Source organism: Sander lucioperca, chromosome 20 (genome assembly GCF_008315115.2).
Source record: "Sander lucioperca isolate FBNREF2018 chromosome 20, SLUC_FBN_1.2, whole genome shotgun sequence".
Taxonomy (NCBI): domain Eukaryota; kingdom Metazoa; phylum Chordata; class Actinopteri; order Perciformes; family Percidae; genus Sander; species Sander lucioperca.
Genome location: NC_050192.1, coordinates 11,541,770 through 11,819,269, shown reverse-complemented (window position 1 = coordinate 11,819,269; position 277,500 = coordinate 11,541,770). Strand labels below are relative to the sequence as shown.

At 40.3% G+C, this 277,500-nt stretch overlaps 10 protein-coding genes and 1 long non-coding RNA gene across 40 annotated transcripts in view; 6 read left to right on the top strand and 5 right to left on the bottom strand.

Annotated features, from left to right (window-relative positions):
* Positions 1–12,063: 12,063 nt before the first annotated feature.
* Positions 12,064–30,913, top strand: rassf8b (Ras association domain family member 8b). 2 transcript variants are annotated; one of them, XM_031313516.2, is made up of 9 exons: positions 12,064–12,473; positions 22,454–22,624; positions 25,295–25,645; positions 25,768–25,973; positions 26,315–26,518; positions 26,673–26,747; positions 27,477–27,599; positions 28,366–28,488; positions 29,069–30,913. In XM_031313516.2, the coding sequence occupies exons 2-9, from the start codon at positions 22,513–22,515 to the stop codon at positions 29,183–29,185; spliced, it is 1,311 nt and encodes a 436-aa protein (XP_031169376.1). In that variant the 5' UTR covers positions 12,064–12,473; positions 22,454–22,512; the 3' UTR covers positions 29,186–30,913. The 2 variants fall into 2 exon arrangements, with proteins under 2 accessions (XP_031169376.1, XP_031169375.1); XM_031313515.2 differs by having other exon boundaries at positions 28,366–28,492; positions 29,070–30,913.
* Positions 30,914–48,247: 17,334 nt separating this feature from the next.
* LOC116060180 lies at positions 48,248–98,797 on the top strand. 2 transcript variants are annotated; one of them, XR_004107450.2, is made up of 3 exons: positions 48,248–48,398; positions 56,966–57,044; positions 94,651–98,797. It is a non-coding gene; the product is annotated as an uncharacterized LOC116060180 (long non-coding RNA). The 2 variants fall into 2 exon arrangements; XR_004896098.1 differs by lacking the exon at positions 48,248–48,398 and adding an exon at positions 56,420–56,703.
* A 7,651-nt stretch (positions 98,798–106,448) lies between these two features.
* Positions 106,449–115,490, bottom strand: LOC116060185 (zinc finger protein 660-like). Of its 5 annotated transcripts, XM_031313642.2 has the most exons (9): positions 114,916–115,490; positions 113,674–113,876; positions 113,356–113,460; positions 112,437–112,532; positions 112,215–112,325; positions 111,921–112,038; positions 111,262–111,582; positions 111,063–111,080; positions 106,449–106,669 (listed from the first exon to the last, which is right to left on the bottom strand). In XM_031313642.2, the coding sequence occupies exons 1-9, from the start codon at positions 115,361–115,363 to the stop codon at positions 106,569–106,571; spliced, it is 1,521 nt and encodes a 506-aa protein (XP_031169502.1). In that variant the 5' UTR covers positions 115,364–115,490; the 3' UTR covers positions 106,449–106,568. The 5 variants fall into 5 exon arrangements, with proteins under 5 accessions (XP_031169502.1, XP_035852184.1, XP_031169498.1 ...); XM_035996291.1 differs by lacking the exon at positions 106,449–106,669 and having other exon boundaries at positions 109,814–111,074; positions 114,916–115,489; XM_031313638.2 differs by lacking the exon at positions 106,449–106,669 and having other exon boundaries at positions 109,814–111,080; positions 114,916–115,488.
* Positions 115,491–116,871: 1,381 nt separating this feature from the next.
* Positions 116,872–122,764, bottom strand: LOC116060184 (zinc finger protein 70-like). Of its 6 annotated transcripts, none has more exons than XM_031313636.2 (8): positions 122,267–122,764; positions 121,177–121,379; positions 120,842–120,946; positions 119,788–119,883; positions 119,566–119,676; positions 119,275–119,392; positions 118,625–118,936; positions 116,872–118,427 (listed from the first exon to the last, which is right to left on the bottom strand). In XM_031313636.2, exons 1-8 carry the CDS (start codon positions 122,715–122,717, stop codon positions 117,565–117,567), a joined length of 2,259 nt encoding a protein of 752 aa, XP_031169496.1. In that variant the 5' UTR covers positions 122,718–122,764; the 3' UTR covers positions 116,872–117,564. The 6 variants fall into 6 exon arrangements, with proteins under 6 accessions (XP_031169496.1, XP_031169494.1, XP_031169493.1 ...); XM_031313634.2 differs by having other exon boundaries at positions 116,872–118,433; positions 122,267–122,763; XM_031313633.2 differs by having other exon boundaries at positions 118,616–118,936; positions 122,267–122,760.
* A 3,962-nt stretch (positions 122,765–126,726) lies between these two features.
* On the bottom strand, positions 126,727–133,628 carry LOC116059967 (gastrula zinc finger protein 5-1-like). Its single transcript, XM_031313245.2, has 9 exons — positions 133,011–133,628; positions 131,769–131,971; positions 131,434–131,538; positions 131,098–131,193; positions 130,876–130,986; positions 129,147–129,264; positions 127,954–128,274; positions 127,642–127,740; positions 126,727–127,593 (listed from the first exon to the last, which is right to left on the bottom strand). The coding sequence occupies exons 1-9, from the start codon at positions 133,456–133,458 to the stop codon at positions 126,836–126,838; spliced, it is 2,259 nt and encodes a 752-aa protein (XP_031169105.2). The 5' UTR covers positions 133,459–133,628; the 3' UTR covers positions 126,727–126,835.
* Positions 133,629–136,922: 3,294 nt separating this feature from the next.
* LOC116060186 (zinc finger protein 260-like) lies at positions 136,923–143,683 on the bottom strand. 7 transcript variants are annotated; one of them, XR_004896097.1, is made up of 9 exons: positions 143,166–143,683; positions 142,420–142,622; positions 142,102–142,206; positions 141,766–141,861; positions 140,745–140,855; positions 140,073–140,190; positions 138,882–139,202; positions 137,428–138,656; positions 136,923–137,013 (listed from the first exon to the last, which is right to left on the bottom strand). XR_004896097.1 is itself a non-coding variant. In XM_035996285.1 (8 exons), the coding sequence occupies exons 1-8, from the start codon at positions 143,647–143,649 to the stop codon at positions 137,581–137,583; spliced, it is 2,514 nt and encodes an 837-aa protein (XP_035852178.1). In that variant the 5' UTR covers positions 143,650–143,683; the 3' UTR covers positions 136,929–137,580. The 7 variants fall into 7 exon arrangements, 6 of the variants coding, with proteins under 6 accessions (XP_035852178.1, XP_031169503.2, XP_035852179.1 ...); XM_035996285.1 differs by having other exon boundaries at positions 136,929–138,656; XM_031313643.2 differs by having other exon boundaries at positions 136,929–138,656; positions 138,882–139,181; positions 143,166–143,682.
* zgc:113263 (uncharacterized protein LOC503753 homolog) lies at positions 141,789–161,024 on the top strand. 4 transcript variants are annotated; one of them, XR_004896096.1, is made up of 25 exons: positions 143,944–144,370; positions 145,853–146,055; positions 146,410–146,514; positions 146,648–146,743; positions 147,146–147,256; positions 148,080–148,203; positions 148,670–149,138; positions 149,836–149,903; positions 149,988–150,234; positions 150,407–150,585; positions 151,050–151,272; positions 151,377–151,522; positions 152,143–152,234; positions 153,041–153,198; positions 153,285–153,430; positions 154,528–154,780; positions 154,881–154,996; positions 155,086–155,317; positions 156,650–156,789; positions 157,285–157,534; positions 158,026–158,144; positions 158,690–158,942; positions 159,132–159,238; positions 160,405–160,596; positions 160,649–161,024. XR_004896096.1 is itself a non-coding variant. In XM_035996283.1 (24 exons), the coding sequence occupies exons 2-24, from the start codon at positions 145,960–145,962 to the stop codon at positions 159,372–159,374; spliced, it is 3,822 nt and encodes a 1,273-aa protein (XP_035852176.1). In that variant the 5' UTR covers positions 141,789–141,877; positions 145,853–145,959; the 3' UTR covers positions 159,375–159,479. The 4 variants fall into 4 exon arrangements, 3 of the variants coding, with proteins under 3 accessions (XP_035852176.1, XP_035852175.1, XP_031169491.1); XM_035996283.1 differs by lacking the exons at positions 143,944–144,370; positions 160,405–160,596; positions 160,649–161,024 and adding exons at positions 141,789–141,877; positions 159,355–159,479 and having other exon boundaries at positions 159,132–159,310; XM_035996282.1 differs by lacking the exons at positions 160,405–160,596; positions 160,649–161,024 and adding an exon at positions 159,355–159,480 and having other exon boundaries at positions 143,942–144,370; positions 159,132–159,310.
* A 14,465-nt stretch (positions 161,025–175,489) lies between these two features.
* ptpn12 (protein tyrosine phosphatase non-receptor type 12) lies at positions 175,490–221,238 on the top strand. 4 transcript variants are annotated; one of them, XM_031313577.2, is made up of 18 exons: positions 175,490–176,103; positions 191,708–191,816; positions 193,768–193,844; positions 194,520–194,615; positions 196,083–196,121; positions 197,567–197,638; positions 197,808–197,867; positions 198,171–198,313; positions 199,613–199,679; positions 199,794–199,871; positions 201,229–201,327; positions 204,502–204,587; positions 209,277–209,451; positions 210,168–211,125; positions 217,613–217,684; positions 219,466–219,516; positions 220,289–220,372; positions 220,766–221,238. In XM_031313577.2, the coding sequence occupies exons 1-18, from the start codon at positions 176,002–176,004 to the stop codon at positions 220,825–220,827; spliced, it is 2,430 nt and encodes an 809-aa protein (XP_031169437.1). In that variant the 5' UTR covers positions 175,490–176,001; the 3' UTR covers positions 220,828–221,238. The 4 variants fall into 4 exon arrangements, with proteins under 4 accessions (XP_031169437.1, XP_035851847.1, XP_035851848.1 ...); XM_035995954.1 differs by having other exon boundaries at positions 220,289–220,376; XM_035995955.1 differs by lacking the exon at positions 217,613–217,684 and having other exon boundaries at positions 175,491–176,103.
* A 5,944-nt stretch (positions 221,239–227,182) lies between these two features.
* Positions 227,183–265,113, top strand: LOC116060142 (actin cytoskeleton-regulatory complex protein pan1-like). The gene is made up of 9 exons (XM_031313576.2): positions 227,183–227,870; positions 237,830–237,982; positions 243,221–243,798; positions 243,922–244,080; positions 254,077–254,214; positions 254,935–255,077; positions 259,470–259,640; positions 259,807–259,915; positions 260,441–265,113. The coding sequence occupies exons 1-9, from the start codon at positions 227,261–227,263 to the stop codon at positions 262,352–262,354; spliced, it is 3,975 nt and encodes a 1,324-aa protein (XP_031169436.1). The 5' UTR covers positions 227,183–227,260; the 3' UTR covers positions 262,355–265,113.
* LOC116059993 (transmembrane protein 60-like) lies at positions 251,789–271,916 on the bottom strand. Of its 5 annotated transcripts, XR_004896082.1 has the most exons (5): positions 271,721–271,916; positions 271,257–271,348; positions 270,477–270,967; positions 257,810–257,817; positions 251,789–251,798 (listed from the first exon to the last, which is right to left on the bottom strand). XR_004896082.1 is itself a non-coding variant. In XM_031313300.2 (3 exons), exons 2-3 carry the CDS (start codon positions 271,338–271,340, stop codon positions 270,650–270,652), a joined length of 402 nt encoding a protein of 133 aa, XP_031169160.1. In that variant the 5' UTR covers positions 271,341–271,348; positions 271,721–271,916; the 3' UTR covers positions 269,353–270,649. The 5 variants fall into 5 exon arrangements, 4 of the variants coding, with proteins under 4 accessions (XP_031169160.1, XP_031169163.1, XP_031169162.1 ...); XM_031313300.2 differs by lacking the exons at positions 251,789–251,798; positions 257,810–257,817 and having other exon boundaries at positions 269,353–270,967; XM_031313303.2 differs by lacking the exons at positions 251,789–251,798; positions 257,810–257,817 and having other exon boundaries at positions 269,353–270,967; positions 271,257–271,363; positions 271,726–271,901.
* Positions 271,917–272,175: 259 nt separating this feature from the next.
* The window catches only part of LOC116059992 (putative homeodomain transcription factor 2), a 43,162-nt gene continuing 37,837 nt past the window's right edge, over positions 272,176–277,500 (top strand). For all 3 annotated transcript variants that reach the window (XM_031313298.2, XM_031313299.2, XM_031313296.2), the window contains exon 1: positions 272,176–272,430. The gene's annotated coding sequence lies outside the window, so the exon portion shown is untranslated. The remainder of the gene's footprint in view (positions 272,431–277,500) is intronic.

Here is a 277,500-nt window from a genome sequence, read left to right as displayed (position 1 = left end):
CTGCCACATGGGTGGCAGTGAAGGTCAGGGGCCTCGACGGACCAGACCCGGGCAGCAGACGCTGGCTATGGGGATGTGGAATGTCACCTCTCTGTGGGGGAAGGAGCCGGAACTGGTGCGGGAGGTGGAGCGCTACCGGTTAGATCTGGTGGGGCTTACCTCTACGCACAGTCTCGGTTCTGGAACCATACTCCTGGATAGGGGTTGGACTCTTTTCTTCTCCGGAGTTGCCCAGGGTGTGAGGCGCCGGGCGGGTGTGGGGATACTCACAAGCCCCCGGCTGAGCGCCGCTACGTTGGAGTTTACCCCGGTGGACGAGAGGGTCGCCTCCCTACGCCTGCGGGTTGTGGGGGGGAAAACTCTGACTGTTGTTTGTGCATATGCACCAAACAAGAGTTCGGAGTATTCGGCCTTCTTGGAGACCTTGAGTGGAGTCCTGTATGGGGCTCCAGTGGAGGACTCCATAGTTCTGCTGGGGGACTTCAACACGCACGTGGGCAATGATGGAGACACATGGAGAGGCGTGATTGGGAGGAATGGCCTCCCTGATCTAAACCAGAGTGGTTGTTTGTTGTTGGACTTCTGTGCTAGTCATGGATTGTCTATAACGAACACCATGTTCGAACATAGGGATGCTCATAAGTGTACTTGGTACCAGAGCACCCTAGGCCAAAGGTCAATGATCGATTTTATAATCGTTTCATCTGATCTGAGGCCGTATGTTTTGGACACTCGGGTGAAGAGAGGGGCAGAGCTGTCAACCGATCACCATCTGGTGGTGAGTTGGGTCAGGGGGTGGGGGAAGACTCTGGACAGACCTGGTAAGCCCAAACGGGTAGTGTGGGTAAATTGGGAACGTCTGGAGGAGGCCCCTGTCCAACAGACTTTCAACTCACACCTCCGGCGAAGCTTTTCGTGCATCCCTGTGGAGGCTGGGGGCATTGAACCCGAGTGGACAATGTTCAAAGTTTCCATTGCTGAAGCTGCGGCGAGGAGCTGTGGTCTTAGGGTCTTAGGTGCCTCAAGGGGTGGTAACCCACGAACACCGTGGTGGACACCGGTGGTCAGGGAAGCCGTCCGACTGAAGAAGGAGTCTTTCCGGGATATGTTATCCCAGAGGACTCCGGAGGCAGTGGCAAGGTACCGAAGGGCCCGAAGGGCTGCAGCCTCTGCCGTGAAAGAGGCAAAGCAGCGGGTGTGGGAGAAGTTCGGAGAAGACATGGAGAAGGACTTTCGGTCGGCACCAAGGTGCTTCTGGAAAACCGTTCGCCACCTCAGGAGGGGGAAGCGGGGAACCATCCAAGCTGTGTACAGTAAGGATGGGACGCTGTTGACCTCAACTGAGGAGGTAATAGGGCGGTGGAAGGAGCACTTTGAGGAACTCCTAAATCCGACTAATACGTCCTCTATGGTAGAGGCAGAGCTGGAGGATGATGGGGGATTGTCGTCAATTTCCCTGGTGGAAGTTGCTGAGGTAGTTAAACAACTCCACAGTGGCAAAGCCCCAGGGATTGATGAGATCCGTCCAGAAATGCTTAAAGCTCTGGGTGTGGAGGGGTTGTCTTGGTTGACACGCCTCATCAACATTGCGTGGAAGTCTGGGACGGTGCCTAAGGAGTGGCAGACCGGGGTGGTGGTTCCCCTTTTCAAAAAGGGGGACCAGAGGGTGTGTGCCAATTATAGGGGTATCACACTTCTCAGCCTCCCTGGTAAAGTCTTTTCCAAGGTGCTGGAAAGGAGGGTTCGGTCGATAGTCGAACCTCAGGTTGAAGAGGAACAATGCGGATTCCGTCCTGGTCGTGGAACAACGGACCAGATCTTTACTCTCGCAAGGATCCTGGAGGGAGCCTGGGAGTATGCCCAACCGGTCTACATGTGCTTTGTGGATCTGGAGAAGGCCTATGACCGGGTCCCCTGGGAGATACTGTGGGAGGTGCTGCGGGAGTATGGGGTGAGAGGGTCCCTTCTCAGGGCCATCCAATGTCTGTACAACCAAAGCGAGAGCTGTGTCCGGGTTCTCGGCAGTAAGTCGGACTCGTTTCAGGTGAGAGTTGGCCTCCGCCAGGGCTGCGCTTTGTCACCAATCCTGTTTGTAGTATTTATGGACAGGATATCGAGGCGTAGTCGGGGTGGAGAGGGGTTGCAGTTTGGTGGGCTGGGGATCTCATCGCTGCTTTTTGCAGATGATGTGTTCCTGATGGCATCATCGGCCTGAGACCTTCAGCACTCACTGGATCGGTTCGCAGCCGAGTGTGAAGCGGCTGGGATGAGGATCAGCACCTCTAAATCGGAGGCCATGGTTCTCAGCAGGAAACCGATGGAGTGCCTTCTCCAGGTAGGGAATGAGTCCTTACCCCAAGTGAAGGAGTTCAAGTACCTTGGAGTCTTGTTCGCGAGTTAGGGAACAATGGAGCGGGAGATTGGTCAGAGAATCGGCGCAGCGGGTGCGGTATTACATTCAATTTATCGCACCGTTGTGACGAAAAGAGAGCTGAGCCAGAAGGCAAAGCTCTCGATCTACCGGTCAGTTTTCGTTCCTACCCTCACCTATGGTCATGAAGGTTGGGTCATGACCGAAAGAATGAGATCCAGGGTACAAGCGGCCGAAATGGGTTTCCTCAGGAGGGTGGCTGGTGTTTCCCTTAGAGATAGGGTGAGAAGCTCAGTCATCCGTGAGGAGCTCGGAGTAGAGCCGCTGCTCCTTCGCATCGAAAGGAGCCAGTTGAGGTGGTTCGGGCATCTGGTAAGGATGGAGGGATTATATCTCCAACCTGGCCTGGGAACGCCTCAGGATCCCCCAGTCGGAGCTGTTTAATGTGGCTCGGGAAAGGGAAGTTTGGGGTCCCCTGCTGGAGCTGCTACCCCCGCGACCCGATACCGGATAAGCGGACGAACATGGATGGATGGAGGAAAAGAGCAGAATGTTGTATTAAAATAATGGATAACAGAACAATAAACCAGCTTACACAAAAGTACATTACAGATTATTTTAGTTATGTCGACATCCCTTTCAATACATCAGATACTTCTGGCTACTGTCTTGGTGCCTCACGGTTAGAAAAACTGACAGATGAATGTAGAAACTTTAACTGAAAAAGCAACCACTCTCCAGCAAAAATACTGAATGAAATGTAAAGTATTTATGTTTGTGTAGTTTGTTTACTGTAGCAGCAGCTCAACAGTTGAGAAAACTGTTTTGTGTGTTTTGCTTATTTTTTGCACTTAAGGCGACACTGTTATTAAACAAAGAACCACAATGAAAATATTCACACCAAAGAAATTGTGAAGGAGGAAAAATGTGTATGTTATACAAATGTTTATAAAATGAATTTTTGAATACAATGATTTCCTATTGTAACACAACAACATAGCTGATTTCTTACTGCCTGACTTGAGTGGATTCCTTAACTTAATAAAATGTTTTGAATAAAACATATTGGTCATTGTGTTCTTGGAAACGTTAATAAATTACCCTAGAAAATGCCAGAATACAATAGCTATTAGAAAGTAAAGGAGAAGAATTGTTTGATTATGTGTAGTAAATTGTTTCCCCCTAAAAAATCACTTCTACCTTCATGAGTATGAAATAAGAAAGGTCAAAAATGATATGATGACAAATTACTGTTTTGCAAAGTCTAATAAAATACTGTAAATATCCCCTTAAATGCCACAGGTACAGTAAATGAGATTTCTGTGGGAGAAAAGGTGGACTTAATCTACTAGCTCAGAACTGCCAAAGATCAATATGTATAAGTTAAAAGATGTATTTATGACCCTTTACTTTGAAAAACCCTAATTTACAGGATGGACCAGATTTAAACCAAACTAAATGTGGAGGATGAGGTCTGTGCCTGTGGATCAGACCTCCAATGACTTTGAGGCCCTGGAGCAGAGTAACCTTGCGTGGGCCTGGCAGGACGAGCTGTACTGCGGTACGGCCGAAGGGGGGAGGAGTGGGGAGGCTGGGTGACAATCATTACCCCTGCCAGACAAGGCTTTTTAGGCCAGGGGGGAGGGGGAGGGGGGGGCACAGAAACAATGATACAGTGGACTAAGATTGGAAATAGTGTGTGTCAGATATATGACATGAAAAATACATGTAAGCAGGTGTAAAAGTAACAGCCCAGGAACTAATCTCATCCTCAGAGCCTTGGTGGTCTTGCTCAGACATTTTTTACTTAAAACAAAGGCAAATTCCCCCAGAGATCCACTTCTCTGTCTAATGAAGCCGATCCCAGTTGGGAAATCTACAAAGGCCTCACTGGATTTCAGGCGGTGGTTGAATTTTCCTAAATCAAATTAATAAAGCAAGCAATTATAGCGTTGTATCAGTGATTCTCCAGCCTGTATCTGCAAGTGCATAATGTACCATGACATGACAGAAAATTGCTTTTGAGCACTGATACGATTTTCTCTCTCCTGTCTCCAGGCCTGGTGTTGAGCTGAAACATTTTGAAGGTTAAAAGTTGAAAAGCTGAAAGTGTGCATCTCTTACCATACAGAAAATGCAAAGTAATTCACCAAGGAATAATGGAATGGTCTACTTTTCAGATGTAATTGTGCTTCCTTTTAAATGTAGAACCTTTTTATAGGTCAATAAAATAAGGAAAATACAGGTTTGTTGTTAATATACCCTGCAGAGGACAGTGGTGTAGCATTAATACAACTGCTCATCAGTCACCTCAATGAGGAGCCCAGAAAAGATTTAGTTTTGATCTGTAAAATTATCCCCAAGTGGTACTTTGCTCCTACATAACATTTATTTTTCATATTCACAAACTCTTGGTCCCACATGTTTCAAAGTGGTTTAGCCTTCAGATTAAGACCCTAAGCCTTTCTATTTGAGGAACTAAACTCCGCTCTTTTCTCTTTTTCGCTCATAATCTCTAATAAGTCACCCACTTTGTGAACTATTTTGGTGACAAAGTCCTAGATTTTCAAGTCTTGGTTTTGGCGCAAAGAGAGAAGAAAAAAGATCTGAAGAAGCCAAATCCTTTTAACAATAGTCTACTTGTCTCTCCACAGCCTATGTTGATCTGATAATTGGTCAGATTTCTTATTTCACAAGAAGAGCCTCGTTCTCTTGTCACAAAATTAATTAGGTGAGCAGACTTTAACACACAAGTATCATGGGATTAGTCAAATTAAATGAACAGATGATAATTTTCCTTCAAAAGTGCCCAACACAAGTTACTTTGTGTGAGGGATTAACTACCCTGAAGCCTGAAGACCAACATAGAAATGATATGTCCAAAACACCAAAATAGCCAATGGTAACAGGTGTCAAGACACATGAGAATGGGTTTGTTTACTGGAGTAGAGTGAAGTGGACCATACTGGGGTTGTCACATTACAACTGAACATGTGTAGTTCACAGAAAGTAAGAAAGAAAGGATTCTTTCACAGAGCCAGCAGCAGAAGTGGAAAACAGGCTAAAAGGGAAGCCAGTTTCTTTCTTTACACTGATGCTATTGTCATGGGTGTCAGCACTCAAATTGCTTTCCACTGACATAATCACTCAAGAACATTTGGAAACTATAATCAAGTGATCTTTTTGCAGAACTCAGCACAGCATTTGCATGGCTTCCTGGGACTACATGTCTTTACCTCTTTGATCTTTTGAGAATGTCTAGATTGAAGTACCACCCTGTAATGTCACAAATGGTATGTGTTTTAAGTCAGGCCCAGACAGTTATAAGTCCAGAGCATATTGCAACTTCACAAGTGCCCAAAGGCACAGCTGTGCAGTCAACTGTGGGGAAAAAGAGCAGGAAACTGGAGTAGATTGTGTATTGAAGTTAAAAAAAATAGGATTTTTGGAAAACAAACAAAAAATACTCACGACAATACAGTACAATAGAAAAAGAAATATAAAAATTATACATTTTCCATTACTTTTGACTGAATAATATGAATAAGCAACACATTTATTGATTTCTGCCTGCTGTGTAAAGCAATAATAAAAATGACAAAGCATCCCCTTTCAGCTATTATTAAAAACAGACTTTTAGCATTAAATACTGATTGTTAGTTTCTAACCCTTTGTTAACGAGCTCAGCTGTGGGCATGCCTTCAGCTGAGCTTAGTTTTTAAAGACCCCACGAGCACATGGTCGCTTGTACTGTGGCTGAGAGGGTGTGCTGTGTGTTTTGTTTGGCCACTTTTGTTTTAAATTTATTTTGGCTACTTTGGAGTCAACTCAAAGCAATCGCCTCTTTCTTTTTTGGCACACCACTTTTTCTTTAGAGAACCCGTATCCCCCTGAATCCAGTTTTTTTCTTGCCTTTGTTTTGTTGCTGTCAGTGTTTGAGTTAATCTCTGTCTCGGGGAGTAGCAGAAGCACAACTAATTAAAAACACCTAAGTTTGCCAGATACTTGGCATCCTGATGTTCAGTCATCAACTGGCAGAAACAAAGCAATCATTGAGTCCTGGAAGGAGATCTTATGAAAGTGGGACAAAGGTTTTACCAGTTAGTAGTGAGACCCTCCTTAGATTAAGCTCAATTTCCCAAGGCTGTGCAGTCACAAGATTGCAAATAACCTAAACAGAAGCTAGACATAAAAAAAAGTAATATGAGAGCAGACAACCTGAATGAAAACAAGTAATTGTTGTAATTTGTGACTTGTGAAAATCTCAGCCAAGTTTAATTTGGGTTGTGACCAACTGCTCAGCCTTTAGAAATGAGGTGTATTTTACTCTGAAAGAGTGTTCATAATACATTCAATCAATGGAGAACAGCGATGCCCAACCTTGGGGTTGGGACCACCACAAAGAGTTGCAAAGGAAATCAAGGCGTTGCAGAAAGCAAAGCTGAAAAACATTTATTTTACCCAAAGATATGCTTTTTTTCCTCAGACTTTCTTCTAATCTTTATTTTTTTTTTCTTCTTTTGAATTAGTGGATAGTTTTACTATTTTAGAGAAAATCATGTGGGGATCATGAGCCAAAAAGGCTGGGAACCACTGGTTTAGAACATGTGTCAACTTATACAGGATTGGTATATGCTTAAATGAGTACAAAGTTGCAGTCCTTCCAGATACATTTGCTTTTGCTTTACAACAAGGTCTGCAACCACAAAATCCTGGTTCCTGAACCAGTTTTTAAAGTTTAGTGTTCCCCTTGTTTTAAGGGATAAAAGAAAAGTCTCCGGGTAGACCACAATCTAATTTGATGTATTAGGTTCCTCCCCCCACACACACACCTCCACCACTTCACTACTTGGAAAACAAGTATAGGATGGAGCCAAGGACTGCACGTACTTGATAAGGATTCCAGCAATGAAACCTGATAGATGCAGTCTGCCAGGTAGAAAGACACCATAAGCAGTTAAATTCTCAGATATTGTGGTCTGGTAACCGGTGGCTGACTGTGCCAAACAGAAAACGGGTCAAGAAGGATGAGGGCCGTGAAAAGGGCAGGCAGCATGAGAACTACTAATCCAGAGAGTAAGAGTGCTTGACTCGTGACTGATTGGGGTCACGGAGGTTGGTGATGGGTGCAGGGAAGGCATTTTAAGAGTTTGAAAAAAGGATCAAAAGAGTGATTCTAGTCTGTAGGACTAGTCAGGAGCAGGCTTCTTGACTTGATGGCAAACAGCACGCAGCCACATGGACATACGAAAAGGCAGAAGGTCAATGGCAGTGGTCTGAGAGAGGGACAATGATGTGGCTGACTGTCAATAGAGAATTTGGTTGGTTCTGCTGGACAAACATTTCAAGAATTTATCAGGGTGGTGAAGAGAGACAAGGAACAGAGTTTAATTTAACCTTATCCTTCTCAAGAAAATGTAACTTGATGATAGGACCTGTTTGATTTACTGTAACCTCATATTCATGAAGGTCCAGGATTGGGTACCACCAGTTATTCCTAAATCCATTGAAGTGAAAACTAGTGATTTACTAAATCTGGTTGCACCATTAAAACAAAAATATATATATATTGGCTATCAAAGACTATTCAATTCAATTGCAATTTGATTTATAGTGTCAAATCATAATAGAAGTTATCTCAGGACAGTTTGCAGATAACGTAGGTCTAGACCGTTAGTAACAGATACGGATAGAGAGAGGAACTCAGACAGTGTCTGCCTCCCGAACCCAAACTGAGAGCTGCTTCCATAGGAGAGCCTAATAGCTGAAGGCTCTGGCTCCCATTCTACTTTTAGAGACTCTGGGAACCACAAGTAACTCTGCATTCTGGGAGTGCAGTGTTCTAGTGGGGCAATAGATATGAGCTCTTTAAGATATGATGGTGCCTAATCATTAAGAGCTTCGTAGGTCAGGAGAAGGATTTTATATTCAATCCTGGATTTTACAGGAAGCCAATGCAAAGAAGCTAATACGGGAGAAATATGATTTTCTTAGTTCTTGTTTGTACATGCGCTGCAGCATTCTGGATCAATTGGAGAGTCTTAAGGAACTTGTTTGAGCAGCCTGACAATAAGGAATTACAATAGTCCAGCCTCGAGGTAACAAAAGCAAGGACTAGTTTTTTTGCATCGTTTTGAGACAGAATGTTTTTGGCAATGTTACGCAGGTGAAAAAAGGTGGTTCTTGATATTTGTTTTATGTGGGCATCAAAGGATATGTCCTGATCAAAAATAATTCAGAGATTTCTGACAGTAGTGCTGGAGGACAGGGCAATGCCATCCAGAGAAGCTGTATCTTTAGATATTGAGCTTCGGAGGTATTTAGTACAATAACTTGTCTGAGTTTAACATCAGGGAATTGTAGGTCATCCAGGATTTTATGTCCTAAATGCATGCTTGAAGTTTAATTAACTGGTTTCATCTGGCTTAATTGCTATATATAATTGGGTATCATCCATATAACAGTGAAAGTTAATTGAGTGTTTCCTAATAATATTGCCTAGAGGAAGCATATATAAGGTGAATAGAATTTGTCCAAACACCAGCCTTGTGGAACACCATGGCTAACTAAGAGGTATGACTTTTGTTTTTGTTTATACATTGATGGAGAAATGTGTGTTAAGTTAGTAGTAGTAGTAGTAGTAGTAGTAGTAGTAGTATGAGTAAGTTTAGCAGAGCGAAATATGGCTATGCTTTGACATAGGGCTGGGCAACACAGCCAATATCCCGATATAGGTAATTTCATATCTTAATAACGATATATATTAGGATATAGCATGTTTTGTGGTAATTCAATAAATAAATAAAATAACCGCATGGTAAAGCCTATTTTTCTATACTCCTTTGTGACTTTTCAAATGAAAAGTATTGAATATCTGTCATTTTATTAAGAACTTTAGTTCAAAATTAGCATAACATGCAGGGATCAAAACGTTAAACGCCGCTGAAATGATGTAAATATAGTTCAGCCGCTGGTTTTTCAACATGATAGAAACGATATAGAAAAATATAAACTATAGACATTTTAATATCATTTTGACAATATATATCATTATGTTCAGCCCTAAACTGACGTTATTAGGTAATTTAGCAAAATGTTATGGGCATTACTTTATTTGAGACACGTGGTGTTATTTTTGTAATGTGGTTTAAAATCTTCCCAGTTTGGATCATTAAAAAAGTGTCTGTTTGTGTTCCTTTTTAGGCTTACGTCTTTTACTCTTCATTCTAAATGGCTCAGATATTAGCAAGCTAATGTTAAATGTGTCTGTTAATTAAGTTAGCAACACAACAGTTACACCTGGCAGTCAGAGTTTAATAAAACTAATCTTTATGTAAGAACTAACTTGTGTGGTGCGACCAGTTTTAATTCAGTAACACATAAATCTCCACTTTGAGCACCTTATAACTACACTAAGTTTAAACTTCAGAAGAGCTGGTCCAACTGCAAACCCACACAGGTGTTTTCACTTGTCCTGGCTGATTAGACCTCTGCTCACGTTTGATGCTTGGTGGAGTTGTGCAAGGAATCTTAGGAACGTCTGATGAGGCAAAGTGACAACACCTGTCAAAGGACCTTAATGACTTTTGCTTTTCTAACTCAAATGTAACCGTATATACATTACAAAAATGTCAATCCTCATGCTTTAACTTTCTGCGATGAATAACCAACCTTTGTTTTTAAATCATGACTACACTCTATAAGCAAAAGCCTGACTATAGCGCACATTAAGTTTGAAGATGGGGCTTTAAATCTTGAAAGCGTCTGTCAAACGTTGTCACCACTGCCTGCAGAACATCAATCACATATGGCTTGATTGTCACAACAGCAAAACCATATGTTGAGGATGAATTGCAGAGTTAAGTTCTAAACTGATATATAGACATACAACACTGGAGTGAATGAGTGCTCTTAAAATTAAAGCTGGCTTGAAGCAGAACTATATTGTGGGTTTTATCAAATTTATGACTCATGTAAAGACATTTGGCGACAAAATGGGTTTGCCAGAAACAGCTTAATTGAGCGGCAAAGAACAGATTAAACACTAGATGCAGCAAATATTGTATGCAAGTGTCCTCAAAAGAAAATGCTACTTTTTCAGATTGAACAGTCCTGCGTCATATCTGCACTGAAATTTACAGTAAACTGGAAAGCTGAAGGACATCTGAGATTCTGCCTGATCAGCACAACAGGCGGCTGTCATGATTAATGCTGTGAGACATGAAGACACAAGTGTTGACTGGAATTTAAATAAGGACAAACACACCCATACAAAGAAACACAATAAGACACTTTTTTTTTTTATTTTCTTACATGCTGCTGCTGTGATAAGGCAAATGAAATTGTAACAGAAGTGAATTTGAAGTGTATTGGTGCAAGACAATATGTCTGGGCTGCATAATGACCACTAAGAAGTGAAGCTTATTGGCTGTTGCCATAGAGCCCTAAATAGCAACAAGACATGAAATGTAAGGAAAATGGAATATAAACATTTTGCTGGAATCACACATTTCTTTGAGAAGGAAATAAATCAATCTCCATTCAAACAGTTTCATGAATTAACTTCTTAAATTAAATCCAACGCATGTTGTGCAGCTACACAGAAGTGCATTTAAGTGGAGAGCCCAAAGCTTCCAATTATCTAGCTGTATCTTTGGCGATGTATGTGAAATGATGCATCCAGCTGCTAGCATACCAACATGCAATATTTCAGACTATGATATGGTTTTGCATCTGCTTTTTCTAAATCTAAAAAAACTTAAGGAGATAATCAAGATTAAAGAAGGTAAATGTCTGTAGAGCATGCAGAGTAGCCTAGAAGACTCTATTATATCACTTAAATATGGTTTTATTCCAGTAAAACACTGCGTAAACATGATCTCTATGGAGGAGAGACACTATCAAAGAGACGTTTAAAGTCCTCCATTAAAAAATGTGTTTTGCTTATTGTTACTTTGATTGATGTTTGATCTACACTGTGCAGAATAATGTGTGTGTGTGTGTGCGTGTGTGTGTGTGTGTTTGTGTGTGTGTGCACATTGACCTGCTGAAGAGGGAAGGTTTCTGTGTGCTCACCTTGGCGCTGTGAACGTGAGAACAGGATTTTGTGACATCACAACTAGTTTGGAGCCAATCACTGTTCAGTATGCAACTTCCCTAGTCAGAGGTGGAAACAAAGCATCCAGTGCACATATAGACTTTTAAGTGAAGTAGAAGACAGTCCAGAAGCTAAAGTTAGGAAATGAATATGCATATCTGAACCTTTAAATTCTGGATTTTGTAATAAGGGAGAATGAGTTAAGTAGATGTAATCAGATATTTCCATGTCTTCAAACATGAGGGGCTTTAATTAATATAACCCAAGAGACTAAAATAATAAAAACAAAAGCTTTTATTGAAAACCAAGCCACACTGTCAAAAATAGAACTGCACAAACCCTAAAGAAATAAAAACAAATCAAATAGGCCTATAGGCTACATGTTATTGGAGGGTGACATTGTAAACAGTAGGCCTACACATAGATACCATGATTAACTATGTGAAAAACTCTTTCATGAACTGATTTGTCTTTGTGGCCCTGAAAACGCTACTTTTCATCTGAACACATAAGTGTCTTGATACATCGCTGCCTTTTTGCTTCCTGGATCAAACCCCTCCAGCTTCAACAGTGACTGCAAACTGCATCAGAGAGCTGAGTGGATCTCGGTGTCCATTTGCGTCGCCAGAGCGTTGCAGCTTTAACCGGTCCATCATGCCTTGCGGTGTCCCAGTTCAGTTCCGATGCAATTTACAACAAGCTCTGTGGTCCTCCCTCGCTGATGATCAGAGCAGAAAGCAAACCGGCAGAGCGGCAGATGTTGAGAGCCCCATGTCGGATGTCCAATGACCGGACGGACGCATGTTTACATTCATAAAGGCGGGGATGCACCCACAGATCTGATGCAGGCGCGGAGCAGCGCGGATAAACAGAATCTCCCGCATGTAACCCGCATAACATGCAGCGGAAAGTACCGGATTTGAACCCGGAGAGAAATACTGAGGCTACCGCACAACAGGAGAGTTTCAAATGCTCTGACACACAGTGATCGACTGCTGAAAACAGGTATGTTGTTGGGTTTTACACAGGGCTGAATGCATTCACTATCTGCTGTGGCTCGAATGCGTCAGTCAAGCCAACATTTTAAAATCTGCTGCTATTAAAACAAGAATTGTAGGCTATTAAATTACCTCAATTATATAGCCTAATTTTATACTGAAGATCCTTTTTGTCATAGTAGCCTATATCTGGAAGACAGAAAAACAAACTAGAGAAGAAAGAACTAGCAGACACTGGTCAGCTGTAGTTGCATAACTTTATTTTCGCAAGAGTGTGTTTATTCATGTTTTTCTCCTTATGCTCCCTTTTTAAATACTACACTAATGTGGCGGACTATTTTTATGACTTACTTTTACCTCATATTTCACACAAGAATACATCCTTAAATGGAGTGATACTGGTGTTCCACATGGTAACATACCTGATCCATGAACCAGCAGGAAATGAGTGAGTGAGTGGTCAGTGTGTGAGTGGTTCTGCTGAGCCCTGCAATGATGAATCTCTTAATAGAGTTGGGCAATAAGCGCTCACTCAGCAGTGGCTTTAATCAGAGTCCCTTCAACTGAGTCATCCAGCTACAGTAAGAGAGTGGAAAGTCCTTGAAGCACAGGTGTGATGGAAGCAAGGGCAAAACTCCTTCACAGGCACTGTGTTTGTAGTAGGAATACTCTGCAATACAACAATAGAACATAAAAGGTCTTCTGCAAACTAAGTATTTCTTCTGACATACAATATTCCTTTTTTTGAATAACTTAATAGGCCATTCTTTTTTTTTTGTAGATGAGGAATAACTTTAAAATCCTGCCCCTGCCCAATACATCTCTTTGTAGTCTCTAATAGAGTTTAGTAAAAAAAAATTAAAATAATGTGCTTTGACTACACAACAATGCTGCATAACAACAACTACAGCAAATAAATATTACTTTTATTATCAGTTTAATCTGTTATTTTAATCTTTTGCTCCAAAAACTGTAAATAATAAAAAACAGAAACATGCCTGTCACAATTTCTGAAAGCCCAAGGTGCTGTCTTCAAATAGTTTGTTTTGCCCTACTTAAAATGTCTAAGCCCAAATAGATTCTGCAGCAAATCCTCACAAATTAATTGAATGATTAATTGCTTATCAAAACGTTGCCTGTTAATTTGTTAATGTACTTTTTTAAAGCTGAGCATCAAAGCTGCATTTACACAGCCCTCGCTGGTGTCTGCTTTTCTTACCTCCAGTCATATTCATAATCAAAATGATTCATTTCACAATGCATAGCTATCTAGATGAGTAAACATATCATTTCATGGAGTCGATATTTGCCTGAATGTCAGACGTGTGTTACTAAAGCAGAAAACTCTAATTTCACAGACTTCACAATGTAAATCCAGCCCAGACTCCCCCTCCCACCACCTCCATGTCAGCTAAGCTCCGAGTCTTACAGGGTTAAAGGCTTATTGTCTCCACCAAGCTGATTAGTTTTAACTTTTGAGACAATGTGGCAGTTTGGTAAGCAAACTTCAATATGGGGATCATTCAGGTCTTCTGGAAATATAATCAATACAATGCTGAGTGGGATTTTGAACGTTTTTTTCCATATGTCTTCGGCAGTTCACCAACTTAATTCCACACATGATGGTGGAAATTTGGATACTGGTCCACTGCCATTTAAGATGTTTTCAGTAGTTTGGATTAAAATGTTCCATCCATGTAAAACTCCACTGCTTGTTTGTTCACAGGAAAATTTTAGATTGCGTCAGATATTAGATATCTCACAGAATAGATGGTTGGCAGTTCCTGAATTGAAAGCAGTTCTGTCTGATTACTCCCTGAATATTTTCACTCAGCTTATTCCAGCTTTTTTGTTTTTAACCTGCAGCCATCTCCCTCTCCTCAGCTTACAAAGTTGACGTGGCGCAAATCTCTAAAAGGCGTCTCCATTGAGCAGCACACAACTGCATCTAGCAGAGCACTCATGGAGAGAATGAAGCAGAGGTCGTAAATTGAAAAGAAAATGGGAGGTTGTAAGGTGTCGGTTTGGATCCAATTTCCCATTTGAATAATTTTAATATCTTTATCACCCTGCAAAAGAAAACACCACATAAAATATTAAATGAAGCAAACTGTTTACACAATTCAGTAACATGAGCTATTTAAATTAGCTGTATACATGGTTAAATGTAATTAGCTCTTACCAGTGTATTGCTGTGTGTACTTTGTCCACAGCAATCCCACCAATCTGTCCCAAAACGTCCCAGATAGATAATAAATACTGTAAACATAGTTGCTCGAGGATTGTTGTTGTTTCCCCCAAGCAAAGAGATTTTGAGAACAGCAACAGACAGAGAATGGAAGGTGAGGGATGTCAGGCTTTATCCTGGAAATGTACTTCCGTTTATCCAGACTAAGGATAGACTAACAGTGTATATAGTGGGAACAGTGAACAGAAACAGGAAAGCTGCTGTATGATTTGAAGCTGTATGCCAACTCAAAATCAAATCACAAAGTCATGAGCATATTACTGCGAGCGCCACTGGGCCCCCACCATACTCATGGTGTCATTTTGTCTGAGGATACGGGTCCAATCCTAATTTAATTAGCCTTTCTATATTTAAAATTGACTTGAGCATTCTTGTGGCTCGGCTCTATGGATGGCAAACTTTAGTCCAGACTGAAATATCTTAACTACTACGAAACATCCTCCAAAGTAGAACCGACAATCAAATTATATTTAGCTTTCTTTTGAGTAAAATTCTCATCACACACTCGACAGCCATTTGAATTCCAGAGCTCGCCTCCCTACATGCACACGTTCCACCAAAACAAGTTTCTTCCCGCGGCTATTTTGCAGAGGCACCGTACCTGCGTCCGGCGCCTGGCGCCACCCAAGACAATTGTGATTGGTTCAAAGAAATGCCAATAAACCAGAGCATGTTTTTCTCCTATCCCAGAATGTAGTGTGGACTACCCAGACCTTCCTTCACAGTGATGTGGAGGAAGGTCTGGAATTGCGAGACTAATATTCACGGTATAGGAAAAAAGCTCTCTAAGAGAGGCTTTGTAATAAATGAGGTGTGTGTTTTATTGACTTAAAGTATAGCCCTGTAGGCTACAGCCAGAGATGAATTTCTCCTTTTGGAGGTCAACTAAACTGTATGATGGCTCCAGTTGAAACTCTGTTGTTAATCACCACCAGCAGACCAACTCTGAGACGTTCCAGCGACACCCCACTTACTCCCAAGTTTGAAAAGCCCTGCTGCAGTACACACCTCCACTTTTTATCGTAGCCCACATTCGGAGGAAACAAAAGAGGAAGTGACAGGGAAGCATGGGTTGCTTCTTAATTGTTAGTGATTGTTTGGTCTACTTTCCCAGACCGTGCCCTCCAATCAATCCAGTCATCTGTGTAAGGCCTCTGACAAAGCCAGAGCTGTGTCACCATGGTGAGGGATTGTTTGCATTCAGTCATGCCGCTATAGCCATGTGTGCGCGCGCACTCACACACACACACACACACACACACACACACACACACACACACACACACACACACACACACACACACACACACACACAGCAGCATCCTCTTTTGTCTGTGCACCACTTGTTTCAGTGGACCCCCTCTTGCTGCCTCAACCTCCTTGTTGCTTTAAAATCTGGCCCCTGATTTCATCATCGTCTGTTGTTAAACTGCTCATTACTGCTGCTGCTTTAAAATGTCACGTCTTTATGATACAGAGTCACTAAAATCACCTTTTCATATGTATTGCTTGTATGTAAGAATAGTTTGACTCAGAAGTCTGCTATGATATCTGTACTAATAAAACTGTGCTATTTTAAACGTGGAAGAAAATAGATCATCAGTACAAAAATATGTACTTTCTGTATGCACACCTAATTACAACTTAATAGTGTCTCAAAATGCTGAAATAAAAGAGTATTTTTGTATATTTAAAATTTCAATAATTATCATTAATACATTAACCCTTCATTGTTGGCACACTTCAAGTACATTGTTCATACAGGAGTTCTAATGGAATTATAGATAAATTAACTGCAATTTAGTCTTGTTTTTACAAAGGGTTTCCATTAATAATGATTATATTTTCAAAGTGACACTAGTGCAATGGAAATCTACAATAATGTTTCACATTGGGCTTGTGCTATTGGAATGCACATGTGCAGGTTTAATTGGATTTCTTTTAGTCAATGACGACATTATTCTGTTATGTTTGTTGTTGGTAGGCTGCTTGGAGAAATAAGACAGGGTCAGGGGGTGTTCAGACTTAATCAATGAGTTTGTTAAAGTGTAATTAGGTGATTGAGTGAGGGAGCACTGGGCTGAAGCTGAAGGCAGGATATGAACTCTTTGGTGGGCATTTTGCATTTAAACCCAGACTGGTAGTTATTGTGACCTTAAAAAACATTTTTTTTGTTTTTTACATTTTTCAATCTTAATATGCTCATCTCTGGGATATTGAAAGGGGCTTTTAAGTGGTATTTTTGTGTTGATCCGTCTTGTGAATCACTATCCGTGTTAGTGGAAATCCATAAAAGAAACACACTGTGTCCCTCCCTAGCTCTGCCTTCTTGTGGCATCCTGAAAATGAAACTTCAGGGGAGGCACACTGAAGTCACGACTAAGTTTAGCTCAACGGTTTATAGCCAAGATGACACAGTCTTCTTCATGTCTGAAACCACATAACTGCAGCAAAAGTTGTCCAAAACCACAAACATCAACCTCAAAAAACACACTGTTTTTGGAAGCTTTATAAACATAATTCTACCTGTAGTAACTCTGTCTGTAGTAGGGTGAACTTTACTGTCCTTGATCCTCTGTGAATGGATGACTACGTGATGGATTCAGTATGCAGTTGGAATGTGAAGCATTGAGTCTGTGTGTTTATTAAACTGTGACTAATGGAAAAGGAAATTCTAACTGCTATGGCACCTTTCCCACAGGTTCTGAGGTTACTCGCTGTGAAGAGTTGTAGCTCAGTCTGACACTAAATATGGAAAGTATACAATTTACAAGGAAGCTGAACCGAAATAGAACCACACATGTTTGCAGCATACTAATTTGTGTACACTCACCATGTAGCATGTATGATTTATTTATTCACACTCTGGCAGCAGGGGCTTCAAAGTGATGGTAATTTAGATCAAAGACATAACCAGTGAGAAAGTATGGAAATAGAATGATGAAAATTCAGAACAATAGCAGCAATGGCTGTGAAAAGAGGCACAGAGGTGGCTGAGGGGCGGCGAGCTTCTTAGTGATTTCAAGTGTTGGAAGTTATTAGCGGGGTAAAGAAAATCGAAGCTCGTTTCCACAAGGAAAACAGACTGCAGTGGTGATGCTGTTGTGCAGATAATGCGATTAGTTTGACGTTGACCTTATATGCTCCCAGGCCACAGCTTCTAAATGTGTACTTCAGCTCAGCGGTACAAGATTTAGATTCCCAGTGAAGTCAGCCATTGAATGGTTATGAAAAGGCTGTTTCAACATCTAGGATCAAAGAATATAACCTATAGGCCTGCTCAGTTTGACTAAAGAACATCTGCTTCTGCACAGCTGCCTGCTCCTGTGGCGCTGCACGCTGCTTCTCATACCTACCAGCATATGTTGTGATATTTGTGTCAGAGGACTAGTGAGAGCATGCAAATCGAGAAATTAAATTCGAACAAAAGAACAACACAAAGATGTGTTAGTGAGAACAGATTTGACCTAATATTTTCTACATTTTATGATCATGTTTGATATTTTAGCGAGTCTGCACTCGTAGCTAGAAGTGTCTCCAAGGATCTGAATAATCTTTTAATTAAATGCAACTGTTACCTTGGTGGAAAAGGTGACATATAGACCTGAAAAGACACTCCAAGAAGTCCTTATGTGGCACCCTGCCAGACCCAGTCTCTTATTTTACCATGTTTATAATAATAATATAATAATGCCTATATTTTTCACCTTTCATTTATGAGTATTTGCATATCAAAGTATGTCGTTATTGACTCACTTGGACATGAATGAAGTGAAAATAAATTAGCTGCAGCTTATTTTGCTCTCTGTTTGGATGGTTCATGATGATTGTATCACAGAGGAGTGAATGACTTTAGAACGACTTTTCACATAGATGTGCACATTTTGTGTGTGTGTGTGTGTGTGTGTGTGTGTGTCTGTGTCCATGTGTGAGAGGGAGATAGGAGGGAGTGAGCAGATTTACAAGCTTGTGTCAACACCGGCTCTTCCTCCTGGTGTGATTTCGATATCACCCGTCATTGAATAAACATTGCATCTCAACTTTTCAATTGCAGCTGTGGCAGTATTAAAGGCGTCATCACATCTTCTGTTAGGATACTGTGTGTTGCGAAACCATGTCACGGAGCTTTTGTTAAGCTGACCGCAAATTCAATGCAACAATATTGTTTCGAAATACTCTTCCAAGTTCAACTTTTCCAATGAACAATGTGTCCAGATTAGAAAGGGTTTCACTCAATTGACCTCTTGCTCAGAGGATAATCTTACAGTAAGTATGACATGTTTCCTGCTCTGATTTTCTGCCTGAACCACAACCAAAAATTATATTGTTTTTTTTGTCATCCTAAAAGTGTTTGCACGCTTTTTTGTGGCAACCTCAAACCTTCTTCTTTGCTTTGTTTATCCATTTGTTTCACCTTCATTCCCCCTTTTTTCTTTAATTTCTCCCCTTTTGTCCCCAATTCAGTTGAGCTGTATTCATGGGTATAGTGTAATTTACGGTGCTGTAACAGGCATCTGGGTTTAGATATATCCTGCACTATCTGTCAATACGATTACAAATCATCCCGTTCCCTACCAAAGGCAGGTCTTGCCCTTACCAGATGCTTTTAGTGCAGAGGAGTGTGCAATGTAATACAGTCAGAAAAGGCCTCGAGGGGGACTTGTAGTTAAATTGCAGGAGGGATGGGAGTCTCACTCTAGCTGTGAAGCTCAAAGGCGCCTAAATTGTGAAGGGAGGACTCCAGCGATATGGTCGTCAAGGATCAGAGCTGAGCTGATGGCCCAGTCAGGAAAAAGGAGGGCGGCTGCCCAGTAGGGTTGCAATAGTCGGAGCATTAGGTAGCAGCTCCTTCACTGCTCTGTTGCGCTGGCCCTGCTGTTGTGGCCTTGCCAGGTTCATAATGACTGCCTCGCTGCTGAGGTGCTTGTGTCAGCAGTTTGAAATGGCTTTCGTTCAGCGTGTATTCGACCGCTGTGAGCTTTTCTGCACCAACACCAGCAGATGAAAAATATATTGGATGAGGCCTGTTAAATGGTCACAATCACTGCACCAAGTGTGTTTTTGCAGCAATTCATCAGCAGCCTTACAGGAAACCGCTTCAGAAGAACAAGTGTTGTAACTTGTTGTGAGAGTTGCGTTTAAAGCACAACCAAGTGTGTTATCTAGTGTCATGTCATTGTAAGTCATTCTGGGAAATGTAGGAAGTGACTAATTGAAACATGAGGCTGAGGCGATAAAGGGCTGGGATATAGACTTTTAGCACAATCATATTGTGACAAAATTCTGTTGGCCAAATTGATGATTTCAAGTAAACTAAATTAGTTGTTAAACCTGCAATGTTTTGGCCACTTGGGGGGGCAGCACTGTAAACACACCATTGACATGTTATCACCTTATAAAGTTAATATGGTTAATATGTTAGCAGTTGCAGTGCAGCTTTAATGTTTTTGTTTTACAAGTGTGAAGAGTTTTGTCTGAAATGTAACTGTTAATTGCACCAGACGGTTTAGAACCAAGACGTCCCAACTCAGTAATTTCCTGTATCTGTGTCACGTTGGTTTTGCCACTTCCAAGCCTATTTAGGAGACTAGCAGCAGGTCCTGAGTGTATTGATTCCAATGGGAGAAGTGAACATGAACACAGATTATGTTGATATACTGATTATTTTGCCACATAGTCACCAAAGTAAATATTTGACCCATTTTTCACATCCACATTTCACTAAAATGGCATTCATCAGATGGACGAATCAGGAGAAAATTAAATTAGTTTGAGACCTGTTTCAGTCTCATGAACAAACTCCCGTGACATCTGGCAACACGGAAAGGCTGAAAATCCAGACCCAAATCCGAAAGATTAAGCGTCTGGCAAAGAGTAATGAAAATAGCCCAACTCGAGCGGCGGCACCAAGCATGCATTTGAAAATCTCACTGCACGCAATTGGATAACACTACGACCAATCACAACAATACACGGGGTGACGTATCCAGAGCCCCATATGCTTAGCTACCAGCGGAGCTAACTGGTAGATTAAACTGTCGTCATCAGTTTAGCTCGCCTCTGGTCCGCCTATATCAGATACACCGATGTGATTGGTGCAGTTTGGCTACAAGGGCATAGTTAAACGTACAATATGTAACTTTCTGCCACTAGGGGTCTCTCAACCAAAAACAATGGATTGTAAACACAGACGTTTGATGGGGAGTTGCGTGGAATTATGGGAGTTTTTATTGCTAAACATTATCGTCGATTAGAATGTATCTGTTCACGGACAAGTTTACCCATTCAAGTTTATTCATGTTACGTTTAGTAACGTTCATTCATGTCATGCTAATAAAATAGCTGCAGTTTCCCCAACATAATTACGTTTTTTTTATATTCAATCTGTATTGGTAGCTAGCTGACCAGTTAGCTAGTGAGCCAGGGCTAACGTTAGCAGGTTTTAACTGCTGGCTAATGATTAGCCAGGGAGGAGATTTTCGGTACAAACACCGGTAGCTAACATTATGGATGGCCAATGTTGTGACTAGGATGCCTGGGTCTGCTATTCTCTGTTTCCTGACGCTTCATTAAACTGCCGTTAGCGTCGTAAGCACCGGCTGGGGCTAACGGTAACGAGCTATTGCTACATGTCCCGGCTGTGTTTTCAGCTATCATCCTGAATGAAGTCTCTTTGTGCCGGGGGAGTGAGGCAGGCAGACCGGAGTGTACTAGCTGGCTAAATTAGCATTAGATTAATCGTCTATCTATACAGCTAACGTTAACGTTGCTAGTGAACTTATTCGTGGATTAGCACAGTGCTGCTTTTATCTATGGTCAAAACAATCATAGGCTACTACTAATAACTTTATGAGCGTATTGAACAATGTTGTAACCCTATAATGTTATCCACCAAGCATTAGCTAGCATTAACGTTAGCTTCTTGTCAACCAGCACATACGTTGTAGTAACATTAAGCTGGATTAATATTGATATGTATCAATAAATAAGGTTTCTGCTGTATTACTGTTTTGCAAAGTGGCATGTAATTAATCACAAAATGATGCCTTTTGGCAGAAAAAGCAGTGTTACCCCTATTTTTTTCTGTGACATGACGTGATTTACAATTACTCTCAAACGTAGCATCTGGGTGCCCGTGTTTTGACGGAAGTTATGAGTAGCTAGATGGTGAAAGGTTATATGACGCCACTGATGGGCGACTAAGTAAAACGTGACGTGTCTGAAAATAAAATAACAGATTTCTCTGGGTTTGCCATTTGGTGGAAACATTTGGGATAGTGTAACTACACAACTAAAAAAAATATAAAACATAGGTATGGTCGTTTTTAGACATTTTATAGCAGAGAAGTTACATATTGTACCTTTTAATGAGCATCATTACTGAATGCCAGAGTGACTCGCTGAGCAAATTCAAATTGTGCTCTTGCGAGAACTCTGGATTTCCAGGGTACTAACAATCGCAAACAACACAGAACTTATTTCCGTAATGCTAATAGGGCTATTAAATATGTAAATGTATATAATGTTAGCAATAGAAAATATAAATACATGATGCAAATATAACTTGTCATCCATCCACATGACGTTCACTACACTTACAAACGAGGCCGCGCTCACTTAGGAGACAGGAAGTGTGTACCGTTTCATACCATTGGGGCAGCACGTAATGTGTGTAATATCTTTAGTTATAGAGAATCTTTGATTGCACTGAACACTATTTTCTTTTTTTCCTTTCTAAGGATGGACAGTTAAACATTATTAGTACCCCCTTGTGGTATGGAGGAATGAGGGCCTCTGGATGAAGGCCATGGAGCTGAAAGTGTGGGTGGACGGAGTGCAGCGCATCGTGTGCGGGGTCACGGAGTTCACCACATGCCAGGAAGTAGTCATTGCTTTGGCACAAGCCATTGGTAAGCTTAAAAGTACTTACTACAACAATATGAGAAACAGTCATCTTTCGTGTTCACAGGAGGTAGAAAAATATTCAATATAAGAGGAATATGAGCAGTAGATGTGAATTATTATTTGGTTATATGATGGGGGTTTGGCAGCCCATTATAGATACAAAACTAATAACATGACAAAGACCACTAACAAGAATAGTGGATTTACCACCATAAGATGAAATCCTCTCCATATGGCTCCTATGCTTAAAAACCTAAACTAAAGTGGTGAGAATGATATTTAGTCCCAAATAAATTCCTATGGGGATATTCTGCTATGTGGGTTGTCTCCGATATTGGCCAGGCAGGTTGTCAGATATACTGGAGATGATAAATTGCAGTAAAATGAAAAGTGGCTAGAGGGCACAAAGGGATTTTCACCATAAACGGGCTGCACAAAACGAGATGAGTCATGCTGCAGACTTTGCTTTACTTACGTGCTGTAATTGCAGAGGAATAAGTTGACACTCCTTCTCTGTTACGCATTGACTGGGTTGTATTGTGCATATACTGTAGCTGGGAATACAATACCATATACATATGATTTCATCAAATTGAAAGATTGTTTTTAAAATGGACAGATTTCTACAGGGATTTCTCACTAACTCCCATAGATTTTTCTCAGAGTTAAAACACCTGTGTCTTTTATGGTGACAGTGTAGCAGGAGTTATGGCGTTTACTGTCCTTTGTGTTCTCTGTTCCTTTTGTCCAGGCCAGGGCACTTTGATGTGAATGGCTATAGTAATGAATGTGCCTCTTTTACAAGGAGCCTTACTGTGTAAGATGGGGGTGAGGGTGCAATAGGCAGTGTTTTACTGTTATCTATATGTGCACAGACAAGAACACACACACACACACACACACACACACACACACACACACACACACACACACACACACACACACACACACACACAGAGCAGTGAACCATTGAATGTAGCCCTTACTGCCAACACAATTACTGTTTGTTGAGTTGAATTTTCCCACTGTTAGGTTCTTTCATTAAACATGCTGGGTACAGTTCTTTGAAACTACCAATGCTGCACAAGCGTGGGAGATTTTTGAAAGAGTTTAATGTAGCTGTTCTGTCTTTGTGTGCTTACAGTAACTTCTTATCACAAAGAGTGTGCACCATGACAACATACACAAATAGTATTAAATAAAATGGTAGTCATTAAATGATGCATGTTACTTCACAGGCCATAAATATGGGTGTCATCAGCATAACAATGAAAGTGATTCATGTGTCCAAGGGCCCAAGAATAGATCCTTGGGAAACACCAAAGGTCGGAGGGACCCCCCAAGGAGAGAGCAATACCAACCACAACAGAGAAAGTTTCATTGAACAAGTGTGAGCTGCATCAGACTACGTTTACACGTGGCCGGCTATTTTCATAAACAGACATTTAGAACCTCTTATGTTTTCAGAAAAGTGTTCGTTTACATGTACCCGTGTATATATGCTATCAATGCTGTCAAGAGCATGCCACACCTGTAGGTGGCAGTGTAACAAGAAGCTCAAGCCCACGTTAGCCAATCAGAATCCCGAAAATAGCAACAACAGCAACGACTCACTTCCTCTTTCTCTCTCTCGGCTGCCTAAACCTCCATTTGTCTCAGTTTACATGCAAACGTGCAAACGAAGTTTTCCAAAATCTCCACTTTGGCCGGAGTTTTTAGAAATAATCATTTTCTGTGATAAAAACTGGGATTTCGTGTAAATGAGAGGCCAAACCGCAGGAAAATATCTGCGTCTTCCCTTCGTGTAAACGGGGCTTCAGTCGAAGGCATTCTCCCTGTTGAAACCAGGGGTTGATGCATAGATTGTATAAGTGAAGCCGAAACATCTAGATCGCCCCCTGGTGGCTGGCTGCAGTATAGCACATAAATCCCGCCCCTTCCATGTTAGTGGATGGGACATGGGCCAAACTAAATAATCTGAAGTACACGTCAAATAAATTTTTTTCAAAGATGGTTTCTGTCATTTTAGGTTGTTCAAGTGTTTCAATGTCGATTTTTATTAGTTATTTGATGCTATAAAAACAGGGTGAAACATCATGATTGATGGCTGTGATTGACTCGCAATTGGTCAGGCGGGTTTATAGGCGGGACTTTGATACCGCTTATCCACTGCCTGATCACTACTCCGCAGACTCTGGCTCTAAAATTACAAGATGGCAGCGCCTGTATCTGGGATATTTTGGCTCCACTTTTTATACAGTTGGAGGAAATGGAGACGTGTCGTCCATCTTTATACACTGTACAATCTATGGTTAAAACCCATTTTATAAGCAATAATCAAAAGCAAAGCGGAAAAAAATGGTATTTAAAATTTTAAATTGACAAAAACAACCCTACAGCTGTCATCATGTTTTGATTAAAATTATGCTAAATCCTGATCGGTGCATGGAAGTTTATGACACTACCTGTTTCCAAACTCAGCCCCGCCCACTTCAAAACAGGGACTGAGAAAAAAAGGAAATACAGAAAATCTCTCATGAATTATTCAAACCATTTTATAAGATTATTTTGTGTTCACGTAGGACTCCACTCATAGTAAGAATCTGATTGAGAAAATATGTTATCATGGCTTGTAATTAAGCACCACACGCAAACATTTTCTTGTTTTGTCCCAGGACGCACTGGCAGGTATACTTTGATCGAGAAATGGCGTGAGACAGAACGTCACCTGGCTCCACATGAAAACCCTGTAGTGTCCCTTAACAAGTGGGGTCAGTATGCCAGCGATGTCCAGCTCATCCTCCAACGAACCGGCCCGTCTGTTAGCGAGCGGCCCACTTTTGACGTGCAGGCTCACGTCCCAGAGCGTGGCTTCTACCGGCAGAGTCTGCCACCTCTGGCCAAGCTCCGCCCGTCAGGGACAGACCGCTCGCTTAAACGAAGGGAACCCAAACGCAAGTCTCTGACCTTCACTGGAGGGGCTAAGGGTCTGCGGGAAATATTTGGGAAAAGCAGAGATGCTGAAGGTAGTGTGTGTTTTTAGTTTGGTCAGTATATCCAACTTACTGTTGTCAGTGTTATTAGTTGTGTACATACTGTCATCCAATCCCCATCCTTTCATCTCCCACCAACCCGTTCATCCATCCAGCCAAACAGCCCCAGCAGCGGGGTGTGAGTTTGAACCTGAGCAGGGTTGGAGGTGTTGGAGTAACTTCTGTACCTGGAAGTCCAGCCAGAGAGCTGAGCCGGCTGGTGCAGCTGCAAAGAGACAAACTCCAGGCCCTGGAGAGCCGTCTGCTGGGCTGCGAGGCCGAGCTGCAAGACTGGGACGAGGCCACCGGCATGGCTGATGAGGTGAGTAAAGCCACAGCTGCCAGTGCTGTTAATTACAGGAAAAGATTATGTGTGCAGATCCATAACACCTGCATTTTCCTGCGTTTTCTGATGTACTGTAGCCACTGCACTACACAACGATGTTAATTTTTAATTCTCTGTAGCTCAACAGGCGGAGCTGGGCTACACGCCAGGTCCAATTCACAATTAATAGCAGTTTATCACTGTCCCAGCTCACACAGTCTGTGTGTGAATGGCCCGTTACATTCCTGCATCATCTTTTATTCCTTTTACCAATGTTTTTTTAATACATATTTTACATTGGGGCTAGAGTTTAAGTTTAATCATTTTTCTCTTACCAGGGAGAAAACTTGGAGGGGGAGCTGCTACTTTTAGAGCAGCAGGTGAGGAGGAACGATGCAGAGATGGAGGAGGAGGAATTCTGGCAGAATGAGCTGCAGATCGAACATGAGAGCGAGCGTCAACTGCGGCAACAGCTAGTGGAGCTGCAGGGCCGGGTACGCGACAGCGAGGCCAAGCTTTCAGAGTACCTGGCACACATACAGGTGAGCTCGGCATCATAGAGAAGCTACCTGGTTCCACTGGATGGTGTCTAATTGGATCTGGAACAGCATGAAAACTTGGAATTGAAAAGTGGAATTACTTTGGTTTTCTATGAAGACTATTTCCATATTATTTATTATCTGTCATGTTCTGCAGAGCATGGAGGGAGGCCTGGAGCAGGAGCGGCTGCAGCAGCAGGCCGAGCTCAACCAGAGGGTCAATGACGAGGAGGTAACAACCGGTCTAAAACACACACAACAGCATGCAAACAGAGGAACATAGTCATTCAAGTCCTTGTTTTAAGACCAAGGACCCCTTAGCTAAAAGAGAGATGGAGTAGGGACCCCCTATTTTATATAATTTAGTTGCATATTAAACTGGGTCAGATGGACGAAAATGTATAGATATTTATGTATTATTTATACATCATGTTTTGATGTTAAACATACATGCGGAAGTCACAGTGAATCCTTAAGCTTAACTGTATCTTTGGATGGCTACCATAGTGGCTACCTTACCTATAGTAAGCCCTATCATTAAAGTTGTGTAAATTTAAATGTTTTTGTCTTTATGAATAGGTCAATTCATCTTTGCTAATAATATGTTGGATTAATGTTAATGTATGTTTTTAGACATACTTTAATTTTTGGAAGAAAAATAAACTTAAAAAAAAATATCAAACAAAATATTGGAGACCCTCCTGCAGTAACTATGAGGACCCCCTAGGGGTTGCGGACCCCCTGTTGAAGATCTCTGACCTATGTTATTCTTCACATAGATGAATACAACTCATAACGCTGCTTTGTTTTTCACAGCGAAGGAACTCAAATTCTGAAGTTCTAAACACATTGAAGCATGAAAGAGCCCTCCTACATCTTTACTATAAGAATTAGTTACTTTTGCCCATTTCTGCTAAAAAGTTGTGATGAGCTTCCTCCCCTTCACTTCCACTCATTTCAGGTGCAAGACCAGCTGGAGAAAGTGAGGGCCGAGCTTGAAATGCAGAGCCAACACACAGCGCGGCTAGAGAGCAGCTGCAGGGCGTTGGAACGCTCGCTAGGCCATTCCAGCAAGAGATTACAGGTCAGCTCAGATTCTACTGTTTAGTATTTTGTTTTTTAACACCAAAGCCTCAAAACTGTCAGGAATTTAAAGCAGCCTTGGCCATTCGAAATACGTGCGGAGGATGTTGAATTTTTTTTTTTTATTTTAGAAAATGTTTTAAAAAAGCTCTTCAAAAGTTGCAGTGTGTGGAACTTCTGCACACAGGTGGAGCCATAGAAATTTAAGCTCATTAAGTTGTGGGCAGTGAAGCGAAGTTTAATCTCTGTCCTCCAGCGATGTGCAGGGGATCCTTGGCTCTGTGCATCCCTGTATGAAGCAAAGTGCTCTATGTACAGGCGAGGTCCAGTAGGCTGTGGAAAGCATGAGGTAATGAGAAGGGGAAGGGAGGGAGGGTATTTTAACATTCTTCGCCTGATTAGAGAGGGGCCTGAATAAGTACACAATCCCTCGCCTGTAGTTGCATAACCATCTCGGAGCTAGTCTCAACTGGGTTATGACTTCTGCAGATATCCTGAGTGTGATCCCTTATTGATTTTCACGTATGAAATCTGACTCGGTCACAATGCAAATATGTAAATGTAGTCATGTGAAGGTAGAAAAAGGATCCAAATTAGGTGGAGCAGCTGAATTAATTAATGTTATCAGTATTATCAGACCAGTTTCCGTGGTGATATTTCTGTATTTTAAAAGTAGTCCTCATTTTTCACAATGCACATTGAGCGATTATTTATCAGCCTAGGCAAACACCTAATTTAGCTGCCATGGTGTTTTTTTTCCATCACAGGAGAAGGAGCAGGAGCTGGAGCAGCTGACAAAAGAGCTACGGCAGGTCAACCTGCAGCAGTTCATTCAGCAGACTGGTACCAAGGTCACCGTGCTGCCTGCTCAACCTACAGGAGAAAACAACAACGGCACGTACACACACACACACACACACACACACACACACACACACACACACACACACACACACACACACACACACACACACACACACAGCAACAGCGCCTCCATGATTTGCCACATTACCATCACCATGTCAAAAAGTTCTGTCAAAATGAGGTTAGCTATGAAACTGAAGTGCTTTACATGCAGCATTGTCTTCACATGTGTGTGTACACAGTGCCACCTTCTGGTCATCCTGAGAATGACACATTAGAATGTAGACTTGAGCTGCTGTGCCATAACAGCTTAAGTCTGTAACCCCATTACATGGACCAAATCACAAGCAGCCCTGAAATGCTGCTAGACTTTCACAGCTGTCAAAAGGAAAATCCCTGTTTTCTTTCTCAAAAGAAAAAGAAAAATCCCCCCGTCAACTGTTTTGTATTATTAAATGCATTTGCACAAAGTTACTGAAAAGGATTACCAGTAAGCTTAGTAGCTAGTAGATCCTACATCATTGTCCTAGATTACAAGAATGTTGTGTCAGATTGTTAAATTAAATTGTGTCCCTTTTTTTTGTTTTTGTTTTGTTGCTTGTTACAGATGTGGACTCTGGCTCTCTGAAACGACTTGGCTCTTCTCGGCTCTTACCCAGCAACCTTCGCACTCTTCAAAGCACCGTGTCCTCCAGCTTCAACCCTGAAGGCATCTACGTTTGACCCCTTAAACTGTGCGGGAGACATTATTTTAACAGAGTCAGCCTGATGTTAGTAGGGCTGTTCATATGACTGGAAGGCCCCAATAATTTACTCCCCAAACTGCTGAAATGCTCTTGAGCAAGGCACTGAAAGAAAGTGTGGAGGATGTTGGCAAAGCCATTACAGGGAGGATGAGTGGGATATCACAAAGAACCAGTTCTTGCATCTGTTTTGCATCTTTCCTGCTCTGCCTCCTCTTTCATCAGGACTGGGACTCACACTGATGTCATTATCCATTTGCAAACTAACATTCAATCTGTTAGTACTCCAATGGGTGAGCAGTCTACTGAAATTCAAATTTTCGCAGAATAAAAACAAACAAACTTCAAGCCAGCAGATGTATTTCTGCCAAACAGTGCAGATGAACTTTATTTTTATGTTGTAAGTCATGAACTGGAGGATGCAAAGTTTGGACACATCGGACATGTAAACATAATCCCTGCACGAGCATGCACAAACACTGACGCCATACCTGTGCTATAACCATAGCCATATCTGATTGCCTTACTCTGGTGTTTTAAAACCAGACGTCAATAATGTTCAAACCGAACTCAAGGTAGCTACTGAACTATGCGCCATATAAATTTGAACATACATACATACATACAAACATACTTCATCACTACAACTACAACAATTCAGGTGATAAGTCTAGGCAACTGATGTCAGTTTAACTCAGAGTTAGTGGCTCAATCCTTTTCTTTCACACAAGTTTGAATCTTATTTTATTGTTTTTAAGCTGGAATACATTTGCTTCATATTTCCTGTGTTTGACAAAAAAGAAAAAAATGTTTGCCTATCATATCACGTAAATAATAAAGAGGAGAAAATAGATGGTGTAACCTCATCAACTATTGGACATTTTTGATGAAATAGTTTGGCTCTAGGTTCATTTTTATGTCATATCTGGTGCATAGCCATTAATCTCATCTTTGTTTCACTTGATCACTTTCTCCAAAAGCTCTGAAATGTGAAAGGAGTGAGTGATGAGAGAGGCCTTTGTGCCTGCAGTGTAAATCCATCTTGGAAATACATTATGCCCCATCTGACCACCGGGTGGCGACAAAACATATATTATTCAGATGGGTGAAAGTTAACTGTGTTAAAGCTACTCCAGATCTGATGTTATCTGTCTTTATTCATTTTCACAGGTCAGACATGACTGTGCATATTGTTTTTGTTACAAAGCCTCAGCACTTTCAGTGTATAATCTGAGGTGCCACTTAGATTGTTTGACGTGTTTCACTGTGTTCATCAAGCAGGGACACACTTCTAAAAACAGTATTACCATCTGATTTTTAATGAACTAAAGATGTCTCATATGAACCAAAGCTAGTGTGAAAAACTACAATATTTAGATGAATGTACTTTTTTATAAACATGCAACTTATGCCCGTGAAGTATACCAACTTGAGTCAAATAGTAGTCGTGTTTTCAGTTTTAATGGTTTGCTGTTGTTATTCCAATTCCACAAAAGTCTGGTTGTTTGCATTTACCTATTTTCTAGTTGATTTCTCGCTGGGTTTCTGGGATAAAACGGACGCAAACTGTGGAAATGTATGGGCTCAAATAAGGGTCAATACGCTTTTGAACTTGAAATCTGTTGAAGTCTGTGGTTGTATGTGAAACCTGTGAAAAAAGAAAATTGTGATTTTGTAGAAAAGACTTGCAGTTGTGAGAATGTCTAAATAATATGTTTGGACAAATTATATATCCGTACTACATGCACACAAATGCATTTTGGCCCTGCTTTGGGCTGCAAGAACGGGACTAAAATTCGTACTTGTAACTTAAATGTATGCATGCATGTGTAACTTAACACAGTCACACACAGTGTGGGAATTTGGAGCACTGAGCTTCACACACTTTTCTGATTTGAATCTGTACCCAAATGTTCACAAAAGCAGTTCTCTTGTTTTAGCGTTTGTGCAACCTCACCTTTCAATGAAGAAAAGTAACTAAGTACATGTACTCATGTATTGTTCTTACATGCAAAATAATGAACAAACATTATCATGTATTATTATTGATTAAGCTACCCAGCGCTAGTAATAATAAAATATATAAATAATAAATAAATAAATAAATTTAAAGTAATAAAAAATTAGCTCCACTTTTACCAGCTGCAACATTAAAGTGATGTGTAGATTAATGCATCACTATTTATATTCCATTTAGTTACACTGTATGCTGAAATGGGCCCTATAGGGAGTACTTTTCCATTGGTACATAAGTATATTTTGATGCTTATTGTTACTGTACTTTGGCAATACTGTGGTAATTCAAAATCTAAATCTGAGTACTTCATCCACCACTGACACAGTTAGTGTACACATTCTCATTCTGGTCTTTTTCAACATCTACAAATCTTTTTGCTACCATTTTACAAACTTTAATTTCGCATGCAGTTTTTTTTTTTCACAGGTTTAAAGAACCACAGGCTTTGAAATCATTTCACTAGCTCAATATCTTATTGACCCACGTTTGAGCCCAGAAGAAGAAGCTCGTATTTGTGCTGTGAGCGTATGATAACAAAGTGAATTTCTCCCTCCGGTGTGAAGGATCTTCATTGTGTGATCTGCTTTGCAAATGTAACCGGAGGAATTTACATCACAACTTGGCAAACTATTCTCAGAAGTTGTTCAGTGACAGAAGTTGTTTTTCTTCCTCCCTCAGTATGCAGTATTATCGTCATGGCAACAACTTCAGCTGTGACACGGAGACCCGCTAATAGAAAAAAATCATAGCTCTCGTTGAATAAAAGTCTTGAATAATGGCATGCCTTACTGGGAAAAAATGTAAATAGTGTCTACATATCACATCAGTCTACGGACTATTTTTAAAATAGATTGAAGTCTGAAATGTGCAGAGTGCTAGAGAGGTTAGCTTTTAATGCTGCCCTTCAATAGGCAGCTCTGTGTGCATGCAATAATGTGTGATTGGTTTATTTCGATTTCCAATTAGTAGCTAACAAGGAGGCAACAATTCATCTGAGAATAAGTTTACTTTTGGTTTGTTGTGTCCCTTCTTGCCTTATTGACATTTACACTGGTGGAGATTCAAGCTTTGGTAAAGAGCAGACAGCTCAGTGTGTACTAGCATAAAAATGGCAAAAACCTGCACATTATATTCTTGCCTTTTCATTTACAGTAATTCTGGCAAAGACATTATCTCATGGATGTAAAAGAGATGTGTTGCATTATAACAAGCCAATAAGTTTACAGACATTTCCAACGATTGGTTTCTCTTGTGCCATCAATGGTGCTTTTCAATAAAAGAGCATATACAAATAAGAAGATGGAGCCATTATGGAGACAGCCATCAAGGGGTTTCGAAAGCTAATGTAGAAACGCTGCAGCTTAGGGATATTTCAAGACACAGAATAACCCAGACAAGAATGGGCAGAAAGTAATTATGGATGAATGCCGTTCATGATGTCTCGAGCCATTTGACAAGTTCAATTGTGTATTTGCTCTCATGGGGCTTGAGCAGCTTTTTGACAATTTTAACATGTAGCACTGGCTCCTAGATACAACACGTCAAATGTAACTAAGTAATGATTTGGTTGTGAGAGAGATGTAGCTTTATTTGAAAAGTAAAGTGTTTCGGTTGGCTCATTAATCATGTTTAAGCTAGATGAACTGTGCTTGGCTAACGTCACTGACTCGCATTAATGCAACATTTAGACTAATTATTGTATAGTAAAAATGTTATGAGTTGGTATTGTTTACTCACAAATTCACATACTGTATTTTTTGGCTTTCTGAATTTATCACATTTTCTTTTTGGGGTCTTCATTTAGCCACAAATGTTTGAAAGACATGAAAATAACATTCAAGACTAATGTACAATATATAAATCAATTAATAAAATATATTTAAAAACATGCCATAAATGAATAAACTACTACACAGTTAGTTATAGAGTATAGAGTTATACAGTGCTGAGAACTGTGGTAGAAAGGCGGTGTATTATTTGTGATTGTGTTTTATATTTCTCAGATAGAAAATCTACAGGATTCTCTAGACATATGACCAGTAGTCTCGTCCACACAGCATTCCGGGATGGGAGACAAACATGCTCTGGTTTATTGGCATTTCTTTAAACAAATCACGATCGTCTTGGGCAGCACTGAGCACCGGGCAGAGCCACGGTGCCGCTGCAAAATAGCCTCGGGAAGGAACTTGTTTTGGTGGAACATGTGTACGTTCAAAGGTTGTTTTAGTGGTGCAACAGGAAACTCAGATTGGACAGATAGTCTAGCTAGCTGTCTCAATTTACCATGCAGAGATCTGAAGAGCAGTTAACCATAGTCCTCATAAACCCACCGGAGTTTAAAATTCCAACACAAAGAAAGCGAAAGGTAATGGACATCCAGACGAAAAGAGTGAAATCTGGCAGAATTTCCGGGGGCAATTTAGCAATCCCGGAAGTGGAACATCGTGGACATAGACTATATGACCAGCAACCTATTAGGGGCAAGAAAAGTGCAAAAAATTAGCTGTTTGGTCCCATACTACCCCATTCACCAAAATAAACTAACTAATTAACTAACTAAACTAAAAGTGATTAAAATCTTAAAATTTGATTTTGACATAAAACCCTTCTACAAAAATTGACTGTTAGCTAAGCCCCACCACCCTTAGTTACTGTTGATATGCATTTCAAGCTTTACGCTATTTCACAAAGATGTAGACAAAAACAGATGACTGTCAATTTTGCCGGCTGAAATGACAACTGTCTTTTAGTGTTTCCACACCAAATTGTTTTAAAACAAGAACCATGTAAATGGGTCTTAAACAAGAATTGTATGAGATGATATTGTGCTAAAAGGCTGAGACTAAAGCTGCAGGCAAAATATCTGCTTCCTCACCAGTTAATGATTCATGTTGAAGCATGGAAATAAAGAAACAGCATTGTTCTTGCATTGCAGTGTGGAGAAATGTAAAATAATACTGCTATTGCAACCAGTGACTTACCAGTTGTTACATATCTGGTTGTATTTTTCAGTTTTGGACAGGGTGAAGGGAACCACTTCACCATGTGGAGAAATTCACATACCTCAGACAGAATAAATGAGTTGGCAAAGAATGTGTGTTGTCTTCCAGTATTGTATCCCTAAAATCAAAATACTTATTACTACTACTTACTATTAATACCATTTCAAGCACTAGTTATATCAGGAAATGTTAGTGACACGTAGATCTATTTTTTGGGGTGCCACTTATGAAAAATTGGCTCTCGCACTTACAGCAAAGAAAAGCCGCTGCTGCAACCTGAACGAGCTGGAGACGTGAGGGTGGCTTTTGCAGTTGTCTAAACGAGATGAGATAAAAGCACGGCTGACCTTCTCTAAATCTGCTAAGGATAAAAACAACTTAATTTTTAATATGTTTCTGAATTACAGAAAGCAGGAGTCTCAGCAGCCTCTTTACTGTACCTGCACTTAAGAAGTCAAGTAAGTGACTTTGTGCTCTCTGGTCAGCCGCCTTTGTGTTCGAAGACAGACAGACAAGACAGACTACTGCCAAGATCGACTGGAATAAAAGTTTCCCCAAATAACAACTAGTTTTTCAACTTTTGATACTTTACAGAGTTGGAGAACTTCACACCAGGTGTTTTTGAGGGAAAAGTCATTTGTCTCTCCCTAGTGTATTAGTGCTTTAATACTTTAAATAGAGCTCAATAGCTGGGTCAGAGGGGCTCTTATTACATTTTTGACCCTCTCACACCATACGATACTTAAGTAATGACAACAACACTGTTGGTGCGTCCACATGATACACCCCCCCCTCCTCCATGCAGTTGCTAGTAGCCAAGGAGGACACAGAGGATTAAAAAAACATGATGGACTCTCCAGAAAAGGTCATTATCGTCACTCGAGTTTCTGCGTGCGAATGTCACCGGAGGACACAATCTTCTGAACATAGCCATACTGAGAAATACAGAGAGAGTTGTGTGGAGCTAATAGTCTTAATTAGCTTTGTAGCAACTCATTTGGCAACGGCTTGAATGTAACAGACCTTCATTAATATCAAAAAGTTACGCACTAAAGCTTTAAATTCATCCAACCTTTTCTTTTTTATAACCATCATTGTCTCCTGTTGTTTATAAGGTGCCATCCTTAGATTTAATAGTTTCTTAGCAGGTATACCTTTTGGTATCATACAGCATCCTATCTCTCATTAGGGAATAAAACTCCTGAGTAAGTGACAGTTGCTCTCAGTATGCAGGCACCAGCCAAGCTTCCAGCTATTAAACCACTAGTTTAAAATGTTATTCTTCTACATCAGCGTAATGTTTTAAATAGGCTTGTGGAAGAAATATGATTGGATGTTAAATGATACCACAACCCATTTTTCATTACAAAATCAACACTGCAAGTCCCTCTTAAACACAAAGTTGTTACATTCCTATTCCCTATTGTGTTCTGCCCCACACATTTGTCCTGGTACACTTATTAAGTACCCACTGAGTATTTATTGATACCCCATATGTACAAAATGAACAATGTAATTTGTGAGCTGTAATCTGAAGTGTTACCAAATGTTGTCAATCAAAATAGTTTTCTAAATTACCGCTTTAATAGTTATCATCTTACCGCTCCCTGAGTCAGAGGAAGAGTCAGATTTAGCTCTTTATTGGCTGCTTTACCGCTAAAATGTTTGTTAGGTTTAGATTCACACAACAAATCCATTTCCCTCTGAGTTATTATTGGCTCCTTTCTCTATCCTGAGCTCTGCTGATTCAATCACAAAGCCATCCCAGGGCTTGCAATAACATCAGTTTGATTTTATCAGAAGGAAATCTGTATGATGCGGTAGTATGACAAGACTTTTGTGAGAAACGGCATGGAGATCAAAGATTTTATGTGAGATTTTATGAGTTATCTGAAAGTATTCTAAAAGGCACAGTGCGATGGGGATGAGTAATATTCTTACACTCATAAAGCCTAATTAGTTAACCTCAGTTCGTGAATGAATTATGATGCAAATGTTGCACCTTAGACGGATTAAACAATTGTGTTTAAAATGAATTATAGTTGTGCTGGAAGATTGATTAGACTACATTTGTGTGTGTGTGTGTGTGTGTGTGTGTGTGTGTGTGTGTGTGTGTGTGTGTGTGTGTGCTCTGATGTGTAGATATTTGCACAAGTCAGGGCTGATGCTGTCATTAAATAGCCCCTTGGCACTTCTCCTGAATTTGTTTATTCTGCACTGGGCATGGGAGGAGGTGGCAAACAGATGGGCATCCATGAATTATGGAAATGATGGGCTTTGATTAACCACCACACACTCTGCTGGATAAAAGTAACTACAGGTTGCCAAGTTATGTGTTGCACTGGGCTGTGCCGTCAGTCAGGAAGCGGTGTGATGGACCTGATGCTCGATTGATGTTGCTTACTGATTAATCTTATAAAGTGTAGAACAAAACTTCTGTATTTTTCATGTATTTCCTATTAAGTTTGGTTCAAGGTAAAGGACATGACATTTTGGGAAATGAAAGTATTCACTGTCGTGCCGAGAGTTAGGTGAGAAGATTGATACCACTCTCTTAACGTGCAGACATTCAAATGTCCTCCATTTTATCATCTAACTTTCGTCAAGAAAGCAAATTGGCATATTTCCCAAAATGTCAAACTATTTTTTTAGGTGGCCATTCCAATTTTAAATTTACTGGTGCATCCTGTCTAACGTTTTAGCACAATAACATAGAATAATGTTGATTATTAAGGGTCCCGTAGGTCCAGTTTTAGAAATATGTTTTCATGACAACAGGGATTTGGCTTCTTGTTTCTCATTTGTACCATAATCCACTCTTTAAGGATGAGTCTTTGAAACTCTGAACATATTCATTTAGTAGCATGCTGCAGGATATTTAATCATGTATACCATAATCATTTAATTCTTCAGTTATTTTCATCAAATGAAGTCCGATTTCTAAAGTGTTTAATCAAAGCTCTTTTAAAAAAGTATTTGATTTGTTTGAAACAGGCACCAATTATCTCAGTATTGGCCTTCCAACTCGCCTGCAACCAACCCCCCCCCCCTTTTTTTGCATTTCATACTCCCCCTCCCCACACACCCACAAACACATACTCCATCAGTCATCCCCCCACACACAACTGTCCCCATCTCTTCACTTTCATAAATGAAGAGAGACAGCCTTATCCCGGAACAACACGGAAAAGCAATTAAAAAAGAATTAAGGGTGTGCAGGGAGAAATTGGATATGATATCCGACGCCTATTGTAAATGTCAACGTTATTACTGTGTTGTTGTTTCCCATTCCTTTGGCCGCCTTGCCCGTTTTCAGGAGTGACAGCCCATAGTCTGCTGGACTTAATGAAGCCGTCTCGGCAGCCAGGGTCTTGGTATGTAAGGTGAAGAGTGCTGCTCATCCTCTTCTGCATGCAGCTCTCATTAAGATCTGTTTTACTGGTGAATAGTAACAACCCCCACTTTTCTTCTGTCTCTGTCCTCGAGCAAATGTCTGTTAAACTTATTTAACACTGCTGCCCCAATGCTATGTGAATTGTTGCTGTACTTTAGGTTTATCTAATTGTGTTTTCAGCTCAGCTCCCTCCGAGGAGGAGCAGTGATTGCCTTTGGCATTAACAAATAGGGTCCTTTATAAAACAAAGCGAAACAAACACCCGTAAAAAAAAAGATTTCATCACATTGACATTATTTTGGTCTGTTACAAATATATCCACTGGTCATAAGCTCCTGATTTAAATCATGATATACCAGAAGACATTTGTAATGTGGGACTGTTTATATCACAAAGGTAGATTATAAACTGCAGATACAAATGAATACAGTTTAAACCAAACTCAGTAAACTCTATCCATCATGTCACAGGTGTGAATCAGCTGAAAGGTCACTCTCTCATTTATTATTATTATTAATATCATTGTTCCTATTTTATGTGATTATTGTCTTAAAATATTCAGATTCCCATACAGGGATACCACTGCAGGTACATAAGACAAAAAACATTGGGATCCACAGTTCTAGGGTAAGACATATAACCAGATCTGTTCTTAGCAATCTTGGGTAAATTTAAGCTGACAAGGTGTTTTTCGTATGATGACCAACAAGCATTAATATGGGGCGTAGTTGCAGCAAAATAAATTGTACTCTTGGATTAAAATGTATTAGATTCTCCATGTTTAACGAATCACGGACAGCCCAGCCCCTGTCCTGTCCTGTCCTGTCTTTCTTTCTATTTTTTACTATCAGTCAGTACTATCTATCAGGGACAAACACATTAAGTCTTTTGTTTTTTTAAGTTGATTTGGAAAATGAGAATATACATCTAACAAAAGAAATATCCAGTAGACATAATGTCAGCTGGAACTCTTTGAGAAAAGCTCTAAGCTATTGACACCACTGGTTTTTGACATGGGAGGTCAAAGGTCAGGTTGAGCTCCAGTATAACATAGACCTCACTGGGCTTCACTGCATGGGCACTTCAATAGTGAGAATGAATTACTTGAACTCTTGGTGCAACACTAAATTAATAAATACTGTAAATACATCCTTATAGCCTGTAAAAATCCATAATCTGTGTCTCAGCGAGGACACCAGACATGTTCTGCATCTGACAAGTGAGAGTTCCTCATGAAATCCAGCCATGGATTATTCTTCTAAAAAGGAAATCTACCTGGAAATAGGAGTTTGACGACACTGAAAAGCAATTTCAATGTCTCCTCACTGCTGACTGCTGTCCAAGCTGTCACTGAAAACACAAGAAGTGATTCTGATAGGAGAGAGTAAAGGGAATTACACTGGGATCTGGGAAATCCAAGGTGAACACGGCTGGCTGCATTACTGTAATATGTGGATGTCCTGTTTTTATCAGACTTTAATTTCTCCCAAGGGACTTTTATTTTACACATTGTAGCCTTGGCTTAAATGAATTGATGTTCCTCTGGGCACTTCCTCAGATTTCTTTTAAAATACATCCTGTGTGGGGTTTTGCTGGCTGCATTATTCAGCTTTGTGCTTCAAATTCATGCAGACATTCACTCAGTGCACTGTGCAGCCACAGTCTGAGGCTGTTGGCCACTGAGCAGCTCCACTAGAGCGATTTGAGGTTTAAGTGGCCTCCTCAAGGGCACCACAGTGGTGTTTGTTGAGGGAGCTGAGAGTGTTGCTCATTCATTTTCCACACCTAGATATCCCCAAGATTATCTGCCCCGAAATCTTACATTGAAAGTTCAAGTAAGAAGAAGAATTCCTTTCTCGGTTTCTGTGATTATACGAGTCCAACCTGTCCAGGGTGTGCATGTTGTGTGTGTGTGTGTGTGTGTGTGTGTGTGTGTGTGTGTGTGTGAGCACACGCACGTTTCTCGGCTTCCTTTGTTCTCACACTCCCATCTTAGAGGCTGTCTTGTGTGCCCCACTTCATCCTGCTGTATAATGGAAGTGGGTGACAGCCACATCTGAAGTCAAGAGATGAAAGACATAATTTACAAGTCGGTGTCTGCTCTCCCTCTGTGTGTCTTTCTCACTCACTCACTCACTCAAACACACACACGCATACACACACACACACACACACACACACACACACACACACACACACACACAGTGTATGACACAGTGCATACAGCAATGGACCAAGCCCTCACTTAAACTAGCGATTCCCAACCCCCTGGGCCTTGAAATATTCCCAGAATAATAGTGTTCTTTTAGTTTTTAGTTTTTTTTTCCTATTATAATTGTCTTTTTTTAAATGCTTTAAGTGCTATAACAGTCATGTTATTTCATCCAAAACATAGCCTAAACAATAAATAGCCTGGATCAAAATTTGTACCATTGAGCTGCAGCCTTGTGATGCTTAGCAGCGCATTGGTTCTGGACGTAGCCTATGTATCTGACTGTACTGCAGAGCGCGGTGCACATAAAGTGGCAGGTGCAGCCATAGACTGTATATAAGAATGGACCAACAGATCCCGTTGCTCTGGGCGGAGACCAGTGAAGGCCAATAGAAGCACTTTTCTGGTGATGGCTAGGGTTACTGCGCAGCCTCCAACTGAGAGAGTAAATGCGCCGTGAGCAACGTGTCTGAAAGTTGTAGCTGTGCCAAGAGAAATCTCAATCATTCCCAATCTTGCAGAGACGGAGAGCGTAGGTATATGTAAGGAGATAACATAGGAACAGGCTAATTATTGCTAACTAAAATGCTAGTTAACATTAGTAATTACACTTAAACAGCTAATGTGAGACGAAACTGCCTGCGCGCTTCTCCTGTACTATACGGTAATTCCTCTACTATGCGACAGTAAGTCACGTGGTTATGACACAATCGTTAGCCTATTTTTACAAAAACGTCTGCTACGGAGCCATAACGTGAGGTACAAGGTAATGGAGCCTTTTATACATTGTCGTGTTTCTTTAGAAATAAACAATGGACAAATAGTCTTTAAATGCTTCAGATGTAAAGTTATTCGCTGTCAAAGTGGCGCCAAAATTAATGGCAGTCAATGGAATGCTAACAGGAGGTGATGGCTTTGTAGCATTAAAATGGCGCCATAGGAGGTTCGCGGTCCGAGGAGAGGCTTACCCCCTTGGGTGCAGCACAGGTGCAGTAGTGAACAGGGCCCAGCAAACTTCCATGGCCCGTTTAATAGCACACTGTTCCAGTAAAAGAAAGGGCGATTATCAACCAGAAAATAGCGGAAAAAGAAAAGCAAGTCATGCTTCAATCGTATACATTTCCCTCATATGTGGATTTAAGGCAACAGGCGATTCCGTGGTGCCAAATCCATTGTGTGTTGTTTGTGGTGAAATACGCAATGAAGCAATGAAGCTGTCAACACTTCAGAGGCACGGAGGTTTTCGAAAGATTTTGATATCTTCTATCTGCTATCTGTTCTTGTGGCTGCCAATCCCTGGGGTCTCACTGATATGGATAACAGAATGTAAGTTAGTTTTCATTTATATGTGTGAAGTGGTCCTTTTTTTGTAATTTCGTTTTATCATATTCTGGAATATGTGTGCATTGTTTTGGATGCATATAGGCCTATGTTTTTATATCGAAGCCCAGGAAGAACAGCTTGTCTTGTGCACAGCTAAAAAATACAGTAATATCACTAAACAGTTCATGCTCACATTGAAATCGTTTTGTTCTTGTTGGTCTAGTATTTTTGTTGTGGTTAAAGCTCAATCTCTAATTTTACACTTTTAGAAATGATTGGCTGAAATGACTGTGAGTTGCTATTGTAGTTCTGAAACTATCTGTTGCAATGGGCTCTTATTATGTAGGCCTATATTCATACATTTAGCCTTTGTTCTCACCTGTTGGTGAGTGAAACACTGAGTTGCTGTTGAAGTGATTGTCTTTAGTGGCTCTGGAGAGATTTGACCTGTGAAATGGGCTGGTATTTTCATACAATTTGCCATTACTGCCACCTGCTGGTGAGTGAGTGAGTGCTGTGTGAGTTGCTTTTGAAATAGACCTGATTGTAAAGGGAAACATTTTGTGAATTGGTCTGAAAGTTGAAATAGATTGGTATGCAAATAAAACCACTGTATATTAAGCACTGGGTAAAACAATAACAGCCTATGTTTAAAAACAATGCATCTTAAAAATACGGCATTACAATTTATGAATATATATACCTGTCCCTGGCACAAAAAAGGTTGGAAACATTTTTTTTTTTAATTACGTTCATTTTCAGCTGTGATTAATTTCTTATTTCACTGGATTTGAGATTGGAACACCTGTTACAATAAATGCATTAATCATAAGTATCACAAGTATTGTAAATGTTCACTGACTACCGGCAAATGCTCTAAATGGATGTTAATAAATCAAAATAGCACACGCTGAGTTACCTGTTAACACAACATAGTAGTCCATGCTGACATTAAATGGGTAGGAGCAGATGTGTGTTGAACAGAACAGTCTGTGTTTTTTAAAGCAGTACTACATTACTCTTGTAACCTTTTGAGGGCAGATTCATAGGTTCAGTCTGAGATGATATTTCACTTTTTAGCTCACTGAGGAAAAGTGCTTTATAACTGGGAAAGTAGTGGATGTATTATAATGGGTCAGTCATTTCTGAAAAATCCTAATAAGTTTCAAGTTTCCTCAAAAGAACTATTTATGTTTGGTACTGCTTACAGGAAGAAATAGAGACAATGGCCAATTGCTATGATTCTAAATAGATACATGTATTTCAATTAATTGCTATATAACCCTATAGTCTTTCAGCCATAGCACAGAAGAGTTCTGCTCAAGTCTAAAACTGAGGCGCAAACCCAAACCCGACTAAACCATGCTGGTACTGCTTAACCCAAACCTACACCTGAAGCCATGTTCTTTCTATATTTTAGCCATTACTCACTGTTAGCTTGTCTTACATTAGCTATACTCTGTCTTTTTTCTAACTAAATTAAATTAAATTAAAATTGAATCAAATATGAAAATGATCAAACCTAAACCCCAATACTTGTTGGGACCAGGATGCAGAACTCACAACAGCAGGTCAGTTAAACAGACAAAAATGTGAAATCTGTCAAAAGGCATGCATACAATTCCACATATGAATAATGTAGTTTCCAATAATACATGAATACATAATAAATATGTACTTCAGATAAAGGTTTCCTTTCAAGGATATTCCTATTTACCACCAAATTACATCATGTCTTGACTGGAAACTTCCTTGGATTGGAAGTGAATTATTAGGAAATGATGGGCATGTAAAGTACCAGTAAAGTGTCACCAATATAATTACAGTAAATGTAAAAGTAGATGATTTGGTGTTTTATACTACGATACATATTTTGACCTGTTGGCCGTTATCATCATAGATAGGTGAAAGTCTGAATGCTGTTCAGAGGAAAGCCCATATTCTAGGCAAGGTCACACACAATCACTGACAGTGACACAAGCTTGTCATCCACCTCCTGCTTCTTCCTTTTTGTTTCAAGGTTTCTCTCACAAGTAATAGAAACAGTATTTTTCTTCCAATTACAAGAGACATAACCTGCCAGGTCTGATTGTGTGTCTGTAATCTCTACAGTTCCTTGTCTCTGCATCCTACTGTACCCTCTGGCGCGCACAAGCGCCACGAGGGGTTAGAGTACAACCTGCACTTGCGTCAACCCTCTGCACCTTGTCTTGATGCCCTTGAGCAGTAATTGGTTGAATCCCTCCAGAATCTGACTTGAGGGCACAGAAATCCACAGCTCCCCAATCAGCCAGCTGTCAATCATTCTGCCAACTAAACTAAAGCCGGGGATAACTAACAGGCTGAGATTGGAATTTAGAGTTAGAGAGACATAAATCTTTCCGACAACTTTGTGCTCAGCCAGGTAGTACTCTTATAGACAGGGCTATCACCAAATTGGATGATAGGGATGTTGCCCATATGGAACATAGAGGGAAGCCCAACATCCAATTTGGTTTTTACAGGGAGACAGGATGGGCAATTTTCTTTTTTCATATACGTAAAAATGACACTGAGACAGCCCTAATAAGAATACTGAATATATGCTCAGCTCTGGTTCTTATACAAATCAAAACAAATGGTTAATGGTTCTCTCAATTATATGATAGAGCACATTTTCATTTGGGATGTCTTAGTTGCACGTAACTCAATCTTATTGAGTCATCTCTGGCACTCAGTTTGGTATGGTAGATGCACTGTGGTTTTCAGAAACAGACCTTTTTAAGGTGATACAATATCCTTTATATCACTTTAATAGAGAAAAATGTATGCAGATTATTGAAAATGCACTTTTGCTATAAATGTTAATCTCTACCTTTTGGTAAATGCTCATAATTAAAAAAATAACTGTTAGTTGAGAAAGAAATGTATTGTTCTTGTTGAAAAGAAGAAAAATAAAAATAGATAATTTTTCCTTTGCTTTTTTTCTGGGTAGGACCCAAATATTCTCCAAAGTTGTAGCACAATATCCAGCTCAGCTTCTCAGAGCACAAATAAAAAGCTATTTATTTTCTCTTGGTGGTGGAGGTATGAATGTACACCACTGTGTTTCCTTGAGCACAACAACAGCAGAAAGCCTCATGGTCAGAGAAATCATCCTATAAGCCATAAAGTCCCACATTCGATCCTCATGACCCCTGGCGTCCACCCTGAAGAAGTGTCCTTTTAATCACAACTCTAAATCTGTACTGGGTTCTCGAGTGGCTGACCCTGCCATCTGACCTTCCTGATGGAGAGAGGCAGGCAGCAACACAACAGCTTGGGGATCGATAGAGAATTAGTAAGTTCACAAGCCATTTTGCTGCCATTCGTTGATCATATAATAAGAAAAGCAGTCCACAGTAATCTAGTCTCGCTTTGCCAGACCTTCCCCCACCGCAGCGCTGCGGAGGAGGGTAGTCCACACAGCATTCCGTGATGGGAGAAAAACGTGCACTGGTTTATTGGCCAATCACAATAGTCTTGGGTGGTGCTAGGCACCGGGAAAAGCCGCGGTGCCACTGCAAAATAGCCTCGGGAAGAAACTTGTTTTGGTGGAACATGTATACGTTCAAAAGTTGTTTTAGTGGTGTAACAGAAAACTCAGATTGGACAGATAGTCTAGCTAGCTGTCTGGATTTACCCTGCAGAGATCTAAGGGGGCAGTTAACCATAGTCCTCATAAATTGACCGGAGTTTAAAATGCCAACCCAAAGGAAGATTATCAACAACAGATATCCGGCCTAAATGAGTGAAATCCGGCAGAATTTCTGTCGGCAACGGAGAAATCCCGGAAGTGGAATGTCAAGGATATAGACTAACAGTAATCCCATTCAATGGTGATTAATGCAGCAAAATAATGATCTGCAACAACACAATCATTATTATGCCTCATGAGGACTCTTGCTGCTATTTTTAAAGTAAGCAATGGTAGCATGAGCACACATTTATTTCTTTATATAGGTTTATTGAACATACCAACTGTTAAAAATGCCTCATAGTGAGTCATGTCCAGGGCAATTATCAGTATGAAGGAATGTATCTGTGTCCAGTATCTTGTAATAGTGTTAGTGTAACAATGGGTCTAATGTTATAAGGCCCAATCAGTGTTGGGCATCAAAAGTAATTAGCTATCAGCTGAGAAGACACATGTAACAAGACTACATGGAGTTACTGGGAGGCACCTTTCTCCTCTTATGCGTTCCACAACATTCCAATCAAGTATTTTAATTTATTATTAATTTTGACCTGATAATGGTACTTGATGAAAAGCTAAGGAATGTTTGTGTGTTCCAGTTGAACTGGGAAGTTGGAATTTTCCCAGTTCCCAGTCGGACATTTTAACTGGTATGCCCCCTGAAGTCGGATTTCTGACTCGTAAAGTTGGGAGAACTTGACCAACCCCAACATCACAATCCAACATGGCTGCTTCGAGCCGCAACAGTAGTGAAAGCTGTATGAATATACTGTTTATTAGCACTTCTGTCTTACTTGTGTCTCATTAAATCAGTCGTACACTTAGTACTGTCCATCTTCTATCTGTGGACATGTTGCTATGGTGTTTGTATGCGCAAAACACTGCGTGGTTATGAAATGGTATTGCTAACAATGGCTAAATATAATGTTTTTCCTACTTGTTACTTGAACGCAGTCAACTCAAGTGTTATGTCATTCTAAGTTGCGACCTTTGACTACTGAGGTAAATGGAACAGCAGCATAATCAAAGTTGTTACAATTCATCCTGTGGGAAATTCATGAATGTCTCTACCAATTAGTGCCATCTATCTAGTAGATGTAGAGATATTTCACTGGATTTGCAACATTTTTTGACCGGCAGGTGGCAGCAAATGAAAAATAATAGGATTCATCCTGTGGGGAACGTGAATGTCTGTACACAATTCCATGGCAATACACGAAGAAGATTTGGCTAGCTGACTCAACTGCAACCAAGAAAATGATAGCTCAATGCTGCCCCCCCCCCCCCCCCCCCACTCGCTTTGTATAAAACAGTGGTTAGCGTATTTCCTAGACATAGTTATGCTTGAGCTCTCTACAGCAAGGATTAACAAAGCCAAACCATCAACTATCAGCCTATGGGAAAGCTCAGAAGCACAAATATCAGACCTAATGACCTCAGCGCCACAAGAACTAGAGGAGAGCGACTAGGCAAGGTGTGATTTTTTTTTTTTCTTCTTTTTCTTCTTTTTCTCAAGACCGCAGAGGGTGGGGGGTGGGGGAGGGTTTTTGTCCTTGTTCAATTTGTGTTCATCTGTTCTATGCACCACTTGACATTACCTGGCACGTATTGTGGAATTTGTTTTGTATGTCTGTATGATAAATGGTGCTAAAAAAAATTGATCCCAAAAAAAGATGTTGAGATATTTTAGTCTGGATCAAAGTGGTGGACTGACCGACGGACAGATTGATCCTCCAGAGTAGAGACACTAGCTGGCACTAGCGCTAGATGTCACTAGCATGACTAAAAAGCTGCAGCAGAATGGTTTAACTATCACATTTGGTCTAAACATTGAACATTATTTTATTCCAGCAATCAAGGCAGTTTACACCATCTCCGCCTGGCATCATGCAGTAGTCTCATGATGAGCACACCACTCACATTAAAATTCTGATTGATCAACTCTATCCCATAATTCATTTCTGCTCTGGTGGGAGCATTGTCACAAAGCACAAGTGGCCATCCAGTTGCTTGATGAGCATGGTAATTATTTCAACCATATGCCAAGGCTTTCCAAAGCACCTGATCTGAACCCAACATCAGGCATAGATGGACTCGAGCCGAAAACACTGTTTGCCACTGACAAACCATCTTTATGGATATTCTCTTTATTCATTATTTGCTCCTTTACCTCTCGCTGTTTGCCTATTTTTCTATCATTCTCATCTTGGCCATTCCTTCTACCCACTCCCCCTTCCCTCTGTCGCCCCCAACCCCAACCCCCACCCCTATCCCGTTCACTTGATTATGTTGAGCCAGAGTCGGGGAAAGTGTCACTATGGAAACAGGGGCAAAGGCAGTGGAGGGCTCTCTATTGGAGAGAGTGGAAAAGAGACGGAGAGTGAAAAAGACCGAGAACTGGCAGGTGCTGAGGAATCCAAGAATGGTCATCTGATTTAAAAAGACCTGGGTAACAAATTAATCTTATTCACCTGTTAGAGGTGGAAACACACAGCTGGGGGATATCATTTCACCAAAGCACCTTACTGAGCCACAAGTGCCTCTCTTTTTTCCTTTCTGCATTAAGTCCAGTTGTTTCTTTTCATTGAGACGGTGGGAAAGCTATGAGTAACGCACCAGATGTTCGATACGATCACTGAAAGTACTACAAAACATGACCAACAGCCTTTTTTTTATTGAGTTTCAGCCCCTTTTGCACAATCCCCATCATGCATGAATTATGTGAAATCTAAAAAATTACTAACTTTTACTAGTATTTTTTACTAGCTCATCTGCTTCTCTTAATCTCCATCTCTTCCTCTGAGATCTGTATCATTTTAATAAGGGAAATCAATAAATGATAAGTCTTTTGCCTTAATTTACCTCATGTACATGCAACATCTCAGCAACACTGGACCATCATTTGAGGTGAGCTGAAACGATTAATCGATTAATTAATAATGTCACACATTTGCTGGGTTGCGTTTTCAAATCTTGCTGCTTTTCTTCATCATTTGACGGTAAACTGAATATGTTTGGGTTTCGGACTGTTGGTTGGATAAAACAAGCAATGTGGATACGTCAAGTTGGACTTGGAAATTATAATGGGCATCTTTCCCCTAATCTATTAATTGGAAAAATAATTAGATAATGTAAATAATCGTTAGTCACAGCTCTAGTCCACAGTGCAATATTAACATTAAAAACTAATGATAGAAGCCTCGATTCCCTTTGTCACCCTCGAGTTTGAGGAGTAGGGTGGTGTAGGAGAGACGAGAGACAGGAGGGAGCAGGTTATAGAAAAGGGGAGGAGTAAAAAGAGGAGGGGAAAAGGAGGAGGGGGAACAGCATGGGAGGGAGGTATGATAGTGAGAAGGGCTGAGACAGTAGCAGAGCGAGCCAGAGGCAGGGAGGAGGCAGCAAAGGAGCAGCTCTCCTCCTGAGTCTCCATCCCAGAGAAGACCGAGAGGTAGAAGACCGGAGAAGACAGTCCCGTCTCAGCGGTGCATCCCAGCTGCTCCTGAAGTTCAAACCAAGACGTCCGCTGTGAGGTACGTTTTCTTTTTGCCTCTAAACCTTTTAATCTCTCTCCTCGTCTTTATCAGGACTGTGGATTAGCAGCAGTCAGGCGCTGGAGGTGTTTAGTGTGTGTGTGTGTGTGTGTGTGTGTGTGTGTGTGAGTGTGTGCAAAGATCCTGCTGAGGCTTTTCAGCAGCAGGTTGCTCTGTGTGTGTGCGTGTGTGTGTGTGTGTGTGTGTGTGTGTGTGTGTGTGGATATGTGTGTGACGAAAAGGAGCAAAAAAGGGTCTGATTTATCAAAATGTCAGCAGCGATTCTGCTGAGATGCAGTTTCTTTGACATTTGAAGACTGATAACATTTTGTGCAATCAGACTCACTCTCAGCACAGTGTGACCTGATGTTACAAAGGACACTGAAAAAAGCTGATCACCTCAAACACTTGGCACTGACATTGTTTCTATTCTTCTTGTCCTTTTACTCACAGTTGGTGTACAGATCAGCATACATCACTGAGACCTTAAAAATGACTCACTTGCATTTGCAGTTCAAAGCTTGTCCTAACTCCCATTATTGTTACGTGTGAGATTTTACAGTGAATGATTAGTTTCAAAATGGTCCCAATGATTATTTTGGCACAAATGAACACCTATTTTTGATCTTCTTCTTTTTTTCTTTTTTTTTTTTTTACGATTTTCTCCACATTTGCTTCATGAATCTATTCTTGTGATCTTAATCTATTGTAAAAAAAAAAAAAAAAATGGTCATTATCTTTTAAAATATCTTATACCAATCCTTAAGTGTTAAGGAATAGTAAATTAATACAGTTTCCAGTGCAAATTACAGTCATTAAAATACATTTAAAAATGTGACAATAACCCCAAACCCCATTTTATGTACTAAACTGGCTCTGCGGCTAACAGACTGTTTCTCTGACCTAAGTCTCCCTGAGTATCTGTCAACTACTCTCTTCATTAGTGCCATTAAGCACGGTCTAATGTTATAAGGCACATTGGCCGTATTGATCTGCTAACCTGTTCCCAGTGGCGAAATAGCCCAGACAAGCTCCAAGTCTTCATCTTTAACTGTGCTCCTCAGATACAGCAGATTACAGAACAGAGTGGAGAATTATTGAGTGGACTAGCGCAGGGACTGTCTTTGTGCAGATGTCATGATGTCATACTAACTGGATCCTCTCTTTCCTGCTGCACAGTTGAAAAATGTCTTAACATTATAGAGGACGTGAACTGTCCTGTAATAACAAAGAACATTGGCAATTTATGGTATAATACTGTATAATTTCAAGTAAAATTCAAGAACTGAGTAGAGCCTGTGTTTTTCAGTGGCGTTGTGGTAGAGCAGTAGTTGTGCTTTGGCTGCATAACATATGATGTCATGTCCTTTTTGGCTGCTTGTACTGATTTCTCATACAATTACTGTTGATAATTCACAAAGGGAAGGTGTATTATTATATTATATAACATGCAATAAAAAACAGAATACACTTGATTATGTTTGTGGGATTCACCAAAACCCCCCTGATTTCAGCAAGTAATTCTGTAATTTAAACTGGAAGCTAATAAGAGCTTTTTACAGGGCTTTTCACCACTTTGTTCCATCTTGCAGTATAATTCAGTAGTTTAGCATTCCTATCTTGTTAGAGAAAGTACCCTATTATTAATCTTCAGTATGAATCATATTCTTTGTGTGATCTTAGCTCAAACAGTGTTTTTTTTTTTATTTGATCCGTCTATGAAAATGTGTGTTTTGCATAATACCTGTTGATAAGATAATTAAGTACAAGACTATCCTGCTACGTGTCTTGATTGAGACAACATAATTGTGATATTCAGCCCATCATTTTACAGATTACAGACATTATCCTGCCACTTATTAATCGTATGATTGAGGATTAACAGATACAGTTTTAATATATATTACTTGAGCTGCGACTAACAATTACTTTTATTATTAATTAACCTGCAGATTGTTTTCTTGATTAATCTTTATCTATAAAATACCAGAAAATAGTAAAAAATGTCCATTACAAGTTTCCAGAGCTCAAAGTGACATCTGACCAACCATCCCAAACCCACAGTATTCACTTTACTATTACAGGAGACTAAAAGAAACAGACAAAACATTGACATTTAAGAAGCTTGAAGCATTGAATTTTAGGTTTTAATCAAAGGTTTTGCTTAGAAAATGATCATATATTCATTGAATATCAAAATAGTTGCTGATTAATTCTCTGTCGCCATCTTGTTTCAGCTCCCTATTTTACATTACATGTACTACATACTATAGTATAAGCATGATAGGCTTGCAGTGTTGAGGTCAGACTGTAAGTAGACCTACAGTAGATGCATGTATTCATGTGCCTGTGGGCAGCATCTGTGTATGTGTGGACGTGTGTGTGGATGGCAAAGAAAGTATATGGAGATCAATGCAAGCAGCTGTTCTCTCTGCACTTCAAACGTTGCTCTGTTGTTGGCGCATCAACACTCCGACAGGCCTCGTGCAAGGGGATCAAAGGCTAATGAGACAGCCATTGCACAAACGCACTCGGCAGAGCCATGAATATTGATACGGCTCATGAGAGAGATGGAGGCAGGGTGTCTTCACTTGCTCAACAGCAGCCCGATAAATTAAAGAGGGGGAGGAGGGTGCAACATGTATTCTGGAAGGATTTTGGGGTTTCAAATATATCGCCAGAATGTGTGGTCACTGCTAAAGGGCTGGCAGATCTCACTTAGATTTCTTAAAGGTGTTTCAAATATCTTGTCTCTATCTCTATTTTACCTTCAATATCCTAGCTGGCACTATTATTACTTACATCAACTTATTGTGCAGTGAGTGCAACACTACAATGTGTTTAAATTCCCACACTAACAACCAAGTTCAAAAACTGATACGTATCGAGGTTTTTTAAAGGCCTTGTTGGAGATTTTAAATGAACTAGAGCTGAAACGATTAGTCGATTAATCGATTAACCGATTGACAAACAATCAATTACCACATTAGTTGACTATTCATTTCTATCATTTTTTTTAAAGCCCCTGAAAACTTTGAGTCAAAAATATTCATGACATGCAACAATTTAAGTTTGTTTATCTTGATTTTTAAATATAATTTATTAACACAAAAAAATCATCTTATCTGCCCTATCTAGACTGTACTGGTTGTGATCAGATTTGACTTACAGTGACCAAACAACCCACCAACTCTCGTCAGATTCTGATTCAAATGTCCCTAAATCCTGATTGGTGCACAAAAATATGTGACATCACCTTTTTCCAGCTGAGCCCAATAAAATAAAAATAAATACTCAAATCTCTTAAACAACCACATATGTTCTAATGTTGGCAGAAAAATGTTTTCATGTCACAACCCATTGGTAAGAAGCTGATTGGAAAGTTGGTGTTCAGGGCCTTTAAAATGTGAGGATTTACTGCCTTTCTCTGTTTTATACCATTGTAAATGGAATATCTTTGGACAGTGTGGATAAAAAGATTAATCTAAAAAATAACTGGCGAATTAATTGATAAAAAACATTTGTTATTTTCAGCCTTATAGTCAAATAAGACACATTTTTTGTCTGAAGGCATGCACAAGCCTGCAAATCTAAGATTTACATACAAACGCACACAGTCCACATTCAAATGTTCCACTGGCCCTCTTTTAATGGCAAACATGTTTTCACTCATTTCAGTAAATGCTACTGCAGTCAGTAACCGAAGCAAATCAATTCTGTACCATTAGAATCCAATATTTGTCTTCTTCTCTGCCTAATGTCTGCTACGACAGATACCACTGAGTTTACGAAGGTGATATGTCCCCTACAAAATAATGCACTGTGTTTCTTCCCTCAGGGTCGTTGTATTGTCTAACACACAGTTAACCTCCTGATGTCATCAGTTTGTTTCTCCCTGTAGTCGACAGCCACATGACATGTTAAAATCTGCACTTTCTCTTGCATTATCTATCTAAACATCGACAAGCGCCATTCCCCCTCTGGCTAAGTTTGCAAAAAATAACTAAAACAAGCTAAAGGTGACATTAATATTTAACTATCCAACAGATCCAACTGAAGGTAAAGAACAAGAATGAATTGTTTTTCTGGGTGGTATGTCATTTCCGCCCATTACAGCTGACAACAGGCAGGGAAATAGATACTGGGAGGAGGACAAGTACAGTAGCAGGCAGGCAGGCAGGGAGACTGATGTGGCAGGAAAGCCGTCCACAGTACGTGGGCGACTGTGCCTCTATCTTGACTTGGGCTCGTAAATCAAGCCTCCCCTCCAGGGGCCTATCTTCCATTCTCAGACCTTCACAACAGCTTGTTCTCCAGTCTGTGACGAGAGGGGCTGTTGTCACAGCAGCTATCGATCGTGTGGGATGAGTTTGTCGGACCGGGGGATTTTACCCATCTGAGCGTGGTCACTGAAGTGTCCCGTCTTGTCTCCGTGTCTGTCTGTGGGCTACATGTTCTGTCTTTTATGCCAATTCACTACCAGCTACTGTCAGCTGCATCTCACAGAGTTTCTTTCCAAAATAAGATCTCTGAGATTCCAAATAAGTGATTCACAAACTTAAAAGAAGTTTTCGAGGGAGGCTGTTTGGATAAAAATATAACATTTTATAGACCGTATCTTTTTTAAATCTAATGACTTGAGTCTGCAAGAACTACTGGCTACTAATCCAAGGTGTTTCCCTGCCTTTTATCCAGTGCATGCTGGGATTGGTTCAAGACCCAAGTGACACTAAACAGAAATAAGTTGGTATAGCAATGTAAATTAAAAAGAACAGTTGGACATTTTGGGAAATTGGGAGATGAATGATTGATACCACTCAATCATCTCATCTTTTTTTTGTTGGCAAGAAAGCAAATAAGCATATTTCCAATGCACGATATAAGCACATTATAGTTTAGTAAAATTGAATATTTTTTTATTAAAAATAAAATAATAAAATAACACGATAGCAAAAATTACAAAAGAAAAAGACATGTTTGTATATGTTTGTGATAACAAGTTAATTTATCATGTAACAATAGATTACTTGTAGTTTAATCTCTGGGTCTGTTATTTACTATGCTACACTACAGTGCATATGCAAATGCATTTTGGATGATGTTCAAATACCAGTGAATATGTTTACAGAGTGTGCTACAACGTTAGTGTGAATCAAAGTAAACCCAATGCAGAGAGTTGAACTTTTGAATAATTGTCATTATTTGCAGATTCTTTGATCTGTTTGACCAATAAAGCATCTACACAAAGACGAATATGCTTTAAGAAAACCTTAAACACAATGATATGGCATGTATGTTATAGTCTTTCTCCTGGTGTTGCTTCTGGGTTCACACATGACACATTGACAAGATGTTTTAATGACATCCTGGATGAAAAATTAAAATTGAAATCAAATGCAAATTACATTTCTGGATAGTGGGACTATAAAAAGCCAAGTTTAACCCTGCACAATAACGGATTTCCAATAGTATTCTTACCAAAGTCAGACTACTTTAAAACCAAGTTAGTTCAATTATTCACCAGCACTCGCTCCACCCTTTAAAAGCCAATTAGGGGAACGTTTCATGGAAATTAGGGACGGTATTTGATCTCCTGATGTCATTTTGAATTCAAGAGGGAATAAATTACACAAATTTGACAGTTCCCAATATCCCAATCCATCTGACACTCCTGTCAGGTGAATACTTAACAAGAAAAATTCCACCCCTGGGTTATTTCCACATGCATGCCCACACATACATTCTTTCCTCTGCTTCATTTTCATGTAGTTACAGTCAGGAGTAACACATATTGTAAATGCTGTTATCTGATTTATGGCATGGAAAGGTGTAGTTTAGCAATTACAAACGACAAGGGTTAAATGTCAAACACAAAATCTATTTTACATAGCAACCTAAACTCCTTTAATCACAGATAGTTCATAAAAAAGAATCACATTTAAGACAGAAATCACCATCTCACCAGCCTCAGATATGTAAATGAAAATGTATTGAAAATAATAATAGTGGTAGTATTGCACCACCATGTCACCAGTGCCTCCTCATTCTTTGTCCTCAGGCACTTTCAAAGCATTTCTTCATCTTGTTTCCTCACTCTGAAAACCTAGTTTGTGAAACTCCACCAGCGCTGCACACGAGAGCACTCCCACTCAACCTTCCAGCCTGCTGAGAGCTCTTGAAAGCAATTTTATTTTAATCAAATTCACTACAAATGCCCTTCTGATGCCAACCTCAGCAACACTACCATTTTGTTTTTTTCAGCTGCGTCTCTCTCTACATTATATTGATTTCTTCATGAGTGGTATGAAATACAGTTTACTGACATAATGAGAATTCTCTTTGAGTTTATTGCTCTTTCAGGACACAAAGAAATCTTGTGCGCTTGTAAGTGGAGGCCTAATTTTTCAAATATCTGCATCTACTTCCGGGCCCCAACGTTTTTTAAAAAGAACCACAGTTGCTGCACTGCAGGTCCATGACCCTAATCTGGACATGGTTTTCTACATTCCTTAAACTCATAAGTTTAAGGAATGTAGTATCAGTACATGTAAAAAAAAAACAACAACATAAGTAACAGTCCTGCATTCAAAATCTTACTAAAAGCACCGAAGTAGGCTATAACCAGCAAAATATAACTTTTTGTTTTAAAAAGTATATTAGGGCTGGAACTAACCATTATTAATCATCAATTAATCTGAAGATTATTTTCTGGACTAACTGATTAAACATTTAAAGCAACAAGGCAACTTTTCCTGCTTCAGTCCCCCTACAGGTTGGAAGCGGAATTGTCCATTACATTACATTGTCCAATTCATTCGAACTACAGATCCGCTACCCGATCTGACAAACTTGCATAATGTAATGTAATGGACAATTCCGCTTCCAACCTGTATGGGGACCAAAGTGGGAAAAGATTTCTAGTGTTGCTTTAAACAGTAAACACCCATGAAAACATCCCATAGCCCAAAGTGACATCTAGAAAAAACTGGATTTGTCCAAACCATCAGTCCAAAACAAGATATTTCATTAACTATTAAATATTCTGGATGTTCATTGCTGGGTTAAAGCCTGACATCGGATGTCCCTCCTGTCCCTTTCAGCTATCTCTGCTATTTATTTAGCAAGGGCACTGTCGCTGTATCTGGGGCTTAGTTCCACCAAGGACAGTTGTGATTGGTTTTAAGAAATACAAACAAGCCAGAGCGTTTTTTCCCCCTATCCCAGAATAGATAAGCGGTGTAGCCAGACCGGAGTCAAAAACCTAAAAGCTTGTAAACTGTTGGTATAATCTTTAAAATGCATTGTATTTTATAAGATTATCAAGTGTTTTTAATGTTAATTCTCAATCTGTAAAGTAACTAGTTATTTTAGCTTCAGATAAATGTCATCAAGTAAAAAGTACAAATTCCCCTCTGAATGTAGTGTAGTATAAAGTAGCATAAAAAGAAAAAAAGCAAGTGAAGTACACATGGCTCTAAATTGTACTTGAGTAAATGCAGTTAGATACATTCCACCACTTGCTTAAACCTTGTTCTTTTGAAAACAGGTGGGATTTGTAGTTATTTTTTTGTAGGCTCAGTATGGGCTCACCTCATGCACTGCCATTTATCCCTGATGTCCTCAGGCAAATATTTTCCTGCTGTAGTATATTATTAAAAAACATTTTATAAGCATTTAATAGTCACTGACCTTGAGAGTGATTCTCTGATATACATGTTGCACTGCTGCATTGTTGTGCAAAACTTCTGCAGAAATGTACTGTAGCTAACATAACAATGCTGCAGTGAGGCGTTAAAATACATGTTTCCCTAATGTTCAATTCTTTTTTGAGTTGAATCAACAGAACACAGGCCAATAACCGACTGTTCATGTTTTTTGTTTAACCTGAAAACACTGAAAACTGTCAGATCAAAAGTGTGGTAGCTGTGTCCTGTTAAGTTGGAGATTCTAGAACCCCCATCAGGCAAATTAGTGTCATATTCGAAGTGACTGACTTTTTGGGCCACCTAGGGGCAGTAGAATCAAGCCGTGAACACAACATGGCCACATCACCCTTCAGGTTGATAAGGCAAACATGTTAGCAAACTGTAGCCTATTTGCACATCCAGCTGACACGGAGCAACACAAGCATTCATTTGGAGTCGCGCTTCTTGCCACAAGTCAAATATTCACTCTCCTTTTAGCTCTGTTTTTAGTCTCCACCAACTTCTGAAGAAAATAAATCTGACTGAGCTGCTAAATGCTATTCTGCTATGTTGACAAGCTAGTGGATAACTGTGTCTGTCTGCTGTTTCCTGCAGGCCAGGTAAAGTACATTGAAGCTGCTGTTTCGCCTGCTGCAACCAAATATTACAGCATGAGAGCGGTGTGAGTAAATAAAAACAGTAAACTAGCTCATAGTCTACCCAAACATTTCATTGCATTAGGGACACATGTTTGTTCAAACTTTGAAACTGCAGCCTTGCAAATAGTTCTACCTCCAGGGTGAAAACATCATCATCATTTAGTTTGGCTGGAATGAGATGGATGTTACTACAACACTGAATTTCTTGTTTTCCTTTGTACAGCTTGTCTTCAGGTGAAGAGGACATGATGTGCTATGAAGACTGTTAGCTGTGACTGAACCTCAGAAGACCGAACACAGAGGTGAGCTTCACTATACTCTCACTGTCTCGTGTCAAGGATTAATAACAAAGATCCTTGAAATGACGGATGGTAGCCGAAAGTTTAGATCAGCCATTATTTCAGTATTCGATTTGTTCAGAATGACAAGACAAGTGATCCCTCAGTGTATTTATGGGGTTTCATAAGTAGTGTTCTGGTCATAGATTCAAGGTTTCCATTCACTACTTACTTAAACATGACCTACTGCAGACGAATGAATGAAATGTTAAATCCTAAAAGATTTCAGTCCCACTTGATTTATATCGACAGCAAGTGTGATAATGTGTAACATTGTGTGATTTAACACTTTAAGCAGACACTTAGAAACACAACAGAAGAGCAGCTGGTGTATCTGCTTACAGACTCATGTTGTTTTAATAAAAGGGGTCAGTCAATAAAAGCGGCAGCCACAATCTAATTTCATGCTGCACACAGCGGATGTAGTTTTCAGCACAACAGCAGGACATAGTTTACCTGATTACCTTGATGTTGAGTTGGAGGTTCACTGTGGCTGCTCCTTCTTTCATTACTCCCTGAAATATGTCAAACTGACCTGCTGGCAAAAATTGCAAAACAATGTCTTGTTTTGTACATTTGTTATTAATGTTGGCGGTTAGTGCTGAGTGCGTTGACCAACACATTGCGTTACATTACATTTAATGGCTATTGCTAAAAAATATACAGAACACAAATAATGTCAATAACCGAGATTGATTTCATGAAAAGCATAACTTTAATTCTAATAATACATTTACTATTCATTGTCTTTATCTGTATATTTGGAAATTCTACAGTGTGAATGAAAAAGGTCAGGATCTCAGAGAATAACGCTCAATACTTCAAAACTGTAATCCTCACCGAGGACTTAGCTGGACTGCTCTTTCTATGAATTTTAAAGTGGTTACACATGTAACCATCAGACAAGCTGCACATTTCACTTTCACTCCCCTGCCGCTGCATTGATCCCCAAGAGGAAACCCTGTAGTGCCCATACAGTATGTAGTCAGATTTCTACACTGAGAGCTTCAGCAATGTAGAAGCAAAGTGACTTCTGCCTGCAGAGACTCAGACTGCAGCAATAATGACTATTTCCTACAGTATATAACCTTTTACAGACAAAGTAGACATCTACATTGAAAGCTTAAAACAAAATGAGCATTGCAGTTAAGTCTGAATCAACTAAACAACAATGTGGCTTTGAAAACTAGAACATAAACTGCAATAGAAAGAAACCATTCACTTGATTGAATGTACATTAAAACACTCCATACCTCGCATAAATAGTACTGTTTTGAAAAATGTAAAACATGGAAAATAGTAGCAATATGATCTACTAATCAGGAGGTAATAGTTTAAGCAGAACTATTAGATCACATAGAACCACATAGATCAAATATGGAAATTACTAATGTGTTTTAATGAAACCCCCCAAAAGAATCACTTTAAACTGGTGGCACAAAATGTACTTTCACCAATAAAAATGAGAAATGAAGAAAGCCCTAAACCATCTTTCTAATAAATATTTAAGTGCATTCCTTGTGCAGCAGAACTTTGTGAAAATGTTAATCTAAGTGAAAACAGAGTAAAAGCTTAGGCATTAACAGCCACATTTCCTTGACTTTTTCTATTTTCAGCTCCAATCTTCTGTTTCAATTTCCTATTTTCTGTGGCCCAGTTTATATTCAGGGGGAAAACTGCAGCGCTGCAAAAACCCAAGGTGATTATTTTCACTTTCTGCTCATATCTACCTGTTGTAATGATGATGATATCCTGAGCTCAAGTTGTGCAACAATAATGCAGAGTTGTGCAGAATTCACCTTCCAATCTGTGTTAATGAGAAGCCTATAAATGCAATCACAGTGTGCATTTGGGCAGCAAATATATCTGCAGCTACAGAGGCAGAGTATAGAGGTGTAGTGAGCTTCCAGCAGCGCACTGGGCCATCCACCCTGAGGTACTTATACAGTAAAGGATGATGTGACTGCAATGGAATATCTGCATTACAGTGTATGAGCTTATATCCTGTGTTTTGTCCCACTTTTAATGATGGTACCCTCAGCTCAGGTTGCATTGTATCAGCGCTGACCCTCGTGGGCTGAATTCTGGTGACACTTTCCAATCTGTGTTAATGAGCTGGCTCCACTCTGTCTACGGGTCACGGTGATATTTACAGAAACCGTTGTAGCGGCAGATATCCACGCCTCCCCGTGGCGCTCCCTCGACTCATTTGCATAGCTTTCAGACTTCCCTTTCTCGCGCTCCCTCTTTCACCGCTCTCGCTGTGCTCCTCCATGATCGACAGGCTCCTTCGCACTGCTCTTCAGTTTGTGTCGCACATGTTAATTAAAGCCTCTAATTAGCTTTCCCCACTAAAAGGCCGCATTAAATCAGAGTTGGAATGGCAAATGATTCCTGGCATTAGCATAATTGTGTTTTTGAAGTGTAAAGATTTGGGCATTAGGGATGCTAGCACACGTTTTTGTTTCAGTGATTTGTTGTGTTTTGGGCTCAGGGCCCAAGGGGACACTGTAGGTTGGCTGTGTGGGTTTTGGGGCCCCAGGACCCTACAGGGGCCACACACTAATGAGGCCTGCTCCTCTCTGATGGAGCAGATACAGGAAAAACAAACCTGTGATGTGGTACCCTCAGGTGGTCCTGAGAGCCTGGCAGAGCGGAACAGGACTCTGTGTGTGTGTGTGTGTGTGTGTGTGTGTGTGTGTGTGTGTGTGTGTGTGCCCTACCTTTTTCTCAATGCATGCTGGGATTGGCTAAAGGCCCCAGTGACACTGAACAGGCAAATATGGCAAATAGATTAATTGATGGAAAAGTTGACTACATGTAATGATCAAGGACCGTGAAAACGATGTAATGAAAAAAAAGCTACGTATTTGGCTTTAAAATGGAATGTACAGGTGGTATAGCACTGAAGACAGACTTTAAAGCCATATTTTTTAAATATGAATTGATTTTTGGAATTCTATGAATCGATTTTGAATCGGTAGAGCTTGAATTGCGATTCGAATGTGAATCGATTTTTTTGCACAACCCTAGTTGTAGTTGACTCCTACAGGACATAACAAAGCCTTGAGCTTCACGTAAGACACTTCATTATTGACTATTCAGATACAGTATGTGTACAGGATGATACAGTAGTCCAAAATTGCAGTCTCCAGATACGAATGTTCTGACAAGGGTGGCGCTCTTGTGTTGAATAATCACATAGAGCTCTTCATGTGATTGTTGCATCTTTAAAATTATTCTGATAAGAAAATGAGACGATCCAGGTTTGTTTCATTTCATTTGTTTCATTTCATTTTTGTTTGATTCATGTGGAAGGGGGAATTGGTGTGAATTGGTGTGAACCAAGGTTATAATCGTTAACGAAAACGAACAAAATAACTAAAACTAGGTGGGAAAAAACAATAAAAATAAAAATAAAAACGAGGCAAAAAAAAAAACGATAACTAACTAAAACTGTAATGTCTGTTTGCAAAACTAACTAAAGTAAAAGAAAATGATTGAGTAAATGTCCTTAGTTTTTGTCTCTGTTGATGTCTTTCATAGAGCAAATAACATATCTTTCAGAGTTGACATTTCCGACCATAGACCTGTTTTATACAGTCTATGCCATAGACATATATAGTTTCTGAATGGGAACCCAGAAATTACATGTCAAATTGAACACAACATAGTCCATGCCCCTCGCCTGGCATCATGGCGGCATCCTATTTGATTATGACTTATGTGTGTGAGATAAAAGCAAGTGCCTTGCAGTGGAAGGTGGTAAAATATGTGGACAATTTATTAAAGGGAAAAATCTTACGAATTTTAAAGTATATTTGAGAAGTGCTAGGAGGCTAACCTAGCTTATCTTAACATGGTAAAGGAGAACGCCAAGCCCCCCCCTCTCCCCCGAAACAGAAGCTAACCCTGGTACAGGGCGTAGATGTATGGGTACAGGGCCAGGCAGCATGACGGAGACAACCGTAGGACAGAGAACATTACAGGCGTTCCTTCACCGGCGACCCGATAGCTGCTGGTTAGTAAATACGCAAGAACACCAAAAGCGGGAGGAAGTGTGGGTTAATATGTGGATTGATACTGGGATGTCTACACAACTGTGTGAGTCGACTGACTTCAAAAAGTTCGCCACTTTACTCAAACCAAAGTTCAAAACACCTGTTCATGTATGTCTGTTTGTCTGTTGGCTATTTAGGTTTTTTCCTGGCACACGTCACGTCAATGTGTGCTGTCACACGGCACACATTTTGTTCTTACTGCAGTGTCTTGTGTAGACTGTTTTCATATTTGTGCTTATCAAATGTACATTTTATGTACTGGTGTTATTGTTGAATACATATTTTGTATGATGTTTTTGTTGTTATTATTACACAATACTTTTTCTGACCTTTTTTTAATCTTGCCCCTGACAAATAACCCATATTACAAAAAAAGACTAAAACTAATAAAAACTAAACTAAAACTAAGCATTTTCAAAAAATAAAAACTAAACTAAACTAGCAAACCCGCTTTAAAAACTAATTAAAACTAAACTTAATTTGAAAACAAAGTCAAAACGAAATAAAAAACTAATGAAAAATGCTAAACTACAATAACCTCGCTGTGAACCTCAGTGTCTTTTTTCAGATAGTCAATTTTCAAATTCAACCCACGGGCAGTTTAAATTGCAATTAATAAAAACAATTGATTCTAAACTACTACTTTTACCCATAACACCCTTCTCTACATAGACCCACAAAGACGTTTGTGTGTGAACGATAATTCCAGCGTAAATAACCTTACATGTTTCCATCAGCATTAATGAGACGTTTCCATCCAGGTGGAATGATTATTTCAGAATCAATCTCCATGTTAGTTTTGGCGAACACACAGACACTCGCCCCGGGTCATGTCCTGATTAGTCTCGCTTTGCCAGACCCTCCTCCAAAGCACGCTGAAGGAGGGTCTGGCTACTCCACATAGCATTCGGGGATGGGAGGAAAACGTGCTTTGGTTTAATGGCACGACTGCATTTAATGGCAGTCGTGCGAGAGAAAACTCAGATTGGACACATAGTCTTGCTAGCTGTCTCAATTTACCCTGCAGAGATCTGAGGAGCAGTTAACGATAATCCTCATTAATCCACCGAATTTAAAATTACAACACAAAGAAAGCGGAAGAAAACACAAAATACATTCATCTGGCGGAATTTCCTGTGGAATCCCAGAAGTGTAATGTCAAGGATATAGACTATTTCCTGATATATCTGTATTTACTAGTGATTAGTGCTGGGCACATCCTCAGCCAGCAAACTTGACTGAAGCTGTCTCCATCCCATGAATCGTGCCTCGGGCCAGACATGATGTACTTTTCAGGAACTTCCTCTGGGCAAACTCGCTGACTACTGTGGCTAAATTATTCAGGGTGAGTCGACCCAAAGGCACAGTGGTAGAACAGTGACAGTTTGGGGGTTGTGTGATAGCCCAGAGTGTTGTCATATGAGTTATTATTGAAACAGCCAGATATATACCACAATACTGCAGATTCCAACTCCAGCCTTCAATCTGCTCCAGGCATGAAAACCCATTAAGATGCATCGGAGGAAGCAGAGTTGAAGACATGATGTAAGGAGGAAGAGGCTGCAAACTGAATTATCTCCACTTCTACATGAGGTTACTTTTAATTTGATGAATTCTAATTAAACGATTTTTGTGTCAGCAGCTTAATCGTTTCCGTTTCTTTGAAAGACTACAGTTGATTACATACTGAGGACATACTGCCATGTTCCTAAGGAGACACGTGGTATTATGCAGAATGATTTTTTAATGGCACAAAATCACAGCAATGTGTGCTTTTAGAGAGGAAGAGAGAGGCTTAGGTGCACAGGGTTAGCAAGAAAACACAAAAGAAAGAGAGAAAGCAAAAGAGGAGGAGGAGGAGGGAGAGAAACAAACATCTGACAGAAAGTGGGAGAAATATGGAGACGGCAAGCAGCGCCAGACTCTGTTTGGAAGTCTAACATTCATTATGTCTGTTTCACTGGTGCTGGTAGTCAAAACGCAGTAGGAGATCTCAGCCAGGCAGCACAGAAACCAAGGGCACTGCCAGAGGCTTGATTTACACAACAAAAAGACATTTCACCCTATGTGACCAGGACAGGACTATTTTTCTTGTTTGTCGAAGTTTTGCCAAGTTTATGTAACTGCTGCAGCCAAAGGTAAATATTCCTGTAGTAGGAGCTGTGATTGCTGGCCATCGTACATACGCCTGCGCTCGTTCCATCTGTGTTGATTGGAGATCCAACTTGTGATGTCAGCAGGTGTCAAGTTCTGATCTTAACTAAAGTTGCAGTGAGAAGCCGAGGTTTGACGTATGTCTAGTAAAGCAGAAGTGTTGCTTGGCGTTGCGCAAAGCAGAAAACCACCGCAAGTTCAACTGAATAATTGCTTTTCTAAACGGTAATATACCACTTTATAATGAAAGACAGAACAGCAGCACGCAGCTGGCAAAGCACACGCCATGTAATTACAGTATTTGTGGTTTGAATGCTTTTTTTGGCCTCAACAAGTATGTTAATACAGTACTGCCAAAGCAGGTTGTACAAACATTGACTACATATTAGGCTTTTCAACCAATAGACACAACCATTGTTAGAAAATATACTAGCAAAGTATCATTTTAGATTTTCATTTTGAAAAATTTGTTGCACAACAGACAAGCTCAGAGTTTTACAGGAAAACAATGCTTATGTTAAAGCTATGTCAGTAGACCTGATTTGATATCATAAAAAGGCTGATGGGGAATGCCATTAGTTTTGTAGATATTTCAACGTAAACAAGAAATTCAAAATTGAAAATTCATCCTGAGGTGGACATGAATGTTTGTACCAAATGCCATTGCAATTCATCCAATAGTTAGCAAGGCATTTCACTTAAAACTACAGATGTCAACCTGCTGGTAGTCCTAAAGGAAAAGTCACCGAAGTCACATGGATTCTTCCTCTGGGGGCCATGGATGTCTGTACAAAATTTCAAACATTGTGTTGAGATATTTGAGTCTGGACCAAAGTGGTCGACCAACCAACTGACAGACCAATATTGCCATCCATAACCACAAGCATTGCTAAAATAATTTTTGCCTCTGAAAAGTCAAAAGTAATAGATAGAAAATAAATGCATGATGCTAATAAGAACACTCATATTCTGCTGTACTTCTTTGACAGACAGGTAAAGCATGAGTGTTACACCGTGTTTTAACATCAGATCATTAGACTTTAAATGAACCATGGTGTGCTTACAGGTGTGCGTTTATTAGCCGTTTTACAGCAGTTCGGAAAGTGACTCAGCAAACCAGAACTGAGGACAGACCCAATCTGTCCAATAACCAGAGTAAAAAGTCTGAGCCTGCTCTATTTTTGGGCTTTTGGGAGAAATTTAACCTTTTTAAACTCATTAACTGAAGTTCACCATATAGGTCATTTGTGATGATAAATTATCATTTTATCTCATCTCATCATCATTTTATCAAGGACTACTAGCCTTTACAGGTGCTCTCATTTATTTTGTTTTAATGCTATATTGAGCGAATGAGGCATATTTTTCAATTTAATTTCTGATTGTACAGTCCTAAAATATGTGAAAATAATATGCAAATATTTGAGATTGGTGTGTGTGTGTGTGTGTGTGTGTGTGTGTGTGTGTGTGTGTGTGTGTGTGTGTGTGTTTACCTCTAAGAGTCAGTGACGGGCAAGCTCGATGGAAAGAAGCCGATGACAAGATGACAGGAGCAAAAATAAACTGATATTTTCATTAAAAAAATTCCTGGGACCTCATTTAAGATAGGGAGGGGGGCGAGGGGGCTCCAAATATCACGACACAAATGTGACAGGTAAACACACGCACACACAGCGGCACACGCGCACCCTCTGCAGCCCTGATTGAGTGTAAGTGTCTGCGTCGGTGGTCAAGGTCAGCTGATAATAGGAGAGATTGAGGACAGGGGGGTGCGGGTCGGCAGCAGTCTCAGGTAATGAGATTTACGACCCTGAGCTCTCACTGCACACCCCCCACTACTACCCCCTCGCCCGACATGATTTATAGATCTAATAGACGTCATTGCTCCAGCCTAAAATAGAGGCTTTAAATTATCACTGAGGGATATTCGTCAGTTTTATCCAGGGCAAGAATCCAGAGACATGTTTACCAAGAGGTCCTTGTTATATACATGTGTGTATACATCAGTATGGGTTAGGGCTGTCAATCGGGCTGTCAATCGATTAAAAAAATGTATCTAATTAATTACAGACTCTGTGATTAATTAATCTAAATTAATTGCATACATAATTTTTGCCCGGTGCCTTAACCGATACTTTTTAAGAAAGTTAAAAAGAAAAAAAAAGAAGGGTACTAAACAACAGTCGGCAACATTAAAGAAGGCTTGTTTATTGCTAAGGCCATATGGTCAAAATTAAATGATTTAATAATAATGTAATAACTATAACAATAACTTATTTCACTAGTAAATTGCTGGTGAATGAGAAAAACAACTACCAGATGGGAAAATGGCATTTAACAACAACTTTGAATGCACCATGAGGCTGTAGGTTACCAGTTTCATTGAACGCACCGTCTGTGTTTTTCCGACGGCAGCTGCAGATTGTTAGCTACATCCCGGTGGTGAATCCTCTACAGTGAAATACAGTCACACTTTACACCGTTTAGCGTTAGCTGTCAGCATTGTAACCGTGTTTAATCCAGCTACTAGCTAGCGGTAGGCTAACGTTAGCTGCTGTCTAGTATAGTGTTAACTAGCGTCACGTGCAGCGATGTTTCTGTTGCCTGTAACGTCTGTTTCAGAGCATCAGAGAGAGATTAATTAATCGAAATGAACGCGTTATTTTGACAGCCCTAGTATGGGTATGTGTTTGCATTAGAGATAGTTATTCAGATTATTAACACTATTTTGTCCCAGTGTTGGGGAAAATTACTTTTTAAAAGTAATTTAAAGTAATAATATCATAATATTATAAATAAAGTCCCTATCTATCGCCGAATGAGGTAACACAATGGTAATTGAGCCTATGGCCCATTTAAACAGATATTTCCCTCAAGAGTTGGTGGAGGTCAAAACGGAACAAGTAGGAGAGTGAATATTGGACTTAATATTCATGAGGTGGTCAAAAACACAACTCCAAATAAATGCTGAAGTTGCTCCCTATCGGCTGGATGTTTAATTTGGCAATTGTTAAGGAAAAAGTTTGCCTATAATTTTGGTTGTGTTTGCAGGTTGTTTGGCTTCCCCCAAATGGCAGGTTTACCAACACAACACTTTTCTCAGTCTCACCAGTGCCACTTGGAGTAACAAATATAACATTTTAAAAAGTGGTTGTAATCCTGCTGCCCACTCTGCTGGACCATAGCCAATATTTTAGAAATATTGTGGTCAAATTCTCCCAAAAGAACCCATTCGGTATAAAATAAAGTTTGACTACCAACCAAACTCAGCTATCTCACGCAGTCAAGCAGTTGAGGGTCGGTACAGACGCTGAGCTCCACTGACCAAGCTGCCGTATTTGACGAGTTGGGAGTGAGAACGCGTTGTCTGATTTCAACTGTGTAATTCTGGTGGAGAATCCTAAATTCTGCATTAGTTTTGCACCTAAATTATTAATTTTAAATGAACCTTAAACATCCATGACATATAATATCTGTATCCTATGTCATTATACACAATAAAATAGATAACACCGAGTACATGACTCCTCAGTGGTAGCTACAGTCCTGCCAATGTGTTGTTTGCTTATTGCTTTAAAATCCAAAGCTAGATCTGTCATGATCCTGTTTTTTTTTATGCTGACCTTACACTAAATTACTTTTCAAGTGATTCCAATGTTGCAGACTTATTGCCAATCTTTTTCCCGTCTTGATGTTCCGACAAAATGAAACGTTTTTGATATTATCGTAGGTTTTATGATAGTCTTTAACGTTAGATGTGAGATGATTGTTTTTAGATGTGAGATGGTGTCAGACTTTAGTCTTTTCAAAATCTTCTAGTGTAAGGTAGGCTTTAGTTTCCTGTTTTATCTATGTCTTGTTTGTCTGCCTGCCATTGTGTGTTTTCCCGCCTTTGATTGTCTGCCCCGCCCTGATGTGTTCCTCGTCAGCCCTAATGTCACCTGTCCCTCGTTACCACCTATATGTGTTCTCTTGTTCAGTGTCGGATTGTCCGCTTTTATTTCTGGCTGACTCCCAGTTATTTGTCTTAGTGTTTACTTCTCCAGTGTTTGGAGGACACATCACAGGTTCTGTTTCAATTCTACCAACAAACATCTCTCCATGTTCTGATGTTATCTGAACTAAATACTGAACAAAGTCTCTCATGATAAAAAAAAAAAATATGTGTTCGCTAAATGTAACAAATGTGAGGAAAACTGAAGCAATTACATTTCAATTCAGAAATGTAACTAAAAACAAAATCCGGTGAGATCGAACTTACAAACTTTGTATCGATATTCATGAAATTCAATCGAATTTTACTGTTTCCATAAGGCATTTTTCATTCGATATTACTTAATTTCCAAAAAAAACCTGTGGATGGAAACATGGCTATAGAGGGTGATTAGCTGCCACACAGAAGTAATGGGATTACTCTAACATGCCACCCTCCACGCCGTTCTGCTCAGTGTGCTAACACTCTAGACAATATGACATTCAACTGAAACAACGCAAACAATGCCATTGTTCCAGGGCGCTGCACAAGCCAGCTGAGGCACAGCGGCAGTAAGGATGGAAGCCATTGAACTTACTGCTCATTACCAGTACAACCTCTCCTAGAGCAGCAAAATAGCATTCAGTGTCTGTTCAGCTCTGTTTACTGACGCTTCTGCTAAAAAAACAACAGCAATATGGTGACAGCCAGATTGCCTCCCAATAGATGTAGTGCTAATATTTGTACTAGGCCTGCTGTACGTGTTGAAAATGATGGTAGATTGGATTTCGAGCACAAGCTTACACTCCCTTCAGTTGTTTGTTCTTATGCAGTCTCCCATCTCAGTGTATTTTGAGAATTAAACCAATAAGCCCCCCTGCTAAGCCCAGCACAGCAGATATTGATGTGCTGCCTTTTTATTGTCTGGAAGCTTATTCTGTTCATATTCACTGTGTCTGCCTTTGTGCTAAGAAGCAGTTACTTTAAACACACTGACACTGAAGGGCTCCGAGACACGGGAGCAGCTGTGCAAATTTGAGGCAAAAAATATGTTGTAGAAATCACATTAATGTTCTGATGTCTGTTTAGTACTCAAACATTATCTTGAATTCTTCGCAGTTTGAAAAAACGTACACACACCTTGCAACCGGTAACAAAAGTTTCAAGCTATAGGGACTCAAAACCAGTCTAAAAGGGCATTTATACAACCATATTTCAGCTTCTTCTTACCTCTTCTCTACACCTTATAATGGTCAGTTGTGAGCATTTGACCAACACTTGTATTTACATCTTCTCCATAAATTCACGAAACACTCTTCTCTCTCTTTAATGTGTGCGAAGGAATATTTGCAGCTCATTTGAATGAAAAGAGAAATCTAATTTTAAAATAATTTGCTGTATATTACTATCAGTCTGAATATGAATCCATTTTTTTTTTTTAACTAGCAGGAGCAGGACAAAAAATCCTTATACTGAATCTTAAACGCCTCTTTGTTGGTTTTCAGCAGCATAGTAGGCTAGGTTTATATGGAATTGTAAAAAAAATAAAATAAATAACATTGCTTTAGTCCTGTCTTACCGTACATGCAGACATTCAAACTGCAGGTGAAATAAACAACCACTGACTTTCATCTTCATTTGAAAAATATCACACTGCTTTGAACTGCTTTGCTGCTTTTGGCTGGAAAAAGAAGTATGTCCTGTTGCGTTACAACAGGCCTAATCTTATATAAAAGACCATGTTGTGTTTGAAATGTTAAATTCAAGGTGCCCTATAGGGGGGCAACAATCTTAAGACGCTGACCATGTAAATGCAATATCTACTGGTTTAGGCCCAACCTTTGCTGCTTCCTCTCTCTTCCCGCATTTCCTGTCACCTTTATACTGTACAGTCATCTCTCTCAATAAAGAAAATTTAAGTGAAAGTTGGGGTTTCTTGGTGGCTTTAGATGCTGACCATGTGTGCAATGTCCCTGGTTTGATTCCAACAAGAGACCTTTGTTGCGTGCTCTCCATTTTCTCTTATTTCTTGTCACCTCTATCCATCTAAATAAAGGCAAAATGCCTTTAAAAAAAAGACAAATTTATGAAAGTCAGTTGCTTATAGAAACACATTTTTGTTGAACCCTACTTTCCATTAGCAATCTTGTTTAACACACATTTTACTGTGGCTCCTGTTTCACTGACTTTCATTCATTATTTAAAATTAAATTTACACGGTAAGAATTACAGATTCATTAGAGAGGGTTCAGAAAAATAAATCCCTTACACACTAACATTTCTAGGAAACTGCCCTGAGATTATTTTAATGGCATTTGTACTTTATTACAAAGATGAGCGAAAGAGCAGAATTAACAACAAAAAAGTTTTGCTTTTAAGACTTGGCATTTACATAGTAGACAGTGACGCCTCAGTAAGCTGAGTCACCTGATGCTGCTTCCCCCTGTAACATATTGTATCATCTCTCCCATCTCATTTTATCTCATCACACCCAGTGTCTCTGTGTGGGAGTATGCCGGCGCTCAAGCCCAAAGGAAAGTTTGTCACTTTGATAACAGGTGGGATAAGAAGTGCAGTCAGGCTTAGACACAAAACGCCTACTAAATCACAAAGCATTAAAAAGAATTAAACAAAACTCTCCTTAATTTCTTCCAAGATTTTCAATAACAACCTTATTTAAAGCAGTATTAATTTTGTTTATTTGTCTGCGACTCCGCTCTTTTCAGCTGAGGTAACGTTCTCGGCTGCGAGGACAATAAATAGTGCTGTTCAAGTGCCTCCACAATTTTCAGCTCAATAGAGAAAATGCACTGTTGATTTCTCTGTGGTGTCTCAGCTGCTTTATTACCATGGAACGGAAAGAGGCATTTTTTCTTTCCGTTTGTACCTCAAAAAAAAAAAAAACAGTCTCCTGAGCTCCACACAGAGTGAAGTAATCAACATGCAGTCTAGAAGGGAGAAAAATATAAGACTTTAAGGTAATGCAGAGGACAGCTTTCTATTCTGGCTTGACAATACAGTATAATACCGCTGTCTGCATTTTCTGATAATTTTTTTTAGCCAATCTTCAAATACATTACATTTCTATGAGACTAAATATTTTGTCAATGTGACACTGATTTCCTCTATTACATGCCAGAATTTCACTTTTGATACACAGATTAAAAATAAACAGATTAATAAGACACACTCACAGCCAGCCACTTTCAACACATGCATTATAAACAAGCACAGTAGCAGCACTTCAATGCTAAACCATTACAGTTTTGTTTCAACACAGAGGAGGGCGAGTGTTGCCAGAGAGAGCTTAAAATGGCTGCTGAAAGTCAGAATACTGGAGCTGTACCAAGCCCAGCAGACGGTGGACAGGCTTGCGGTTGGATGGCTGGGTTCGAAGGCAGCAGCTTGTTAGGGTGGAAATGGATTAGCGAGAGGCACAATGGGAGTCTTAGGCGTGTCTGCCGTGTTGTGTTAAAGCTCTGCCTACGTTGCCTGGGCTGCTAGACTCATTTATGCCCAGCGGTGCATGCAGCAGCCAACTCACACACAGGGCTTTTCTAATTGCCATGGTTTCTTCTGTGCAGTGACAGCCTTGATTCGGTATCCGTCAAAGCCATGAATTACCTGCGGCGACGCACAATTGTTGTGTTTGTCACATGCAGCTGGTAGTGGAATAATTCCTCTAACACTTTTGTGTTACATTGTAGGAGACGATGTAGTAAGTTTTACAGTAGGACGAAGAATTTCTGAACAGTGAGCAGCTTCCTCTCACCTGCAGAAAATGCGTCTGAAATGACAACAGTGCCACAGAACCCACAGAAACTCATCAACAAGTTACATCTATCCAGTATCTATATCTTATACACCTTGGCCAAGTCATCACTCTATCACAGAATTGACATATATATATATATAGACAAGCAACCATAGGCCTTTTTAGAAGCAGAACAGTTTGACATGTCCCAGTAGGAAAAGCATTGATGTAAATAATTAATGACTGGATTCAATTTAGCGCTTGAATAGAACAGAGCGACCGTTAATGTTATTAACACCTGTGCTTTATCTACTATGACAAGTCAAAATGGCAGACATTTTGTAGAAAAAGGCTCATTCACACCTATAAGCAATTAGCCTAATCAACATGTCTTTGGACTGTGGGAGAAAACCAGGAGCACCAGGAGGAAACCTAGCAGGCAAACTCTACACAGAAAGTTAATCAAAAGAAAATTTAAAGAGAAACTGAATGACAGGTGAACTCTGGGAAGTGCAGTGAAAATACACCACAACAAAGATATTGCAACAAAGCAAAACGCTGGATGCTGCCGAGCTTAATGGTCCCAAAAATACACCGCAGTAACATTTTCTAATGCCAGCAAATGTATTTCAGACTTCCATTGTTGTCCAAAAATGCATCAAGTCACACTGACTACGTTTGCTTGCTGAAAATATTCGGAGTTTTGCACTTATTCTGAAAAAGACAATATTATTCTACTGAGCTGTTCACATGGCTAATGAAAATGAATATACCACTAATATTCCAGTTTACATGCAGCCGTGCAAAATAGCTTTCCATATATGTCGGACTTATTGGACCGTGCAAACACAGCCTCCCTCTTTCATTCCTTCAAACGCCTTCTTGAACAGGTCGGTGTTGCGAAATTTGCGCATATGCAAAAACCTGTTAATGTCAAAGTCTTTCATAATGTTTAAATGTAGGTGTGTCTCTTCTTCTTTTCTTTTGGGCATGCATCTTTACCCAAGCCTTGTGAACTGTTGGCTGGTTGGTTTGTGTACAACAACCATAGCAACGCACAGAGCTGACCATAAGCTGTAAACTGGCAGGAGGTCATAAACTGCGGGAACAAACCCAATTGTGACACATACTCCGAATGCGCTGTATACGTGTCCAAAGAAAGCTCCTAAAACCCCAATGCTACCGGCATATCCCACATGTCTTAATGGGAAAATGCTATATCCGGAAAAAAGGTCTAATTCGGAATATTCACACCAAATATTTGTCCTTTTCTGAATAATAGTGGGAACTTAGTGTGCATGTAAACATACTGACTGTTGACAGTGTTGACTGGGTGACATGTTCCTTCATTACAATGAACATGGGCACTGTAGTTTAAGTCAATCCCACACAACGTCCTGATGCTTCAAAATATGATGCTTCAAATACATTATTAATCCGCAGCTGTAAACAGTCCCCAACAAATACACTACTTCCTCCAGTTTGAGTAATGTTTGCTAAAAACTATAGTGCCCAGCAGTGTTAGTAAGCTATTGAGACTATTTTTAAGTATAGAAGTAAACATTTGTCATCCAATTTTAAAGATTTACATCTTGGGGCTGAGTCTGAAAGTATTGAGAGACAGACTAAAACATTGTTGTTTTTTTCATGGGATTAGTATCCTTTAAATCTCTTAATCAGAATACATTTGGATTTAACATATGATGAGGAAAAGAACATAAAAATATTAAATAGTTTTAAAGAAATCACAAAATCAGCCAATGCCAAATGTGTGTGTGTGGTCATGGCTCTAATTTTGTGCAAGTGCAGCCTAGGTAAATGAGGATTGACAGGCCCTTAATGCCCTCTGCAGCGAATAAATGGATAATCGAGAATCCTGTTGTGATGCCCCCCGTCCTCTGTCTGAAATGCGACACATCTGAGCACTTCGATGACACAGCCAGAGATTGATTGTGTGTGTGTGTGTGTGTGTGTGTGTGTGTGTGTGTGTGTGTGTGTGTGTGCATGACAGAAAGATTAATTTATTCTCTGACTTTCATAGTATCAGTCACCCTATTTACATATTCATTTTTCATATCATAATGCAGTGACAGTGATGTTATTCTGTTGCATCAGTTTTGCATTTGTGCTTTTTGCATTTACGGTGGACCTCTAAAGAACAAGCAGGGACAAGATTTGAATTTCACTTAAACCTTTATGATAATGAACAAACAAATTGAAATGATAAATGGATTAAAAACTCTAATAGAAATCCATACATGGAATTGGAATAACAGTCAAAATGAACAACTGACCAAGTTGTCTCCTGACCAACAGTATCTAGTACTGTAGCTCACAGTGCTTTCTACAGATACAAGCTATATCCCATAGCTTGGAAACCCTGGTCTTCAGGCCTTCTCAGTACCCATGCCCAAATTTGATAGAACAAGAGAGGTTTGTCCTTCATAGATGAAGAGAAAAATCTCAAACGGAATAATACTTGTTGCAGTTTGCAGCCATTGATTAGAAAAAGGTGCTTAATGTGTAATCCAGAGACTAAATATAGATTTGTGGGTGCAATGCAATAGAAAGTGCTGGGTATTAGTAATAGTAATCAGGTCTCAGCCCCTGCATTCACCTTTTAAGCTTTATACATTTTTCTGCAAATAAAATTCTTCTTACACGCAGCCAATACTGACGAGGGTCAAACCAACAACATCGAGACAGCAGATTAAACAAATTGCAGTTGTTGGATGAAAAACAGATGTTTTTGAAATCAAGAAAAGGATGTTTACTTTCTCTTGCTGTGATCGAGAATGATAGAGAAGTGTAATGAAATAAAAGCCGGGCAGAGGTGATAGACTACTGGGCCAGTCACGTCCGTCTGCAATGCACTTATCAGGTGAGGATTTTCTGGAAGTGTCAGTCGGTATAGGAAGCCTTCAAGGCTCTCGGGGAAAGGGGATGCTGCGGTAGTGACAGGGCTATCTTCCTCTGACAGCCCAAAGACCTAAAACCGGATGGCTGGGAAAGATAAGGCTGTGTCGGCACTGGACACACACAAACAGACAGCACACACACACATTCACACACACACACACACACACACACACACACACACACACTGGATGCTGGTGTACTTGCCCACACACACAAACACATGAGCACACAAACACAAAGCCAAACACCGGCATTCACTTTGCATTAACAAATTCCCTATTGCCTGACCACTCGCTCATTCATTCACTCATGTGCATTGAGACACACACACATGCACACATACGCACACACATGCTGGCTCCCTGTCTGCCAGCCAGCGAGGCTTCCCATTAGCTGTGGTGCAGTGTGCTGGGTGAGGAGCGCTGGGGCGAGAGACATCAATTTGCTTCCTCTAATGCGCTCGCTGCCCCCACAAGACATATTGATTATTTCTTCCCCGCAAAGCGACAAATACCAATTTTGGGGGCATAATGGAGATAGATGGTTGGTTTATAAGAAGCCCCCAAAGAAAAGTTGCCGGGGAGGAGGGGAGGACGCTCTTCCTCCTCCGCCTAACGCTTCTCCCTCTCTGTCTCTATCTCTTTAGTTTTAACTTTCTACCACCTTTTCCATGTCGCCGTCGCTTTCACACACAAGAAAATGCAGTTAAAAAGAAAAAAGAACATGAAAGTTGAACAAATAAAAAAGAAGCACGGCATGGGAGATGGGTGTATCTACAAAAAGGTGGAGGTATGGCGGGGCTTTGGGCTGCACAGATGTTGAGGCGCGCCACCAATGCACATTCATTATGCGCCTCCTCCTAGGAGGGTCGCCTCCTCCCATCTTAATGGTTGTACTGCAGAGAGCAGCTGCTGCCGCAGTGTTTGCTCTGCCTCACCCACCGTCTGTTACATCTACTTCATACCCCCCTTGTTAGCGTCAGTGTGACTGATCTGTAGTTGCTCTTATGGTAAGATCATGAATATTTGATTCTCAGTACGCTTCAGGTCGACATGTTTGAAGTTAATTTTAAGTTTTGGCATGAGTTTTGTTGAGATTGTTATTGACATTTATAGTTAAAGAGGTTGTTGATACTGGTCCACGGGCATTTCTCACTACATCCTTTGGTCAGATGAAGAACAATTCTTGAAATGAAGAGTCACACATTGTTTTTCATGTTTATTCGCTTCAGTCTTGACAAGAAGGCGGCTGCTTTTCAATCTTAAAACAGCTGAGATTTATAGATTTTGAAAATGTGTCTCAGAGCTGACAAGATATTCCAAATAAATTACAAAATACTCTCAACACCAGAGTTGAGCGTTGAGTTTGTGCATCCATATCTGCCTTCATTCATTCCTAGAAACGTTCTTGTCACTTTGTCCACCTGCTATTCTTTAAAGACTTTCAACTGTAAACTTAAATGTGTCTTCTCCTCCAGACAGCTAGTGGTGTTCACACTGTTGTATAACCTGCTGGCTGATAGCTACCCGCTGTAGAAGCCAATGTTGCTGCGGACTCCAGGCGGTAAATGAGGTAATGCATGTGTACGGCTCATCACATGATGAACTGATGGGAAATGTTGCCCAATAGTTAAGCTGCAGACAACTTTTCCTTTCCAAATATGATGTCTACTTGTGATACCTCTTGTACCCATCATCTAGTCCAGGTGTGGAAAATTAATGGACTTTTTCAGATTGGTAGACCCACGGTAACTGGTACAGACACACTTATGTGTGGCTTCTAATAGTGTCACCTAAAATTGGCTGGAGCACATAGAGACCCAGTGTGTGATAGCATGAGCCTCGGTTATGTGAACAGATGGTTTAAGTTCAGGCACACACACCCTGAGGGAGTAAGTAAGTAAATATTTGAATGTTGGCACTTAGGATAAAAAAAATTCCACTTATTTAGACTCAACTCTGACACAGTCTCTACGTGGGTATAATGCTGTTTAACCAAATGTTACATTATTTCTAGTCTATATCCACGACATTCCACTTCCGGGATTGCTCCGGTGTCGCAGGAAATTCCGCTGGATGCATGTCTTTTCACCGATGTCCGTTTCCTTCCGCTTTCTTTGTGTTGGAATTTTAAACTCCGGTCGATTTATGAGGACTATTGTTAACTGCTTCTCAGATATCTGCATGGTAAATTGACACAGCTAGCTAGACTATCTGTCCAATTTGGCCATGTCAAACTCTGACAGTTGCAATATCTCCCAGTTTGTGGGAAAAAAAGCTACAGATTGTAGTGGAAGTTTTTCTTGTTAGCAGCAGGAGTGCGTATCAAAAACACCAGATGAAACAAATAAGGACGATTTTAGGATTAAACCAAAGTTTGGTCTTTGAGTATTTATTTACATTTGCAAATGCAGAGAAAACAGTTTCACAAGTATTCATGGCACATCTGAAAGGGTCTCCTGCCCCAGCTGAGCAAAACATACATCTATATAGTAAAAACTCCCTTAAACCACCTCCACCTCCAGGATAAGTTTAGCAGCTACGCAGATGAAAAAAAACACCATAAACAGTCACAATGACTTTACAACCTTTCCCCTCTGTTCCTGCTCTCTACTTAGCCTAAAAACCTTTTAAAGCAGGAGACAGAAGGAGACACAGTTCAAAATGTTATGGCCCTTCTTCACCCTTATCTAAAAAAGGAGAGACGGAGTTCTGAAAACAGAAAATAGCTTTCACAAATAATAGCTTCACCTAGGCTCAAGGTTTTATGATGCCAGTTGCTTCTTCCTTGGAGTCTCTAAATCTATAACACAACTAAGAATATATGAGAATCTTGCAGAATATTAAACTTATGTTAAAATAAAATTTCCCACTACAAGATGTGTCAACAAACCTGTGACAAAACGATGCAAAGTCACAATTTCTGCCAATATCACACACAATTGATTCAGAAAATTTACAATGTGACAATATGAAAGGGCATATCGCACCTGAAGCTGCAGCACCCCTCAGATTTTTCTAGCCAGTTTCAGCTTATGGACCTTTTTCACAGCAGACATTTTGACTTGTCATAGTAGGGAAAGCACAGCTGAAATTGATAACCTTAACGATGGCTCAATTCCATCAAGTGTCCCAGTAAGCTATCTCAGTGAGTCAGCATGCACAATACCAGGGCCTCTCCTAAGTGGAATGCAGCCATCATTAATGGTTTTGAATACACCTGTGCTTTTCCTACTATGACATGTCAACATGTCTGCTGTGAAAAAGGTTTATTGTTTAGCTGTCCGCCATGCAACTTTTGGTTCACTCTCCCCTCTCTTACAGTGAAAAAACTGTAAAAGCCCACTGTACACTAGCTGGTAAACATAGTGCAGCATTTAGCAGCTAAAGAAACAGATATTTCCCTCAGGAGTTGGTGGAGACCAAAAACTGATAAAAGAGAGTGAATATTGGACATTTAGCTGCTTCAGTTTCAGGGTCCTGGTATTACACTCGAATAGAACAGAGCCATCGTTAATGTTATCAGTAACACCTGTGCTTTAACTACGATGACAAGTTAAATTGCCTGCTGTAAAAAAGACAATAAAACATTGCACAAATGTGCTTTCAGACTGACGTACAACAGTTTTAAGATTGAGTGGAAAAAAAACCTTTTTAAGTACTAGTATCGACACTCATTATTTCATGATCTAGAGTCCAACCACGTAATTATTACTGAGCAAAGGTCATTAATAACTCAAGACTGACATTTACTTTAGGTTTTTCAGACATTTGCTAACGTGTCAATTTTTTCAATTGGATGATCTCTCTATTCTCTGTTGTGCGTGCGTGCAACAGAAATTGGTGCATCAACACCAATTTCTGCGAACATATTGCACTTGGTGAGCAGTGATTTTGATTCAGGCCACAGGAATGTTTTGCACCCTGAATGTGTGAAATATTGCAGGGGAGGTTTGAGGTCTTTGATGTCAAGATTTTTCCCAGAGAGCTGTCTTCCTCCTTTTGCTCGAGCCTCGCTTTATCACAGTTCTCTTGAATATTTCATGCATCTTCTTTTTTTCTCCCCTTTCAAACCACTGTCATTGTTTAGTCACCAGAAAATCTTGTGACTCACAAATCAAGTCCTTGTTTAAAGCTTAATTATTAATTATTCAGTGTTTTTGAGTACTTGGTTTGACTGACAGAGAAAAGTGAAGTTGTAGCTCGCCTACTGTGAATGATATATACATGAACTGAGCACTTTCACATTTTGTAGTAGTTCATAATGCATATATAATACCGCTGTCAGATTTTAAAAATTACCTTTTGTGGTTATAAAGCCTTAAATATGAGTTAACATGGCCTTTTAAGGTGATAGTTCTGTACTTGGGCCTTTTAAACATGTTTTAAAGTGGCTTAATATGCTTGAAAATACAAAAATAAAAATGTATTTTGTACTTTTTGCAGATTACAGTCCAACAGTGATTAAGGGTGCTCATTTCTGGACCTCATGAATGTGAATAAAGCAAGCATGACAGGTCATTTTGTTGGTTTTAGCGATAATGGATCACAGCTTTAATTGTATGCAACACGCCTGCAGAGAGCCATTAAACAATAAATTATTTCCAAGGCTAGTTTGAAGAATTGTAAATACTTTGACCATTCCAGCAGCTTTTATACCCCTCCACTGGTAGCCAGTATCCATTTAGTTTGTTAAATTGAGGTAATTTAGCTATTACAAAGTGCAACTTCTTTGTTTGCATATAAATCGACACCCCTAACAAAATGGAATTTTTAAACACCCCAGCCAATCCTCAGCAGACTAATAACGCCTCTTTCCCCAGAGATATGGCAGACCTAAATTATAGGAAGCAGCCCAGACAGACAGACAGAAGTGACACAGCAACGCATGCAAAATGAGCTTATTACTGTCAATACAGCACGGCCAAGCTGTCAGTGATTACAACAGACATGTTATATACGACAGCGGTATTACAGGAGCCGCACCTGATAGGAGGAATGATCCACAGCGGTGATGAAAACCGACAGGTGAGATAGAGAGGAAAGAAGGGATGGGTGGAGGGAAAAGAGGGGTATGTAGAATGGTTGTTAACGAGAGGATGGTGGGGTGGGAGGGCAGAGGGGTGATATGGAGTTAAATGGAGAGAAAAGAAAGAAAAGGAGAGATGGAAGAAATAGAGGAAAATGAATGGATGTAGAAACGGCAAGATGAATGGATGAGCTGTGGTATGAAGGAGTGGATGGATAGAGGGATAGAGGGACGGAGGAGGGAGAGACGTGAGAGCGAGAGAGAGAGTGATGGAGGGGTGAGGGAGTTGGCTATTATCCTGCATCGATTTACTCCAGTCAGGGTTGGCTGGACGTGTAATGAAGTGTGGGATCTAGGGGTTGCCGCGTGCGCTTGTCTGCGCCTTATAGCTTTTTGGATGTAACATGGGATGATGTGTCACCTGCGTGTGTGTATGTGTGTTACATGCAGATGGCAAGGTCCAATCTGCTGTGGTTAAACACAAAAGTAGGTCTTTGTCTCCAGGAAGCTTCACTTGAATGCGTAATCGATTGACTATAAGAAACATCCCGACAAAACCAGCAGATGGATTACAGTATTTACACTCACTATAAGTAACCCCGGAATTATATGTTGAAGATATTCATTCTAGTTTTGCAACCTGGTTTTGTATCTTCACCTCAAAGAACATTTCAAATTGAATTTGCACATTAATAAGTAAAAACCCCAAAGTCCTGTTTTAAATTCTGGTTGAACACATTAATACCAAAGCATATTAATTTAAATTTAGAGTATCAGGTTGCATATTAGCTGTAGTCAGGTTCAACACTAAAAGGAATGCATTTGTAATCATTATCTATCCGCCCATAACTGAACTTTAGGCATTTATAGTCAGTGAAAGAGTTATAAGCTCACATTTATGTATCTGCAGCATTATACTGTAGTACAGATAGTAAATATTATGAGAGCTGAAACGATTTGAAAATGTCAGAAATTCACTGGCTACAGCTTTGTTCTGGTTCCAATTTTGAATATTTGCTGATTTTCTAAATCTTCTATGATAATAAACTGAATGTCTTTGTGTTTTGGACTTTTGATCGGACAAAACAAGACTTTTGAAGACATTACTTTGATGCTGACGATCGGCAGATGAATTGATAATGAAGATAATAATTTGGTGCGGCCCTATATGTTGCAAAGTGTAAGCACCTTTAGACAACTACTATATATTTACTATATAGCTAAACCTATTCTTGTTTCTGTAGAATATTAAGCTATAATGAGCAAACAAAATAAGAACGAAGCAGACATTTGAGGTGAGGCAGGAAGTAGATCTCTAAGAGGAGGGAGAACATTGAAATTATACTTAACAAAAGGCAAAAAGTTTCCATTCTAACAACATAAAGTTTTTATTTTACTTCGTTCCCCTGTACTCTTGTCATTCTTTCAGACCTCCTTTCATAGGTCAGTACATCTTCTTCCTTTGCACAATGTCAGCCTTACTCTTGTGGTGCATAAATCACAGCAAGCAGCATTCACTGCAGACAACAGAATTAACAGAAGAATACCACTTTTTCTCATGGGGTTTTGTATGTAACATAAATGTTGTAGAAAATGTAATGTAAAAAAAGAACGTAGGAGGTTTTGTAAATACAAAACAGGAAGTTTCATCAGGCACAAGTAGCAGAGGGGGAAAATCAACATCATAGCTGTAAAAGAAGAAAAAAGTCTCTATTTCCCTCCTTTCTTTTACTTTGTACATTCCTCACGTTCCGTCTCCTCCTACATCGCTTTTCGATTTCCCTCCCCTGAAGCCCCACACTTCCTCTCCCAGTCTAATCCGCTACTCAACATGCTCCCTCTTTGTTCTGCGACCCTGACAAGTCGTCTTGTTCCCCTGCTCCGAGGACAGCCCCGGTGTGCTGGGGATAATGGAATGAATGCTGGAATGATAAACCCCAGAGGATGCTGGGAGAAAACACAGGAGTGTGTCAACCAGGGTGATAACACTCTATTCTCCCGTGCATCTGTCAGAGGAGCAGGGATTATGGTTTTACAGGCGGGCTTTGCCGATTTGCAGACCCCTTTCTGCAGACTGAGATGTTTATGCTGGAAGGTGTCAGGGGGCACCAGAGGGATATTCTCACATCTGTCTCACACAAAGGTCTTCATTAGATTTGAGCATTGCTTCTTGTTGTGCAATCATATCTTAGTGGACAGGTAATTTAAAGTCACCCTATCAAAGTTCACTGTGCTCCAAGGATACAAACAAATCCTAAAGAAATGCCATGTATAATTTGTTTTGTCCAGAACCTCAAAGGTGTTATACAACTACATCACAGCCGGAATTAGAAACACTATAATTGGCAAATGTCAACAAATCCCATGAAAAACACAACCAACAATGGATTTAACCTGCTAACAAGTCTGAGTGTGTGATGCAGCTTATTCCTCTGCGCCCTAGAGCTCCATTGTTTTTCAAAAACACAACAATGAGCCACACTGTTGCACTGGCTGACATTTTCCTTTATTACAATAAACATGGGCACTGTTGTTAAATTTGACTGGATGTCAAATACACTGTATTGCTGCTGTAAATACTCACGAAAGCTCCAAATATGTATCAAACTTCAGCTGAAAGTAGTCCCCAACAAATTCGCTATTTAGTCCTGTTTGAGAAACATTTGCTAAAAACAACGGTGCCCAGGTGTTTGAAGAAATTGTTAGCTTTTTAAAAAAATAAATAAAAGTAGATATTCATGATTCATGTTTTTGAAGATTTACATCTTCAATAGGAAAGATGGAACGAGGACAGGGTGGGGAAGTTGGAAAGTATGGTGAGACAGACTAATGGGTTGTTGGGTATTGTTGGGACCGAACAAGTTTTGGTATGATATCATATGAACCCGTTCGTGAGAATAGGGTTATGATGCTGTTCAGTGTGAATCTTGTATGTCTAAATGGGCGCCTTTGCTACATGAGATTTTGAATGGTGCGTAATCAAGACAAACCGTCAAACCTTGAATTCAATTAGAAACATGACATTACTGAAGTGGAAATGCTAAAGGTGACTGGACTTCACTGGACTTTGGAGTTACAGCAGGAATTTAATTGTTTTTGATGATTTTTTTTTTTAACCACTTTTGGTTCAGGTTGACTTTCAGCTTTCAGTTGTGGTTTCACACTTTCTGACAGCTAAACATTTTCATGCCTGAGATCTGGGCAGTGCATCCACTTTCGCTGTACAGCTCCTCCGCCTCTATCTTAATTACCCTGACAGTAATTCTTAGTGAAGAGTAGAGCCGTTTAAATACTCACTCTCCGTGCTGCAGATTCTGATTGGAATGAAGTATATATTATATTTTATACCTCCGCCACTGCAAAGAGAATATTGAAACTATTTTCTGTAGGTCTGATCCGGTCTAGCTGGTTATTACCAGACATGAAATAGGATTCAGAAGATGTCCAGGCTTTGAGTTAGGACTTTTAGTATAGTGAGACAGTGAGGCGAGGAATCAATAAAAACTGATAGGTAAGTTTTGTTGCTGCAAAACAATTATCAGAGTTTGAGGCTCTTGGTAAAGTTCAATACATGAAACTTAACCATTTCTAGCAAACATTCTTGTGTTGTGCTATTACACTGCAGTCCAACTACTCTTGACCCCAATCTCCCAGATATCCACACAGGCGAGGAAGGTAGACACGTTCCCCCTCCTCAATCTAATCCACTGCAAACCCTTTTGACTTAGCCTCAGCCCATTTAGCAATCAAACTATTCTTTAAACTGACCTTGACCACACGAAGAAAGACACAAATCGAAGAAGTGGGGGAGGAAAGAAAACTCCCACCCTAAAAATAGAAAAGGTTGGCAATTAAGTGCCAATCTAATCATCCCTCTGGTAAACGAGCCCTGAAGATTCCGCCCTCATATCCCCAAGGCTTTTTTTCACACCACTTCCTCATCATCGCCGGCTATCGGCTTAATTACGCCCCCGCCATCCCCAGATAAGAGAGTGATAGCCTTATCACCACGGCTCATTTCCAAATCCATGAAATTAATAAAGTCTACCTCCCTTCTCAGTTCTAGGGCCAAACTTATATTAGCTGTCACGTACGAGAACTAAGTGAAGTAATTCTTTGCCGGTTCTTATAGTGTTGGCAAAGAAAAGCTTGAGGACATCATCCTCTAGGAGATTAAAGACAAGGAGGCGAAGGCTTTTTTGTCTTTTAGGCAAATGATATTTGGGCTGCAGTTTTTCTTCCTGATGAGGGTTATGACTGTGTGTTAGTTTTATGATTTTTCTGGCTTCATTTATCATTCACACAGTAGCTGGATTGTCCATTTGGTTCATTTGACTACTTAATTTTCCTTAATCTTCACCTTGGGAGAACTGCTAAATTGTTTTGTTTCCATCTGCAGTGGACTTTGCATGCGTGTTTGTGCAATATCAATTAGTAGGAATATGTTGGAATAAAAGGGCTACCTGCAGACAGCCCATAAAACTCCTAGCTTGTTGTAAGTGAGAGTGTCTTTATCTGTAGATTATCAATAAACCTCTCATCAAATAAAGCAGAGCTTGAGCTGCTTTCCAGTCGGAGCCACCTCGAGTCTATGAGCTCTCCAACTCTCCATGTTGGCTGCTGTAATCAGTGGGGAGACAGCTGGTTTCACCACGCTGTTCCACCTGCCCGCTCCCCTGAGTAAAGGGCTGTGCTTCACCGACCAAATCCACTCCAAGTCTCTCTCCGAGGCACAATCCAGCATGACTGGCAGGGGTCTCACACATCGATTTCAGGGAAAAGGGAAGCTTGGGCAGACCCGTCATCGCACCCGCGCTGGCAGTGGAATGAGACAGTCTCCCACTAGGTTTGGGCCTGTCATTTATTTCTAAACGACGGCAGATGGTGGGCTTGGCGCTTGCACCATTCTCTCAATCTCCCAAGGTGCACTTCTGTGATGGATGTGGCGAATGGGAGCGCTGCAGAGAAGGCTGAGGCACATCTGCCCATGCCGATAACGGGGGGCAAAGTATGTCTGGGATTTCTAGCCGTCGACTTGCTTTCACATATTACTCATTCCCTCACAGACCTCTTGAGGACTCCCATCTCTCTGGGTTTAGTTGCCTCTCACTTTCATAGCTTTGCTTTTTGCTGCTCTTATCAGCAGAGCACCTTTCTGTTTACCATGCAGGTGCACTTTTGAGTTTGACATTGCTACCTGACTGGAAAAATCTATTCAAACTTTCCTTTCAGCATGAGATATACCCCATTTGAAAAAAAAAAATGCTGGTCATTAATCATCAAAGAATTATATTAACTGTAGCTATAATGAGGCTGTCAGGCTACAAAGTCTGTACTTACACAGAAACTTTAACAGAAAGTTATCCAGAACCTTATGTCGGAATTTAACTTTACTTAAGTGGCTTTCATTTCTTTTGTTATCCTCATTAGTGATTTGTCTAATTGGATGTCTGTTGGGTCTCTCACAGCACTGTAAAAGTCAGTAAAGATATTTTTCATTATACTTTACTGATTAAGCTTTATATAATTATAATCATCTTTTTAGAAAGGCTTGACCAGGGACTGGGGTTGCAAATTAGCCAATTGGCTAGAAACCTTTTATGCAACACATCTACACATATTGTTATGGTCTGACTGTGATAATTATGTATGTAATAATGTGCGCTGCATTGTCCCTGACAAATAAACTACTAATAAAAAAAATTAAAAATAAAGATACCCAAGCAGCATGAACAACAATGGCTTTCTACAGAGGTGGAGAATACCTAAGTACAAGCAGCAAGTTGGCAGCTGCTCCCATCAAAAAACTTAGCTACCACTTCCGAAAAAGATGCAGAAAACAACTTAAATCAAAACTAAATGGATAAATTTGTTTAACGTGATGCGTTTTGGGCCAGTAGCTCAGACAACATAATGAAGTCGTCCATGAAAGAATTAGTTACTTAATTTGATAACATACATTTTAGCTAAAATTTAAGTCCTACAATGGCAGGCATGATTACAGGTATATATTTAGACACACAGTATGAGGAAAAAGAATGTGTTTTTTAATACCATTACAGCATGTAAACATGTTCCAGTAAAAACCCAAAATACATGAACCTGAAAATGACGTATCTCTTTTAAGACAAAGAAATGCAGCAAATCTTCACATTGGACAGGCTGGCAACAGAATGTTATTTAGTTGCTATTTTTGCTCTTTCCACGCCGGACTTCTTCAAGATCCACTGAATCTAGCCTTTACTGAAGCAGTTTACAAATACACACCCATGTCCTACACACCATCTGACACAGTGGATCCAAAGACACATTAAAGTGAGCAATCACCACCAACAACACCCTTGCAAAGGTCATGTCAGCTTTATCATCCTAATCATGGAACACCATCACTTTCAGTGATTTAGGGTTGCAGTAAAGCATCATAACCCGCCCAACCACATCCCTGCCCATGGACGTATCCATGGCAACAGAGACGTCCGGCTGTCCTCCGACGATGCATCTTTGGGATTCTCAGTGCGTCGCTGCAGGGTGACAAGTCAGGCGTAAAGAGTCGATTTAGCTGCGGCATTGGGGAGGTTCACACATTAGCAGAGAGGAAATAGGAGCCAGCAAATACTTAGTGGGTGATTGGCTCCGCAATAACAGAACACCCCCTTTGGCAGCTCGTCAAGCGGTGCTATACGGATGCCATTACAAACAGGGGCACATTAGCAGGCACCGAGGCTTGGTGAGGCATGTCGCTGCTTCACGCCTTTGACTCCCAGGGCTGTTTTAAGATGTGTATGATCAGCTGTACACTGCTCCTCCAGACACAGACGGACGGACGGACGGACGGACGGACAGATCGGGGAGTGTTGGCATTTAGGAAACATGAGCTTTTCATCCAACCGCAACAAAATCTAGCACTTAAAGAACATTTCATGAAACAAGGTAAAACAACTAGTACATATCCCTCCAAATGCCTAGTTACATCAATCCCCTTTGCAAAAAGAAGCAATTTGGGTCAAAACATGGCACACTGTGTGTATACACAATGCCTCAGAGGAGCAGACCCAGATCTGAGTCAGAAACAAAACCTTTCTGTTTGCCTTTGTGAAGAAAGACTGCTCTTTATGTTCCATATACTGTAGAGGTAATGTTGTTCATATTGTGGGTTTATATGGAACCTATAATAGCAGCTATTTAGAGCAGTTTTGTTGTGACATTAAGTGTGACATATCCTAAAAGCTTCTTTTTTTGCTGTTGGCAGCACTAGAGACTAGCTGCATTAAAATGACTTCCTCACTGTAGGAAAATGTGCTCTGTGATTTGTATGCCTCATGCTGTGTTGAGGAACAGTTCGCACTGTATGTAAGTAGTTAGATCTGCACAGGAGCGCCATGCAGTAAAAAGCTAACTTAGTCAGTGGTGGGATTCATATTTTATCACCATAGGGTGCATTGATGTATCCTCCATATTTCTTTTGATTGTGGGGGGAAAACGCTGTCAAATGCCGTCGACATGTTCTAATTTTGAAACAGAGAAGCCTGTTGATTCTGTGGGATGCACCAAAAAATGAGTTCCATATTCTTATAGTTTTACCTATCACCTCTACTGTAGTTATTATAAATTAATAAATTGTTCTTGATAACTGAACTAATTAGCAGCTGTTACTCACATATGGCTTGGCAGTGAATAAAAGTTAGGAATGAAAGTTAACTGCGACTCCCAAGTTGGTTTTTCGGCAAGAAATATCCAATCACTGAGCTTAAAACAACGACAGGCAGAAGATGGAGACTACAATGACAATTTTGTTTAAAGAAAATTTTGCAATGGGAATTCAAATTGGGGAAAAACCTTCCGACTTCACAACTCTATTGTTTTTTTTTCTGCCCTTACAGCTGCTGCATCCACTGCCATTTTGACCAGTTTAGCTAAAGCTCAAAGCAAGGGTTGAGGCTACGATACCTTCTGGGGCTAGCCTGACAAGCCAGACCCACATTAAGATGTTGGGTCTGGGAACCCACCATTGGCAGGGCTCAATCTGAGGGGCGGGATAAACAGTTGTCTTTCAAATTACCTCTTCACTCATAGCCAACCAGAGCAACGCTAGTTGATAGATTAAACTTTTGCCGTATCCAGTCGACAAAACTCCAAACACATCTTCCTTTTTTAAGAATGACTTCAGTACTTAACTCCAAGTCTTCCAGAGTCGATTCAAAAGACCGCTGTTCGCCAGCAGCAGCAGCCATCTTCTTTGTTTTCAAGTAGCAGGGAATTCACGCGGAACCATCACAACTCTTCCGTCCTTATGTTAAGCCCGCCCACCGACTCTATACACGATGTGATTGGCCTGACCAGAATTTGGTTTTTCCAGCTCGCAAGCCAATGGAGAGTTGCTAGACTAACCGTGGCTGCAAATTACATTTGCTGCCGCTAGGGTGCGTCTAGATTTCTAGGCTATTCTGGGGCTACACCTGCTGAAAATGGATGCATTCATGGTAGAGTAACACGATTTGGATGAAAGCGTCCGCCAAATAGTGTGTGTTACGTAAAATGAGTTGTCAGCGCTGCCCTGCCCGGGCCAGCTGTGTGCACTTCAATAGTCTCCTCTACCACCCATGAGGTGGTGCACAAAGACCCCGGGAGGTTTTTTATTTTTTCTTTCACTTTCACAGTCCCTCTGGCACCTTCACTGACTGGCATCTCATTAAGAGAGCAGGACGCCTCCAGACAGGCCACGCCACAGGCTGCATGCTAATTGCGGAGGCGTAGCCAGCATGAGACGACCTTGTATGGTAAAAGAGGCAGAGAAGTGGTTTAGTTTAGCGTCTGGTGGTAAGGGGGCTCTCCTCCACAAACCGCTTTTGTCCTGACCTTGGGCAGCAAAGTCAGCCAAGTCTGACCACTCATTGGAGTGACATCATGAAGTAAAAGCAATGCAGTGTGTAAAATAGGTAGTAAGCCCTTTATTTATCACACTGTGTTATATAACAGCATGTAATGAGAAAAGCATCTTGGTGAGTGACATTATTCTGACATTAATTTGCTGCTTATCATAACTTTACTACAATTTCAAAGCCTTTACTTGTTCTTTTGCTTGACAACTTATTAGGGCCAAGGCTTCAAGTAAAAGTCACACAGTAATTTAGCACATCTTGGCAGTAATATATATACTTTCACCACTTTGTGACATTAATTTACAATATGTCTCAGCTGTATTACAATTTTAAGGCTTGGGTCATCCTTACAAAGGGCATATAATTTGCATTGAACACGAAAAGCTACTTTGTACCAGAATATCAATGCAGATGACACAGAAGGCTTGTTTTCTTTTCTTTGGCAAGTAGATGTGGAGTTCTCATGACTTGTGTATTTCGTACGCTGAACCCTGTGTGGCTCTGCCATCTTCAATTTCATCATAACCTCTCCAGTCCAATAATACAACCTTTTGGCAGCTCACTCTTTCTCAGCACTCACATCTGACAGTTTTTCTGGAGCAGCTAAACGGTTAAGTCCTCAGAATAAATTCCAATCAATGACAAAACACGTAAACACTTGGACGAAGAGGGAGATGGAGAAAGGACAGATGGAGAAGAGTCTGGAGTATGTAACTGTCTAAAAAAGGTCAAATATGACCAAATACAGTTTCCTCAGTAATAGTGATAGATGGCATTATGGAGGAAACAATGCTATCTTTTTAATACTTGAATCCTGGCAAACTTTAATTTAGTTTATGCAAATAAAGAATATTTTGTGTGTGTGTGTGTGTGTGTGTGTGTGTGTGTGTGTGTGTGTGTGTGTGTCTATAGCTGCCTGTCTTAGTGCCATTAGTTCCTGCCTGCCACTCATTGATAAAGAGGCGCTGCCATCAGCCAAACCAGCCATCTCCTTCAGTCCTCATTAAAATGTCGTCATATTAAAAAATAATTTCAGGCCTCTGCTGATGAGCGTTTTATTGCCTTCATAAAAATGTTCTCAGTTTGGAGTCAACGGGAGAGAAAGGCTTCAATGAGTAATGAAAGTGCGAGAGAAAGAGAAAGGACGGAGCAGATAAGAGTGATTTGTTGCATACTTGGGAGGGTGGTTTTGATTTTTAGAACATTAATAATTTCTTCATGTAGCTGCCCTAAATAAACACCCTTTCTTTACAGTGAAGAACGTATACTGGCAAGAAGAAAGTGAGCCTTTATCTTGCTCAGTGACCTGAACATAAGCTCAAGAACACCTTTATCATCTATATCATAAAAGATCTATATAATGCTCTGGAGTAGTCTATCTGTATTTTCTGATCTTGTCTGTGGGAGCAAATTATTTGCACACTGATCAATATTACTGCCACTGTAGATGTGCCAGTATTTGCCAAAAGGCTCATTTTCACAATCATTTCTCCCATGGCCAGATGTTAAGCTGGTCATTAAAACAACAATAAAAACAAACATAATGTAAAATCACAACAGGAGAAAGCAGGCGAAACATGAAGCAGATGGACAGAGGATAAAAAGCTAAAGGCAACCAACAGAGTAAGAAATGTACAATGGCTGTTAATACAAAACAAAAAAAGTGTGACACAGTTTATCAGTTACAGTCATTACATTGCAGAAGACTAATACAAAAAGGACAGCCTTATCCTTTTTATTCAGGCTTTATTTGGTTCATTTTTTTTAAATCAAGTTCTGGGAGGTTTGGTGTTTTACATCACTGTTAAGGCTTTTGTAAACTCTGCTTTAACACAGACTAGTGTAAAGGTAGCTACATCAACACAATATACAGTTATAATGATAATCGCTCAATCCAATTAGCTGTCAATGCTACTGCTGCTTACACCTACGCTCTCATTAAAGGGCATCTCACAAAGTAGTGCAACACATTAACAACACCTTTCACCTTTTGCAGGTCAGTCAGATGTTGCACTCGAACAGGGAATCTGGAGTTAATCTTCTACTCGCTTACAAAATGCTTCCACAAGCACATTTTTTTTTATCGTACAGACATAGAAAATTGAAAAAGCAATTTTCTAATACCCCTGCAGTGGGAGAAAAAAAAACAGCAGCAGCGGAAACGTAGAGGCTATCAGCAGGAGTAAAGGTTACTGGAGAGGGAATCTCACATATGCACACTTTAACAATAACTTAATGAAAATGCCCTAATGACACTCGAACCTCTATGTTGTACATATAAAGCTCAATAAAGACTGAATTTGCTGTTGTAGAAGCAGGTTGTCAAATGAAAGTCCTTGAAACATCAAAAGCACAAAGGATTAGGTTTAATGCTATACCGATTCATCCTCCTGGACTTATTATCTGAGGCAGCACTTCTGCTCTTATTGTTTGGACTTATTATTCTGATTATTCTCAGCTTTTCAACATTTCCATTTTGCTGATTTGTCACTCAGATAATGAAAAGCCACGCAACAGCAGCCTGCATACATACATACATACATATCCTTCTGTAAATGCTGCAGAAAAGTTGTGGGTGGATGTGCACATTACTCCATGATGTGAATTTAATGCCACCATATGCTGATGTTTTCCCGCACCAGTGTTGATTAAAAAAAAAAAACGCTACCATAAATTGTTGGTTCAAGCGGCAATTACGACTCATAGTTAGGTTTATAGTGCAGCACCCTCTAGTGGCCTCCTCTATTTATTGCTGGAGAAAGCAGGAAGTAAGATGACGAAGTATTAAGAGTGCCAAATCCGCAGGTTGGGATGGTGGAAGGGTCAAACAAACACAGGACTTTCAACAAGGTCCCGTTTGAAATTAAAAGTAAATGGCGAAGTTTTTTTTAATTTAACAGACCAAACAAAACTACATTCTGTGTCACGTGCGTAACCAGAAGTTTAGTAATGTAACAGAATATTTTAACCCAAAGCCCTTTTTCTAAACATAACCAAGTAGTTTTTTTTGGTTAAACCTAACCAAACTGCAACCATTTCACAACGTTAAGTACATGTTTAAAAGCGCAACCGTTACGTTCTCTAGGTTAAGCTATGAGGACGGAAAACGCATACCTTGCACGGCAAGGTATGCGGTAAGGCTTCAAGTAATGCGTTTGTGTCCGAACGGCAGCCGACCAAACCAATCAGGGTCTGGTGAGGAGCTACTGGCAGCTACGGGCGTGGTTTAGGTGTGTGTGACGGCTGCAAATGTTCGTTCAAAACAACACTGGCGGACGTGATAGATGGTTCATCCAATCACCGGCTAAGTGCCTGCCCTTTTCCAAACCATCCAACCATTTGGCGCTCCTGTGGGTCGTATTTCCTGCCACCTCTAGGGATGGATGGTTTGGAGGACTAGTTGGACTATATGAGCTGGTTGTATCTGATGAAGAAGTAAAAAGTTTTCCACATTGACGTTGCGGCACGCTATCTCTCTTTCTTCCTGATAATCGCATTTCTATTCAAAGTGGAGCAAAACTAATAACATAAGCAGAGATACTGTATTCTGTCCCTGAGCTGTGTGTTTTGTTTATGAGATATTTTAATTGTAAATAGAAACACGAGTGCACTAGAATCAATCTATTAATGTGGGAAACCATGAATTATGAGAGGAAATATAAATACTTTCACACACACACACACACACACACACACAGAAACATGTAGAAACTGAACACACAAACACACTGTTCGTGGGAGTACATTAATGTCCCAGCAGAATATACACATAACTACTTGATTGGCCTCAAGGGATGTTATATCTACGCTTTAATTTCAGATAGCAAGTAAGCATATCCTGTTACAAGCCATTACAAGAGTTTAATGTCAGGCGTTTGTTATGCTCTCATTTTATATCCTCACTTCTTAGGATTTAGCTCTGTTTGTGATGAGATGAAAAGATTTCTATTTGGGTTACAGCTAAAGTTTCTTGTCTTGCAAAATTTACTCGCATAATTAAAAACATTTAGTTGAAAATAACTTTACTGCTTCTTTCTCCTCTGTTAAAGCTGACTCAGAAGGAGGAGTAAAATAGTTATAAAGACATAAAGTAGCTGTAACTAATTGCATTTCCTCTCTGGGTCTGGTGTGAAATACACTTTATTTTGGAAGTGACTCTTTTTAGGATGTGCACACCACTGTGGCTGCCGGACAGAAGCATTTGTTCCTTGCCTTGACTCTGGGCTCATGTTCATGCTCTTGCCAGTCAGAGAGTTGCTCGTGGCTGTTTTTTTGGTTGTAATACAGACAGAAGATGCCAAAGCAATGTTAGGTCATTACTCATCCCACAACCTACTGAGAACTGGGCAGAAATAGAAAGCGAGCAGAAATGTGCCAGGCAAGAGAAGCCAGATGTACACAGACCCTAAAAGTACCAACACATAAAGATACTCAACTACTTTAGTGTTGCCAGCTAAAAGTAAAGTTTAAAAAAGTATAAACACTAGTTTTGCAGAAAAATGGCACCTGTGACATTACATTATTAGACTGATGCAAGTAACATTTTATTGTTGTAGTTGGTTGAGGTGGAGCTAGTTTTACTACTTTATATACAGTTAGGTAGTTTAGTCAGGGGTTCCCTGCCTAGGGGTCGGAGTTGTGCTACAGAAATCTGTATTTATTTTTTGGACTTTTCTCTAATCTTTGCTTTCTGACCATAAACAGTTATTTAAAAGCATCTGAGAAGTTTAAAGTGGGTATTACTGCTTGGTGGTCGTTCAGGGTGGATGGATGGTTCAACAAACCAACTAACAGCCAACATTTGTCTTTTTAAAAGCATGACCACGATCATCCCTAACCTTAATCAAGTGTTTATTATTGTCACCATGACAAAGCTCCCCTAACCTTAACAAAGTACTTATTTTAAAACCAACCAGAGTGTTTCCTTAAACCTAAAGTTGTGCCTAAACCTGACCAAACCTTAACCATAGTGGTGTTGTTGGGAAGAAACAGACAAAAGATGTTGTCCTGCTGATGTCTACACTCATAGACAACAAGTCCTCCAAAACATTCTTGTTAACAGAACTGACTTTTTGTAAAATGTCTTTTTTATATATAAAATAATAATTACACCTGTGGTGGAGTAAAGGAACAACATAGGAAAAGTATTTTTGTTTTTGGGTGTAATATAGGCTGATCAATTCGCCCTTCTAGGGGGATGATGTTCATTTGTGATATCCTCATTTCATATTCTCGCCAGTTGGGCATGCCTCAGTTTTGAGGTGTAATATAGGCCTGCCAAATCAGTGGTAGCCCCATTACTCATCCCCCTCTGTGCTGTCTCCTGGCTTGTGCTCCGCCGCTAATGCAGATTACAGGGATATATGAGGGCTATTTTGTTCGCTGCAGGGTGGAAACGATCACAGGCAACCCCATCCCTCTCTGATGCACGATTCTACATCTGTTCCCTCCACGAAAGCCTATCTGGAGATCCATCAGAGCCAAGCCCTTATCAGATCTGAGGCTGCTACATCTATTGCACATCAATTATAGATGCTATGTGTAAAAAATAGGGTCCCTATAGCAACACACGCTCTTGATCATCAGAGACATCATTTGGTTAAGTGATTAGTTGCTTGACTTACAGTTTGTGCATTTTATAAGTGTTAAATGGTCCTTTTATGAAACATGAGTAAATAGACACAAAGGCATCCAGTGAAGGAGAATAATGTGTAACTAATCATGGTATTGCCATAATGCTAATGGGGCTCAAACTTTCTTTCTGCACAAAGAAAACAGTTCAAAGTGGAGGGAATAAATCCAAAACATCCACACTTTTTCATGATCTCTGTGGGCCCTTGGTGGCTTTTGTTTGAGGGATTTGTGCAGGTGAAAATCCACACAGATATGATAAACGAGCCAAGCTGCATTATTCACAGTCGAAAATCACCAGCAACTTAAATTCATTTCCAACTTGCTCCCTGACAGAGAACACAGACATATTATTCAAATTTCTATCTATTCTGTGACCAGGACATGTCCAAAACCACACGTTTAATCTTTATGCAAGTCTCTCCTCATCTGTTGGGTAAATAGACCATTCATCATATTATTGGGCTTTTACAGCTTGGCTGTTTGAGTGATCTGTCTCTCAAACAGCCTCTCTCCCTGGCAGCCCAATCAATCATTTTTCAATGAAGATGTCACAGCTCATTGTGTGGAGTGTTTTCCTAAACTATTTCTAGAGCCTTTTAGATGGTAAATTATAAAGCTAAAAAAAATGTGTCCATGAGGGTGGTCAGTTCCTTTCTGCAAAATGTGTAGGTACAGTATTTTAGAGGCAGATTATAAAGTATTTTACCCATATGCTTCATAGTTTTAATGCTGAATTCACCCACTGTCAACAATTTTCACCTCAGTGGAGACATTAGCAGGTGCAGGAATGTGCTCAGTATTAACTTTTCATTAGGCAATGTAAACCGCACTAGTCATCAAGAAGTAGTTGCCGCTCAACAAGGGACGTAATTGGTTTGTGGTTAATCGCTGTTTGAAGCTGTAAGTTGTGTGTGTGTCTGCACAACCGCTGTATGACCTCTTTAAGACCTCACACTGTCTCAGGAAGACATCAAAAGTTTTAAAGATTGACAGCGGAAACTATCAGAAATGTTTTCCAGGGAGGTACAAAATATAATGGCCTTTAATTCAATAACAAAGCCATACAATTGACTCAATAAATAACCAAACAGCCACAGTGGAGTAATACGTTTTTCACTCTCATTCTGGGAACACACCTCACGTCTCCTCTCTTCTGTTTCTGTCTCAGGATGCTTCAGGAGTTGATGCGGAGACCTACAATACCGGGAAACTGAACGCTGCTGACCACGTTCATCTGACACAAGGAAGTGTTTCGGAAAACACAGTGCGCAGATAAAACATACACCATCATCATACTTCCTTCTGTTTAACCAAACTAAAATCTTTTCCATCACTATTCTCCTTGACAAGCCTCTGCTTAGTGCTTTGTCTCACTAGATAAACTACAGAAGAATTTGCTGGTTAGATTACTAATTTAACCTGGAATATGTAAAGCAGTTAAGTGGTAGAAGAAGCATTGCTTTATTCAAGAAAAAGTGGCAAGAAATTCAATCCCACAGTCAAAATGTTACTGAAGTAAATGTACATATGTATCAGCAAAATCTACTCAAGTATCACAAGTAAAAGTCCTCTTTATCCAGAATAGCTCATTTAATAGTGTTATTAGGCTGACAAATACATGTTTTGGAGCCAAAAAGTACACTATTTTTTCCTTTAAATGTAGTGCAGTTGACAGGCATTGTACTTAAATTAATTTAGTTACTTTCCATAACTGATGCAATGGATTACACTATTTACTATAATCCTCATGAATATACATAGAATAGAAATCACCTAATTGCATTAAATTCTTATATTTGAACAGCACCATAACAGCCTTTCAAATTATGTTTTTGGTGTTAAATACATAACTAAAATACATACATATAAGGGTAGCTGCAACCTTTACACTTGTGAAATCGTGCATGAAAATCCAGCCTTTTGGCAACTTAATTAGTCAGATTAAATGTAATCTGTTACCTCGCTACTCACGCCTCGTCTCATGAGGCCTCACGGAGGATTTGTGAGGAATTTGTGAGGTCCTTTCTTCGGTGTGTAGGCCCACCACCATCTCCTCCACCTCCACCCACCCTCAGTGCAACGCGGTTGCATTATTAAAGTTGTATAAGATCATTAGCATACAAAGCAGGAAACCTACCGCGCTGGCGTCATACATATTTATCTGGACGTGCCTGACTTGTACGTGCATACACTCATACTGTAACCCCTTTACACACAGGCGTGACTGTCTTTCTGCTGCAGGAGTTCTGTGAACAGACACTATGAAGTGGATGTTACTACTGTAGAAGCACGACCAGTTTTAAAGGATAGATATTTATTTGAGCAGCATCTGAAGAAAGACGAGTTAGTATTTGCTATAAACTATATATTAAAGCTAGTGCAGCTGCCTGTAAGACTGAGAAAATGTGTGTATTTAGAAACGAGCAGATGGAGTTTGGTTAGGTTCATCAGAGCAGTTTGCTTCGAGCATATTAAATATAGTTTACACACAGAGGAATATACATATTCATCTGCTGCACTCAGAAGCACATAATCAAACAGAGAGAAAGACAAACAGAGGGCATGTTCTTGTCAATACTTGCATCACCCATGGGTTAGCTCTGACTATCGAATGACTGTGAAATCATCTCCTTTTCTCTCTCCTTCCCTTGTTCCCTTCCTCTTCAAATCCACCTTTTCTCCACAACCATGCTATCCCTGTTCGCTTTCCTTTTTGGAGATCATTTTCTACACTTTCTACCTTCCTGATGACAGCACAATCCCTCCTTTTTTTGACAATGCGGATTCCTCCGTTAATATCCCTTTCTCCTTCCTTCTTTTTCCTCCCTCCTGTGAGATTGCTGTTGTGTCTTATGGCTTTTTATTCCTACGTGATGGTAGATGGGTTCATGTAGGAGTAGAAGCCACTAAACACGCGGTGAGTGCTCAACGCGCTGGCCAACACACACAGCGAGCTTCCCGTGGATATGACAGCTGCCATGTTCACATCAATGGTCCTGCCCATTACCAAGAATATGCACACAGTTAAAAAATAGTCCAGGGTATTCACTGCAGGGAGTGGCTACTGTTTCAGATTATCTTTTCAGACCAGATTTGTAATGTGAAAATTTTTTTTAATGACTTAATTAAATGGTTATTATACTTAATTGAACAGTTGGTTTTAAGACAATAGAGCAGAATGTTGATGTAGGCTACGTGTGGTCTAACTAATCAATCTGAGCAAATCTGAAGTTGTGAACAGACCTACTTTCCACCTGCATGCTGGCTGCACGTGCCCTGAATTTCAAACTCAATCCTTTGCCCTGAGGTCGCTGTGCAAAACTGGAGCTGGATAGCTCTCAAAATAGAGATCAGGAGGAGTGGATGCCACAATTTAGATGGAACAACTTGCAGAGGTAGGTCATCAATGTTGTTTAATAATGTCCAGAATCTGAAGGGACTACCTATTCTCCCATAAAGTGAAGGTGAGAACATACAGAAAGCTGTTACAGGATCGTTTGACACTTTCACCAACCTACAGAAGTGTGAAAATAAACCCTCTCTTACAAATAAAGCACATTTACTACACATGAAACACATTTCACATAAATCATTTCATACAAACAAAGTCACAGTTTTGGACATATTTGGAATTATTGCACATCAAAAATATGAATTCCACATGCTGTTGCTGTCCTGTGTCCAGTTTTCAGCTTTGTAATCACATTTGTGTTCAATTCAGTTCAATATTTACTCAACTTTTAGCTCTGTTTTGGTCTCCACCAACTCCTGAGAGAAATATATGTCCCTTTAGCTGCTAAATGCGGCACTTTGTTCACCAGCTAGTCACTAACTGCGTCCGTCTGCAGTTTGGTGCTGCACAGGTAGTGTACAGTGGGTTTTTAGCGCTTATTGGCTGACAAACATTTGGAGATTTGTGGTTTTTCAGTGACTATATGCTTTTTTGTAAATTCCCATTTACACTTGTTTTTGGTCATTCATTTCACATATGCGTGTATGAGCTTATATGCTCACATAAGGACTCTCTTCAGACCAGCACTGTTCCTTTAAAGCTTTTAGCACCAGACTGAGAAGTGTAACTGAGCTCAGTGTGAACCCCTTAAATTCCTGTCTACTCATAAATTAGATCCAGGCAAGCTTAAATGGCTAATAATGGTATTTATCAGCAGTAACTTTATGCCTGAACTGAACTCAGTGTCAACCAATTAAGCACGATATTCAAATGATCCTGCTCCCGTTGGGTCCAGTTGGGTGCTGTGGGGTTTGACTTTAAATGTCAACCTCCTGTTTGTTTTTTCTGTAAAAAAAGCTCCTCACTTTCTCCTCCTGAGCAGAATCTGAATAAAGCCTAAATGGACTGTTGTCAGAAACCAGAAGCTGATTTTGTAATCCTGGGATATTACAAGAATGTGACACATGCTTGCAATTGTGTGACATTACTTCTGCGTTGTTATGAGGTGGATAATTATTCAAGATGAAATTGCAATAGATATGGTCTGCTGAGGTTTAATGATTTATTCAAGGCTGTAAGTTGTTATGATCTAATATTCAGCGCGGTGGGATGGGAAGTTTCTTTTGCTTGCATTATCAGTTCAATTTATTTTTCAAGTTCTCACTCCTACATAGAGTTCTTTATAGAGACATGAGGAGGTCTGAGAGAATAGCAGAGCAGGAAAGACACATAAGAGGAGGCTGAGAGAGGATTCGATCCTGGACCAGCGGGGATCCATGGGAATCTAAAGGTGGGTATCAACCATTGTGGCATCTGTGGGAAAGAGCCTGCATTATTTAAAACAGCTCTGGCATATGAAGGGGAAGTTGTGTTTGAATAGATTGTTGCCATCCTCTGTTTTTTCGCCCGAGGGTGTGTACGCCTTATCCCAGCGTTCCCCCGGTTTTGATCTGACTGCTATAAACCTCATATTTCTAAAATGTCAAAATGTTCGGCGAAATAAAACAGCCTTATTTTCATTTTGACAGCCATGCATTTTTTTTAAATCATGCAATGGAGTCCTCAGGTTATGAAACTTGATGGAGTTATACAAGGTCACATAATCCTCAAGTTCAGGTAAAAACATGAAATTCATCAGAATTGGAGTAATGGGGGTTTTTCATCTGACAGCTGCAATAATGTAGTGTGTTTGTGTACAGTAGGCTTAATGTATGAGCGTTGTACTATTGTATCCACCGCCCTCAGGCTACACTTTCTTTATGTAATAAATAATGCTCTTTTGTGTTCTCTGCTTCATTTGTTCCCTGTTGTAACGTCAGTGCTGCTCAATAAATTATGAATCACGCCTGTTCAACCTGCTGCATATCTCTTGTTTCATTTGTCTGTCAAACTGCTTTTTTGTGTGTGTGTTCCAAATGCCACACACAGGCACACCCCAAATGTACACACTAATGCACACATGAGGTGTTTTCTTGAAAGTCAGGCTGTTTAACACAAATCTCCCACTGGATTTGATAAAAAACTGAGTGCAGACTCATTTATGAGCCCGTCATGTAGGAGTACAAACAATGAGAGAGCAGCAGGAATGTGGCAGTAATACATCTAACATTATTAGTAGCAGTAAATTTGAACTGTAAATAAGCTTCAGTAGATAGTAATTGGTATATAAGTCAATACTAGAGACTACTGAAATACCTAATAAATGCAATTCCAACTGCCCCTCATTGAAATAATTGCTCATGTTTAGTCTATGTTTAATCTGCCATAAGCCATGAAATTGCCATACATAACAACACAATTGCACACTGATTCACAGGAAAATAAAGATGTCATTCTGGCTGCACCATGTTATCCCACAAAGTTGTCTAACAGCGGGCGGGCTGAAGGATTGTTTATGGGATGAATTGCAAAAGGCACAGCGTGATTCTTTCACTTTCTTTTCTCAGAGAGTTTGGGTAGCAAAGCTCGCCTACACACACCAGCTGGCTGTTGTCTGGGGGAATCTTTTTTCTGATGAAATCAGAGGAAATCCACAAGCAGCCCAAGGCAGACCACATATCCTTTTTTTTTTTTACTCTATTCAATAATTCTCAGTGATAGCCCTCTCATTTGAGCACTGGCACCACTCCTCATTCCAATTAGTGAAAGGCAAAGAGCACTCCTTGTTTGTTGGCACGCAAGCAGTAATTGGATAATCCCTGAAATTTGGGCGAGTGCACAAAAGGGAATCTGTAATTAAACCAGAAAGTCTGTCAAATATTGACACAGATGAGTCCTGCAAAGTACAGATACAGAGGATGAGTCAACATTATTGTGCAGGTTCATAAAATTATACAAAGTTTTATGCACAAGGTCAAATTATGAGGTTTTTGTCATAAAGTTTAGCTTCTAATCAAATAGACGAAAAATCAAATTCATCCTAATATTAATATGGACATTCTTTTGTATAATCCCTTTGTTTAATTATCTTTAAATCCACCTTTAACTTGTCTCCACATGTTTATTTACGTCTCACCTCAGTGAGGGAGGCTTTCACACAGATTCACCAGGTTGTTGAGTTTCATCTGACTGCCATATATGCAAATTACCAGTTTTATTCCAGAAGGAAATTTCCACAATGTACAAAAGTGGCAGCTGCTCCACAAAACAAATATTACACTAGTAGAAAATCATCTAACAAAACTAAGAGCCTATAGCCACTCTAGCAGCTCTGTGAGGCTGTACTTAAAGGTCCAGTGTGTAACGTGTTTAGTTGTTCATCAAAATCTGTGTTGCCCGTTCACAAACTTGTCCTTTTTCATGAATATTTACCACCACCATCAATTCCAAGTATTCCTATTGGCTTGAAATTTTATATTTGCATTCGCATGAAGTGGGGTAGATACTCCATATTCATGCGCCATCTTGAAATACGTTAGCCGGTAAGGGACATACAAGAAAAAGGATATTGAAAAGAGCAAGAGACCGGCTTTTTGAAGCGTGAAGGTTACCATAGCTGTAATATGTACTTTGAACTGCGTGGTGCGAGAGAGTTGATTGCGATGTATGATTTCAACGCTAGATGGGAGAAATTCCTACACATTGGACCTTTAAGCACAGGGGTGTTTAAAGCTAAATGCTAACATCAGCATCCAAACAGTGACAATGCTAGAGATGATGTGTAGCAGAGATACAGTTTACCATGTTCACCATCTTAGTTCAAAGTGTTAACATGCTAACATTCACACATAGTACAGCTGAGGCTGATGGGATTGTCATTAGTTTTGCAGGTGTTTAGACATAAACCAAACATTAGACATTATAAACTTTTGACCAGATGAGGGGCAACACGAAAGGTCTGGGGATCACTAAAGTTATTACAATTAATCCTGAGGAAGTTATGGATGTTTGTACCAAATTTCAGCAATCCATCTATTGACCCCAAATGTCAACCTCATGGTGGCACTAGAGGAAAAACCATTATCGTCTGGGCTCCATATCTGTGCCAAGTTTCAAGGCAATCCATCGAATGGTTGTTGAGACATGTCACAACAAAACAAAAATGTTACCCTGCTGGTGGTGCAAGAGAAGAAGTCAGTGGATCACCAAAATCAGTATGATTCCCTTGACTGGGATCATATAATTGCAATTAATCCTCTAGTTATTGAGATATTTCAGTCAGGACCAAAGGGATGGATGTACCAACACTACCATCCAGGCCATGCCTGCTAAAACCCTCATTGTTTTTGCAACCTCTGAATAATAAAAGTTTGGATGCCTCAACAGAAGCCTATGGCATTTTGGAAACTATCTCTGCACACAGTGTGACCTGTGGTCATCCCATTGTGACAAGTGTGTGCTGAGTTACACAGAATTTTCTCAACATCTCTCTAAAAGCCATCACGACACTTTTCCTCTCTCAGAGTCCACTTAATGAGAGTGTATCGTCAGCGTTCTGACTGCAATTACCGTGCTTAGGACTCTTTAATGATATGTTAATGGCTTGGCTGTATTACCTCTCAGCTGCCCAAACAACATTAAATACCCTGCGGCTGATTAATCCGGCATCCACAAAAACACCCAATTAGGGGGAAAACGTTTGAATCGAGTTATGCCAACAACTTCAGAGCAGAATAGACAAGCACTAAAAGAAACGCTACAAGATATTTCACACAAAGTAGGCTACAGTAAATGGCGATGATAGCCAAAGCTTGTGGATCCGTTTATTTCTGTTTTACACTGAAAACACATGATTCTTTATTATATCTCAGATATTAGGACTGTGTTGTAATAAACTTCAGACAAGTTAGGGTTACTTTGCTCAAGGGAAAAGTGCCAAAACACACAGCTGTTGCTGAACACTGCGTGCCATGAAGGTCAAACATGTGGCCTCTCAGTTACATAACGCTCTGTCTAACCAGCAGGCTGCCTTTCCTACTCACTGCTGCTGTGTCTGCATCAAAGTCAGAGATGGAGAAGCTGTTAAAACATCTAACATGACTTGCACTAATTAAGTGCATGTCTGTTTCCGTTCTACTTAAAACCATGAAACGCATCTCACATAATTGTGAGTTGTTGTCAAATTAGCAAGATGACTCCTGACAGAGGAAATATCGTTTAAAAAAAAAAAAAAAAAAGGCGTCTTCTACAGTTATGTAGAATGTATGTAGAACTAATGATGTGAATTAGAAATTTTGAAAACAATACATTTTTCACTCCTCACCATCACGGTTGTGTCAAATACGATTAATCTGTGACACATTTTCAACAACTCCCAGCACAACTTCACTCTCGTCAGCACATGATTGCTGTCGACGTAGAACTTGCACAGCAATAGTGATTATTAATGTGCAACATCTGAAGTTAAGCTCATGAGGGGGAGGGAATTAATTTTCCAGGAGTTCCTTTTGTAACATAGACTGAGCGGTGACAAAGCACCGTCGAGTCCGTAGGTGAGAGGAGATCCCATCCCATCTAGAAAACAGACATGGAAGTCAAGTACAAGCGTAGGAGGAGAAACAACAGCCGGTGCTGATAAGTACATTTTGTCTTGTACTGTGCTTAATCAAAGTACTGCGTTGCTGACACTTGGGTATACTACTTGGGTATTTTCTGCTCCAGTATATACAGATGGGTGATAAATTAAAGGGAAAAAACATAAACATGAAGTCTCTCCACAACCGCTTTAATGCTCCTTAGCAGATTCTACAAGTCTCTCAAACTTTACTGGAGTAAAAAACCATAATACTTAAAAAAGATAAGAAAGAACACTGTGGGTCCAAAGTCCCCCTTCGGTGTCAGGGTTGAGGTTGTGTGTGCTGGCTCACTGTCACAGCTTACTGGGATAGTAACGGAATTTGATTTACCTGTGCTTTTCTTGCTATGACATGTCAAAAATGGCTGTGAAAAGGTCAATTGGCTGCACCAATAATGATTTAGGTGTGCCATAATAAAGGACATGTATACTTGTTTTAACTCTGACTCTGTTATTTGTGTCCAAAAAAACCCACATAAAATCTACTTTGACCTAAAGTTGTAAAACAATAAAACATGAAAACGTCCAGGGTTTATGTTATAGGCACTGTAACCTGGGACATTGGGCAGATATTTGTACAGTAGTACAGAAAATGCAGCACGCTAATGGCAGCTTTATTATATTCTGAGACCCAGAAACCCAGCAGTACTACTGGAATACTACCTGGCCCAAGGGTTTCTGTATGTCAGTTAGTTTGTGCTAATTTCATGAAACACAACTTTATTTAGGCAAATACAGTATGTGAGCACATTAGAGACTAAAGTAATAGTTTTACAACTAGATTTTGACTCACCTTCTACAAGATATGGCCATAATATCACATAATGAAGCAGGACCCAGGTAATACTGTACTCGCGCAAATTCACCAACAAATGTGCAAGTAATCAAATTACCAAAAAAATCAACTGACACACGGTGAACCTAGGGTCTTTGCCCGTTTAATCCCGCCTCAGATTTATATAATTTTTAGGATCATCAAACCATTAAGTGACCCCCTCATGGCCTATGGATAGGGACATTGTCCTCTTGAAAGAGTTTTGTCTCATCTGTATGTGTATCCACACATAAATGTAGTTAGTCGTTACTTTTTACAGAATTTTTATATGGAAAACACATACAATTAACTGATACATTATGATTTGATACACTATTAATGATAGGATGTTATAATCAAACTGCCTACAATTATTTTTTTTTTAAAGTTAACAAAATATCAACTTAGTAGCTGTTCTGGAGCTTTTGATCATATCACATGATCTTCATCAGCAGATGGAGTTTGCCCAGTTGTCATGGCAATGTTGATGTTCAAATGAAATTTTTTTGTCCTGAAAATGTTAAAATACTTAAACAATGTTAAAAACAATGTCACATCCTGAAAGAGCTTACTTACTCTCATTCCCAAGTACATTTTATTCCCATTACCAATTACAAATTTTAGTTCTGAAGCTAAATAATATGTGCTCCATTTATATTTTTGTCAACGTAAAGGTCATGGTGGTATATTATTGGTAGTGGTAGCAGAAGTACCAGTGGTAAAAGTACAACCACTGATGGAAGTGACCAATAAATGCAATCATGTCTTGACTAATAATATTGCAACCCGTATGGCTCTTACTGCTTGTAATAGTGCTAACAATCATCACTTTCTCCACCATGAAAGCGCCTTTCAGAGTGTCAGGCAGGTCTGTGCTTTTAGCTCCATCTCGTCTGTCTCTTATCACCTCTCATCAGCAAGGGTGGAGAAAGAGGTTGGGGGGGGCAAAGAGGAGAGCCAAAAGAAGGCAGCATCCTTATCAAAGGCCTGGGTGCTGAGCCTTGGTTAAAAATAGAAACCGAGGGAGATTGGCATCGATTTCTGCAGGCGTTGACGGCCCGATTGACAGCAGCACCGCGGCGTCGGGCTGTTGAGCCATCGAGGGAATCCGCCAGACTGCCTATGATGAGATGAGATGGGAAGATAACTTCTGACAAGCCCTCCACCCGCTACCCATCTCTAATCACCCTTTCTGCACACACGCACACACACACACACACACACACACACACACAAACATGCACACACACAGAGAAAAAGTAATTACCACATGCATGCACACGCACACAAACTCAGGGACACACACACACTTGCTGCCCCCTGAGCAAGTAATGGGACTTTGGCTGGCTGAGCATCCACCTGTCCAGTGTCTCCTGCCAAGCCAAAGCTCATGTGCCTGCACACATACAAAATACCTCTGGATGTCCCTCCACAACCACCAGTCACTGTCCTTAAGGGTTATCTCACTGAATTATCCTCTGTCAGTAAATAGTGCCTAATATCCATGAGACGCTCCGAACTGGAATGTCAGTGACCTTTGTTTTACTGCTGTAAATGAACTCCATTGAGTGATTACTGTTATGACACTGCTTTACTGCACTTTGATGTTGTTTATCTTCCCAAAGTATTGGTAGTAATTCAGTCAAGCAAACGTGCCTGGTATTGCTAAAATTAATATGCAAGTGGTATGAAAATATAATGTCATTACATCATCTTATTATCTTTAAAGAAATCTTTGAAGGAATAGTTTGACAGAATAGTTTGACGTAGGCCTACAGAAAATCTAAGTGTGAGAACATAAATTTTCCTTTTTTACATACTCACCTTTGGACAGCTGTTTACCTGCTATTTCAACTCTTTATGCTAAACTAAGCTAATTACCTCCTGGCTCCAACTTCACATAGAACAAACAAATATGAGAGTGGTGTCGATCTTTGGAAATTCTTGGGAAATTCTGGCCCTGGAAGATAAAGCATTTTATTTCTAAACATTCTTAAAATTCTGTTGGAGAAATAATTTCACATTTTAATATATTAGTCTGAGTCTAAGCAGTTTCCAACTACATGCTTCAACCGATAAAACTATTGCTGGTTTATTTTGGACCATTTGCTGCAGAGAATAACATAGAAACACATTCATTTCACAAATTGCTTCAATAGTGTAATAGGTTTAAGAGCATGTGAGCAATCATTAATGAAAAGTATGAGTTCATTTATCTTTACAGTTGTACAATGTTATCGTCTTTCAGATTTGCTGTAAAATTTGGACTTTAAACCAGACATATGGAGTTTTGCTATAGTTGATTTCCATAAGGGGCTTCACAAAAAGGCCTGAATATCAACACCAACAACTACAAATACAAGGAAAAAGTATAGATGAAAATGTAAGATTCATGGATGGGACATTTGTCACACACACTCTCTCCCATCCTTACTTTCTCTGTCGATTGTAAAATTATCCAGTAAGCGAAAATAATCATCATTAAAGTCGAAAGTTTGACTTCTACTTATAATTGGGTGATTTGCGGCAATCTGCCACAAGGACTCAATCCTCTGTCAATCTGTCAGCGTGATCCTCCTCCTGTTAGAACTGCCTCAGAGACAATTACTGTGGGTTTCTCCTAATTAGAAACTCATTGAAATTTATGAGTGCCTGTTATGAATTATTGAGTTCTGTTTCCTGGGAGGGACACCATTAGGGAAGTTTAAGCAAGTGAATTTCTTACAGGCCTCTTTGTCAGTGTGTTTGTCCACGTTTGGTTGGATTATAACAGGTGTGAGTCTCCCTCTGGTGGTACATTTGAGGTGATGACTGCACACCTGCCAGGCGGTGTGACAAAAAAAAAAAGAGAAGTTGTTTTCATAGTTTGTTATGAAATGTAAATGCCTGGTATGGATGTGTACATTATAGCCTGGCGTAGTTACAGTAGCTCCATTTCCGATCAATTTGGATATGATATGAAGACACACATTAACAGCTTGTCCTGAATAAGACATGAACCAAGCTTTAATCTATTCAGATTTATCAGACTACAGTGTTCATGATGAAATTGTTGACTTTGACATGTTGGATTTTTGGGAAAACGTCTTGTGACAACAGAGACACTAGTGGGTTTTCTCCCCACTGAAGAGAGGTGCTTTGGTTTACGGTACAACTTTATCGTCAGTTCACACCGAAATTCATGTTGCGTTCCCGAGCAACTCCGCTCAAAAGAAGAAATAAAAAGAAAAATACACACAGAGCTAGACAACAATTACACATATAGTACAAAGATCAAGACATTTCATGCTGAATGGGGCAGAGATGTCAGCACTGGATCACGTCCCGATATTCAATGGCTCTTTGTTTCGCCTGAGATCCAGATGTTCCTTCACTCGTGCCACTGAGCTTTCTGAGCATCTGGGTGGCTAGAAGGCAGCTTCACCAGCTTTTTCTGCCAACAGGAAGCTGGAGAGTTTTGAACTCGCTCAAGAAAATCTGCATACCAACAGAAGATTTTGTCCCTTTGGAACTTCAGAAAAACCTTTAGAAAGATTAAAAAGGACAATTTTGATAATTGATTTTTGGTTCCCTAATGGTCTAGTGGCTAGGATTGGGCGCTCTCAAGACATTCAACAATACATTGATTATCTATTATAAACATTTCAACAACTAGCAACAAGTTTGCCTGAACTCAATGAATTAATTTCACATATCAAGCGCTTACATATAAATCTTAACTTTAGCTATAGTCTGACTGTATAACGTTTAGGTAGCCTTTAACTGACAATCCGTATACATTGTTTGGTTGAGAAGTCCATTTGCTGTTAGCTACATCACCCAACCAAGGCTGTAGCAAGGTGAAAATACTAGCTATTCACCACAAGTTTAATAACTATTCCTATTAGTATCTGATATCTGGCAATTTTAGGAGCATGTAAATTAGTTAGCTTAGATTTGCTAACTCTTGCAGATACCCTTTATGTACCTGCAGAAAATCCTCCTTCCTGCCCAGTCCTAGGGGGCGGGACTTAGCCTCAACCTGTCAGGCCACACCTGAACTGATTATAGGCAGGGATCAGGCCCTGTTCAGTAATTCCCTTTGTTTGCTGCAGCATGTTGGTCCATGTGCCTATCTTCTCCAGCTGATTGTGCACCAGATGTATTATTTGAGTAAGTTATGGGTATTTGTTATAGTTATAGCTGTTTCTCTGTTCAATGAGTGATTTGTTTAGTATTCATTAGAGTACCTTTGTTTACTGATTATTGTTTTCAAATGCCTTTTTGCCATTAAATCCTCTGTGAGGGTCAACTATTTAAATGTAAATCCTTTGAATGGACAAACTGTTGAACAGCTCTTATTTGGTCTTAATGCTTTAACTATATCTATGGATTTAACTGGGTTGCCAACATAGTCAAGTTTCTACTGTAGCAGAGTTGAAAGTTATTCTGTAATTGTAAAAATGTTGTTTTGGAAGACTACTTGTGCAGGTCATATATTATTATACTATATTGCCTAGAGCCGTTTAATAATGTCTATATACGGCTCTGGCTCTGCTAAACCAATGCATGCGCTGTTCGAATAAATTGTGGTCGACCTTGCTAGGTACACCGCAACAAGTCCTTCAAAACAAAAGGGGCATCGCCACAAAATTTAAATTTAAGCACATAAACTGCATAAACCACATCAAAATTCTCATCCTGTACCGAATTCTTTTACCATTTTACCTTTCTTTTAGTGGTTACATACCACATTATGTGCGTCCATAGACCTTTTGCGGGCTCTCTACACTTGACTTCGAATCGCGGCTATGGCTCAGGTGGTAGAGCAGTTGCCTACCAATCGGTAGGTTGGGAGTTCAATCCCTGGCCCTGCAGTCCCATGTCGAAGTGTCCTTGGGTAAGATGCAGAACCCCAAAATGCTCGGCAGCCTTGGCCACAGTGTAGGAATGTGTGTGAATGGTTCCTGTACTATGTAAAAGCACTTCAAGTAGTCGTTAAGACTAATAAGCATGTCTAAAGTGGGACATACTATCTTTAAATAGACTACAGTGAATGCAGTATTTGTCGATATACCCTAACCTAACCATATTAAAGGACAATTCCGGCACAAAACGAACCTAGGGGTTAATAACTGATGTGTACCCACTCGATCGCTCTCTGGGACATGTTTCATGCTAATTGAATGTGTTTGTAGCTTGAAACAAGCTAGCGCAGACCGCTGATTAGCTTACACCGCTAGTATTCGGGGCACAGGGAAAGTAAAAACAAATTGCTTATTATACCACTAAAAAGGCTCAAAATATCACCACTTCAACGGTAGCATAATGAGGGTTGCTAAATGTTAACCGAAGCATTGAGAACATTGTAAGTGTACAGACAGTTTATTAAAAAGATCGATTATAAAGACAGTTGCGTTCTTGTATATAGGCGGCCGCCGTCTTGGGAGCTACTCTTTCTAAACTATCTTTTTAATAAACTGTCTGTACACTTACAATGTTCTCAATGCTTCGATAAAAATACTATCATTAATTTCATCAACTGCATCAGACCCATTCAAATCTGCTCCTGCTTACATTTGCAAATATAAAATAGCCCATTTATACAATGGCTTGGCTGAATACTTGATGGTTATTTACTGTGAATCAACATTTTACATTCAATATTTAATCAATTAGTCCAGAGTTGTAACTACACCTCAACTCTAAGACTAGATAATCAGTGTTTTGTTTGAAAATAATGTACGCCTATGAGGAGTGCCACCACCACACCATATTTATCTGGACTAGTGTCGCTCATTTTTATTACCCTGTCATACAAAAGTGTATTGTTCGGGCTTTTCTTACACTTCCATCAAAACAAATACTACATCATTAATTTGATACTAATCCAAACAACTTCATTTAGCCTACTATTTACATTTATAAGTGATTTTTTTCTTATACGACAGGCTTAAAGTTTTTTGTCATACCTTGACAGTTTCGACTGTTGTCTCTGCAGTCATCTTCAGAAGCGTCACGTGATGTTGCTGTGACCACACAGGTGGAATGACACAAACTAAATATATCACACCCACAGTAGACGTCACAGCGACATCACGTGACGCTTCTGAAGATGACTGCAGAGACAGCAGTCGAAACTGTCACGGTATGACAAAAAACTTTAAGCCTGTCGTATAACAAGAAATCACTGCTGTAACTCACTAAATTTCATATTCACAAGTCACGGCCCCCTCAGGTGCAATCACTTCACCCAAACTAGAGGCGATATACTCCATTTTTTTCTTCATTTGACATCAGCCATGTTGTATGCAGTCCTAAGTGAATTTCCTTATTTCATATTTGATTTACATTTATTATTGCACACACTTTCTGTTGAGATTTCACAGCTTAAAACACACACGCAGACATTTATAAAGAAATCTACAAAGAAATGAAAATTGAAGATATCTGTATCAGGAATATAATGTCCCCATTATACAGTTTTTCCACAGGAGTAGTGTTATTTGTCAGCTGTAAAATAGCATGCCCATTACATTTCTTGGTTGCAATTCTTAAATAATGCACAGAAATCTTATCAAAGATGTTTATGGGTTGGGTAAAGAAAATATATTTACCGGCCAAAGACACATTCATTCACATTCTTATGTTACAAAAGATCACCATTTCTAAGCCACATACGTCTCATACTATCTCACAAGTGAGCACTCCTTCATTTTGGTATATATTGTCAACACATTTTATTCAGAAGTCTTTAACCTACAATAACTGAGCTAATTATCTAATGGTCTCCTAAAACACAAGGTACAGATTATTCCACACGTAACATTTGAGTGTTCAGGTCCATATTTACATACGTGTTGGTGTTTTACTGTCATGGAAATGCACCAAAACAGTGTGCCCTGGCGTAGAAATAAACCAGGCTTTTCTTTAACACTAAATATATATTCTCCAAATGTCGCAACAGTATGCTAGATGATCTTGTGGACTTTGAGGTGTACCCTCATGTTGATTTTTGAGAAAAAGTCTTGTGACATGTTAAACACTGGTAAGGTTTCTCTCCTGTGTGTATCCTCATGTGTCTTTTCAGTCCTTCATTAAGGTGGAACGATTTGTCACATTTTGAGCAAGAATATGGCTTCTCTCCTGTGTGAGTTCGCCGATGCTGTGTCAAATGAATAGCTGTGGTAAAACCTTTTCCACAGATGTCACATTGATAAGGCCGCTCCCCTGTGTGCTTGCGTGTGTGCACCCGCAAGGCCCCAGAGCTACGAAAAGACATACCACATGTGCTGCACAGGTACGGCTTCTCTTTCTTATGAATCCTGATGTGCACTGTGAGCATATATGGCTGTGTGAATCTCTTGCCACAAAAAGTACAGGCATACGGCCGCTCACCGGTGTGAATGCGCACATGGGACTTCAACTCTGCATTTCTCCAGAACCTCTTGTCGCAGTACGAGCAGCCAAATGGCCTCTCTCCGCTGTGACGACGCAGATGAACTTTAAGAACAGCCTTAGAACTATATTTCTTCTCACAAAGGCTACAGGGATAGGCTTTAGGGTTAGAGTGAATACGAAAATGAAAGTTCAGGTCTTTACGGTTTTTATAGGTCTTGTCGCACTGAGTGCACTTGAATGGCCGTGCAGAAGTGTGAACAAGGAGATGTTGTTTCAAGGTGGAATGAGACGCAAAGGTTTTTCCACACTCCAGGCAGATGTTTTCATTGGCTCTTACGGAGTCCTCGCTGAATGGAAGAGAGACATCGGCTCTGCCTCCTGTCAAGGACTGGATCCTGCTCTCTTCTGATGGCTGAAAGGTGGCTTCAACAGCTGTTTCTGCCAACAGGAAACAAGAGAATTAGTGATATATTCACTCAACAGAATCTACATGCCGAGTGAAGACTTTGTCCCAATATGACTTCACAGCCAAGCGCATGCCTGAGTCTGGCCTGCTGCCGACATATTATATTTGTTTTCACATTATCAGAACATCAGATCCGATGAAAGAGATGCTCACCTCCATCACCTGGCTCTGCAGCTTCTTCTGAATGTGGAGAGGAAGTGAGCGGTGACAGCCCGTACTCAGGCAGCCCACAGTTTGGTTCAATGGAACTGTTGTCAGTCTCTTCATCATCCTCACAAATATCTTCTGCTCTCCAGCTGTTTTCTTGCTTCACTGTTGTCTGTTCTGACTTCTCTCGATTTCTTCCCTGTGATTTCCCAGTGCCTTGTTTGCCCTCTCCCTGATCCATTATTTGATCCTGATCTTCAGAAGCCGCTGAAGTCTGTTTAGAGGCGAGCGTGGAGAGGATGGTGTCTGACATGAAGGTGAACTCACCTGAGAAACGGATAACATTCATGTTAAAGGCACCAGAGTGGTGCTATTTGTCAGGCAGGAATGCAGCACTAACAGAACCAGAGGAAATGGAGATAACAGAGAAATCAATACAGAATATTGGAAATATAATTTTTTTTTTTACCGGCTGTCATTCATAAAGTACCAAGTCAGAAATTAAGAAAAAAACTATTCTTACTTTCCCTCATAGTATGGATTCAGATACCACATTTTTACTCCCTAATTATTTACTTTATTAAACAGAAAATTGGAAATCCAGATTACCATTTCATTAATTTTATATTCTAGAAATAGAATACTAAGAGTTAACGGAGTCGTACTTTTAGTCAACTTTTGCCGCTCCTGTTGGTGCTGCAAAATCCTCTTCAGATCCTCAGGGTCAGAGAGAAACTGCTCAAACTCCTCGTCAAGGGAAGAAATGTCAAACATGGAGCACACCTGGAAAAGAAGAAGTGGATTTTAAACACAAACTGCTGCTCCTTCTTCCAAGATCATCCTTTGCTATGTGGATCTAACATTATTTAACAATGGCTAATTACACCGACATAAATCACCAGCCAGCATTTAGGGAACCAGTGGATGGAAGGTCGGTTTATCTTCACCCTGCTGCCTACCTGTGAAAAACGTGGAACTGGGAGGAACTCTTCCAGTTGCTGGAAGAACTCCCACACCTGAATCTGCAGCGCTGTATCAAAACAAGCTCCATACTGTACTGGGAAGACCTCCTTAGACAGGAAAGAAATATATAAAAATCATGTATGAATTATGAAGAAGATGAACTCCTAAGGTAGATGCAAATAATAATTACGTTAACCATTTAAAAAAGTAAAACTCACCTTGAAAAAATTCTCTTTTTTAGATTGGTCTTCAAGCAATGTTTGAACCAGCTCCACAAATGCTGACTTTGAAGTCTCCACCTCTCCATCTGGGTCCTGTCATAAAGCCCAGGTAAAGTTTATTTACATGCATTCATTATCAGTTTTACATTTAAATGTCTCTCCTACTTATTAACAGCTTATAAATGTCTGCATCTGATAGTAAAAATAACTTTCAGGGTAAGTAGCAAAACCTAAAGACTATTGTCTGTCCTCTGGCAGAAAGATCTGTTTGACATCTAAAGCCACTGAGACATTAGGCTCGTTCGAGATGAACTGCGCCTCGCCTGTAAAGTGGACGAGAGCAGGCGGCAGCAGCCGGGGACGGTGACAAAAGTCCGCTGTCAAGTCGGACAGTTTACAGCCATTTCAAGCAGCCTTCAGTCTGAACAGGAAGTGACAGAAACACTGTGGTCCGATTCCGATTTAATAAAATGTTATCAGACCCATATATCAGCTTGTACACAAGTCTCCAGTTGTTTTTATTATGACAGAGTAGCTGTCAAAAATGCTATGTGCGATCTGTTGCTGATTTTAATTAACAAAACACTGTAGATGATCCGTAATCTGAACAGAATCGATTCTGAACCAATCAGCTGAGAGGCCGGCGTTTCCCAGCATGCCCTGGTACCGCCTGGGTCTTGCAGTCGGTGAAAAGCAACTGCGCTGCCTGCGTCTCAGAACTGCGGCCGCCTTGATCTCGTGAGGTTATCGTTGCCCATGTGTGCATGACGTCAGAGAAAGTCAGGATCAAGTCGGACACAAATCTAACCGGCATGCATTGGGCGGCGATCGCTGTTGATCGATTCTGCGCAGACCTGGCTCATCTCAAACGAGCTTATTGTGTCATGTAAAATATCCTGTCATCAGCATTACCCACCTCTTCATGCATGAGGTTTGTTGTCGTCTGTTGGAAAGTGTTAAGATGATCCTGGATAGCTTTACAGTCAACCTCATCCATCGTCTTTAATAATTCAAGGATGAGCTGAAAAACACAAAATCAAAACATCATGCTTAACTTTCAAAATAATACTTTGACAACTAGACAATGGATGCATTTACTTAGGCCTTGAGAGGGGCACCCATAGAAATAAAATTGATTTAATTTCTTGACTCCACTTTGACTGCTTAATAATAAAAGATGAAAGAACAGTAAAAGATGCCCACAATAGTCTCAACAATACCTCCATTCACTAACCCGAGCTCTCAGTCCCAGGATCAGCTGAGTCTTCTGTTTGTAGTTCAGAAGCTCTGGGACCATCTCTGTCACCAACATGATGAATTCGGACAGTTTGTCATACTGGTCTACATTCCGCTCCTGGGCCACCTGCCACATACAGGCTGACATCAACCTCAGTGGAGGAACCAGGAGGCGCACGGATGACAGAGGGAGATGGGGATCTAACAGTAGATGTATGCAGAGAAACAGATAAACATCAGTTATTAACCAGTCTCAAATCCTGAACTATATGCACAATAATATCAGTTGTATTACATCTTCCGACACATTGAACCACACCCTGCTCTAGAATAGGGACATTCATTTCAGTAACTACAGTAAATAGGATATATGTTGTAGGCAGGGTTGGGTAGTATCGGAATACATGTCATCACAATTACATAATCAGATTAGAAAATACGTAATCATAATTAGCCCAGATTACATTTGAAAAAATTTGCAATTAGATTTTAGTCAAATATGTTTACTTAACTACATATGGTAATTTTAAAATTATGAAACTTCCCATGAATTCTGCCAGCATGTTTTTGTAAGTCAAATTTGATTTGAATTCTAAATGCCAAATATGTTCCACTGTTTATCAATATAAATTACTCCTCAGGTTGCCAGTTTAGTTAATGGTGACTTAACTATTATTTGTGTTGTTTAATGATGCTTTATGGATAATGGAGTTTTTCTTCATTTCATATATATCGAAAATGGAAAATGAATATTTTCAGGAAGTGCTCTTCTTGCTTACAAAGTCCTCCATGTGGCCTTTGATTAACAAGATGACAACAAAAAATGACAAAGAAAAAGCATCCTGCATGTTGTAGAAGACACAGTACACCTGTAGTTTGTGCCAGTGCTGTTTTTGTAAGGGTAATTTGATTTGACCAACTATAAATGATGAATATGATAAATGCATTTTATTTGCATTGAAAATGTCATGAGATGTTTAAAGAGGGAAAAAAGAACAGCTGAGCTTAAATGATTGTGACTGCATCCAACTTAGTTTTACTGTTATTTTCTCACCTAATCGATTAATTATTAAGTCACAACATATCATCAGAACCCAAGTCGGTTTAATTTACAATGAGAGAAGCACAAAACACATCTGAGGAGCTGGAACCAGAACGTTTTTTTCCACTTGACTTAAACTATTAAATTATAATCGAAACAGTTGCATATTCTTTTTTTTTTTTATTTGAGTGGACATACTTTCCGCGTTCCACGGACAGCTGCGTACTTGTGCGGGTTTCGAGCACGCGGTGTCAGCCATACTACAGTTAAGGGTCCGTGACCGCGTCGCCTTCGTGGGACGATGCTTGATGTAGCCAGAGAGCCAATCTAACATGGAGATAATGTAGGGACTCCGGCCGGTTTTGCCGCTCCCGCCTTTCAGCTTTTTCTTGGCCTTTACATATCGGTCTCGCACATTTCTCCACTTTTGACGGCAGGCTGTTTCATTTTTCCCAAGCGTTTGAGCGATTTGTCGCCAGGAATTTAACATAATTTGGCTGTCGTTGCACTCCTTAACAGACCTATCATATAAATGTGGGTAACGGCGGACCTCTTCGCACAACCTCTCTTCAAAAGTAGCATCCATGTTGTTTTTGTTGTAGTCTTCTTCTTCGTCTTCTTCTTGGCAAACCAACTGGAGGTGCATACGCCACCAACTGGACTGAAGTGGAGCATGTTGGTGTAGGTGAGAGAGCTAACGTTAGCACTTAGCCGGAGCTCAGAGATAGTCGATTAGCTCAGAGTCCACAGACAACTGAACGGAGCATCAACACTGATGCTTTATTATACAACATGGACCATACAATGCCAGGTCCCCACGGCGCTATATTTACCTATTAATGCATCTCCACAAAATGTAAATTAAGCACAGAAACTGCATAAACCACATCAAAATGTTCATCCTTTTACCATATGATAGTTTGTGCTTTCTTTTAGTGGTTACATACCACATTATGTGCGTCCATAGACCTTTTGTGGGCTCTCTACATTGTAACGTGTTGCTACTTCACTAGGAATCGCGGCTATGGCTCAGGTGGTAGAGCAGTCGCCTACCAATCAGAAGGTTGGTAATTAGATCCCTGGCCCTGCAGTTCCATATCTTATAATTTGTGTCTGTAGTCTTCCTTTTATTGTGTTGTATGTTGTTATTTTGAAATAGACATTGAGTCAAATAAAAAAGCAATAACATTGGAAAGTGCTGAATCTCACCTTTTTTTTTAATGTGTAAAATGTCTACGTGTAGAAAGGATATAACAAACCCAAAAAGATGTGATGCACAAGGCAACCATATGGGGACATACATGTTTATTACAAATTAATAATATTGTGCAAAGTCTGTGCTTGGACTGGCTGAAGATCCAGCATCTCATCTACGTACAAACTTAAGCATAGCACCTGCAAATTATAGATAAAAATACTATCATTAATTTCATCAGCTGCATCAGACCCATTCAAATCTGCTCCCGCTTACATTTGCAAATATAAAATAGCCCATTTATACAATGGCTTGGCTGAATACTTGATTGTTATTTACTGTGAATCAACATTTTACATTCAATATTTAATCAGTTAGTCCAGAGTTGTAACTACACCTCAACTCTAAGACTAGATAATCAGTGTTTTGTTTGAAAATAATGTACGCCTATGAGGAGTGCCACCACCACACCATATTTATCTGGACTAGTGTCGCTCATTTTCATACAAAAGTGTATTGTTCGGGCTTTTCTTACACTTCCATCAAAACAAATGAATACTACATCATTAATTTGATACTAATCCAAACAAGTTCATTTAGCCTACTATTTACATTTATAAGTGATTTTTTTTTTCTTATACGACAGGCTTAAAGTTTTTTGTCATACCTTGACAGTTTCGACTCCACACAGGTGGAATGACACAAACTAAATATATCACACCCACAGTAGACGTCACAGCAACATCACGTGACGCTTCTGAAGATGACTGCAGAGACAGCAGTCGAAACTGTCACGGTATGACAAAAAACTTTAAGCCTGTCGTATAACAAGAAATCACTGCTGTAACTCACTAAATTTCATATTCACAAGTCACGCCCCCCTCAGGTGCAATCACTTCACCCAAACTAGAGGCGATATACTCCATTTTTTTTCTTCATTTGACATCAGCCATGTTGTATGCAGTCCTAAGTGAATTTCCTTATTTCATATTTGATTTACATTTATTATTGCACACACTTTCTGTTGAGATTTCATTTATTGTTAGGGGTTATTGTTATCTCTTTGCACAGCTTAAAACACACATGCAGACATTTATAAAGAAATCTACAAAGAAATGAAAATTGAAGATATCTGTATCAGGAATACAATGTCCCCATTATACAGTTTTTCCACAGGAGTAGTGTTATTTGTCAGCTGTGAAATAGCATGCCCATTACATTTCTTGGTTGCAATTCTTAAATAATGCACAGAAATCTTATCAAAGATGTTTGTGGGTTGGGTAAAGAAAATATATTTACCGGCCAAAGACACATTCATTCACATTCTTATGTTACAAAAGATCACCATTTCTAAGCCACATACGTCTCATACTATCTCACAAGTGTGAGCACTCCATTTTGGTATATATTGTCAGCACATTTTATTCAGAAGTCTTTAACCTACAATAACTGAGCTAATTATCTAATGGTCTCCTAAAACACAAGGTACAGATTATTCCACACGTAACATTTGAGTGTTCAGGTCCATATTTACATACGTGTTGGTGTTTTACTGTCATGGAAATGCACCAAAACAGTGTGCCCTGGCGTAGAAATAAACCAGGCTTTTCTTTATCACTAAATATATATTCTCCAAATGTCGCAACAGTATCCTAGATGATCTTGTGGACTTTGAGGTGTACCCTCATGTTGTATTTTTGAGAAAAAGTCTTGTGACATGTTAAACACTGGTAAGGTTTATATCCCGTGTGTGTCCTCATGTGTCTTTTCAGTCCTTCATTAAGGTGGAACGATTTGTCACATTTTGAGCAAGAATACGGCCTCTCTCCTGTGTGGTATCGCTGATGTTCTGTCAATAGCATAGTTGTGGCAAAACCTTTTCCACAGATGTCACATTGATAAGGCCGCTCCCTTGTGTGCACGCGTGTGTGCACCCGCAAGGCCCCAGAGCTACAAAAGGACTTACCACATGTGCTGCACAGGTATGGCTTCTCTTTCTTATGAATCCTGATGTGCACTGTGAGCATATATGGCTGGTTGAATCTCTTTTCACAAAAAGTACAGGCATACGGCCGCTCACCGGTGTGAATGCGCACATGGGACTTCAACTCTGCATTTCTCCAGAACCTCTTGTCGCAGTACGAGCAGCCAAATGGCCTCTCTCCGCTGTGACGACGCAGATGAGCTTTAAGCTTAGACTTATAATCATATTTCTTCTCACAAAGGCTACAGGGATAGGCTTTAGGGTTAGAGTGAATACGAAAATGAAAGTTCAGGTCTTTACGGTTTTTATAGGTCTTGTCGCACTGAGTGCACTTGAATGGCCGTGCAGAAGTGTGAACAAGGAGATGTTGTTTCAAGGTGGAATGAGACGCAAAGGTTTTTCCACACTCCAGGCAGATGTTTTCATTGGCTCTTACGGAGTCCTCGCTGAATGGAAGAGAGACATCGGCTCTGCCTCCTGTCAAGGACTGGATCCTGCTCTCTTCTGATGGCTGAAAGGTGGCTTCAACAGCTGTTTCTGCCAACAGGAAACAAGAGAATTAGTGATATATTCACTCAACAGAATCTACATGCCGAGTGAAGACTTTGTCCCAATATGACTTCACAGCCAAGCGCATGCCTGAGTCTGGCCTGCTGCCGACATGTTATATTTGTTTTCACATTATCAGGAAAATCAGATACGATGAAAGAGATGCTCACCTCCATCACCTGGCTCTGCAGCTTCTTCTGAACGTGGAGAGGAAGTGAGCGGTGACAGCCCGTACTCAGGCAGCCCACAGTTTGGTTCAATGGAACTGTTGTCAGTCTCTTCATCATCCTCACAAATATCTTCTGCTCTCCAGCTGTTTTCTTGCTTCACTGTTGTCTGTTCTGACTTCTCTCGATTTCTTCCCTGTGATTTCCCAGTGCCTTGTTTGCCCTCTCCCTGATCCATTATTTGATCCTGATCTTCAGATGCCGCTGAAGTCTGTTTAGAGGCGAGCGTGGAGAGGATGGTGTCTGACATGAAGGTGAATTCACCAGAGAAACAGATAACATTCATGTTAAAGGCACCAGAGTGGTGCTATTTGTCAGGCAGGAATGCAGCACTAACAGAACCAGAGGAAATGGAGATAACAGAGAAATCAATACAGAATATTGGAAATATTCATTTTTTTTACTGGCTGTCATTCATAAAGTACCAAGTCAGAAATTAAGAAAAAACCTATTCTTAGTTTCCCTCATAGTATGGATTCACGGATACCACATTTTTACTCCCTAATTATTTACTTTATTAAACAGAAAATTGGAAATCCAGATTACCATTTCATTAATTTTATATTCTAGAAATAGAATACTAAGAGTTAACGGAGTCGTACTTTTAGTCAACTTTTGCCGCTCCTGTTGGTGCTGCAAAATCCTCTTCAGATCCTCAGGGTCAGAGAGAAACTGCTCAAACTCCTCGTCAAGGGAAGAAATGTCAAACATGGAGCACACCTGGAAAAGAAGTGGATTTTAAACACAAACTGCTGCTCCTTCTTCCAAGATCATCCTTTGCTATGTGGATCTAACATTATTTAACAATGGCTAATTACACCGACATAAATCACCAGCCAGCATTTAGGGAACCAGTGGATGGAAGGTCAGTTTATCTTCACCCTGCTGCCTACCTGTGAAAAACGTGGAACTGGGAGGAACTCTTCCAGTTGCTGGAAGAACTCCCACACCTGAATCTGCAGCGCTGTATCAAAACAAGCTCCATACTGTACTGGGAAGACCTCCTTAGACAGGAAAGAAATATATAAAAATCATGTATGAATTATGAAGAAGATGAACTCCTAAGGTAGATGCAAATAATAATTACGTTAACCATTTAAAAAAGTAAAACTCACCTTGAAAAAATTCTCTTTTTTAGATTGGTCTTCAAGCAATGTTTGAACCAGCTCCACAAATGCTGACTTTGAAGTCTCCACCTCTCCATCTGGGTCCTGTCATAAAGCCCAGGTAAAGTTTATTTACATGCATTCATTATCAGTTTTACATTTAAATGTCTCTCCTACTTATTAACAGCTTATAAATGTCTGCATCTGATAGTAAAAATAACTATTTCAGGGTAAGTAGCAAAACCTAAAGACTATTGTCTGTCCTCTGGCAGAAAGATCTGTTTGACATCTAAAGCTACTGAGACATTAGGCTCGTTCGAGATGAACTGCGCCTCGCCTGTAAAGTGGACGAGAGCAGGCGGCAGCAGCCGGGGACGGTGACAAAAGTCCGCTGTCAAGTCGGACAGTTTACAGCCATTTCAAGCAGCCTTCAGTCTGAACAGGAAGTGACAGAAACACTGTGGTCCAATTCCGATTTAATAAAATGTTATCAGACCCATATATCAGCTTGTACACAAGTCTCCAGTTGTTTTTATTATGACAGAGTAGCTGTCAAAAATGCTATGTGCGATCTGTTGCTGATTTTAATTAACAAAACACTGTAGATGATCCGTAATCTGAACAGATTTAGCCTCTCTGACTTCTAAACGTTAACTATCAGTCACACAACGTGGTTTGTACAGAATAAGCCTTTAAATCAGACAAATAGCAGTTAAATTCCCTCCAATTCAAACTCAATAAAAAGTTTACATAAATCGTCATCATGTTGAGTCGATTCTGAACCAATCAGCTGAGAGGCCGGCGTTTCCCAGCATGCCCTGGGTCCGCCTCGGTCTTGCAGTCGGTGAAAAGCAACTGCGCTGCCTGCGTCTCAGAACTGCGGCCGCCTTGATCTCGTGAGGTTATCGTTGCCCATGTGTGCATGACGTCAGAGAAAGTCGGGATCAAGTCGGACACAAATCTAACCGGCATGCATTGGGCGGCGATCGCTGTTGATCGATTCTGCGCATCTCAAACGAGCTTATTGTGTCATGTAAAATATCCTGTCATCAGCATTACCCACCTCTTCATGCATGAGGTTTGTTGTCGTCTGTTGGAAAGTGTTAAGATGATCCTGGATAGCTTTACAGTCAACCTCATCCATCGTCTTTAATAATTCAAGGATGAGCTGAAAAACACAAAATCAAAACATCATGCTTAACTTTCAAAATAATACTTTGACAACTAGACAATGGATGCATTTTTCTTGTTAAAAATTTGCTTTTCTTAGGCCTTCTTAGACCCATAGAAATGAAATTGATTTAATTTCTTGACTCCACTTTGACTGCTTAATAATAAAAGATAAAAGAACAGTAAAAGATGCCCACAATAGTCTCAACAATACCTCCATTCACTAACCCGAGCTCTCAGTCCCAGGATCAGCTGAGTCTTCTGTTTGTAGTTCAGAAGCTCTGGGACCATCTCTGTCACCAACATGATGAATTCGGCCAGTTTGTCATACTGGTCTACATTCCGCTCCTGGGCCACCTGCCACATACAGGCTGACATCAACCTCAGTGGAGGAACCAGGAGGCGCACGGATGACAGAGGGAGATGAGGATCTAACAGTAGATGTATGCAGAGAAACAGATAAACATCAGTTATTAACCAGTCTCAAATCCTGAACTATATGCACAATAATCAGATTAGAAAATACCTAATCATAATTAGCCCAGATTACATTTGAAAAAATGTGCAATTAGCACATAACATATGGTAATTTTAAAATTATGAAACTTCCCATGAATTCTGCCAGCATGTTTTTGTAAGTCAAATTTGATTTGAACTCTAAATGCCAAATATGTTCCACTGTTTATCAATATAAATTACTCCTCAGGTTGCCAGTTTAGTTAATGGTGACTTAACTATTATTTGTGTTGTTTAATGATGCTTTATGGATAATGGAGTTTTTCTTCATTTCATATATATCGAAAATGGAAGATGATTATTTTCAGGAAGTGCTCTTCTTGCTTACAAAGTCCTCCATGTGGCCTTTGATTAACAAGATAACAAAAAATGACACAAAAGAAAAAGCATCCTGCATGTTGTAGAAGACACAGTACACCTGTAGTTTGTGCCAGTGCTGTTTTTGTAAGGGTAATTTGATTTGACCAACTATAAATGATGAATATGATAAATGCATTTTATTTGCATTGAAAATGTCATGAGATGTTTAAAGAGGAAAAAAAGAACAGCTGAGCTTAAATGATTGTGACTGCATCCATTTTTAGTTGAAATGGGTTTTTTTGTTAGTAACGTTTTCAGATTAAATAAGGACAGGTCATTGTGTTGTAATCAAATTAGTTTTACTGTTATTTTCTCACCTAATCGATTAATTATTAAGTCACAACATGGAACGATGACGGGTTTTTTTTAACTTGATAAATTACTTACATTATTAAATTATAATCGAAACTGCATATTTTTTTTTTTATTTGAGTGGACATACTTTCCGCGTTCCACGGACAGCTGCGTACTTGTGCGGGTTTCGAGCACGCGGTGTCAGCCATACTACAGTTAAGGGTCCGTGACCGCGTCGCCTTCGTGGGACGATGCTGCTTGATGTAGCCAGAGAGCCAATCTAACATGGAGATAATGTAGGGACTCCGGCCGGTTTTGCCGCTCCCGTCTTTCAGCTTTTTCTTGGCCTTTACATATCGGTCTCGCAGACTTTGCCACTTTTGACGGCAGGTTGTTTCATTTTTCCCAAGCGTTTGAGCGATTTGTCGCCAGGAGTTTAACGTCATTTGTCTGTCGTTGTAGTCCTTAACAGACCTATCATATAAATGTGGGTAACGGCGGACCTCTTCGCACAATCTCTCTTCAAAACAAGCATCCATGTTGTGTTTGGTGTAGTCTTCTTCTTCGTCTTCTATTTGGCAAACCAACTGGAGCTGCATACGCCACCAACTGGACTGAAGTGGAGTATGTTGGTGTAGGTGAGAGAGCTAACGTTAGCACTTAGCCGGAGCTCAGAGACTATGCTCAGAGATAGTCGATTAGCTCGAAGAGTCCACAGACAACTGAACGGAGCTTCAACACTGATGCTTTATTCTACAACATGGACCATACAATGCCAGGTCCCCACGGCGCTATATTTACCTATTATACATGAGCAGTAGAACATAGAGGATAACCTGCACTAACTAAAATCTGCAATGGAAAACGGACGCACAGTGTGCCGAGGCGAGTAGAGTCGAGGCGAGTCGAGCAGGTACCATGTAATGGAAAAACGCCATAACTAACTAACTAATTTTACAGTCGATAGTCCGAGGAGAGAACATTGCTGCAGCGCGTGTCTTAACACTAGTGCATCACAATAATAATAAAGGTAGGCACCACCTTGTGGCACTTCTAAGCATTGCAGTTATAACTGTCACTTGTCTTAGTATCTGCAGACTAATCAAAAGTTAACATCTCGTTTTGCCTTTTGCTGACTTGAAGAGAATGGAAAGCACAGATCCTGGCAAGAAGTTGCTTACATTTTTGTCAAAAATAACAACACACACACACACACACACACACACACACACACACACACGGGAAATTGTACATTTATTTACAGTACACTTTGAAAAGGCCCCTTTTGAATAATGCCGCGTTCTATTTACCTCGCAACTCGGTTTTTACGAGGTCAAAGTCGTAAACACGCCCCCTGACCTCGGATTTACGAGCTCAGAACTCGGACAACCTCGCAGTATCCCGAGTTCAAAATTCAAAATCCGAGTATCCCGAGGCTGCTATCTGTATCAACAGTTATGAAAGCTGCAGTAACATAAAGTTATAAGCACTTCTGTCTTATTTGTGTCTCACTAAATCAGTCGTTCACACAGGCATGTCCAACTTCTATCTGATGTTACGTTGTTTGCATGCACAAAAAACGGCGTAATGCGTTGTTATCAACTGGTTGCTAACAATAGCTAACCGGGCTAGAGCTAATGAAAACAATGAAAATTAGAGGTCGACCGATTCATCGGTTTTGCCGATTAATCGGCACCGATAGTTGATTGGTGGAACTATCGTCATCGGCAAAAATCCATACCGATGGTTGCGTCCGTTGCTGTAGCGGCGCGCGCTGTCATTCATTACACAGTACGCGAGAGCTGAGAATGGTCTGCTGGCATCATGCATTACAATAGCGGCCTCTAGAGGCGAAATAAAAACTATCACTGATGCCTGGTGTTTATTTTCGACATGTGTTACTGCGCGCTGCACGGAGAGCACATGCTGTGCGGAGAAGGCTGACATCAGATGCTCGTTTAAAGCATCGACAGCAAAAAGGTATGTATACAGTACATATTAATTTGTTGAATAGATGCTGCATTAGTAGAAAAAGAACAGCACAACAGTATATTTGTTTGCTTTCGAGGCTGAGATGACGCTAAACATTAGTAGTAGGCTAACTTACCTCAAGCGGTTAAAACACTGACAAAAATAAACGCAAGTCCGACCCAAATGTCAGAATCAGAACCCTAAAGGATCGTCCACGATCCCAAACGGCACCTCTGATTCATATTTAGATCATTTAATAACAGTTAAACGTAGAGACTTACTGATTGCTGCAGCTAAAAGCTAACGAGTTAGCCGTCACGGGGGTGTCTTTGGTGTCTTTCTAGCCTTTACAGGTGATTTTCTATCCAGCCTGGAACTTGTGCCTTTTTTCGGGGTTGTTGAGCATTAAATCCAAACTGTTACATCCAAGATTTATCCACTTGATGTCCATAATTCATCACGTTTTCGGTCATTTCTGCCGCTAACTCCGTGCTACCCATAGACAGTAGGTGCTACCGACAAGGGGATCTCCCATGATGCCTTGTTTATGTTTTCAACCAATGGGAAGACAGGTCCGTCACACATTACGCCTTATATGGGCATCCAAGCGAGAATATATATATATATATAGTATAAAGTGGGAAAGATAGATCCCTCCAGGTCAGAGATCATCTGTTACCGTTCTACAGAGAAGAATGGCGTCACTGTTTTGAGATTGTTTGTCCTTTATATGAATTATAATGCTCATTATGTTTATTTTTGCACTGGATGACTCCAAATATGTAGAACTGTTTTAGACAACACACATGCTTGTGTAGCATTGCTGTGGGTGTAATATCAATAAATATGACATTATTATTTTGATTATTGGCAAAAGCGTCTGGACTTTTTTTGAAACAATGTATGTATTTTGTCAACTGTATAAGTTATAAATACTATCGGTCGATTAATCGGTTATCGGCAAATACGGCCCAACCTAGCTATCGGTAAAATCCACTATCGGTCGACCTCTAATGAAAATCCGACTTTTAAATAGAACGCATTCAACTCGGGTATGACGTCATTCCCAGTTGCGGCTTCCGAGTTCCGAGGTAAATAGAACGCGGCATAACCAGTACATGTACTTTTGATAGTTTAAGTATGTTTGGCTGAACACAGGATAAGATTTGTCTTTAACAGCAAGGACCTTCAACTGCAGAGAAGTTTCAAGGCTCCTTGTCATATAAGCAAGTCTCGTAAATTCTGCTTAAGAAATTAAATGCAATTCTTTCCATTTTAAGTGGAGAGAATGGTCCCTCAGTTCTATGACAAAAGTCTGCAGACAGGGCCGAGTAGAAATACTTTGATGGACCTCCCTAATGGAAAGTTGGTTCTCCACAGAGTCCCAGTTGATCCTGCAGATGTGTTTATCAGACTTTGGTTCACTCTGTTACTACTGACCACCTACCCCGGATACTCTCGGTGCATTAGTGGGAGGGGTGAATAGCCAATTATGTACACATTATACCACACGTGTAATATTTTGTCCATATTTACATATATTAAAATTAGGGCTGTCAGTGTTAACGCGTTAATCGCGATGCAATTAAGGGTCGACGAGATGCGATTAATTTTTTTTAATCGCATGCCGGCATTTATTAATTTATTTTACACTTCACTCGGCTTTGCGTCGTGCCTAACAGGCTACTATTTTGACCCTTTGCAGCACTGTTACTTATCATCAAGCTGCCACTTCCTCGTAACACATCCTGCTGCTGCAGGCTGCAGGCATGATGGAGAAAGACGGCAGCAATGAAATCCTGAATGGCGCTTTTTATTTTCCAAAACTTCCGGATGGCTCGTAGACAAATCGAAAGCCATATGCACATTGTGTAAAGCCGAATTAAAATATCACCGAAGCACGTCAAGCTTGAGCTACCACCTACGGAGCTAAGCATAGTAGTACAGTTAACGTGATGCTAGACCACCGGCCCTCGGGGGGCAGGGGAGAGATGAATGTTCGGAAATAAGAGGTTGCTGTGGCCCGCCGTACAGGTTAGTTTGACCAGTGGGCAGCAGCGGTGGCCGGAGCGGGCAGCAGCTGCGGCGGCCGGAGCGAGCAGCTGCAGCAGCCGTAGCGGGCAGCGGCCGGAGCGGGCGATCACGGGGGGACATCCTCAGCGGTGAAACGCGAATGGGCTGTGTTAACACGGACTTGTGCAGAAATGAGCTGCTCATTAACCGGTGATCACTGGACGTCAGTGATTAATCAACATTATTTAGGAGTTACTAAACACTATATTGACTCTAGTATGGATAGGGATTTTTAGTTTTTTAGTTAGGTACTTGGAGGAATAGTGCAATAATGACAGATTCACACATTTTTCTTTTGTTTACAGTAAATAAATAATTACAAATCTTAAAATCAAGTTCATAAAGTACTTTCTTTGCATTCACTGGATTCCCAATCAAGATACACTGGTAAAAATTGCTTTCGATTGTTAATATGTACTTAAAACCTGTTCTGAAATGCAAAATAATAGAATTTTAATCATGTGATAAAATATGCGATTAATCGCGATTAACTATAGAACTTCAGCGATTAATCGCAATTTTTAAAAAAAAATTAATCGTTTGACAGCCCTAATTAAAATACATACATGTTGATTTACTGACATGAAAATGCATCAAAACAGCACATCCTGGCGTAAAATAAACCAGGCTTTTCTTTATGACTACAGATAACTCTAAAAATCACGACAGCATGTTAGATGTTTTTATGGACTTTGAGGTGTATCCTCATGTTGGATTTTTGAGAAAAAGTCTTGTGACATGTTAAACACTGGTAAGGTTTATATCCCGTGTGTGTCCTCATGTGTCTCTTCAGTCCTGATTGACAGCGGAACGATTTGTCACATTGTGAGCAAGAATACGGCCTCTCTCCTGTGTGAGTTCGCCGATGTTGTGTCAAATGAATAGCTGTGGTAAAACCTTTTCCACAGATGTCACATTGACTAGGCCGCTCCCCTGTGTGCATGCGTGTGTGGACCAGCAAGGCCCCAGAGCTACAAAAGGACATACCACATGTGCTGCACAGGTACGGCTTCTCTTTCTTATGCATCCTAAGGTGAACAGCCAGCGGATATGACTGTGTGAATCTCTTGCCACAAAAAGTACAGGCATACGGCCGCTCACCGGTGTGAATGCGCACATGGGCCTTCAAAACTGGCTTTGTCAAGAACCTCTTTTCGCAATACGAGCAGGCAAATGGCCTCTCTCCGCTGTGACGACGCAGATGAACTTTAAGTAAAGATTGAGAACTAAATCTCTTCTCGCAAAGGCTGCAAGCAAAGGACCGGACTGGCCATTTAGAGTGAGTAAGTAAATGGTCTTTCAGGTGATGGCGCCATTTGTATGTCTTGTTACATTGAGTGCACTTATGTCGTGCAGAAGTGTGAACAAGGGGATGTTGTTTCAAGGTGGAAGGAGATGCAAGAGTCTTGCCACACTCCAGTGTGTTTACATCATTGGCTCTTACGGAGTCCTCACTGAATGAAAGAGAGACACTGGCTCTGCCTCCTGTCAAGGACTGGATCCTGCTCTCTTCTGATGACTTCTTGTTTCTCCTCAGATCCAGACATTCCTTCACTTTATCCACTTCAACAGCTGTTTCTGCCAACAGGAAACAAGAGAATTAGTGATATATTCACTCAACAGAATCTACATGCAGAGGAGCAAAATAACCAAGCTCATCTTTAAACTTACAGGGGATCTTCACAATCTTTAGCTGAGTTATGTTGCTCTTGTCATAATGATTCAATAAAACACACCAGTATAATCAAGAATATTTTTTTAAATATCGGCTACGATGAAAGAGATGCTCACCTCCATCACCTGGCTCTGCAGCCTCTTCTGAATGTGGAGAGGAAGTGAGCGGTGACAGCCCGTACTCAGGCAGCCCACAGTTTGGTTCAATGGAACTGTTGTCAGTCTCTTCATCATCCTCACAAATATCTTCTGCTCTCCAGCTGTTTTCTTGCTTCACTGTTGTCTGTTCTGACTTCTCTCGATTTCTTCCCTGTGATTTCCCAGTGCCTTGTTTGCCCTCTCCCTGATCCATTATTTGATCCTGATCTTCAGATGCCGCTGAAGTCTGTTTAGAGGCGAGCGTGGAGAGGATGGTGTCTGACATGAAGGTGAATTCACCTGAGAAACAGAAAACATTCATGTTAAAGGCACCAGAGTGGTGCTATTTGTCAGGCAGGAATGCAGCACTAACAGAACCAGAGGAAATGGAGACGACTGTAACTTAAATACAAAACACTGGAAATTCTATAAAGTACCAAGACATAGATTAACAAAAAAAAAACCTAAATATTTTCTTTTCCTCCGTAGCATAGATGCACTGCTACCACATTTTCACTCACTTATTATTGAATGGATTTTATATCAATGAATGTCTGGCGTTACATTCAAGCCATTGCCAAATGAGTTGATACAAAGCCAATTAAGCCTCAGTTTACAAAATTGATTAAGTAATCAGCTCCACAAAATTCTGTCTGTATTTCTCAGAATGGCTATGTTTACAAAATGGTGAAGTCCGGCGACATTCGCATGCAGCAGCTCGGGTCACCGCTGAGAAAGGGTAACAGCAGCGTTCAGCTTTGGAGACTAACAGGCCATACAATTTACAAGATTATCACCTCTCCTGAAAAGTCCATGTTTTTTTAAATCCTACGTGTCCTTGATTTGATGGGATAAACGCTACTAACAACTGTGTGGACAAGGCGCGATCACCGAAGGCTTGCATCATGTGAATGCAACGACAGTGTTGTTGTCATTACTTAGAATTCCTCGTGCGGGCAACTATAGCGTTCACAGAAAATTGGTTATACAGATAACCAATTAAACTCACTGTCATGTCATATTCTTAGTTAATTGCAATATATTAATAGTTGGGTATAAAATGGTGAGAGGGGATGGGGAATCCCCTTCTAATGTAACAGTGAAAAAGGGGGTTTTCAGTACACCATGACTGTAATTCAGAGGAATAGAATACTAAGAGTTAACAGTCGTACTTTTAGTCAACTTTTGCCGCTCCTGTTGGTGCTGCAAAATCCTCTTCAGATCCTCAGGGTCAGAGAGAAACTGCTCAAACTCCTCGTCAAGGGAAGAAATGTCAAACATGGAGCACACCTGGAAAAGAAGAAGTGGATTTTAAACACAAACTGCTGCTCCTTCTTCCAAGATCATCCTTTGCTATGTGGATTGACATTTATAATCTGTTATATATGATTGTGTAAGAATTCTAAAGTGATGCTAAGAAAAAAGCCATTTTGGCCTCTGCACTTCTGTGATTATTAAACATTTTTACAAGCCATTACTGCATTACGACACTAAACCTCATTTGATCCGGATATTCTGACTTTTCAGTTTGATACAAACCAAAATTACAGGTGTGAAAACACCATCCACTACCACCCTCCAGACCAAACAGCCATACCTAGTTCCGACAAAGAGAAATGGTATCGGTCTGGATCAAACAACCATGGTCCGGTTCGTTTCTAGTGTAAAAGCACTTTTTTTTTGGATGGTTCGAACTTATAGATCAGTTTCATGAAGTTCTAACAATACAGTAAACAGTAGTACATTACAGTAAAGAATGATGATGAAATATTACATCCACAGATAATGTAGTCGAATTGGTTCATGCTCCACACTAATTGGTGACAATGAATCTCGTTATCTTGAAACTTTCATGATCTAAACATGGAATATTGTTTGTCTATTTCCATACAGCTATGCATTAAGAGTAATGCAACAGTTACTTATCATTTTGAGTAGTTGTATCGATTGATAGTTAGATCATTGTAATGGAATGAATAGATAATCATCTGAAATGTAATGTGTGAATTGCATTTTGAAATAGTAGTACTTTGATGTTAAGTTGTCATATTGAACAGATGGTCTTTGTTAAATGAACAAATGATCTTTGGTTTATGTGTATTGTATCCAAGCAATTGAAAAAAGTGTTACCTGCAATTTCCACTGGATGCGGAACGTCTGCGGAACGTCGACGGAGTCATTAGGTTTCCATTAAAGTCAATGTGTGTCTTTCCACTGATTGCGGAACGTCTGCGTCCCTACTCCTACTTCTATTTTTGACGGACGACGGAGAGCTCCGCAGCAATTCAGCACAATTCAGATTGTGCGGGACAGGAAGTCGAGCACAGAAACAAAATAAAACATCCGATTACTTTTCAAAATAAAATACACCGTGCTCACGGCGGGTCATATTTTCCTGCACTACACCTTGAAAACACAGCACAGAGTTGTTTCCCCTCTACTCCTCTGGATGGAAACAAATGGTTGTTGGTTTTGTGGTTCTGTTTATAGAAACTACATCCTGTTATATCGCGCGAACATACGTGAACTCACGAGATCTCGTGGTCGGCTGGCCGCAGCCGTTATGCAAAAAATCCGGACCTGGTGGGTATTGATGGACGGCGGAGCACGTAGCCGTTCCGCAGCGGAGCCGGTCCGCAGACGTTCTGCATCCTGTGGAAATCCACGGTTAGAGTTTTGAAAAATGTGCATTTTGATCATTGGTTGTGAGTTTTGTGTCTAGAGTTTTGAAAAATGACGTCAAGGTTCTGAAATTAGTGCCAAAGTGTAAAAAAACTGTAACAAAAACATGAACCTTGGTTCAGGCTTTCAAGTGTGAAAAGCCCCTTAGACATAAATCACCAGCCAGCATTTAGGGAACCAGTGGATGGAAGGTCAGTTTATCTTCACCCTGCTGCCTACCTGTGAAAAACGTGGAACTGGGAGGAACTCTTCCAGTCGCTGGAAGAACTCCCACACCTGAATCTGCAGCGCTGTATCAAAACAAGCTCCATACTGTACTGAGAAGACCTCCTTAGACAGGAAAAAAATATATAAAAATCATGTATGAATTATGAAGAAGATGAACTCCTAAGGTAGATGCAAATAATAATTACGTTAACCATTTAAAAAAGTAAAACTCACCTTGAAAAAATTCTCTTTTTTAGATTGGTCTTCAAGCAATGTTTGAACCAGCTTCACAAATGCTGACTTTGAAGTCTCCACCTCTCCATCTGGGTCCTGTCATAAAGCCCAGGTAAAGTTTATTTACATGCATTCATTATCAGTTTTACATTTAAATGTCTCTCCTACTAATTAACAGCTTATAAATGTCTGCATCTGATAAAAATAACTATTTCAGGCTAAGTAGCAAAACCTAAAGACTATTGTCTGTCCTCTGGCAGAAAGATCTGTTTGACATCTGAAGTTACTGAGACATTATGTCTTCATGTAAAATATCCTGTCATCAGCATTACCCACCTCTTCATGCATGAGGTTTGTTGTCGTCTGTTGGAAAGTGTTAAGATGATCCTGGATAGCTTTACAGTCAACCTCATCCATCGTCTTTAATAATTCAAGGATGAGCTGAAAAACACAAAATCAAAACATCATGCTTAACTTTCAAAATAATACTTTGACAACTAGACAATGGATGCATTTTTCTTGTTAAAAATTTGCTTTTCTTAGGCCTTCTTAGACCCATAGAAATGAAATTGATTTAATTTCTTGACTCCACTTTGACTGCTTAATAATAAAAGATGAAAGAACAGTAAAAGATGCCCACAATAGTCTCAATAATACCTCCATTCACTAACCCGAGCTCTCAGTCCCAGGATCAGCTGAGTCTTCTGTTTGTAGTTCAGAAGCTCTGGGACCATCTCTGTCACCAACATGATGAATTCGGACAGTTTGTCATACTGGTCTACATTCCGCTCCTGGGCCACCTGCCACATACAGGCTGACATCAACCTCAGTGGAGGAACCAGGAGGCGCACGGATGACAGAGGGAGATGAGGATCTAACAGTAGATGTATGCAGAGAAACAGATAAACATCAGTTATTAACCAGTCTCAAATCCTGAACTATATGCACAATAATATCAGTTGTATTACATCTTCCGACACATTGAACCACACCCTGCTCTAGAATAGGGACATTCATTTCAGTAACTACAGTAAATAGGATATATGTTGTAGGCAGGGTTGGGTATCATCACAATTACATAATCAGATTAGAAAATACGTAATCATAATTAGCCCAGATTACATTTGAAAAAATGTGCAATTAGATTTTAGTCAAATAGTTAATGTTTACTTAACTACATATGGCAATTTTAAAATTACGAAACTTCCCATGAATTCTGCCAGCATGTTTTTGTAAGTCAAATTTGATTTGAATTCTAAATGCCAAATATGTTCCACTGTTTATCAATATAAATTACTCCTCAGGTTGCCAGTTTAGTTAATGGTGACTTAACTATTATTTGTGTTGTTTAATAATGCTTTATGGATAATGGAGTTTTTCTTCATTTCATATATATCGAAAATGGAAGATGATTATTTTCAGGAAGTGCTCTTCTTGCTTACAAAGTCCTCCATGTGGCCTTTGATTAACAAGATGACAACAAAAAATGACACAAAAGAAAAAGCATCCTGCATGTTGTAGAAGACACAGTACACCTGTAGTTTGTGCCAGTGCTGTTTTTGTAAGGGTAATTTGATTTGACCAACTATAAATGATGAATATGATAAATGCATTTTATTTGCATTGAAAATGTCATGAGATGTTTAAAGAGGAAAAAAGAACAGCTGAGCTTAAATGATTGTGACTGCATCCAACTTAGTTTTACTGTTATTTTCTCACCTAAACGATTAATTATTTAGTCACAACATATCATCAGAACCCAAGCCGGTTTAATTTACAATTATATAAGACTGAGAGAAGCACAAAACACATCTGAGGAGCTGGAACCAGAACGGTTTTTTCCAATTGACTTAAACTATTAAATTATAATCGAAACAGTTGCATATTCTTTTTTTTTATTTGAGTGGACATACTTTCCGCGTTCCACGGACAGCTGCGTACTTGTGCGGGTTTCGAGCACGCGGTGTCAGCCATACTACAGTTAAGGGTCCGTGACCGCGTCGCCTTCGTGGGACGATGCTTGATGTAGCCAGAGAGCCAATCTAACATGGAGATAATGTAGGGACTCCGGCCGGTTTTGCCGCTCCCGCCTTTCAGCTTTTTCTTGGCCCTTACATATCTGTCTCGCACACTTTTCCACTTTTGACGGCAGGCTGTTTCATTTTTCCCAAGCGTTTGAGCGATTTGTCGCCAGGAATTTAACGTAATTTGGCTGTCGTTGCACTCCTGAACAGACCTATCATATAAATGTGGGTAACGGCGGACCTCTTCGCACAATCTCTCTTCAAAACAAGCATCCATGTTGTTTTTGGTGTGGTCTTCTTCTTCGTCTTCTTCTTGGCAAACCAACTGGAGCTGCATACGCCACCAACTGGACTGAAGTGGAGCATGTTGGTGTAGGTGAGAGAGCTAACGTTAGCACTTAGCCGGAGCTCAGAGATAGTCGATTAGCTCAGAGTCCACAGACAACTGAACGGAGCATCAACACTGATGCTTTATTCTACAACATGGACCATACAATGCCAGGTCCCCACGGCGCTATATTTACCTATCATACATGAGCAGTAGAACATAGAGGATAAGGCAAGGCAATTTTATTTATATAGCACATTTCAGCAACAGTGCAATTCAAATTGCTTTACATAAATAAAACATTAAAAAGCAGTTAGAAATGAATACAACATTTAAAACAGAATACAGGAATATTATTCACAGTGCAGTACAATGAATTCAAAAAAGGCAACATCAAGAAGAAAGGTCTTCAGCCTTGATTTAAAAGAGCTGAGAGTTGTTGCGGACCTACAGTTATCTGGAAGTTTGTTCCAGATATGTGGAGCATAAAAACTGAACGCTGCTTCCCCCTTTTTGGTTCTGATTCTGGGGACAGAAAGCAGACCTGTTCCAGATGATCTGAGAGGTCTGGGTGGTTCATAATTTACAAGCAGATCCGAAATGTATTTTGGGCCTAAACCGTTTAGTGATTTATAAACCAGCAGAAGTATTTTGAAATCTATTCTTTGAGGCACAGGACGCCAGTGTAAAGACATAAGAACTGGAGTGATGTGAGTCACCTTCTTGGTCTTAGTGAGGACTCGAGCAGCGGCGTTTTGAATCAGCTGCAACTGTCTGATTGATCTTTTAGGGAGACCTGTAAAGACACCGTTACAGTAGTCAAGTCTACTGAAGATAAGAGCATGACAAGTTTTTCCAAATCCTGTTGACACATAAGCCCTTTAACCCTTGATATATTTTTAAGGTGATAATAGGCCGACGTTATTGTCTTAACGTGGCTGTTAAAATTCAGGTCAGAGTCCATAATTACACCAAGATTTCTGGCTTTGTCTGTTTTTAACATTTTCGTTTGAAGCTGAGCGCTGACTTTTAATCGTTCCTCTTTTGCTCCAAAAATAATCACCTCAGTTTTTTTCTTCATTTAATTTAAGAAAGTTCTGGCACATCCAGTCGTTAGTTTGTTCAATGCACCTAGCCAGTTTTTGTATTGGACTGTAGTCCCCAGGCGACAAGATTATGTAAATTTGTGTGTCGTCCGCATAACTATGATAACTTATGTTGTTGTTTTTCATAATCTGAGCCAGTGGAAGCATGTAGATATTAAATAGAAGAGGCCCCAGGACATAGCCTTGGGGAACTCCACACGTCATATTTGTGTGCTCAGATGCATAATTACCTATAGACACATAGTAGTTCCTATTCTTTAAATAGGATTCAAACCACTTTAGTACTGAGCCAGAAAGGCCAACCCAATCGGTCTAGTAATATGTCGTGGTCGACCGTGTCAAATGTTGCACTGAGATCAAGTAATACTAAGACTGTTTGCCACTATCTGTGTTTAAGTGGATGTCATTAAAGACTTTAACAAGAGCCGTCTCAGTGCTATGATGTGGTCAAAAACCCGACTGGAAGGCATCAAAAATATTGTTTAGGGACAAAAAAAAGGTTATCGGCCTATAGTTGTCCATTAGTGACGTATCTAGATTTTTTTTTTTTTTTTTAAGATACATTTTTTAATTGGTTTTTATATTTTTAAACATACAGAACACACAAACACAATTGAACAAGAACAACAACCCTCTCCTATCTCCCACCCCCAACCTTGCCTAGTCACTCTCCTCTGATTCTTGTGATTCTGAGGTCATTAGGACTGATACTTGTGCTGCTGCATTTTTCCGTAGGTCTATGGTTGATGACTTGGCTTTGTTAATCCTTGCTGTGGAGAGCTCAAGCGTAACTATGTCTAGAAAATACGCCAACCACTGTTTCATACAAAGCAAGTGGGGGGGGAGCCAGCGCTGAGCTATCATTTTCTTGGTCGCGGTTGATCCGGCTAGCCAAACTTTCCTCTGTCTCCCAAGCAGATGTAATTTAGAGTCATCATTAAGTAACAAAACAATCGGGTCAGTAGGAATTCGACATCCTATCACATCAGATATTATTTGTTTGATGTTGTTGTTGTTCAGGTTGACAGAACGTGCAATAGGGAGTTGGAATGACTTTAGAGACGTATCTTTTCTGAGGAGTCCAATATGTCCTATGGCATGTGTTGAAGTGGATCTGCTGGTGATTTGGGTTCTTGGAACAGTGGGAAATGTCCCAAACGTTCTCCCAATTAATTACGTTCGATTGTTCATTTTTAAGAATGGCTTAATGACTGCAGTTTTCAGGGCCTGTGGGAAGATACCTGAGCAAAGAGACGTGTTTACAATCTGTAAAACAATTTGAAACATTTTTGAAAAAGCCGGTTGGTAAAATATCAAGGCAACAGGAGGAGGTTTTCAGATGTTGTATAATGTCCCCCAGGTTATTTTGGTTAATAGTTTGAAATTGTGTCATATTGTAATTTGTTTTGCCTGAACACTGTGACAACACATACCCTGTACCTGATATGGAGGCACTGCCATTTGTCTAATTTTGGATGTCGAAGTCATTGCAGGCCTTGGTGGATAAAAGTTCAGATGCTACTGGTACGGGAGGGTTTGTTAACCTATCGACAGTAGCAAACAAAGCACGTGAATTATTGTTTTTAGCAATAATGTCAGAGAAGAAGGACCACCTTGCATTCCTTAGTTTCAAATTATAAATGCGAAGTCTCTCTTTATAGGCATCATAATGGACCTGGAGATTAGTTTTTCGCCACCTGCGTTCGGCTTTTCAACACTCTTTTTTCGGATCTTACAAGTGTGACATTCCTCCATGGAGATCTTTTCTTACTAGAGACAGCTTTGACCCTAGTGGGAGCAATGGCATCAATAACGTTTGTAATTTTACAATTGAAATTATCTACAAGCTCAGTGACTGAGGCCCTAGAAACGGCGGGTGTGGAGGAAAAAAGCTGAATGAATGATTCACTGGTGTTTTCTTATTATCTTTGTTTGAACACTTTTGTGCACAGAGTTAAAGAAAACACAGGAATGATCAGATGGAGCAACATCTGTCACCACAACCTTGGAAATGTTCAGATCTTTAGAGATAATCAAGTCCAGAATGTGTCCCTTATTGTGTGGGCTCCGTCACATGCTGAGTCAGTCCATAGTTCTCAAAAACACAACACAGTTTCTTGGTCCCTCTATCCTGAGGGTTGTCAACATGAGTGTTGAAATCATCAGCAATAATTACACAGTCAAAGTCAATACATTGGGACGATTTCTCACCCGCATTCCGCAGAACACACACACACACACACACACACACACACACACACACACACACACACACACACACACACACACACACACACACACACACAAAAAAAAAGGAAAATTGTAAAACTAGCAAGACGGCTCCTGACAGGTGCTGTAAACATATTTTCAAAGAAATTACAATTTTCCTCTAGAAACAAATGATCTTGATTTTATGTCAAATAGAAACATTTATTTACAGTATATTTGGAAAAGACCCCTTTTGAATAACCAGTACATGTACTTTTGATAGTATAAGTATGTTTGGCTGAACACAGGATAAGAAGTGTCTTTAACAGCAAGGACCTTCAACTGCAGAGAAGTTTCAAGGCTCCTTGTCATATAAGCAAGTCTCGTAAATTCTGCTTAAGAAATTAAATGCAATTCTTGCCATTTTAAGTGGAGAGAATGGTCCCTCAGTTCTATGACAAAAGTCTGCAGACAGGGCCGAGTAGAAATACTTTGATGGACCTCCCTAATGGAAAGTTGGTTCTCCACAGAGTCCCAGTTGATCCTGCAGATGTGTGTTTATCAGACTTTGGTTCACTCTGTTACTACTGACCACCTACCCCGGATACTCTCGGTGCATTAGTGGGAGGGGTGAATAGCCAATTATGTACACATTATACCACACGTGTAATATTTTGTCCATATTTACATATATTAAAATACATACATGTTGGTGATTTACTGACATGAAAATGCATCAAAACAGCACATCCTGGCGTAAAATAAACCAGGCTTTTCTTTATGACTACAGATAAACTCTAAAAATCACGACAGCATGTTAGATGTTTTTATGGACTTTGAGGTGTACCCTCATGTTGGATTTTTGAGAAAAAGTCTTGTGACATGTTAAACACTGGTAAGGTTTATATCCCGTGTGTGTCCTCATGTGTCTCCTCAGTCCTGATTGACAGCGGAACGATTTGTCACATTGTGAGCAAGAATACGGCTTCTCTCCTGTGTGAGTTCGCCGATGTTGTGTCAAATGAATAGCTGTGGTAAAACCTTTTCCACAGATGTCACATTGACTAGGCCGCTCCCCTGTGTGCATGCGTGTGTGGACCAGCAAGGCCCCAGAGCTACGAAAAGACATACCGCATGTGCTGCACAGGTATGGCTTCTCTTTCTTATGAATCCTGATGTGCACTGTGAGCATATATGGCTGGTTGAATCTCTTTTCACAAAAAGTACAGGCATACGGCCGCTCACCGGTGTGAATGCGCACATGGGCCTTCAAAACGGACCACGTCAAGAACCTCTTGTCGCAGTACGAGCAGCCAAATGGCCTCTCTCCACTGTGACGACGCAGATGAATTTTAAGTAAAGTTTGAGAACTAAATCTCTTTTCACAAAAAGTACAGGCATATGGCCGCTCACCGGTGTGAATGCGCACATGGTACTTCAAAACTGACTTTGTCAAGAACCTCTTGTCGCAGTACAAGCAGGCAAATGGCCTCTCTCCGCTGTGACGACGCAGATGAGCTTTAAGTGAAGATTGAGAACTAAATCTCTTCTCGCAAAGGCTGCAAGCAAAGGACCGGACTGTCGATTTAGAGTGAGTAAGTAAATGGTCTTTCAGGTGATAGCGCTTTTTGTATGTCTTGTTACACTGAGTGCACTTGAATGGTCGTGCAGAAGTGTGAACAAGGGGATGTTGTTTCAAGGTGGAAGGAGATGCAAGAGTCTTGCCACACTCCAGTGTGTTTACATCATTGGCTCTTACGGAGTCCTCACTGAATGAAAGAGAGACACTGGCTCTGCCTCCTGTCAAGGACTGGATCCTGCTCTCTTCTGATGACTTCTTGTTTCTCCTCAGATCTAGACGTTCCTTCACTTTATCCACTTCAACAGCTGTTTCTGCCAACAGGAAACAAGAGAATTAGTAATATATTCACTCAACAGAATCTACATGCAGAGGAGCAAAATAACCAAGCTCATCTTTAAACTTACAGGGGATCTTCACAATCTTTAGCTGAGTTATGTTGCTCTTGTCATAGTTATTCAATAAAACACACCAGTATAATCAAACACTTACCTGAGAACATTTTTTTAAATATCGGTTACGATGAAAGAGATGCTCACCTCCATCACCTGGCTCTGCAGCTTCTTCTGAACGTGGAGAGGAAGTGAGCGGTGACAGCCCGTACTCAGGCAGCCCACAGTTTGGTTCAATGGAACTGTTGTCAGTCTCTTCATCATCCTCACAAATATCTTCTGCTCTCCAGCTGTTTTCTTGCTTCACTGTTGTCTGTTCTGACTTCTCTTGATTTCTTCCCTGTGATTTCCCAGTGCCTTGTTTGCCCTCTCCCTGATCCATTATTTGATCCTGATCTTCAGATGCCGCTGAAGTCTGTTTAGAGGCGAGCGTGGAGAGGATGGTGTCTGACGTGAAGGTGAATTCACCTGAGAAACAGAAAACATTCATGTTAAAGGCACCAGAATGGTGCTATTTGCAGCACTAACAGAACCAGAGTAAATGGAGATGACTGCAACTTAAATACAAAACTGTGTGTGTGTGGTCTGTATCTGCTCTTTGGGTTACTTACCTATATACAAATAGTAACTAAAACAACAAGTATGTATGTAAGTATGTATTGAGTTGATGTAAATTAATGCTTTTTTTTTTTTTTTTTATCCGATTCATCGATTAATCGAAAAACTAATCGACAGATTAATCGATTATTAAAATAATCGTTAGTTGCAGCCCTACCTTTATGTAAACCGAAGTATTGAGAACTTTGTAAGTGTACAGACAGTTTATTAAAAGGAGATTATAAAGACTGTGCCGTTCATGTATACCTGCGGCCGGGCGCCATCTTGGAAAACAGTCATGATCAGTCGAACCACGAACGCCGTGTTTGAGCTATGTACTGTCTGTACACTTACAAAGTTCTCAATGCTTTGGTATACATGTGCTACATGCTATTTTGAGCCTTGTTAGTGGTGTAGGAATAGCGATTTACCCTGTGCCCCGAAAGGTAGCGTTAGAAGCTAATCACCGGTTTGCGCTACCTTGTTTCAAGCTAGAGACACATTTGATTAGCATGAAAACATATCCCAGAGAACAGTTGACCCTGTGCACATATGTTATTAACCCCTAGGTTCATTTTGCGCTGGAATTGTCCTTTTAATTGCAATAGATTAATAGTTGGGTATAAAATGGTGAGTGGGGATTGGCAAAATCCCATTCTAATGAAACCGTGAAAAAGGGGGTTTTCAGTACACCATGACTGTAATTCAGAGGAATAGAATACTAAGAGTTAACAGTCGTACTTTTAGTCAACTTTTGCCGCTCCTGTTGGTGCTGCAAAAGCCTCTTCAGATCCTCAGGGTCAGAGAGAAACTGCTCAAACTCCTCGTCAAGGGAAGAAATGTCAAACATGGAGCACACCTGGAAAAGAAGAAGTGGATTTTAAACACAAACTGCTGCTCCTTCTTCCAAGATCATCCTTTGCTATGTGGATTGACATTTATAATCTGTGTTATATGTGATTGTGTAAGAATTCTAAGGTGATGCTAAGAAAAAGCTATTTTGGCCTCTGCACTTCTGTGATTCTTAAACATTTTTACTCTACAAGCCATTACTACACGATGGCTGACTTAAGGTGTGTGTATTCTGACTTTTCAACAAACCAAAATTACAGTTGTGAAAACACCACCCACTACCACCGTCCAGACCAAACAGCCATACCTAGTTCCGACAAAAAGAAGTGGTCTGGATCAAACAACCATGGTCCGGCTCGTTTCTAGTGTAAAAGATCTTTAGCGTGCTTGCATATTTGCAATGTGAAACCAAAACTACCTGGATCAAATGTATACATGTAACAAAAACATGAACCTTGGTTCAGACTTTCAAGTGTGAAAAGCCCCTTAGACATAAATCACCAGCCAGCATTTAGGGAACCAGTGGATGGAAGGTCAGTTTATCTTCACCCTGCTGCCTACCTGTGAAAAACGTGGAACTGGGAGGAACTCTTCCAGTCGCTGGAAGAACTCCCACATCAGAATCTGCAGCGTTGTATCAAAACAAGCTCCATACTGTACTGAGAAGACCTCCTTAGACAGGAAAGAAATATATAAAACTCATGTATGAAATATGAAGAAGATGAACTCCTAAAGGCTGATTTATGCTTCTGCATCAGATGGAAGGTGTACCCCCGCAGACCCCTCTGCGTCGCCGCAAACCCCCCTCCGAGCCCTCCACCATAGTTCGACACGCACCTCCAAAAATGTGTAACTTTGCGTCGAGGTGGCGTAGACCGCAAGGACTGTGATTGGTCAACTCATCCTGTGTGTTGATAGTCGGTGTTTCAAGCAGCCTACTGTGGGGAGTAGCAACATGCTAGTTCACTGACATAAGCTTTGCAAATAAACACAGACATATTTTGCTTACAATGACGGGGTTATCCGTTTGTCTATATGTCAGTAACGTTTTGAAATTAGCACTTTGCCAGCAAGCAGTACTTTGTGGGAAGTTGTGCTAAAGTTTGCTTGCTAACATAAACTGGCTGGCAGACACCTCGCAAATAACCTCAGACTTATCACCCCCTAGCGTTATGCCGGTGAAATGCACCACGATGCAAAGCAAACCCAATGCAGAACTCTGAAAGGCTCACAACGCCGTAGGAGCGACAATAAGGAGTTGGTTGCGTCATGAACGCGCATTGTGGAAGTAGCCTACGTGTTAACGCTGCTGCGGTGATGGCTCAACCAACTCCTTCTTATCGGTTATTGGCTGGAACACTGTTTGTTGTGGTTCGTGGTGCAGGTTGGCGCAGTTTGTTTTTGTTGCCGTTTGTGGAGCCTGGGCTGTCTACAGAGACCGCGTTTTTTTACAGTGTGTTCAGGAGACAGGCAGCTCGCGGATAGTGAGATGTTTGCTGTATGTGACAAAAAATGTTGTAGCCTAAAAAACGCGTGACATCACTTAGAGCACCTTTAAAAAATTATGTTTAGTAAAACTCACCTTGAAAAAATTCTCTTTTTTAGATTGGTCTTCAAGCAATGTTTGAACCAGCTCCACAAATGCTGACTTTGAAGTCTCCACCTCTCCATCTGGGTCCTGTCATAAAGCCCAGGTAAAGTTTATTTACATGCATTCATTATCAGTTTTACATTTAAATGTCTCTCCTACTAATTAACAGCTTATAAATGTCTGCATCTGATAAAAATAACTATTTCAGGCTAAGTAGCAAAACCTAAAGACTATTGTCTGTCCTCTGGCAGAAAGATCTGTTTGACATCTGAAGTTACTGAGACATTATGTCTTCATGTAAAATATCCTGTCATCAGCATTACCCACCTCTTCATGCATGAGGTTTGTTGTCGTCTGTTGGAAAGTGTTAAGATGATCCTGGATAGCTTTACAGTCAACCTCATCCATCGTCTTTAATAATTCAAGGATGAGCTGAAAAACACAAAATCAAAACATCATGCTTAACTTTCAAAATAATACTTTGACAACTAGACAATGGATGCATTTACTTAGGCCTTGAGAGGACCATGCATAGAAATAAAATGGATTTAATTTCTTGACTCCACTATGACTGCTTAATAATAAAAGATAAAAGAACAGTAAAAGATGCCCACAATAGTCTCAACAATACCTCCATTCACTAACCCGAGCTCTCAGTCCCAGGATCAGCTGAGTCTTCTGTTTGTAGTTCAGAAGCTCTGGGACCATCTCTGTCACCAACATGATGAATTCGGCCAGTTTGTCATACTGGTCTACATTCCGCTCCTGGGCCACCTGCCACATACAGGCTGACATCAACCTCAGTGGAGGAACCAGGAGGCGCACGGATGACAGAGGGAGATGAGGATCTAACAGTAGATGTATGCAGAGAAACAGATAAACATCAGTTATTAACCAGTCTCAAAACTTACATACTATATGCACAATAATATGTTCCATCTCTCAACACATTGAACAACACCCTGCTCTGAAATAAGGGGCACCCATTACAATAATTACAGTGATTGTGTTAGGGTAGCAATAAATTATTTTTTATCGTTGATTAAACCTTATTTTCAAAATGATTATATTATTCGTTAAGCCAATACATGTCAGAAAATAGTGAAATACGGCCATTGCAATTTCCTGGAAACTTCAAACTGTTTCTGTATTTTTGTCCAATAACAGTCCAAAATCTGAGAAGCTGGAAACAGAAAACATTTGGTGATTTGACTCAAATTATTCTCAAAACAGCAACATATTCATGTTTGTCCACATACAACAATGTCCATAGGCTACAGATGAATGTTTCTTTCAGACTGTAAGTATGATGGACAGCTGTAATCCATTACTTTTATTTAGAAGACAATGTATATAAAGATAATTTACTTGTCAGCAAGTGCATAGTATACTTTTTTTTGTTGGATTTCTTTCTTCAGATTCGGACATACTTTGCGCGTTACACGGAGAGCTGCGCGCTTTTATCGGTGGCGCGCATTGCATAGACTCTGGCATACTACAATTGACGGTCCGCGTCGCCTCTGTGGAACGAGGATTGATGAAGCCAGAGAGCCAATCTAACATGGAAATAATGTAGGCAGTGGCACTTCGGCCTGCTTTGCAGCTCCCGCCTTTTAGCTTTTTCTTGGCCTTTACATATCTGTCTCGCAGACATTTCCACTTTTGACGGCAGGCTAGTTCACTTCTCCCAAGCGTTTGAGCGATTTCTCGCCAGGCGTTCGACGTCGTTTGGTAGCCTCTGTACTTAGACGAGTCATATAACTGTGGGTAACGGCGGACCTCCTCGCACAACTCCTTTTCAAAACTAGCATCCATTTTGTTTTGCTTCTTCTGTTTTTTTTTTTCATGGTGTACTACAAACCAACGTTGTTGCATGCCGCCACCTACTGTACCGGAGTATGTAACATCGAAATCAAGACTTTATAGAGAGAAGAAGAAAAAAGTGGGCGTTTCTTGTACACCACGACCACGACCCAATCATAACAGTGGCCGCTGTGGCTGCATTCAGGTGCTGCTGGATTTATCTTTACATTTCGGCCAGATTTTGCTCTACCGCGGCCAAGCAAAACTACTAAGAACTTTGGGAAGGTTACTGACGTTATGTCTAATGTCTCTTAAATAAGTAACGTAAATTATAAGTATAAGAAAAGCTAGACGCTGGACTTTTTTTTTTTTTTTTTTTTTTTGCAGGCTTCTTTTTCTGGCCTGTTAATATAAAATGGAAAGCCAATTGCGCCTTCTAGTGTTGTAAAATCTGCATTGCCTGGTTGATCCGGTCTTCGTCAGCCAACCCGGAAAGAGGGCTTGCCGGGATCTGGACTGAGGCGGATGAGACCAGAAACCTTTGTTCTGTCTCGCCTCCCAAAGCGAGATTTAAAAACAAGAGCCTGTCAATGCTTCCTGCAAAATTGGGCTCGCGCTTTTGTTGGTGGGCAATCGGCGATTAATGTTTTATGAATCAGAAATTAGCCGAATTATTAGGCTTTCTAATATTTTTTTTCTGATCGCTACAACCCGAGGGGGACATCTGCTCGTTTTTTTTCTGTCTGCTTCTAAATGGAAATAAAACGGGGAGCTGAAAGTGGAAGCAGTCGAGGTGCGTGTAATGGAAGTAAAAATCACGTTTAATGATGATCACTGATCTCTGTGTTGTCATCAGTGAGTTGACAGTGACCTTAAATTAACTGCTTATATTCTGTATGATATCCCTGCAGTGTTTCTATATGGACCTACTTGATCCACATTGAGCTTATCACTCTAGCATCTCAAGTGATGCCTTATATCCATCACCCCACCAGAGGCTCATTGATCTGCTGGAATAGTTTGCTTTTAGTATTGACTGGAATAGTTCTTTTTTTACTATAGCTTCCTACATCAGAAATGCAATAGGCTGCTCAGTGGTACAGCATTTAACAAGATAAGAGTTTGTTTTGAGTTTGATGGATGCTGTTGTCAGCGCACCGGAGAGCAGCACTGTCAGGTCATTATTTCAGGGCATTTTGCCACTATAAATCAAGTTCGCTCATGCATAGTGTGCACTTGGCCAGCATGTTAAGTGTCAGGTGGATGTTGTTGACACATTGCTTGTTGAAGTGTTGATGAATTATATGTAATGTATGAGTCAACTGTCACTGCTGTTTTGCACTTTCTGAAGTAGGCTTTGGATCAGGTTTCCTTGTCTGAACAACAAAATGCAGCTTATTTGATAAAAAGAATGCACCTGTCTCTTCCCAGACAAACTGGACAATTTTTTGACAGCTATACTGTACATGTGCTATACAGCGGATATTTTTAATTCCTTCGCCGCAGCATAATAATCTTAGAAAAAATCTGAAAATCCATTACTGCATTTGAAAGAAGCCACATTATGTAGCCATCACCCTTTATGTGAAGACCACCGAAATTAATATTTTCTTGTATATGTTTTAGTGTGTCACATTGAAATATTTCCCTTTCACAAGTAGAGGTGGGCGAACTAAATGCAATTTTATGTAATTTTTATTTTGTGATATTGTAATCAAATTTCGGTTCAGTGGCTTTTTGGGGCTTTTGATCTTATCACACAATCTTATTTAGCAGATGGAGTTTTATTTATAAAATATTTGAGAGATTGTTAATACATAAAATAACCAGATGAGGTCTGTTATTGCCATTACCTAATAAAAGCACTTCATTACACTGATTCAAAAGTTATATTCAAATCCAATATATAGATGGTGTGGCAAAATCATAGAATAGATACATTTATATTGTCATATTGCCTAACACATTGGCATGTTTCCTCAACTGATTGTGAAAAGACCTGTGATAAGGAATATGAGCCATAAAACTGTAATGCAACCAATAGAGACTTGTGCAGGTGTTTCATGTTACCTGGTTATTGGGTTACCTGTATTGGGTTGTTTACTCCTGCTCTTGCTTTCTATCAGGTAGTGGGTCATTTTAAACATTCACTGTTGCCTGTTGATGCACAGTAATCCTCTCTAACAGGCTGGATCAAAAAGGGTTTTAATTGTCAGTGGACATGAAATGTTGATACATTTTTGGTTTTCACTTTTCTTCTCTTCCTCCACTTCAGGTAATGATCTTCCAGTCCACTATCTTCGCCTCCTGGCCCCGCCCTTGCAGCTTTTATCAGCCGCAGTGTGGCAAGTAGTGCAGCAGGGACTTGTGGACCACTACGGGATGCTGGAGGAGTTTGTTACCATGGTGACAGAACTGGTCCCAGAGCTGATGAGCTACAGTCAGAGGGCTCAGCTCATCCTGGGACTCAGGGCCAGGGTCAGTAATATGATAACCGTTAATTTATACTGAGGTGACGCTTGTACTTATTTTAGATATTTGTCTCATGTTAACAAAACTCAAGTTGAAGAACACATTTCAAATCTGTAAACAGTAGGCCTAGTTAATGAGTAGATCATAAGTGATGTGGGTATTCTCTCTCAGTTATGTCTGTTTATTCCATCCCCTATAAATCATGTTGGCAGAGTAGCAACAGGTCAAACACTGAAGAACAAGTTAAACACAATTTAACAGTACAGAGAACACTGTGTGTGTGTGTGTGTGTGTGTGTGTGTGTGTGTGTGTGTGTGTGTGTGTGTGTGTGTGTGTGTGTGTGTGTGTGTGTGTGTATAGCTGGTTCTGGAGATGTGTCGAGGTGAGCACCCAATGGACATGCAGACCATTCAGCCACATTTGGACAGAATTAAAGCCCCTGTCAGCACTGCCAAGGATCACCATGTAAGTAAACTGTCGCTCGCAAACATACTTTCCGGTGTGGAAGTTTACTGGGTCAGTTATGATTGATTGAGTCTCATGGCGTAATTTCAAGAGTACACTGTTGTTTTCTTGAATTTGTGTGTGTTTATAACAGCTAACCATAAACCAGGTGGAGGAATCTGAGGTGAACTTTGTGGAGTTGGTGCATTCATTACTGGAGGATCCCTCGGAAAGAAAATATTTTTTTCAGGTGAGACAGCACTCACTCCTTATTTGTGTTATACTTTCCTTTTTAGATGGGTGGGAATATTTCATAATGCGATGAAAATAATTCATTTCATCAGTTGTGGATCCTAATACCAATTTGTTTCTATAAACTAAATAAATATTCTGAATGCTACCATAAATACAACATATAAACAGAACATCCGTCAGTAATCAGGCTGACTTTACTGCATCATACTCTAGTACATGCTGTACCATCAGTTCATCAGGTAGAAAAAACAGTACAAGACATTTCACTATTCAGTCAAATGGTTTTCTCCAATCTGATTATCTCGTCGGGTGATGCCAGTTTCCTACAACAACCCATCCTTAAAGTGTGTGTTTGTGTGTGTGTGTGTGTGTGTGTTTCTCTCTTTTGCATTTGCAGGAAATCTTCCCTGTATATTTTGGCTCGAAGTATGATGCTGCACTTGAGATGCTGGTGTGGGAGTTCATATCAAGACTGAAGGAGCTGCTGCCAGTTCCAGACTTCACACAGGTGCCATGTTGCTTTTAAACTCTAGCTTGACCTGCATTATCAGCCAATTACATATTACAATGACCTTTTTCTGTAGTGCTACCATCAAGGCCTTCCATAGCCACACTGCTGCTAACATTCACGCTTATGTAACGGGTCATATTCCTATTTTGTTACCTGCCCTCTGCAGTGTTGATGTGAAGCTACCTGAGGGAGGCTGTCAGGCCCGGTGCGGCCCTGTGGGAGGTCTGCACTACTTGTTTTGCCTCTGCCTTTTATTCCCCCATCAGAATAAACCAAATGCTACACACAGTATCACCAGGATAATTGCTCTGTCATTATTCCAAACTGAACCGCTTATTTATTTCTTTTTTTGGCTATCTGTGGCACTCGGGCTCAGTGCAGGGGCTCATCTGTCTGCACCACTGACCCAGAGACAGATATAGACGAGGGTTAACTGGGTACAGGTGCAATAACACAGTGTCTCAGTGGATTGCTTCATTCTTTCTCTTTTCTCTACCAAGCAGTGGTGGAGTAGCAAAATAACAAAGTCAGATTAGTAGCAGTTACATACTATAACGTAAAAAATGCTCATTAGGCCATCACACTATTTGTTATGTGGATCCACAGCGCTGCAAGAGGTTCTAATGTGACACTCCTCCTTTTCCTGGCAGTAACACAAGTTTATAGGAACACAAAGTGATGAATGTATGTCAAGGAAAACGCATAAACCCTCATCAATTGAATTTATTTTTTCATTTTGAACTCGCTTTGAGTCATTTGGCAGTATAATGATAAATGAATGCAGGAATACTAAAGCTAGTAACCTGATCTCTTTTCTCAGTTGGCAGCTTTGCTCGGAGACGCTCCGTCATTCCTCGACGACTGTTTACAATCCTTTTTCCCGCCAGAGGACATGAAGGCTGTACTTGAACACCACAGAAACCTTGGTTATTTTGAAGAGAAAGGTACTGTTGGCCAACGGTCGTGCGCTGTAATTGTATACTGTAACATTGTAAGAGTAAGTCAACAAAATGAACAGTCAACTCTGAACTTTGAAAGAACATTCTGTGAAAAGTCCGTTTGTCTTCTGCAACATTTTGGAAATACCCAGACCTCATTGGACAAAATGCTGAGGATTTAGCCTTTAATGTATTGTTGTAACTTAATTTCCAATACTTCCTAAATATAAGTGACTCCCTAAGCAAAGATTATTTACTGTAGGTTGTTTCATCACGCTGCAGAGAAAACTGAGAAAGTATTACTTTTGAAAGGTTTCAAAGAGAATACGAAGATGCACTGAGAACAACCAGTCATTGTTTGTATATTGTTTATAGTCTTCGCATTTTGCTAAATTCAACAGCTTTTCTTGTCAGTTGATTTATGTTTGAACCAAGCCGGGGTCTAATTAACCATATTTGTTCCTTATTGTAGATCCTAGATTATTACCGATGGATGACTGCATCCTCTCCTCCCTGTCTCTGCCTCCTGGGACCAAACCTGTCATCAACACCACCTCTTGCTCACCTGCTCTCAAAGATTCAAACCCTCTAGAGCACAAAGGACGTCTCGACGCTCCCTTCAACACAAGCAGCCTGGAGAGGGCGAGCAGGAGGACCTCTGAGACAGTTAGACAAAGACTAAATGAGACAAGAGACTCGGGCGGCTGGCAGCTGCAGGTTAGAGGCGGGAACATTTCACAGGAGAGGACAGTGCAAAGCTCTGTTAGTGCCCGACCATGTGATGAAACCATAGACCTCACTACGTCTGAGACTGCGGACACAAATTCAGCAGCCAACGACAACAGCCAAAGCTTGAGAGGAGGACGGGTTCTCAGGAAGAGGAAGCTGAGCGGAGGCGTAGACATTCCCACAAAGCAGCCTTTGGAGGCGACAGCTTACCTGTACGATAACCAAAAATGTTTTTTTTTTTTTTTTTTAAACACAAAGACACGACAGTGGGGTTTCCTATTGGTTCATTGGGCAGGCATCACTTTTGTTTTATTTTCATCATTCGTGGTTCCATTTGCTTTTCATCTACATTAGCAGCATGGCTCTAAAGATGGCATCGTTCTGTTAGTCCACTACCTTAGATTGAAATATCTCAACAACCATTTCATGGATTGGCACAAATGATTTGGTACAGTTACAGTACTTTGGTCTCTGCACAAAACCTGCACAACTAAAACATTCCCATCAGCCTCAGCTGTACTTTGTGTTTAGAGCTATTTAGCAAATGTTAGCATGCCAACATGCTAAACTGTGATCACGAACAAAGTAAACATTATACCTGCTAACATCAGTATGTTAGCATTGTCATTGTGAGCATGTTAGGGTGCTGATGTTAGCATTTAGCTCAGAGCACTGCTGTTCCAAAGTAGACTCTGTCTTATTGAATATCTGACACGGTTCATGTGTGTTCCCCCATGTACTTCTTGTCATTTTAATCTTCTCATTGTTTCCATCTCTTTTCATTGGGCATTTGTGGCTGAATTATGCTCAAATCCACATTTTTGGAATCCCAAAGTGAGAGACACCACTTTGATAGGATTAGAGAAAATCTGTCAAATCTGATCCTTTAGTGTTTTTCCACCTTTACAGGGATTCATCAGTGGATGATGAGAACTCAGCTGAATCCCCTCTAATCTCAATATGGGGAGAATATACAGGTTTGTACAGCTTATTCACAGTGGACAGGTGGGTATATGAGTCTAAGCCTCGGCCTTTAACTAACTTCCCTTGTTTCATTTAAGACACTCAGGAAGGTTCTTTCCCAGTTGTGACGGACACAAAAGTTCCCTGGTCGGACGAGGAGACGCTCACTCTGCTCGACATCTGGGGGAAGGACTCGGTGCAGCGGGCTTTGAAGGGCTGCTTGAAAAACCGTCACATATTCACGCAGATCGCTCAGAAGATGGCAGAGAGAGGCTACATGAGAACGGTGGAACAGTGCCAGACCAGGATCAAACGACTGAAGAAATGCTTTCGCAAGAAAAACAAGTGGGTGATAAATGTGCTTTTGTGCTTTCTCTCTGCTCGTCTTTCTGTCCAATCCTTTCAATTGGTCAGACATTCCCTGCTTAGATGTCATAGCTATGATTTGTGAAACAAAAAGGGGAATGAGCAATTGAAGCAAAATGCCTGTTTGCCTTTCTCCCTTTTCTAACACCAGAGGGAACTCCAGGCTGGAGTATAAATTTTACGAGCAGCTGAAGCGGGTGCTCGGCTCCTCCGCTCCCTCAGATCTTCCTGAGGTCACCTATGATGTCGAAGAGGTCATGGGTGACGAGGAGTCCCCAGACGGCGAGGAGGACTTGCAGTTTGTCGGCCATACGAGCCGACCGGAAATCGGTACAAAGTCACTTTGAAAAAAAAAAGAAAAAAAGTGAAAAACACCTGCTATTATTTCCCACAGCCCAAAGTTATGTATTTATTATTGCTTGTTCAGTCCAAACCTTGAATAGAATCAGTTTACTATGAAATATGACAAAGAAAAGCATCAAATCTTCACATTTAAGAAGCTGCAACCAGAAAATGTTCTGCATTTTTGCTAAGAATTAAGAAATAATATGATTTTTTTGTCGTTCCTTTCTGTCGATGAATCGACTAATTGTTGCAGCTCTAGTTTAGTTTATTTTTTTCAAAATTTAAAATCAAAGCAGGCATTATAGATGTTTCTGTTATTTTGTCTTTCTATCCATATGTGCTTCCCAAAGCTCAAAAATAAACAGCTATAATATACGGTTATGCTAAAAGGACAAATTCCAGTGAAATTATCACACTTGAAACAATGTGATTTTATATTTCTATGGAAGGCACTAGAAGTGTTCCGTGGACCGACTTTGAGACGTTGGCCCTCATCTACTTGTGGGGTGAAGACGAGATGCAACAGGAGCTGAGAGGAATGCATAGAACCGGACACATTTTCTCCATCATATCCAACAAGATGGCCGCCCAGGGCTTCTCCCGAACACCAGAGCAGTGCCAAACAAGACTGAAAAGGCTGAAATCAAATTTCAGGCAATGCTACCAAAACAAGTATGTATACTCACAGCAAGAAAGAGGAAGAAAAAAAAAAGGAAACATTTTGTGATTTTTGTTCATTGTATATATATCTGCTCTCTTCTTATCCCTCGATGTAGCCTGAAGGGACAGGAGCAAGTTGAGTGCAAGTTCTACCATGAACTGGGAAGCATTTTAGTGAAGGACTTCCTTTCAGCGCCGCAGCTGGAGGAAATCCCAGGGGAGCCTGAAGACAACGATCCGTCCGTCTCCCATCAGACTATCGGTAAACTCTAATGTTCTCTACTGACATTGACAGGCGTGGGAAGCAAGGGCGTAACTTTGGGTTCAACATTGGGGGGGGGTGTTGAGATCTCCACCTATATTGCGAGGCTGTTTGTTTTATCACTGAACACATTCTAAATGGGGCTTCTTGGGGTCCTTGTGGGGTTTTGTTTTTAATGTATTTTTATTCATTAATTGTTTTGTTAAGTTATGTTGTTAAGGCAAAAGGAAAAGAACAGTAGCAATCTTCAACAAGTATAATTTTGTTAAACAAAACATATTTTCGATGATAAATGCTACATTGTCAGGTCATCAGACCAAAAATATTTTAACACCAAATGGATTGTCATTATAATAATCACTTTTAATGATTCAATGGAACTTTAATGGCAGGTACTGTCTACTTAAATTCATCTTTATTGTTCCAAAACTTTGCAGCTCAACATCATGGGATATTCAGAACAAACATACAACCAGAGAGTAGTGTGGCTAATACAAAACAAAATAGTCAAATGTAATAACAACGGTAGTACTTAAGTGACCATTCAATAGATGATGACAGAATTGACTCAATGAAGTTATTAAATACATTTTTTATCTTTTTTGTTTGTGTCTCTTCAGAGTCTGCTGTGGGCGTTCAGGAAGACAGGAGGAAAGTCCCCTGGTCGGACAAAGAGACCATCATCCTTCTGGAGATCTGGGGAGACTCACAGGTAGAGGACAATATTATAATGAACATAGTTTATGCCTTTAACTTTCCGGATAATCAGGCTGAACTGCTATCTCACTTCACTTCATCCATCCCTTCATTATTTAAATTGCGGAAAAGAAATCCTAGATATGTAGCAGCAATGTAGAGGTCTAATCTTAACCTTAGATCATGTAGGATGCTTTTTCTTTCGTTCAAGAGCAAAGTAAAACTCTTTGAGTGTCTCTAGCAACAGAGAGCTCCAGGAGCACAAAGACCTCCAGTCTAGAGGATGGATACCCGACCCGAGCCCGACGGGCAAGGCTGGGTTCGGACAGATATTTAGCAATGATGTTCGGGTTCGGGTCGGGCTCGGTCACATCGGCGCAATATGATTGGGCCTCTTGTGCGCGCCTGTGTTAACGTGCGCTTGTTGCCCCGTGTGCACTGATGTGCTCATCTGTTGAACTTTCCGAATGCCTTCCTACAGTTGCTTTATAAAAGCGGGCTTTCCACACAAACAAACGTAATGTGTCATTATTATGAGAAAAAAATTTGATGAATTTGATTTAACTGTGTCGGGCTCGGGTCAGATGCGGGCCGGGCTGGGACAGAAAAATGTGGCCCGAGCCGCACTCTACTCCAGTCATAGCTTTCGAGTCTGAGGCGACAAAGACAATAACATGTTTTTAAAAAACGAAAGAGAAATGTATCCAATCCCAAAATGGAAGCTGCGTGTGCATGATATCCTCATCAGTCTGATTGTTAAATGTATTTCTAAATATAGTTTTTTTTAATGCCACTTTTACTAAGAATTTCCCCTACATTTAGGTCCAGCAGAGCATGAGACGCTACCCACACAACGGTCACATTTTCACCGAAATATCAGAGAAACTGGGCGCCAACGGCTTCTCCCGCAGCGCAGAGCAGTGCCACACCCGGATCAAGCGGCTGAAAGCCAACTATCGGCAGTGTCAGGAAAACATGAGGTAAACGCTGCACATGAATATTCATTTTGTATACTGTGCCGTTGGCAGGACGTGTGTGTTAATACAGCTCCCTTTCCCGCCTGTAGCTCATCCGGGACTGACCGAGTCGACTTTAAATTCTATGATCTGCTGGAACAAATCCTGGACAAGCAGCCGTCAACATCTTCCACCGTGGTAACAGACTCCATTGAAATATCAGAAGACTCCAATGGTGAATCAGTGACTGAGACAGGTAAAGAAAATCCCCTCCTCAACTCCGTGCTGTGGATAGTAGGGCAGCATTCTACACTTTCTGGCTGACTGTGGGTACACTCGTACAGTTTTACACCAGTGGTACGGACATATGTAGTGTTTCAAATGTTGTGTAAATAAAAAAAAGAACAACAAAAAACCAAGGGGGTAAGCTTCTCCTCATAACGCGTAGCTCCTATGGCGCCATTTTGATGCTAACAAGCACTCACCCCCCGTTAGCATCCCATTGACTGCCATTCATTTTGACGTCACTTTGACAGCGAATAACTTTACATCTGAAGCATTTAAAGACTTTATTTGTCCATTGTTTATTTCTAAAGAAACACGACAATGTATAAAAAGCGCATTTCATTTTAAAGATTGTGCTGTATTGTATGTAAGGGCTGAAGTATAAATACAGAGAAGGAGAACTAGGCTTTAAAAGCTTCAATACAACATATAACTCGAGTCATAATTATGGGCTTATGTGCATTTGATAGTGAACATTTTGAATTATAAATGGAATTTGTACTTAAACATGCTGAGTTATAAATACTACTGTATGGGCGTTAAACTTGTTCTGAATGCGTGATAATTACAGGCACAATCGTAAATGCTAAAACATAGCGTAACGGAAGTAAAAAAAAAAGAGTTACAGAGTTACACAGCAGGATCTCTCTAAAGTTAGCTGACATTAGCCACCATGAGCTACTGCTCATACCAGACCCAGAGAGGCTGTAGCCCCAAAATGTTTTAAGCTAAAGAAAAAAAAAGGTTTGTTTTATTGCTCATTTGTGTAACTTTATATTTGTAAGAGAAAATTATTTGTATTATTCCTTCTTTCAAAAGAAACCTAGTCTTGCTTTTTATGTATTATATAACTCAAAATAACTCATTAACTGTACTTGTCGAGTTGACAGTGAAGCATTTTTCAAGAGCAGGAAGAAACAAGAATCATCAACAACAACTACAGTATATTTTTATGCTTTACAAAGACAAATCAAAAAGTTCTTGGCTGAAACTACAGTTACTTGTAAAATTGTGCATTCATACCAAAACTGGTACAGACAGTGACAAGTGCTGTGTTTCCACTGTAAGATGGAGAAATCAGCATGTCAACAGAAAAAGCGCCACCTAGCTCGTGGTCCGACGAGGAGACCCTGGCGCTTATCGAGATCTGGGGCGATGAAGACGTTCAGAGGGCACTGAGGGGTTTTGTCCACAACGGACACGTTTACGCCGACATTTCGGAGAGAATGCGCACTCTTGGCTACTCGAAGACCTCGGAGCAGTGCCGCTGGAAAGTCAAGTCACTGAGGAACAACTTCCGACAGTGTTACGACAGGAAGAAGTGAGAACAATCTTTCTGTCTGTTTGCCTCTTTATCCGTTTGCAAATATAATCCAGTGTGACTCTAATGGTTTACATGTACGTCTTTTCACACCTTCTAGATGTGGAAGAAGAGTAGATTATAGATTTTACCACCAGCTGGAACAAATACTGGGTCATGAGGCAGTTTCTATTGATGAGTATGACGAAAGAGAAGAGCAAGCAGACCAGGATCCAGGTACAGTCGTCTTCATTCATTCACACAGCAGTACTGTGTTCCCACAACATCCAGTCAGTCTTTCTAACTGCCGCGTCCACCTGGAATAGGTGCAGATGGTGGTAATGCAGCATGGACGGAGCAGGAGACGGTCGCTCTCGTTGAGGTGTGGGCTGCAGACGACGTGCAGGACAGCCTGAAAACCTGTGTCCGCAACGGGCACATATTCGCCGACATATCGGAGAAAATGGCTGCCATGGGATACCTGAGGACGACGGAGCAGTGCCACTCCCGGATCAAAAGGTTGAAGAAGAGTTACAGGCGTTACTGCAACAACCGGAGGTAAATAAGATGTCTGAGTGATTGTTTTTAAAGGGCTCATATTATGCTTTTTGGCTTTTTCCCTTTCCTTTATTGTGTTTATATATCTTTTTTGTGCATGTTATAGGTTTACAAAGTGAAAAAAAGCCCAAAGTCCACCCTGAAGGGAGTTCAGAATACACTGTTCACGAACTGGTCGATACAGCTCTATTGTAGTCCAGTCTTTACTTCCGTGACTTTGCGTCACTTTGTAACACACGTTATAATGCTCGCCTAGCTGCTAGTGTGGCACGCCATCAAACCAAGCTAGTTAGAGTGGAGGCCCGAAGAGTTCAGATAGTTAGGGCTGTCCTCGACTAAAGAAATTCTTAGTCGACTAACACTTATATGATTTTGTCGATTAATCGATTAGTTGATGTAATCGACAGAGCTGTGCTCTTTGAGAGGTGGTTAAGACTAGAAAAGCACAATATAAATGTAGTTAATGAACCATCTGCAAAACTGAGTTTCTCCACAATTAATCCTGCAAAAGCACCACTTTAAATCTTGTGCTTACCAGAAATGTGCTCATAAGTTTCTTGGAAATGAGTAATTAAGCATGAATAAGCATAAAAAATGACTCATCAACTAAAGAAATCTAAAGACCAAAACGACCGATTAGTCGACTAATCGACTAAGAGGTGGCAGCCCTACAGATAGTTGTATCGCCATGTCCAGGAGACAGTGCAGAATTAAAACGTTACGTATGAAAGATTAATTTGTTAACATTTAAATAACTTACCACTCTGAAACGTCTTGCTCCAGTCTAGGTTGCGAAGCTTGTCGGGTTGTTCTGCCTGTGTTTCGGGATCAGACTCGGGTTTGAATATGTTAGGCTGAGCCGAAGCCATGGTTATCGGCTGAAGCGGGTTTACTTTGGATCACACTAGCAGGCTTGTCAGGGCCCGTCCTACTCTGCTTCTGACTGGCTAGTAGTCCTTAGCTAGCTACTGCGCTTGTGCTACTCCCAACAAAGCTGGGATAGAAGTGCGATGCCTCACTCGGTAGCAGAAACGGAGAGCTCAACACACAAAAGAGGAGTTGCAGCAATGTGCAGTACAACAAAAATATGGTGTTTTTTGAAATTTAAAACATGTAAACATACAAACAACAATACAATTATGAACCTGAAAATTAGCATAATATGAGGTCTGTAAGACATTGTTTGTTTTTAATACATTATTGTTTCAAATATTAGTACAACAAATTAGCTCCGTTGGTCCTCAGAAAAATGGCAGTTGCAACCTTTTTTAAGGCCACCATTTCCACCCCAGCACACTGTTTCCCAGCTTGCATTTGATTTTCGTTTTCCAGAAGTGGAGGACGGCCCGCTGTGTTTCGATACTTCACCCTGCTGGCTCCGGTGCTCGGTGACTCTGTGTATGCTGATGTGGACAGTACTGCTGCTGACACCGCCTCGCAAACCCTTATGGACCTTAAGGATCCTGACATGTGTAGGTTCAAATATGAGCAAATCAATTTGTGTCATCACACCCTTGGATAAGTGTACAACGTGTTATTGTGCAGATATTGTATACATTTAAAAAAAATTAAAAGCTTTAGTGGGTAACTATTTTATATTAATGAATGTCCGTTACATTCAAGCCATTGCCAAATGAGTCGATACAAAGCTTATTAAAACTGTATTTCTCAGTATGGCTATGTTTAGAAAATTGTGTAGTCCGGCGACTTGCGCACTCAGAAAATCGAGCAAAGATAATGACCTCTTCTGAAGAGTCCATCATGTTTTTTTAATCCTCTGTGTCCTCCTTGGCTACTAGCAACTGTGTGGAGGAGGGGTGGGGGTGGTGCACGATCACGGAAGGCTTGTATCATGTGGATGTGCCGACGGTTTTGTTGTCATTACTTAGAATTCCTCATGGGGACGACAGAAACTTACGCACTATAGCTTTCAAACCCAATAATAAATGTGTTGTTCCTCCACTCAGACGAGCAGCCGTCAGCCAGCCACCTCCTGGCCGACCTGAGCAAGAAGACGCCCTGGTCGGACCAGGAGACCCGCACGCTGCTGGAGATCTGGGGTGAAGACAACGTCCAGCTCACCCTGAGGGGCTGCCTGAAGAACCGCCACGTGTTTGAGTACATCTCTGAGAAGATGAGTGACGAGGGATTCATGAGGACCTCCGAGCAGTGCTACACCCGCATTAAGCGCCTTAAACATGGATTCCTCCATGAAAAGTCAGTGATGACAAAAACTATTGATTATTTTTCTTCCAAACGCATTCATAATTTATTTTATTGGTATTGTGATAAATAGCCGGCATCAATAAGCAATTTGGTTGGTTAAATGTCAAACTCTGGAAAATGTTCTACAAATCATTTCTGCTCTTTATTGAGCAGTTTTTAGTAAAATGAGAACAATTCATCAATTATCTCTCAGCTTTTTCTTTGTACCATCAGTTATGTCAATTTAAAACAAGTCATTTTATGGTTATTTGCTTTGATAAAGCAGCAGTTAAAAAAAAATATATATATATATATATATATATATATATATAGTTTTTTTTTTAAGTGACCAAGAGTAAAGACCCATGTGATGAATGAATTTGACCCATTTTTGGTGTTAAAATTTGCTCTCTGCCTTGTTTAATTGTCATGGAAAACATTTGGGATTAGCGTTTCTGGCTAATAACAGGCTAACTGTCATGTTTTTTCACCTTAAAATTCAGGGAGGAATATAAATTCTTCAGTGAGATGGATGAAATTTTCAGGAGGGAGCTGAAAGTGGACGGCTCAGTCGCAGACACGTCAGTCACAGATGAGCCGGATGACTGCACTCAAACGAAAGGTGAAACGTACAGAAAATGCACATCTTCCTAAATATGAAGTGACACCATTGGATGCCATAAACACTGGATCAATCTAACTATAATACATAATAATGTGGCAGCAGCAGTGACAGCGGTCTCATGTGAGCGATATGGCAGCAAAAGAGGCAGGCTTCGCTTAATTTATTTAGTTTTTATAATGAAAAGTTAAATTATACCAGAACATAAGACAAAATAAATTAGGCTCTGGACCAAATTCAAACACATGACACATACAATTTCATATACATATACCAGAAGAAGTTAAGAAAAGGACCCGATATTAAAAAAACTACAAAATAAGAGCTTCTACTGCCGAAACAAATCCTTTTGATAGTAGAAGCCATCTCTGATAAAAGTGAGCAAATCTTTAATTCTATCTAATGTTTTTACTAATCTATATGCCAAGATAATACAGGTTTTTTACCAATATGGTAGATCTATACAATTGACTGTATACATTTTCTCATTATTAGTAATTATGCTATACATTGTGCAGATTTAATATTTTCTTCCACTCTGTTAGATGCCTCGGGTACCCAGTGGGTGGCTGACAGCTCTAAGCTGGTCTGGAGCGACGGGGAGACCGAGGCCCTCCTGAACATATGGGGGAGCGAGGCCATCCAGGAGACCTTGAAGGGATGCACCAAGAACAAACACATCTTCATCCAGATCTCTGAGGTCATGGCCAACCAGGGCTACATGCGCACTCCTGAACAGTGTCAGACCAGAATAAAGAGGCTGAGGGCCAATTTCCGACACTTCTTAGAAGGCAGAAAGTAAGCACCTTTATTCAGTGCTGGGGGAGGGGGGGGTGTGGTTAGATCATGCTGCAGGTCTAAACATCAAGTTACAGTCTTATCCTCTCAGCATGTTTCAAACCGCAGAACGTTCCACTGCGCTGTTGTACACATTCATTTGAGGCACTACTTTTCACTTTATAACAAGCTCTGATTTTCTGTTTCCAGAGGAGACAAACACGAATGCAAGTTCTTTGACCAGTTGGTGCAGATATTTGGCAGCAAGTATGTAACAAACTCCGACCCCCTGGCCGAGGATACAGCCGATGGCGTAGGTAAGAATTGCTTCACTGTTGTCCATCATGTTAGTGTCATGCAGTGGCTATATCAACTGGATAATGCTTGTGGTAACCAGTGAGCTATGACAGATTTACTTTATATTTATTCTCAGTCTCATGTTCTGTCATGTAAATAACATGAAGATACATCGATTAACTCCAGTCTAATTCCTTTTTCAAAAGGTAAAAGTCATCTCACAGCTACTCTGAGGAGGGTTTATATTATATATTTTTATTTATAATGTCAGATATGTTATATTTTCAGCACAACATTAAACGCTCACTAATTAACACGTTATTTGAGTTGTTGTACAGATTAAACAAATGAGATATGTCATGTTAATTAGTGAAATGTAGAGGTGTTGGTAGGTGGGCTAGCTGTTCCCCCTCTGTTTTAGGCTAAGCTAACTGGTGGCTGGCTCCAGCTACACAGTTAGTATTCAAACTGGAGAAATTGATCTTCTCATCTAATTCTCGTCAAGAAAGCAAATAAGTGTATTTCTCAAAATGTCATCCAAAGATCACTAACTCCATTACCAAACCAACTAATTTAAATTCCTACTAGCTTGTAGGGCTGTACCGAATAGTTCAAAGCTTCATTCTTAACATTTAAAATTCTAAATCAACATTTGAATGCATGTCTATTCTTTCTGTTTAAACTCAGTTTTTGCACAGTTGCAGAAAAAGAATATGATTAGTATTACTATTTGTTGAATTAGATTCCACCCGACTCGTGTGATCCAAACATTTCCAATAACTCCAAAGCGTTATAAAGTCCAAAAGTCAAAATGTATTGAAAAAAGATAAATGTAATTTCTAAAATTCCCAAAACATGTTTTTATCCAATTAAATATTCTGCTTCAATACATATTTGTTTGCATTTAGCCTTTCAAAAACAATTAGTTTGCTCTCCTGCTTGCTGCACACAAAGGGAGGTACGCACCTGTATTAACGGGGCAGTCTAGCAGCAATCTAACAGCACCAAAAATTACATTTTTATAACCAAATTGAGGATTGTGTACAATGATTTTTTTTTTTTTTTTTTTTTACGGTGATGGCGTCATAAAATATGGCAGACAAGCTTCAGTCGAAACCTTTGAATGTTAGTAGCTTGTAAGTCCTATTCAGAATTTAATATCTAAAATTGTCTTTGTCTGATCCAGAGAACTGAAACTGTCCCTCATCGTAGAGTCAAATCACGAGGAGGATGCAGCAGCTGCATATTGACTGAGGAACAGCAAGACAGGAAAAAACCAGGACTCTCAAACAGCTGTGTGTAAAGTTGTTTACAGATGACGTTTGCCTCTGTACATACTTAAGATACTTTTACATTCTTCAAACACACAGGCTGTAGTTGTGTGTGTGTGCGTGTGTGCGTGTGTGCGTGTGTGTGTGTGTGTGTGTGTGTGTGTGTGTGTGTGTGTGTGTGTGTGTGTGTGTCCTTGTGTTATTTACAATAGAGCCATGCCACTAAAACCAGGAAGCTCAGGGCTCGAGGGACAAAAATGAATCTCTGATCTTGACCTGGTGGGAGTCTAGAAAACATGTTTTTTTGCTAGTATTTAATTATTTTGTACTTGAACTAAGAGTGAGTAAATCAAAGCACATGCAAAAATAAATACACGCAAGGCCTCGATTACTGTAACCACAGCGTACATTTGTTTTTTGTCTTACTTCAGGTCTCACTTCTTAAATCTTTTGTCTTTGTACTTTGTTTACAATGTTTGAAATCTGAGTGGTGAAAGTTGAATTCATAAAGCTAATCCTTATTTTTTACATGGTATAAGTTGATCTTGTCCAGAATTTAATTTATTTAAATTATTGTTTACGTATGTATTACAAAGTTTTACAATTTACCCTAAATATGTTACACTCCAAACGTTATTGAAGCACATTTTTTCCACAAACATGTCGAGGTTTTGTCAAACCCATTAAAAGAAACTTTAAATGTTTAAATGATTGATTCTTGTCTTTATTTTTTGTTGCGTGAAAAGTTCATCCTCAAGTCTTTAAGATTGTGACTGAACACTAAACTATAATAGAAACAAAAAAGGGGCAGCTGTAGCTCAGTCACTTGGCTTTGGAACCGGTGGGTTGTCGGTTCAAGTCCCTGTACGGGCCAAGTATAGTGTGTGGACTGGCAGCTGGAGAGGTGCCAGTTCGCCTCCTGGGCACTGCCAGGTGCCCTTGATCGAGGCACCACCCAAACTGTTCCAGAGGGGTTTGCGAAAGATACATTTCAACTGCCAATTACATAACTGTACATACCTTGTGGACAAATACTTTTAACTCCACTACATTTATAGCTGTGGTTACTAGATTCACTACAGGTTAAATATTTACATTTAATACATATGATCCTCTAAAAACAAAAATGGTGATAACATCATACGAAAAAGGACACAAAAGTACATAAAATATTCAAAATTATCTCCATCTCGACTAACAACACACACATATATATATATATATATATATATATATATATATATATATATATATATATATGAGAGAGAGAGAGAGATAAACCTTCTGGAGACTGTCATTTAAAAATACTTTTTCCTAAACGTATACATACATAGCCACAATTGTGGGATAAATATGAATATCACAATGTAGTGTAACAGTAGCACATGTAATGCAGACTCTTAAGTCTGCAAACTGACTCAGTAATATCAGTTTTACAGCAATAGCTACATTTGCTGCCATTAGCCACTGTAAGCCACCAATTATAACAGACCAAGTGAGGCTGTAGCAGAAAAACCTCTGAAGAATGTTTTGTTACAGTACATGTTACTACTGTCACTTTAAAGCTATAGTGTGTAGTTTCTGTCTCCTCCATGAGGAATTCTAAGTAATGACAACACTGTCGACGCATCCACATAATACAAGCCTTACGTGATCGCGCACGCGCCCCCACCCCTTCCCCACGCAGTTGCTAGTAGCCACGGAGGATACAGAGGATTAAAAAAAACACAATGGACTCTTCAGAAGAGGTAATTATCTTCACTTGCGTTTCTGCGTGCAAAAGTCACCGGACACCACAATCTTCTGAACATAGCCATACTGAGAAATACTGAAAGAGTTGTGTGGAGCTGATAGTCTTAAATAGCTTTGTAGCAACTCATTTGGCAATGTCTTAAATGTAACGGACGCCCATTAATATCAAAAAGTTAGGCACTAAAGCTTTAAATACCTTTTGCCGATGATACCTATGTACCTTAAGTAAAACATTTGAAATAAGGACTTTAACCTGCAATTGCGTAGTTTTACATTGTTGTTTACTATTTTGACTTAAACCTGCAATAACTGATTTTGTTTTGGCCACTTGCGGGCAGCGGAAACAAGTTGTGAACACAGCATTGACATTTTTTAAGTTGATATAGCAAACCGTTGATTATTTACGCATGTTTTGATTCAAGTGGTGAATGTACGACCAATTTTCACTATCTTTTATCTGTGTTTTTGGTCTACCAATTTCTGAGGGAAATATCTGGCTCGTTAGCTGCTCAATGCTCCGCTAGGTTCACCAGGTAGTTGCTAACTTAGTCCGTCTGCCATTTGGTGCTGAGCAGGTAGTGTACGGTGGGTTTTTAGAGTTGTTTCGGTGAAAGTTTCACATTGTTTGATACATATCATAAAAGTATCGATTATAGCCGCTTTAAGGGTCTGAGATCTTGAAACTAAATGTGTAGAAAAGTACGCACAAAAAAGTGTTCTCTTATATTGTGTTACTAGCCTACAGTGATGAAGTCCATACTATCCCTCTCACCCACACAGTCGAATGACGATTTACTGCTGATTACATTAACTGCAGTCAGCCAGAGCTTCCTGCTCTGCCTACTGTAGGCTATATTAGATTAGTTCTGCAATGATGGGAAATCAGAGGGGGATTGCTAGGCAACGTCTTCTAAACATGCCATGGTTTCCCATCACAAGACCATAAAGTTGACATTGTGTTATTTTCTTGAGACATGACAAACACTCCCATTCTGTAACCATAGTCACTGTACCGGACAATGAAGCAGGAAGGTACAAGCTTTTCTGTTGGTTTGTTGGTCTGTCTGCCACTTTGGCAGATTGAAATATCTCAACTATTAGATGCATTGCCATTTTGAACAGATATTCGTGGTCCCCTGAGGATGAATCCGGATGACTTTGGTGATCCCCTGACCTTTCCTCATCTCCTAACTTTTGATTTTGACATTTGTCATTACTTTTGCAAGTGTTTTATCATAAACCAAAGTATTGGACAAATTCCAATTTTGACCTGATGGCACTATGACAATTCAGAGTAGCCTATCAGTTCTCGCAACTGACACAGACATTCCCATCCATACGGCCACACCCCGAGCAATTTACACATAGTGTGATTAAATTAGCAGGTTATTATTAAAATTTTGCAATATGACAAATTAAGAGACTTTAGCTCACAAATAGTTGCGCATTATTAAAGTCAACCAGTTTTTTTTCAAAAACACTCAAAACATGGTGTCGCAATCCCTAAAGACATGGCGGTGGGGTTGTTGGCATCAACCAACACAGCACCAGTGGGTACCAGCGGTGAACCTTCCTCTAACAGGATCATGGACACATGCATTGAACCTGGCGTACACGAAGCGGGTCAAACTCTTCCTGCAGCCTTCTCACACTCCTCCACTTGTACTGTCTTCTATGTCTAAGACTACACCGCCATCACTGCCGCTTTCTTTTGCCTCCCTGTCTTTCCCGTTTTCCTCCTCTGTTTGGTTGTTAGTGTCCTTTCTGATGAACACCACTGGAACCATTTCCTCTCCAATGGTACTGTTCTTCCAAACGTACACACATATATCGTGAATTACCTGAGTACACAAGGAAAACATATTGCTTTGTGTTAGTTGGTTCATATTTGAACAAAAATGTTATTTCTGTCTAAATTTACCATCATGTCTTGGTACTTACCCAATACCCAAGCTTTAACAAAGTGGCCACTATACACAATATAAAGAAGAGAACGGGAACACCAGTGAAGTGGATCTGAATAAATTAGGAAATAATGACATTTTTAAGGGCATCTGATATGATGTATCTACTAAATCTTATTTGATCTTTAAATCTTTTCTATGGTGGCCCAAAGACAAAAAAAATAAAAAATAAATAAAGACAAAAAACTATGGTGGACAAAACACATTATTGAAATACAAAATACATCATTAGAGAAACACAATGACATTTCAGAAAACACGACTTTTCAATTGCGACATTTGAGGAAAACTATTTTTTTTTTATTTGACCGTCCATGTGAGATAATTAGGCTAAAGAAAGGAAAGAAGTAGGACGGTCTCAAGCCATTTTATTTACTGTGATGTAAGAGGAATACACTGCGTCTTTAATGTATGTGCAAACAAGTGAAATAACCTGATTTGAATGTTATACTCTTTACCCAAGATGTCATGGCGACCCAAAACGTGGAGGTGCGTCTTTTTACAAGGGATAAGACTGTAGGAAGACAAGGCTACACACACACACACACACACACACACACACACAGTCACACACAGTCACACACCGAATGTGTTAATAATGAATATTTTTCATCTCTCTTTGTTTTCTGCAATTTAAAGCCACTGAAAACTGAGGTAGTATAAGAGTTTAACACTCAAAACATTGTAAAAAATGCAAATAATATATCGATCAGCAGATTTCTTTCGCAGGAAATTACACAAAAAAATTAAATGAAGTAAAAAAATAGCCAAAAGTGTTAGTCAATTTGTTCTCAGTTCATTTAGGGCTACATTTTACCTTCTCGTAAACAAGGCTGTAGTTTCCAACTCCAGCCTAAAGCAGAAAAAGAAACATTATATGTCCATACTAAACACTATAAAACATATTGTCTATGCAATACACACACTGCAGTACACCTAGTATACCTGTTTGAAGGTTGAATGATTTACACATCTGGAGTTGTTGTCCGGTCCATCACACAAGCAGGAGTTTGGAATCAAGGACTCCCAGTCTTTGTAGCTTTGGAGTCCACAGCAATTAAACTGAAGCGAGACACACACACACACACACACACACACAGACACACACAACCACATGTGACTCAGAGCTACTTAGATATGTGCTTTACTCATGTTTAAATGTCATAAACTGCAAGAACACGTTTACAATGGCTGACAGTATGTAATGAAGAACTTTCTTTAAACCTCTGAAGACAACATTGACATATCCTCAACATTTAGGTTGGCATGACAGACTTGTTAGCAAACAGTACATCCACTAGTTACGAAGCAACATTAGTTAGAAAACAGACAAACGATTGTTTTCCTTACAGTAAATTTTACATCCTAAAAAAACATATTTCCTGCCTTACCTCAGCCTGCCAGCGGTACACATTGTTGAGTGAATGGCAGATTGTGTCAGTCCGGTTTAGTGTGTTTCCTGATGTATCTGCTAGAGGCAGCAGAGCCAAGTAGCGCTTCTCAAACTGTTTTATCACCTAGAGGCAAATAGAAAGACAAACACCTGCAATTATTTTCCAGCTGCAGATGGATGATGCTTTATTGTCACTGCTACCATTTCTGAAACAGGCTAGTTCCGTTTGACATTGGGACACTGACCAAGACCGTGAGATGTGGTTGAAAGTTCCAGAAACAAAACTACTGTAGTAAGAAGACGAAGACCTTGAGTTAAGTTTTTTTTTTTTTTTTTTTGTCAAATTACAGTTTCCAGTGTCAAAAATGAGCTTTCATTCTCATGCTAGTTCATGTTTACAGCATTCAACTATACAGGTGAGAGGTGGGATATGCCTACCTGATTCTCTTTTTCCCAAAACCCAACAGATAGAAGCATATTCAGCAACAGGACACTGGCTGCAACAATTGACTTAAGAGAAACAAGAGGAGGGAAAGATGGTTCAAGTTTTAAGTTTTTCTTCGAGGGGGAATATCTTACACACAGACATCCACATACCACTCTTGCATAGAAGCCATTTCTTCTCCAGAATTCCTGCAGCAGCAAGATACAGACCATCAGACTGAAGCCCGACCAGAAATACACCAATCTGGCCCAAATTTCCAGCCTGGAATCTACAAGATCCTACAAGAACAAACCTCACAATCACATCAACATGGACAGAGCACAACACAGTGACTAGGGCTGGGTATTAAATCTCAGTCAGTACCGAAAGCTGCAATCAAATGTCTTGGTCAGATTCATAGTCTTGTTTACATCCAGTATTTTTGATCAGATAATTCCTGATAAAAAAAAAATAAAAATAAAAACTGTTATGCAGATAATACACATTCCTATATTTCAGTTCAACCAGATTTGCATCAATTTCCAGTTTCATATTTCAGATGACGCACCTTTTTATTTGAGGTGTTACCGTCATCATGTCACATGGTTACATATTGTTTTTAGGAGTGATTTTAAGATCTTACTGATTTCTTTTAGGGCACACTGTGACTTCTATTCATTTAGATACATATAAGTCCATATTTGCTTCATTAGATTATCCAATATTGCTCGCGGTTGTTACAACCATAGACAGTATACAACCAAGACCAAAGGAGACTGAATTTGTCATTTTCTATTCTGTAAAGTACAGAATATATATATATAAATGACTTGTGTTATTATCACCTGTCAGTCTCACCTCGCTGTTCCCACATTCAAAGCTCCGGCTGTCCAGAAGGAGTCCTGATGCTGTCAGGATAAGTAACAGTACACACCAGACCTGGAAAGCAACAGTGGCTTTACTGTACAGCTGCAAATTTCACTCACATGTAAGTATACTGTACTTAAGTATAATTTTGAGGTGTTTGTACTTTACTTGAGTATTCCACATTCATGCTACTTTAGAGAGAAATATTGTACCTTTTACTCCTACAACCATCTGGCAGCTACTATTTACTTGGCAGATTTGAGATTGTTTATACAAAACATATGATCAGTATTGATTAAAGTAATATTGCTACTTTTACTTAAGTAGCTAAAGGATTTGAATACATCCCCCCCCACCACTGAAGGCAATTGAACACATGTATTTCTGATAATAATTATTAGACTATAACATGCAAAGCAAATATAAGTGAACAGTCTATCTATCTATCTATCTATCTATCTATCTATCCATCCATCCATCCAATAGTAAAATGAATACTTACTGCATATAATATCACCATCACTGTTGCAGTCCACAGGATGGCATTTGGTTTTCTGAAGAATCTGTTGTTACCCGTCTCAGCTGCCATATCGTCACAATTTTCCTTCTCCAACTGCTTCAGGAGGAAAAGGATCACAGAGTGACCCCGGACAGATGTTTCGTTATGAGAAAAGAGAAGAGGAGGGAACTGGCGTCTCTGACCATCAACACTCCACCTCTGTATGGAGCGTGAGTAATGCCACAGCAGGTCCTCCTGCGCTCTGCCAAGAAAGGTCTTAACTGCTGAATGCATCTATTTATGAAATATCAAGACTCTTCCTAGAATAGGGTGGGGCTTATGTTTGACTTTGTAAAAATGCAAAACCCTGAAAAAAGTGAACAAACTACATAGTCGTAAGTAAAGTAAGTAAGTAAGTAACATTTATTTATAAAGCGCTTTTCACAGATAAAATCACAAAGTGCTGTACAAAAGAATAGGTAAAACAAACAATATAAAATGTATATACACATGTAAAATTAAAGTGACACTAGTGAAAACCCATCAACCAAAAGCTTTCCTCGTGACATGAATCTTTGAAGTGAAATTAACTAACTGACTACAATCAGCAAAAGATGAATCATTTTCACCTCTACTCTGATACTGCTAAAGTTCAGTTAAAGATCATGGTTTGGGTTATGATAGCTCGTTGGTTAAAGTTAGAAACCCATCATCTTCATAATTAAGAAAAACACCTATGTGGTTAAGGTTAGAAAACGATTGTAGTCACTGTTAAAAGAACCTATGACTGTTGTTATAGGAAACTGAAAACGAACAGCAGCTTCCTGTGTCAAAGTCCACCATTTTGTTAAACCTACACCTCAACCTCTCCAACTATTTTTTGCCATTTGCTGAATCAATTGATTGATGCTGAGTTACTCTAGTATTAAAACAGCAGAGTACTTAAAAAAGTAAGTTACAAAGTTTTATACATAAAAATAGAAAAAAGAATATGATGTTGATTCTGTATCTCGGATGATGAGGTATGTACATTTATTCAGGTAATACATGTTTACTATACAGAATGCATGAAGTGACACAGTTGACTTGAAAAAAAAGTTCCAAGATGATGGGATGATGGGACAGGTTTAATGCTTTAAATGTTCATAGGGGTTAAGGTTAGGGTTAGGGTTAGGTGCCTTGAAGTCAACGGTCGCAGCACTGCCTGGAAGGAGACGTTGGGGGCTTAAAACACCATCGAGCTGTTTGACAACTGCACGAGAATTATAGAAAAAAAAGAGTACAACTTTAAAGGTTTGACTGAGAAGTAAGAAATGCTGCAAATAACCCTGGGTCAGATCTTGAGTTATCTAAACTTGACAATGTGGCACCAGGAGGCAAATGCATTCTGTTCAAAGTTAAGTACAATGAATGCTTCATCAAACAATGGAAATAAACAAATAGAATTCTGATCTTTAAATGTTGTGAAAACGTACGAGCATAAGCTACTAAATTTCAGTAGTCTACTTTTAAGTTTTGAGCCTATTCAAAGAGCATGAGACATGAGGGTACAGGCTGGATTTTGTGTCCCTCTGGTAAAGTGTTTCAGGTTGATATGTGATCAAACAGCTCTTCTAAACAGATCTCAGTTGCAGGCAACACAGGCAGTTCCTCAAAGCCACATCTGTCTTGCTGTGGATGTGAGTCCAACCTGAGAATGGAGGCTGAGGAGCGTTTGTTAAACTTCTTGCCCCGCTGCTGGGTAATGTACTGTACTGGTAATGGTGGAAGGTGGGTTGAAACCAGTTTGTCACTACCTGCACACTGATATGTTATACAGTAGGAAAAAGAAGAAGGGGAACGTCAGGGGGAGAGACAACTTGCAAAATAAAGTGTTTTGTTTCTTTTCTAATACTACTGTAGGTACTACTGGTAATGATAAACACAATAATATTCATAATCAATCAAATGTAACACTAATTACGCAGTGCAAAATAAATTATGGGTTTGCTTTGTTATTATTTAGATGGGCAGACTAACCCTTATGTTGCCTGTGTGACGTTTAATCAGCTGGCCATTGTCAATTTCTGGCAGGTTGAATCCGTGTACAACAGGCCTGGACAAATGTGATGGCAAGAAGTCATGGACATCTCCTGCATGAACCTGTTATATGTTCCAAAATTGAATATAATTCAGTGTGAGATTTGATGGCGATGAAACACTTAGATCAACAATTCATATAAGGTTTTCTTTGTTGTGCTATTTCTACACTTTAAATTTGCAGGGCACACAACTGAAGTTACTGTAAATTACTGTTTGGAAAGAAAAAAAGTAGAAACAAAAGAAAGGGACAAATAAAAATAATTAAGATACACAATACATTGAAAAAAAGGGTACATTGATAGAAATGTATATAAAGAGTGTGACAGAGAGTAGATGAAATATAGAGGAAAAACAGATGACTGTATTCTTGTGTCAACTTTTTTGTTTGGGTTCACATCACTTCCATCCTCTCCCTTCTCCCATTTTTCTCTGATTTTCAGTCGCCTGGTAATCAAGTTTAGGGAGGTTAATCTGTGTTACTGTACTATTGTAGGATAAGGACCTTGTAGTTACTGAATTTCTTACCTTTGCTTCTTGTCGCTCATGGCTATAGTGTGGTCTAAAATAGTTGAGGCAAAAGTCTCTCACAAAATCCTGAGGATCAATATGCCGTTTGCAGATATGATGTGTTCAGTCATTGTGAATGTGGACTAATGAAACTGTGAATGAACTGTGAAAACATGGAACACATTCTAACTCTCAGTTACCTGCACACACCATTTGTACAAACAGAAGGAAGATTCAAAATTACATCTTCAATGTCTATTTTTATTTCATAGTAGTTGTTTTTACAGTTCTGCTAACAGTATATCATAATTCATATTTTCATTACAGTATCATTAGCAGTACATTTGCCGGAAAGAATTCAAGATGTTGACTATCAAACTCCACATGTCATCACGTTGGGTCAGATACTGTAATTGTTGTTCATTCAAGGATAAATTACCAATATTACCAATATACCAATATACAAATGGTATAAAAGAGTATTTGTGATGGTGGATCTTACTGAACCAACTTCTTTTCTTCATTGAAACATCTTCTATTAGTGACTTTTGCACTGCAACATGCAAATGTTACCACTTGGGGGCGCCAGTTGATAGTACGTTACTCTTCAGTGACTGGAATTGCCTTAAAGCAGTTTTTCTGGACTCTATGTCAGGTTCTCTTGTCCATTTACAATAATGTGTCAATATGCAAGCAGGGAAGCTCTGTACCAGTGTCACTGACATAAACACACTCCATGTAAAACACAAACATGCAGTATAGGCTACTTAAATAGACACAGACAAACACACACATACGCAGCTCTCAAAAGCTAGGACAGTAATTACGTGTCTAAATCTGACAGAGCGTCCAACCACCAATGTCTGGCTGCCTGCCAGTATGTGTGTGTGTGTGTGTGTGTGTGTGGGTGTCATTGGTAAAGACAGAGACAGGCTGGCTGGAATCTGTTGAGGGAAGGGGCTGCACCCAAGAACACACACACACACACACACACACACACACACAGAAGGCTGAGCAGTGCCACATCACCCACCTCACCACTCGGCCCACCCTGCACACACTCTCAACCTCACACACTGTTTTTTACACACATATCACACAGATAATAAGGCTGAGATTCAAACATTCTGTTTGATACCATTAAATTAGTCCATGTTACTCCAGTATTGTTTAATTTGTATGTTATATTTTTATTTTGGTGGTGGTGTTTTTTTATCTTTTAGGGGAAAAAAACCTACTGAGAAAAGATTTTGGAGAAAATAGTAAGGTAAGGTATTTCGTTTCATGCGAGTACCCTAAAAAGACTCAGATACTGCCAGCTAACATTTACCTAGGTTGGGTCTCTATCTGATAATGCAAATATCATCCTTAAATACAATTTTGAAGTATTTTTTCTTTACTTGAGTATTTTAATTTTCCTTGCACACACTGAAAAATACTTGGTCAATTTGAAACCAATTTGGGACAATCTAGCACCGCCCCAGTACCATGAGCATAAAATCCACTGGGTCACCAATCACACACAAAACAATGTGTTATTTTGACCTAATTTTAGTTATTGATATTATTTCCATTAGGCTATTCAGCCACACCAATATGTGGTTATTTTGACCCAGTAACAATGTCATGTTTAGATTTTTGTTGGGTCATCAATTAAACCATAAACTGTATGTTTTATAAACATTTTTAGTGTTCTGTTTAGAAAAAAAAAGCTTTTTACAACTCAAAATACCCACATATTGATGTGGCTGAATAAAATTATTATATATACTGTATATAAATAACTAAAACTGGGTCAAAATAACAATTTTCTTTGGGTGTGAATGGTGACCCAGTGTTTTTTATGCTCATGGGTACTGGGTCGGTGCTAGACTGACCCAGATTTGGTTAAAATCGACCCAGTATTTTTTAGTGTGGATAAGTGAATTCTGAAGCCTTTAATAGGGGGGTGCATGGCTGGGTTGTGCAACATGCAACTGAGTCATTCCTCCCTGTGGGCAAACATTTTACCCAACTTCATTACTGCAACAGGCAGGCTCACGTTCTCTGCCTCTGTTTCTGTGTGTTTGTGTCCGGACCAGATATACTCATCCTGCTATATGTTCTCAAACATGCAGCTTCGTGCTCTGCCCTCCACTGCAGGCACACGGGTAAAAGACAGAACACGAGGGAGTTTATCGTTTAGCAGTGAGAAAGAAAGTCAAAGAACAAACGTCATGAAGATGAAATGTGTGTGTGTGTGTGTGTGTGTGTGTGTGTGTGTGTGTGTGTGTGTGTGTGTGTGTGTGTGTGTGTGGAGCCTCCCTCCCCTGGGGTTGTGTATGGGCTTGTTACAGCAACATTCCTCCACTCAGCTGCTTCTGAGCAGCACATTCCAGGAGAGAGAGAGAGAGAGCGAGAGAAAGAGAAAAGAGAGTGAGTAAGAGGGGGAGAAAAGGAGGAAGAGAGGGAGATAAAAGGGGGGAGTATAGGGAGAAAGAGAGCAAGACGTGGTAAATGAAGCAAAGAGGATGGAGGGGGGCGAGTTGTTAAGGAAGAAAACGGGAATCTTAATATGATGTGTAATTGATCCCTTGTTGTGACTATCTTCTCCACAGAGAGATCAAAGGTCAGGGTCACATACAGTACAGAGAAAACAGAAGCAGTGCTAAGAAAAGGAAGTGACAGAGAGAAGGGGCGGGGTCGCAGGAGGCCATAAGGTCTTTTTTTTTTTAAATATTATTCCCCATTCCACCATATACACACACACAAACACAACCACAGTAAAGAAGAGTACTCTTTGGTGTGGGTTCATCTCTTCAGCCTGCTTGACCTGTTTCCGCTTAACTGTAGAAGAAAGAAACAAATCTCACCACAAACACATAATAATTCAGCCACAGGCGCCATTACACTCCTCTATTCAGACACAGTAGATAAATACGAATATAACACGCTGTAATTAGTTAGTTAGATAGTTTATTGGCTTGAAATAATAACAACATAAAAACATAAAATAACTTCAGTGATCAAATTGAAAAACATTAGGTTTGATTGGTACTCATGCAATTCTGTCTGCACATAAATAATATTACTAAACATAATTTTCAGGCAAATATGCAACATAATTTAGGCTTAATTGTCTGTGGCTAAAAATATAAATTAGAGCTTGAGAGATCACATTGATAGAGGCAAGTTAAAATGCCAAACATTCCCAATGTTCAGCTTCTCATGTGTTTGTTTACGTAATAGTCAACTGAATATCTGACAGACAAAAGACATTTCAGTATGTCAAATTGGGCATGTTGACATACTGCATGTTGTGTGTTCTCTCCTTGTTGAATCAAATGTCCCTTTATTTTAGTTTGTTTTGGATCGGAAAGGAGAGGAGGGGAGGGGAGGGGAGGGGATGAGAGGAGAGGAGATGAGAGGAGAGGAGAGGAGAGGAGAGGAGAGGAGAGGAGAGGAGAGGAGATGAGAGGAGAGGAGAGGAGAGGAGAGAATTACTATGGCAGGCTCTGTTATCAGACATGTTCAAATCAGCTGTGTCCCTCATGTTATGTAAATAAAGAGGGTACAGAAACAAAGCAAATTAAACCAAACATATTTACTGAGGATAACAAGCAAATAAGTTTAAAGAAAAGAGCAACAAAAAGCAGTTTGTGTGTGAAAGCTTGTTGGCTCAGTGACAGCGTCTCTCTCCCTCTTCCTCCGACTGAATAGATGGGTTTGTTTGTTGTCACTGGTAGAACTAAAGGAAAACAATGTCACTCGATTCCCCTTCTCTCCGTGTGTGTGTTTAACGGAAGACAGTTAATCATGCACAAGTGTCTATTGAGTTCCTGTCCTCCGACATCTCTATCCAGAATACTAATTTATTTACTCCTTTCTCTCCTTCTCTCCATCCCTGTTGCTCTTTCTTTCTTAACAGTTTGTCAGTTATATAAAATATAAGTGAACTGGAGGCTCAAAATTAGCATACCTTAATAAAGTTATGAAACAACAATATTTTTATTGTATAACTAAACATATTTAACAAACACACACACACACACACACACACACACACACACACACACACACACACACACACACACAATTGTGTAACCGGTGTGACCATTAGAGGGGATATTTCATGACAAATTTGTTTGTTTCTATTTCTGGTTGTATCTTAATCCAGATTATATATCTGAGCCATTAATCTGTTGGCTGTTAGCTGCTTCTTCACTCTGGGCTTCATATAATATCTATCTATCTATCTATCTATTTTGTGTGTGTGTGTGTGTGTGTGTGTGCGTGTGTGCGTGTGTGTGTGTTAGTGATCCAGATTAAAATCCAGTAACCGCTCTGGCTCTGAGTGACAGGATTATTAAACCATACAGAGTTCACTACAAGTTTACTAACCTGTTCTCTCCTGCATCTCCTGACAGAGTGCAGTGCAAGGCACATGTATGTTGGGACATAGTGGAGGTCAGTGGCTTTAATGTGTGATTGTACGTGTGACTCCCACCCCCACTAAAAAGAATTGAAGGAATTAGACAGAGTGCCACCTGGACCTTTTACATAACAGAAAAGCTTTCACATTAATGCATCAATGATTTAATTGAAAGGTGCCGTTCTCAGAGTGACATCTTACTGCTCGTTACTTTTACTTGTAATTTTGAGTTATAATATTGCTACTTATGTAAGCAACTATTTTCGGCAAATTACAGAAATGTTAGATGTCAGAGTGTGAAGTTCAGGAATAATTTTGGATTAGAGGTTAATGAGAAAAGTCATCCCCTTCTCTACAACAGATAAAACCATAAAATGGCAGGTTTATAAAACAATCAGATAGGCCTATAAATTCAAAAGGTATAGATACAGGGAAAACATATGTATGCTATATTACTGTAAACAATATATGTAGTCTTCTTATAGAATAATTTAGAGGCTGGAAAATGAAATCAATTTAGTCTATTCTTTGAAACAGATTTCATACCAAACAAAAATCCAAATACATTTAATTGGACCAACTGTTGTAAAGGGGCACAACTTTTATATTTGAGTAGAAAGTATGGAAAGGTGTACAATTGTCCTTGGTCTATCTGGCAGTTAATTACATATTTAAACATACATACACAAACAACACATAAAAACAACTTTGACAGTATGAATCATGGAAATACTAATACTTATTTCTATGGTATGCAATAAAATACAATTCACAACATGTAAGAAAAACACTTTTAGAAAAAAAGATTACTGTACATATTCATATAATTACATGATAAAATACATGAAATCAATATACATAACAGTATTACAGTTAAATCATATATTTGTTATATTGAGGTTTTTTTTTTAATACAGTATTTTGGTAATTTCTGATAATGATAACGAACCGCGTCAAAACGACAGACACACATTCTATCCAATCAGACTTGGATCTTTGGTAGAGCTACATCCACGTAAGCCAATGGGATTTTAATTTCTGGTGTCAGATGTCCAATCACAGGCCGCTATATCGTGGAAAGGGAAGGCCGTGTTCTCCCTCGGCTTTGCCCAGTCCGGATGTTCCCCAGTAGCGAATAACGAGCAGTAGTGTGTGAATGTGGCAACCGAGGTAGACAGGGAGGGGTAGATAGACTGACCAGATCAGGGTTTTTGTCCTTTTTCAATCTTTTTCTTTTCTTACAGAGCCTAGCTAGTGTTAACAGTTTATGTGACGCCACGGTTGTAAACTTGTTTGTAGACGTGAAAGCCCGGCCGCCGCTGCTTTTCTTTGGGACTACGTTAACCGTTAGCGTTGTGAAAACAGCCCAGAAGAAAGAAGGAAAGGGTGAAACAACATGGGGCGATAATAAAAAAAGAAGGTGTTGTGTTATGAACCGACGATGACTCTCTGGGAGGATCCGTGAAGCTTATTTATTTATAATTTATTTCCCCTCTCCCTTTACCTTGTGTCCTTTTTTGTTTTATTTTTGAATTTTCTGCTCCCTTGCTGCTTTGGGAGGTTGTTTTTTTAAAAGGAAAAGGCAACGGGATACGTTACAAGAGGACTGAAGGATGGACCAAGCCGGCATCCTGAGAAAGTTTATCCAGGGGGTGAAGGCCATGAGCGAGGGGGACGAGGAGAGGGGAGAGGACAACTTCGGCAGCGACTTTATGGTGGGTCAAAATTTAAATGAGCTTACCTAGCCTCCTTTACCTTATATCTAGCTGAACCAAACCTCTCTCCCTTCACATTGTCCACCTCTTCCTCCATACGGACCCTCCATATCCCACCCCCCTCCCCGTCTCCTGGTTCCCTGTATCCCCCAGGAGGTGAGGCAGGGGCGGCCACACTGCCCTCTTCCTTTTCCTCCCATTTCCAGGCTTTACATGGCGGCCTAGCATTGTCTCCCAACCCACAGAAACACCACCGGCTCCTGTTTCTTTAAAATAAAGAGACAACAGCAAAACAAGACACATTCACGTCACTTTTTAGCCCGTGGGCTAATTTTTTACATAGCGTTCTTGGGATAGCTTAGCTTGTAGGTAAATGCTGGCCTAGTGTTATTGTGGCTTACTGTCTGGTAACCATGCCTGATTGTTAGGATGCTGTGCAGTAATTCATTGTCTTTTCTGATACTCAAAAAGCAATGAGTATCTACTAACCAAACTGAGCTTAATTGTATGCATTATCTCCTATTGTGTGCATGTAGCATCCTGTTTAGTTATAGTGTATTGCTAGACGTCTCTATGAAATATTTCTAGAATGACTGCAGTTGCTTATTTAGTTTATTTTAGTTTTGGGCAGATTTGTTCTGTAGTGGATGATAAATCTACCTAAAGACACAAATATATTTGCTGAATACAGTTTCCTAGCGTTCAGACTCAATACACTTTATTCCACCCTCGTTGAAATAAATGGGGTGAACATAATATTAAATACACAACAATATATAATTTAATCAAATTAAACCGCACCACAAACTACAGCCTCTAAAATAACCATGAAGTTGAATCAAAACTGTTTAAACTGTAAGTTTAAAAATAAACATTATAGCCTTCATTAAGGTTGTGAGGTGTGAGTGCAGATGTGTTGTATTAGACTGGCTATGTGTACCTAATAAACTGGCAACTGAGTGCATATAATAACCTAGGAAAAAATGTAAAACCTACTGTTTTTCCCAGTAGGTACTGTCTTCGGTTCAATCTTTTAGCCAACATTGAAAAAATATCATTCTTCAACATCATACTTAAGTACTTTTGTTACATGTGGAAAGGTGCTTTTTAAAAGAGACATTTGTTGTTTGCCTTATGATGATCACTGACCTGCAGTCATAAGTTTACCCACACTGCATCCCTAGATGCTGTTGTGTCGCAACTCCGGACTCAAAATAGGACTTGTCTTCCTTGTGAAATTGCTGAAATAGCCACAACAGGTAATGCACTTCTGTAATACCATTTCCATAATTAGTTGTCATTTTAGTTAAATGGATTTGATTAGAATACGTTAGGAAATGATGTGCTAACTGGAGGATAAATGCACATTTCAGTTTAAAGTGATGTACATTAACTGTTAGTAAAGCCTCAAAAGGAGTCTCAGTTATAGTTGAACTAGTTGTACAGTAGGAGCGGCGTTTGGGTTTGGGTTTCTTTATTAATAAACATTATGGTCTAGGGAAGTTAAGTGTTTCTTTGTTTTCTTGTACTGCAGTTTGATTATTTGTGAAAGAGGCTAATCAGCATCAGAACGGTTAACTTTTTATCCTTTTGCCCACAGTTACACACACACACACACACACACACACACACACACACACACACACACACACACACACACACACACACACACACACACACACACTCACTCACTCTTCATTCTCCTTACTTCCCTACTTCATGCAAGCTGCTTGCTGGAGCTTGCAACATTCTTTCTTGGCTCATTTCATAACATTTTGTCTTGGCTTTAAAACTGGAGCTTTATCGACTCCTGAGCACACTTTGGATAAAAGCTACACAATTTGTCAGGCCTTGCTGAAATTAGGTACATAACAAATTCTGAAATAAGGGAAACTTTGTGTATGTGTCAAATTGTGTGCTGATGACTCTGTCTGTCCTGTCCTTCGAGCGTGTGTTTCATAGAGTAAAACAGGGAGGTAGCGGCTGTTGCGTTAAAACCAGACTATGAGGGGCGTTGGGGCTGTACATTGAGGAGGTGCTTTATGGATGAGGGAGAGAGCAATGCATGTGATCAGACTTAACACTTTTTTCTTGAAATTCTGTGCTATTGCCATTTAGTTGGAATAATTATCTACAATCTCTACTACTCTGTCTCTACTAAAAATGATATTCAGTGTGCATTTGTATTGGCTGTTGGTTCCTCTTAATCTTAAATTCTCCATGTAAAGTTGAGTGGGTAAATATAGGTTCTTCTTTTAGCACCACCATACCTCTCATTCATTATTTTACACACATCCACGCCTTGTCAAACTGCCTACTACAACCACAGTCCTCTGCTGTTGTACATTGGGAGGAACCATAGGAGAGGTGATCTTATAGCTTGTTGAGGTAGAAAAGAGTTTCTTTATCAAGTTTCCCAACAAAACATCCGTCAGCCCCTGCTGCTACTGAAAATGGCAGCCTTTTAATCAGAAACCCCCTTTTCTAACTTGCAGGTCACCGCTGACTGCTTGTCGTGCCTTGCTTTTTCATGTGATATCTGTTCAGTTTCCTTTCAAATGAGCTTTATTGGCATGAAACACAATCATTCCTTTCTGCAGCGAAACATATTTCCTGTTAGCCTTTTGTCTATGTCGTGTCCCTCTAGACAGTAATATGACTATTAAACAGTTCATGTACATCATCTTTGGGCCATGTCGTAAGCGATTCAGTTTGAACTATTTCTTAAATCCGATTATTCACAGTAATCGCGTTATTTTTTGCCACGCAAACTTGCTGAATGTCAAGCTTTGTGGCATTCATCTAAATGGTGCTTCAAGCTAAATTTGCTCTCAGCTGGCAACATCTGCTAGTGAATTAAGAGTTTCATCTAAATTATTCAGCAGACAAACCAGCTTGTAGATGAGAAGAAAACATGTGCACAGGTGGGCTGTGTGCCAGTGTACCAAGCACAATTAAGACTCGTCATCAGCCACAGCCAGCATGTAAGTAAGTGCTTTAGCTGGTTGCTGCCGGCCTGTCGTACCAATTTTCGAGCCTTACGTGAAGCTTTCAATTGCTGGAGTCAAACGCACAATACCACAAGTGCATGGGCTGTGCTCCTTTGTACACTGAGTCACCAGAACACCCCAACATAACACCCACTTTAACTGCCTATTGTTGTTTATATATAGAATGTGTTTTATAGGCATAATTACAATGCTCTAGAAGGGCAACAAGTCAAAAATGATATGCTGTGTTTGGTACTCTTTTTGGCAGCTGTTCAATGGAACCCTTGAAAATGTTTCCGCCTGGCACGCAAATTTAAGAACGGTCTTGCTCTTTTTCTTTTTTCTGCATTTTTGCGACCCATTTCGGCTGTAAGAATTAGTGAGGGTGTTGTTAATTTTAGGAATTTTGTTTAGTAACATTCATGGAGACACCAACAACTGATCTAATTACACGGCACATACTGGTGCATGTTGTGCGGTTACATCAGGGCCCCCCATGACGTATTTGTTGTAATGTTGGTGCTATAGTAATCAAATAGCTAGATTACATGCTGCCATATGCTCTCAAAAACATACAGCATTATAGCCAGTATGTGCCTCTAATTACAGTTTTGCATGTTGGTGGATTCAAATGGCAGTTAGAAACTCCAGTGACTATTCAAAAGATTTAAGCTTCAGCAATGATATCATGCAGCATATCTTCAGTAAAAGGCACACTTTATGGTCATTTTTTAACCAATCTGGTCCGATGATGATGGCTTCATTCAAAGGGATACAATGGGATGAAAAGGCAAAATACTTACTGTCAGGTCCTGGAGTCTGTCTCATGACGCAGGTTCTGCAAAATTGGGGGCATCTGTGCAGTCGCTGGTTCCACACAACCAAACAATTTCAATCTTACTTGTTTCACAAGGGTGGTTATCAACCGGCTCTTGTCAACCCTCGACTTTCCAAACCAGCTATTAGTGTGCTTATGTAAGAGAGGCAGAGTTTTTTAACAAACAGTTACAGAGACAACATTAGGAACACATCCAGAGAAGATTAAAAAGAAGAAATATTTGGGGGAAATAGTGCAGATGTAATACGATTCAGTAGGTAAAAAGAAATGACATAAACACACAACAAGAATACTAAATAAAACTTGCAAATTAAGTCGTCCAAAAGGTAAAATATATCTATGAAAAGAAGATAGATAGATAGATAGATAGATAGATAGATAGAGATATATATATATATATATATATATACTGAGTCTGATGTAGATTATGTTTACCCTAAATGTATCATCTTCTTTCAAATTGAAACATAGTCTTTGTTTTGAAGGCTAATGGGATTACTAGAGGTACGCTGCACGTGACCTGAATATACTAAGACATGCCAGATATCTGATAACGCTAGCTCCATTATATACTCTATATATATATATATATATATATATATATATATATATATATATATATATATATATATATATATATAGCGAGCAAGTGAAAGCCCATTTAAGAGCATAAGAGCACACAGTGATATCATTTTTTTTTTCTTTTTTTTTTTTTTTTAAGATTATTTTTTTTGGGGCTTTTTCCCTTTATTCGAAAGTTGATAGATATGAAAGGGGGAGAGAGATGGGGGATGACACACAGCAAAGGGCAGCAGGTCGGATTCAAACCCTGCGCCGCTGCAGGACTCAGCCAACATGGGGCGAACGCTCTTACTGGGTGAGCTAGAGGCCGCCCCCACACAGTGATATCTATGGAACCCTGTATCGTGACTGACTACAAACCATCCTGCAAGGCATTGCATTGCAATTTTTATTTTGCCGAAGAAGAACTGTATGAAATGAATTTAGCTTCCCTTATTTTGGACCCTGCAGTGCGTTCGCCCCCTTGACAGAGGGAATTTGGGTATCAAAGTTCAAGGTGCTCTAAGCGATGTCACGCGTTTTTTTAGGCTACATTTTTGTCATGTCGTATTATGTCGTATATATTCTGTTTTTGTGATCCTTAGGAGCCGGAATCGTAATCCCGATTTTAAAATTTTGATTAATTGCACAGCCCTACTTCAGAGCGCTGCCTGCTGTCGTGGAGATAGTGTCTGCGACACAGACTTTCAGAGAGAAGCAGTCTAGAGACATCCGTCTTACATGCAGGCTCACTTTCTTAATTTGATTAGGACTTGTGTATTTCTACATAAAAAGCGAACCTTTATAGTATTTAGGTGACAGTTGTGAGGTGACAGTGTTACGAGTATAGAGCTTAGCAAGGCCAGGTTGATTGAACACACAGCTGTTGATAGACATACAAGCTGCAGGGATTGAGCTTGTGACCTCTGTGTTATGGGAAACCCTCGGTAACTACCAGGCCACCGCGCAGCCTAAAAGAAACATGCTATTACAGAAGACTTTTATTCAAAAGTTCCTCAGTGTCGTACACATGCATTTTGCAGGGTTGTCCCCTAGTGGCGGTGGATCTCCAAACCCCTTGCAGCGTTATAGTAGGATCACAGAAGACACGAAATTGAACTTGTGCAAAATCTAACTTGTTGTAGAACATGGAGCTGAGAACACATTTCTATAAACACATTGCAATTTTGGCGTCTGTTCATATACCCCCATGTGGCACTTGAACAGACGTCTGCTGCATGTTAACAGACCTGGATATTGCAGGCCATGTATGAGATAGGAGGAGACACTTTGTGTGTCTTCATAGAGGTGTAAAAAATCATTTCACAGGTCCAGCAAATGTAGCTATAAACTAGTGCTTCAAGTTGGAAGATGTAAAGACAGGAAATAAATCACATGGTCGGAAACAAAGTCTGATCTGTGTGATCCGTTACCTCTGTCATGTGTGTTAAAAACACAATGTACCTGCTTTTGGGAACACTGCACTCAACATTGCAGACTAGACAGGGTTTAGACATAGGTGTGTGTGTGTGTGTGTGTGTGTGTGTGTGTGTGTGTGTCCCACCTTTGCAAGTACATTACTCCCATGCAGTACATCAAAGACAACGAAAAAGTGCAAGCACACGCTTCTCTAAACATGTATCCTGTCGGGCATACATTAAACACTCAGAGGGGAGGCAAGAAAATGAGGTGTGTGTGTGTGTGTGTGTGTGTGTGTGTGTGTGTTCTTGTGGGTAGTAGCTATTTCCACTGTCCCCAGGGGGTTTCCCGTTGTCCTCTCTTAGTTGTGTGTGTGTGCGCATTTGAAGTGCCTGCACACACACATTTGAGCTTGCAGCACATGATCTGGAAGCCTTTTATGCCCATGTATTACAAAAGCACACACATAAAACATCTCACTGGTCAGGGATGCAAGGACCCCATTTATGCGTAACAGCATGTTAGGCTATTGCCAGCACATAGTGTGTGTTTTCAAGAGAAGGGTGGACTTGTGTTTAGGGAACTTCATGCTGAGATTGCCCAGAGTTGTTTCAGATAAACTCAGCTAAGGCAGTCTACCACTTTTAGGTTTCAGTAAATTTATCCCAAAAAATAATGCATACTCATTTTTCTATTTGGCTTTATAGCTGGTAAAATCCGCCATCTTCTCCGCCATCTTCCATCACTGATTAAAAATTGAGAAGCCTGGTGTTTGTACGGCTCTGTGCTTTTATTAGCTTGTTTGTGTGCGTGGGTGCAGAGGTGTGTGTGTGTGTGTGTGTGTGTGTGTGTGTGTACCACTGTAAGCCCGCCTTATGTTACTGTAACAAGACTTCCCAATTTCCTCTGGTGTCACAAGCCTCCTTCTTTCTCACCCGCCCTCCTCCCACGGCTTAACCCAGAAACTCTCGCTCTTATGTGTGTGTGTCTCTAAATGATGATGAAGAAGAACTTTATTGATCAAGATAAGGGGAGACCACTAAAACACTCAGGAAATTCTGCAGTAATACCCTGTGTGTAATGTGTGACTGATGTGGAAGGAAATGGCTACATTGAGGAGTCATTTTTGCCATGGCAACTCACAAACACATCAGTGATTTTACACACACAAACATGTCAGCAGCATCTGTGTGTCCTTGAAGTGGACAGGATACACCAGTCGTTTATTAAATTATTATATTGGTAAACGGACAAAAATGCCACATGAATGCACAGAAACACACACTTAAGATGTATAAATCACACAGGCATGTTAGAGAATTAGGCTTAGTGAGAACAGTTTGATGGGCTGTGAATTTCAGAGCCGGGAAGTGATTATTAATACATGCACACAAACACCAAGCACACACTAAACTCACAATGAGCTCCTGTCCCAGTCGATTAGGATTAAATGCGGTTTGTCCACATCTGCTTCCTGCAGCAGGCCTCGCTCCAAAGCGGGAAATTACCACCAGGCAAATACCGCGAAATGTTAACGGCTTCGCAGTGAAGTCAACAATTCTAACTAAAATTCAAACATGTCAAACTTCTCAGGTTGTGTTTTTGGGCTCCAGGAATGTGTCTGTATCTTAGGGCTTTCAGTAATAATTTCCATGTTGATGATAGCCTTCATTTTTGAACTTATGCAGTGAGTTTTAGAGGGTGTTTGTGGTTTCAAGCTTATTTCAGAAACACAAATGATAGTGGAGAAGGAGGGGAGTCATTCTGATCTTCACAGGGAAAGTCACATGGTGGTCAGCTGCAGAAAAGTCTTACTGGGGGTTCAGTGTCTAACTCAAGGACACTTCTCAAACCCTGAATGAGAAAATGCACGACCGATACTGTAAATGTGTTTCCTTTTTTTGAATCCTTACAAGCTCTCCTTCACTTATTATTCCATTCCCATTCTCTGACTGCCCAGTCTCTAAGACTGGCCACTGCGTAATTGTCTAGCGTCTGTCATTGTTATTGTGCCATGGCGTTTTCTTTTTTTTATATCATATCATACAATGTGGTATTCAGTTTTGCTTTCTCAGTTTGAAATGCAAAATGTTTACACTTCTTCTCTTTACTTGATAATGCCATCAAACTTCATCAATTACTCAATAGTCAAGTTTCCATCCAAATTCTGGGCAAATTTTAACAGAATTTCCAGAAAACTGGCAAAAGAAAATGCAAAGTAATCCACCCGCTACTGTTATGTGATTATGAGCATTTGGGCACATTGAGATAAACAGTTAGTGGTGCTAATTCTCCAGTCCTTTTTAAACCATTAAAGAAGAAGAGGGTGGAACCAGATGGCATAATATGGGTGTCAGTCAAACTTCACATCATGGTATTTTATTGCCGTTTATTTTATTTAAGGAAACACAGATACGTTATCACCTTACACACTTACACACCGATATTCTTTTCTTTCTTTTTTTTTCCCTTTTATACGATAGTGACAGTGGATAGGCAGGAAAGGGGGGAGAGAAAGAGAGGGGATGACACGCATCAAAGTGCCGCAGGTCGGATTCGAACCCGCTGCCGCTGCAAAGGACTTAGCCTGCATGGGGCGCACTCTGGGTGAGCTAGCGGCCGCCCCACACACAGATATTTCTGATACGTCAACCAGAAGACGGTCTTCTGGTAATTGTTAACGTTTTTTTCCACATCTCCCAGATCTACTTGAGTCCCTCATCTGTTTCTCTGACTGTCCCTCCATCTCTTTCCGCACTACATCCTTCCTCCTGCTTTTATGTCATCAGTCCACTTTGTTTTGTCTTTTGACGTAAAAGCCACAAGCACACCGACTCATTATTCAAAGAAAGCAGTATGAGTAGGTTTTCTGTGTCTGTCTTTCTAACATATAGCATACTCTATATGGGTCAGTGTACTGTACAAGCTGAGATTTAAAGGTCCCAAAGGAAGTGGGCGCCCAGAAGTGGCGGTGGTTTTAAATGGCTGGTTGAAGCAGGTGCTTTCAGTTCAGGCCAGGTGTTTCCTGCTGTCGCTGTGGCCGTATCGCCGACCACAAGCACGCAAGTTACGTTTGCAATCACAAACCCATAGATGCAGGTTAGAGACTGATCACTGTATACACAATTCTTCTATTTTACTTCTACTTTGGAGTTTGTGTGTGTGTCATTGTGTGTGTGTGTGTGTGTGTGTGTGTCTCCGTGTGTCCAATCATGCTATTGGTGCTCCACTGACCTATATTGGCCAGTACCCATAAAGTGGGAATGACTGCACAATGCATGCATGTGTGTACAGCTTGACAACTGATGCTAGTCATCGGACATTATCTTTGTCAGGATCTTTAGCTAACAAGGAGGACACACACACACACACACACACACACACACACACACACACACACACACACACACACACACACACACACACACACACAGAGTTCTGGACCCTTGACTCATGCTAAAGGTCAGGGTGGGGTTTCATGTTATTTCCTGTTCTCTGAAAAATGTGATTTTCTTTTTTTTATACACAAAATAACAAAACATTTCAAGGAATAATTCGACATCTTGGAAAATGTCCTTATTTGCTTTTTTGCAGAGAGTTAAATCAGAAGATTGATACCACTCTCATATGAAGCTACAGTCAGCAGCTGTTTAGCTTAGCTCAACATAAAGCTGGGAAAAGGGGGAAACGGCTAGCTTGACTCTGTCTAAAGGTATTCAAATCAAAATATTGTCGGATTGTCGACTGTCTATTAGGTAGCAGGAACTTCCTCTAGTCTCTGCTGGTTACGGTGAGCGTACAGACGTGTGAGAGTGGTATCTTCTTATCTAACTCTCAGCAGGAAAATGAAGAACTGTATAGCCCAAAATGGCAAACAATTTATTTAATGCCGCTGCGGATTCATGCTGCCGTATTCATCACAACCCCTTGTTTTCACAACTACACATTAATTCACTTGATTATGCATTCAGCATTTGGTGCAGTCACATTTTTCTATATAGCCAAATATGACTTTGCACATTGCAGTTTTTTTCTGATTTGGGACACTAATGCCACACGCAGAGAAAGAAAAGCAGCAAGAACGCCAGTCAAGCTCATTGAATTGACAGAGGGAGAGAAGCAGAGTGACCGAGTCATATAGAAAGCCATACAGACCCTTTTAGTCTCTGTGCTGTAACAGTGCATCGTTTCCCCGCGTGCTCGCAGCGCAGGAGATTGAGCTTTCTGAGAGCATTGTATGACCTATTTTTGTGTGTGTGTGTGTGTGTGTGTGTGTGTGTGTGTGTGTGTGTGTGTGTGTGTGTGTGTGTGTGTGTGTGTGTGTGTCTCTCTCTCTCTCTCAGTGGAAGTCGAGCATTCACAGGAAACTGGCCAACTCAGTCATGCTGTTTTACTGACTGATAGGAGGCAAGAAAATAAAAGGAACAGAAGTGAATGGAAAGGTAGAAATAGAGTGTGGAGGGAACGAGAGCAATGTGAGAAAGATTTTTTATTATTATTATCATAGAGATAAAAACACTATAGAACGTGTTGCGAAGTTGAACACTAGTTGAACTTTTGACAAAAGTGCAAGTGAACATCTAAAAAGAGATGTCCGTCAGCTGTTAAAATCGGCTTCACACATTTTGCAGACACGACCACAACAGTCGTCAGTGTAGGTGGTTTCAGTGCATTCTTGTCTTTAATGTGTGAAAAACAGAAAATGTTTGATAAGTGTTTTCTAGGGTTTTAGTCACTTCCCTTTCCTGTGAAGAGAATTGTTTCCTGTGATGTTTTGTACATGATGTTTTTTTTGCATAACATAAATGATACATTTGTGTTCTTATGATCAGTTGTTTAAAAGGTACAAATCTGCTCAACCTTTTCTGTAAAGTCTGTTCTTATAACTGATACATACATATAAGGCAGAAGTGCATACCATTCAGTGGTTCTAGGTTCTTAAATGAGGATTTGTGTTTTTCTTATTTATATCGTTGTATATAAAATCACAGCATGAATTTTTCAAGCAAAATTTTTTTTCCAGCTTCTCAAATGTGAAGATTTGCTTTTCTTTGTCTTTGTCGTTCTGTGTAACAGTAGGTAAAATAAAAACAAGGCAGATAGATAGAAGATAAACAGCAGATTAATCGATGATGACATATTTTTCCACTGTAGACCTATTTAAAATAATTGGATTACTGGTTACTGTGGTTAGGTCGTAGATGAAAAACATTCACCAGTTCCAGCTTCTCAAACCTGAGAATTTGCTGTATTTCTCTATCATAATTGTGGTTAAGTTATATCTTTCAACTGTCATACAAAACAAGAAGTCACAATTTCACAATGTCTAACTGCGTGTCAATCACTGCTCAGGCACACACATTCATTCTCCCTTGTGGGGGGAGGGGCTTAGGAGACCGTTTTGGGCTTTAGCGGAAAGGGGGGAGGGACTGAAGTTGTTGATGTTCAAAATTTTTCCTGGATCGTCGCAATCCTACCTACGGCACCTTTTTAATTATGAGAATAGTTGCATGATTTTCTGTCTATCAATTAATCGAATAATTGACTCATTGTAACTGATATTGACAATGATCATTAGTTGCAGGCAGCCCTACAAGAGTGTTTCCATCACTTGTCACTTTGGAGAAATTGATCAACGTATAAGAATTGAATTGAGGAGTACACTTGAGCAGTGATAGATACAAGCAGGTTTACTTTTCTTTGCCCTCTTTCTTTGGCCCCCCCCCCCCCCCCTCCATTCAGGACAGAAGCTAGTGCGAAGCGACAGAGTGTGTGAAGAGAGCGTGTGAATGGACAACAGAAACAGGGAATAAAAGAACCCATTAGCTTAGTTACCAAGTGCCTCTTAAAAGCCTTGGCTCTCCGTCTTTCCTTCACTCCCCTTCTCTCTCTCTCTCTCTCTCTCTCTCTCTCTCTCTCTCTCTCTCTCTCTCTCTTCCTCCCTGTTCACCTCCCCTTTTGCCCCCCCCATATCTCCTCTCCTCCACTTCTTTCCTCTCTTTTTATCTTTCCCTTAAACTCCACCTCTCGTCGGTTTGTTTAGAAAAGGTACAGAGCAGCAGGCGAGGACTCTCTGCCTCTGCTTAATTTCTTCTGCATCCTCCAGGCTTACCCATTATTTGTGTGTGTGTGTGTGTGTGTGTGTGTGTGTGTGTGTGTTTTATGTAACAGGAAGTAAGAGTAATTAGAAACAGGGTCTGTCTGGGACAATAGAAAGTAAAGAGAAAAATGGCGAGACAGATAGAAGCTGGGTCTCCCATACCATTTTTTTCCCCCCATAATGAAATCAAATTCAAAAAAACTGAATGTTTAATACAATATAGCTTTTATACATGTGTGAGGTGGATTTTTTTTATTATCAGTAATTAGGTTACCAGGCTGATGAATGGTCGAATTTGACTATAAATGCTAGTTCAAGTGTGCTTATGGACATTTTGAAATGCTGTCTGTAAAATATCTTCTCACTGCAGCCTCTCAGAAGTGTCAGATGCATATTTCTAATATAAAAACAAATCAGACATCGCTTGACTTCATTCAGGTTGATGGAAAAACACACCCAATCCACATTTAAGAATGCAATGCTTAAAATGGAATGCTTACAATGTTTGCATACAGCTTGCTTGGATGGAAATTGTTTGTTAGTGTAATAGTATGACAGTGTAGCCTCTATACTTAACCAAACTGTCAAGGTGCTCTTGAGCAAGGCACCGACTCCCCTCCATAGAAAGTTTAGCTGGGGAATTTTGGAAACATTCCACTTAATTCCCGTTTATTCCCATTAATTCCCGTTAATTCCTGTTAATTCCCATGGAAAGTTTCCAACGTTGAAAATTCCCAGAATTTTGCAACCCTATTCCCTATGCACAAAAAGGTGCAGAACATGTCAAGCTTTTTACAATTTCAGTTTTTAAGCAGCAATAACACTTTTGGTAATTTGACAGTTGTAGTGACATACTCCTAAAAATATATTACAAAATGCCTCTTCAGTCAGTCAAATAAGATATATAGAAGCAAAACATTTACTATTTGATTCTGATATGGCTTTTAAATCTGATATCAGTCTATAAACAAACTGATATACATGTGCTTCTCTAGTACAACAGTTGTGTCAATGACCATCAGATGACCGAAACAAGCTGTCATGTAAATAAAAGTTGGCCAGGTCAGAGAAGCAGACCTTCAACTTAATGTTTGTCGGCTTGATCCCCTGGATTGAGAGGGGAAGACGTAAGCCTGGAATTACAAATGCTGAAATGTCTTTGAGCAAGGTACTGAAGTTGTTTTCTAGGATTGTTTCTGTGGCTAATCCTTTGCAGTTTGACCTCATGATTATACAAGTTGTGACCTTGTGAAAACATAAAATCTCTTTCTAACTGGCAGCTGACATAATCTATAATGTATAGATTCAAACTAGCGATGCAGGGCCAAAACAAATCATTGATTAGGTGCTACAAAATGTCAGAATTCATTGGCTCTAATGGGACAATCTGGACTTGTACTTCCCAGTTTGCTGTAAATGAAGGGACATGGGCTACAAAAGGAAAATACTTATCATCATTATTGTGTTAGAGGGCACAATTGTGTGCATGTTTGTCTCTAGATAATGTGTTTTGCGGGTTGGGGGAATCACAAACCATCACAAATCACTGTTGCCTGCCTTCTCTTGCTCAATGTGTGTGTATTTGTGTTTGTGAGTGTGTGTCTTCCCGGGCTCTGGCCCAGCACAGAAGCAGACCTCTGTTGGAAATGTAATTCACATGAGGCTGGAGGAGCTCTAATGCTATTACACCACACACACACGCATGCACGCACAGCTGTGTTGCCGCCCACAGTCTCTGTGTGTACCTCTCTTTCTCTTAAACTCCTGTCCTTGTTTCCTCTCTCCCTCAGCTTGTCGTCGTGGTTTATAAAGATGAGTGATGCAAAATGAAAGGTGAAAAACTCATGTCTTTAGGGTGCCTCTGTGCCACTAGTCCAAGCTGTTGCTGTGTCAGTAGTGTATTCATTGAGTACAGCAGTCGGCTCGTCAGTTTATGAAGGCACTGAAGCCCTGTATCAAAAAAGGTAACTTTCAGAAGGAAAAACAGGAGTTTTAGACTGGAGTGGAAAGTTATGGTGCGTGTGGGAGAGAGAGATTCATCTGAGTTACAATTTTCTCTACCCGTTCTGGAAATGAAGTGTTTGTAGCTTTGTAGATATCAAGATTAACATGTAATGCATTAAAGATATACTGTAGGCCTACAGAAAGCAATGTGTTCTACAACCGAAGCGGCAACTAAATGGGACAGATGTTCTCAACTATGCAATATCGTTTTTGATGTTGTAGTTTAACATTTTCATCACAGCTGTGATGTTTTCTATGTTGGTAATGTAGCTAATAGTGTTGTCTGTTGGTGTGCGTCTTTGCTTTTCTCTGTGTGTGATGTTGTAAATGTGTCCGCAATAGCACAGAGGTAACGTTATGTCAAAAGAGAAACAGGCCCAGGAAGAAAAGGCTTGAGGTTTTGAGATTTCTCAGGAAATCAGGATGTACAGGAGAGAGAGAGAGAGAGAGAGAGAGAGAGAGAGAGAGAATATGGAGAAAAAGGAGTGGATGATCGCTCGAATTTTGCTTCAGCTTGAATAAAAAAAAGTATATATATTGTGTGTGTAATGTAATTTTATATTGTAATAGCAATTGATTGTTATAGTGAATTTTCTGGAAATTCAGTTGAGGTACAACAAAGGAATTAGCAGACAGAAAATGTCTGTTCTATGTCCTTAAAGTCCTTTCATCCCTGATTGAATTAAGTATTGAAATGTCAGACAAATCACTTTATTGCATTGATGCAAAACTCCTGTAAATCAAATACTATTTCATGAAACTGTCCTGTTCATTTGCATCATTGCATGCATGCACATCTGTGTATTTGTATGTACTTGTATGCATATATTTACCTTTTTTGCCTTTCTGTTTTATAAAGCACCTTGAACTGCTTTTGTATGAAATGGTGCCATACGGATAACATTTAGACTAAAACAACTTAAAATGGTCTAAGACAACCAAATGGATGGATATAGTGGTAGAAAATCGGTATAGTAAAATCTGTACTGATAACAGATCTCTTATGGATTGGAGTATATTGTGAATCGACTCAAGGTAAAGAACTGCTAGCTGAGCTTTAGCCTGCTGTCAGACAAGAGACGCTGTAATTGTTCTCTTCCCATTAACTGGATGTGTCTTCATCAGTGTCTGCCAGTATTTGATTAGGCCACACTTAACTTAATGCACTACCACACAAAGAGGAGCAGGAGTATGTGTGGGGGTGGGGTACTGTGGTATTGGTAGCGGTGTGATCGTTGAAGGATGTGTAATGTGTGTCAATGTTAGAAGAGTTTAACCACTGTAACCTGCGTGTAAGCCAGGATGCTTCGGAACAAATATAATAAAACGGCTTCATTGAAATTCAAATGAATAATTTTCTGTGTGTAGAGTCACCACAAATTTAAGTTTTATTTCCAACACTTTAATCACTGCGCTGTGGAACTCTGTTTTCTTTGTATTTCTGTTGGTGTGATACCCAGACAAAGACTTCTGTCTGACTGTATCACTTTCCTTTGCTATCATTTATCACTTTTCTCTGGGCTGTTGAAGAGAAGTGCTCCCATAATGAGTGTAACCCATGTTACTTTTCCTCTGTTTGTAGCTCCATTTATACCTACAAAAAACATGTATAATCTCTGTTGGCGAGAGAGGAGGAAGGGAAGATAATGTATTACTATCTACTAAATATATTCTTCTCTTTGGTTTTTCCAGCGGTTACGGCGGTTATCGACTAAATACCGGACAGAGAAGATCTACCCCACCAACGTGGGAGAGAGGGAAGAGAATATCAAGAAGAACAGATACAAAGATATACTGCCATGTAAGTACTGGTGCAAATGCATTTTAATTAATATAAATAATAATGAATATTTAGTCCATTAATGTGAATGGGATATACAAAATACCTCTAAAACTTTTCTAAAACAAACTGAACACTACACTAACCTAAAGCACATTTTAAAGGTCCTATGACATGCTGCTTTTTGGATGCTTTTATATAGGCCTTAGTGGTCCCCTAATACTGTATCTGAAGTCTCTTTCCCGAAATTCAGCCTTGGTGCAGAATTACAGCCACTAGAGCCAGTCCCACAATGAGCTTTCCTTAGGACGTGCTATTTCTGAGTCTGTAGCTTTAAATGCTATTGAGGAGGAGAGAGGGGGGGCAAGGTGGAGGGTGGGGGTGTGGCCTTGACCAACTGCCACTTTGCTTGTTTGCAAGCCATGATGTCTCTCTCTTTCTCATGGGCGGGCCAAATTCTCTGGGCGGGCAAAGCAGAGAAAGGGGAGGTAACCTTCCTCCTTATGATGTCATCAGGAGGAGATTCCAGATCGGCCCATCTGAGCTTTCATTTTCTCAACAACAGAGCAGGATACCCAGGGCTTGGTTTACATCTATCGCCATTTCTAGCCACTGGGAGACCATAGGCAGGCTAGGGGAACTCATATTAATGTTAAAAAACCTCATAAAGTGACATTTTCATGCCATGGGACCTTTTGAAAAACCAAGTTGCTTACTGCTTTGACTTATGGAGCATGCAACAGAACTGTAGGTGTACCATCAGGCCTAACTGTATCAGCCAGTGTAGCTCTCGGCTGTCTTGTTTCACTCCTACTTTCTGTTACTATGTTGTTTATCTTCCGTCATCTACTTTGCAATGTACCAAAATGATTCTCCAACACCAAACCTTAGACTAAATGTACACATTTAGATGAAAAACAAATGTTATCAAGCTAAGATGTTAGCCCTTGCAGATAGCCCTAGTGGCTATCTGCTAGTTCAACAATCTGGTTACCTCACACATGCATGCAGCTGAATACTTAATTTGACTAAGTTTCATATGCTATTTTTATGCAATGCCGTGACGTTATAATCTGTATGAAAGCTTGTGTCCTGCATGACAGCAGCATTAAAATATCATGTGTTTAGGTCCTCGGCTTTAAAGATAAGTCACTTTGTGTGCCAGACAAAATAGTTGAAAAATATTGTCAACGTTGTCAAATGTACAAAAATTACTTTTATAACCATATCGCCTACCACTGTTCAATTGTAGGTGACATTTCTTTAGACTACCCATTTCCTTTTAGGTGAAGGTAGGGAATGACAGAAAGGAGCTAGAGATTGAAACGAGAAAAGACACAGGCAGAAATTCACTGAAAAGTTTGTAGGAATGTGTACACACACATTTAGAACAAACACAGAAATCCAGTATGTTGTAATAGGTCATGTCTCACTTACATACACAGAGCTCGCGCTGTACTTAATGACCTGAGGGAAAGCTTCCATGACCCAACATCTGTCCTACTTCTTTTATATCTTTATCCTCTTTTTCTCCTCTGTCCATCAATCCATACATCTATTCATCCATTTATTCATTCATTAATGCTTTTAGTGAATGAGCTGCTGATAAGGCAAAGGAAGAACCGCTTCATCCGTAACAGATGTGCACACACACACGCACACACACACACACACACACACACACACACACACACACACACACACACACACACACACACACACACACACACACACACACACACACAGGAATGAGGATGTTGCTGTGTGTCCATTAACCCATTTACGTTATATTCCTCTCCAGTTTTTACTCGTTTGCCCTCTGTCTCTCACTATATCCCATTCTATCCATTTTCTGTCTTTTCCTTTTTCTCTTTTTCTTGGTCTTGTTTTATTTCATCATCAGTTTCTGCAAAGTTAAAAATATTTCAAATGCATCAAAGTAAATAATTCTTTCTTTTTTTTTTGTCCCCAGTCGATCACACTAGGGTGAAGCTGACATTAAAAACGACCAATCAGGACACAGATTACGTCAATGCAAACTTTATCAAGGTAAAAAAAAAAGCAGCTGAAATTCCTTTACTTTGTTGTTTGACACTTTGATTACAGTATTAGGAAAATGTGAAATAAAATGTGAAAAGTGTTATAAGTGCTGTATGAATCACAGGAACATCCATTGTGGAGATAATAAATATATATATATATATATACACACAGTGCTCAGCATTAATGAGTACACCCATGCTAAATTTGACTAAAAAGAGGAATAAAAAAAATCATCTTTTGGAAATTGATCTTAATGCCTTAATTAAAAAAATGAGGAAAAATCCAACCTTTAAGGACACCAATTTTCTTTGTGAATGAATAATGTATCATAAATAAATAAATGTTCTTCCTTAAAATACAGGGAACATATGTGAGTACACCCCTATGTTAAATTCCCATAGAGGCAGGCAGATTTTTATTTTTAAAGGCCAGTTATTTCATGGATCCAGGATACTATGCATCCTGATAAAGTTCCCTTGGCCTTTGGAATTAAAATAGCCCCACATCATCACATACCCTTCACCATACCTAGAGATTGGCATGTTTCTATGTCGGTTAGCCTAATAGCTGGTTTGATTTGCATTGAGAGATGGTTTTAAAGTGCCTTTACAGAATCACCTTAAAAAACAGTGTGGAGGTGTGATCTTACTTTCTCTCTCTTCTCCCCATCGCTCCCTTCAGGGTATAGATGGCCCAGAGGCCTATATTGCAACTCAGGGCCCACTGCAGAACACTGTCATCGACTTCTGGAGGATGAACTGGGAGTACAATGTAGCTGTGAGTATATGGCTCGTTGGATGGCGGAAAAAGCAGGAGAGATGAATTAGAAGAGCAGGAGGTTGATAAGATGGCCGAGTCCCTCTCTGACTCCCTCACTTGAGTGTTTACTGAATGGGAACACTTAGTGCCTAGTGCATTTCTTTTTTTTTTTTTTTTTTTATATGAAAGTGGGTGTAATGATTAAGGTAATCGGGGTGTGATTTGTGAAAAAAACAGAGGGGTGGTGGATGATTTTTGATCAAACACAACAAAACAAACCCCCCCCCTCCAATACCATGGATAGTGCCACTCGGCCAGGTATGCCAAAACACTTATTTATGGACTTCAATATTCAATGGAAAATCTCACAATGAAATAGCACAACATGGTGTCAACATAAAAAACAGCGCTTTCAAGCCGGGGAGCAGAGTTCACTTCCCGGCGAAAACAAAAGACTTTTGGCCATTTTTAGACCTTTATTTGATAGGACAGCTTAGACATGAAAGGGGAGAGAGAGGGGAGAATGACATGCAGCAAAGGGCCGCAGGTCGGAGTCGAACCCAGGCCCGCTGCGTTGAGGACTGAGCCTCCATATATGGGCATGCTCTACCAAGTGAGCTACACAGGCGCCTCCTCGGGAGCGTTTTAATCCGACCACGATCTTTCTCCTAAACTTAGCTAGTTGTTTTGGTTGTTAAACGTAATTGTTGTCGCCGCCGCATGATGCTCACTTTTTCTTGGCAAAATTCAACTACCATGGCCCTTGAAAGGACGGTCATCTAACCCGGCTCACAGTCACCTATTGGCGGCTAAATGCATCTACCAACTGCCGCTGATACGACTGAGCCCTGTAGCCGGCGTCCCGGAGCTCTGTAGCGGCTAAACACATCTAGCAACTGCCGCTCTGATTTTATCGTTCTATCGCACTATAGACTGTTCACGTTACAACGCTTTACTTAGTTTAAAATACTTTTTGTCCCCACCGGCGATAAAAATAAATCTGCAGACGCAGGGAATATAAAGACCAGAAAGGGGGAAATCCCTCGCACCCTGAAGGTAATTATAATACATATTTAATGTGGTTGTCAGGCAGATGGGGAGTGATTCTGCTTGAACCAGATGGATAGAAGAAGGGGGAGCTGTGATTAGGTTTAACTAGCACTCTGAAAAAGCTGGGAGATTGCTGCTGTGATAATTACTCCTGTAGGATCAAAGAGAATGATGTGAGATATAGATGTAAGAGTGAAACGTGTGATCAAAAATGATCTGAAGTCTGACCTACTACTGTGGGAATGGAGCATAAAGAGAGGTTGACTCTCAATTTAAGTTTTTCTTATTCTGCTGGGTACTCGTCTGAGTGTCTGGCAACTACAGCGTTACATAAATAGAACATACAGGAATGAATATTTTTGGAAACGTAAGATTTAGCTGTGAGAGGCTGAGTGTAAATATTGATCGCAGTCCTTCCTGTTTGTGTCTCTGCAGGTTATTGTGATGGCTTGTCGAGAGTTTGAGATGGGAAGGGTAAGGCTGTGATATGTAATCCCTTCTTGTATGTCTGTGTGTTCGTGTGAGGGCATATGTTGTATGTTCACGTGTCTGTACACACATCCATATTTTATTATCTTCACCAAGGTTTGTCTCGTAGAAATCTATGGAAAACGTAAATAGAAAGTAGTTTTATAGTTTTATTTTTTCCTTGATTCTTTTGTCCAAGATGTAAAATAACAAATGTAAATATAAATTGTTTAGCCTTGGTGAAGGTATTTCTAGTATTTCACGTTTTTCTTGCCCGCCTAAAACTGAACATTCTTTATTAAACCGGTGAAAAACAAATATAATAGAGCCTTCAAAAGTCACTATAAAAAAATAAAGACACAAAAACACAAACATACCACACATACAAGACATTCACCACACGATTCATTTTTAATACTCAAGTAGCATTAAGTGCAGTTATGACTTTTGGATAAAAACTGTTTGTGTTTTAATGGTGATGAATCTTTAGTATCAGGGTTTTTCCTGGCTCAGAATGGCTCAGACGCACAACAGTTAGCACGATCGGTCCGTGTACAGTAAAGGCAATGAGTCTGTGTTACCTTATTTGACAGAAATCTATGCATTTTCCTGTTATTTCTGACAATTTGAAAAACAAAAATGTATATGATGCTTGAGTAAATGAAAGCCAAATTAACAAAACTGGTTAAAAAAATATATATTAATATTGAAATAAATCACCTGGAGAGTACAGCCTGACTCTGGAGATAAAACTGAGATTAGTTCTCATATTCAAGTTTATGTTCTGCTTGTTCAACGGTTGTTTGGTAAATTGCTCTTAAAACACATTTGGAGAGGATTTGAATTGCTATTCTCAATTCTTATCATCTTGGTGCTTGTGATTTTCCTTTGGGGCTTAAACCTCTTTGGGGGGCCGCCAAAAATTCCTCTATGCAGGAAAAAACCCTCAGTATGCGCTGGGCTTTTTTTAAGGCAGAGGAACTTTGTAAAGATCTTCCGGGGAGGGGAGAAGGCAGCCAATGATCTTCTGGGCAGTGGTGACAACCCTCTGTAGCGCTTTCCTCTCTGCTGCTGTGCAGCTGGCAAACCACACACAGATGCAGTAACTAAGTCTGCTTGTATATTTATGTTTGTGAAAAGAGAAACTGAGAGGTCACCAATGGCAGTTACCAAAGCCCAAGACGTCAAGAAATTCACTGAACCAATACTAAAGTGTGACTGATAGCTCAAATAATTAGCATATGCCTCTAGAAATGTCTGTTTTGCACATGTAGGTATATAAAGTATGGTATCTATGTATTTAGTTGTTCTGTAAATGTCATCGTCGATGTTCCACATGTCACGTTAATTGCTTATTTCAAGCCAGAAAGTGTGTATGAACAGTAAGCTGTGGTATTTATCTGGTATTTTGTTCTCAGCCAAAGCTAACTCCTGTTTTCTTCTCTGGTTAGAAAAAGTGTGAGCGGTATTTCCCGCTGCTCGGGGAGGAGCCCATGAGTTTTGGCCCTTTCAGAATCTCCTGTGTAAGTAGACAAATCTCTGCTATCACAGCTGTGTGCATGTGTGTGTAACGAGTGTGTGAGGAGAGGAAAGGGGGTCTGTTGTTCTGGACTCCTGCATTTCTCACATTTTGTTCTAATGACCGTTTTAGTTAAGGATTGTGTAAATGTTCTTGCTGTCTCTGTTTTGTAGGAAGCAGAGCAGGCCAGAACAGACTACTTTATCAGGACTTTGACGGTGGAGAATGAGGACGTAAGTTCTCTCAATTATTGCTCAATCTATTCTTTAGACTTTACTTTATTGATAAAAGCCTTTTCATAAAACTTTACAAAATCACATGAAAATAATCATTCGTTTGGACAACAAAATGCTGTAAAACAAAGACACAAACATGTTCATGTATCATCACTGTACAACTCCACTGACAGTAGATGAATGCTAATATAAAAGAATCGCCCACACATTCACTTTCTCCTCTTTGCCTGATGATTTAATTCGCTGACCTTTCATCGACTCTTTTTAAACTAAAATATTCCTCTGCACGTCTCCCTGCAGGAAACTCGGAGGCTAACACAGTTCCATTATATGAACTGGCCCGATCACGACGTCCCCTCATCGTTTGACTCCATACTGGATATGATCGGACTGATGAGAGAATATCAAGAGAATGATGATGTCCCTATATGTGTGCACTGCAGGTAGGTACGGTATAGACATAATCTGCAGAGACACCGACACAGATCCACCAGTGTATGCACACTGTACCTAAGGCAACATTTAAAAAAAAAAAAGAGACCGATGCAGATGAGAAGATCAAGCAATGAAAGTAGACAGTGTTGTATACAATATAAATTACTGTACATGCCTAAAAAAAAATCGCTGGTTCTGGATCAAGACTCTTGAATCACATTTTTTTTTTCTTGCACGCGCTCTCGAATTGAATGATTCATGAGCTTGCCCGTAGTTTTCTGTGAGGAGGCAGTAAGAATGTGCAACAGGTGGCCGACACTGGTTTGTGTGTTTTTGAAATCGAGTTTCAACACCGCAGAGAAATGTTGCACTAGCGGCTATAACCGACATACAATTACACGTCCTCTCCTGGCAAAAAGCTACATTTCTATGTTTACTATTCAGCTGATATACTGTGTATATAAACTGTAGATTTGGTCGACTCTTGTTTCACCTGACTGATCTTGTTGAAAATCTTATTACAGCTGTAGTGATTAGAAACGATTGCTGTTGGCTGAGAATTGAAGTGTTATGTTGAACAATGATACATTTGTCACAAAGCAGTCTCAAAGATGACTGCACAGTTTCCACCAATAAACATCTTAACAGAAGTAGTCAACAAGAATGAAAACATTGATTCATGATGCCATAGATTTAAGTCCCCTGCTGAACACATGCATGTGGCGCACACACACACACACACACACACACACACACACACACACACACACACACACACACACACACACACACACACACACACACACACAGAGTCTCCATGTGTGTGTAATCAGCTATAATGAGCAGCCTGCGGACATTTCCTGGTTCCTCTGTTACACAGCAGGACCTGAAGCCGCGTCTCTCCGTCTGTAAAGATGCCTTGTGTGGGTCGATGTGCACTGTACTTTGTGTGTGGAGAAACTGTGCTTGTTAAGAGTAGCAGAGGCTCTCTGACAGCATGAGATACAGTTTTATGATTTTATGTGTCAGACACGATGCCACATAACCTTTAGCTCCTGTCTCCATCCTTGTGAGTGTCGTTACATACAAACATTCATGCATGTGGTTGAGTGTTTGTCTGTACTTAGTCTCTCTTTATTTATTTTTTATGTGGCCTCAAAAATAGAAATCTGGAGTTGATAGTTGTGAGGAGTGTGTTTTCGGTGGATTTATTTTTGCGATGAGAAGGAGGAAGCTCCCGAGTGTGTGTCTGTGTCTTTAGACGCGTTCTTCTGTTGAATCTAATCTGTATGACTCTGACTGTACAGTGCCGGCTGTGGGAGGACGGGTGCCATCTGTGCAATCGACTACACGTGGAACCTCCTCAAAGCTGGGGTATGTGAACACACGCACACACGCGCACACACACACACACGCACATTTTAAACACCAGATGCTATGTTAAGATTTAAAGTGAGAATTAACCCTTTGTTTTGTTGTGTTTTAAAGAAAATACCAGAAGATTTTAATGTTTTTCGGTTGATCCAAGAGATGAGGACGCAACGGCACTCTGCTGTTCAGACCAAGGTTTGTTCTTAATTTGTCTTTTTTCTTTTACGCACAGAATGGTATGTTGTAGTCATACTGCTCTAAATGAATGAAACATTTAATACAAACTGTTGGAGAAATATAGAAAAGATAAGAACATGATTTGACGCTAATGTGTATAGCTACCCAAAAGTGTTGCTGCAGCCAGATTTTCTATGCCTTCACACACCCTGGGAGATGAGGTGGACATTGTGTGATATTCGTCTGGTTGTCAAATGAGTAGGTTTCAACCTGTCCTCAACTGGTTGTTTTGAAAACATAAAAAACCAACAACATTAAGTTGCTGCCCCCAGAGGTTGCAAATGTGGTTTTAAAATTGAATTATTTGGTTACACAACTAGCTGCATTATGTATTACGCTCTTCAAGTTTGAATGACATCCCTTGGGCGCCCGGATAGCTCAGTTGGTAGAGCGGGCGCCCATATATAGAGGTTTACTCCTCGACGCAGCGGGCCCGGGTTCGACTCCTCTCTCTCCCCTTTCATGTCTTCTGCTATCCTATCAAAATAAAGGCTGAAAATGCCCAAACAATTATCTTTAATGACATCCCTTTATATTGTTCAGAATCTGTCTGAGTGACAGTTATAGCAGCGTTTCCTCCATAGCATAGCCTGTGTTGAGTCTCTTCATTCCTGTGTTACACCTGCTTGAAAATGGATTTCAGCCGGTTTAGCAGGGATGGACACATTCCAACCATTATTTTGAACTGGATTAGGTTGTTTCGCCACAGTTTTGACATGGGTGGGTTTGCATGTTTCTTGTGGAGTTCGCTGCAGCGGAGAGATGATTCTCAACTGGACACAACTAACATTTTCCAGTCACAGTTGTATCTTTGAGCAGCATCCATTCAAAATAATGAGCATGTCTCGACCTAACAAAGCACCCAGCGTCCTATGTCGTTTTGTACCTTATTTAGGGTGTCCATTCCCACAAACATGTCCTGACATTGAGAGGGGAAATTAGCCCTGTTGGATAAGTTATAGAATTGCCTTCTTCATAGAGACTGCTGGAAGCCGGTAACTGTAATGTAATTTCTGAAAATGCAGTGCAATACACTTACTGCTTTACCGGGAAAGTAATGCAATTAAATCAGTGTGTATCAGTGCAGGCCCTTCTCTTGTTTTCACACAGGTTGTGTTCCATAGCCATGTAAATGGATGTTTTTCAGTATAGACATGAGAATGTTTTTGCTTTTATATTGATTTGCTGAAACCCTTTCTTCTTTTCCTTCACCTCTCATCTATTTACCTTATTATCTCTCTCTCTCTCTCTCTCTCTCTCTCTCTCTCTCTCTCTCTCTCTCTCTCTCTCTCTCTCTGTGTTTTTGTCTCTCTAGGAGCAGTATGAGTTAGTTCATAGAGCGATCGCCCAGCTCTTTGACAAACAACTGCAGCTACTGGAGAGCTCCACCAACACGCAGATACATGATGGCATGGTATGAAACACACACACACACACACACACACATATTGTGCGTGCTGTCTGGTGTTAAAGAAAGACAGGATGTCGCTGAGTGACACACTCAGAGTGGGAAATAAAACACAAATAATTAGTCACAGGGGAGGGATAGGGTAGGAGGAATAGAAGAGAGGGATAGAGAGGCCTTCAGAAAACTTTGCTCTTTACACAGACAGAAAAAAAAAATTAAGAGTTGCAGAGTTTGTGCCAAAAAAGAGCTCTCCTCTGCAGGGTAGTCTCAGGACGGCATACAGTTAGACCTATTTATTAGAGCTGGGGGAAAAAAACAAAACTTTGCTCTGTCAATCACCACTGCCCTCTTTCTAATTTACTTCACACTATCCTCCATTTCCCCCAAACACGCACGCGCCATATACAAAGTGTCCTCAATTGTCCCTGTTCCTCCTCCCGTTGCAGAAGTACAACCACACCAAAAAGTTTACTCATGACAAACCTAACCGATTTAGAAAATCAAAGAAGCAGCAAAAGATTCGTCCTCAGTGGCTTATCTTAACTTTAAGTGCAGTTCGGTGTAGAGCTTTTTTTAAAATCAAATCCGGTGTTGGAACATTGCAGGTGAGAGACAAATGGAAACAATGAATCTGTAATTGATCACTAATCCATAGCTCTCATCCATCATCCCACATCATTACTCTGAAACTAACGAAGCTACGAGCTACTCTTCATTGGAAGTATTTAAGCTGCAGAAACACCACACTCACACACCACACTTACTGAAAGCTACACTACAAGCTTCTCAGAAAAAGTGTTACATGAAGCACCTACTGTTGATTAATATGATGAACAAATGCATTATTATTGTATAACTATTAAGTAATGTATTGACAAAATTAAACAGAGTGAGGGACCGGCACCAGACCAGCTCCCACCCTGCTTCTTTCAGGACAGGTTGGCAGTCGGTCCCAATTTCTCCCTCTCTGCTATGAAATAAACAGGGGTGTAAGAGCAGAATTTAGATCATTTCTAAGCTTTTTAATCTGCTGTAGCATTTGGTTGTGATTCCCTGCTACTTAGTGAAAAAAGAAATGGCTCTCTCTACTTGAGAGGTTACATGATTGTAGAAATAGCTACTCTACCCCACTGCTACTGGGAAATGTAGTTAAACTAGTAGTGCCACTACTCCCCAACACTTATGTGGATCTGTGAAGATAAAAGACAGAGAGCCAGAGGACAGAAGCATCAATGAGATAGTGTGCAAGATTGACACACTTAAAGACAGAGGACACTGAGAGACGATGAGAGAGCGCATTGGCAGCAATCCAGGAGTTGACTTCCTGCTTAGGAAGCTCTGATGACCTCACCCCTCTCCCATAATGCACTTTGAGTCTGAGAATAGACACGCATCCGTTGGGAAAGGGAGACCCTTGCAAGAGACGGTCACAGGGACACACGCAACTATGTTTACATCAGAAAAGGCTCAGCTGATTCACTTTCTGTAAGCTTCCAGTATCTCTAACATGGGGAGAAGCTTGACCACTGAACTGTACTACACGTTTACTACTTGTTTTGAGGTTTGTGCTATTAATCATTTGTTAAGAGTGGACGTGTGTATGTGGAGGAAGACAACAACTCCAGTACAAGTTTGTTGCTACTCAATATAACCTTTATCGTCATTATCTTACGAAGTTGCAAGTCCAAAAGCGTGCGCGGGCACGCACGAACACACACACACACACACACACACACACACACACACACACACACACACACACACACACACACACACACACACACACACACACACACACACACACACGGTAAAACATTATCAGTGTGCTGTACTGACTCAGTCCATGCACACATTGACTCATGTCTAGTCAGCCATTGTTAGTGGCTAAAACACCCACATAGGTGCTCTCAATGGCAGTACGAACAATAAGCCTACACATATACACGTCCCACACACGTTTTTCTGCTAGCACGCAGGCGCCATTGTTTGCAGGAAGTGTTCCTACCCAATTTATTCTTCACAACACAAATGGACATACAGCCAAACAAGATGTTATCAGATCCTCTGTCTTTTCTTCACGTACGCTGAGCGTGCTCAAGTTAGTTCCTCGGCAGACTCATGCAGACACGTAGAGCTGAATTGGCCTGATTTGGCCCGCCGTCTTGAGTTTATGACGACTGAAGTCGTCCCGTCATCTTCTCATTATCAGAGTGGAGAGCGAGTCAAATTAACGAGTCACGGGGGAAGAGAGGAGAGGAGGAGGAAGCCAAGAGTTGAGAGGAAGAGAGAGAAGATTAGTCGGGAGGAGGAGAGCTGCTTTCAGAAACAATTTGGATCTTTCAGTGAAGCAATTGCAGCAACTTTCTGCCTCTGCTCCAGAAACATGTAGGAGAGAAGAAAGAGCGAGTAGGGAGTAGTTAGAGAAAGCGGTGCTGTACAATTCAACAACAATACAAAACTTACAATGTGAACTGAAATTAGCCATTTCAAAAATTCTGCAAAACAAATAATGTGTAAAGTCATATAGATGATTTGACAATTATCAAGGTAATTTACAGCTAGCAAGACCATAATTGTCTTTCTGCATAATTCACCCTTTTAGCCATACATACACAGAAACACAAAGGTTCTTAGGCCGGCAGTACATGCAAAACAAAATCACGTTTGGGATACTGACAGACTGAAAATACCAGCACACTCACTACAGCTCAGGTGTGTTAATTTAAGACTCAAAGCTCAATGGATTTTTTTTTTTAAAGGCTAAATAGGAGCAGAATCAAAAATTCCTTACAACGACAAGTAAACAGAGAATTCTCATCATCATCAAAACTATGGAAGTAAAATGTACTAATGTTGCCTGAGCATCAGTGTATTAGGAAGCCGTAAGTCTCTGAAAATTTGAATAATTTTGGCTAGCAATTTGACACACTGCAAAGTAGTATGTGCTGACTGGGACATTATATATACAGTTACAACATAAACAGTGCTCTCTGGGGGACAAATTATGTAATGGAGACACTGTTTCTAAACTGCCTCAAACATATCTTTGACATTTCTATACTGGTCTTCCTTTTTACTTAGTGGCTGTGTTGAGCAGCTCTGGCTCTTTGTGTATGAAAACCCAGAGTTACCCATTAAACTGAAAAGTGTTCATAGTTGGGTTTGTGTGTGTTTTTCCAGGATGAAAGCAGTCCAGTTAAAGCAGTCCATCAGTCTGACGATGAGAGATGGGACACACCACCTCCAAAACCTCCCCGCATACGCAGGTAAAGCAGATTTTATGGGTTAGGGTTTTTTTTTTATTTTATTTTTTTTTATATTATTATTATTATTATTTTTTTTTTTAAGCTTGGTCTGTTCTCGCCTGCTTTCTTAAAGTTCACAAAACACTTTGAAGTTGAAGTATAAAATAACCCGCAGTCATCCTCCACATAGATGAATGAACAGGCTCACACAGAAGTGGGCAGTGGGTGTTGTGTTTTGTAGGAGGAACGCAACAAAAGAAAACCAACCAGCCTAGTTTGTGTGGAGCGCAGAATAAAAACAAATTAAACTGACCAAACAGAAGCAGCAGGCGTTGTTTTCACCAGAGCTTTCTGACACATTAGTTCCCCGTCAGCCCACAGACACACCCAGCCTCCGCTTTACTGAAGTGAACTTCTGTTTGGCTGTCAACAACTGTGTGGCCTGAGGGGGAGCTGTATTCATAGATCATTTTGCAACTCTTTACAATACTTTGCAACACTACATGGTGTTGCATGTACTACAACCCTAGGCTAGTTGAAGTAGAACGGCTATATCTTTCATCTCCCCCTCTTTGAGAACAAACACACACATGCTTTTTCACACTTACAGGCATATGGTTGGTATCTGCTATCTGTCATATGCATAAACACACATATATATGCCCTCTCTCTTTTCCTCTATAACTCTTTTTTTTTTTTTTGGCACATTCCCCACATTTATCCCCCCCCCCCTTCCCTCTTCCTCTCATTTTTAATTTTGCTGTATGTGCCCAGCAGGGGATGTGCTCCAATTTCTCTCAGCCAGTTCATATTCATCCACAGAAGGCTGCTATCTATGTATGTATGTATGTATGTATGTATGTATGTAGCAATACATACACTTTACTACTTTTTAAACAAGCCGGGTAAGTGCTCAATGAGTTGCTTTAGTTGCTTTAATGTCACAGGGGACATCTCGTTGCCAAGAGACTATTTCACTTAATTACCTGTTGCTAGAAACATTGTCTAAAAATGTCCAGCTTGTCAGCATGTTGTGTGTCTGTGTGTGAATCATTCGCTCTGCGCTTAGCAATGTCATTTATCACTCTTCATTTTCATTTGGCTAATTTTAAACCTTTCTAATAGCAGAAAAATCTGAGCCCACATGACCTCTGTTGTGTTCTCTTACTGCACTGAAATGATGGTGTGCTTAATTTGTCTTCTGTACCAGGCAGCCGGCTTGATGGGAAAGTTAACATTTTTTTTAAGAGGTCCTAATTTTGGGATGTAGCTGCAAGTGATTTGTTTACTGAAAAGTTTCTTTCCTGCTCTAAGCAAAATATACAAATTTGAACTCGGAGATGCTGCCAAAATACTGTCTCTGTGTCATCCCTGAGTTTCCTAAAGGAATAATATCCAGGCCTAGTTTAAGCCTGGGAGTATTTAAGTGATGGTGATGGTGAGAGCTATTTTTACCAACATAGTCCACATTCCCACATGCTCTGTGTGTGCGTGCGTGCGTGCGTGTGTGTGTTGGGTAGGGGGACATTTTTGTTGCTTGTTTTAGAGAAAAAAAAATACTGCAGGAACTCCAATTAGGCTGGCATCAAGGTCACAGATACTGAGTCATGGCTTTTACACACATATTCACAACCACACCCTGAAGAGTCATATCCTAAACCAAAATGTGTCTGTAGCATCTCAAATCTCAAAAAACAACTGTCAAGTACCAAAAGGTGGCATTTAATGTTGTGTCAAACTCTTAGCCTTCTGTATTTTTTTTATAATACCTTCGATGATTTAAAAAAAAAAAGTTTTTTATGTAGGCAACATTTTGTACAGCTACTGTGTGTTAAGACTACATTAAATTATGCATCTGAAAGGTTTTACTTATTTTGTTGAATCAAAAAAAGGTTTTGTAGAAAAGAAGAAAAAAAAGGAGGGGAAAAAGAACCATTCAAACAGTATGAAAAATATAGGATACTGTCCTTAAACCTCCTATAATCCTACAAAACATCTTGGACCTAAACCTGAAGCACTGTTATTCTCTCTCTCTCTCTCTCTCTCTCTCTCTCTCTCTCTCTCTCTCTCTCTCTCTCTCTCTCTCTCTCTCTCTCTCTCTCTCTCTCTCTCTCTCTCTCTCTCTCTCTCTCTCTCTCTCTCTCTCTCTCTCTCTCTCTCTCTCTCTCTCTCTCTCTCTCTCTCTCTCTCTCTCTCTGTGTGTGTGTGCTGGTGCTACATTACAAAGGATCAGCAAAGAAACCGAAGCACTCGAGCTGACTGTTTCCAACCATGACCTGTTTCTCACCTGCATCGTTGTTTCTTGTAGGATTTATTCCTGTTTTAGCTGCAGTAATGAGAGGGAGAGAGATTAATTCTTATTATTTGCAGACAGTCACATTGATAATAATCTAATCCGGCTAAACTGAAACAAATATTTGTTGCAGAAGTGATCTAAATCGGTGTAGTTTGGGTGTGCGGTTCGCTACTTCTCTTGGATGTCTGTATGAATCTATCCTCGGCACAACCTGAAACCAGGAAGTGTCTATTTAAGTTTTATCACCTTCTAGCGCATCCCGCCACTGTGAACACTGATTCAAAAAAATGCAGCATCTTCCCTCTGGAGCACATGCATGCGGAGGGCACAGTGCACTCGTGTGTGTGTGTGTGTGTGTGTGTGTGCGTGTGTTTGAGTTTATGTGGGTGGTGCATGAATTTCAAGTTCTGGTGAAAGCATCTGTGTGCATACATGTGTGTAGGAGTTTAGGTTGTATGGGTGTGTACATGTGTGCGTACTATTTATGTGGCCTAGGTTAGCTCTTAACTGTGTCACCAACATTATGGATGGTTGTAGTGTAGTTTATACTTCAGGGAGTGGAAGAACCTGGAGTGCATAGTTAGTTGTATATGATGCTCTTTGAAGCATATTTCGAAATAGTTGCAAACATTTAATAAATCTTTTTTAACACAGTAAATTATAGTTACAAACAGATAAGGATTTTTAAGTGTTGACTAGTGTACAGTATTTTTCAACAATTATAACTTAAACGCTATTAAGGAAAATAAAGAGAAAGTAGTAATAAAACAAGGTACTAAGTATTTGGTACACTGGTTGTGTTGCAGGGTAGTGGATGTGTCTGGCAAAAGTTAGAGAAAGTTCTATGTGTTTGTTGTTTGTCAGTTATAGCCACTGATTTTTACTGATTACCATTTATTATTGTTTACATAGATTATTATTTTCTACAGTTAAACCAATCAAATTAAATTAAAATTAAATAAAACTCCTTAGGAATGATTCAGTGTAAATCATTGCATGCTTACCATGAATAAACAAAAATACTTTTATGATGAGAAAACTTTTTGACTGCAACTCCAAAGTTGCTCAAGAAAAGGAAGTCCCCTGTCCTTCTAGCTTGCAACATCTCTTGTGTCTGACTTTCTATCTATACGTCTTACACACACACACACACACACACACACACACACACACACACACAGCACCATGTGCAGTCCTACATTAGCTCTTGCTTCAGTCATGTGCTCTTGATTTAGCACACCACCACATCCTTTCTGTATGTATATATTTGCATGCATATGGAAACGTATATTCTGTGGAGTGGAACAGTCTCATGAAGTATAACTTTTGTCACAACCTCAGTATCCTGTATATTTTTCACCCACCTACACTGCATTTATCTATACGTGTGTAGGGGCTAGGGTCATGTGTACTAACACAGACATTCACTGAAGTAGCTGGTAGATGACCAGATGCTTGTACACTTCGTTAGCTGAAAAACACTACCATTTTTCTATGGACCAGAAGTGATGTAAGTAAGTTGCTGTACAGAAAAGAATAGAATAAAAGCAGAAAATACAAGAATACAATGCTTTAATATCCCTTTTGGGTAAATTGTCTTCAACTCTGCACTGCAGTTCTAGAAACATTATATACACAATACAGTACATTCAGAGGGATAAACTCTGTGGTGGTGATTCAGTCTGTTTTCAATTTGCTTGACATCAACACATCATAACCTTAAATCCAGAAAATATGGGCGAAACATACTACGCATACATCTGAGGAGATGTAATTGGTCTCAGACATACTTTGTACATATAGCTTTTTTTCTATTCTGCCACCTAGTGGTAACTAACTAATCTTCACAACATGAACAGAAACTACATTTTAGTATGAAAATGTAAGTTTATTTCATCATCTTAGTTTCATAATTTCCTTTTTAGATGGAGAATCATTTAAAACGTGGTTGTCCAACTGTCTGGAAGTTGTCTGACCAGTATGATTAAATTATTTCCTTTTTCATCATTTTCTTTTCCTCATTGCCTGAACCACAGTCTTCAAACTGGTTTCTTTCTTTCTTCTTTCTTTCTTTATTTCTTTCTAAAGCAAATAGGTTAGATTTGTACTTGTAACATGCAAACCACGTATGTTAATGCGTAAAAGCAAAATACTATGTTGGTATACAAATAAATGCATTTTTCATCACAGTCTTACTGTGAATGTACAATTTTGGCTTAGAGTTTGGTGTTTAAATTACAGCGTTTGTGTTATTTACTTTTTGATGCTCAAAATGTAAGTGTGTGTGTGTGTGTGTGTGTGTGTGTGTGTGTGTGTGTGTGTACTATCCATTCAATGAAAAGCTTGTCTGGTTTCAGCTCTTTTTTCTTTTCTTTTTTTTTTCTTTTTTTTTTTTTTTGTCTCTCTCTGTCTAGTTCCCAGGCTGAAGGTGATGTGAAGGAGGAGATACTCCAGCCCCCAGAGCCTCACCCCGTACCCCCCATTCTGACCCCGTCTCCCCCTTCAGCCTTCCCCACCGTCACCAACGTACGGCAGGACAACGACCGCTACCACCCCAAACCTGTCATACACGTCCTGGCTACCACACAGGTGAGTCTCTTTATACAGAAACATACACATTTGCACGTAGTTGTTGGTTCTTTTTCTACTATGTCAAGTTTGTTGTGTAATTAAGTACACAGCACATATCTACGTTGTGTTTCTGTGTTGTTGTTTTTTTGCAGATTCTACAGATATTCAGTTAACTGTCACACGAAAAATGCAAATCTCACAAATTCAGAAGCTGGAAGTGGAAAATATGTGGCATCTCTGCTTGAAAAAGGACTTAAGCGAACAATTTTCTGTTGGCTAATTGTTTCTGTTCTACATTTAACCATGCATGCATGCATATATATATATATATATATATATATATATATATATATATATATATATATATATATATATATATATAGTAATCCAGAAATACTTATAGATTATACTTACAGATGTTTTTGTCTTCTTTTGTGAGCAATTGCTACATATTTAAGATGTTTATTGCCTGTATGTTTCACTTTCACTTAATAATTAAGATGACCTGCCCTGTTTACGCCATTGAGCCCTTTACAGTCTTAACCTGAGAACCCAGCAGTTAGATTTTCTAGGAATTTTACACTTTTTTGGGAGAAAGAAATTGCTGGATCAGCGTGCCCCAAATACTGACTCTGACTCCCTTTCCGACATACCCCAAGACATGGAAGATTTCTGTTTTCTAATGCTGCGTTTGCAAAAGGTGCTTGAATGTTTTCATTTTCTGTTCCCTTCAGAATAAAGAAGCAGACCAGCAGCAGAACAAGTCCGAACCCAGTCCGAACAAGCAGACCAGTCCCTCAGAGCAGAAAGACCAAGATCTACAAAGTCGAAAACAGCAGACTCAGGTCTCAAATCTAGATCTCAATGAGAACTATAACAACAAATCAACATCGTCAAAATCCGAATCGGGCCAAAGCCAGACTCAGACTCCCTCCTCGCCCCTCTCGCCAGCTGTTGAATGTTCTGGCGCCCCTCGGATCGAGAGGAAGCTGAGCATTGAGATAAAAAAGGTGCCGTTACAGGAAGGACCTCGTAGTTTTGACACTTCCTCCTCCATGGGAGTAGCAGGTGGACTAGGCAGCAGTTCAGCCAATAGCGCAGGAGTGCTGCAAAGAACCCACGCGTTCAAAGCCCGTTCTGGCCAGTCCCTGCTGACGTCTAGCTCCTCGCTGTCAGAGGACTCGGGCACAGAGGGAGGGGCGGGCGGATGTGGGGAGAGTAATGCAGACGGAGGCGTCCTAGCCAGACCAAACCACCTCCCCGTGAAGAACCAGAAGGGGGAGACACATGGAGGGGAGAAAATGGAGGTGAAGACCGGCCATGCATTGTGGGCTCAGGCCCGCAACAGCCCTGACAAACAGATCCCCAAAACCTCCTCTTCGTCTTCCTCCTCAGACCGCGTGGCTCCATCCTCATCCTCCTCCTCCCACCTCTCCTCCTCCTCTTCCTCCTCCTCCTCTACTCCCGTTAGGACTGCCCTGAGCTTCACCAACCCCCTGCACTCCGATAACTCGGACGAGGAGGAGGGTGTAGAGATGTCCGGGGGAAAGGAGGGTTATCGTACTAATGTATCCACGGTGACGGCCATGGTTACTGCATCCCCTCACCACGGAGACCAGCAGCCGGTCCGGAAGGTGTTGCCCATGTCGATCGCAGGGCAGAGCACTCCGTCGCCTTGTGCAACCACAGCAAGTATGTCAGTCTGCTGCTTTATTGAGTCATGAGAGCATAATGAGTGAATCTAATTCCTTTAACTAACTGGCTGCTTTCCCAACGTTCAAATAACCACTTTATAGGAAGTCAGATAAGTAGACATCTGGATTAACTGAATACATCCGATTCAGAACATCTGTTTGATGGTTCATTAAAACACTAAACTGACTCCACTAAACACTGAAGGTCTAGTTGGGTTCTACTTACTAAAACTCTTGTCAAAGCACTGAGAGTAACTCCCAAGAGTACCAACCACACACACATAACGCTCAGAGAAACCACACGGTAGAGTCATTTTCTGGCTCAGTAAGGAGACAGAGGTCTCAGACAGACCACATGCTAATGATAACTTGTATCCTTCGACACACACGCACGCGCACACACACACACACACACACACACACACACACACACACACACACACACACACACACACACACACACACAGAGGCAGAGAGACCAGGAAGAAAGGAATAACAAGGAAAGAGTGAGTGAGATGCAGAAACCGAGTGAGATAGTTCCATTGAGTCTCATTTCAAGCATGTCTGTATGACTAATTGGTTTGCGAGGAATGCTGCAAATATTAACAGGCAAACATCTGTCAAAACAACTCCTCTTTTCTCTTTCAGCTTGTGTGTGTTTGTCTGAGCGAGTGGATTTGTCAACCAAAGAAAGATCGAAAGAAATCCTTGTTTTTGTGTGTTTTTGTTGCAGTGCAGTTGTTTGTGTGTGTGCATGTTGGATGGTGAAGGATCAACACTGCATGATAAATACACATTGGCCAACTCTGTGCACGTTGGGTTGAACAGAGCAGTGTCACGCTGTTTTTTTTTTTTTTCGTTTTTTTTTCATCGGTATGGCCTCACTGTCGTGATCGCAACTAAGAGATGTGGTTTTAATCTTCTGGGGTGTAAAAGAATGAGATCACTGCTTCTCCTTTTGTTGATTTCAAAATCTTTGAGATATTGAAATCTGATTCTTGCTGTGACTATGAGCTGACATGGAATGGTTTGAAATCGACTTTGGCTTGGAACGGTTTTGATCTTGAATGGGTTCAAAGCTTGATGAAATAAGACTTAACTGCATTTTTAAATATTTGGATTTAACAGTGAGGGTGCATGATGTAAATCAATTTGCCAGCAGTGAATATGTGTTCAAATAAATAACTGGAAGATAAAGAATGGGTTTAGTGTACAGTATAGTATATATAACACAGAGTTTATTGCTGCCTTCCAGTTTTATAAATCTGATATATCAGCCGATAGTAATTCTTTTTTTAATACATTACCACATAACATATAATTGCGATCCCTTGATTTTTTAATATATTTTTTTATGTCACGAAGATGCATACTGTGTAAAAATCCGCTATAATTTAATATGGCCAAGTTATCCATCGAGCTCTTATTAGTTTTATGACAACATTTAGTCAATGACAGGAAATTATTACGTTCCCTTAGTTCCTAATGTTTTTTTTCAGTGGTAAGCAACTGCAGTTCACCTGACTTCAATCCCATCTGATCTGTCCGGATAATGGAACCGCCCAAGATGCTGCTCCAGATGAAAACCCAACACAAAGAATGATGCACTGCTGTTCAATGTGCGAAAAGAAAAATGATTTTAAGAATAATTTGGAAGCATGCTTAGATTTGGAGCTATATACTACAGAGAAAGTTGCCTGTTTGAGGCTTTTATAAGTTGGGATGTTGAAGACAGGAGCTGACAGTTGCACACACATAAAAGATGCAATGTTTTTTTTATTTTAAATTCTAGTGGTCAACATTTTGCCACATCCTGCTTGTTTCAGGAACCAAAAAGAAAGTACTTTGTTAAAAGTTACAATGACACAACATTGTAATCCTTCCTCATTTGTATTAGAGAGCAGGGCTGCACGATACGACCTAAAATCAAAATCGCGATTAATTGCACATTTTACCTCGATAACAATTAATGAACGATAATTAAATTTTTTTTGTGATTCGTTTTTTTTTTTTTCTTTTCTCATAGTTCATTGGCAAGGTCAGTACTGTAAATAAACAAATAATAAGCAATGTCTGGCATCATGCACTCCTGAAGTATTTCCAATATTTCAAATAAATGCAGAAATGTTGGCCTTCCAGTCCTGAAGTGGACTAGTTTGTGTTTTGGTCTGCTTGGCTTTCTGGCACATACTTTATTTGGGCTGCGGGACGCGCTTTGGAATCGGTTATGAAACGCTGATGGCTGCTGTTTGATTGGTTGCAAGAATCTAACGACAGTTGCATTGAGCAACTTACTGCTTTGTGGAGAAAGTTGGCAGGCTGCTTGTTTACAATGCTTTAACAGTCAGTGGCAAACTAATGAGACAGAATTATATAGAAACATAAAACCGTTAAAAAAGTAGAAAACCAATGGATGCAAAGTTTGAGTGAAATATGTAAAACATTACAAAAAACCTAAGCTAGAACATTACAATGGGGATGAATTAAAGGTACACTGTGTAGTATTTTATTAGCTAAAATAAATGTCTTCATTCATAAATATGTCCTCATTGGTGTAAAATTACCTCTGCCAGTGATCTGACTTTATCCTCGTAAGTGAAGAATTTCTTATCAGTATTTACATCGGACGGGCAAGTCCAAGGAGGCTTCCATGTTGTTCCGCCATTTTGAAAAACTATAATCGCTGAGAGGGACATAAAGCACTAGCCTATCTGTCTAGCTAATCCACAACGTGTTTTCGTTCAGAGCCAGCGTCACGTGACTGAAACCAGCTGAAACGGAGAAGGAGATCAGTGACAGGAGCTTGTCACTGCCCCGGCAAATTTGAAAGCCTGCACTACACTTTAGTTCATAATGGAGGATCATACTCATGCCGAGCTACAGGAGAAGGAATCCTCGTCGCCAACAAAGCGAAAACTGGGAGACATGTTTTCATAGCTTCTTGGTACATAACGGCTACCGTAGTTGCAACACGCATTTGAAAAAGCGAGGCGCTAGAGAGCACTATTCATTTGAATGCAAAATACAATTTCACCGCTAGATGGGAGAAATTCCTACACAGTGTACCTTTAAGTTCTCCCTCTCCTGTCTGAAAATGTAATCAAATGATAAGAATACAAAATAAATAAAACGATAAAATAGACAAAATGTTCTAATAAGTGCCTATCAAAAGCAATGCTTTGCTATCAGTGTAATTTATGTTTTAATCAGGATATTAATATTAGTAGCTGAAGACATTAACTTGCTAGGGATTCAACTGTTATTTCAGTTTGTCTTTATTGAAACACAACCAACATTGCAACAAAAGCAAGTGCACTCTACATTTCCTGAGTCTCCTCTCTCCGTTGGTAGCAGCAGCACTGACTACAAGTGACTACCAGCCTTAAAACATGTCTTCGTCTTTACAGCTGGAGTTTGTAATTGCCACGTTAACTGCACTTCAGTTAGATCAGGAACAGCAACATAATGTGGCTCTCGCCCTCATCGCTTAACCTGCTGTACAAACACCTTGTGTTTTCCTGAAAATGGTGCCATGCTAGATTAACTTAGCTAGTTGTACCTAATAAATTGGCAGCTGCATGTGCTTCCTGTTTACTTAAATCGTACAGTAAGATATGACCATCACAGCGTGAATGGCTGAAATAGAAGAAGCGTTACTTTATGGTCAATAGATTGTCTGCCAAGAAACGAGGCTAACGACATTACACTTAAAGGCAAAAAACTCTTCAAAGGCAACACCTCGACCCTCAGAGCCTCACAGTTCATTCCAGCTGTCTTGCTGCCTTTTCCCTCCAGATGAATGGGAGAAAATGTAATTAAGGGGTCAGGCTTCCTTAAGAGACCAGCCAGAGAGACGGACACACTCATAGTCGTTAAAACGACCTTTAAAGTGCTCATATTCTGCTTTTTGGCTTTTCCCCTTTCCTTTATTGTGTTATATATCTTTTTTGTGCACGTTATAGGTTTACAAAGTGAAAAAGCCCAAAGTCCACCCCAAAGGGACTTACCATCTCCAACAGAAAACACTGTTCACAAACTGCTCCAAACAGCTCTATTGTAGTCCAGCCTTTACTTCCGTAAATCTGTTTACTTTAGTTATTAACCAGTAAAAGGCCCAGAAATTAAATGTGAATTATTATTTATCATTACATAAACAATTTCCTTTGACAGTAGTTACATGTTGAGGTTACCGCTACAATTTGTAACACACACACACACACACACCTCACAAAAAGTTAGGGATATCTGGCTTTCGGGTGAAATTTATGGAAAATGTAAAAAGTTCACGCTACAGTGGTATTAAATCATGAAAGTAGGGCATTTAAGTAGAAGCATGCAATGGTGATTTCCTCATCTCAAAAAAATTATTGAAAAAAAAAGCCAAAAAACAGTGGTGGTTATACCACAACAAAAAATGTCAATGTCTGAATAACTTGTCATGTGCCCTTGAGCATCAATTACAGCTTGACAACAACACCTCATGCTGTCCACAAGTCAAGTTATTGTCTGCTGAGGCATGGCTCCCCACTCTTCTTGAATGGCAGCCCTCTGGTCATTGAGGTTCTGGGGTACAGAGTTACGGGCCTCAACACGGAGACTCAGCTGATCCCATAGGTTTTCTATGGGATTCAGGTCTGGAGAAAGTGAGGGCCACTCCATTTGAGGTACCCCAGTCTCCAGCAGCCGTTCCCTAATGATGCGACCTCGATGAGCTGGAGCATTGTCGTCCATGAAGATGAAATTAGACCTGTGTTGTTCATACAGGGGCACAATGACTGGATTCATAATGTTATTCAGGTAGTATGGGCTTGTCACTGTACCATTCAGAAAGTGTAGGGCAGCTCTGTATTGACTAGAGACAGCTGCCCACACTGTACCACCACCACCACCACCAAAGGGTCGTCTGGTGACAACAGTGGCTGATGCATAGCGCTCTCCTTGACGTCTCCAACATCGTCGGCGGCCATCATTTCTGCTCAGCGTGAATCGACTTTCATCAGAGAACAGCACGGAGGCCCACTGGTTCCTCGTCCAGCAAGACGATGACGCCTGTGCCTGGTGGTGTGGTCAGGTACCCTTGCAGGTTGTCTAGCACGCAGACTACGCTGATGTAAACGGTTTCGAATGGTCTGACGTGACACTTGGGTGCCTCTCACCTCCCTTAAATGTGCCTGGAGTTGAGTGGCATTCATCATCCGGTTCCGCAGGGCACTGTTCACAATGAAGTGGTCATCAGTGTGGGATGTGGCCAATGGGCGTCCACTTTTATGCCTTTCTGTGCCTCTTCCAGTCTCTCTGTATCTCTGTTGCAATCTGCTGATGACACTCTGTGACACTCTAAGCTCAGTGGCCACTTCCGTCTGAGAACATCCTGTTTGAAGCCTCGCAATGGCGAGGTACTGTTGATCAACTGTTAGGTGTCGTCTTGGTCTCATGATGTCAAAATGTGAACAGCATGATGAGGAGGACTGTTTAAATACCAATTCTAATTGAACCAGGAAATGTATTGGTCGATTCATGGATCAAACACCTGTTGTGAATTTCACCGTTAAGCTCCTTGTTAGAGAACAGCAAGTTGTGCAGAAAGTACTGAAACATTGAACTGTTATAAGTTATAGTGGATTTTAGGTTCATCCTGAAATTTCACCCGAAAGACGAATATCCCTGACTTTTCGTGAGTAGTGTAATATATATATATTTATATCTATGCCTCACAATCAATGATAGAAATGCAAAATTTAGATTTTCATGCTTTGTTAACATATGAGTGCATATTTTTAAAACTCTAATTCAAATAGCTTTATTGGCATTGGCAAAAACATTCTGTTACAGTCTTGACAAAGCAGTAATACTGATGAACCTTTTTATATTGAGAACATTGTTAATGAATAAAAAACAAAAAAACAGGACATGTTTGTACTATTTAACAATTCAGAAAATGTAATTTAAGTGCTTTTCAAACTGCAATAGTAGATTTAACTTTTTTTGTTAAACATCACAAAATTGCAATAGAAAGAAAACATAACAACATACTTTAGTTTTGTCTGTACGTGTGTGTGTCATTTACCAAATACCACAAATAACAACAATAACCATAATAATAAGAACAATACAAACTGCCTAACAACAAAGAATGCAGCATTGGATACATCCTAATTTTAAGGTCATTTAAAATAACAGTATGTTGTAGTCATGACACAATACAGTCAAATATCTGTCCATATTGCCTACCTATGTTGTTTTAAATTAGCCTTGCAAGGTGACTAAACAGATTGACTTTTTGTCATAAAGCAGTTTTATATCACTTTGCGTTTCTCATGTAGCGCTATCATTAGAGAAGGAATCAAGGAAAAAACACTTGTTATGAGTTTCAGCACTTGACTTTTTCTTTGCATCGTTTTACATTTGACTGCCGATCTCTTGTCTTTCTTCTCGGGCCAGTAATTAACGTTGCTTCTCATTTGACCTCTGACCTTTTGACCCAGACTGCTGGGACAGCGATGACTCCCCTCCCCCCCTCCCTGCGAGAACCCCTGAGTCCTTCCTACTGGCCACAGGTGCGTTTGCATTGGTCAAGATTCACAGGTGTGTTTCCAGGGCAGTGGACTCACTGGGTCACCTCCTGGATCTGGTGGTTTTATGGGTTGTTCAATGGATCAATGAATATGAGACTTTTTGAATTTTGAAAAACTAAATGTTTAGTAGTGTGAAACCATCAGCAGTAGTTGTTTTATACAGTCGGTATGCGATCTGAAAAAGGAATATGATTTCTGTTACTATTTTATCTGCTCCTCTTATCTGGTACAATGTGTTCCAGGTAGGGCCTCGTCAAACAAACAGATGGACACACATATTGCAGGTATCAGGCCTGTGTCCTCTCTCACAGGACGCTCTCGTAAATAACTCGGCCACCATGTTGCCTTCTGTTTTTTTTTTTTTCCTGTGTCGTGCTCCAAGTATTAAAATAGTCAACCACATGAGAGCACATGAGATGAGAAGGAGTGAAAAACATTTTCACTGTTGTGTCACAGGGAGCATTTCTTTAGTAAGAGGCTTTATCAGTTTTAGAACACTAGGGGGCATCATTGGCAGTATTTCAGACCTGCAGTGTTTTTGTGAAGACCATTTATAAAAGAGACTATGATCAGTCACATGCTGTGTTCCACTCCATACTACATAACATTACATTGACAGAATAGTATACTCAAAATGGTTAGAATGTATACAAAGAAAGAGTGTTCTATTGATGGACACTATTCTCCCACAATGCAATGCACATAGGAAAGTGAGACGTGAGTGAAACGGCTCCAGAAACATTTCGCTGTCTTGTCATTGGCAGTGACATCCAGCGTTGCATGAATTGCAACATTTTCTGTTAGTATAAAACGGTGAAGTATGTTGGTTTCTTGTGCACACGCTGAAAAGCCAGTATACTAGAAAGATGTGTTGTGCCAGTGGTTCCCAACTTGGGGTGCGGGGACCCTTAAGGGGGGCGGCAAAAATCACAGGGGGGGCGCAAGTCTTTATCTGGTTTGAGGTTGAGGTAAAAAAAAAAATATTTGCACATGTTAAACAAATTATGATAAATATATGATGTATACAAAAGTCTGTATAAAAACTATATATTTTTGTTCTCGCTTAAACTTGTAGGCAGGCTACTTAGTAGGTCAAACCTCCGGGGCCTCTTAACCTGTGACCCTGCTCTCATCAGGTCAGCTACTAGCTGCTATTATCCTCGTTTTTCCTGCCGCCACGGCATCGCTATTTTATGAACGAAACATGGCGGAGAAACGTAAAAGTGCTGATAACTCCTCTGTATCAAAAAAGAAAGTAAGGGAAAGTTACCTCAACTTTGGTTTTGTAGGGGGGGCTCAGCTTTTCTTAGACACAAGTAGGGGGGGCGCCAAGGAAAACATTTTGGGAACCACTGGTGTATGCAATTGGTGTATAGTATGGAGTTGGGGCACATGGTAAAGCGACACAGTAGGAAGTTAGAACAGTGTCTTGAGGCTCTCATGTAATTTCTTAATCTGTCTCCTCATTGTCATCTGCTGTTTATGATCAAAGAAGGATCCTAGCTCCTCTCACTTGTGTGCACTGGCACAATCTGAACACAGGTGAGCATAAGTCCTTAGTGTGGAGGTTTCTCTCCCCACTGTGAGGCTGAAGTATGGAGGAAAGGGTGGTTTGATTAATGGAGAAGAGAGTTTGAAAGGTATGAATGTGTGGGAATGTGTGTCAATTAGTGCTCAATGTCTGTAAATGTCATATGTTGTCGTTCATTTGTCATCAGTTCTTTCTTTGTTCAACTCACTCTTCCTGTTGCTCTCTCTGTCAGACCCCGTGGAAGTAAAAACGTCGGCCTTGGCTGAATGGAGTGGAAATAAAGGTATGAAGAGTGAAGACACACATCTGTTTCTGTCGGTTTGTCTGTGTGCTGCCCTGTGCAGCGGAGTCACTGCGTGTTTGTCCTTGTGTTGTTTATGCGTATTCACAGAGCAGAGCAGGAGACCGTGTTTTACAAATTAGCCTGTGCACGATAAGACTGACAGCATTTGTCAAAAGAGCAGCTGTAAGAGCGAGAGAGTGAGTAATAATGAGACAGAAAGAGATACGGAAACACAGAGAAAATGGGGAAAGATAAAACATGTTTATCGAGAGGTGAAATGAAAAATGTGTGTATGCTTATTAGGATTGTGTGGTGATGGCAACTGCCAATTTAGTGGTTCAGTAGTTTCAGTGCGTGTATGTCTGACAGAGACAGAATAATTAAAAGGGAATACCTATTTGAGTTGAATTCTGTAATGATTTGTTGAATACAACTCAATGTTAGCATTTTATAAAGAACAAAAAGGCTGTGGTTGCATTTCAGTTCCTGCTGAGAGCCAGCCTTTAAATGTCATGAACTAAGTTTCTTGGCAGAACAAATGTTTTTTTTTATCAGTGTGTAAAACTTAACATAGTATCGTATACAGTATATTCTGTGTGTGTGTGTGTGTGTGTGTGTGTGTGTGTGTGTGTGTGTGTGTTAAATTAAATATATTTAGTGTTTAAATGTCTTGCATCACTAAAACTATTATACAACACCTCCTGAGCACTTAACGCTGCTGATATTCACACAGTGCTTCCACCCCTTAATCTGTGTGTGTGTTTGTGTGTAGATGTGTCAGAGTGTGTTAAGAAGACATCACCAGCTGACCCTGCATCTGCTGGCACCATGGCAACAGACAGCAAGGCAGACCTGGGTGGGTAAGTCCGCTGTCTCACCTCTTTTACATGTTTTGTCAGTGCATTTGTTTTTTTTTCTTCTCTCTGTGACTGCACGCTGTCGTTTGTCAAGTTTCTACTAGTCATACACAAATATTATTTGGGAGTAATGATTTTTGTAGTCTCTGCGCAGAAACCCTTTGCTGGCAAACATGGTTATATTGAATGTCATCTTATTTGTGATGTGTGGCATTGCTTTTCTGATCGGAAACGTAGCTTTGGGCAGCATGTGCAGAGAATGTTTGATGGTTTTGAGACCAGGGCATATTCTCACTCCGAGGGAAAAGACAGTTTCTGGATGCGTTTTATTCAGTTTAAAGCAAAACAAAACACGGCTAAGAACTTTTTTTTTTTTCCCCATCTTCCGTCAGGGTTCGGTAACCGCTGCATTCAGCCCAAAGGCCCTCGGGAACCCCCCCTGGAGTGGACATGATGGGATCATCCATCTGCCCGTCCACCAACAGTGTCCTCCCGTTGTCAGGAGATGGACTCTACCAATCTCCCCTGGCTGGTCCAAAAACCTAGTTGATAGATGCTCCACAGACAGAGAGCACAGTGTTACATAGAACCACCTTCTGTGTAACGCTGTGCAACACCTCCTCCTCAGTCCTTCCGTCAAAGTGCCACTGTGCAAAGCAGAAGAACACTTACTGGTCAGCTGTCCACGTTTCCCTTTTCAGCTTGCTCACTTCTCTAGACTCTGACCTGGGATCAGTCTGGTTATTTTACCTGTTAATGGTTAAAGAATAATTCCTGTTTTTGGTGACTTGAGAGTAGATTAAAAAAAGGGATGTAGATGTAACCCTTACGTGTTAAAAATACATTTACTTTCATGCCAAATGAGAAGAAAAAAAAATCATAAATCTGAAATTATCTTTAATCAGAAAAGCTACTGTGGGAAGCTAATTCCTGAGGTTTAACTGAGTTCCCAGACAGTGTCTGCTTCCTTCTGCTGAATGAACAACAATCTTCAAAGCAAACCTAGATAATCTGTTACTCATGATGCAACCTCTTCTGTTGGGTATGTACAGGTTGCCAGGGTGCACTCTCTCTCTCTCTCTCTCTCTCTCTCTCTCTCTCTCTCTCTCTCTCTCTCTCTCTCTCTCTCTCTCTCTCTCTCTCTCTCTCTCTCTCTCTCTGTGTGCTGGTGCTACATTACAAAGGATCAGCAAAGAAACCGAAGCACTTGAGCTGACTGTTACCAACCATGACCTGTTTCTCACCTGCGTCGTGGTTTCTTGTAGGATTTATTACTGTTTTAGCTGCAGTAATTTAAGCTCTAGTACTTTATATTTCTGTGCTGACCTCCCTCTCTACCAGAGTCATAGATTGACATAGTTTGGTCATTGCAGTGGTCCACATTTTTGGGAAATAAGCTTATTCACTTTCCTGCTGAGAAGTTTTCTACCACGCTCATGTCTGTATGTAGAGCTGGAGCTAGAAGCATAAAGCGTGGAAACCTGATTAAATAAATAACATGTGAAGCGTTAATTTGTGAGCTGTAGAGGTGTGGATTGTTGGTCTTTAGTACCTTTTGAACACAGCCAGGCTAGCTTTTTTTTCCCTGTTTCCAGTCGTTTTGCTAAGCTAAGCTAACCGGCTGCTGGTTGCAGCTTCATATTAACAGCAAAGACATAGTGGTATCGATTTTCTCCTCTAACTCACGGTGAGAAATTGTTTTTCCAAAACAGTTTTCCCCAAAATGTTGAACTGTTCCTTTAAATATCTGCTAAATCTGTAATCATCATAATGACATCTTCTGTGGTGTTAGAAAACAAAGCTGAATGCAGAGATACTAAAAATAAGAAAATAAAAAACTAAGGACTTCTGTAACAGGTAGTATGTCAGGCATATGGTTTGCAAAAGGTTTAACCAAAGAGTGATGTTCCCTTCTTAAATATTTCAAAATAAAAAAGCAAAGATTAGATAGAAAAGTCCTGAAAAAAAAGCAGAAACATGTCATGTTGTACAACATTCAAAGCAAAATTCCCAACTGTGTGCCCAATAATTCAGCTTTTTCCAGCCACGACAGGGTTAAAATGACCTTAAAATCAGTAATGGCCAAACTCGTCAGCTCTGACTCTGGCTCTCACTGCTGGGACCATGAGCCTGCCTTAGTCTGTCGCTCAGAGAAGACAGCCTGTCCTCCTTCATTTGGCTTCTCTCTCCAGTTCATTTCCTTTCCCTCTCTGTGTATTTGGCTTCTCTTGGTCGTTGCTTTGGACTCAAATTTGTTGTTTATTTCTTTTCTTTCCTCTGCACTGTCCTGTTTTAGTTTCTGTTGTTGTACCTTTTGCTTTTCTGTTCTCATTCTCCTCCTGTTGGATGATCGACCATGCAAGTCAGTTCCAGTTTTTTTATTTTAGCAGCCGGTTTACTCAGAAAAAACCCCAGTGTTGGGTGAGTAGGAATGTTACACATCACCTGAATCTCTTATGGGACTTAACAGATTAATATAAAGTCTGGTTCTGTCCTATAACAATATAAAGTCTGGTTCTGTCCTACAACAACCATTTTTCTACAAATCAGACTTGTATGGTTTTTCATCTGGCGGACAAATTTAAAATAAAATAAAAAAATCATACTCTACCTGCTTCTGTATGTGTGAGACAATGAGGATAGGGACCCAGGACTACTGTATTCTTCTTATTGTTCTCTGCTAACTTCATTAGCTACCATAAGTATACAGTATATGCATTGTTTTATAAAGATTAAAAAAAACTGTACAGGGCAGTTTAGGTATATAATATTTCAGATTTTTTTGTTATCTCTTAAATATTCTTATTAACAGAAGATGTAAGAAAGTCAGTGCATGATGATGATGATGATGATTCCTCCCCTACACAGTGTTTCCCTTCAAACTGTAAATTATTCTGCTGCCCTTTTCGTTTTTGCTTCTGGCAAATATATCAGGGTTGTTTTTATTTTTTATGTTCGAGTTATATGCTTAAAAAGATTGAACATTTTTGTTTTAATTGGCTGGCAGATTAAAAAGCATTGACTGCCAGCCAGCCCCCTTTCAGACAGCTACAGCGGGCTTTGAATAAGATTGTAATAATAATATTAATGATGATGATAATAATAATAATAATGGTCGTTTTTTTGTAAATGGTATTTTAAAAGTTATTTTTGTATACACGGTTGTTTGTTGCGTCACAAGTCTACTGCTCCCCACCCAAACCCCCACTCCTCTCTTCCCTTCTCACATACTGCATCATGTCTTTTTTATTTCTCACTCATTTTATTTGACACTTTTTGATTCCTTTTGTGTCTCTCAGCTCTTTTAATGTAGAACATGCTACAGAAATGGATCTCCTGCTCTGGACAAGGAGCATCTCATTATTTTTTGCTTCCTTCATACTTCCCCCCGCTGTTTTCTCTCTTTTATCCCCCTCCCACCCTCCCCTCTGCCTTTTTAATTTTTAAAAGGCTGTCTGTGCCAGCAGATTGGTCCACTTCAGTAATGCATCCCTAACTTGTTGGTGGTTCAAAGTAACAAACTGCCTAATAGACATGCTGAGAAAAGTCTTTTAAATGTCAATTGTTTTTTCAATCCTCCACTTTTTTCTGTTTATCTACCATATACCCATCTACCTACCTGACCCCTTCACATGCACACTAGCCTCGATCTCAGAAAAGAGCCCACCTGTGCCTTTAAGTGAGAGCCCGCCCTCCCCCTTATCCCCTCTCCTCCAATCATCATTAGCGGCGTGAGTGTGAGCGATTGTGATTCGCTGCTGCTTACTCATCGCCTCCTGTGCCCCCCCTCCCCCCCCCCCCTCCACACACACACACACACACACACAAACCTCGTGCCCCACACAAACATAAACACACACACACAAAATGTTTGTATGTTGCAGAAATCAATCAGTAAAAAAACATTAAGTAAAGACACGTCTCTTTGTTTTTATTCGAATGAGATGATGTAACAAAAACGTATGTGCGCAGCTTGTGTTTGACTGTGTGCGAGTGTGTGTGTACATACAGACAGCTTTTATTTACAATATAGACCAGTTAATCGTTAATAAATCACTTTGACTTGTCTCTGAAGCCATAAGAAATAAAATAATTGAATTGTGTCTTCACTGGCTGATAGCTTTGCACATATAGGCCTAATCTGATAATGTTAATCGTATGTGTGTGTGTGTGTGTGTGTGTGAGGGAGAGTCCCAGCAGGAGATCCTCTCTCACACCTGGAAAATCTGCCGACACACACAGTCACACACGCACACTAATATGCCGATTAATTAATCGCCACAGGTGGTATAAACACAGTCGCTCACAGAGACCTTGAAGGTTTCCCATTTGTATTCACTTTACACGCATAGAGAGGCACAGCAGGTGGGAAGACATTCTGTGATTATTTGCTGCTGCTCACACATAGCCAAAGCTCATTTCAGATTAATTATACAGTACATAATACAATATTTAATGTGTAATGGTGCAGCGGAGGTGGTTTCGGCAGCTTTGTGTCAGTCCTCTTTGGTTACAGTCCTTGATCAAAGCACCTGTTACAGCAATAGCATCTACAAACCTTCTGTCCAGTGATATTTGGAATAAAGTAAAGCATTGATGCAACTATATTTGCAGTTGTACAGCACTAGTGAATTCATAAAAAGGATGAATTATGAGTTTGCTCTAATATGTAAAAATGTAACTTGACGGGAGTATCCAAAATGTTTTCAATTAAGAAAAATACAAAAACTACATACTCCATCAGATAAATACGGCTTTATAATGCATGATTAAAATTACAGTTTACATCCATTGTAGTCAATAAAAATACATATAAGGCAGGATCCAGTACATTCATTCCACAGGCCTCTCACTCACCACTCCTGCACAGTTTCTGACTTCCTCCCCTTTTACTTCTCCCCTGTTCTGACTTACACAGCTGATAATCAATGTGTCTGTCACACACACACACACACACAAAACACTCTCTCTTGTACTGTAGGCCTATGTCTTAAGCCAAATTGTTATCTGTGTCACCTCGGTTTTCCCATGGAGCAGTTTACCATGTTATGTAATGACTTATAAATATAGCCAATCAGTGTTTAGTGTGTGTGTGTGTGTGTGTGAGCAGTAGCAGCAGGCTGCACTGCCATCTGAAGGAACTGAAGATGGTGTGAGCTCTGTTTTAAAGCCTAGAATATGTAGTATAATGCATTTGACCAGATTATTTTTAGGTATATGAGTCATATACAGTCGATGCTGGAAGAATTAGATACACAGATTCACTTCACGTGTTCTTCTTGGTAGTTACTACACACACACAGACATCCAATTTCCCCTTCTGGGTTGCATCATATAATAATCTTGTCACAATGTTTATAGCCAGCTGTAACTTTACTACCGGCCGCGTGCAGCTGCTAATCATGTTTAGTATTCATGGTTGGCTGTCACTCACTGGCAGGCCTTGCACTGACGGCTCAGCCAATCAGTCTGAGAGAAGAAAATGTTTTCATGTCAATAAATCAAAATGAAAACAACTCCGGAGGATTCACAAGGCTTTGTAATCATGTGTTCCAGTGTGTGAGAGTGCTAAACTCATCCCGTTGTGAAGATTAGATGAAGAGGGAAAGTTATCCCTTTCATGGAAACATTTCCATTTTAACAAACACATATACTCACCACCATTCGTCTCTACACATTCTGTAAATCATTTGTGGGCAGTGTACTATCTTTTAGGGTTGTGTTCTGGAGAGAAAATGCAAAGCGGATTAAACAAACCGTGGAGGAAACAGATGTAAGCATAATAAAACTGAAAGAAAACTACATAATTTGAACTTCATGAACAACTATTTGTAATAGGATAGAAACCACCATCAGTGTATCTTATGATGCTGCCAGGCAGCAATGTTTGAGTAAAACCGGCTTATAACATTTTGACTATAAATGTGGTGAAACAAAAAATACTGATTTGTCATATCTCAAAATCTTTAAATATGTATTATATGCTTTATCTTAATATGTATGTGGTCAAGGACCATTTATTAAATAAACTAGAGCTGCAACAGTCCAAAACCTAAATACATTACATTTATAATCATATAAGACAAACAAACACACAATTTAGGAGCTGGAACCTGGGTTTTTTGCTTGCAGAATGACTTAAACACTTTATTATTCAATTAGCACAATAGTTGCTTTTCAATCAACTGGTAAATTAATTGAATCATTTTAGTTCTAGTAAACTTGTGGTTTTCTTGAGTGTCCATATTACAGGTGGCTAGTGATTTATTGGTTGATTGACGTGCCTGACTAAGAATAGTACTGACATAGTCTATTAATTGATTAGATAGCAAATTAATAGATTATATATATATATATATATATATATATATATATATATATATATATATATAATTACATATGATGACATTCCTTTGGGTTTTTGACTGTTGGTCAGTCAAAACAAGCAATTTCATGGCATCATTTAGGATCTGGAGCCACAATGTTCTGATATTTTATAATATTACTATTATAATATACTATACTAATATAATATTTATTAGACTAAATAAATTATCAAATAATAATTAACACATAATTAATACTGAAAATGTTTCGTTTCAGTGCTAACTAAGGCAGAGTCTGTACTGGGTTATTAAGTGATTACGTCTTGCTCCTCATTATTATTTCACAAGTTACATTAACAGTACATACAAACAGCTGCTAAGCCCCGCCTCTAGTTTTTCCCTCTCTGTCTGTCAGTCAAACCTTAGTCCCGCCCCCTCTCTAACTGCCTGTCAGTCAAAGTCTGCCCCGCCCCTTCATTGCCTGCTTGGCTGCAAGTCGCGCAAAAAAACAGAAGCGGCGGCCGTTGGGGGAAAAGGGTAAATAGAGAGAGAAGCCTCAAGATGGCTGACTCGCTGGGCTCTGCTCACCTCACCGGAGCTGCTACTGCGGTAGCCCCGGCGGTCGCCTGCGACAAAAGCCCGCTCATCATGCCGAACGAGGCGAAGGGAGCCTCTGACAACCGCTCTCAGTCTTCCCGGGATTTCAACCCGCCGCCGCCCAAGAAGGTCCGTGTCGAGGAGAGGAGCGTTAAACCCAAGAAACTCAGCAGGGAAGGAGTGGGAGGCAACGGTAGCGGCAAAGAGAAACTCCAGCAGCCCACGAAGCAGCAGAGTTATGGCAGCAGCACGGGCTTGAGCACCTTCAGCCCGGTTAAGACGAGCAGCAGCAACCCTCCGGTGCCTGCCACCGGTGGAACAAACACACATAAAGTCTTCAAACAGAGCGATTTCTTCCTCCACAAAGCGCCTTCCTCTTCCAAACCCAAGAAACCGAGTAAAGATAAACAGCGAGGGAAAGAGAGGGAGAAAGGAGGCGGAGAGGAGAAAAAGAAACATAAACTATTGGTGACCTCCGGACCCGGGAGTAATGTCAGTAACAACGATATCAGTCGAATTAATAACACTTCTGCAGTGAAGAGAGAAAATGGGGAGGTCATGCTGCCGCCCAAAGGTAGGCCATCATCAGTGTATTTTATTTAAATGTTACTTGAAGCGAATTCATAAAGTTTGTGTTGTGTTTATTATATTATTTATTTATATTATATAATTTCATATCCCATATTAGATTCTTAACCCCTCACCCCCAGTCACTACACGTTACATTAACACATCTCGGACTATTATCCCTGACTATTGCGCATATTATATAACGTTATACTGTGAACTTTTGCACATCCCCTGATTAATATTTGTGCACACACTGCACAAAACGTACAGCTTTATTTCCCTTCCTAAAACAGTTACATTGTACATAATTGGTAGTGTTTTTTTTTTTGTTTTTGTTTTTTTTTATACATATTTGTATTGCAATATGTTTATACTATATAATGTTCTTGACTGTTGCAGTACTTTGCTCTATTGTTTATTCCCTTTTTATATGTTTATTGTATGCACTAAACACCAAGGCAAATTCCATGCAAGTGAAAACTTACTTTGGCAATAAATCTCATTCTGATATAAGTAGGCTAGAGTTTTGCCCTTTTTAAGAGTTAGTTGCTCATCGTAGAATCAGCCACTTGGGATATGAACATGTGGCCCCGAGTGTGCTGTTGTCTGCCTCCTAATTTGTTTGAACAGTCCCGTTTTCGGACCAGCTACTGCTCAAAGGGCGCTCCTAAAATGTTGTATATGAACCCGCAGACCTCTCGAGGGTTACTCTTGTTTATAATTGCATATTATAAAAGAGGTTAACATCGAGTTGAGTGTCTACAAAGCCCAAAAGGCGATGTTTCTACGAGCTATGGCTGCCAGCTTTCGTCACTGTTCACCCGCTCGTGAACCCTCGAGCTCCACAATAGCGTTCCAGGGCATTAGTATGGGCAGTAGTTTCGTGTCCTAGCTGTTAACATTGCAACCATCTGCTCTCGTGCTACTGCGGAATTGTTACGTAGTTACGTCGAATTGACAAAGTACAATGTGTTGTATTCATATAGCCGTTTACAGTAATGTAATCGAGTCGATCTAAATGTTATAAACGGCATAAGCAAGCTATAATCTCTGTCATGTCAGCGTAACGAATGAGGTCAGTTGTTAGTTATTCTATAACATAAATGCCCATATTATGATTTTTATTTCCTTCGGAGCGGTGTATGTATTAAATCTGCACGCTGCTGTCATAACAACATGACTGCCGCCCGCCATTATAGGGTAAGTGTTGTTTTGGTAGAGCACCACGCCCCCCTCTGTAACCTCAGGCTGGATCGGAAACAGACAGAGCTCCACAGCTTGTTGTTACTCCATGTTCTACAGTTGTACAGGCAGAGCATGTACTGTACATGTAACATTGAGCCACTTGATTAATAGAGAGACAAGAACACACACACATTTGACACTAAATCCCAGAAGCAATATTCAGGGCTTAATAGGATTTAGAGCGGTTCCAATACCATTTTCCTTCCCAATAACGATTTCGATATATGTAGGCCTATTGCTATTATTGTTGTATGGCCTGGCTCAGGTTAAACACTTTGTAGCATGGACAAATACATGTATGAATGCCATATAACTCTTTTGTTATCTTAGTTTGACAGTTATATTAAACAGTAACTATGTACAGTATTAGTAAACATTTTACAATATTAAAAATAAATCTCAAATATATATATATATATATATATATATATATATATATATATATATATATATATATATATATATATATATATATATATATATATATATTAGAGGTCGACCGATATGGGTTTTCTCTGGCCGATGCCGATCTTTAGAAATCAGGGTCAGCCGATTAATGCTGCCGATTTATTTTGGCCGATATGTGCTTGTTTTTAAACATCTGTTTGAAAGATAAAATGTAACACTAATATACACAGAATTTCTCAACAAAAACATTTATTGAACACTTCACCAATCTACACTTGTATACTTCAATTAAAAATGTATAATGTAAAAACATACTGTATAAATAATGTATGAAAAATACATTAAATAAACGAAACAGGTAAGAAGAAAATAAACTGTCAAATAAACTTTTAAATGAAAAAAATAAAGTTTAGTGCACTTAGCAGCATTTATTAAACTTCTGAGAATACAAATCTGCTTCACAGAAAGTGACATATTATTAATCTCAACAATATTTCCTCCTAACTCCTGTTGAATCACATAAGGCTAGGGCTATCTAAAGTCAGTTCTTGTTCACCTTGTTTGTTAGATCATTGTTCATTTGTTGAAGTGTTTTATCTGTGTTTTGGGGACCCTACTGTTAGCCTAGCTACATGTCCTGTTGACCTCATTAGGATCTTATCTGAGCAGATTTCTGTCATTCAAACAACTGCTGGTTGTAATTTAAAACTCGTCCAGCCAATTTAATAAAATTAAGGGTTTTATTCGTGCTCGAGTCCATAGATGCAGTTAATGGATACAGGCACGGAGAACTGAAGGCTCTGTTAGCAACGATTAGCTCCGTTAGCGGTTAGCTCCGTTAGCGGTTAGCTAGCTCCAGTTAGCTCCGTTATAGGAGTGGATGACACTGCCACGGACAGGGGTAACAACCCGACTCTGATAAATGACATTCGGGGAGCTTCCACAGCGGTGTGGCCGCAGTGTTTTGTACGGTTTTATTAGTACAGTTAATCCCAAGACAAGAACACCAGCAATATGCTACTGCTAACGGTAGTGTCTGAGCCTGAAGTGGCTGCGCGAGACACACGGCAAGACTTCACGAGGGGAGGGGCTGGAGGCAGCTGGTCTGGGTACGCTGTAAAAAATGTTGCCTATTCACGTTTTTAACACTAGGCTGCCCGCAGATGCGCCTGCCTGTTAATCGGCTTATGTTTAAAAAAAAAAAAAAAGCCAAAAATCGGCCGATTAATCGGCCGGCCGATTAATCTGTCGACCTCGTGTGTGTGTGTGTGTGTGTGTATATATATATATATATATATATTTATTTATTTATTTATTTATTTATTTATTTATTTATTTATTATTTTAATATATTGTATGTTTCTTTTTAGACCTACATTATGAAATTTGCTGCATATGATCAACATACATGTGGCTCAAAACATCATAGTCATAATTAACATCAGGCCATTAATAACATTACAAATATGTTCTAGGAGGTCACCTTATTTTATAAGATAGATTTTATTAGTTCCTTGGGAGAAAATATTATATTAAGTTGACTGATTGGGTCACAGCTTTATCATCTCATTATAAGTCCTTGTGTGTGGCTTTTTTTATTATCATTATACTATTTATCAAAATCTCTGCATTTGCTTTGTTCAAGTGTTATTTGCATGTGAGTGTTTAGACACTTAGCGGAGGTACTGAGTGGACAAATGCAAATGTGTGTGTGAGAGCGCATGATCTCACCCTTTTCCAGTTGGGTAGTTTAAGAGGTCTTGACGTGCTTTGAACAGTCACCGCAGTCAGGGGGAACACCAGAACGAGACGTGTTGTTGGCCTGTAGCCCTAACACACCATCAGAAACCCAGTCTTGTAAACAGGCTGTGTTAAATGTGCTTGCACGCTTCATAGGGATTTCAGAACAGATAGAGGCTGGTGTTTAGTCTTCACACAGAATCGCAACGCAAAACTAGGATTTAAAAAAAGAATATGAATGTTAGCTAAACCATGTCTTTTTAATGCAATTAATGCATTTTAATCGAGCAATCATAAGACTAAAAGTCAATTAGTGTAGTTTATTTTATTATTAATATTATGTTACTGTTAATGTTGTATGCAGGCATGTTGAGAATATTTAAAAAAAACAAAACAAAAAAAACTAATGCAGTGCTGACATTTTGGTTTCAATGTTTTCATCTCTGAACCTGACTGGGAAAATTTAGATGCATCCAAAGGTAACCATAAATAATAGCACTCCTTCAACAGTGCCACTGAAGTGCTCTTGAGCAAAGCACTGGACCTGTGTTTGCTGTAGGGAGCTGCTCAATGGCCAGCATCAGGGAGACTGTAATTCTATCGAGTAGCTTCAAATGTGAAGATGGGGAAGTACAGTATATAAATGTGGAGCTGGAGTGTTGCTGGAAATGGCACATTAATCCTGAGCAAAATGTTTCAAGGATTGAAATGCTCCGTTTTTAACTGCACCTTCCTGTAAAAGCTGGTAACTGTGTCAGTTTTCTTCCTTGACTCTGTGACACAGCTGCAGTCAGCACTCCGAGTCGGCATAGGATTAAGGTGATATGGAGAAAAAAAACCAAAATAAATGAAATGTGTTTTTATATCTCTCAGATTTTAGGCCCACTTGTTAGACAGAATGGCTGTTCAACAGGACATTTTTCTGCTTTCAGTGGAGTGTCCTCTGAACTTCATGGAAGGGAAGCATTTTCCTACAGGGATCAAAAGAGTATCACATCATCACAGCATTATTTGGGTTGGGGTTGCTGTTGGATCGAGGCAACTGCCAGGGAGAAGTGACTCCTGGTTTCATTTGGTCTTGAAACATGAGACATGAGTCTGACTAAGCACAGTGAACAAGGAAACATTACTGCATTAGGCAGGCTGATCTAGTGTGAAATAAATTGTTGTTGAACTCAAAGGTCACAGGTTTAATCCCCACTGAGACCAAGTTGACCTGTTGTTGACACCCAATGCAGTCCTGTATTATAATTATAACCAAATGCACTTCTCATAAAGATGATCCTACTCACATTGAGGTTGAATTCAAATAAGTAATAAAAAAGCTCTTGTCACGTAAAACTCCTGCGTCTGGCCACTCTGGGTGTTTTGATCTGGCACATGTGACACGTAAGTCACAGACTAATGCAAAGCAGCTTTAAAAAAAAAAAAAAATTATATAATTAATAAGAGCTTTCATAAAGGTAGGCTACTCTTTAAACACATCAACCTATAAAACAGTGAGGACCAATTAAATGCATCTGTTTTCTGATTATTCATTACTCCAGTGTCATATTGGCTTATAGGTTGCCTTGCCATGCATTGTTCTGGACATCATTCTGACCATTAAACAAGTCATGTAAACCTGGGTTATCGGGTTGTTGTGAATCATGTCTGAATTGCCGTAATTAGGTTATTTGTGAGCAGTAAATGCAGCATGCTGACAGAATGCCTGACTGTGTCTGGGACTACTCGACTGTGGCCGTGTACAGCCAGGGGAAAGGTGAATGAAGCTTGGCTGCAATAAGCACCCAATTTAGGTACTTCCGGCTGGGTCATTTGTTCAATCCCAAAAATTACAAGACACTTGTGTGTGCAGTAACGGACCAATTGTTTGAACCTTATCGCTAAATCATTTCCAGAACAGCTGGAATGGTGAAGCATGTATTTGCCACACCAGCGGGGGTGGACTGACCATCTGGAGTGGCAGTATTTTCCTAGTGGGCAGGTTTACTTGTCCAGTAGTGTTACGGTGAGTCCCAGTTAGAGATCCAAAAAGATCTCAAAATATATCAACTTCAGTTGTCTGCTGAGCTGCTGATGACAGACTGATAGTTGAAGGGATATATTCGTGTTACTACAGTATGTTTCGAATGTAACCGTTATAACCCTTAAATATGCACACGCACACAAAGTACTGGGTGGCTTTTACCTGTTTTCTGTCATCCCAGTTTGCCACAACATGTTAACATTCTGTCTAATCATTGAAGCCCTCAGATTCCTAGGGAACTGGATTTTCTTGATTCTGTTTAATTATTCACAAGAAATAAAATTTCATAATACAACCAGATACTCAGAATAGAATAAATAGAAGTTATGTGTTTGATTAGGTTGTCCTGTTCAGGGTCACATGGGGCTGGAGCGTATCCCAGCATGCATTTGGCAAGAGGCAGAGAACACACCGACAGGTCGCCAGTCTTATCACATTGCTAACACACACTCAAACCTGGCTGGGCTACAGCGTGACAACACTATGCTGTTCCAGTTTAACATAGGTTAAATGTAATAAACAAATAGTTATTTTAAAGGCTTGTTGTTAAAATTTATATCTAAAAAAACTAACATCAAAATGTGGATACCCCATGGATTTTCTGAATTTATGATTCTCCTCCTCAGCTCTGAAAAGTTGGATAGCAGTGGGGACCAGTGTAGTTGAAGTTAACAAACTGTCTGCCTCTGGCCCTCTATCTTTCAAAGAGTTTTCTCTCTCCTAACAGTGAAAACCACCTGCTGTGTTCCCCTTCAAAACCTGCCACTGCAAGAAAGTCATAAAACAAAATCAGAAAAAAAGTTTCAGTTGCATGAATCCCATTATTTATTTTATTTTTTTTAAGATCATTTTTTGGGGCTTTAATTGACAGGACAGCTAGGTGAGAAAGGGAAGAGAGGGGGAAGACATGCAGGAAATCGTCACAGGTCGGATTCGAACCCTGGACCTCTGCGTCGAGGCATAAACCTCTCAGTATATGTGCGCCTGCTCTACTCACTGAGTCAGCCCGGCCACGAATCCCATTATTTTCTAATTCCAGGGTTTCCCCCATTGTAGGGCTGAACGATTTTTGAAAATAATCTAATTGCGATTTTTTTCCCAAATATTGCAATTTCGATTTGATTATTTTTTTTAAGCTTTGTCTTCTGTATTATTCAACAAAGACAAACAATAAATCATTTTATAGTATGAACAACACACAATTACATACTAGACAGTTAAAAAAGTAAAAATATAGTATATACACACACACACACAACAGTGTATTTTTTTTTACAGTGCACAGAGGAGCTGCCTCCAGCCCCTCCCCCTCGTGAAGTTGCGTGCTGCCGTGTGCACTTGTTCAGAGAGGCTATCGTTACGTTAGCTAGTTGCTGGTGTTCTTGCCGTGGGATTAACTGTACTAATAAAACCGTTGAAACACCGCGGCCACGCTGCTGTGAAAGCTCCCCGAACGTCATTTATCAGTCTGGTTGTTACCCCTCTCAGTGGCAGCTCCTCCACTCCATATCTTTATAACGGAGCTAACCGCTAACCGGAGCTAACCGCTAATCAGAGCTAGTTGCCAACCGAGCCTTCAGTTCTGCGTGTCTGTATCCATTAACTGCACGTATGGACTCGAACCAGAATAAAACCCTTCATTTTATTAAAATGGCTGTAGAAGTTTTAAACTACAACTCAGAGTTGTTTGAATGACAGAAATCAGCTCAAGGTACAGTGTAGCTGTCGGTACACGATCCATTCTGCCTGCACGATCTGTTCTGCGCATGCGCAAGATAATACTGTTTTACCGATGATACGACCTGCACGATCTGTTCCATGCTAGCCTATGGCTAGCCTCCACCGGGAAGCTAACGTTAGTTTAGCTAACAGCTAATTCGGCTAACTGCTAGCTGACAGCTTGATTCAGTCTAAAATAACGTTAACTCAAACGTAATGGGAAAAGCAGGCTACAGCTAAATTAAGACTTCACAGTAATAACAATAAAGACAAGTATTGAGTGATTGTATTTTAAATGAGCACAAGTAAAGTAGAACTGACGTAACAGCTGTTATATATGTTAACGTTTATTTTCACATTTTATTTTGAGGGTCTTTTAAAGTTATTACATGCTGTCTCAGCTAGCTGTTAGCCGAATTAGCTGTTAGCTAAACTAACGTTAGCTTCCCTGTGGAGGCTAACGGCAGACCGCTACAATCAGCTAGCGGTTAGCCGAAATAGCTGTTAGCTAAACTAACGTTAGCTTGCCTGTGGAGGCTAACGGCAGACCGCTACAATCAGCTAGCGGTTAGCCGAAATAGCTGTTAGCTAAACTAACGTTAGCTTGGCTGTCGACCGGAAGCGTGGAACAGATCGTGCAGTGTCGTAAATCCTCGTACAACAACGCATGCGCGAACATTTTGCGCATGCGCAGAACGGATCGTGCAGGCAGAACGGATCGTGTACCGACAGTAGCGTTAGCGTGCTAAGTTGATGCTTTCTCTGCGGAGTGCAGACTGATTTGCTCTCGCGAGTCATGTGATCAAATCGCAGACTTTGCGATTAGGAAATCGCGTTTTAACATATCGCGATATTATCGCAAATGCAATTAATCGTTCAGCCCTACCCCATTGTATCGTAAGCCTGGCGGCCCACCTGGCCTAAGTTGCCCCCCACCAGGCCTAAGCCACTGGGAATTATTTTGTAATGTATTATTACTGCGTTTTTTTACAGTTACAGTGGGGCGGCACGGTTGGAAACATAGAAGTAGTTATATTTGCCAATCTCCAGTTAGCTTTTAGCACTGACTTAATGTTGGGCCATATGGAATCTGTCTTATAGCTTTTTTTAATTTTTATTCTCAATTTCGTGATTCTGTTATCACAGAAACTGTTGGGCTCTACATTACTGCTGCCATCAGTCTGCGACTGGCCCCAGCCAAAAAAAGACACTTGCCACTGGGCTCTTCTGGGTAAAACCCTGTCTGCTTTTTGTGAAGTGTTGCCCTGACAAACCCAACATTGTTTTACGTTTTAGTTACTGACCAGATAAAACAACGTGTGACCCTCAAGCCATGGGATGGTCTCCTTTTTATTTAAAGGGGAATACTCTACTCTCAAGCTGTGATAAATCAGCATGTTCTCCAGTGTATTTAAGGCCCGGTCAGCCACCTGGGCTAATTTATCCCCCATTACCTCTAAATTAAAAGTTTATGAATGTTACCACTCTGGCATGGTCTGACATGTCTTTAGAAATTTGGCAGAAGATCTGAGTGAGCCCTCCTTTGTAGGCAGCTTCCTGTTGAGCTAAATTGATGTTTTGAAACATGCTGTTTTTTTTCTTCAACAGGCAGCTTACAGTCTGGTAATTTTACTGCATTTATTTTGCACAGTTTTTATTTGTTAAAATTCTTGGCATTCCTCCCATTAACCACAAGGTATGAGGATAATGACTACCTGCATGTTAAGTAGCAAAGAAAAACGACCCACTAAACTTCAAAATGCCACGGTATTTATTTAAATATAATCATTGAATGAAGAGTGGATTGATGTACCTCTAATTCTCATACTGCTCCTTTAAGCCTTTTTACTTTCAAAGCATTTTCTCCTTTGATCCTGCAAACAGCGAGTCAAACCCCACTGTGTTCACTTTCCCACTCCCCATGTCCACAGGAGAGTGAACAGTCTGAAAACACAGCTTCCTTTTTAAAGATGGATCTGACTAAGTTCAAAGAAAAAAGTTCTTTGCAAAGGAAAAGAAAGCGAGAATCAGCAAAAGAACTACTTAGGAAAAAAAAGTTTTTTTAATATCTTTAGGGGAAATGAAAGGAAATAAAGAATCAAAGGAGGAGATGTATACAAGATTTGATCTAATGAAAGTTATTTTAAGAAAGGGGAGGTTTCCTGAGCTCTGCTGGAGATTATGATTTACACCTATCCACACTTAGACATACTCTGCTTTTCAGACAGCACTGAAAAGGTGTGTGTGATATGATATTTACATTTTAAACTGATGCTCTCATCCGGAGCAATTTGCAATGAGTGCAACATTAGAGTGCACTCCAATTCCTTGATCTGTAATATTCCCTCAACACTGAAATGATTCAAGTGTCAGACGGAGAAGCGCTGGAAGAGAAAATAAAAAAAGTCAAAAAGCAAGGGGGGATTTTAGGAATTTTAAGACCGGAGCATATTGAAGCTAGCAGAGGCACAGAAACAGAGATGAGTTAGGGGGAAGAAGGTTATGAGTGACTGCTGCAGTCTTATATCTATATGGTCATTACAGTGCTGAGGAAACATGAGAGATAGGAGTACAGACTTGCTGGAGAGGTGAATTTGTTGCAGCAGGGAAGGAAAAGCCAAGCATTTTGTAGGAGGATAAGATTAAGGAAAGGGTGATGGCCAAGGTGAAGCACTTCGCAAGAGTTTAGTTAAGGGGCCAGAGGAAAAAAATCGAAGGGAATGGAGTGTGCTCACAAGTGTAGTATGTGTGTAGTGAGTAAATCTGGGCGCTAATGTGTTTTTTACCATCGAGACCTAAAGTCCTCCCCTCAACTTCCACAGAGCACTCCATCAATGACAAGGCAAAAGAGAGAGACCGGGAGGAGAGGGAGAAGAAGAAGGTCAAAGACGGAGAGAGAGAAAAGGAGAAGAAGAAGCACAAAGTGACCGACGAGATCAAGAGGGAAAATGGAGACGTCAAGCAGCCAATTAAAGGTATGTGAAAATACGCATAACAATGGTTTGGTCCACAAAATGTTAGAACATTAGTCTGGTTGACACCAGACCCTTCTCAGTTGTAACTGAGAGTGGGTCTGGGCAAGCTTCATTCAAAGCCCGTTACCAACAGATGGCGCTCAAATGCCTCTGGAATTCTGAAATTGGACTTTCCTTCAACCACTCAGACCAACGATCCGGGTGACGTAGCAGCGACCGCGGCATCAACGGGTTGCTGCGCTTCGGTGGCCGTTATGTTAAATGTAAACAAAAAGCTGCTTGCCGTCGCTGCACTATCGTCATCGTGTAAAGCCCGCCTCAATGGTTGTGATTGGTGCCTTGATTTGGAAAAATTGGAAATGGGCATCTAAAACCGATTCCTACTTGGAATCCTTTCAAAAATTACGATTCCAGTAGAATCGTTTCTTTATTGGAATCGTTTAGAGGATTTGGTTTCAAATCCGATCATCGCTTCCCAATTTAACATGAGCAAGTTTTGGTTTCCGAAGCGGCCAGGCGCTTGTTGTATTGCAGCCTTGGAGCACAGTAGGCAGCGCTCTAAAGCCCTGTAAAACTGCAAACCACCACTGAATCAAAATAAAACTTTCCTGAAAATAGGCATGTGACCCGTTTAAACTCCACCCCTCAAAGAATCGGAATCGAGAATCGATAAGAACCGGAATCGAAAGGAAGAATCGGATTTGGAATCAGAATTGTTAAAATCCAAACGATGCCCAACCCTAGGCTTGAATGGGCTCTTGGTCAGACTGACTTGCAGAGCAAATCTCAAATTTGCTGGAAGTTCGTCAGGGTTTTCCCAGGCTATTAGAAAATATGCCCATTGCCAAAACCAAAAAGGATTCAATGATATTTATTTTATGGAAAGAAGCTAATTCTTGCATTATAATATTTGGTATTTCTGCTAAATAATAGACATGAAAATTGGGCTTATACATTTATTCTTGACCAAAGAAAATCTCAATAGCAGGTTGGTAACTTGTTTTGCATCTTGTGCCCTTCCTCAGTTATTTTCTGTCGATTGGCTCATTGATTTACTAATTGTTTCAGCACAAAGACCTTTTTAAACAGACATGCACACACTGACATGTATACACGCATGGCAATTTTATTCAGATTGATTAGATTTGCTCCCTTTTAGGCTCGCAGTTTCTCTGTGCTGGTATGCCATGACCACACTGTGACATTTGTAGGACTTAGTAAGCCGTTGGCCACATACCATAGCTAGTGTCTGCAGATGAAAATCACATATTGATAATTCAGCTCTTTCTTTTTTATCTTTTTTTATCTTCATACTTTCTGTGAGATGGACAGGCGGCATTGTAATGGTGGTTCATCTTCTCCGTATGAGTGTAAAAGGTGGAAAGGTGAATTGAGGGAGAGGCTGATAGAAAGAGTCGGTGTGTATTAAGTCCGCAGTCATCCTGTCAGAGAGGCCGGTATTTAATCGTGTGTGTTTACAATAAAAGAGACACACTGGGATACATGGTGGGAATAAGAGTCGAGACAGAAACGAGGAGGAGACTCTCCCTACCTGAGAACAGGGTTTCAGTAATAGTGAGTGAGGCATTTAATCAGAGAGTGTTACGTTTGCAAATGTTAGGAGTGACAGAGTCAAGGAGGGGAAGTTAGAAATGTAATCACTGAGAGTGTTAAGTTTACAATTGAAAGGGCAACCGAGAGAGAGAGGCACCCAGAGGAAACTTATAGGAAATCAATAAGCAGCTATTCTGACAGTAAGGCTGCTTTACTACCTGTGTGTGTGTGTGTGTGTGTGTGTGTGTGTGTGTGTGTGTGTGTGTGTGTGTGTGTGTGTGTGTGTGTGTGTGTGTGTGTGTGTGTGTGTGTGTGTGTGGTTTATGCTCTTCATTGCTCTCCCGGCTATTTTGTTCTTATGAAATATTCATCGGGTTATTCTGTGTTTCTTTCAGTTTTGGCCAGTCTTTTTTTTTTTTTTTAAATCCGTGCGTAGAACCTCAATAAAGATGATTTTATTAATGTTAAAACTTTATTTTTAGAGTAGCTGACAGTGAGTAAACAGGGAGGAATTTACTGTCAGGAGTGCTAGGTCAGGTCATGTGGCTCTTGATCGAAGCAGAAATAGTAGTCGATTGATAAAAGTTTCACATGAATAATATTGATAATTGGTTGTTGGTCAAACAAAAGACATTTAAAGGTAGGCTTTTTGAAAGCCACAAAGCTACATTTTGTAATCCAAATAATATTAAATATAATATTTGGCAGGTTAATCGATAATGAAGATTATTGTTAGTTGCAGCCCTACACTTGATAAGCCAAATGTTATGATTGTAATATGTCTGTCTACGTTCTCTAATTTCTTTTGTGCAGTGTTTCAATCTGATCCTGACAAAAAAAGTACAATTATGGGTTTTATTGAGGAAGGTGTAATCATTCAATACTTGCAAGTATGATCAACTTCAACTTTGAACTTTATTATCCCCAAGGATACATTTTTCTTGTAGTCAAGTGGAACACTGAACGCACACAGACTTGAACATGCTGTGTGCATTGTACACATGTGCTTCAGGGTAAAAGTCTTTCCTCTACCTGGAATCTGCCCACAATAAGCCACAAATAAAAAAAAAAAGCCATTACTGGAAGGCTTTTATTATGAAGCAGCTGCTGGCACAACACACTACATTAATAGTGCTTTTTGGTCTGTGTATCACAGCAGAATATGATTGGACAAGTAGAATATTGTTATTATTGTAATTTGAAAATAAGTTTGAAATGATCTTTTATTATTAAAGAACAAGATTTATTTCTTATCTATTTGAAGTTTGCACAAGCCATGATACTTGCATCCTTAGATCTGTATATTACACTTCATATCACCATCGCAATATCCAACACATTTATCACGCATCACATATTTTCTTCATATCCTACTGCTTTTCTGTGGATTGATGAAGGTTGAGGTTTGTGATTAAACGTGTGTGTGTATGTACTTATTCGGGAGGGCTGACTTGTGGGTTAAAGAGCTTTTGGATTAGTAGCTTAGGTATTGTACTGCAAATACCTTCTTGCTGTTGCTGTCTTTATTGTTCTCTCTCACACACACACACATCATGTTCCTGCTTTATCTAGCGTTGAACGTGTGTGGAGTACAAACTAGTGTGTGTGTGTGTGTGTGTGATGATAGCTGATATTTGAATTGTGCTGAGGCAGCAGCTATCAAAGTGACTCACATTGCACACACATACATTAAATGTATACATGTCCACTTGTTTACACAACTGCTGGGCAGGAAAGAACCAGCCAGCAACACATTTCCAAATAGATGTGAACAGCTCTGACAAACACTCACAAATACATACAGTAGCAATGTGCATAAATTTGCATGTTCCACTCTGTCCTGCCTCAGGCATCTAAGATGAGACCGTCCACCATGTACGGTATTATCTCTGTTCAGATAAGCCACTCGAAAGTCTGTTTCCTGGCTTAGTCATATCTGCTTTTCTCAAGGATGCCATTTCAAGGCTCTTCAATGTATTTTATGCATGCACCCCAGGAGATGCACACCACCTGGGAGAAGCTATGAGTCATCTGCCTGCACTTACTTAAAATTGTTAGCACTCATTAGTTTTTGTTTTGTTTTTTAAATAGGGAATTTATAGCGATGAGAGTAAATAATACAAGTGTTGTATTTTATTGTGTATTGTTTTTTTTTTAACCTGTTACAGAGCATAATCAGCAGCTCATTTGCCGTTTTTTTTTTTTTTTTGCAGTTCACCTTATTTTACTGGAAACTTTTTCTGAGCTTTTGTCATTGCAAGAGGATCTGTTTCACTGTTTATTACCGTGAAAAGTGGCTTCTTACAGCAGGGGAATGAAAAGGGCTGATGATTGGTTTAGGGCTGCAACTAACGATTATTTTAATAATCGATTAATCTGTCGATTATTTTCGATTAATTGATGAATCGGATAAAAAAACAAAAGCATTAATTTACATCAACTCAATACATACTTACATACATACTTGTTGTTTTAGTTAATAGTTGTGTAAAGGTAAGTAACCCAAAGAGCAGATACAGACAAAACACACACACACACACACACACACACACACACACACACACACACACACACACACACACACACACACACTTGAAGCTTATTCATTAAATTATTACCATCATTGTATTAATTGCAAGTTAAGCTCATTTGTACACCACATTTAAACACAGCTTAAGATGACCAAGTGCTATAAAAGAACTTTAAAATGAAATTAAAAAGTACAACACACACAAATATATTTGTGAACAATAACTGATATGGGACCAAACACAGAATATATACATGACAATAGATTGAAAAGTTAATGGGCCAAAAAAGGCGAGTGAATAAAAACGTGTCTTTAGTCCTGCTTTACTACTGTTAACGAGCTAACGCTAGCTTGTTATGCTGGATAACGAGTAAATACCACACCAGCACCACTGGAGGGACGTTACGTTTCTTACTTCAAAACGGAACAAAAGTAGGATTGTGTAGTGACTTTACCCTGCTGTTGAACTCCCTTCCTCCTCATCAAGGACTCCACCATGTTTACGTTTTAGGTGCTGAATCATCACCGTGGTGCGCCCGTGCCATGCCGTGTCGCTTTTGCTTATCTTGCAATTAACACGTTTTCGATTTATTTAGTGTGAAATGTTCCCACACCTTGGATGACTTAGGTCGTACTGATTTCTCTGCCTCTGCCATGTGTTTCAGAACGTTACGGGTCTCTCCGGTCTCTCTCCGTATTTCCTCTACTCCGCTCTGCTCTTTCTTCTTTTCTTTCGCTCCGCTCCGCACGGCACTCAACTCAATTGCTTTTATCTCTGCGACTGAATGGCGTGTCGCGCGACACAACGAATCGATAATGAAATTCGTTACCAACTTTTTTAATAATCGAATTTTATCGATTTTATCGATTCGTTGTTGCAGCCCTAGATTGGTTTGTTGATCCATCAGACAGCAGACTTGAATAGATTTTCTTTTACAAAGCTTCCATGAATGATGTGTCTCCTTATTCCCTTCGAGCCTTTTCTAAATTACACTTTTTTTTCAGGTTTTTGTGTTGATCTTTTAAGAATGTCTTCTCCTGTAAAAAGTATCTTCCATCTAAGTAATACAGTCTCTCTCTCTCTCTCTCTCTCTCTCTCTCTCTCTCTCTCTCTCTCTCTCTCTCTCTCTCTCTCTCCCTGTCACTTTGTCCAGATGAAAAAGAGAAAGCCAAGATCAACTCAGAGGAGCTGCAAATCAAAAAAGTGAAGAAGAAAAAGAAGAAGAAACACAAAGAGTGGGAGAAGCACAAACGAGTAAAGATGTACCACCGCTCCTGCCAAACCATTTGTGCTGGCCTGCTTCTCCTCCCTCCATCCTCTCCACCTTCCACCTCATCCTCTGATCCCACTCATAACTCCTCCCTGTCTCCATTTAAGTCTCCTCTACCTGTTTACCCTCCACCTAACAACAAAACTGCACAACTCTTACCTTCCTCTCCTTTTCCTGTCACCAAATCTCTCTTAAACTGCTCTCTCCTCAACTCTCTTAACTCTCCATTGTCCCCCATGAAGACACCCCAACCTTCCCAAACCAAACAGCAGCCACAGTGTACTTATCCTGGCATGGCAGGCCTGGAGTTTGCCCCATACATCCACATAGAGAACCAGCCTAATGGAGGGGCCCTGGTGGCCCACGCCTACACCTCCCAGCTCTCCTCTCTCTCCATGGGCCAGAGGCAGAGATTTGCCCAGGAGTTTGTCACATTGGCTTTCAGCGAGGACTCATCCCAGGTATGGCATAGTTGGATATTGATCAGATTAATTTACCACTTTAACCTTATAGAATTTGTTTTTTGTTTTGTTTTGTTTTTTTTTGTTTTTTTTTCATATTTTATTACTGCCCTTGTTTTTCAGGCAGCTCATTACGTCATGGGAATTATCCACGGAGAAGCCAGCTACCTGCCTGACTTCTTGGACTACTTCTCAAGCAAGTTCCCATCAGCTCCAGTCAAAATGGAAATATTGGGAAAGAAGGACATAGAAACCACCACTATGGTTAATTTCTACTCTCAGGTCAGTCAGGCACAATCACACATAACTGGAGAATATGTGTGTGGGGTGGGACGTTTGTGGGACAGATGTGCACAACTATACTGACATGTCACTCATCTGAAAAACTTACACAGTTCTTGTCTTTGGTTATTCAGTTCTGGAGCTGTAGACACAAAGAGCACAGAGCAGATGGTGAGCTTTCAGACATGGGAAAAAAAAGTCTGAAGTCCAAAATAGCAAGGGCCCAGTGCTTCCAATCCACTTAGATTCTGTCCCCTGAATATAATATATTTGGCTGAATATCAAGCAGAGTATCACAACTGTCCACGAACACAGGACATGTTGAGAAACTGTCATACCACAGTCATGAGATTTACATGTATTTGATGCGTGCATGCGTGCGACTTATTTAGCTGGTTCTCTGTTATTATACAACATGTGAACGCAAAGAGTGTGAAGTTTACAGTGAGGAAAATAAGTATTTGAACACCCTGCTATTTTGCAAGTTCTCCCACTTAGAAATCATGGAGGGGTCTGAAATTGTCATCGTAGGTGCATGTCCACTGTGAGAGACATAATCTAAAAAAAAAATCCAGAAATCACAATGTATGATTTTTTTAACTATTTATTTGTATGATACAGCTGCAAATAAGTATTTGAATACCTGTCTATCAGCTAGAATTCTGACCCTCAAAGACCTGTTAGTCTGCCTTTAAAATGTCCACCTCCACTCCATTTATTATCCTAAATTCGATGCACCTGTTTGAGGTCGTTAGCTGCATAAAGACACCTGTCCACCCCATACAATCAGTAAGAAACAACTACTAACATGGCCAAGACCAAAGAGCTGTCCAAAGACACTAGAGACAAAATTGTACACCTCCACAAGGTTGGAAAGGGCTACGGGGAAATTGCCAAGCAGCTTGGTGAAAAAAGGTCCACTGTTGGAGCAATCATTAGAAAATGGAAGAAGCTAAACATGACGGTCAGTCTCCCTCGGACTGCGGCTCCATGCAAGATCTCACCTCGTGGGGTCTCAATGATCCTAAGAAAGGTGAGAAATCAGCCCAGAACTACACGGGAGGAGCTGGTCAATGACCTGAAAAGAGCTGGGACCACCGTTTCCAAGGTTACTGTTGGTAATACACTAAGACGTCATGGTTTGAAATCATGCATGGCACGGAAGGTTCCCCTGCTTAAACCAGCACATGTCAAGGCCCGTCTTAAGTTTGCCAATGACCATTTGGATGATCCAGAGGAGTCATGGGAGAAAGTCATGTGGTCAGATGAGACCAAAATAGAACTTTTTGATCATAATTCCACTAACCGTGTTTGGAGGAAGAAGAATGATGAGTACCATCCCAAGAACACCATCCCTACTGTGAAGCATGGGGGTGGTAGCATCATGCTTTGGGGGTGTTTTTCTGCACATGGGACAGGGCGACTGCACTGTATTAAGGAGAGGATGACCGGGGCCATGTATTGCGAGACTTTGGGGAACAACCTCCTTCCCTCAGTTAGAGCATTGAAGATGGGTCGAGGCTGGGTCTTCCAACATGACAATGACCCGAAGCACACAGCCAGGATAACCAAGGAGTGGCTCTGTAAGAAGCATATCAAGGTTCTGGCGTGGCCTAGCCAGTCTCCAGACCTAAACCCAATAGAGAATCTTTGGAGGGAGCTCAAACTCCGTGTTTCTCAGCGACAGCCCAGAAACCTGACTGATCTAGAGAAGATCTGTGTGGAGGAGTGGGCCAAAATCCCTCCTGCAGTGTGTGCAAACCTGGTGAAAAACTACAGGAAACGTTTGACCTCTGTAATTGCAAACAAAGGCTACTGTACCAAATATTAACATTGATTTTCTCAGGTGTTCAAATACTTATTTGCAGCTGTATCATACAAATAAATAGTTAAAAAATCATACATTGTGATTTCTGGATTTTATTTTTAGATTATGTCTCTCACAGTGGACATGCACCTACGATGACAATTTCAGACCCCTCCATGATTTCTAAGTGGGAGAACTTGCAAAATAGCAGGGTGTTCAAATACTCATTTTCCTCACTGTATTATTGACTCAACCTCAGGGTCAGTGTTTTGTTCATGTGAGCAAAGTGCAAGAAAAATATTAGATGAGTACAGTGAATATATGTCACCCAGTCGTATCTTTTTATGGCACACATACACTGCATTTATGAAGCATTTATGTAAAATACCATTTTGTAGGGGTGTGAATCTTCACTGGTCTCACGATTCGATTTGATTACGATTATCCTGTCTACGATTTGAATCGGTTCGATATCACGAAGCGTCACCTCCTCAACATTATTATATATTGCTACACATGGTTTTCATCAACAAATTCAAGCAGTCAGATATATATGAACTCCCCTTTTTATTGTATTTGCTCTTAAAAAAGACACTCTTACCCTCCTCTCCTTTTCCTGTCACCAAATCTCTCTTAAACTGCTCTCTCCTCAACTCTCTTAACTCTCCATTGTCCCCCATGAAGACATCCCAACCTTCCCAAACCAAACACCAGCCACAGTGCACCTATCCTGGCATGGCAGGCCTGGAGTTTGCCCCATACATCCACATAGAGAACCAGCCTAATGGAGGGGCCCTGGTGGCCAGTCAGATATCAGATATATATGAACTCCCCTTTTTAATTGTATCTGCTCTTAAAAAAGACACTTCCTGAATGTAGCGGCCTCTGAACACAGCAGACAATAGACAAAAGGCAAAAACAAAAAAAGCAACATCAGTAGGCAATAATCGATTATGGTCTGTCTTTGCATCGATGCAGAATTGTCGATGCAATGATTAATTTCAACACCCCTACCATTTTGTGTATGTGTGCATCTATACAGTATATAAAGCAGAGCGTAAGAATGTGTATGTAAAGTTAGGCACGTTGCTGCCCACATCTTCCGCCCTAGTAACCAGCACTTTTGATCCTTGAGAACAAAGATTAATGAAGAGGGAAGGCTGATAATATATAAGTAGGAAAAAAGAGAGGCTAAGAAATGCAGCAGATGAATGGAGAGATAGATAGGTGGATGGAGGGAAGGAAAGATTTAGATACAGTACAAGTCGAGGGAGAGGATGAAGGGATGCTGGGGGAAGGACAGAGATTGATTGAAGGAAAAGACCGAATGACTGCTGTGTGCAGATGAACAAGTTGTATTGTTGAGACTTTAACCATCTGGTTTGAGCATCCGCCTCACTCTGGCTAGCATTAAACAGCTTTTGGCATTTATACAGATGTCTTATTTCTCAGAGTAAATGACAACGTTAACAATTACGGCAGAGTTGTGTGCAGTGCACAGGTGGGAACTGCTCTCATTTCAGTGCTACTTAATCTGACATAGCAAAGTTTGAGTGAGAGCAAGAAAGGAATTCGAAAGCAAGAGGACAACATATTTAGAGAGTGAAAAGATGACGGAGTTCAGCAAAGATACAAGAGGTGAAAGGTGGTGAGAAAGCAAGGGGCTACATAAGAAAGAGATTGATATGCGAATCGGAAAGTGACAGAAAAGGTGGCAAGAGGATGTGAAAGCAAGAAGTGAAGTTCTAAACTGTAAGAGATGACTACTCGCAGCAAGTCAGGTTAGGGAGCCATGGGAGTCCAGCATGGGAGCTTCTCTACCACTCCTCCACAACCTTTTTAGGACAACTGGAAAAACAAGGTGTGTGTGTGTGTGTGTGTGTGTGTGTGTGTGTGTGTGTGTGTGTGGTCTCCTGAACACAGCGACCCAGCTAGACCTCTTCATTTGGAGATGTTCCACGTCTATAGTTCTCTAATGAAAAGCATTTTGTTGCCTCAAACCTCCTGAGTGGCTTTGTATTGAGAGACTGCCTGCTCCTTTTCAATGTAAGTGTAGGCTACCACACTCTGTGTGTGTGTGTGTGTGTGTGTGTGTCTACAAAGGGTAGAGTTGTTTATGCTCTCCATTGCTCTCCTGGCTATTTTTTTCTTATGAAATATTCATCAGGTTATTCTGTGTGTTTCCTTCAGTCTTGGCCAGTTCTGCTTCAACAAACATATATTTGATCTCTATGTGTCTGAGTAACTTAAACCAAGATAATGAGTTAATTAAACATCTAAATTGTCCATTGTCTAAATTGAGTTTTCCCTGCAAACCTGTGTCCTGAGCTGTGCCTTTAAGAGTAGTGTTCCTTGCAGGGCTAACGTCATTGTCCACTGGTCTTGTTCATTTCCCCCCCCCCTCCCTCCCTCCTAGCTCTCAGCAGTGACCTTGGGAAGTAGACATACAGTCCATACACACACACACACACACACACACACACAGCTGGAGCATGCATACTGATATATATATATACACACACACACACACACACACACACACACACACACACACACACACACACACACACACACACACACACACACACAAACAAACAGCTGGAGCATGCACACTGATACACAGCACAGGTACACACACACACACACACACACACACACACACACACACATAGATTAATGATTTCTCCCACACATTTTCCTCCACCTTTCTCTTCAGTTCTCCCTCTCTTTAGTGTCTCCCTCCCTCTGTGTTAGTCTGTCATTCTCTCTCTTTTATCCCTCCACTCTTTATGTTTCTGCTCTGTTGTTTGGTTCTCTGGTCCAGTTGCAAATGACTGGACAGCTGCTTTTTGTAATGTTTATTTGTGAGAGGAAAAGAAGGGAGGAATTTAGAAATTTGCAACAGCTTGCAATGTTCTTTGGCATTTGTGTATGTGTGCATTCATTCTCTTGTATAGATTTGCTTAGTTTTATTCTTGGGCTGCTGGAGTATGAGACAATACTCGATAATGAGCCATGTGTGTTCAGAATTTGACTGCAGGTATCAAAGGGGCTTTGTTGCCATTCAGGCTGCGTGTGAGTATTTTGTATTCAGTACCTGACTGAGGGCATTTTCAGCGGTGCTAAGGATTATAGAAGATTACAGCACCCCATTTTCTCAGGGCAAGTACAGCCAGCCAGCCAATACATGATGTGCTTCGACAGTGAGGTAATTGGTCTTTCCGGTTTAGTCACTAAGTAATAATTTAGTTACGACATCAGATTCAGTGACATCAATGCCAAGCAGTTCAATGATACATTCATTAGAAATATTTTATCAACAGAATAGTATCCTAATCAGATGAAAAGAAAATGTTTTACAAGAATTCAAAGAGGCAAGGTAAGAAAGTAAGAAAAAAAGTATTTGTCTTATCCAACTTCACCTAGAGCCAAAGAAATAAGCTTTAAAATCTTGAAAAACATGTATCTATCCAATAAACTCTTGCATAAAACATTTGATTTAGATAATAACACCTGTGGATTGTGTGAGAAAGACAGTAGTTATGTGTACATTAGTGCCTGTTAAAGCTAGAGTATTCATGAATGATTTGGGGTTTTGTGGTAAGTAGAGATTTTTTTTAATCTTAGTCGAAGATGTAAATACCTTAAGGTTAAGCCCAAATGAACAAAGGAAGGAACTAAAACTATTTGCAAAATACTAGCTAGGATGCAGATTTTATTAGGCATGGCAATGTTATCATAAGAATGAGGCAAGACTGAAGCTAGTTCTTTGTTGGAAAATCCCTTTAGAATTTTCGGTGCTCTCCATTTGACAGAAACACAAGTTTCGTTTACATCAGTTACACAGTTTCAGGTTAAACATCGTCACAGCCGACATAGTAATTTGTTTCCGCTTATCTGACTCTAGCTCCATCCTCCACCACTGTAGGCATCCCGCTCCTACACTTTTATATAATCTGACCTGGAGGCACACAGTGTTTACAAAACAAGGCTAAACTTTGCATTAGTCTCGCTTTGCAGCGTTTAAACCATGCTTAAGCTTTGACACAGTCCTGGCCTTAACTTGGACTTCAACAAAGCTGGAAATAAACCAGTACATTGCATTAATTCAAAGTGTGTTTGAGGGTTAGTCGAGGGTGAGTATGTAAGAGAAGTTTGTGCGATTGTGTATGAGGCATCAGTCAGCGGCCAGAAAACTTTGTTGTGACTCAGGCACAGTAATAGACTTAGTAGTCTAGAGACTGACTGGACGTAATGATTTAGAAAGAGAGATACACACAGAGCTGGGAAAGAGAGGAAGAAGCAGCACACATACAGATGTCGTAGAGAGGTCCGAGATGAGGGGAGAGAAGGATGCGTTGAAGAGAGAAGAAAACTAGTTATAGAATTAACAAGTGGTTGCAGTGGCTGCACCAGAGACGGAAAGGAGACCAGGAAAGAGAGAGGCTTGATCTAATAGACCTCCCACCAGGGACATGAGTATTATGAGGGAAAGAGGCACAGGAGGAGATGGAGAGGCTGACAGAGATGAGAGATAATCAGAGTACAACAGCAAGTGGGAAGAAGCGAGGGAGTGAGACTTAAAAATCTACTGCTTTTAGCCAAAGAAAGTGACAGCAGGGGAGAGATGACAGTAATGATAATTATATATAATCATATCGGCTCTTTAATCTTGTGAATTTGCGGGTCTGGAATACCAAATGAGATGCAGTACATTTTAGATGGAGGAAAAATGATTTGTCTATTCTATTGTGTCCAGAATTTTTATTGTTGGACTTGTTGGAATTTATCGTCCTATGCTTTTGTGCAGCCTACACCCTTTTTAAATGAAGCTTATTAACAAGTTTAGCAGTAAAAGAAACAAATATGATGTTGGTCTTATTTATTATTATTTGAGTGTGTCTACATGCACGTACACAGAGGCGAGGAAGTACTATAGCGTCTTGAACAGTACCACTCGGAGGAAGTCTGTCGCAGTTCCTGTTTCCTTCTGTTTGCCTCCACTTATTAAAGAGAAAGTGTGTGTGTGTGTCTGTGTGTGTCTGTGTCCCTGACTGGTAAATGTATCTGTTTGAGGCAGAGATGGTGTTTCCTAATACTCCTCCTGTGATAGTGAGACTGTTCTCTTTGCTAACAACGTGGGGGTTATTCTGCTCTTAAATTATGCATAGTGTAAACACACTCACAGATACACAGGAAGAGAAAATAGACGCTCATAAGCACACACAGTTATAAGTATGCAGGAAGATGAAGCATACACTCACAGATGCACACATACTGGCTGAGATGCACAAACGCTTGTAAGCATGAAGGCATTTGAATCCATGTGTGCACACAAACACATTTTCCTCTCAGTATCTAGGTCATTGACTCAGTCACACTATTTAAAGTTGTGATGTGTTTACGGGTGTGGCGGTAGTATTTTAAGCTTTTAGTCATCATCTTAGGAGGATATTACCCAGTGTTGGGGCACAGATGCAGTGAAATGAAGTGAACAAACGCCACATGGCTCGGCCTGTCTATGTATGATGAGCTGATTTATCTATCTAATAAAGGTGTGTGTGTGTGTGTGTGTGTGTGTGTGTGTTACTATATTTGTGGGGTCCAAAAACCGGGGAATACAGTATACTTGTGGGGTCTGCACAGCCTTGTGGGGCCCAAAATGCTGGACCCCACAAGGTTAAAGGGCTGTTTGAGGGTTAAGACTTGGTTTTAGGATTAGGGTTAGAATTAGGTTAGGGTTAGGGTGAGGGTGTGGGTAAGGGTTAAGGTTAGGCATTTAGTTGTGATGGTTAGGGTAATGATTGGTCCCCACAAAGATAGTGAAACAAACTGGTGTGTGTGTACACGTACGTCACAGGCAGACGCCACACGCAGAACACTTTACAGCAGCGGGCGAGTTTTTACAAAACTGCTACAACACGGTCCCTGACTTTATACCTATTCCTGCAGTGTGAACAGGTTGCTTCATCTAATGAGGACTCGCAGCATATTCTACATACTATAGGGCTGAAACGATTAGTCGATTAATAGTTAAGTCGATGGACAGGTAGTTAATGGACAATTTTGATAATCTATCATCATTTATCAAACAAAAATGTGCTTTTCTCTGTTTTATACTACTGGTTTTTGGTCGTTTGTTTAAACAAAACAACCAGTCTGTAGATGTCACTTTGGGCTCTGGGAAATTGCAACAGGCATTTTTAAGTATTTTGTGAAAGTTTATAGACTTAACAGTTCTTAAATGAATTGTATAAATAATCGAAACATTAATTGGTAATGACAGAAATGCCATTATTTCCATTACATTGTTAGATTAGAGAGCACAGATGAGTAGATTTTTACACTGTAAAATGTTTTTTAAAGATTTAAAACAAAAAGAAAAATTGAAGTGGATATGGATCAAGATTGTTTGTTTACGTTATGTTTATGGTAAAAACAAAATTACTATGGGCTGAATGACGACTCCCAAATATCAATATCGGCCTTACAAATTCAGTATCAGCCAGGTTATAGTCTCGACAAATGTTGAAGTATTTTGTTAGCTAAACATTACAGTGACTAAAGCGGATTATGAACACCTGTAATTAGCTGTGTCACTTAATCCTGTCTGTTGTGATGAGTTGTTATTTTGAGCTCAACTTTTTAAGAACATTTCACTGTCATTGACCCCCGTAATCCAGTTGTTATGGACATTCTCTGCTAATTATCCAGCTTGTTTAAATAACCAAACCAGACCAACAACAATTCCTTATTGAAAGCAACACCCTGGGGAAATGGCTGTCGTGATCTACAGCATGATTGGCCTCTGAGCAGCTGTTTTGGGATTTGGTGCCTTGCTCAGGGACACACCTGGGAGCTGCCGAGCACCTTCACCTTCAGTGTTTTCCCAATTCATTGTTTCCATATTCATTACTTCTCCCTCACCTCCCATTCTCTCAAGCCTGCCCTCATCTCTCTTTTTAGCACATTCTGCCTCCCTCCTTTTTGCCTCTTTAACATCTTTGCTTTTTACTTTTTCTCATGTTTCTCCATGTTTTCTCTCTCTCTGTCTTCTTTCTCTCTGTCTTTTTGAAAGCTTGTCTTCCCAAACTTTCTCTCCCTCTCATCACTTCTCTCCATCTGTCTCTCTTTTTCGTCATTCTTTCTCTCCAGTGTATCCTTGCTCTCTCCTCCCTCTGGTCTCTCTCTCTCTCTCTCTCTCTCTCTCTCTCTCTCTCTCTCTCTCTCTCTCTCTCTCTCTCTCTCTCTCTCTCTCTCTCTCTCTCTATCTCTATCTCTATCTCTGTTTGTTGTCAAGTGGTGACTCACTAGAAGCACCCAGCCAAGGATCTGGCCAATACACACACACACACACACACACACACACACACACACACACACACACACACACACACACACACACACACATCCTGGTCAGCCAAGAGTACAGCATGCAGGCCACATGCTGCACGTACTGCACGCACACACACACACACACACACACACACACACACACACACACACACACACACACACACACACACACACACACACATACAAAGAGACTGTTGAGGGCCAAGTGTATGGGGCACGTGCTAGACAGACAGACACACACACACACACACACACACACACTATGCTCTGTCAGCCAAGTGAAGAGCAGCAAACAGTCTATTGAGTCACACCCACACCCATGGAGCAGAAACATCAAGTGAAGCTGCCCACACACACACACACACACACACACTAATTAACAGCTTCCATGTCAATGTATAGTTTATTGGTCCTCTGGATTGTATTGCAGTTAGACTTGGCTTTGTTTTAAGGGGTCACAAGCCAAAAAGGTTGGGAGACGCTGCCCTGGAAGCCACTGACAAAAATATCAAGTGTGCTTAATTACATTCAGAATGTTAAAGGAATTCAGGACCACTGGAGGGAAATTACACTGGGACATGCCCCCCTTCTCACAACAATTGGGGCATTTAGGCTCCATAGCAACTCAATAATAGGATAATATAAAACATTTTTTTTAAGTTAAGATTTAAAACTATGAAATTTCTCCAGATTCACCTAAAAAAATAAATAAAAGAAAACTATATTTTTGTTAAGACCTGAACATTGTAACCAATCTCACCTTCCTGTTGTGTTGTTAAGGTAAGATTCTGATATCATCGTCTAATGTTGTGTTTCTCCCGTGGTTGCTGCAGGTGAAGAAAACGTACAGTAATGGTACGTACAGAGCCGGGGCAATGAGACAGATCAGCCTGGTGGGAGCTGTGGACGAGGAGGTCGGGGATTATTTCCCAGAATTCCTTGGCATGCTGGAGGAGTCACCCTTTCTGAAGGTGAGTCAGGACAGGATGAATGGCAGTAATGCTACACAGCAACAGAATGGGTGGATGCATAGGGAATGGGCAAGTGACAGAGGTATAGAGTAAACTAGATGTTCCCAAATATGTTAACGCATTTATACCACTGACTATTTGGAAATGCCACAAGCTGAACAGATGGAGAAATGCTGCCTGACACAAACATCAACATCACACATAATATTCACAGGGGTGTCTGGCAAAGAAGAGACTTTAAGTTGGTGTGTCAGAGCGATTTGATGCAGCTTCCAGCTTTCAGTTCAGGAACTTGGTTCTCTTTTAAAATGTGTGTGTGTGCAGGAGCAGACCACCAAAATACTGTGTTTACTGCTGTCCCTGAAATGCAGGAGTGACAAGCTTTTCTTCTGTTTGCCATTCTGTGTTGACACTTCAAATCTCCTGCATGCAGTGTGGGGGAGTGGCGTCGTATGCTGAATATCAAAAGACGCACATCCTCTGGCACTTTCCATCTGTCGAGGGCTTTGGCTCTGAATCAGCACCCTCTGAAGCATCTCGGGTGCCAGTGACAAGTTTTGCCAGTGGGGCCAATTTCTGCGCATGAGATTTCTTTTTGGGAGTCTCTGGAATAACTAAAATACTTGAATTGGTTAACTAAAAACATGAGGGATATACTAACATACTGCTTGAATTATTTCTTTCCCCTCTCTCTTTCTCTTTTTGTCTGCCTGGCTACAGCGGACTCTTCCATGGGGAACGTTCTCCAGTCTGAGGCGGATGGATCCCACAGAGAGTGACGACGGTCCTATAATGTGGGTCAGACCAGGAGAACAAATGATACCTGTAGCTGATATACCAAAGTCCCCTTTTAAAAGAAGACGGTGAGTACAGAAATGAAGCCAGACATTATTTTGGATCCTCCACTGCAATGAGACAGAGACAGAATTGGCAGGGATTTTGGTCTCTATGAATGTTTATACTGACTACAAGTATCTGCTGTGTGTGTACCTTATTGATCCAGCTTGCCTCTGTACTCTCAGCACAGCCCACGAGGACTGATTATGAAAAACACTAACAAAACACACTCACACATTTGAAGCAGCAGCCGCGGTAGCAGCATGAAGCTTTTTTTGTAGCCGCGCCGCGCTGGGTGAGGCAATTACACCCTCTCTGTTTGTTGTCGCTCCCACATTAGCTCTGTCTCACAAACACACACAGACAGACAGAGAGAGAGACAGAGAGAGAGACAGAGAGAGAGAGAGAGAGAGAGAGAGACTGACTGACTGACTGACTGACTGTACTTCACATGGCAGCCAGCCAAGCATGGGACGACACACACATTACTCCCATCAGCAGTTATTTCTCTGTTTGATTGGTAGTCACATCAATAGAGGCATTATGGGATTAAAAAATGATATACAATTTCTTAATTTAAAACTAAGATTAGTCGTTTTTGGAGAAAATCAAAGTGAATACATTTTTCAATCAAAAAAACCATCAACCATTCACTGGTTCCAGCTTTTCTCTGTTTTATATCATTAACTGAATATCTTTAGACTATTGGTTGAGCTTTAGCGAATTGAGAACGGAAAAGAATTGTTAGCAGCCCTAGTCGATTGTTTTGTCTATAAGAAAGCTTTATTCAGTCAGACGTACATTTCGTTGCGTCTACATGTTATGCGTCAGTTGGTGCACAGTGTTTAAATTGGAATGGTGTAACAACTGGGGCTGAAAAGAATCTGCTTTTTATAGAGACACTGATGGATGGAGAGATGGATGGATAGATAGATAGTGAGAGAGGTGGTTAAACTATCCCTTTCTCTTCTTTCTTCTGTGTTCTATCTCATCCCATCACTTGATTATAAATCACCATGAGATATGGATACAAAATGACATCTACAAACCAAGGTGCACGTTTCTACTTTCCTCCCCTTTTTTGCTTCCACATCTCTTCTCAATTGCTCTTTCCCTATCTCCTCCTCCTCTTTCCTTTTCTTTCTTTCACTCCTCCCACGTTTCTCTGTCCTCAGCTACCTCTAAATATCTCTTTGTTTCTCTTACGATCTGTTCCTGCTCCTGACCTCTTTCCAGCTTTAAGTTGATTTATTGTTGAGTTACTGTGTTATCTTCATGAAACTCCGAAAGTGTTTAAAGAAAGCAAATAGAATATGTCAGAGCAGTGCAAGTGTTTTTGTTTATGTCTGTCTGTGTGTGTCTAAAGAAAAATACAAAAAAACAGTGTGTTTTAAAAAAAGACGTTTTGTGAAGTGCATAGAAAGGGAGGACGTGATGTTTTTTTGCAGCAAGACCTCGTCTGCAGTTTGACCGTATGTCGTGTTGAAGGAAGGCGGCTTGTGTGCGGGGAACATCTCTTCACAGTGCTTCTTTTCTTTTTCTTGGTGGTTTCAGTGAAAAGGTCGAGCTGTTACGTGTTTCTGACGGCACCGAGACTCTCAGTCTGAGAATTCAGCTTGATTATAGTGGTCAGACGATGAAAATAAACCAAAAATATTTCAGCTTTTTAGTGAAAGAGCACCATGCTTCCAGAGATTTACAATAATTGCATAGTAAGAGCAGCAACCTTGGCAAGCACCAGTAACAAACAGGACAGAGGTCTGACGCAGAGCATACTGTTCCTGTTTAGATACGGACGGCATGACGAATGACGAACAACATGACTCCATCGAGAGCCGGCTGGCTGTCAGCAAGATGTCAAACCCCAGCCTGCTTCGTCTCAAGTAGAGTTGAAATAATTAGTCGATTAGTCAATTAGTTGGGCGACAAAAAAAAATAATCAGCCGCTATTTTGATAACTTAGCAAAAACTCCAAACATTTTCTGGTTCCATCTTCTCCATTGTGAGGAATTTCTCTATTTTATATAATTGTGAGTTAAATATCTTTAGATTTCGGATTTTTGGTTGGATAAAACTTCTCACATTATAGATGTGCGAGTTATTTTTCTGTTTTGGATAAAACTAGACATTTAAATTCCCCCTCCAGTAAAAAAATGTGTTTAATGTGCTTACTGTTACTTCACTTGGATGTTTTACTTTCACTGTGCAGAATGATGTATGTGCTGAGTTTTATATTGGAATGCTGTTTTTTTTAACAAGAGGGAACGTTTCTCTGCGCTTACCTTTAATCTGAGTTTAAGACGTGAATTTACCAGCATGCTTTTTCAGTCCAGTATGCAACTCACACAAGTGTTAAGTAGTATTTAAATGGAAACTTGAAGCCTCCAGTGAACATGGAGTACACTGAGAATCTTAAGTTTTCTTTAACAAGGTACTTACCCAAATGTGATGAACAACCTTTTCAGTGTGCTGCAGCTTTAAGATTTACTTTAAGTGTTTACACTCCTTTTTACTGCCCAATCCCTTCACTCCCCAACTCTCTCTCCTTCTTTATCCCCCATTTCCCTCTGTCATCTCCTCGCTCTCTCGCTCTCTCTCTCTCTCTCTCTCTCTCTCTCTCTCTCTCTCTCCCCTTCTCCCACTGACTTCAGTTGCCCATAAATGCACAGGAGTCTGTCCTGACGACTTGGTGCAGAGACATTTGCCCTCTTCAAATATTGCTCTAGATGTGCACGTTCAGCAGTACTCCTCCCTTTACACTCTCTTCTTTTCAGTATTTCACTTACAAGCTTTCCTGGTTTTACATTCATTACTGTCAGCCTGCAGTCAGCTCAGACACAGCTCTGTGTGTGTGTGTGTGTGTGTGTGTGTGTGTGTGTGTGTTTTTTTTTCTCTGCTCCTTCCGTCTTCCACCACCTCCTACCTCTCCTCTTATCTCTGAATGAATGAAGCACGGGTAGTCTCGCTGCTGTTCTGTCTGTGTAACACTCTCGAAGGAATCTCTCACAGACTCTTTGAGTGTGTGTTTGTACTCTTGTTTGAATCTGGCTGCAGCTCCAGTGTGAGTCACTGATCCAGTAGTGAGCTGACTGCAGTACTTCTATTGTTTGGCAACACAGCTAATTTCTTATGCTTTTATGCCTCAGCTTCTCCGTATGCTGTATGCATGAAGCCAAGTGTGGCCGTATGTGGATGTGTTCCAGCACTTTTTCTTTCCATTTTTTTTTTTTTACAAAATAATTTGCATTGGAAGAAAAAAATATTTGGTCTGTAGCTAAAAAAAAAAATAAAGTATCATTTTTATATATGCAGACAATGAATATGTTTTTACAGTGTGCTGTGAAACATCTAGTTAGGACATTCACTGAATACACCACACAGATGTTTAATAAAGGTCATGCGAACAAGCTTTTTCATCCTCTACATCCCAACCGCTCTATGGCTGTAACTAACGATTTTATTCATTATTGATTAATATATTGATGATTTTTTCGCTTAATCGTTTTGTCTATCAAATGTTAGAAAATAATAGCATTTTCCTACTTTCCCACTTAACAGTGACACAAATCGGAGAAAAGCAGCAGATTTCTCACATTTAAGAACAAATGTCATTTAGGCTCCATAATCATAAATCACACACAAATGTATATTATTATCATCATCAAAATCATCAACTAATTGTTTCAGCCTTGGTATGCTGTGAAGCACCTAATTAGGTTTGCTGTAAAGTAGAGCTAAAACACTTAATTGATTAGTTGATTCATCAGCAGGTATTTTAATAATCGATTCATTTTAAGTTATTTTTTAAGTAAAAAATCTCTGGTTCCATCTTATAAAATGTGAATATTTGCAGATATTCTTAGTTTTCTATGATATTAAAGTGAATATTTTAGAGTTTTGGGGTGTTGGCCAGACAAAAAATAAAGACATTTGAATAAGTCAATTTGGGCCTTAGGGCCATCTTCTTTTCTTCTATTTTCTGACATTTTAGAGACCAAACCATTAATCTAGGTAAGAATCAGCAGATTAATTGATAATGATAATTGTTGCAGCCCTACTGAAAATGCTCCAAAACTACCTGAATACACAAACAAGAATGTTTTTTCATATCCATACTAATGCAGTTTTCATCCTCTCTAACATCCTCTCTGCTCCTCGTGTCATACTGTGGCATCTGGATTACATCAATGAGCAAGTCAACAAAGATCACAACAACACCGGCAGCCTGTCTGGTGCTTTTATTTTGCCACAGCAGACAGGAAACAAAAAAATCACAAAGCTGCCTACTCACCTTTAGTCATTTCCTTCTTTAGATAGACAGCAGGGAAGCAGAGACAGGAGAGAAATCTTTGTAGAACTGTGTGGACACTATTGTGTCTTTCTACTTTTCACAGCGTTTTATTTCTGTTCTGTCATAGCTCCACTAACGAGGTGAAGAACCTGCTGCAGTCGCTGCCCCGGACCAGCGAGCCCAGAGAGATGCTATTTGAGGATCGGACTCGAGCCCACGCCGATCACATCGGTCAGGGCTTTGAGCGACAAACCACAGCAGCCGTGGGGGTGCTGAAGGCTATACAGGCCGGAGAAAGGTAGGCGGTGAAGCAACGTGATGTGATCGCACTGTTGGGGTACAGGTAGTGATGGCGTTAATTTGTTTTAGAAGCAACACACGCTCAGTGTTTATACAGCTTACTCTCCCAAGACGTATCACGTAATCCTTCTCACTCTGTCCTCCCCTCCCTCCCTTGTTGTCAGCTCGGAGCCTCCTCGTGTAACCAAAGACGTCGTGTGTTTCCACGCTGGTGATTTCCCTCATGTAGTCCAGAGGCTGCAGTTGGACCTATACGAACCTCCGCTGTCTCAGGTTTTAACATCACACACACACACACACACACACACACACACACACACACACACACACACACACACACACACACACACACACACACACACACACACAGAAGGCATGCCACTGCTCATACATTTATTATGTCCCAAATGAGACCGTTATTCCTCAGTGTTACCAACACTTGCTATCTCATACTGGGTAAGGTGTAAAGGTAAATGAATCTGATGTAGATGCTGCCACGTTGTGGAGCAAAGTTGAACTGCAGTAAGTTAGAGAACTTGTCTGGAACAAAGGAAGGATGGGTTAGTTTTCTTTATTTACAATTTAACTAAGGATTCAGGATGTTTTACAACAACACACCTTTATCTCAAAATATGCATTTACTGTAATCAACAAAGGTCGGAAAGAAGAATAAAAAAGAAGAAAACTTATTATCTTCTTCTGATAATGACGTTTAAAACGCATGTCAGTGTCAAAATATGGAGGTTTAATTTTTTGGAGTGTTCCTCTTCATTTCCTCTATCTAAACTCTCTTTGCAGTGCGTGCAGTGGGTGGATGATGCCAAACTCAACCAGCTGCGTCGCGAGGGCATCCACTACGCACGCATCCGCCTGTGCCACGATGACATCTATTTCATCCCTCGCAACGTGGTCCACCAGTTTAAGACCGTGTCGTCTGTCTGCAGCCTGGCATGGCACGTACGCTTAAGACAATATCACCTGGAAGACGCAGAGGAGCAAGAGGAGGAGGAGGGGAAGGAAGAGGAGGAGGAGGAGGAGGAGGAAGAGCAGGTTAAGTTGAAGGAGAAGGAGAGGAAAACAGTGGGGGAAGAAGAGGTAGTGGAGGAGAGGAGAGAAAAGAAGGCTGAGAAAGGAGTGAAGGAGAGGATAAAGGAAGAGCACGTGGAGGTTGTGGCAGTAAACAGGACATTGCCGGCTGTCAAAAATGAAGAACAGAATCCTCCACCTCTTTTGTCTCAGCCCGCTCTCTCAGTAGACTGGAACATGAGCAGCGCTAGAGACAAAGAGTTGGAGAAGGAGAGGCTAAAAGAAGGAGGGAAACCCAAACGACAGGGTTCACCTCTTGCAAAGGTGAAAGCAGAACTTCCAGCGTATCCTCTCTGCAAGAATAAATCACCTTCGCCTCTCCCTCCGGCCCCTCATCCTCCTCATCAGGACACAAAACTCAAAGCAGCATCATCAAAGCACCTTCATCATCACCATCATTCGGACAGCAGAATGACGTCTTCCAGTATAAGGCCCGCCTCTTCAGCGCCTAAATCACCCATCTCCAAGTCTTCCTCTTCTTTGTCGTCTTCAGCCGTTACTTCTTTGCACTCCTCTTTTGCTGCTCCCAATCCATCCTCTACCTCTTCTCCATCTCCTGCTGTGTCCACATCTTCCTCCGTATCCACCTCCGCTATATCTTCCCTGACCAGTCCCAAACCTGCAGTGGACTCGTGTCCCTCCCCACTCCCTCCTTCCACCGTCTCTTCGACTTCCCGGCTGCCTCAGTTGGACCGGCCGAAAGACAAAGACTCACTTCGCCTAAAGCCAGATGTCCCGTCAGACACGCGGACATGGGCGCAGTCGGAGGTTCGAGCCTCACGCGGGTCACCGGCTGCGGATGTACAAGCACACGCCTCTGCGAGTTCACAAGCCGACACACGGACACACACGCACGACAGACACACACACACGACAGACTTTCGGACACAAACACTCCAGGAGAGATGGACTCACAGTGTGGACACCAGGACGTCTGTGGAGCCACAGATGCCTCCGCCACAGGACACCGGGAGGCAAGGGATGTACATGCAGCAATACACACCCCAGCATCTCCCACCTCCTCACCTCCCTCACATGCTTCCCCCCTCCTTCTCCCCTCTCCTGCCACACTCCCATCTTCCTCACAGACCTCCAGTCCTCCCCCCAAATCCGCTATCCAATCCCCCTCTCCCTGCACAGCCCCAACCCCTGAACTCTTACCTCTGTCAGAAAGCACCACCACATTCAGTTCACATGAGCCAGCTCCACCTGCATCCCCCGCACCAAGCCAACATCAGCGCCCAGTCCCAACCGTACTACCAGCCCCCCCGTATCGCCTCCCCGCATCAAGCAAACACTCCCCTCACCGGCTCCCAGTCTCTTCCTCCGCACCTGTCTCACCATCACCAGTTCGCCCCGCATGCCAACACCTACTTCCCCCCTCAGCATCCCCACTTCTCCCCTCACCACTTCCTCCCCCCTCAGTCTTTCCTCTCTCAACCCCCCAGCCCTTACCCGCTACAGCCGCAATACCAGCCTCAGTCTTTCCCTCACCTGCCTCCTCCTCCTTCCTCCACACCGCCTCCCCCTCCTCCTTCTCTTCCACCTCCTCTCCCCCCGCAACCTTGCCCTTCTGTCCTCCTCCCTCCCCCAAAGCATGAAGAGGGGCCGAACCCGATTTTATAGTCGTTTTTGTACATAACGATGTTGTTTTTTTTAAATGACTGTACATGTGCAGTACAAGGTTTTATTTTGGTTGTGATGTTGTAAAACGATGTACAAAGGAAATATCGAGGAAGACGGTGTAGTGTATCGGTATGAACACACAGTACCGTAGTTTATGAAGTCGAACTTTATTCACCCCAGACCTTTTGACTCGTTTAGATTGTACTGAATGCGTTGGTTGAACTGGGTCAGAAATATTGAGAATTGATTGCATTTATTGGTAGTTTTCAGTTTATTCGGTATGCCTTCAGTTATGTACTGCTCCACCAGTTCTGACTTAGAAGAAGATCTTATTCAGGATCAAGGGTTGAATGAGCTCCCCAGTCTGCCAAACTGCTGTCTGGTTCTGTTTTTTCTTTAAGTGAGCCATCAGAGGTAGGAAGGAAGGCTTTTACAGACTTAGTGTCAGATATTTATATGAAAAAAGGTCATTAGGACGATGACCTTTTTGTGAAACTTGCAGCTAATGCTTCCATTTTTCTGGCTTTTTTTCTAGTATATTCTTTGTGCCCAAGACTGTTTCTGGAATTGTGATGGGTCAAATTGTGATATTATACAATACACTATTGTATTTATGTAATATTTCTACATTTCCTCTACTGTATTGTATTGATTCATTTTAATCAATACAGTATATCACAGTATGTTTCCCTGATATTGTATTTTGAGCAATAATGCTCCGCAATAATCTGCAGAATATAAATCTAAATACATTTCCCCATTATTGAAATGGTGACAGCACGTATCTGTATTCTGAATTCAAAGCTATTGATACAAAGCCAGCGATGTCCTATTGAATCATGTTAGGACTTTTCCAGTGTTTTATTGCCCCCCCCCCATGTCAATTATAAGTTTAGTAAGCTACAGTAAACAGTAGCATCATAAAGAGTCACAGTTCAATGGAATATTTTGACATCTTGGAAAATGCGTGTATTTGCTGTCTTGACGAGAACTAGATGAGAAGATCGACACCACTCATGTCTGCACAGTCAATATAAAGCTGGAGCCAGCAGCCGCTTAGCTTATCTTAGCTTAGCTTAGCATAAAGACTGGAAACACTGGAGTCTTGTCAGCTCTGTAAGAAGCCAGGCAACAAGCCGAGACTAGTTACAAGTTACTGTTCCTACATCTACTGTACGTCTTAGTTAGTGAGCTCTAGAGGTGCTGGTAGGTGGATTCTGCTAGCTTGCTAACCTGCTTCACCTTCATATTTACCATACAGACGTCAGAGTGGAAACAATCTAACTCTGAGAAAAAGAAAAAAAAACCTGAATAAGCATATTTTTCAAAATGTCAAACTTCTCCTTAAAAGTGTTGCGGTTATCTTGTACCTGTAGCCCTCAACACTAGTGGCAGAGCTCTTAAGTGTAATCTTGCTGTGTTTTTCAGTGTCTGTTGGATGTGTACCAGGGTCTCCTAATTTTGGAAACAGAGCACTTGCTGTTCAGCCAAGGATGAATTCGACCCAAGCCAAGGCTGCTGCACAGAGCGGCCTTCAGAGTCTCAGGAAGAAAAAAAAAAAAAACATTCAGCACACATCCACGAACATATTGGTCTCCTAAAAACAATCCTAAATCTTAGTTACCTTTAGGTAATTGTTCAGGGTCATTGAAATATTCAATCTGCAGCATTATATTATTAGTACTTATGCAGCTACATTAAGAGCTCGCCATGACTTACCTTTTGATCTCACAGCATCTGGAAAAGAATAACAGAATGAGCAGAGCAATATCATACAGATGCAGTAGGTCAAGACTTCCAAAATGTGACTCATAACAGCACTTTGTAACATGGATATATCCACTGCTGTTTAAATACAATTGATATTATTGGAGATACTAATTATGTCAGATGTACAGGGCAATTCAGTTTCTTCCAAGACTATTCCGTTAATCATTCAGGCCTCAGACTAACATGATACAATTGTTTTTATTATTTGTGTCCAAAACACAGCAGGTACACTGTCGAGTTCATTCCCAAAGCACTATTTATCTATTTAACTGAAGTCTAGTTCTGTACAGTGTGGAGCATCATGTCTATTGAAATGTCTTATTTATCAACCAGGACTGGAGTGACCTCTTTGTGTTTTAAAAAGTACCATAAATTATTGAAATTCTGTTTTAGCCACAACTATTAATATTTTTCTCCAAGTGGTGGATATCTGATTTTAGAATCAGACTCTTCTGTCTCACTTGAAAACTTGATTTTATTTTGTTATTGATGTCTTGATTTTACTATCAATACTGGAGTACAGCCCACTTGCTAATGTAGCCCACAACATTTCCCCAGTGCCTGTCCTTAACTGTGAACTACTACATGGTCCAGAGCCATATAGAGAAGGAGTTCTGTCCTTTCTTGGGAGTTTTAAGTTTTCACTAGAAAATTAAAGCAAAGCCTTAAATTGGTCTCTAAAGCCACTGAAAACTCTCCCAAAATTTCTGCGGCATAAGTTGGGATGAGTCACATTTTGTGGTTCAGTGGGACGATGCCCTAAAAACAGGGTTGTTTTCCATGATTAGTCTTACCACCAGCCTGTCAGGATTTCATTCCAGAGACAGAACTCTTCACTTTGTGGCTTTGGGGAGTGAGAAGGTGACGATTAAGCACTTAATGCCAGTTGCAAGGCGCTCTGCAGCTCTTTTTATGCTTTTGGTTTTCAGATGTTACAAAAAATAAAAAATAAAAACCTGACGGGAACTTCTATATTTTTTTGTACAAATGTGACAAAATTATGGTTGAAAACAAAACAAGTCTTCAGGGGCTACGTTGTTTTCACAGAATATATTTATCTCAAGGTTTTTGGTTTGTTTGTTTTTCTATTTTGTTTCTGTGATTTTTAACTGTCAGCACTGTAGTGTACATAAGAAGTTTTGTAAAGAGGAAAAAACTTGTAGTGTGGTTTCTACTTTAAATATGAGCCTAGCTAATAAAAGGTTCAGTGTATGAAAAATGTTGTGGTACGGTCTGGTGGTTTAAAAACTTGCATGTAGAAAAAAGTAAAGTTTGAAGAATGTTCATATGTATTCTCAAAATAGTCTCATCAAACATGTTATGCATGTGGGAAACAGGATGGCTGAGGTTTAAAGATACTTAGTCTATATTGACGAGGTTCCATTTACGGGATTGTTCCGGGGCTGCTGGATCCGCCGGATGTCCCTCACCTTCCTCTTTCTTTGTGTTGGCATTCTAAACTCCAGTCGATTCAGGAAACATCCTCCGAGCTAGAACCGACAATCAAATTATAGTAATCTTTTTTTTTTTTTTAGTCAAATTCGCATCACACACTCAACAGCCATTTTAATCCCAGAGCTCGCCTCCCTTACGTGCACGTTCCCCCGAAAACACGTTCCTTCCCGTGGCTATTTTGCAGAGGCACCGTACCTGCCTGTCCGGCGCCTAGCACTGCCTAAGACGATTGTGATTGGTATAAAGAAATGCCAATAAACCAGAGCACATTTTTCTCCTATCCCAGAATGTTGTGTGGACTAGCCAGACTTTCCTCCGCAGCGCTGTGGAGGCAGGTCTGGCAATGCGAGACTAAAGGTACACTGTGGAGATTTTGACCACTAGTAGCGCTATAGAGAGGCGAAGTCCCTCCCCTTCGGACCTTAATTCGGAAAAAAATATGTCCGGTTTTATGAGTGTGTCCCTGTTTGCTTGTATGCCATTGGTTTCATGCTATTCTGCTGATCAATACTTGGTGGCAATAACATGTCAAATGTAGCAATGCAATAACAATAGCAGTGAAGAAGAAAACCGCAAGCAAGCTAATGCTGCGTTACATTTACCTCTCAAGTCGCGTTCCAGTAACAAGTCGGAAAACTATTATATTTAACGAATAGGTGGACTCTAGCTAGGTTAGCCATTGTTAGCAATACTAGTTGATAACAACACATTATGCTGTATTTTGCGCATGCAAACAAGACGGAAGTCCTTAATGGCCCTGACACACCAACCCGATAATCGGCCGTCAAACAGTCTGGCGAGGTCAGTGACTCGAGTCTGTTCGGTGTGTTCCGTGCCGTCGTCAGCCAGAGGAGCCGTCGGCCTTCATTTTGGCCGACCTGACTTGCTGGGTCGGAGGGCGGGGAGTCGGACTCACTCCACCAATCTGATTGGTGGAGTGCTAACCCGGAAATAACGAGCGGGATGAGTGACAAACGCCTCTCAAAATCTGACGAAAATCTTTTAAACTGACCTTTGTCGACCTGAAATGAAGACAGATTCAGCAACTGTATGGCCTATTTCTCGCTTAAAATGTTTTCAGAAACACGTTTCAGTGAACTATTTTCGTAAAATACGAGATTGTTTTTCGATCAAGCCGCCATTACGATCAGCTGGAGAAGCCAGACCCACGTGACGCGTTGTCATTTCCAGTTTTCATTTTTTATATTACATCTCACGCACACGCAGAACATACGCTCAAGACGGCGTCCCTTTGGTGTGTTCCAAGGCACTTTTTGGACCTCAGGGAGCCGACTGATCAGTCCGACTGCCCTTTCTGCCGACGGTTGGTGTGTCAGGGGCTTAACAGTATACTCAGAGCAGCCATGTTGGATGTGATGCCGATGATTGTCCGACTCGGGAACTCTGTTCAACTGGAACGCACCACAACATGACTGTAACAATGCAGGATTTAGAATATTTAAAAAAAAATCTAATTTTCAAATGTTTTTTGAGGAAGGAAATGCCTCAACACGTTTGTTAGACAGATTTAATATACACAATGTGTTTGGCTGAGAAACACCACAGGGCATCTTTAAACCTACAATAACTGTTTTGCCACTTGTGGGCAGCGGAAACACAATGCAATCCTTAAATATCTTCATATTGACATTTTAATATCAATATAGTGATATAGATGGTAAACAATTGGGTTTTTAGAGCTTTTTTGCTAGAAATGTCTGCTGTGGCTGAAACAATGCTCTGAGAGACCCTTTTATGCTTTTTTTTTTTGATTTTCCCATCTTTTAGTGTGTTATATACAGTAGTTTTTTTGTGTATGCAATAGATGTATAAACTACAAACAAAACACAACGCCAAATGGAGCTTTCTCTCCCACAGACAGCACTTTTTCTCAACTGCCTAAAAACGCCTCGCCACATTCCTCTTTGAAATCAATTAGTGATGTCACTGATTAAGAAAGCCAGCCCAGTTTTTCATATGTGCTGACCATAGGTCCTGCCTGAGCAAGCACAGCCCGCCCAGTGGCTTGTTTGTTTGGTTGACCAATCACAACAGAGTGGGCCAGCTGACCAATCAGAGCAGACTGGGCTTTTCAGGAAGGCGAGCCAAGAGCTCAGACAGACTGTTTCAGACAGAGGAGCTGCAGCAATGGGCAGTATGAGAAACAAAATCTGTTTTTTGAACATCAAAGTATTTAAATCAATTCTAGTAGACCCCAAGAGTATAAATATGACGCTGAAAAGGAGTATAATAGGGGCTCTTTAAAGCACTCTGTGGGTTCATAACTTCAAGCAACCCTTTTCACATTCAAGTAGTTATGCTTTCTGTATAGAATATTGATTCTTTTTTTTTATTTAACCTTTATTTATACAGGTAATCTCACTGAGACACAGGGTCTCATTCTCAAGAGAGACCCGCTAGGGACAATATGTTCTGGCTGTGTTATGGTGTAAAGTTTGTGTCATGTCAATATCAGAAGTACCTGGCATTCAACACTTTGCTACCAACCTTACTAGCACCTCGGTTTGTGTGATTGGTTAAAGACTAGAGACACCTGTGTGACCTAGAAAGAAAAACTCATTTTTAATTCTAAGTAGCCAAACCTCTGTCTTTGTCTGTATATACCCACCTAGTATGTTTTCTCTCTCTGTATTGCTGTTATTCAAGCCACCCACTCCTTTCAGTCTGCAGCAATGACCTCAGCAGTTTTACCAGGCGTGATTTGAGCAGGCAACTCATAAACAACACAATGCAGTAGCCCCATAATTCAGGGCTGGTGTGTGTCAGGTCAAATAAGACTCAAACGAGCCTTTTTCCTCTTTTTTCATTCTTTCCTACACTCTCTCACACACAGCAGGAATGCCAGAGGGGCTCAGCTGACCTTAACAGAGTGGGAGTGAGGCAGGAAGTTGTAGATGAGAGAAACAGATTTTTGGAGGGACTACTCGGAAAAATTTCATTAAAACAGACTGTACAGTCTTTGAGCATTCACTCCTCACTCCAGTGCTAATTATCTAGGAACAGTATTAATCATCACTGTACTTAAACACTGAATGCAAGAAAATCCTTTACTTAACTCAAAGTACCAATACAATAAAAAAAATACCTGCAGTAAAAATCCTAAATAAAATGATCAGAAAAAGTACCAAAAGTAAAGCATTGGGTTTTTAAAGTTTATGTTTCTATGACATAAATTTGTATCTGCAAAGTATTCAGTAACTATACATGTCAGATAGATAGTAGTGGAGTAAAAAGTACAATATTTCACTCTGAAATGCAGTGGAAGTATATAAAGTGAAAATACTCAAGTAAAGTACAAATACCTCATGACTCTACTTAAGAAAAAGTACCTGAGTGAATGTACTTAGTTGCCTTCACCTCTGCATATTATTATATTTTGTGGGATGAGTGCAGGCTTAGTGAATTTTCAACAATAGCAGCTAGCATGCTAGCAGCTCAGCTAGCCATAGCACAAAATGTTATGCCGCAGTGATTTGTCCTGCTGCTGTAGATGGCGGTGTCAGGATGGCTAGGGCAAACTGGAAACATCAATCTCATACACTTCAATATCTGAACACTAACATTTTATAAAGTCACAAAAGCACTACAATATTTAAAGACTAATGTAGACCGAAAAGACAAAGACTAGACACAAACACACACAAACACACTGCTGTTGGCTCTGTGCTTGCGTAACATTTCAGAACATGTCCCAGCAGGGTTTTCCCCCACCCACAATACTTTGTTTTACATAGTCTGCAAATAATTTGACCTTTCTGAGTATGGCAACACTTGAATGTGTATTTATTTGAGACAAATACCCAGCTTTTAATATACAGAATCCATTCACTTTTTTAAAAGACGTGCAATAATGATCAGATACTTTCAATCTCAAAACACCTATTCCTTTTCAGTTTACCATAGTGCAAAATAATGCAAAGAATGTATTTGAAATAAACAATCAAATGGCACAAAACAAATGGCATGCATGCCACAGTGTCAGCCGTACCATAAAGTTGAAATATGAAACAATGATGATACAATACTAGCTAGTAGAAAGTATTCTGATGTACGTTTGCACCCTAATAATTACATTTAATATACAGTAGTAATAACATGATCTTTAACATGATACATGTCAATGTGTTTTTTTCATAGCGACTGCGGACCTTGCATCTACAGTAATAACAGCTTACTGCTTTTCATGGGGCACATGATGATTTACATGGTACAAAAGAGACATTGTACAGAGTAGAGAGGGTAGCCTGTGGAAAAATCACAAGTTGTTCAAAGATGATTTTATGTCCTGAACTGATTTCCTCTGTCCAATTTCCTTATGTTATTGCAACCAAATCAAGCTGTTGTACCGAACACCTCTAAATTCATAACTTGTGAAATAATATTTGGCCAACTACTCTGCACAGATCAGGAATGAAGTGAGTGAAATGAGTTTGTGACTTAAATAAAGCCACACAATATCTAAAGCATATGTAACGAAAGGTACACTCCATGATTTGGTACCAAGAGTGATAGTTAATGTTCTGCAGCTTAAATAAAGGAAGTGGAGTCAAAATTAAATACTGTTCACATCCTCCCTGTGTGGCGATCTTTACGAGAGCAGCTGTGCTAGCATATATACATAACAATACTGAACATCTTGAGTTCAAGACAAAAGCAAACATTAGAGGATGTTAATGTTTCCTTTTAGTGTAGGCTTCACAGTAGACTTATGCATTTACAGTTGATCCCCTTCTGGCATTTTCTCTTTATAAAGAAAATGGAGTCATTGTTTTAGCTATTTTGACCATTTGAAATGAATGGACAGACAGTCCAGGCTAGAGAGAGTCCCTGCCATGCTGAAGCTCTCACAGCATTCTCCTGTGAGGTCTGTACACACTATCTTAAGATGAATACTAATATAATGTTTTGATTCATTTTTGAGCCTCAATCTTCTGGAAACATAATCAGGCCAAAGCAAAAGCTCCAATTTTCACAAAGTCTTGGTCATCCAACAACAAAAATAGTCTCAACCATTTTTTTGTTTGTTGTTGGTGTAATGATTAATCGCTCTTAGGCCTCTCTCCTTTCAGGAAAGATATTCACCCCCAGCTCCACCAGCGCCCCCAGCAACATGGTCCACAGTGGTATACACACAAACGTCAGCTTTACATCAGCTAGCTTCTCCAGCTTGGCGCTCAGCGTCAGGCAGAAGCCTAGCTTGAGCAGCATGGCCGTCAGGTACCAGGCACGCAGACGCAGGTCTGGAGAGCCGTTGCGTGGATCGTACCCGGGCTTGCAACGGCCTGCCATCTTGATGGCAAGCATGAGGATGAGGATGCCATCAAATACCCAGACCGGGAGGAAGATGAGGAACCAGTTCCACTGCACCTGGAGGGAGAATATTATGCCAGTTATATAATCAAAAGGTGTTTATTCACCATTTATATCAGTGTGATGGGTCAATTTCTAACTAAGGTGGAGAAAAAAAAAATCACACACAAATCAAATTCAGTAAGTAAACACACCAAGGATTTAAAGTAAATGGACAATTAGGATATCTTGATTGAGTAAACAGTACTGTTATTACTATTATACTACTTACTTACTATTATAGGGTGAACAAAGAGAAGACTTACAAGAAGAGAATGATGTATTAAGAGAGAAAAAAAACCTTTACCTTCCCGTCCAGTTTCAGTACTAACATGATGAGGAAGACCAGGGTGAAGACCCAGGTCAACAAAACCCTCTGAGCCAGAGACATCTCACTGACTGGAGACAGATCAGCTGAGGAAACAGACAGACATCCATGGAATGGAGACAAAAACAAGGTCAGAAAAAAATCAGACACTCGGCATCACATAATTATGATGAATGTTTGGTCTATAAAGCATTTTAGCAAGAAACCCGACTTATAAGAATAGACAGCTACGTTGGAATAGCTGTTAAATAACGTTAGCTATTTAAAACATAGTATTGTTAACCACATCATACAACATGTCACTAATAATAGCTAGAATCAATTTCAAATTAATCATTTTCATTCATCGTCAGTTAGCTCATTACAATGACAGCTAGCTAGTAGCTATCCAATAGCATATAGCTAACCGGTTGGTGTTTCATTTAAGGCAACTTCTGACTAACCTTACTTCAGTGTATTTCTACATCGGTGGCCGGCATTGTCTTCTCCCTGTAGGGCATACACCAAAACTCATAACGTTTCAGATAATTCACATAATTATCATCCATGCAGCAGACGGAGGGATTTTTGGGTCCGTTATCTGTGTTTGTCCCGCCCATCCTGGAAGCCAATTGGTCCTGGTTTTGTTACGTCACGTTTAGTTAACGTCCATTACTGTGGGGTCTAACCGTAAATATTTTGCAAAAGCGCAAACTCGTTGTAATTTTTTCCCTGTAGTGAGGTTTAACGTCCACTAGAGGTACGTAACGTTCTTTCTATGTTTCTTGGTGGTTGTGTTTATATTCGATTTATAGTGCAAGTACATTAAACGGAGACATTTTGCTGTGATATCTTGTTGCTTTTTAGTTAATTTGTTCATTGGAGTGACATGCAAGCCCGCATTTCTTTCATCTTCTCGTTACTAACAGCCGTCTTAAAATGTAATGGCGCATTTACACGGTGGTTTACGGGCAACGGGCTGAAGTTGTATTTTTACAGTGAGAGGCTGAAAGGAAAACGCTAATGCTTCAAACATCGGTGAGCAGCAGCAGACGCTGAGCATCTCTTCCAGACAGTGGACAAAGCTGGCTATCTCAGTGCACTATTAAACCACGTTAGGAAAGCACAGTTTGGGTCTGTGCGGGGACTCGAAGCTGTCGTCGCAGTAAAGGAGGTAAGACTGAGCGGCTGCATATTGTGTTTGGACAGCATTGATCAGGATTGCAGAATTAGGGCCAGCTGTGTGGGCTCTTTGTGCCTGCCGGTAGCTTCACGCTAGCTTACGGTGTAGTTAGCATGTTATAAGCTAGCAGCAGCAGGAGGAAAACAGTCTGTGTGTTAACTGAACCATGAAGACTGTCTGTCTGAAAACACCGTGACTGCATCTACACGGAGGCTAGCTACACGATTAGCTGCCTTTAGATTGCTTTATAGAGCTTCACTGGTTCTATCCTTTTTAGGAGCGAAACACACACACACACACACACACACACACACACCCACACACGTTAACTCTGTACTATTTTGGTGTAGTGTAACGTTACTGACTTCCTTGACACTAATGCACTTTAAACCATTATATTTTAGTCTGAACTAACCTCCACTTAAATTATACTAGAGCTGCAACTGCCATTATTTCCATTACAGGGTTTTTATATTTCCATCGGAGCTGGGCAGGGCTAACGTTACCTCGCTTAAAATCCTAAATATATTTAATATAATTTATAAAACAGTTTTTACTCAAATCATCTGACACACAGCAAATGTCATGTATTTAATGACTATTGATTTGTGACTTTTTTCATCTACCAACTTAATTGGTCAGAAGACAAGATGCTGGTACTTACCACTTTGGTTAAACAGTTTCTTGGGTTTATTCAAGGTAGAAGTCTTAGGTCACTATCCTTAAAGTATGCACAACATTGTATGGCTGGAAGATGCCTGAAAACCAATAAATATTGACATTTCAGAAGCTGGAAGAATTTAAATTGTGGCATTTTTGCTAAAAACATTACCTTAAAAATGTATCAATTATTAAAATAGTTGGTTAGTTTTACGTCAGTTGACTAATGGATGTTTTAGGTCTAGGTTCTACTCTATTCTATTAGATTCTATCACTCTGTCATGCTGTACTCGTCACTCCACTGTACTCTACTCTTGTATTTTGTTCTGAAGCCAGTGTTGGTTTTCTCTACCTATCTTCTGTCCCCGGGGTAGCGGTGAGGGGAAACTGTGGCAGGCTTCAGCTGGCCGTCAGGCACACAATTTGGCAGGTCATCTGGTTATCCAACGTGATTTTTGCCAGCCTGTCTGTTCCAGTGTCCAACTAACACTGTCATCGCGCTCCTAAAATTTTCACTGCAATCATAATTGAACCCTTAAATTAACCTTTATCACTATTCCTGTACAAAGCCATAAGGTTGACATACAGCAAGGACAGTCAAATAGAGCTTAACATCTTTTATACGTTTTTCTGTAAATCTGTAGTTTGTACACACAATATGGATTTCTTGAAAATCAGAATGTCTGTACAGGCTGAAGAAGAGGGACAGATCAGACTATATTTAATTAGAAAGTCCTGTTATTTCAATTTCAATTTCAAACCTTTATTTCAAACTCGGGGCCCATTGAGGGAGACCCTCATTTTTAATGGGGCCTAGTGCACAGCATGCATTTCAGCAAATAGACAATAACATTTAAATTACAACAGATAAAAAGTTTAAACAATCAGGTAAAGCCGACACAAGATGTGATTATGAAACAATGACACTAGTAGAAACAACTACCTGCTGTATCATCTACTGTTGCAGCTGTTACGTGACTGTGCTCAGACTGTAACCAATAATGAATTTATTTTTTTACATTTTGTTTTACCTGCAGACAGTTAAGGTCAGACGTGTATGGCAGCACTGTGTAAAGTGGATTTTTGTATTTTAAGATTTCATGAAGTACTTTTTCTGAAAAGCAATTTATATTATAACCAGGAGATTAGATGTGTGTGTGTGTGTGTGTGTGTGTGTGTGTGTGTGTGTGTGTGTGTGTGTGTGTGTGTGTGTGTGTGTGTGTGTGTGTGTGTGTGTGTGTGTGTAGTCGGTTACATCATCAGCTGCAATGTAGTTATATCACAACAGACTGCCATATCATCTTATGGCCTGCAGGGATATAATTCATACAAAAATAGAGCCATTGCAGTATTGAGTGCAACCAGAAACCTCACAGAGAAAGGTCAAGTGGCTTTGCAGTTGCTAAAGAAGTGCCAAGTTACGAGCTTAGCTGTACTACAGTAGACTGACTGACTGATTGTGTTAATGACAACGTGGAAAGTGTGTGTGATAGGATGAGCCATTGCTGGTCAGGTTAAGTCTATGAAATCAAGCGTTAACGGACAGGATTGGCAATCTACAGCAGGTGCACTTTGATTCTGGACCAGATCAGGCGTTCTGTTATTTTCAATTTGGTTTGTTGAAGCCAATACTAATAGTTTTGTATTTGTATCATCATATAAGCATGCCTTTTTCAGAGAATATATTTAGACATAGGGTTGAGGAGGAAAAAGTACAGGTGTCAATAATAAAATTAATGAATGATGGCCTAATTCCATTCAGCCGCTTCAGGGTCCTGGTGTTGTGCATGCTGGCGTGCTGTCATGGCTCACTGAGAGACTTGAATACAACAAAGCCATTGTTGTTATTAGTATCACATGTGCTTTTCCTACCATGACAATGCAGTGTCTGCTTTGAAAAAGGCATATTGATACAGATTTGGAGACCTACTGTAGGCACAGACACAAATACAAGTCAACCATTTACAGTAGATGTAGCACACCCACACAGGTGTTTTCAGTTATTTTGGCGGATTAAAGCTCTGTCCATGTTAAAGTTGGGTGGACCTATATTCTAGAAATTACGGAGGTCACCAGACATGCACTAAAAAGCTAACTGTAGCGTGACAAATGTGTCAATCGAACACAGTCTATATGGTCCCACACAGTCCCACACAGAAGAAGTCTAATCAGCCAAAATAAGTGAAATCACCTTTGCAGATGTAGCAATTTTTTAATCTCTGAATTGATATGCCCTAGATTAGATTATTACACACACTGGAAACCCTTGTCCATACATGGATTTAGATGTAGTTATTAGTCTGAGTGCCCAAATGAAGCATCTCTTTCCTGAATGAGTCACACACACACACACACATATGGCGGCTGTTGCTTTGAATCTCAAATGTGATTGTCCCAGGCCAGACAGTCTTGACCGTCTGGCCTCTCTGTTTTCCAAATGTCCAGCTCATGTCTTTATTTGGCTGTGAGGATGAAACACCAGTCCGCTACACAGCCTGACGTGTGCGTGTGTGTTTGCAGCGCCCCCCCCCCCACACACACACACACACGTCTTCATATTCCTACATACAGAAAATGCATTGTATTGTAATCTATTGTCACAAATTTGACAAAACCTCCAATTGTCATATGACATATAGGATGATTTGGCTTTGTATCGGACTAAATCCAGCACAGCAGCTCACTAGAAAGAGCTGCTTTTGTCAAGCAGAATTTGAGATCCCGTTTTAGAGGTGTTAGGACGCCTGATTAATTGCCTGAACGATCAATATTCTTGCTGATCGGATAGATAGATTTCTGGCATGTCAGAGATGTTGGTCGGCTGTCTTTTGAGGAGTTCCAAGGTCTGATTCAAAACATCTAGTATAAACTGTAGTAAGCTTGTTTTAATATTTATGGAGTGGTATTTTACAGGTTGTGGCTGAAACTATATTGACTGAGTCTGTGCTGTGATTTAAAAGCTTTGCTGCAGAATAGTCATCTTCTCATTCATTTTTTTCTCTCTTCTTGCTTCTCCTTGCACAAAGACTGCCTTTCTCTTTTTATACTATTGTTGAGGATGCTGTTATCTTAAATAATAATGAGCGTGCATGTGTGTGTGCATGGCCCTGTATAGGTCAAGTGTAGTGTCATTTGAGCTTCTCAAGGATTCACCCTACATGATGGAAAACACAATCTCCGTCTCCCACCACCCTTCTGTTTCACACACTCACTCTCAGAATCCCTTTACCGTTGATTGAGCAGCGTCATATTTCCTAGGCATGCAAACAAACGCATACACACTTACTTAAATGCACACATACCCACACGCACCCGTGCCCCCCCTCGGCCCAGCTCAGAGATGTAACCTGCACCCATCATGAAATAGAGCACCCAGAGAGAGAGGTAGCAGCTCCTGTTACACATCACGAGTTACCAGACTCGTGAAGGAGGTCTCCTCTTGTGCTCATGTTTTTATTTAGACATCCCAGAGAAACATAACACCGATAGAAAACCAGCGGTCATAGGCAAGAGAAATTCCTCTTTCTCTGCTTTGCCTTTGATTTTGTCCTACTGTTTAAAATGTACTTCTGTCATTTGTAGAGCTTCTCGATTATGGAAAAAAAATCATAATCACGATTATTTTGGTCAATATTGAAATCACAATTATTAAACACGATTACTCATTGACTTTTGGAGAGATGTTGCAATTATTGAAATAAAACAAACTGTGAAAAATCAACAGTGAAAACACCTTGAACTGTGAAATTTCCCTCAACCCTAACCCATACTTTTCCCATTTTTTTTTCTTCATTCAGAACATAAGACAAAATAAGAGTTTACTTGCAAAAGGTAATGTGCAAAATAATCGTTTTTCTCGATTATTCTGTTTTTTGTGAGCCAAAATCGTAAACCACGATTACAATTTCGATTATTTGCACAGCCCTAGTCATTTGTCCATCTGAAACCGCTTTGTGGTCAACACTGATAGAGATCAGTGCCCAAGGAGTTTTCAGCAGTATTACGGCCTTTTTTTACAGGCCAAATTTTGCAGCTTTCCCCAGCTTCCATGAACCCTCCCACCTCCCTAAATTTAAAGTGGAACTATTATGCTTTTCCGTATTTCCTGTCATCTATCTAATAAAGCGAGACGTATCTGTATGTATACCTATGTGTCCGTGTTAGTGGGCGTGTTTGGGGGGAAGGTAACCTGCATGCACACGCCACATACAGAACGCTTTACAACAGCGTTGCTTCCAACGTAGGCTACATGATTGCTATAGTTGCTGTGAGCTGTAGCCTACATTCACCACTTCTAAACAGAGGCGCAACATAACGTAATCTCTGAGATTATTCAATGCGAGAAAATCTCAGAGCTGAACCGGGCAGACACAGCAGTTTTCATCAGACTCACCCTGGGTC

Excerpts from the sequence above, each read along its gene's own strand:
- LOC116060184 (XM_031313632.2), bottom strand. The coding sequence starts at position 122,717 with ATGCAGCTCCAGTTGGTTTGCCAAATAGAAGACGAAGAAGAAGACTAC. Across the intron at positions 119,393-119,565 it reads CAGTTCCACGTTTTTCACAG|GTGTGCTCCATGTTTGACAT; the intron begins GTAGGCAGCAGG and ends CTTCTTTTCCAG. Across the intron at positions 118,434-118,615 it reads TGCAGAGCCAGGTGATGGAG|AAACAGCTGTTGAAGCCACC; the intron begins GTGAGCATCTCT and ends TCCTGTTGGCAG.
- LOC116059993 (XM_031313300.2), bottom strand. The coding sequence starts at position 271,340 with ATGTCTCTGGCTCAGAGGGTTTTGTTGACCTGGGTCTTCACCCTGGTC. Across the intron at positions 270,968-271,256 it reads TACTGAAACTGGACGGGAAG|GTGCAGTGGAACTGGTTCCT; the intron begins GTAAAGGTTTTT and ends TTCTCCCTCCAG.
- LOC116060185 (XM_031313638.2), bottom strand. The coding sequence starts at position 115,363 with ATGCACCTCCAGTTGGTTTGCCAAGAAGAAGACGAAGAAGAAGACTAC. Across the intron at positions 112,533-113,355 it reads CAAACCTCATGCATGAAGAG|GACCCAGATGGAGAGGTGGA; the intron begins GTGGGTAATGCT and ends GCTTTATGACAG. Across the intron at positions 112,039-112,214 it reads CAGTTCCACGTTTTTCACAG|GTGTGCTCCATGTTTGACAT; the intron begins GTAGGCAGCAGG and ends CTTCTTTTCCAG.
- LOC116059967 (XM_031313245.2), bottom strand. The coding sequence starts at position 133,458 with ATGCAGCTCCAGTTGGTTTGCCAAGAAGAAGACGAAGAAGAAGACCAC. Across the intron at positions 131,972-133,010 it reads CTGTCCGTGGAACGCGGAAA|ATCCTCATCTCCCTCTGTCA; the intron begins GTATGTCCACTC and ends ATCTACTGTTAG. Across the intron at positions 129,265-130,875 it reads CAGTTCCACGTTTTTCACAG|GTGTGCTCCATGTTTGACAT; the intron begins GTAGGCAGCAGG and ends CTTCTTTTCCAG.
- zgc:113263 (XM_035996282.1), top strand. The coding sequence starts at position 144,331 with ATGGAAATAAAACGGGGAGCTGAAAGTGGAAGCAGTCGAG. Across the intron at positions 146,515-146,647 it reads GCACTGCCAAGGATCACCAT|CTAACCATAAACCAGGTGGA; the intron begins GTAAGTAAACTG and ends TGTTTATAACAG. Across the intron at positions 158,943-159,131 it reads CACTTCTTAGAAGGCAGAAA|AGGAGACAAACACGAATGCA; the intron begins GTAAGCACCTTT and ends TTCTGTTTCCAG.
- LOC116060142 (XM_031313576.2), top strand. The coding sequence starts at position 227,261 with ATGGCTGACTCGCTGGGCTCTGCTCACCTCACCGGAGCTGCTACTGCG. Across the intron at positions 227,871-237,829 it reads GGTCATGCTGCCGCCCAAAG|AGCACTCCATCAATGACAAG; the intron begins GTAGGCCATCAT and ends CAACTTCCACAG. Across the intron at positions 237,983-243,220 it reads CGTCAAGCAGCCAATTAAAG|ATGAAAAAGAGAAAGCCAAG; the intron begins GTATGTGAAAAT and ends CACTTTGTCCAG.
- ptpn12 (XM_031313577.2), top strand. The coding sequence starts at position 176,002 with ATGGACCAAGCCGGCATCCTGAGAAAGTTTATCCAGGGGGTGAAGGCC. Across the intron at positions 199,872-201,228 it reads ACTCTGCTGTTCAGACCAAG|GAGCAGTATGAGTTAGTTCA; the intron begins GTTTGTTCTTAA and ends TTGTCTCTCTAG. Across the intron at positions 209,452-210,167 it reads ACGTCCTGGCTACCACACAG|AATAAAGAAGCAGACCAGCA; the intron begins GTGAGTCTCTTT and ends TGTTCCCTTCAG.
- LOC116060186 (XM_035996285.1), bottom strand. The coding sequence starts at position 143,649 with ATGCAACAACGTTGGTTTGTAGTACACCATGAAAAAAAAAAACAGAAG. Across the intron at positions 142,623-143,165 it reads AAGAAATCCAACAAAAAAAA|ATCCTCATCTCCCTCTGTCA; the intron begins GTATACTATGCA and ends ATCTACTGTTAG. Across the intron at positions 140,191-140,744 it reads CAGTTCCACGTTTTTCACAG|GTGTGCTCCATGTTTGACAT; the intron begins GTAGGCAGCAGG and ends CTTCTTTTCCAG.
- rassf8b (XM_031313515.2), top strand. The coding sequence starts at position 22,513 with ATGAAGGCCATGGAGCTGAAAGTGTGGGTGGACGGAGTGCAGCGCATC. Across the intron at positions 25,646-25,767 it reads GAAAAGCAGAGATGCTGAAG|CCAAACAGCCCCAGCAGCGG; the intron begins GTAGTGTGTGTT and ends TCATCCATCCAG. Across the intron at positions 26,519-26,672 it reads AGTACCTGGCACACATACAG|AGCATGGAGGGAGGCCTGGA; the intron begins GTGAGCTCGGCA and ends CATGTTCTGCAG.